This window comes from Neolamprologus multifasciatus, chromosome 13, assembly GCF_963576455.1.
Source record: "Neolamprologus multifasciatus chromosome 13, fNeoMul1.2, whole genome shotgun sequence".
Taxonomy (NCBI): domain Eukaryota; kingdom Metazoa; phylum Chordata; class Actinopteri; order Cichliformes; family Cichlidae; genus Neolamprologus; species Neolamprologus multifasciatus.
The window spans coordinates 24064437-24280682 of record NC_140451.1 but is presented as its reverse complement, the minus strand read 5'-3'; the positions used below and the strand labels follow the sequence as shown (position 1 = coordinate 24280682).

Sequence of the window (216246 nt, the reverse complement as noted above, 5' to 3'; positions counted from 1 at the left end):
TGTAGTAGATGAAGATCCTGTAACACAAAAGCTTGACAACAACTAGATGGGTAAGATGGCTTTGTTTGGTGACAGGTGTGTATTCATAGCTTGGACTGTTTGCATTAGCTAGGGTAGCGAGTGAGGTGAGTTTGCACTGGCATTTTGCTTATCTAGGAAATGCTTGTTCAAGTTCTGTTATCTAACAAAGCTGTTTAGGGAAGGTAAACAAGGGCATTGTAATGTTCCTGTAGACTGTAACACTCTAAACTCTACTGGACACAGATGAATACAGTCAATGTACACACAGAGCTAAAGGGACGACAGAGAAATGGTAAAGTGCCTTTAAAGCTCACCTTAAACAGCAGATCAGGTTTAAGTTGGTTAACTGTGACTGGGTGTCTGACAGATGCCGGATCACCACTCCTCTCTCTCAGGGACAACCCCCATTTATCCTGGAGATCCCGCTCCATCCTAGGATTAAATGTGACATTTAGGAGTCGCTGGAGGTGACTCACTTGTCTTTCCTGTAGTCAACTAATCCGATACACATTCAGTGTGTCAGGAGAATGTCCAAGTTTTAATCTTGAGTGTTTTACATGCAGTTGTAAACTGTATTTGTCTGGGGTGACAAAGATGCAGCTTTTTCTTTCGAAAAAGGAGAGAGAGCACATTTACATGCACCACAATCAATAGAATAATCAATAAATATTTCACAAAGGTGATCAAAAACTACACTAATTAAATTATCTGGCTTGCTAGGATTATTATGTCTAGCTGTATTTTTCCCCCTCTTTTTACTATGGGTTCAATAATAGGCTCCTTTCCACCCCTTCTCCCTCACACTATAATGGCTAAGATGAAGTTATACATAGGAAAAGGTCAAGGCACACAAGGAGAAGGAGGTTAATGCCTGTGAAACTGACAGGTGGAAAGTAATTGGGTTTTTTGAAAGGGAGAGCGAAAGCAGTCATGTTAATCTGTGTCTGTGCTATTATTAGCCGGTCCATCAGCCAGCAGAAATATGAGAGACGCACATGATGACAACGATTGGTAAGTTTAGCAAGCGGGTCAGAGAACAGTGACAGAACCTTCAGACCGCCATAGTATGGCGTTATTTTTGTGCCTCTGTTCTGAACGCACGTAAATGATTTTTGCAAGTACAAACGTTGCATTTTAAGGAGAAAATTATTTTAAAGCTTAATTTGAGCGAACAAAATTCATTGCTGTGAGCACGAAATGTATTTCAGTGTTTGCCATTATACACACACACAATAACAGCCCCTCTCGCTCAGTCGTTGGCATTTGCTCTTGGTCAGACCTCTACTCTGTGTTCTGACCAATTGGTTATGACAGACATCTGAGGACCTGCTCTCAGTGTGTTGCTCCCGCTCTCAACATCTCTGCTCCCTGCACGCTCAACTCTTTCTGTACAGTGTGCCACAAAACCAACCAATCACAGACATGGATGTAAAAATTCTAATTGGCTGTTTTGGTCTCCAATCAGCTCGCTAGCTACTGCATTCCGGAAACACCGCCCAAAATGTAGCTAAATCCAGTGGTTTAAACTAGATTAAAACCCATTTTCTGTTGGTATGTTTAATTGTTTTATTTTAAAATATATAATTTTTTAAGACCATTGTTGGTGTAGCGTAGTGCTGTCGCATTGTTATGAAACAGATTTGGAAAGAGTCAGTCCTGAAGGGGTGTTTCCTCCTCAGCTTAGCTTCTTCCAGAAGGAGGGATTTTTGATTTACTCTGCAGCTAATGAAGAGCTGACAGAATCAAACAATGGCTCTAATAATACTAAACCACAGCAGCAGGTGAGTTCAGATTTTTGTTCTGTGTATTAAGTAATTTGCAGTACCTTTTATTAAATATGTTGTGCACTCTACAGGTGCAGTTGTAGAGTTTAAGCTAACCTTATGGCTAATTAACAGCATAGTTTTCTTACTGAGGATGTGTATTCCCATGTGACCACTTTCATGACGAATTGTTGGAGTTTTAACTAAATAATTTAAATCTGTTTTGGTTGAGCAGTTGAGTCAGCAGTCAGAAATCTGGTATCTTTGTTGCTTAACAACATGGCACAAATCCTTCATGGAGGCCAATTTAACAACATAGATGTTTAAATTAAAATATGCTATTCAGGACAGATGACATCTTTAATAACTTTATAAACAATAACTCTTATGTTATGCAACACTGCATTTTTTAAACTCATACATTTTCGTCCCACAGATCATTTCCAGGATATTTCAAATCAGATTTCAGTCTTGGTAAAAAGAGATGTTTAACATCTACTAAGCAGCTTGTTAAGGCAGGCAGGAAGACCACAGCCCTCAGTTTTTATTTGCTGTCAAAAATCACATCCCACACACCTTTGCCAGCTGAGGGGCATGGGGAGACAAACAGTGTCTCGTCCAGAAGCTGGTGACCAAACAGAGGTAAGTTTGTAGAGTCTGTATTAAAAGCAGTCATTTAACTAGACTTCTGGAAGAAACATTTCCAAAAATGGAACATCTTTGCAACCATTTGTTGCAATTAACAACAAATGTTTTTTTGTTAATTGCATTTTTTTTTGTGTCTTTTAGGCATTGTTGCGTGCTTATTCTGCATTATGATTATGTAGCGGATAATTTTGCTGCTTCATTGTTCATGCTATTTTTTTCCCCAATCCTCTTTCTCTTAATAAAGGTGGCAGTGGTCGATGAAAGCTCACCGTAATTCCACCTGAAATGGAGGGATATTCTGTCAAAACACTGAAAGCTGTGTCAAGAGGTGGCAAAGTCACTTTTTACATTGTACCTCTTCAGGAATCATTAGACACATCTCCTCTACCTTCATTTTCAAGGATTCCAAATTTGCCTCCACCAGTGTGTGAATGTCAGAGTGAATGAATAGTGGAATTGTACAGCACTTTGAGGGCCCCGAAAAGCGCTATATAAATGCAATCCATTATTATTATTATTATTATTAAAAAAGATATGTTACCAGTGTAATGAAGTGATGCCTCTGCAGATACTTGCAGTACACATCAATCGATTTTGCTGAAAAACAACAAAATATATAGTATCTCAATTACTGTTTTTTAAATCTGCAGGAATCTGAGTTATGCATTGTGAAAAGCAAATGCAAGGTAAACCTTGCACATTACTAAAATCCAAAGTGACTACAATTAATTTTTGATCAGTAATGATCTTCTTTCCAGTATGCGTAACATGCATTTTTTTTTTTTTTTAAATTTAATTTAATTTTTTTGAAGCATGGGAAATGCATTGCGTTTCCTTGAACAACAAGAACAGAGAAAAGAGCTGCATCTGCTATCAGTGTTCTTAAGGTGGTTTTCATTGGAGAGGCAGGCTTGGATACAGGAGCACTTAGGAAAGAGTTCTCCAAAAGTTGATTCTGTTCATCTGGACGTAGACAATGGGCTGTGAGGTCAGTTCCTTAATCATAATTATGCAAATTCTCATGACCATTGATCAACAACCACTGACCAAATCCCACTGATTAAAGACCACTGATCAATGGCCATGAGTACCATTCACAGAGAGTTTGGGAATGGCTGCAATCACAGCATTGTAAGATGGCGAAAGATGTACCCTTAGGCCCCCTCCTCGAGTCAGAGATGGTCTTTCCTTTTCACGTAAATGGCCTCCTTGACTCCGCGCTCAAACCAGCGTTCCTCCCTGTCCAGGAGTTCTTAAGTGGTGAGTTGCCTATTATCTGTTTTGTCCTGGTGTCAATAAATAATAGATACCTTTAAAATGTGGATTTTATTTTAATGTTTTGTTTTTTTGGGTTTTTTTTTTTGCATGAAAGACATGATTTCAGGTATTGAAAGTAGATTCTTTGAAGGACGTGAGAACAAGGGAAAAAATCCCAAGTATTCTATGACCGATCTTAACAATGAAAAGTTCAGGTTGGTTACATACAAGCTTTGTGTATTACATTTAATACGTATCTTCTATTTTTGTAAATGGTACCTGAGAATGATTATAATCATTTGGCTACACAGAACTGTTGGTGAAATAATTGCAGCCAGCCTTGCCCAAGGTGGCCCATCTCCTGTATTTTTCAAAGAATGGTGCTACAATTTCCTCTGCTCAGGAGAGGTGGACTTCAGCTGTCTAAGGAGGATGTTGCAGATGTGGAATCTTCACTAATCATCAGCTCTGGTACATGATATATTATGAGTATGGTGTTTTTTAAATACTTTTCACCTTCTGTATTTTCTCTTTCATGTTATACATTTCCAGGTTGAAGATGCAGCAGATACCATCTCTGATGATGTGGGCTGATGAAATTGTCAGCTGTGGATACACAGAAGATGGACAGTAAGGAAAGCATGATCCGGTAAGGGGTGGAAAAAAAGTCAGCAACATCATTAACCACTTTTTTTCCCAAACTAGTTTTTCATTTTTAGATTGTGTGTCTCCCCCCCCCCCCCCCCCCCCCCCCGAAGTGCTATTGTCTTGCACTCTAATTTGTACATCCTCAAAGTAAGTATTAGCATAACAGCTTCAGTCTGATCTGGAAGACAGTCCACTTATCTATACTGTAGTTATCCTGTTTTCATTTAATAGCTTTGACCGAATAATATATCTACTATATAATCTACTTTATTTCCCTATTTACAGCGAGGTGCTGATTTCATTATGATGAAATGCCAACCACATTTCAGTGAAAAAGGGACATCTAGGGAGAGAACTGAGAGGAAGATTATACATTTTTGCAAGATTTCTTGGAGGAGATTGAAGTATCAGGTACTAAATAGTATTACCTGTGTATATACCTATAGTATTGTGTATATATACCATAAGCATCTTTTCAGTATTTTACTGCTTTAGCATGCAGGGCACCTTAAAGCATCCTTAGATATTAATTTAAAACATTCAGATTGCTTTTTATTTAGAATAGACTTCATAAACATGTTCAAACATAACAGATGGAAACACAGGTGGTGCAGCTGGTGAAAAGTCAGTCTCTTGCTGTCCAGCATGTGCTCCAGTGGATGACCGGCCAATCCCATGTTCCCATCCTGATGAAAACATCAAAATAACATGCAAGTTTGACCACGAATGTAAGGAGTGTCTAGGAGATCGCTCCATTTGTTACCCAGTTGTGAGTGCATGCACTTGTACTGTGACTTTTCGTATCAGGGATGTTTTGTTTGTTATGTTGGCCTTTGTTCTCTCTGAAGCTGACTGTCAGTCTGAACCCAAGCTTTACGACTAGCTAAAAGTCAACCTTTTAAAACTACCATCTTGACTCCTCCTTCACTGTTTTAACTTTGTTAGTCCCTTCTATCCCCTGGGCTAGCCTGGGGATGTAACAAACCTAAAAAAATGGCAGCTAATTGCAATGTAAAACTAAAGTACAAATTATATCAACACTCCATTGTTTAGGTGCTCGTGTACTCATCTTGTCATTAATTCTACATTTTGGGGTAAAACCTTGTGCAGCATTCTATGTTGAGAGATACTAAGCAAGTGCTTTGTTTGCTTGTCTAATTGTTATCTGAATGTTTCAGCAAAAATATCCAGTATTTGAGAACTTTTAACAGCGTTGACTTTCAAGTCCATGTTAGGTGTCAGGGTGTCGCTGTTGGTTTGACACCTGTTGCAAGAATTGTATGTACAGGTTACACCATGTGACTGAGAATGTTCCAAATGATTAATTAAAAATTGAAAAAGGTGACCTTTGTTTTCCTTTTATTCTTACAGTAATTTAGATTAGTGGTAACTGAAAAGCAAGAATGTATAAAACAAATCACCAGCAACATCTCCCAGATGTAATCCAAGTGTTTAATTTGTTAATGTCAGAAAACAAGAGTTACCTGCTCTCTAATATTTTGAAATTCAACATTTAAATTAAAAAATATATATATTTTTATGATCTGGTTCCTCAAGTTTCTCGCCCTCGTCCAGCTCTTGTAGATGTCCCATACACCAGAGCTGTACAGGAGTGAGACCTCCTTCTGTCCTGATGGGATTATTATTCCATCCTCCAACAAAGGTGCCAAGATATGCTTGGTGTCAAAGCACAAATATGTAGTGGACACCAAAGAGATGAATGACATCAGAAATGTCAAACAGACCGTCCTCCTCCAGTGAGAGAAGAATATCATGGTACTTGCTAGTGACTGCAAGCCAGACAACACGCCAAAGTCGTTCTACTCTGTAAACACATTTTAATTAATTTTGGATTTCAGGTATTTTATGCTTAAAATTATTATCAGAACTGCTACGACAATCTAGCCATGCAGTCGAATAATGTCTTAAAAATATATATATATCTTAAAATAAACTTATTAAACATACTAACATTTCTGGAATGCAGTAGCTAGCGAGCTGACAGCCAATCAGAATTTTTGCATCCAAGTCTGTGATTGGTTGGTTTTGTGGCACAGTGTACAGAGTTGAGCGTGCAGGGAGCAGATATGTTGAGAGCGGGAGCGACACACTGACAGCAGGTCCTCAGATGTCTGTCAGAACACGGAGTAGAGGCCTGAGCAAGAGAAAATGCCAACAACTGAGCGTGAGGGGTGTGTGTGTATGGATAATAGCAAACACTGAACTTGCACACAGCAAAATACAATGGTTGTACTTGCAAAAATTATTTATGTGCGTTCAGAATAGAGGCACAAAAATAATCAGACCAGTACTGAATTCCAGATATGTTTACTGTGTATTTACAGTGGAAAACTCTAAACTGTGAAAAGGGACTTTCTGGGAATACAGTCTACCACATAGGTCATCGTCTGGAGGTTGATGATAACTCTTTTCTCTTCTTTTTTTTCCCCTTCTTTTTTTTTTTTATAAACAGTTTACATGTTTGGAACAGCATCAGAGTCAATCAGATGCTGTCCTTTGGTCCTGCCACAGTAATTTTAGAATGTCTTTTTAGAGACTATGCACGTAACCACATACTGTGTGCACTGTATTACATGTAGCCTACATTTAACTGAGCTCAAGAAAGCGTGGACATTGAGTGGAGGGCTCCCACTAGTGTCCAAAAATAGTTTGTGAAAAAGTAGAAATTAACCAGCAGCCTCTAAGCTTATGTGGACATAAGGATACACCAGACAGCTTTTACAGCACAAAGTTTACAATTCACTCAAAAATAAATGATCACGATAAAAATCTATAGCTGCTATTTCCGCTAAAGCAACACCTTTTTCCCCCCTCGACTTTTTTAAGTTAACATCTCTCAAGTTATATTGCTAAACTAATGTTAATTTAGCACCGTAAAAAGCTTTCATCCAGTTAGTCTTATCTTTTCTCTCGTGTTAACCATTTGTTTCAATCTTGCACTGTCACAGCACTTAACTTCCCTAAATTCCTCACTAATTGAAGCAGATAACCATGAAAGGAACCAAAATGAGTTTGTATGCATTGTATTTTGTCATGTTTTTATTTATGTTGTATTTAACTTAAATTTCAGCTGCTGTAATGAAGACATTTCAGTTCTTTCAACGCTAAATCCTTTTTCTCAAATTTTGTGTCCTATTCAAGCACAATATTCATGTAATTGGGTATTTTCACTGAGTTGCACTTTATAATTGGTGGGACTCTGTATTTTGGCAGTGCTTGACATGTTTACTCTACAAAAAAGAAAAAAATGATTTGAATAATCTCTACTTCAGTGTTCATACATTTGAAACAATAATATTGTGACATAACTCGCGAGATAGATCATTAGTGAGATCTTTTAGGTTTGGTGTTTTCCCAACTGTACAAAAATTATTTGAACTCTCTGTACCAATTTCTACTTTTTATACCCACCCACCATGTCAGCCTGCTTTCATTAAACCTGGATATTATAAATCTGCACCAGCCCCAGGAAATCCATACACATGGGACTCAGTCAGCAGGTCTGCCAACTCTTTTCCCCTGGTGAAGGCTTTGTGTAGACCGAAGAGTGGTGTTGAGGCCCCCTCTCATGTGAGCCAAAGTAATGAGGTAGCAGGTTATTGAAGACTCTCCATTGGGTCACTTTGAACTCCTTTCAACTACCCAAATCCTCATGTGCATCATGGGTTTAATATTGTTGGACAGATATCTCTATGGTCCTCCATCTGAACTATCTGGATATGTGGCTGAGTGCTTCCCATCTTGTACTCAGATTTGTCATGATCGGCAAACAGAGTCCAATTCCCTGGAAAATGAGGAACTCAACAAGACATCTAACACTGTGAGCACACACTCATCAATCAGAATCTGCTAAAACAACCAAAAAATACATTTAATATACTAGTTTTAAAGAGTTCAAATATATTCTCTTTGTAGAAGCAGATCAGGCCCCAGATGAAATAATCCAGAAACAAGAAGAGCTTGTTTGCGATTGGAGCATCAAGAAGAAAGATTTACTGTGCGTTTTCCTGAATGTATTGAATAAAACGAGCATACATTATTTGGACTAAGGTAGAAAAATAATTTTATTGTCCTTCTCTCTGAAGTCACAAACATTTGCTCAGATCCATTTACTGCTCATAACTGCATAAAATGAAATTATTCCTGTACTGCAAGCATTATTTTACAATGACATTTCCAAAAGATGTTCAAAGTCGCTACATATGCTTATTGTATATTTTTACAGCAAACATGAATTTAATTAAGCTTAATTATTACAAAAATAGTCATTTAGCTGATTTAAAATACAAGTTTACTCAATAATTATTATGAGCCTGTTATTATAAATGGGAATTAATAATCAAAAACGTGACTGGCTATAACAAAAAGGATACACTTGGATATATATCTATATATATATATATATATATATATATATATATATATATATATATATATATATATATATATATATATATAAATAAAAGAATTTCAAAGTTGTTTTAAAATGTTCTCCATATTCTTCTCCCATCACATGGTGGCAGTATAAGCATGGTTATTTGCCTTGCTGCTTTCTCCTGCAGCGCTTTAGCTCATCAGGGCCTATAATGCATCTTGTGGGAAAGTTTTCCTTTTAAATAAGGAGGTTGAATAATAAACTATTTCACATTAAGTATGGCGCTTCAGCAGCCATGACAAAATCAGCTTTTTGTCAGCTGAATCAAAGAAAAAACTGAAGGTCTGATGAGAGGGCTATCCATGACTTCATCTCCAGCTTCCCCCCCTCCCAATAACATCAGATAACTTGAGCATTTTTTTTTCGAGCATCTATTTAATACTTCTATCACGTTTTTATTAGTCCTAAACTGTTGCTCTGGCTTCCAGTTTAGCACATCTTAGATTTTTTTTAATGGCGATGTCTGCTGATAAATCGAAACCACGGATAAAAAAAAAAAACATCAGCTTGAAGAATTTAATCTCGGCACAGATGGACACATCAAAAAAATCTGGTCTTCTCCAATAACTTAGAAAACTGTTTTCGCTACCAAACTTTTATTTGTTTTATTAATTTTGAGGCTGTTTACAACTTATTTCTGGACTGTGATTTGTCATCTGTCTGTAGCTCATTTTATTTGATCACTTTTAATCACATTTTAGTGCATCTTAATTTATTATTCTTTGTATGCAATTTTAAATGCTCTATATGGAAAGTACTCAATGTTTCAAAACAGTCTTAGAGCAACAGGGAAAAATGCAATTAAAAACGTCTTAACTCCCCAGTTCATACCCAATTCTAAATAAAATGTGAAATTCAATTTGATATTAATGTTGACTTAAATTCAAACTTTTATATGCATATATAAAAAACAGAGCTTAAAATTAACAATAAATATATAAATAAATGCTTTTAGCAAAAAAGCATTATTTTTATTAATTTACTAATGAAACAGTCCAAAAGGAGAATCACCACTTCCACTTCACGTCAAAAAAAATAAGATAATCCAAACGCCAAAATGATTTAATTGATGAGCGACTGACAATGAAATTGTCTGATTGAGTCTAGCATTGACAATATAAATAATCTTCAAACAATATGTTTTTTAAAAACGTTTTAACCCCATGCTAAGGTCACAGTTATATCAGAATTTAAACTGGCCCAAAGATGGTGTGGGTTGGATTCAGGTTGGAAATGGTTCCCATCTGCAGTTGTGCACTTTTTAATATTACAGCTTAGTTGTATCATTTACAATAAATTATTTTCAGGGCCACTGGCTATTGGTGACTGACCTCTTGGGGTTTGCAGATCCCACTTTGGGAACCAAACTCTATTAAGAGACTTCTCACCACCCAGCAGTCTCTGGGTCTAAACATCACATTTATAATTTCTAATGTTATTAGAGTAAAATCTGATCTATTTGCACTAGAGTGGGGTTAATATTTATAGATTTTCTCTATTAGATCATCTGCTCTACCATTTAAAAATATTAATAACAGCAGACTGTATTTCTGACTCCAAGCAGGCACCTTCATGATTATGCATGAGAGACAAAAAAAAAAGAAAAAAAAGAGAAGTGGTGACATGGACTAGAAGACTTTGGGATAATATTTTCCTCATTTGAATCACGTGCTATTCCTCAGCGGGTGTCATAAAACAGCCTGTATCCAGCACAAGCCTTTGATCCTGCAACAGCAGCCTGTGTTTCCTCCCTTCAGCAACAGGTTTTTGCCCCCTCCCTCCAACTCCTCATACAGTTCAGTTAAGTTGCTGAATCAACAGCATTGCTGCCAGGTTGTCATGGTGTCTGTCTGTTGAGTATCTTGTCACGCGCCCCATCACAGCCGGACGTCCCCTCTGCAGCCCATACCACGGTGACTGCATGAAGCTGGCCTAAACGGGGAAGCTGGGAGAAGTTGGTGCTGTTGTGCCACCTCATCTAGTTGTAGTGTAAATGAAAACTTCTGCATGCTGAGGCTTTTAAAACACTACATGAATATATTTTCAACTAATGAGTCTTTGATTCTTTGGAAGCCTAACAATACGTCGCATTTCATGTATTGCCGTTGATGACAGCGCTATTGGATTCATTCAGAGCAACCAGAAAAGCGGTCATTTCTTTTTATTCATTAACAAAAACAAACCAGATCCAAACTTTTACTCGAGTAAAATGATCAAAAAGACAAACTTATATGTAAAGTGTTGGTGGCTTATTTTTATTGATGCCCTGGCATGTAACAGAGGTGGAGAGATGTGTATTACCGTGGGAAAAATATGGTTTGAAACTGAATTGAACAGATATAATTTACTGGCAAAGTAAAAAAGAGTTTGCTTTATTTTGTGCTGGTTACAAGTAACTGTGGAGCAGACAGAAGGCATGCCAGTAAAAAGAGTTAAAGACAAATTTTAGGAGTTTTATATTAAATCTTTACAGAGCATTATATTCTGACGTGATTAATGTTGTTTTGTATGTAAACTCAACAAGCAACTAGAGTGTAAGACTGCAGCAAATTAAAAACAAAGCTATTTTATTTTATTGGTGAAGTAATAATAATGTCAGCAATGATGATTGCCCTTTTTCATTTCAGTAGGTTAGTGCAGGCTTTAATGCAGGATTGGAATAGCTGATAAAGTGTTACAGTTTTAAAGTCCATATCATCATTTTATGATCAGAAATATGTTTTGGAATCGAGTGTGAGCGGGCTGCGGCATTTGCATTATAGGTGACCAGCGCTGAACCGGAGCTCTGATGTCTCCAAGGCTCCTGGCCCTCAGGGGCAAGAGTCTGAAAGGGAAAGCCAGAGAGGAGATTCCGAGGCCAGGCCAGCTAACACAGCAGCAGGGGCTCTCATCACTCTCTCCACACTTCTGCTGTCAGAGCTTTTGTTTCAGCAGCATTACTCACTCAAGAGGCCCTGCCTCCCAGGTAACTACCCTGCTGAACTGGTGCTGCTGCACGGAGAGATGGTGCACAGACTCAGCACCACCCTCACAGAATGTGGGCTGACTGAATGATAGCCAGAAAAAAAAATTAGTAAGTTTAACTGCTCAACCAAACCACAAACTCATTACTCCACATCTGGAAGCAGAGTTGAATCCACACATGGCATCAGTCTGATATATGTAGATGTTGGATTAACTTTGACCTGCAAATCAGCTCCACATCCACACAACAAAAGTAAAACATTCTTTATGTCCTCACTTTCCTGTAAAAACACAGAATCAATTTGTGAAATATTAAAGCTGTTCACAATGGCAGACGTGCAATTTAAACTTTCCATGTACACGTACTTTGTGTTTGAATTCATCATTTGAATAATTCTGAGAAAGAATACTTTGCCTTGCATCATTTTGTCTCTCTTTAGGTAGAAAAGTTCCTCTCTGGTGAAAAGACGCGGTATAATAACAGGGTGCGGATTTGATTTCAGTTGTCAGCGGCATCGCTGCTCTCATGCATCTGAATCCTCCACAGACCGAAGATGGATTTTAACAACGTTGTGTCTTCTGCTTTCCTTCACACATTTTCATTTACTTCCACCGACTATTCAAATTTACAGCTTACCCCCTGGTGTCATGGCATATAGGGAAAAAACAAACATCAATAAACGAAAAGGTAGCATGTTGAACATTTTTGCAGGCATCACGCTGTGTTTTTTAAATGTCCTTTTTTTCCCTTCTAAATGTTTTGGCATTTACTTAGTAATTATCTATGTTTTAATTCTCATCTACCAAATTTGAAATACTCACAGTAAATATGATTGTTTACCACATTTTGCTCTTTGAAGACTCATCAATCATTTCCAAGCGATTTTCTCTTTTGTCAAAAACACAAACTTTTGTTCTTTTCTCAGAGGAAATACAGTTTTTCTTCACAGCTTTGAGTTAGACAGCTCAGAGTATAATAACACAATTCATTTTATTATTGTGTTGTTGACACATTCAGCGTTTCCTCCCCTTGTTTCACATGCGGGATTTGGTTTTATTTAACCAAGAAGTGTCAGTAGATACATTATCTTTTTTCATGACAGTGACCTGGACAAAAAGCCTGCCAAGCTACACATCACATAAAAGTTTTACAGTATTCACATAATTTTATAGTACAATAACCAATGACCTGAGAGTCATAAAGAGGAGAGTGAGACCATTTACGGCAGTAACATTCTTTATGAAAGACTTTTAAAATGTTTTCTAATGAAATTGGTCTTGGACGTTATTTTACACAGCTTTGCCATGATTATAAAAGACACTAGTGTTTTTTTAGGATGATCTAGGTCATCCTCAGATCATCATATCTGGTTGGATATTTCTTTTATAAACAGGTAATTTACAAAGAATGGGTTTAACCACTTTCTCTGTGACTGTCTAGGCTTTGGGTTGTGTTTTCTTTTAGCCACATCTAAAATGTAAGATGTAACTTTCCAAATGAATTGTCATAAATTAATTTGACAATGCAGTTTATCTGTTAAACGCTTTTCCATTTGACTGTTTCAGTTAGAGATTATTTTAACCCAAGCCCTATCCCAACCCGCTTTCTCTGGCATGCCCCACAAAGCACTTTAAAAAAAATAAAAAAATAATCCAAGTTGAATTTTACTTGATAAAAAAAAATATCAAAGTTTAGTTATATCAGCAAACTATAAAAATTATAATCAACTATTTTGCATACACTCACTGGCTACTATATTAGCTGCACCTTGCCATAGCACCCTCTTTGCCTCCAGAGCTGCTTTAATTCTTCTTAGCAGAGATTCAACGAGGTCCTGGAAACATTCCTCTGAGATTTCAGTCCATTTTGAGACCACACAGATGGTGCACATTTGCAGGCTGGACATCCATGATGAGCTTCTTCCGTTCCACCACATCCCAAAGGTGCTCTGTTGGCTTGACATCTGGTGACTGTAGAGGCCATTTTAGTACAGTCAACCTACTGTCATGTTTAAGTAACCAGTTTGAGATGATTTGATCTTTGTGACATGGTGCATCATCTGGCTGGAAGTGGGAGATGAATAAACTGTGGTCATAAAGGGATGGACAGTGTCATCAATAAACCTCAGAAAGACTGTGGCATTTATTTGATTGAGACCCAAAGACCCCAAATATCGCCTTTATTTGTTTGGTTTTCTATCTGCTACACTTTTTATCTGCTTCTTCTGTCACACCAAGACAAACTGGTGAGTCTGTTTACTTCTACATTACAAAAAACCCTTAATTTTCAACCAGTCTCTTTGACAGCAGTAGGGTGTCTTCATATTGAGGACAGGCGTTTAAAGACTTTGTGATAAGATAAAACATGTTTTCAAACTGCTACAGGCTCCTTTCCCAGGCTGCTGCCACACCTGTGAAATTTCTTATAATAGATGTCAGGCATGAAACTTTAGCCAGTGCTTGTGCCTAGAAAAAAATATTATCTTAGGCTTCTTTCTTCTTTTTTTTCTTTTTTCTGGGAGAAAGAAATCAATTTAAGATTGGCTATTTCAAGTGTGGGATAAGCATGTATTCCAAGTCAAAGGGTTGGAATAAACTCAATGGCTACAGCTACTTTAGGTCTTTGACTGTAAAGCAATCACCTGTTTTTCTGTGTGTCTATATCTGTTCATACCTTCATTATATTTATGTTTGACTTGGAGAGAGAGAGACGTCTGCTAACTTGAGTGCAGCTCCACCACCTCTCCCTCTTTCTTGGTGCAGCTTTGTGCGCCATCAAAGGCCCTGAGCAAAGAGACATGAGCCTTAATTGTTGTGCTTTATCAGGGGGATAAAGGCGGGATGGGCAGCAATTTAGGCGGCCTTTATGAGACTACAAAGTGTGACAGACTGACGGAGAGATAATTGGCAGTGAGGGGAAAGGAGGATGGGATGAAAGAGGAGAATGATGGAGAGATGAGGAGGAAAGGGGACGCGGATGGAAGCATGTTTGATCAACAGAGAGGAACAGTGGACGGTGAAGTGAAACTCAGCCGTCGGTAAGAAAATATCCTGCTTGTTTTGCAGGAAGGGAAATTAGTTGCCCACCCATTGACGATATCATTCACAAGTCAGACTGAGCTGAACAAAATTGTGGAAGAAATGTTGTCATAAAGCTCAGTTTTAACTACCTGAATGCACCACTACTTCAGAGTTAGTGCACTGATTTATTTAGTAAGCTTGTGAATGATGTGAACCTTTTCCCTGCATTTAAATTTCTTAAACGGTTAATTACCACATAAAGTGTTTGCCATAAAGCTCAGATGTTAAATGTGTGCCCTCGACATTTTGAAGAATTTCTTGAATTTAAATATTTGCACAGTTAAGAGTCTGATATTTGCTGGGGCTTAAGGTGGTATTTTAAGGCTTACGATACACTAGCTGTGTTGCTTTCATGCACTCCACAGATTGTTAATGTGACAGGATAATGTTGTCCTCCTTCTATTGTATCTGAACTAATGTGTTTGTCTGATTTTACTGTGGCTATATGCAGAATGTAAAACAAAAGCTTAGCATCATTTCCAATCTGTTCTCTACTCCACCCACTAATTACATTATTTAGCTTTGACGCACGCAAAGAAGTGAGTGGGAAATGGTCAAAAATCTCTAGTTTGTTCTACTAAATAAGCATTAGCTCAGTCATTCCCACAAATCACGCGCACTCTAATCATTCCTGAGTTCACACACTGCCTGCGCAGCCCCGAGTCCCCGTCCCTCTCCTCTCCACCCCTGACATGAATATATGAGTGTTTTTATGTTCGCACTGAAAAGGCGTCACTAAGTTAAGTGGCCTTGTTGTATTCTGCCTGGGCCCTAACAGCTTCCAGAAGGGGGTGTGGATGAGAGGGGGTGGCAGAGGTGGTGGTGGGGGTAGATGAAGGAGAGGCCTGCAGCACCATGCCTAATCAGCCTTTCTCGCCAGGGTCAAGACTTTCTGTCTGGGTCCGCGGTGCACCCTGCCACCGAGGACTCGCCCATTCAAGCGCACAATGTCCCTGTCAGTCCTGACAACACTTCCTGCCTCTGCTGGCTCCAGCCCTCGCAGGGATACACAATATTTCACAGCTCCCAACAATGGCCTGTCTGCCTGCACCCACCATATGGTTACTATGGGCCACAATATTGACACACATCACTAATTATTCAAAGAGCTGAGAGAGAGAACCCCTAAAAAGGAATCTACCAGTTTGTTTCCTGTGTGTATTATAATAATACAAGAACAAAACCACGTTACCGCGTTACATTACAGACACTTTAAATTTGTTGATTTTCTGTGCACTCACATTTGTATTATTTGAGTATGCTTTAAATTATCTATATATCACATGAACTAAATCAAACATTTCTCATATATTTAATTTAAATTTAGCATAGACACGTAAAAAAACGACAAAAGCCTACAAAGATGTAAAAACACTTTAAAATCACTTAACATATACATTCTTAAATACACATAACTGACTGTTAACTATTGGACTAAATAACATTAAAAATCTCTGCTCCAGAGGGTAATAAGTTGTTTTATAACCTGATATTTTTAATGTAAATAATGGTTTCCCATCTCTTTTTAAAACAGTGTGTAACCGGCTGCTTTTGGGTAATAACAAAACGTCCTTAAAGTTTCGGATGTTTTGGTCTGAAGCAGTGAGATGGAGGGGATGTGATCCATATTGCCTGTGTTTTGTATGAACAGGCGGACATCTGTGCTTCAGTCTATAGGCATCTGTGACATCTCTGCCTAACACATGTCTGCTCCCTTTCCCACAGAAGCCTCCTCACGGGGCGGGATCATCTAATGATGGAATCTGTGGACTCAGCCATGATGCAGAATTTCTTTGGTGCTATAGACTGTATATAAAAGATGGACACCGAGACATCACCCATCATTTTATGGAACTAATGTAGTCAGAGATGACGATGTTTGAAGAGAGCATGGAGTCTAAGTTATTTACAAATTAATAGAAAGCTTAGTTATATTGTGTATGTGTCTGTGAAGGTTCTCAGTCATCCAGGTCATCGTAGTCAAAGGAGCTTGCAAAGAAGTCCAGACGCTTTTCTTTGCAAGCTCCTTTGACTATACTGTGTATGGACAACACAGAGACACAGGTCTATAATTTATTGGAGAAAGACACTTTTTTGTAGTTTTGCCTTTGTACGCCATCACAGTGGAGTAAATCAATCAAGATGCGATTGAGTGTGTGTTTATTGTGATGTGACTGCTGATAGAAGCAGTGCTCCACAATACAAATAGATGAGGACACAAAGCATACTGCAAAAACCAGCCCAAAAGCTCGCAAGGCAAAAAAAAATAAAAGAAAAAGAAATTCTGCACTAGGCAAGTCAGTTGCCTAATTTCAACCAATAGAGCATTTTTCATTATATTATGTAGTTATTATAGTCTTAATGCATACATACTATTAAAATATGGGCTATAACGGTTATATTGATGTATAGCAACTTGAAATGCTCCCAAAAATGGCTCTACGGCATGTAAAAATATAAAGATAACTCTGTTGGACCTGGTTCTATGGTAGGTCTTAAAGGGCCAACAGACTAATGAAATACTGGAATTTCACTCACAAAAAACGGGCTTTTAATAGACCTACAACTGCAACCATATTATAACCCATTATTTCTTAGGTAGTTAACACCACAAACACGATTAAGAGGTTCAATTCAGCAACTCAGATTGACAGAGGTGATGTGCCAGTTACAGCTGCATGTGTCGGCATCTGCCTGCATTTGATATTTTTGGCATTTCTACATTTTCCAGTTTTGATTGTTTAATTCAATTTGATCCAATCTCATTTATATAGCGTCAAATCACAGCAACATTTGCCTTAAGGCACTTTTTATTGTAAAGACCCTACAATAATACAGAGAAAACCAACAATCACATGACCCTTTACGAGTAAGCACTTGGCGACAGTGGGAATGAAAAACTCCCCTTTAACAGGCAGAAAACTCTGGCAGACCCAGGCTCAGGGAGGCGCATGAGGAAGAAAGGACGAAATACACAAAAGGTAGTTGGTTGGTATTTACCCTCACAGGAATGATATGGTCTGCTGCTTTGATATAAAACTTATTTCCCTCCCTATTTCCTTCATATAGAGAAAAACAATCAGCGTTTCTTTTTCAGACAATCTCACACAGCTTCTCCATGTCTGCATCCTGTTTGTTTGTGTAAACTAGAGCAAAATACAACCGCTTGCCGCAGCCTCACCCTGAAAAGTCAACTAATTACCTGTTGTCTGCTCTACTGTGAAATTGTTCGGTGATTGTTTAATTGAGCTTCAGTGGCTGTTCCAGTGTGTTATTATGGTCTACCCAGTGTTGAATATCATCTAAGAAACTGCATTGAAATAGTTTTTTTTCCCCATTTCACCCTGGCAGGAGGGAAAGTTGTTTTCAAAAGTCTTAACCACATATTCTTGTCTCTAAATCATAGAATTAGTCTCAGATCCAGTAGATTTTTAAACATTGCTTTTTGGCATTTTTGGTATAATTAAACAGCAATTTTCAAAGAATCACGATTATTCTGATACTAGAGAAGTTTTATGGAAGAGACAAAAAAGTTTGAGGACATAGGCTGTAAATAAAAAATACACATAGCCCTCCATCATTTCAAACCCTTATTTATCATGTTTTATTCTGAAAGGAACTCTGTTGAGCTCGAAGAGTTTTCTTCTTCTTCGGCCATGTTTTCTCAATAATGCACACCCTTTGTTTGTTGCTTACTTTTCCCGTTTCTTTTATTGACAGCAACACCGGAGGGAAAACCATACATACATTTTAGCAGCTCACACTTCACAACAAAAAACGGAACAGGAAGTGAAGTCACCTATAATCACCAAAATAAAATCATTTCCAAAATAAAATGACAATCAGAAAACATCTTTTACAACATAAGATAAATTAATATATTTACTCCTGAGAACACAAATCTAACAAACTCTTTACAAAATAAAAATTGTGCTGTGTTAATAAAGAAAGATTTGAAACCTTGAGACTATATTTTTCATAGATATAATGATATATTTATTTTACAAAATGACTTTTAAACAACTGGAGTTTTAAGGAGTCAACAAGAGTCGCCACCTGCTGGCCATCAGAAAGAATGCAGTTTTAAGCCATTTTTGCATTGGCTTCGCTTTTCAGACTCCATCTTTTACATACAGTATCAAGAAAAAATAAAAAGCCCTATTGGTGCCAACATCTGCTATCACAGAAAACATTTTTTTTTGATAAATAGACTTGAGTCTATAATGTCTGACACTGCTATCAGCATGCTTCCTTTTACCACCCTCCCTCTTCCTGTAATCACTCTGTCCCCTGGCTGGCCCTCGTTTGAATTCCTGCCTGGTTGCCCCCCGAGTGGTGGGAATGTAGTCCTGTGCAGCAGGCCATGACAGGCCCATGTTGGGACAGGCCTCAGCGCTCCACTCCACAGAGCAGTTGATTGACAGCTCTCACTGAGGGAGGTGGGATTCCTCATCTGTCAGTCAAAATGCCGCCGGAGATAAAGATGCCATGCAAAGGATCTTCGGGACTAGACATGTTACGAGCCAGTTTTTCCTCCTCTGTCCTCCCAGGTCCTTAGCAGCTAGGTAAAGTTAGCTTGCTGGCTGAGGGTGAAGGTTGCCACAGGTCCAGATGTTGCTGAGGTTTACTATCCCTCTCCCGGCTCACTGTGATGTGCTGTGTCACATCTGCCTGGGCAGAGGTGTGCCATATTGCTTCCCATCTGCCACATGGCACACTCACGTTCACACAGGAACAGAGGCACACACATGCAGCGTGCCCAGAAACTGCCCATTTTAACCAGGGCCATAAATAGTGTAATTCATGGGTGTGAAACAGCGGGTTTTTAAGAGCGCTCAGAGGAACGGAGCAGAGCTGGAACCTTTGGCAGCTGACGGACAGATTTTCAGTTACTGGTAGCCACATGAAACTCTGTGAACTGTACGCTGAACACACTGAGGCAGAAAGGCATTGAAGACCTGCTGGTGCAAGAAAACAAGAGACAAACCATCTCAGTCTTCCTTTCCTTGTGAATTTCTCTGTCGTTGTGCGGCTCACCATCTGTCTCCTCTCACAGTGCGGGTCTGTCTCAGTCTCTCTGTTTGTCTCTCTTCTGTCCTCTTTTTTTAATCAGGGGGGCAATACTGACGTGAATGTCACCCCTGTCCCAATGTTACTTAGGGGAAATTGACTCCTTAGCCTCGGTGCTGTCAGCAGCCATATGCTGATGTTTTCATATTCCAGAGAAATGAGGAGAGGGAGTCGTAAAGACTGCTAAAGTCAGAATTACAACCCTGACTACCACTGGCGAGGAGACGGAGAGGCCCCTTCTGTCGCACCATGAGCACCGTTAAAGCTCTGATTCCTGTGTCCTAGAAAGTGCCATGGGCTTCTGAAGCACCACATTAATGCCAGCTTTTCAGTGAAAGTTACACTTTTTAGTTTTACATCCATTGGCAGGCGATTCAGTCATATTCGCGGCTTGTGAGGCAGCATGTTTAGCTTCACTTTCTTATTAAACATTCACGGCTGGGTGGAGAATGAGATGTCGTTCAGCTCCTCTGCTGATTGTGGCTTTAGGAGACATCGCTGTCTTCCTCTGCATGGACCACTGAGCTATAGGCAGCGTTTCCAGCTTATCTATATTTCATGCTTTTATCTGCTCTCAGCATTTAATTAGGCAGTTAGCAGCTCGTTAAATTCTATTGGGAGCAAACTTTTACTCTGTTGCAAAGTTGTGCTGAGGTTGAGCTTTTCCAGGCGATGGAGGCTTTTGATTACCTTGCAGCCACACTGTCGTAATAAGTTATGCTGTTATTTTTTTCAGGAAGAATATTCTCTTCTGACATTTCTTTGTTCATATTAAGACATATGTAGGAATAAATTGTTCATAAAGAAAATAGTAGTAAATGATGTATTACAAAAGCTTTGAGAGAAGTCAGTTTTTAGCCTCACTTTGCAATTTGATGTCATTGGACACAGCTTACAACAAGCAGTACATTATAGTTATTAAACTATTAGCACAACCTAAAACTATGCAGTATTTCTTATTCCTGGAAATACGTCTTTGTAATAGCTACATGTCCTACTTCAAATATTTGGCTCAAATAGAAATGCTCTATACATTCAGCTGAATGCCCCAGTCTTTGCCTTTGTGGTGTATGAAAAGATGTATTCTAATTATATGATGGAAATAACTATTCTACCTGGGTGGCAGTTTTAAGGTCTTGCAACAGCATTTCAATCAGGCTTAGGTGTCAACTTGCAACACCTTGATTATTTTTTCTTTCAGCCCTTCTGTTGTAAATTTGCTGTCATGCTTGGGATCATTACTGTGTTAAAAATGTAATCAAATTAGGGATGATGCAGAAATAACAGAGGGAACTGTTAATAGTTCCAGTCCCCTCTCTTTATTGCCGCCTCCCATGCCATGCCTCTTGTTGTTATTTGTGCTGATATGTGGCATTGTGTATTGTGGCCATTCATCTCTACTTTGGTCTTGTCTGTCGAAAGGATGTTGTTCAACAAGAGTTGAAGTTTGTTCAGATGCAACTTTGCAAACCTCAGCTGATCTGCCATGTTCTTTTTACCACGTTCTTTCTCCTGGCATCGTTTTCAAACAGACATATTTCTTCACTGTTTTCATAAATTGTACTTTTGTGAACTTTAACATACTAACTGAGGAGTCTGAAATGTAGCTTTTTTGGTTTTTTACTATTTACTTGCAGAGTCTGACCTTAATATACACTTGTTCCAACTGCCAATATATATAGAGGTTGTCACACTTGATCATGAGTAAAGTGCATTTGATTAGCCACGCCTGGTGTCATGGTCCCCTGACACACCCTTTCTGATTCTCCTCGTGACTCAGCTAACTCATCTTGCCTCCTCTCAGAAGTGGGTGTGGCTGGCTCAGATTTCACAGGCACACTTGTTTCTCATCTACAGTTATGTGAAGTATATAATCCTGTAGCTTCACGTCACTCCTTGCCGTACTGTTAAGCCATATAGTGCAGTAGAGGTACTTGGACATCCTGGTTACCTGATGCTTTGCTTTTTGCCTGCAAATGTAACTTGCCTGCATTAAAGGATCCATTGTTTTACATGATTAGCACTCAAGAAATTGTGCTCACATTAAAAATATATATAGTTTTACTGCTATTATTAAGTATTTTCCAGACATCTTTTTAGTTCTAAGTCCATAAAGAGATGTCCTTGAAGTATTGCACACCTGTGTAATACTTCAAGGACAGACACAAGCACACAAGCTGTTATAAGTACCGCCCTCACTTGTGTGTGCCACCAGTTTATAATTAAAACTATCTTCAGCCTTCAGCTCTTGCCCTGAGAATAGGTTGTCAGTCTGGGTTCAGTGTCCTTTTTTTGCTTTGGTGTTATGGACTACTGTTAGCAGACAAGCTTCCAGACAAACCTGCCAACCTGCTACTCATAACAAAATGAGAAAGTGGCATGTGGATAAAAAAAAAAAAAAAGACAGGTTTTTGCTTGCCTAAAGCTTGACCTGCAACAACTTTTCAACAGGAAACCTGTTAGTGGACCTGAAGGTCCCCTGAGAGCCAATCAGGGCGGTTATGTAAGTGTAAGGTGTTTGAAAATGGCGGTGGCCGGTCACTCAGATATGGCTTGTTGCTGATAATCGGTGGCGTGGCGTGGTGCGGTGCGCGGCTGACAGATGCCTGCTCCAGCTGGTACAGGGGGGGTTTATCGCCCGGTTGGAACGTGGGTCCTCACACCCCTCCACTGTGCTGGCCAACGTCGCCGTGTTTAATGAGTCACGAATTGCCTGTTTGTCTTCTGCTCCCTGCTGTTTCTGCACTCCCCCTTCCAGAACAATCCCTGAAACACATGCTGCTGCGCTCCACAGAGCAGCCAGACAGGCAGGCTGAGCCAAACTGTTGTAAAGAACAAAGTTGTCATTTTTTATTTCTTCCCTTTTTGTCATTTTTTTTCTTCCCGGGTGTTCATCTAAGAGAGGGATGGGTCGTTCTGTAATAAAGCTGCCTTTTTAGATGCTGTGCCTGACCTCGCCAATATGGCTACCCCAAGAAACCAGTGCCCATTTGAAGCCCCTGACAAACACATAAATGGCTCTATAATTGGGCCGCTTTGTTGTGCGAGGCGCAGACTCGTCTGAAAGTGCTGTTCAACACTTTGTGGTAAATGGAGTTACATTACGACAACACATGGCAGTTGCTAAAGGAGCCGAAACTGGCACGCTGATAAGACATAAGCAGGTGGTGTTGACACAGAAATGGTTTGTTTTAAGTCACTAGAAAACCACAATTTGAAAAAAAAAAAAAGTTTTCTGAGACAACTAAGCAGATCACAAATTAGTCTTCAGGCCAGCGACAGAGCTGTGTGACTCGGCGAGAGAGGACGGATCTGCCGTGAAGTCCAAGTAAACACACGGAGACGCTTGGATGACCATCAAATGGACCAGAGCACACTCACATACACACACACACATGCACACACTCACAGAAGGGGTGTTTGTAGCCTGTGTTAGGGGATGTTCTGCAAGCTGCCCAAAGCTTTGCCTTAATCTCACCTGTTTAATCTGCAAGGTTGGGCAACAGCTTCTGTAGCAGGAACAGGTGGCTGAAACAACTGCTGCTGGACAAACTTAGAGAAAAAGTTGATTAAAGCCCAATCTGATTTTTCTTTTTTCCCCCCTGGGTAATAAATAGGAATTTATGTTAAAATGACAAATAACATTTCTTAATGTTTATTTTTTAATGGCTCTGTTGAATTAACCTTTGGAGAATGTCTACGACATAATTAAACTTACCTGTATTACTGAATATATGCAAAACATCCGTGTCTAAAATATTTCCTGCTTGGACATGCAACCACAGACGCATGCAGAGCTACTCGGAGTGTCTCATGGTCGGAAAAAGTGAGAACTATCCGCGGAATCTTGGCAGCGTCCGGATTCGACCCAGTGCCGTGAAATCCTCATTCTGCGGGACTGCTCTTTGTAGCCAGCTCTGGGTTCTCAGAGTGGCATTCTTCTCATTGTACAGGTCACCGAGACAGAGGCGACTGGCCTGAAAAGATCGTCAGTGGGGGGAAACAATGGCTTAAGGCAGCCCATAAATGTCTCCAGTTCAGCTTCGGCCCATTGACTCTTCACCTCCCTGCCAGGCAGAGCCCTGTCAGACCAGCCCCTCTCTCTAACAGCTTAATTAGCAGAAAGAACAACAATGTCCAAGGCTGTTTCAACTGAAATGAAAGACCAAGAAAAGACCCAAAAGCTGCTCTCTCCACCTCTCGTTGTTCCCATACGGCCCATGATAACAGAACTGTGACTTTTCTGTTCAACGTAGTACAAATAAAACAGCATTCCTACCTTGTTCCATGAGGAGCATGACGACCAGCCGATGGACAAGTGAGGGGGGAGTTTCAAAGAGTAGGTTTGGAAAAAAGGAGGCTTCTGATTTACACTCTTATGCTAATTTTACAACTTTTTCCTTTGTCACAGTATATTTTCAGTGTTATCTGTGAATATAAAGCTCTCGATAAGCTGTGGCACACTGAGACGTAACCTCCACATTCCACTGGGGTGAATCCTTTAGTGAAAGCTGTCCAGCTGAAGGCTTTACTCCGAACTCAATATGATTTTCATTTTTCATGATAATGGTAATGGTGATGATGATAATGCAGTTTGCATTGTGATGATAATTCGAGTTCCTGGCGTCACGGGGAGACTGTGCGAGGAGACGCTGCACTGGTGTCCACCACGCTGGCTTTGAACCTTCGTTTGCCCTTCGATGTCTGACTGACTGATGGATTGTGTCTGTCTGACTGAAAGACATTTTGTCTTTTACTTTGTCCTTCTGCTTACATGCATCTGTCAATCAGATGGTTTGATTTTCTTTTTTTGTCTCTTATATATTATTATTTTTCCTAAAATCACACCATCTTCGTGACTCCTTTTCCATATCCTTGCATTTGCTTGTCCCGATACCGTAGCCCTGTCTCTCTTTGGTAAACATTGCCCTCTGGCACTTCTTCATACCTCTACATTTTTTTTTTATCTGCCTATCCCATTAATCTCCCTGTCTGTTTGTGCCCCATCTTTCCATATCTCCCCGCTGTCATTCTTTGTTTCGTTTCTTTTATCTGTGGTTCACATCAAACACTGGAACCAGATTGATTCTCATGTGAACAAGGCTGCAGTGGGGGGCCAGGGACCTCTTCCCCAGGCTTTGAAGCTCCTTCCCATCCCGTTCACTGCTTTTCGGACCCCCCAACCCAACATACACTCACACACAAAAACACACGCCCTCTCTCCATGTCCCACTCCCATCCCTGTTCTCTGTGGATAAAGCACTTTTAGGTTTTTTTTTATTACCGAGTTACGCAGAAATTCAGAAGCTGACACAGCTGTGTGGAGAAAATTGGGGTTGTTGAATCAATTTGTGCAAGTCCCTCTGTACAATACTAATCCTTTTCTAGAAAAAGCAGTTATACCTGTACCTTCTTTGCAGGTAAATCAGCTGGACCCTGTTGTCTATTCAGTGGTGTCAAGCACAAAGACAGCAAAGACTCCAATCTGGCCCACTGTATGGCATTAGAAAATTTATAGGATATAAATTTTGGACTTTCAACTGTATTTTTTAATACCTTTTAAAATGTTTCCTACTGATAAAGACCCCCTCATGGCTATTCATACTACACCAAAGTAATTAAGTAACTACATAAACAATTTCCTGTTTATTTAGCTATCTATAAATAACTTTCTATTGTTCTACAAAAAGAAAGAAAAATGCTCCTTTGTCAAATGTTTTAAACTGAGATGAGCTTTCACAGTGATCTCAACTCTGTCAGTCTAACTGCACAAAACAGGGATGGCATACACACCGGTTGACCCATTTTATTTCTGCATCATCCCTAATTTGATTACATTTTTAACAAAAAGACATGGATTGTAGTGTTATAGTTGTAGTATTAGAGGAGAAAAGGAGGAGAAGAGTCATAAATCATCCTCTGATGATGATGATAATGGATAAAGGCATGCAAAACTGACCTATCAGTTGACCATACAAGTAGTACAATAACTCACTTGGGCTTTAAGAGCAATGTCTCATTTAATCACTCAATGCTTGTACTATATTAAGCATTTGAACTGTTTCTTTTATTTAATGGCGACATTTTTGTTTGCTTTTCCCTTTTTCTGTCACTGAGTTCAAGTTTAGAGTTCATAGCTTTAAGTGCAAAGAGCCGAGCATAACCATTATGGTCATTGTGCTGATTTTACACCTCTCGTCTAGCCGAGTCTTTGATGAGCCGTCAATAAATCCACCGGAAACAAGTGAGGTTGCGACTCTTTTTCTTCAGTGGGATGGTCAACCATGAAGTTCAGCTCTCGGACAGCCCTGTGCCTCAGTGCGCCAGTATTGTCAATTTTCTGACTGCATGAAGACGTATAGCACACATAACTTATTTTTTTAACAACCAGGCCTTTTGAGAGAGTCCATGGCTGAACCATATTTAACCTTTCTGTGTCAGACCACCCGCCAGTGGCTGGGCCTCTGGCGGCCCATTCACCACCTCAGTGGCACCCACAAGCTAGCCGAATATGATATAGAGCTGGACCAGAGGAACCGCACAATTTATTCCCCACAAAACCCAAGCAGCTTTAGAGGATGTTGTTCCCTGCATCACAAAGACTCTGTAGGCCACAATGCCACAGCAGTGGCATAAATAACCTTCAGTTTGAGGTTGCGGGTTTTATGTAGAGAACCTTCACACTCTGCACTTCCCATGATGGCAAAAAATACTTTTCCCAGGTTATGTCACACACAGGGGTCTGGCTGAGCGAGCAGAGGAAGGCAGAATCTGTATCTGGGATTTGGCCATCAAGTTGATATTTTAACATATTTTGATAATTACAAATCTGAATATATCATGTTATTGAGGACAGAAAGCAACTTTAAAGAATAATTATCATAAATATCAGTATTTATGTTACAAAGTGACAACTGTTGTAAATGTAATGTATTTACTGATTTACTAACATAATGACATGTTTATAACTTTAAAAAGTTTAAACTGATGGTTTACTTTAAGTATTAGTGCACTCTTTCATTCCTTGCACTGATTGTTTTATTACGTTTTCAGTTCTGCAACATTACCTGAGATCACCTGGTCACATCTCACATATGACCACAGCTCACATATGACCACAAATCTCTTCTGATGCATGCTCAGCACCCTCGTACTGAGAAAACTGTGCAGAGATAAATGGATCGACCTTTTGGGATAAACCTCTGTCCTAATACAAAGGACATAAACAAGGTCTTTGTCTTGGTGTTTAAATATCACGACAAAGTGGAAAGTAACCTTAAAAATGTTGTACCAATCTACTATAGATATGGTGAATGTTTTCCCTTGTAGCTGCTGTATGGTAACAAATCTACTTGTTTCTAATTTTGTTACACTAATCTTGATCATGATTCTGGTACTGGAGGGCTTTTGCTATTTGTTTTTGTTTTATTAAGGTGGATAGTGGTTTCTTGTCTGCATACAATTTGCACTTCTGCATCACATGCTTTTTCATTTTGTGAATGAAATTCCAAAAATAACGTCGATATCCTCGCCTTTAAAGAACAGTGTAGCACTCTGCCATTTTTGTTCTATGTCCTGCACAAACTGAGGTCAGGTCATTGGTGCAAAGTGTGCATGAAAAGCCACATTTGATGAATTTTCCCCCTGAATTTGCAAATTTTTGTAAAATGTATGCAGTGTAGTAATTCTTTCATCAACAACTGTAATGTGACTGAAATTAGGAACAGTAATGCAGCACGTTACAAAACAGACACATGTAATGTTCCAATAGGAACTAGCATTAATTGTGATTTAGTAAATTATAGAAGTTATTCAATTCAGTTCAGTTCAATTTTATTTATAGTTTTTAATCACAACATTTTATATTGTAAGAAAGCCCCAACAATCATATGACTCCCTATGAGCAAGCACTTTGGTGACAGTGGGGAGGAAAAACTCCCATTTAACAGGAAGAAACCTCCAGCAGATACAGGCACTTATAGTTATATTATTATAGTATAGGAATGTAATTGATTAAAAACTGAATAATGATAAGAAGTTCAGCAAGAGTTAGCTACCTGATCTTGATAACAATAGACTTTGGTATCTATTCCAGATTCTGTGCTGTGAAGGGAAACACTTCATTAAGTTTCCTGTCATGTTTTGTTCCAGCTTGACCGCCTTGTTTTTCGCTGTCTTGATTGTTTTCACCTGTGTCTCACTCCCCACCGTTTGTACATATAGTCCAGTCTTCCCTGTAACCTTAATCAGGATGTCTATTATGTTTCTCTCTTTTTCTTGAGTTTGGGTCCTCTCTTCATCACTAAAAATGACAGTTATATTTCCTACTCCACCATCTCTTTGACTCACTGTATTGTTTTAATGACAGACTGTTTTGGTAAAGCTGTTATCTACCAAAATCTTCTAAAAAGGAAGCAAACATCCAAACTCCAGAATGAAGTCTTACTGGGATTCATAATTGTAATGTTTGAGTTACAGTCCTTTAGACCAGCTAGTCCCAAATGTTTTGACTGCCACAGCCCATTTTAAATTCTGAAACTCTTCTGCAGTTCACACAATCATATCTGTGAACATCAGACTAGTCTAAGATGAAGCATTTCCTTCTTTGTGTTTTCAGTGATGTTTTTGACCTTTTGATGATTTGCTTGTTGGTTGACTTTCCATTAATACCTAAGACATAAGATTAGTTTAAGTTTAAAAATAAGTTTAAAAATAGGTCATGAAATGAAAACAATGTACCGTCTTATAGATTCTTTTGTTTGTTTCATAAGTTCTTTTCAAGCTAAATAAAAAAAAGTTTAAAAAACGTTTTTATTGTAAATTAATTTTCACCGCTCACTTGCAGTACCTTCACAGACCACCAAGGGGCCGCGTCCCCCAGTAGGTTAGGCCATTCATTACTGCACTGCCATTCACGTTGCTTAGTAATGCTTTGCTGAAAACAATAGTCTTTATTCTTTTCACGGGAGTAAAATATAACCAAATATATCTAACAAATGTTTGCACAGCAAAAGGAGGTTCTTGTCATTTTCAGGTTTAATTAATTAGTCTCCCTCTGACTATGTTCTTTCTCCGTCTCCTTACTCATTACTCTGCTGCCTAGTTGTGACCTTTGCCGATTGACACTCTGCAGTCCCAGATGACCAAAGGGCTGCTGGACAATCCCAGTGGGTTAATAATTCCTCTGAGTGCACAGTGAAGAAGCCCTGACCCCAAGCACAGCACAGCAAGGCATGAGCAAGCCACGGCACCGCTGATAAATGAATGACATCTTTGAAAGGAGAGTGGCCAACATGCCTTCAGTCTTGCAATTTTTTTTGCACAACGGGGCAAAAACCTTAGGAAAGAGCGAGAATATAAATGTGTTGTCGCAGCTCTTAAAATGATTGTGCTACAAAGGACAAATGAGGCTTCAAAAGCATATTTTTCAAAGGGAATCAAATCAGATAAAGAAAATGTGAGAAATTCTTACACTTCCTCTTTACATTTCCATATATTGCCGAGATCAAATACAGCATCAGAGCCGCACTGAGATAAAGCACAACAGTGTGAAGAAAGAAAGTCCAGCAGAGAACATGACAGAGCAGCGAGGCAGAGGCCATGGCTTTTCTCAGATATGAACATTAATAATATGACAAGCCACAATAGGAGCACTGAGATCAGAGAGATCACCTCCATTGTCCCTCCATCTCCTACTGACATCAACTGCTCTGGTGAGGGAAGAATAAGAAGAATAGAGGAGCATAACCTGGCCACTCACCATGCCCTTCTTTTTAAAATACATAATGGCCTGTGGTCCTTTTAAGTGACTGTGAAGAAAGGATGTACAGAGATGCTGAGGTAAAGACCGTGTTTCAGCTCAAAGTCAGCACTGACATATGGTGGGATTTCATGTTATTAAGTGATCCCATCAACTTAAGGTGGCGATGCCTTCATTTTATTTACATATATGGTATATATGGTATATGGTTCATAATGTCATGATAACATCAGGCAGTTTCCAAGGTTACTGTAGTTAAAAGCGACAATAATCCATAAAAACTAAAGCCAGATGTGAAAAAATATTTGAGTTAATAAAATCTGGATCATAGAAATAATTTAAAACTGACTGAAAAAACTTTTGTGAACCTGTAAAACCAACTAAAAATAAAAATCCAGTAGTTTTAGTGTTTGTCGGTTGGTAAAACCCCCCAAAACATATCTCTGATAGATGTTTTTTGAGACTTAGATGTCTACAAGACTGAGTATCTTTCTAAAAGTTCTGTGTTTTTACTGTAATACCTGTACTGGTTTACCAAAATCTTGTAAATAATATAATACAATAGTAATAAATAATAATAATGACTAAAACAAATAGAAATGAAACAAAAACTAAACATTAATAAAAATAAACTGAAATGAGAAAACTCACTCGAAATAAAAAAAAAAAACTGATGAAAACTAACTATGGCAGTTTCTGTAGATTTGTTGGCTACACATCCATGATGAGAATTTCTTGCTCCATCACATCCCAAAGGTGCTCTGTTGAATTGAGATCTGGTCATTTATGTACAGTGGACTCACTGCCAGGTTCAGGAAACCAGTTGAGATGATTTGGACTTTGTGACATGAGGTAGTTTTCGACTGGAAGTAGCCATTAGAAGATGGGCATTAAGGGATTCACGTGGTCAGTAGCAATACTCAGGCAGACTATGATGTTTAAACAATGGTCAATTTGTACTAAGGAGCCCAAAGGAATATCCTCCTCACACTGCAGCAGCCTGAACAGCTCATACTGTTTCTCAGCAAACACATGCCACATTCAAAGACATTTAAATCACCATTCCTCCCTGACTTATTGGTTTTAGTGTACCTAAATTGCTTTTTTTGTTGCATCGAAAAGCACAAAATGTTAGTTTTAGAATTCAAGTAATCAGTGGAGCTTTCATGTTGTTCACACCAAAATGTAACCCAGCCATCCAAATGTTGCAGCAAACTTTGAGACTTATCAGTCCTGGAAACATTTTTCCAACCTTCTGTTTTCAAAGTGAACCTTCGTGTTGCGTGCAGAGACGCTCTTCTGAGTAGCTTGGTTGGAACTTGTGATTATTGGAGTTACTGTTGCCTTCTATCAGCTTGAAGCAGTCAGGCCATTTCCCTCTGACCTTTCGCATCAATTAGGCATTCAAAGTAATTTATATCACCTTTCTTCCCTGTTCTGGTCCTCAAATGCAAGTTACTGTCACATGATTGGGTGATGAGATATTTTTGTTAATGAGCAATTTAACACGTGGCTTTTGTATAATATAAACTGTAATATCAGTGATTATTTTGACATTATTTAATTATTTTTTTAACATAATGCAAATATTTATCAAATGGTATATTTCTACAGTGCAGTGATGAATGTTTGCATACAAGTCACGACTTTCCAAAATCCATCTATTTCCTGCTGTCATAATATGCAGAATTATAGATATCAGACAGTTTAAGCTGTCCTTTACTGATCTTCTCCTATTAGGACTAGCAGGCAGGCACAGTGTAGCAGGCAGGCACAGTGTAACAGTCGGGAACAGACTTGAGCTGTAGTGCGCTGCAGCGAGTGTTTCACAAAGCATTATGTCATCCTTATCATTAATGTGGGAGCAGCACACATCAAGACTTAATGAAAGAGTTTCCAAAAGTTTTTAAAAAGCCATTTTTTATTTAATTTTTTTAATATATATATATATATACATAAATGTTTTCTTTATATTTGTTTTGTTTTGTTTTTTTGCAAAAGCTGCCACTAGACTGAAAACAAAATATTATAGAAGAAATATATAATATATAATAATAGAAATATTCTCACCAAACTAACGCTCACATTTAAAAAATAAAATAAAATAGAGGAATTTTCTATTTTATTGTCAAATATATTTATCTCAGTCTGCTTGAATTTTAGATTTCAAGAAAGAAAAAACAATGCAAGTAAGAACACAACAGAAAAACTTCATGTCATTTATTCAATTTAAGCGAATAAATACGAATAATCGTATTTGCATTGTGAAGCCCTCCACTGAAGGTGTAGTGAGGCCCTGAGGGCTGCAGGATACAGTGAAAGGTGGACCAGTGTTATGGAGCAGCGAGTGACTGACCAGGGGAATCCATCCAGTCATTAATCATACGAGTGGACAGCCACAGACATGCTGTTCTAAGCTGGGCAGGTCTGGGCCACTGGACTCCAACATGTCCTTGACCTTATCCCTGCTTTCATCAACTTTATTTTATCATTTTTTAACTCATCTTAGTATTTAACACACCTGAAAAGTATTTTCTTCCATTTTAGTGCATTGCTGTATATGCATATTTTAATTGGTTGACTAAGTGCTCATAGGATCGTGACGAGCAGAGGGAAGTGTCCTAACTTAGCTTTCTGTTCATTATTGGCACTTAAATAAGTGTGAGCCCTACAGCAGTGTTTGTTCAAGACTGGGTCATGACCTCAAGGTGGGCGATGGGAAGATTATGGATTATTTTGAGGGAGTTTGAAACTCAGTGTGCAGCACAACAACAAGTTGTCGAGATTCCCATGTCAGAGAATAAATAAAAGAATTGAATAAGCTACGAATCCTGCTTTGACCTGTGAGTTTGAAGCATAAAACCTGCTTTACTTTCTCTGTGTGTCCTCTGTTAAATCCTTATCTTCCAGAAATGTTTATTTAAAGCCTGATGGACCCTAAGGCCCCCCCACACTTGAAGCATTAAAGCTCAAGCCTTCTGTCTAAGCATGAAGCCACTTTGGCAAATAAAGAAGATGAATGTGTGCAAATCTGAAAGCAAACAGCCGAGATTGTCAGCACCACGGGAACACGATAGGGGCCGAGTGAATGATGGTGTCGCTTAGCCTGCTGACAGTTCACTTAGTGGGATTCGAGAAGGCTGTTTTCTCCTCTCCTCTCCTCTCCTCTCCTCTCCTCTCCTCTCCTCTCCTCTCCTCTCCTCTCCTCTCCTCTCCTCTCCTCTCCAGGGATAGAGCCTTCGTCCGGAGCCATTTTTCAGCCAATTTATTTCTTGATGTGGTCTAACCTGGGGCATCTCCCGCTGGGGAGGCTTTATGTGGTGATTAATGACGGGTATTTAGCCCAGGTACCTGAGGGACCTGAAACCCATCTGCACAACACTGACAGGTACAACACTGTGCTCCAGGACCAGACAGGACAGGACAGGCCTGGAGCAGACTAGAGAGTGGCAGACAGGTGTGATGAGTGCCACCGCACTACCACAAACCCCAGTTACATACAATTACTCTTGCCAAACGGTTACTGACTTTAAAAAACAAACAAAAAAACAAGTGCAATTCAAGCATCAAGGTATCTTTTGCATTTTTCTGCTCTTTTGTCTTTCAGGAATTTCCAAAGGATGCTTCCAGATCATAAAACGAAAGAGTCAGAGGACCTGCTGGTTGAGGCCAGATGATTTAGACATCCATTATACGCTTGAACGCCTTGTCTTCTTCACTCCATCATAGGCCATCCCTCAGCACAACAGGCCCAGATGCCAGAAGGACCCTAATGAGATTAGGCTGCGGACAGGTTGGTGGCCAGTAGCTGTCACAACCACTCTGTCTGTGTGTGGAGAGATGTGTATGTGTGTGTTTGTATGTGGGCAAACTTGTGCGAGCTAGCATTACTGCATGTATGCGGTTCACGAGTGTGTGCAAGCTGCCACTTTGATGGTGATTAATGAGCGAGGTAATCCATAGTCTCGTTCTGTCAGTGATAGACACATCAGCAGACCCCCAGAGCCCGACGAACAGACCGTACCACTCCATCAGTCAGGGCAAACAAACACAAACACACTCACGCATGCAGGAAACACAAATAAAGCAACAAAACTCTTGTCTACTTCGTGACAGACTCTTGGTTGTTTTCCAGATATATTATGCCCAGATAATTAATGATTTATCTCAGCCAGATAGTTTAACTTTTCTTCTAAGTCATTAATTGTCTTTAATCAGTGCGCATAGCTTAGTGTACAAACACCTCAACACTAAGGGTTTGAATTGTGATAATACAATGCTAACGATAGGCTTGTTCATAAAGCCACAGTCTGCATGCACAATGCTTGAAACCCTGTGGCCCCAGACTCCTTTGAAGCCCACTGAGATCAAAAAGCAATGCTCCATGGAGCACAGACTAGGTGAGGAATATGGGCAGAACAAGAGACGAATGGTTGGAAGCAAGGAGGGAGGCACGCAGGACAATGCCTGCAGGACAGGGCTGCTGACCTCCGAAGATAAAATCATATTTTGAGGGCAGGCATCCAAAACTCCCCGTCTGCCTCAGTCTCCCCTCCTGCCTTCCCTCCTTTCTTCTCTGAATATGGACAATGACTGTTTGCATTTACAGAACCATAAATCAGAGGTGCCCATTGCCACAGAGCAGCTGGCACGTTTGCCAATAATTATAATTATTAATCATGCTGATTTCACGGTCTTCAGCGGGACGGCAGGAGACTGCACGGGACAGGGTGCGGCTGGCGCCTCCGGGACCGCAAAGCAGGCTGGGAAGGGAAGGGTGGCCTGCAGCGGAGTGGGGGAGGAGAGTGGTTCTAGGAAGGGGTAGACTATCAAGCGAGCAGGAACAAAAAGTAAAGTTGGGAAAACTGTATTTTGTCTTTTAACAGAGTGGGAAGTCAGGTGACCACACAGGGAGGTGGCTGAGATGGATGGATGAGACAAAGCATTTGACTATAATACAGAAGACTGCTGCTTATTTCAGGAGCCTTCTTTTCACGAGTGTAATCATTTCTGAACTACACGAACCAGCCACTTTAGCCACTTTCAGAACTGCAATAATTCTTTGTGGCATAGATTGAAAAAAGCTGTTGGAGAGAATCCTCAAAGACTTTTAGTCCATATTGTCATGATAGCACTATGATTCCACTACGTCCCAAAGGTGCTCTTTTAGATCGAGATCTGGTGACTGTGGAGGTCATTTGAGTACAACGAACTCAGTGTCATGTTGAAGAAACCACTTTGATTTGAGCTTTGTCACATAGTATGACATGACAGCCATTAGAAGATGGGTACACTATTGTTAGATGGACATGGTCAACAAAATACATAGGCAGGATGTGTGTTTGAATTTCAAGTTTCAATTAAGATATTAAGGGATCACAAATTGTGCTAAGAAAATATCCACCATACCATTACACCACCACCACCCTAAATTCTTGCCACACTGAAAGATAGTTAAATCACATTTCTTCCTCAAAAAAATGGGAGTTAGGCTATCTATTAAATGTGTACTTCTTACCTTTTGAAAAAAGTAATACTACTTAACTACTCTCCCTGCAGAAAGTAATTAGTTCCACCGGCAGCCTTATACATAAACACACTAAGACAAATGCCTCTCCTAATGAGAATAAACATGGGATCTTAGATAAAAGACACAAAGCTGGGAGCAGAGTTGAAAACCAGCACAAAGAACACTTCATTAAAAAAAATGTGGCCACGGTAGGCCACAGTGATCCTAAAAGGTATGCATAGAAGCTAAAATCTCACAAGGCTGACAGCAAAAATACCCAGAAAATATAGAACGATAACACCCAAACAGTTATACAAAGTACTACAGTTGTGTTGTTGCTACCTTTCCCTCTTTATTTCCCTGTACAATGTTAGGCACATGTTAAAGTCAGCAGGCAATAATATAAAGTCAGGCTACACACCCTGTGGGTAGTTTTACCAACATATGCAATCTACCTTTAAAGAGGTAATTCACTTTTGATAATACAGTTGTACTAGTGAGTTATTTTTCTCAGTAGATAGCAAATTACTTTTTGTTGTAAAGTAACAACTAACTCTAAAAAGTATTTGTTTTAAATGTCTATACATTATACAATTATAATGTATATATTTATAAAATAAAAGAAATACAATATTATTTTTTTTATTGAAATTTAGCTTAAAATGCTACTGCTGTTTAGACCATTTTATTCTAGTCTTTACTGTCATTTATGGTTTTTTACACACATTTGTATTGCTGTTGTATTAAAAATCATTATCAAGTAATTATTAATATCAAGTAATATTTTCCAGCACTGCTCCTGATAAGAGTACCTAATCATGATGTAGATCTATAAACCTGACCAAAGGATTTTTTATCTTAAGGCAGCATTGTTCACATCATCTGATACATCATATTGAGAATGAATTTCTACTTCTAGTTTAAAGTCCAGTTGCAAAGTTTTTTTGTTGTTTAATTTGGAGGAGTTGTTGTTTTCCAAAATCACCGTGCCATCATTCATCCACCCCATCTCTCATTTCCATCCTGTTTAAAGCATCATGCAGGAATATGTAGCTTCAGGTGATCGTTCCAAACACTGAGCCTCTGGAGGACTTGTGTTTAACTACTCGCATTCATTCCAACAGCTGTTGCCAAGTTGCCTCCTCCTACTCAGGCCCTCTGCTAACCAGCTGCCTCGCAGAGCTCTGCAAAGCATGGTGAGGAAATGACAGCTTGTGTCATCTGCCTTTCACGTCTATAGTACTGTAAATAGGAGGATAACTGTATAATTAGATGGTTAACTGGTGGAATATGGTGTTTTCCTTGTTAAAACGTGTGTGCCTTGGGAAGCTGCCCGTGTGTGTTTCTAAAGTTGAATGCGTTTGTGTGTGCAAACATGTCCCTCTGTGGGAGTGTCTATTGTTGCACCATATGCATCATCAGTGTTCTTACACGTACAGCATATATTGCTTGCTTGACAGATGGTCACAGCATAGGTGTTGTCAACAGAGACCTGAAACCAGTGGTCCTGATTGCTGCTACAAACCCAGCAAATACCTCGAGACCTGCACCGTCAAACTCTGGTCTGAGGTCAACACATGTCTGTGCTGGCACAGACGCACACTGAACAGATGTGTTGTTCAACACATAGCAGCGACAAATAGCAGAGATAAGCTTCATTGTCTTCTGAAAGTGAGTTTGCTGAGTTCTGTGGCTCAACAGGTTAAACGGTGGGAGAAAAGAATATGATATGAAATATAAAATTAGAATCTTCCTTGTGTTTGCGTAAAGAACTTTAAACTCATAGCAGGGGAATATTTTTACTTTTCTATATAAGATGAACGTGGCTGATGCACATTTATTGTAAATCTGTCAATTTAACCTATTAATTAATTATTTTAACTTAGTTGTTTTTAATCACACTCCTCCATCCATTCATCTCCTTAACTGGTTGTGCTACAGTCACAATGGAGGAAACAGTGGCTGGAGACGGTGAAACAACTGTAGAATGAACTTGTGATCCTTTTGCCTTTAAAATGGTTGCTTTGAGGATGGAGGCCACATCCGCTTCCCCCCACAGTCCATTGCTGTCTCGTTCTTATTGCTGATAAAACAGCATCATAACAGCGTCAGTCTGCTATCAGTCTGTGATTGCATGGGGTCAGGTTGGACAATAAAAGCAATCTCTTTGTGAAACCTCAGCGATTATCTGTGATAAATCTGTAAGATGTCATAGATTTGGAACAGAATTGAAGAAATTACTTCAAAAATGAAGTGCTTTAAGGACTCAAGCACAGTAGGAGTGTTTAATAAGAAACAATCCATTTACCATTTACAAAATAATATAGCAACCTTGCTTTTATATAGGAATATTACCAGTCAATAAAGTCATTTGGCAACAAACTTTGGTGCAGACTCTTGATTGCTAGCTTGATAGCTGTGTGCCTCTGTTTTTATGTATCAAATCTAAATGAATGATCTGTGCAAATTAACTGAGGTGCATTTATACAACTTTCTGCAGACTTTTTGCATTTACTACAGTAAAATGTCTGCAGTGTATTTTTTCTGTGGTTGTAACAAAAATGTTGATCCAGAATTTCAAAGAAGTCTGGAATCAAAGGGTTTAAAGTTATGATTCAAACACAGAACATTGCAAGAAAATATAGAGGAATAAATGAAAAGGGACACATTCAATTTGATTAAGATATAAAAGCTACTGCAACACAAGCTACAGGGGTGTGACTTTGCAAGATAAATCGCCTCCAACTGGACAAAACTAATCTAGGGATCACTGTGATGGGAGAAAGAAACATAAAAGTTACATTTCATCTGTTTGGTGAATAAAATATTTAATAGGTATCTGGTTTTATACCACAGTGTTTAATTCCTTCCTTTTATCTGTGTCTCCACAGGAGGTGGGAAAATTGACAGCAGGTTTGATGGATGACCTCCAGTCAACACTCCCTCTCCATCTCCTCCTCTATCCATCCTTCCTTCTCCTCCTCTCTCCGTCCCTCTCCTCTGGCTCCCCTTATCCCTTACATGCATAACACAGCCTCCCCTGGGCAGGCTCGGACAGGGGGCTGGTCTGGGAGGCCAGACCCAGAAACAAAGCACTCTGTACCATTCAAATGCCCTCCCCCAGGGCCCCCGTCCTCCAGAGAAAGTGCTCTCTGCTGAGCCGGGACTGTTAATAAGCTGCTAATGAGGAAACAGACCTCTATTCTCTGCTAACATCAAGACAGATGGACACACACGACATGTTTGTTTTAAACTTCCTATTGATATGATGGATTAGAGGCGAAAAGGCTCTGATTGGTCCTGGTAGCTCCATTTGGAGCCAAATGACTGGCAGTAATTTATATGCTATAGCAAAGATTTTATTACAAATTAGTCGGCTATTACAAAGTTGTCAGCTTGTTGTTAGTAACTGCTGTCACATTTTCCGTTTTTTCTTTTTTCTTTTATGGCACAAACAAGAACTCTGAGTCTTTCCGGAGAAGCTGATAAAATACTTTTATTAATATCTTTTTCCTTTTTATCTGCCAATATTTATAAAAATAAAAATCCACCAGCATTTAAGAATATAGTAAAGGTGCAATGGGTAGAAAGTGATGTAGCAGAGGAAGCCACTAGGGCTTAGAAATATAATAAGATGACTATAAATGTACATGTTCATGTTTTAATACTGAGGTATAACAGTATAAAAGGTGCACTCAGTCACTACTTTGGTGTAGAAATTATCCAACAATCAGTTTGCATGATAATCAGGTGGATAAGCTGAGCAGCTGATGCTATTTTTCTCACCCACTGTGCATGAGTGGCAGGAGAACATCATAAACAGGAACTGCAGTAAGAACGGCCTAGACAGTCATCCTGTTTGCCAAGACTTTCAACCATTGCTACTTTAAATGTTTAATTTATCAACACTTACCGATCTAATCATGCAAACAATGTAAGAAATTGACAAAAACAGTGGATCCAGTGGAGGCCTTGATGTCTTAAACATATAACATAATGCACAGCAGGAGTTTTCTTATGTGATTTCACAAGTGCATTCCTGCCATATTCTACATGATGTACCCACAAGCATCACCATAGCCGTAAGCATGGAAGATGCCAGCTTGTCTGTTACTTCTTAGCCCAGTGGCAGTAAAACTACAGAAAATGTGACACAAACTGGAAATAAAGAACAATCACCTTCAAAGCAAAAAAAATAAAACATTAATTTTATTGAGCAGCAGAAAGGTTGTGAGCATTTAGCCCCGTGAGATTAAGGAGTGTATATGATCCATCATACACCTGCAGCATCCAGGTACTGAAAAAAGAGATAAAAACCATCACAAACAAATGACGGCGAGACTGAATAAAATGGTGAAAAGTGATACTTCCATTGTGTCTTTAATTTATGAGTTGCATTAACCACACATTAGCCTTTTGTGAGAATATTGTGAATGGCGAATTTTACAAACTCCAGCCCACACATGTCATTGCCATCGCCAACTTTCTCTTCACCTCACCTCTAGCCACCTTCCTCCCAGCTTGTTAGAGGAAGCGGCATGCTGTAATCTCTGCAGGCCAGATGTGATCCAAAGAGACAACTGATGCTATTAGAGACAGCAACAGGACTGGGAAGTGTGCCTTTTCAAACTGTGCATTGTCTACTTAGGTCTGTCAGTGCAACAGGAGGACTGACAGGAGGTCCGCACTCAAGTGCCATGCTTGCATTGAAACCCCATCTTCTCTGTGTCTCGACAGGAGGCCCATGCAGTGCTTGACTGTGCCAGGCAGGCAGCATGGCTGTGTCTAACGGTTGGAGGCATAACAGACAGGTATTGATATGGATTTCTCTCCAGTAGGCCCCAGCAGAGAGCCTGGGGACTGTTAATAGGCCTCTAACGGGATGGCCAGCCCATGGACAGCCCCCACTGACCCCCCAGTACTCATGGAAAAGAGAAGATAATAACAGATGGAGGGGAAAGGCACTCTTCCTGTTTGACAGACAGAGAGAGGAAGATGGGGAGTTGGGGGGTGAGTGACAGCTCTTGGTGGGGCATCAGAAAGCGACAGGGCCAATGGGTGGTGGTTTTTATTGAGGGCAACTTTTCCTTTCAGCAGCACCTCGAACCTTTGTAAAATGTTCGTTATCATCATCTGGGCATTAATGCATGTGTGAAAAAAGTTGTGAAAATTTGTAAAGCAACTAAATTAAAAGTGTTAGACAAAGGAGTCTGCGAAGAATCACTCAGCAGAGTTCTGACAATGAACCAGTAATGTTTGCCAGATTTGGCAGGGTTCTGGGTTTGTGGATTTGTGCAGCTCTAGCCAGAGAATTTAGAATTTAGCTGCATCTGAACTTTGGAAACGTACAGGCAGGTTTCACTTTAAGTACCTGTACGCACACAGGTGCACTTGGGCCTATTCTGATATGACATTGAGTACAGGGCCAAGTTATGCGGACTGCTTCAAGTGACTACATGAAAATGTAGTCTATGACCTACATAATGGTCAAGCTGCCTTGTGGGTGAAGTAGTTACAAAGATGAAGAATTGGTGGGATATAATATTTGACTCTGCTGCACTGGTGATTCTGAACACTGCAGTGCACACTCCAACTTTCTCTTTGGCTCTGCCTTGAGTGAATCTCCTCATTAAGCCTCCTCACTCAGCAAGTATAAATTGAGGCTTATGTATCGCATTGTCCCCAAAACTGTGATGGAGTGTTGTGTACTGCTGCCCGACTGCAACAGGGTTGTGGATCGCTTGGCGTTTCTCCCCGGTGGTAGTTAGCGTCATGGTTTCCAGCTGCTAGATTCTGGTGCAGCATCCAGTGGCCATTAGCGCAGCATCTGCTGCTGCTGACATTTTCAATATAGCAAATCAAAGCACTGCTGCTGTTATGACATTATGTGTTAGAGAGAAATATTTTTGCACAAAGCTACATTAACTACTTTTTTTTAACAGACTGTGTCTGAATAACAACTGTTTTGTAGCGAATGCTTACACACAGTGCACAACTGAATCACTAATCTCAGACCCACCCCGAAGCTGTTTCTGGTTCCATCATTAAGAGGTTTGACACTTTTCTCACTGTAGCTTATATTACAGAATTCTTACAGGTTCAAAGGAGAAGAGAAAAGAAAGTCTATTAATCTGGATTATGAGTGTCAAATTCATTCTTCAAGCAGGCAAGGAAGGAAGACAAAAAAGTGAAAGAGAAACACATGAAATTATCAGACAAAAAGAAACAAAACAGAATAAAGAAAATAAAAAGAGTTGAGAAACAGAAAGAATGAAATGTAGAATCAATGAAAGGAAGGAAGGGGAAAAGAAGATAAAACAAAGAAAAAAGAAACAGAAACAATAAAATAAATGCCATATAAACAAAATACTTAAATGCTCTTAATCGTCATCATCATCATTATAATAATCATAACAATACCGGTTTAGTTTGAGGAGAGGTACAAAACTAACCTTAAATGTATCTTCCAGCAATAACGTTAACATTTATCGCGGGTCGTCCTTTGATCTCACGTTCAGAGAGGAGGTTTGAAAATGTGTTTTAATCCCGCTCTGTTTGCTTTGATCGATTTACTTGCTGAGATGTGCAACATAAATCCAGTTATTCTTTAAAACATGCAGTAGTCAAGCATGAAATGACCCTCTGGTAGCAGAAGGGTTCCTCTCCCTCTGTTACACACGCACACACACACACACACACACACACACGCACACACTTACATTTTAAACAGTTGATCTGAAACCTCTGATTAAACTGAACCACAGAAGATTCAGCTACTACAGATGTTAAACAAGGTTTAATGACATGTATGAATTTCAAGATTTGCGTTTTGACCAAGCCACTAGCTACTGCATCACTCACACACACAGTCAACCCTCCCCCCCCCCCGGCGTATCGCTGTGTCCTGTCTGATTGGGTGAGGTCTCGGGGGAGTCATTAAGTACAAAGCGTTAACATCTGCCAGACATTACTGAGCCAGAGCAGTTGTGATTCGGCCATATGATGACTCTGGCCCATCAGAGTTTGTGTGTGTGCGTGTGTGTGTGTGTTTGGCTGTCCATTGCTGCTGTCACTTCTGGTTTCACACCCATGATAATGGCTGTTTATAATTAGAGCTGTGCCTTCCTCGTGTGTTTCCCTGTCCTCGCCGGGGCTGTGTTCACACCGACCAGCACTGCCAAGCAAAGCTGATGCAGATTGACTCCCTTCAGGGGAGATCATGTTGAGATCATTTTTGCTTCATTTGTGACCTCTTAAACTTCTTTTCTTTTATTAGCACTGATGCTTTCTCTGGATCACCTGTATCGTCATACCCCCCCCACTCTGTCCCTTTTGCTTCCTTTTTTACTTACCAATCATACTTTTAATTTAACTTCTTTTTAAAAATTTTTTTAAGGTATTTTAAGACTTTATCCATTAGATTATCCAAAGATCTCCTAAGAATCTGAACTTTTTACACCATTTTAACTTATTTCTTAATTCTATTGTGCAAACAGAATATAATAGTCTATACTTATACCTGACAGCTGTACATTTATGGTAAATGGTAAATGCCTGTATTTGTATAGCGCTTGACTAGTCCCTAAGGACCCCAAAGCGCTTTACACATTCAGTCATCCACCCATTCACACACACATTCACACACTGGTGATGGCAGCTACATTGTAGCCACAGCCACCCTGGGCGCACTGACAGAGGCAACATTTTCCAACTTTTATCATTTTAGCTTTATGTTATGTTTGGCTCATATATATTGCTCATTCACATTATAAAATGGCATTGAATTTTTTTCTCACTGGGAGACTGATTACAAATAATTGTGGTAACCTCTGGACAACCACTTTCAGACCTAAGACGAGTGCACAGGGTACCTGATAGGAAGTAACTTGTCTCCAAACAACCACAGTTTGACTCGGATTGACTGCAATCACTTTTAGAGAGATTGGGGAAGGCTTGCAGATTACATATTGCCAACACGTTGCAATCAGTTTCCGCTGATGACATATCTTTTTGTAATAGGGGGCTTGTATTCTGGTTAGATTCCTATATAATGGCGAAGTTTCTGTACAGCATTTGTGGAGAAACTTCTGATTTTCCTTTTAAAACGGATGATGTTCTTGTTGGACAGAAATGAAAATTTCTCTTTAATGTGAATTTTTGTATCTATAGCGACAGATTTTTCACAAAAAAACTGCATGCAATCATCAGCTTGGCTCCATTCAATCAAAGGCTGATAGCAGACTCAATCTTATTGATTTTTGTCACTGTACTGATGCACCAAAGCCACTTTGACTGGAAGTGGTTGCAGACCTGGTCCACATTGATTTCATAGGCAACAAGACTGCACACAGAAACAAACATTTTAGGTCGTGCTAACTCTAACCTCCAACAACTACCTCTGGTCATATCTCCTGCTTATTTTTTTTTTAAATCTTCAGTTAGCTGTTAACTGTTTTAACTCTTTAATGTACACTTAATTGAATTGCATTTTCATTTTCCAAGAATCATGTTAAATTTCTCCTGGTGTACCTGCTGGTGGAGAATCCCTGACCTGTAAAGCCCAAAGACTTTCTTACCACACTGAGAATCTCAGGTTACTAAAGTAGTATTATTTTGTTATTGGATAATATGTGGAAGAGACTCAACTCTAAGTCCTCTGAACAACAAAGTCTAGACTGAGAGAAACCAGAGGGCTGTTGGTAAAACAAGGCTCAGAAAAGCTGCCTTGACATGAAATTAATAGCATTAATAGCTTCTATTAAAGTGAAAGAGACAACAATAACAAGTGACATTGTCTTTATGAGAAGATTATAGATGCAGGTTACACACACTTAGCAAAGCATAAGCTGATCTCTCTGTCTCCTTCTCTGCCCTTTCATACAATAATCACCTTGTCCAGAATTTCAGAACGTGTTGACGCATTATTTACATGTTTGTTTGTTCTCCAACAAGCTGTCTGGGTGTTGATATTGATCAGAATCACCAACTGTGACGGAGTCTGCCTGGCAGAGCCATCAATGAGGTCTGAACGTGCCAGCTGAATCCAGGCCAGAGGGAGGAGGCTAATGTCTGCTTTAACATCGCCGCCAGCTCACACAGAGGGTTAGATGGCAGGCTAACGCCTGGGTTAACAGCATTGCCAGATCACAAAGTCTTACACAGACCTGAGGAAATGTAATGAAAATGTTTGAAGTCTTCAGAGAAAGCTTTAAGGGAACTGGGTATCTTTGATCAGGACCTTCCTAGATGTACTTAACATCTGGTCAGATTGGAGACATGTAATATATATACTTCTGCTGCCAAATGATGCGCGATAGACAAGAAGGTTAGACCTCCTGTAAATGTGGGCACATGCCAAGCCACGTACCTTAAGTTTGAGAGGTGTAATGTCTAATGTCTTAACAATGCTGCCAACAGAGATGTTAGATCAATTCCCAAAGGCCTCTTTGAATCTCCCATCTTCACGTTTAGCTGAAAAATAAAAATAAATGGTCACTTTATCACAAACGTGACATTATTGTATGTTGGCTATTTAATATTTGTGTAATTAAATTGTGAAACTTAAGAACAAAAATAAAAAATAACCAGTATTGTTATGCTTAAATTTGAAGAGCAACAAATGCTTTGTTTTGATTGAAATGATTGATATACGGGCATGTTTTTGTACATGTTAACTGCGACTGTAAAACTACTACGACTACAGATAAATGCAATGGAGGTAAATACAACTGATAATTTCACTGAACAAGATGTTGACATGCAGAAGCTACAGGAGTCAGTGAGGTTACCCAGTCAAAAGGTAAAAGTCACATGATAAACAGACGTGTACAAAAACAGTGTGAAGCAAGAAATATCAATTCAACTATTAAAACATTTGATTTTTTATACATTTGATTGACAATGTATCTGATTATTTAATGGGTGTGAACATGTAGCCACGCAATGTTCTCTTTATGAGCCTGTTTTTATTAATATAAATAACACTTTTAAGCCTTTTACAACTATGTAGGTTTAAATTTAATTTTAAACCTTAGTTCCGGCTGAACTCAACATGTCTCGACTGCCACAACCATCACGTCCCGACCCCTTTTTGCCAGCATCCTAATCCTGTGATGAGCTGAGTGTGAAGACCAGTTAGCTTGGTATGACTTTATAGTGAGCGGTCAGGGGTTTGAGTCACCTTTGTGCTGTACCAGGGAGCCTAAGCCCCAATTTAAACAGGTCTTGAGACCAGTGACACCCGGTAACCACAGGTTGCTAGGGAAAAACCTTTCCTAGCTGGTTGGCGAGTGGTTGCTGGACTGTGAAATCACTTATGAAGCCCCAGTCACATATAATTAGAAAGTAGTCAGTGACCCGGGGTTAACACCAGTCAATGGGGAAAAATGTTTATTCTCCAATAGCCTGGCTAATATATATGTACTTGTTGTCACGAGGTGAAACTGATAACGAAGTTTGCACAGAAGATGCCAACTTGTCTGCAAACATTCAACAACTACTCAATGTGTACTGAAACTATGAAAAGTTCAACAAAACTGGAAGTGGAGCCTGCTCCCCTTCAAAGGCACAACTTTGACTTTTCCTCTTGGTGGTTAATTATCATGTGTTTGCAGACAAGCTGGCAACCTTTCACCAACTGGTCAGTGGTTGCCGAAAGGTCTCTGGGTCTTCATGAACAATCACCGTGCATTAGCAGATTCAGGCTTCCTCATGAGACAAATGAAAGGACGATAGTGTAGATTTCTTTTTGTTTGGACAATGACCTCTGAAAAAAAGTTTTTATGGCTGGATGCATTCAGCCAATCAACTTAAATACCTATGTCTTGATCAATCATGCCTCAAAACATTCATAAGCACCTCACCATGTATTATCAGTTAAGTTAGCACTAAATTCTCTCTACTGATATGTTGCAGGCTGTTCGAATATATGACGAATGACTGACTGCACAGTGGGCAAAGATGATGAGCTGTTCAGTACTGGTTGGGACGTCACATTCCCTTCAAAGCCTTAAAACCAAAAAACTTGTTCCGCGCTCAAAGTCTCTTCATTTTAAAACTTTCCCGTCCCCTGATTTCATTTTGTTGTCAGTGAAGGAACATTATCAAACACATTTCTGTTTTGTTTTGGACTGGACCGTGCAAAGAGGTAGTCTGATCTCTCTATTTGTGCTGTCTGTTCTTGGCTTCAGTCGTGGCTCGCTCTCCTCATGACCATGTTTCACTTTGTCGCCCGACTCCCCCCCCCGCTGAGAGGGGACTGTCACCCAGGACTGTGCCAGGCCTGGGGTTGGCACACACACATAAGGACACACACAAAATCTTCTCTCCATCTCCTATATTTTTGACAAAAAAGAAAAGAAAAAGAAAACCTTTCCTGCACAGTTTGCCTCGTGTCGTCAAGCAGAGATACCCGTTCCTCTGGGCAGATTTGAAGCATGTGGTGGCCAGAGATTTAGATAGATATATCTCACCCATTAACATCTGCTCCCCTGGCCTACTCAGCACTTCCTTCCAGAAGGCCACTGCATACACACTCATCAGCATGTACATACATACACACTCACATCCACGCACGCACACATACACTACGGTTCATCTGCGGTTGACAATCAAGGACAGTTGGTTTTGAACAGTGTCAGGACAGTTAGACTCTCACAGGGAGTCTCCAAACTACAGGCGACTGGCACACAGACAAACACTCAGAGAGCACATTTACGGCCAAACACTGAACGCCATCTGTCAGTCACTGTAGGAGGATATTACTGCTGACGCACACACACACACAGACACGCACACACACAGATACGCACGCACAGGCACTTTCTGTCTGGCTGAATCTGTATTTAACACACAAAATTCACACCAAAACTGGCTTGTATGCGGACAAGTGAAAGTGTGTGTGTTTGTGTATGTGTAAACACAGCATGTCCATTTTGTCAGGAATGTTGTTTGTATGTTTCAGTTTATTTTCTAAGCCTGTAATTGATAACATTGACAGCCATCCTGCACGCATGGCCGTTCACTGGAGGAAGAACTCGGATATTTTCTTAAATGAAAGCGAGCGTTTGCTACGATGAAAGATGGCTTTGTTGCAGTTGTGTCAAGTTGACCGAGAACTACTTTTGTAATTGATGTAGAAGCATTTAAAACCTTTATTATTATTAATATTTTAGAGAATTTTTCATTGTGTATGTCCCAAAAGTTTGACTTACTAACTCAAACTTTTGAGAAGATAACCTTTAATTGAGAAAACAGACTTAAAGATGCAAAAAAAAAGGTTTTGTTTTGTTTTTCAGATTAATATTGAATACCTGAAATGTGGTTGAGTAAAGCTACGGATGCACCGTGGTAAACCTTTGCCATATTTTTGTTAGCTAAATGTTCAAAGATGAAGTGTGATGAAGAGGTTTTAACCTTTAGAATAGTTCAGTCATTTTTCTTAATGGCTATTTCTTTGTTTCATTGACACAAAAGGGGGCTACTGAAAACAAAAACGAGCAAAAATGGGAAATATTTCTGTATCCGCATCGGCCCAGAAATTCACCATCTGTGCACAGATCAAAACGCCTCAAAATTTCACTACCCGAGTAAATGTGTGTTACTTTTCACACTATGACAAATTCATTTGGGAGTAATGTTCGGATTTGAGCTATCCTATTGCCTGTTTTTTTTTTTTTTTAAATACAGCTAAACACTTTATTTAATTCTCACATGATAAATAAATAGCACCTTATGAAATTAACTCAGTCTATCTCCCATTGTGTTCAAACGTCCCGTGATGACAGATGATATAACCAGCCCGAAACAATAACACACATGGTTATCATTCTGCAGCCCCATCCTCTCACTTTCCGCGACCCTGCTTGGACAAAGGGAAGTGTCAACACCACTTCTCTAACTGCACAATTAACATGCAAATGAGCTGAGTCGCTAATGGCAATGGCAAAGCGCTCTTATGATGGAAATATGCTTTCTGCTTTGGCAGTATGGGTTAAACATTAGTCTAAGGAATCAGCTGAGGACATTAGGGCAGAGGCCTCAGAAGCTTCCCTCAGGGCAGAAAGGGAGAAAGATGGAGCGAGGTAAACTCAGAGAGGGAACGGACTTTGCACCTGCTTCAATATGACTATGACACACACACACACACACTGAGCATAACCAGGCGGTTATAATCAGCCTCGTTCAGGCTGTCAGCTCGGTCAATAACTTATCCCCTCAACTGCTTTTGTTCTAGCAGCAGCTCGGCTGATGCGGCCACTGCCCCTTATTCAACTAAAATTTATTTTCAATTGCTGCCCTCAGGCAGCAGCTCACTGACCGACCAAGTAAACAAACCAGAAGACCACTTCACATTCATACACTTCCACACAGGCAGGACTCTTCACACTCAATGCAACAGCAGTCTGTGGCTGCCAAATGACATGTTTATACAAACTCTGGAGTTATAAAAGCCTTAAATGCCCCTACTGTTTGTGCATATCTGACACCCCTCCCCTCTAAAACAACCCTTATATTTGCAGCTTTGTAAAACTATATCTGTGATGGAGCTGGCAAGCAGCTGTCGGGGTGTTTTAATTAAAACAACTTTGCGGATTTTCAGATTTGGAGGTTGGAGCTTTGTCACAGGGCCAGCAAGTGAGGCTGACAGTATTTGTTGCCTTGTTAGCATCCATGTTTAAGAATGGAGAAAAAAGGCCTCCCGTTGTGTGTGTGTGTGTGTGTGTGTGTGTGCGTGTGTGCGTGCGTGCGTGTGTGTGTGTGTGTGTATGTGTGTGTGTGTGTGTGTGTGTGTGGAGAGGGTGAACAAAGCAGTGTTTCTCTAAGTGATAAACCTTGACTGGCTCGCAGTAACAGGTGTGTGCTCTGTAAAGGGCCAGTCATTTGTCAAGCCTCATGAAAAGAAGAGCTGATGGCCACGAGTCCATCCTATGATCGCTGACCAGCCTGCAAACAAAAACACAGATAGTTTCTGTAGAAATGATAGATTTGCTCTCACAGCCTCTTTCACGTGCTATATAAATATATATGCATCTCATTTTTTATAGTTTATAGCTTTCTTTGTAAGTATTTTTGGTATTTTTGATATAATTTCCGCATTAAACACCTTTTTCACTTATAATGCCTTAATGTTGCTTTAATGATGTTATTTGTATTTCTCTGTTCGCACATTCTCTAAGTTTGATGTTTGCTGCAGAACTGCATACCAGAAGAAGACCAAAGTCAGCTGTCCAACAACCTTCTGCTTTAACCTTAAAATAGGTGCTCAAATATATAAAAATTTCCAAATTTGAAAGCCGTTTTTATTTTTCCAGTTGAGTTTTTTGGTCCTTAACATTATCAGTTCTTCTTTTTAGTTTTGCGTTTGTGTTGATGTTGTTATTGTTGTTGTGTTGCATTATTATCCTCTTCTCTCCTCCTGTTTTTGCCTTAATGAAAAAGACAAATCTGAATATCAGTGGGATTTATTTAAAACAAAACTAAAAGTCTCAGTCTAATGAGGATAATTTTTGTGAGCCCTGCCAGGAAGATAAGCCCCTCTGTTAGATAAACACAGAAAACCTGTAATTCACTCGCTGCTTGCAAGTTAGTTTTTCTGTTTACCTTTCCAGCTTTCAGAAGAATAAGAGGGAAATCTTCCATTTCAGTGTGCAGGCCAAAGGCAGGAAGATGCTCCTGTTGCCATGTGATCGACATATCAGAGCAGGACGTACACTTCCAAATTTAAGCTGGTTTACATTCCTCTCTTTAACACGGATGTGTCTTGTGCACGCCATTTGCATGTGCATGATTGTTTTGTGCGTTATTTTGTGGCTTACTTACAAATGCTCTCCCTCTCTGGTAGCAGCAGAAGCAGCAGTTGTCTCTGCTTTGCTCGGCTCCTAATTAGCCAGAATTAAGAAGTATTTCTCGGCCCATTGAAGAGTCTATTTCCTTTGAAACCAGAGCATAATAAACCTTAAGTAATTACCCCAACTCATGACTATTAACTCGCAAACCGCCAGCTTCCCTTGACAACATCCTCCTCAGTGTTGTGTGGTTAAAAGGCCATTGCAGCTACCCAGCTATTTACATCCCATCTGGCAGCTTGCGAGGGACAGACAGGCTATACTCATTCCTAAAGACAAAAAGAAGAAGAAGAAGAAGCGTAAAATGAACTCTTTCACTCTTTCTCGACTTAGCCACCAAACTTGTGTTTTCTTCCCTCCAAATAAGTTACAAAAGGGCTTCGTCTCCTTTTCTCTTTCTGTCTTTCTTTACTTTTTTTAATCCACACACTCATTTGCATACGGCGAGGCCGAGGAGGGGGTCTGAATGTATAATCTTCTACATTTAGAAGCCTGTAATCCCGACGCCTCTCTGTGATGTGATTTTCTCCTCTCGGTCCCCCATGAACAATTAACTTGTAATCTCCACAAACATACGTGCATTCTGTCGCTGCAGAGATGAGACGGAGAAACACCCAAGGGACCCGGCGGACAAACTGCTCTGCGCTCCCCAAGGCGGATCACTTTCTAGCTGCTACAGGGACCAATTCAGCTGGGCTCCATTAGGCTGCAGCTCAGTGCCTTATTTCCCTCTCGTTTCTCCCTTTTCCTAACATTTGCGCGAATCCTAAATAAATGATGCATTCGTGTTATTGTGCAGACATGTATGCCCCGAGAAGAAGGTGACATGGCTTCAAAACTTTGGTTAATTTTAGAACAGTTCTAAAACATGAATTTGAACAACCAGCAAAATGTTTAATGTCCTGCTGCGTAATTTCAGCAGTTATTCTAGGATCATTTAAAGGAGAAAAATATCAGATGCTAATTTTCACATATTTATATGTAGTTTTCCTTAGAAATCTTTACTATAAAATAGCAAATGTTCATTTATCTATAAATCTCTGCGTTTTGTTGATTTCAATGTAGTCTGTTTTAAATAAGCAGAAAAATCCGGGGTCTTAAAAAAAGAACAAATAATGATGAGAAGTGTAAAAGAAAAAACGCGCTGAGGTGTTTTTGTCTGAGGCCTTGAAATGTTTATAATCATTGCGCAATAATTATTATTTAAAACAAGATTTGTTTTTTTTAATGTGCAATGATTACATATATTTGGGCAAAATAAAATATTTAAAGAAGCACAGCTTCGTATTTATCTTAAGATTCTGTCTGAAACTACTAAAATTAATTAAAGAAATAAAAAAGTAAAACTGACTTAAACTTCCGGGGGTTTAATTCTTATATGATAGAAAAAAAAAGTCGTTTCGATGATTTGGGCTTTCAAGTGAGTATTTAAAAGAAACAGAGGAATAAATTGGGTATGATTCATAATTCCAGTTTTATTGAAATTTCATCCAGTGACGCTGGGCGATAATAAATATTTCATCAGTCATCAACAATGTACAAAAATAAAGACACGGGGTCTCTGGGCATAACAAATTCATTTCAGCAAAAACAATCATGCTGTGATAATTACACCATCATGCAAAAAAAAACAGAAGTTAAAATCAAAATAGAAATCAATAGAAATCAGGGCACAAAGCGACACACAGTGAGCCACACGATTAAAATAAATCTTAAAAAAATTTAAAACAAATTTCCGTGGTGGCTCAATCGTTTTAGCCAAACACAAACATGTTGTTATTTATTTTATACATAGAACTCAAGTTTAAAATCCTTGGTACAAGGCACAGAGCATTCTTCGTTTTCACAAAATGACGCTTGATATATTTTAAAAATGTTTAAAAAAAAAAAGAAAAGAAAAAGAAAGAAGCAGAATTAAAATGTTCATGCTGCCTCCTTCACCTTTCACAATGTCATGTGCAACGAAGACTCAGTTAAACACAGGAGGAGCGCGGTGTGTATTTTCTTTCCTTTTTTTTTAACCATCAACTGGCAAAAATCAGTAGTCTTTATATATATAGTCCAAGTCCTTGTTACAAGGAGGAAAAAGGCTTTTCTGTTATACGCCAAACAAGAAAACAGACTAAACAACGACATGCACCAGTGAGGCCAAATTTCCCCTCATGCCCTGAATTATCTATTTACAAACATCATTACATCTCTCAGTCTCTGCTGCTCATCAGACACACGGGCATCATTTCATCCCGTCTTTCCCCTCCCCTGAGAGTCTCGTGAGGCCGGTGGAAGTGATGGGGATGTGTGGAGGAGGCGGAGGCACCTGGCAGATGGTGCAGGGACACGGCAGCCCAGCCCAGTGTTGGAAACCGGAGCCCAGCTGCAGGGCCGAGGGCGCAGTTGGAGCGCCCTTCATCAGGGAATGGGGTGCTCTGATGGACGTGAGCCCCGGCAGCGCGCTGGACAGAGTGGAGGACGTGGAAGAAGACAGCGCGCTCCCGAGAAGAGGGTGCACCTGGTGAGCGGCAGCGGCTGCTGCAGCGGCGGCAGCGGCGGGACCTCCGGAGTGTCCGCCGGGGCCGTGCGCCACCGTGCCGCAGTGGAAGGCTGAGTGCTGCCCTCCGTATATCTCCCCTACCAGCCGCTTCATCTCGTCCAGGGAGCTGGTGAGCATCAGGATGTAGTTCCTGGCCAGAAGCAGCGTGGCGATCTTGGACAACTTCCGCACTGAGGGCCCGTGCGCGTAGGGCATCACCTCGCGTAGGCCGTCCATGGCCAGGTTGAGGTCGTGCATGCGCTTCCTCTCCCGGCCGTTGATCTTGAGACGGAGCTGGTACATTTCCTCCTCGGTGACTTGCTTCTTCAGTTTATACTTGTTGCTGCTGCTGCTGCTGCTGCTGCTACTGCTGCTGCTTCCCACAGACGCGGACTTTGCTTCTCCTGAGCGCAGGTGCTCGCCCCCGCTCATCTTCTGGCGCTGCTGCTCGCCGCTCTGCGTGGAGGAGGACACGGAGGAGCCAATGTGGTGATGATGGTGGTGGTGATGCGGGTGGTGGTCACGGAGAAACATGCCGTCCATGTCCGGGGATGAGGCTCTGCTGCTTGGGCTGGAGTCTGAATTCATTTTATGAGTTTGCTTCCGAGGTTGTTGGGTAGGAGGTCGCTGCTGGCTTCCTCCCTCTCTCTCTCTCTCACTCTCACTTTCACTCTCTCCCCACACTCTCCCCTCTCAGCTTTTACTCCCTGCCTCTCCCTTTCTCTCTTTTTCCCGAAGCCTTTAGTCACTCTGGTCACCTGATGTTGCCTGTATCCCTCCTGTCCCGTGCTTCTGTCCTTATCACATCGGTTCCCACTTTGCGTCAGTGTCTGTCGACTTTCACTCTGCGGTGAGGGGGACACTGATTGTGGGTATTTATACGCGCAGACAGACAAAAGCGGCTTTCCTATTCATAACGCCTAGTTAGGAAGATGACGTGCCCGTTAGAAAGGGGGCGGTGTGCTTTGACTGTCCCAGTGACCGCGGTGCGCAACCATTCACTGCCATTGTCAGAAAACTGTCGGGGGGCACCGCGCTCCTCTCCTCTCCCCTCCACTTCTCTCGTGGATGGGAAAGTTGCTCTTCCTGGAGAAACCGATCAGTTTTCTTCCTTAGTGATTTTTACTGCACAAAGCACACGCGGTTTATTATAAGATATGAGTACTTCCCATATTTTACGCACACACGCACCGCGATCACATCCCAAGAAAGAAGAAATACATTTTGAAAAAAGAGCCGTTTAAAATTGTTGTCAAACGCAACTACAGAGATCATGCTGCATTTTTGTAAAAGAAGAAAACATCATCAGCCTCACACACACTCACACACACGCTGTTCACTTTGTATCGGACGGTCAAAATTTAAGCCAAAGTCTCCGAGGTTCCGCCGGTGGCCGCCTGAGGGAATGACGAGGAATGGGAAGGGAAATTGCTTTTCCCATTCAGCGGTTAGTGCTGCCGCAGGGGTGCAGGGCCTCCGCTGGGACGGAGGTAACATGCCGGCTCCGACTCTCGGCACTCTGCTGGCCATATGGCAGCATGCGGATGTCAGAGTTTACAAGGCTGTGCCTCATGGTCCAACTTCTAGCTTCCATGTGCTGAAAGCACATTATTATTATTATTATTATTATTATTATTATTATTATTATTATTATTATTATTATCTTAAAATAAATACTACTGAAATAAAAACATTCAAACATTGAAATCATTTCAGCAATCAATTAAATTTCATTAAGGCTACTTAAAATACAATATGAGCCAAATGCAAGCCATGCACACAAACCACGTCTAAAGAATTTTAAACGACAAAATGGGAAAACATGCCAAACCACAGATGTGTCAAAAACAAAAGGGAAGAAAGACTACTAAATCTTAAAAGCAGTCATAAAAATTCTGTATTGTCAACACACAGTGAAAACATTCAAAACGTTAGTTTTTATCCACTGAAGCAAAAAGCTGATGTTTCAATGTGCATTAAAATATCGTGCGAATGGTGTAAATTGAGTCAGTATTGTCTATATTGAGCAGCTGAGAGTGCTCTCTCCACTCTGAAGAGTCTACTCCAGATCTGTTTTGTCGAGGTGGAGTGGGGGAATGAGCCACCAACAATAACATGTGGAAGTAACTGAAGCACTCTTCCTCTGACCAACCACCTCAGCATCCCTATCTCTCCATCTGTCTATCCGTGCCTCCATCCATCCATCCGTCTGCACTCTCACCCACCCAGCACTTCAAACCCCCGATAATAAAGTCTGCCTCAAACTCTGCTCCGTGCTTCATCCTTCACCAATGAGATCCCCCTGGTAGAACAGTAAAAATGTGTATTCACAGCCTCATTGTTGGCCCAGCAAAAGAGCCCCTCTCATAAAGGTGCTGCCAATGCAAAGAAAAGCGCTGGTCGGCTTTGCTCTCTCTTGGTGGCATTTGATAGTGTAAAGCTTTGAATACCAATTGCTTGAACTGGACATATGTGAATCCCCTGTAAGCCTACTAATCCTGTCCCCAAGTGTTTCTTTGTGTGTGGGGCAGCCTCGCACACCCAAGAGAAAGTGTTCCTAATCCGGCCAATGTGGAGAAATGTGTGAATGAGAGGGGCAGAGCAGGTCTGTTAGCATGTGTGTGTGTGTGTGTGTGTGTCAGATATCAATTTGTGCAGGAACACATGCTTTGCAAAGGGTATTTTTTTTGCTTATGTATTTTAGTGTTTGTGAGTGTGTGTGTCCATCTGAGGCCTCTGATTCAACACCACCAGGACACTGGCCTAAATGAAGGCAGTTATTCACCGTTCCCCACACTACTGTCGCAGCAGGTCGCCCATAATGTGCTCTTTTCACTGCGTAAGCTCCTCGTTTTCCTTTTATTCCTCTGTTCGTATCTTTTTTATCTCTCCCCCTCTCTCCTCCTCTCACACTCTTTCTCACTCTCTGTACTCCTTCTCACGAGATTCTGGTTAGGTTTGCTTCTCCTCTTGAAACCTTCTCACATTTTTTTTCTTCCTCTCTTTGAGAAGTGGCTCTCTGCCCTCTCACATCAGCTCTCTGGGCAGCAAAAGGACACAATCACAGGGACCCAAATCGAGCGAGCGCTATTGCTTTTTTTATCTTAGACGTCACTGTTTGTTACTATTTTAAAAGCTGTCTATATTTGCAGTTTTGAATGTTGTACATATACCATTCTGTAACGTATGTGTATTAGGTATCACAGGTCCATGCAATCATACGTTGGGTCATGAGAAAATTGAGTGTTGCACATGTGTGCATGTAGACAGAGATGCCTTTAAATGACTGAGATATATAGAAACATTTCTGATGTGTCACCAAAGAGCAGGAGGTAGGAGGTCTGCTTAGATTACTGACCATAGTTAAGTCCATAATAGGTCATTTACAATTTTATTATAATGTTTCTACTTGAATAGAGTCTACTAGAAAGCATTTATATGCTTTGATGTATTGTTTTATAGTCACATTATTTTCCTTACAGTATATACTGTATTACTGCATTACAGATATGTTGTGCTAAAAGTCCGGAAGCATGATGGTTTGGTGGTTAGCACCATCACCTTAAAGAAAGAAGGTCCCAGGTTTGAACACATCAGCTGGCTGAGGGGCTTTCTATGTGGACTTTGCAAGTGACCTGTTGCTGTTTACCTGTTCATCTTGCATCCTGCCTGGTGCACCTGGGATAGGATCCAGTAGAAGACGACAGACAACTAAAAGTTCAGAAGATCTTATTTGTTATGATCTCTAAAGGCCCATAGAGTTTGAGTCAGATCATCAATTTAAATGTAAAAACATCTGGAAAAATTAAACATGATCTCGAGTAGCAACCAGTCTCCTCTTCATCTACCTCCTGGGAGGCTCCAGCTACTAGACCACCTCTACTAGTCTCAGGACAGTCCACAGTGACTGGAGGCTTCTCTCTGGTAGTTTGTGGTCAGTACTGAGTGTCTGTGACACTTGACTGGCTAAGTATCTCTTACCTTAAAGAACAATGACACACATACCTGAGACAATAAAGAAGGTAAAAGTCCGAGCCAAAGATAATAGCTGATGTCACTGGTATAAAAAAGAATGAAATGTTATGTGTTGAGTTCTCTCATACTCTGAAATGAAGAACGGGAAAGATCGGCAGGAGTTAGACATGTTTTGTCTCCTCATTTTGCCTCTTTGTGTTCTTTCTGCTTTAGTTCACATGGAGTAATCGTCTGTACATCAAACAATGCTTTACTTCAGTAAAGACTGTAAACACTTACCTGGTCTGTGGAGGTGGGCGTATGAGTCTTCACTCTGTGACCTTACACATTTATTTATGTGTTGCAGGAACTCATTAGAAATGTTGTTATGGCTTTAAGAGATTAGAGCTTCACCTGGACTCTCCTGAAAGCCAAAATACATCATCATAAATAAGATGAAGCAGTTAACATTATTTTTCAAAAATCACCAAAATGTAACATTTACTGCTGAACAATTTTGTTAAAACTAACTGCTTGAGGCTACAAGACACTAACAATTAATTTGATTTAAAATTGCTATAAAACTTTTTTCTTTGCTGGCATATTAACAAAAGTTGGGTTGTGTGTTTTATATTGTAGAATTTTTTTTTACTTGTAGAGTTTGTCTTTTGTGCCATCTCTTCTGTATCTGATGCTAACTTTCACTTTAAAGGACTATCAAAGGAGTAAAATGTGACAGTATGTGGCATTGGTTCATGCCACATACTTTAACAAATAAACAAAAAAACAGAAACCTGACAGTAACTTTAAATAAATAAAAATTCAATTATATTATAGTTACTGATGGTTGAAATATAATTTCTCACACAAACCTAAAAATGTATTGCAGTTGTTGCTGAGAGTTATTCTGACTTTATTTATTATGGACCTCCATTAACATCTATATAAAAGTGGGAACAGAAACCTAGCACCGTTCATTTGTAGCAATCAAGTAACTGTATGCTCACTGTCTACTTCATAAGTTACACCTTGCTAGTACTGTGTTGGACTGCCATAATTCTTTGATGTCATTTGAGCACAGTGAACTCATCATCATGTTGAAGAAAACAGTTTGAGATGATCTGATCTTTATGACATAGCGAGTTTTCCTGCTGGAAGATGCTATCAGAAGATGGGTACGCTGTGGTCATAAAGGGACGGACATAACCAACAACAGTACTCAGGTAAGCTGTGGCATTTAAACAATGTTCAGTTGGTGAGACACAGTGTGTGTCATCATTAAACCACCACTACCAGCCTGAAATTGTTGCCTCAGTTTCTTGCTCTTACAGGGTCACCCAGTATGGTCTTCTGCTGTTGTAGCACATGTGCTTAAAGGTTCAAAAAGATGAGGTTTTAACAATTAGTTATATCAGCTACTATTCCCTTTATTCACCAAGAAGGCATTTTTGCCCAGAGAATGGCTACTGTGTAGATATTTTCTCTTTTTCTGACCAATCTCTGTAAACCCTAGAGATGGTTGTGTGGAAAACCCCACTAGATCAGGAGTGTCTGAAATAACAACCACGCCACATTCAGTCACCTCAGCAGGTCGTCTTGACCATATGTACATGCCTAAATGCATTGGGCTCCTGCCATGTGGCTTATTAACTGTGGTGAATGATTTTCAATCTATATTTCTTCCTTCTTCTGGAGGATAAATGTGTTTCTATATGCTAATATAATCTAAAATAAAAAAGAAACTTGTAAATTCTTGCAAATAGTTGAGCTGACAGTGGATAGAGTTTGTTTTTCTTACAGAAACGTTGCCTACACATCATTTTACTGAATACAATCCATGCATGAATAACTGTGGATGTATACTCCTTTCATTTTACCCATCAAAGACAAAATCAAACCACAGTTTGAAGTTACACTAAAAGAGATTTCGCTTAGTATGAAGTGTTTGAGTGGCAGATGGAAGACAGCAACAGGAGTATTGAAATCTCACAGTGATGCCAAGCAAAAAACGTAAAAAAAAGTAGTTCTGAGATTTATTTTTCTAAATGATAGGTCAACATTTGAAAAGTAAAAGATGTACCGCACCTCTCAGATATGTTATGGCAACTTTTAAAAGCTTGATTTTGCCTTCTCAGTTTTCTTTGGGTGAATTGTGGGTAAAAGAATATCAATAAGATTTCTTCATTCCTATTTTGTGAAAAGTAAACAAACCTTCAAATTATAGCAAGCCTTTAATTAAGGAGATGATCAAACGATTAAAATCTCGTTAATTACAGACCTCACAACCATCTCTGCCAACATGAATATTGAGGTCCTAATTAATATTTGTCGGGCTGTTTTGTTCTTGGAAGACACTGGCGTTAATTAGGCAAAAACAAGTCAAATTAACATTTCAGTAATGAAGAAACATACCTTCATGTTCTTATTTCTCTCTGTCTGAACACACTCTGATACAAAATTGGCATCTCAAAGCTTTCTGAGGCATGTTTTTATCAAACAGAAGCAATGAAGTTTTCAGACACATATTTTTCATCCCAATGCACGACTGATCAATGTGTGCAATTCTTGTTTTCCTTATTGAAAACAATTTTGGAAAACAATTTAGTTTAGAATCTTTGCTACATATCAGTGCAAGAAATCTTTTACATCTTTAACAGTTCTTTGTCAAACATCAAGTAAACACCTGTGACCGTTAAATGACAGCATCCTTTTGGTGCATGCTTGGACTCCTTGATGCACTGCTGCCTCTAAGTCAGATGTGTTGTAACACAACTGAGAGATCAGTGTATATATTGTACTGTATACCTGAGCATTGGCCTAAGGACAACAGAATTGAGCTGTACATAGCAAAGCTATTAAAACCAGCTACATCCTGCATCTTGTGTTAGTAGCGCTACAGCTAGCTTGCTAATCAGAACCAACAACCCCACAGTGTTGGTGTCTATGCCCACCCAAAAATGTCCTCTCTGCTGATATACTCTACAACAGTAAGTCAAATTAAATCATGCCATTTGGTAATGAAGCACCTGATCGGCACGAGGTCAGTAAAGCTAAAGCTAACAGACCTTCACAGACCTAAAGCTAACCCTTCAGTTACTAGTAGCTTAGTGCATTTGAAGTGATGGCACATGAATCTATATATATGAGCTTAGCCCAATGAAAAATTATGCTCGGGGACACGACTCAGTAGATTAGAGGTTGTGATTACTTCATGAACTGCTGTTAGATTGCATTAGATTGAGGTAACTAGCATGACTACCTGGTAGGTGCATGGCGATGACTAGTGATATGGATTAAAGAACTTGAATTTGTTGGATGGCCTGTACAGTTGGTAGGAATGGGTGATGTACCCTTAAACCATAAGATAGTTTAAGAAAATCTGTGATAATGATTTTTATGACTATATAAAAAAAAGTAATGTTTTTTCTTTTTGAGCTACTGTCACTGATGACACATGACCTAACTCAAAGTGTAAATCTATCACCATCAGATGAAAGCAGCAGCAACATTATTGTAAAATAGCAGTGATACAGCATAAGTACAAAAGTAGCCAAGGTAGGTAGAGTTTCCTCTGGAAATTTTAGTAATACTTTATAATACAGCCCAAGAAACAAATGGAATTTTCACCTCTTTTACTTGATATTATGGTGTAATTATATTTACCAACATATACTTGGAGGTACACTAGAACAAGGGGCTTATTTGTATTAGTGGATCATTCATGATGCACACCAATGTAGCACATAATAAAAATGTAAAAAGGCAAGGTTAAGGCACTACATATACTGCCCATGTGCCTCACATGTTAGGCCTTGTCTCGTTTTCTCAGGGAAAGCAAATGCTTTATATCAATATTATCAGGGTTTGACAGCATTTTCATCACATTAAAAATTATACCAGCATTGTCTTAGATAGTATAATATGTTTTGTCAATAAGCAGTACTGTCTTAAATATAAATTAATTGGATTTTCTACCATGCAACATAGTTTATAACCTCTGTTTTGTTGGATGTCTTTCAGGGTGTGTGAGTGCAAACCAGGAGTGAAAGTGACACCATGCACGCTGTTAGTTATACATTTTTGGAATTAATTAGCTTTTTTATTAGCTAATTACAATATTGGATCGTGTTGAGTGTTGATATTAATATTTTTGCTCTAAAACTAACTTAACTGCAATTTTAATTTATTTCTTTAACCTTTAAACTCATCCTCTTCAGTATCATCCTCCCTTTGGTCATCAGTCATCCTCCTCCTCATTAGACTCACACTCATACAAGCACACACAGACACACACACACACACACACACACAGTTACACACACACGGTTACACACACCACCAGCACTTAACCAGCCTCCAGCCCAGCCCACCAGCTTTTGCAACAAGATTCTCCTTTTAACTGTCCCTTTCAGCGTGGGACAATTAGACACCTCCCACCGCCTCCTTTCAGGCCGCAGCTCCAGCCTCGCCTCCTCTCCTCCCCATTCTGCTCCCTGTTTCACTTTGTGTCCGCTTCGCCCCCTCGCAATGGGTGCACATGACCAGAAAATGAAGCAGGGGTCTCTGCAAGCGGAGAATGAAAGCGAGTATGTTTGTGCGTGTTTGAGAGAAAGACAGAGAGAAGGAGGGAGATTAACATGTAAGATTTAAGCTGGTGTGATGGGGTGAGGGTGGGTGAGCGGGGTTACATGTAGAGATCAGATCAGGTCTGATCTGTGCACATGTTTGCGTGCATGTGTGGTTCAGTGATGACTGCCCATCCATCTCAACCCTGACTGTATAACGCTCACCATCCACACTGGGTTATAATGATTCACATTCACAAATACAGTCCCTTCTTTTAAACATATGTATGTTGGACGGCAGACACACTCATACACACTCGATTAGAGGAGTACTGCAGGCTGCAGGGTCTAAGGCCTGGATACTGTTAGAGAGATTATCACATCATTAACTCCTAATGAAAAACCAATTCAGACAGCTCCCCCCCGGCGCTCTGTGTTCGCTAGGTAGCAGGGGCAGTGAAACATAAGCCATCCATGCTTCTTATTCATTGAAGCTCTGGCTCAGCATGCTAATCACACAAACAGTCTAAAAAGGAAGAGAAGATAGAAAAAAGAAATATGAGCTTAACTAATGAGTGTTACTCCCATTAAAATCATTTAGGTACCAGGATAGTCATAATACTAGAATTTCATATGGATGCTCAGGAAAATACGCAAAAAAAAAAAAAAGCCATATAAATATCAGTTTATTTACACATTATTACTGTTGTTGCTTTGTTTATAGCCATAGGAATTAGCTGCTAAGCTATGGGGTAACGGTGCCTTCGGCTGATCCTGCTACAGATCGATCCTCATGTTTGATTTGGCAAAATTTAATTCCAGATGTGTTTCCTGATGCAACCATCCATTATCCAGGCTTGAGACCAACACCAGCAGTACAGTCACTTGGGATACTTTGAGGCTGGGTTTGAGGCTATCAGCAGGGGTTGAAGTGGAATATCACAGGTGGGAACCAAAAATTGGGTGAGCACAGTGGATTTTTCATGTGCAGGCTGTGATCGGCTGACTTGTGCTGCTACTCCCATGGTTAGCTGTTTGATCTTCCACCTGCCAAAGTGTCCTCGGGCAAGTCACTGAAGTCAAATTTGCTTCTGATTGCATCCTTGCACTACTAGGAGGTGGATTAATGGCAGCATGTCAATAACACTATCTGACTTATGGTCCATCACAATTAATAGGTTAGTATAATGCATGAAATACAGAAAGAAAGTTACAAGTTTTCTTGGTTGGTTTGCTGTCTTGCACAAACTAGTGAGAAATAAAATCCACAGAGACATCAAGGAAGCTTGTAAACAGTCACATCAAGGACAAATAAATCTTGTTCCAGTGAAATCTCACCAATACTCCACGAGGAGTAGCAAGTCCCCGTAAAACAACCTGTATTACCTTAAGCGCAGTGTGGTTAAAAACCCTTGAGGTAGTCATTGTGTGCAAGTTTCACAAAAATTTGACCTAGAGTAGCAGCTAAAATTGTTCCTTAAAGGGTCATATAGGCCCCTGCAGCTGTGCTATATTTATTTCTTGTCAACACTAACTAATATTTTGAAACGATAGGTGTCGCCACTTCAGACAATATCACGTCAAACGCGCTGATAAGGAGGAGAAAAAGTCACAACCAGAGGCCAAGACTTTGTCGAGGGTTTTTTTTGCAAAGTTTTTAAACAGTTGCAACATCTATCTGTGTGTATTTGTATGTCTTTAAACCTTGAAGGGATACCATTAAAACCGTGGGAAAAACCAGCATAATCGTACACTTGTGTCTTCAGCCCAGCAGCTACATCTGGCCATGTTTGGTTCCTCAACTCTTCAAGGTAAATGAACACAGATTTTGTGCATTACAGTAAGAGATATCTGCCTTCTTTTTGAAACCATCGCCCCCCACTGGCCACTGAAAAGAATGGCATTTTAAGGCACTTTCACTTTGGTTTCATTGTTCAGACCAGAAAATCTATGTCCATCCTTTATATACAGCCTATGCTTGTGACTCAGTTAATAAATCAGCAGCAGGCAGGCCAGCCTGTTTATCATCTCTTCTTGTCAAAGCTGAAACTGAAGTTTCTTCTCTGATTTGCTGATGAAATAAAATTTTCTGCATAGCTTAATAGAGTTTGAGAAAGAGGAAGTTTATGGCACCAAAATACCAGACGGTGAGGAAACAAAATCATCCGTCCTGTGACTCTTTGCCTCGTGACATCCTGTCCTGTGTACAGCAGTTTTATAGTAATGTGTCTCCCCATGCACTCTTTTTTTTTTTTTGAGCGTTTGAAGGCACGTGTGGCGTGTGTATGTGTGTTTTCCTTGCACACAGCAATAATAAAAAGCACATCAGCACAGGCCACATTTTTCAAGTTTGTTTGACGCATTTAAAATGCTAATAACTAGTTTATTATGTGCTACATCAAATGCAAATGTTCTGTTTTACTGCCACAAAGTTCGGTCGACGTTAGCATTTGCATATCTTATGTCTGTCTCCTTAGCATGCATGGAGGAACTGGATAGCGGGCAGACTCCCAATAAATAACATTAACAGGCACATTAGATAAACAAGCTCCAATGATGCCGCTATTAGGAGATGCAGAGGCATAGTCGGCTTAAATGTAGGTGTTTGACACAGCAGCATATGGTGTGCAAATTCCCCCAAATCAACCTAACGCCAACGTTATCTGGAAATGTCAGGGGGAGCAGACGGATTGAAAAAACATTGCTTTAACGGCAGACGCTTTACGATGTTGAGAAAATGCTGTGGAGGAATTTGCCTCTTTAAGACCAACTGGCGAATGGTGCTCCTCCGTGTGTGTGTGTGTGTGTGTGCAGGGGGGGATGTGTCGTGTCTTTGTGTGTGTGAAAGAGAGGGACAGCCATTAAGATCGTAGTTCAAACTTTAATTGTAAATGCGAAACTTTGTCTGGTTTAATGTTTGGTTCACTTCATGTCTTAATCACCTCCCGGCTCCATTCAGACACCCACCGAGATGTAAACATTCCATAAAGACGATCATATATTCTCTGACTGTCGAGCCTGTAATTCATTATAAATATGAGATGGAACACAATGACATTTTAACGCCGTTGGTTTTGCAACTTTTTTTTAAAACAATTGCTTTGAGATGTGGCATGCTGACAGATGGGTGGCCCCCTCCCCCCCCCCCCACCCCCTGTCACGTATTTTACACAATGAGAAGCCAGTTTAAACGAACATGCTTCAAAATGTCACCACTGCAACATAACTGGGAGGTTCAGGTGGGTCAAATGCACACCTAAAGGGCTTAAAACAGCAGGCCTTGACATATTTCTAACAAAAAACAACAACAAAGGCAACTTTGTAATTTTATGGCAATCTTCTTGGTCCAGAAGGTATATTGTAACATTTCGGGATGTCGGTAAATTTTCAAGTTACACACAAGATGGGAAAAGGGTGGGGCGGATAACAATAAACGGTGGGGAAAGAAAGGCAACAAGACACTCTTCTTTTGTCTGCTCCCTTCAGTCACCAGAGTGGATCATCTGCCTCCAAATGATCCAAAAGCATCCTCTTATGTCACACCGACCCTCTGCATGTCCTAGTTCACTACATCAGTTAATCTTCCTCTTTTCCTACCGCCTGGCAGTTCCATCTTCAACACCCTTTATATTTAGTATATCTATAACCCTCCTCTGCACATGTTCAAACCACCTCAGCCTTGCCTCTCTAACGTTGTCTCCAAAGCACTCATCCTGAGCTGTCCCTCTGATATACTCATTTCTAATCTTTTCCATTCTGGTCACTCCCAATACAAATCTACGCATCTTCAGCTCTGCCACCTCCACCTCAGCCTCCTCAGTGCCACCAACCCCAATTCATACCTCAGCAGGTTTCATTAGCATCTTGTAAAAGACGTCTTTCACCCTTCCTGCTGGTCTTCTGACACTTTTGTGCACTCTCCGTTTCTTTGGATGGTTGACCCTAGATATTTAAACTTCTTCTTCTTCTGCTTTGGTGTCGTTTCAGTTTATCATGGACCTCTAGACTCGATCACATAAGCCATAAAAAAAGTTAGTAAGTCTTTAGTCAATTTGCAACCACATGAGTGGTTTAGAATATTTAAATAAAGAATATTTTAATTTCTATGCGCTTGACTTTTACCTTAAGCTTCTATCTGTTAATCAAAGTGAAACTTATCACACTGCAATTATAATTACAAGATAATTTAGTTTAAATAAGCAGGGATTGGAACAAATATTATCTTGGCTCGGATTTTTAAACCTTGTTAAAATGTCAGCATAGATTTAACCTGTCTTGTAGTTTATGTAATTATAAATGCATTAACATAGGCTCTCTTTAACCCAACAGTCTCCTCTCTCTTCCCTTCAGACCTCCTTTCCTCTCTTCTAAAGGCCACTTGTGACGAGATGCCAGTGTTCACTTGTTCCTCCATTTGTACTCACTGTACACCCGGGCACTCTGGATGAGTGTCAGCTACATACCACAAACAAATGCTGAAGTGTAGATGCTAATTCTCGCTTTTTGAGACTCCCTCCTTCCTCCTTCCAGCATGCCCAATAATCTCTTCTCCTCTCTCTCTGTCTGCCTCCCTCTCTGCTCCTAATCCGCTCCACAGCCGTGAAAACTCTCCATGAGAGAGAGATGACCCGTTCTAATGGGTGGAGGCAACCACCCACACACACAGCCGCGGAGGGTCCAGCCAAAACACACACAAAACACACACATAACACACACACAGAGCCGAAGCTTGCCGGGCTTATCAAGACGCAGTGAGCCAAGGAGACACTGCACGATTGAAACCGTTAACAGATGATTTTCAAGTTTGTGGAAACCCTGCCCTGCTCTGTCAAAACAGACGGTTGAAGCTGGTCTGGAGATCACGATGTTTTGCTTGTGTGGTAAAGTAGCAAAGCAGAACCTTTGCTCCAGCTTCTAAAGTGATATTTTATCTGATTTACATTCATGTAACGTCTCAATTTTAAACATCCAACTAAACAAAACAATTTGAATAAGTCAACTCTGGCTTAGTTTTCTGGCAGTTGATAATTAATATTATACTTTATTATAAAATATTGCCCATTAGTTACTGATTTATTTCAGGTGAGATGGCAGGTGAATAAGGTAGAGATAGCTCGACATTTTATTCACAACTGTATTCCTTCAGTTGAAAATAATGCGGTGTATTAGAGAGCTTCTGAAAGATTGTGCTCCAATAAAGTATTAAAAAAAGAAGCAAAAAACACTGCGGTGATTAGAGTATTTGAAACTGCTTGAACACTTTCTGATTATCAGAGTATGAAATCAGACTTTGAAAGCTTTGTGTTGTAAAACAATTACATAGTGGATTTAAATTAATTATTTCTTTATTTGTCTATTTTTAAGTTTTTGGAAATTGGATGTAATTTGCACATGAGGTATAATCTTATTAAACATAGAATAATTTGAGTAATTAAATGAATACTGGCATGTGTATGGGGCATTTTTCTTTCCACAATCTCGAAATTGACAGGTAGCTGAAGAAGCATTTATTTATTTGTTTGTTTGCTTTAATGTCTTGCTTTAAACCTTAAATAACAACTAAACCAAGCCATAGTGGATCATCACATCATAAGCTTTTAATTGTGATGAACTCATCAGCCTTTGCTTCTATATTTTTACTCCTGAAAGAACAACAAAGCTCCTGAAATGCTCTGCTATCTCTTGTGTACTGTTGGTTTCAATAAAAGCAGTAACACTCTGAAGCTAAAAATGACACAAGGATCCTGGACCATAAACTGCAAAAAATGACTCAACACAAAGCTTCAGAAAGCGAGCAGTTTTGCAGATTTGCAGATTTAGCTGACACTTCAGTTTAGGAACAGGGACAAAGCATTTTACCTGAGCAACCTTGTAAAGAAAGATAAAAATGGTGACTTTTGTGCACTTTTGGATTCAAAAATAGTGGTTCACAATTTAAGCAGCTGTGTGATAAAATGGTTTGACCTGAGATGGTATTTAAACATCTCCAATGAAAGAACATTCAAACGTATCATATCAGCTGAGATCGAACAAAGACTCCTCTCCAGAACGAGGGGAAACCTCGCCGTGGATCGCACCAGCTGTTTTGGTGAGCTGAGTGTGTGCAGGTGTTGAGCTCTCAGTGGGATCGTTCAGCCATTTTCCTCCATGCTTGTTTATTAGACCCCTTAAAGGACACACGCAGCTGCTTTTGAATGTTGTTAGCCAGTTGGGTACAGATTACATATGCTCTCCATCCCCGCTGACCATTTGCCAAAGCGAACTACGAGCTTTAAGATTATCATTTAGTCAATAGCATTAAATGCACAATAGTCTTCTCTGGGTCTTTTTCTCCTTTACAGAGAAAAGGGTTTGTGATTTGGCTGGTTTTTACTGAGTGACACATTTGTTCGCCGTATCCTCGAGTGTGACACAAGGACAGTTTAATTACTGTATGATTATGTCATGAAAAAAAGAAAGAAAAAAAAGGGTTTTAAACCTCTACAAACAATTTTAAATTGTGTTCCTATTTCATTAATCAAAATAATGTGCATTAGAAAAAGATCAGATTAGTGGTGAAGACAGAATTTGTTGGTAAAAATAGAATTTGTTTTAAAAGCATCAGATTTGTTACATTTAGACTGGACCACTGTAATCCACTACAAACCACAGTTAGTAGTATACTACTATAAAGTTGCACTATTTGTATTTAAAGCCTTAAATGGTCTTACACCTGCATATGTGTTATATATGCTGCATCCATTCACTTCCTGAAGATCATTAGGGTCTGCTCCCCAGTCACTCTTGACTGTCCTGTGGTCGAAGTTTATTGTGCCTCTGCTGTGGTTGAACTAAAACTCTCCCAAGCGACCTCAGAAATTCCTCAGCTGTGGCGATATTTAAATCTGAGCTAAAGAAATGCTTTTTTTTCTCTTAAGCTTTTTATTCTCTTAAGCTTTTGGAAGCTGATATCTGGGACTGTGTTCAGAGGACAAGCTGCTCTTGTGTTATTTCACATAAATGCTGTGAATATGTGCATTATGGATTTTTAGGAACTACTTTTAGTTTTTCATTGTTTAAATTTTTTGTAGTATCGCACTTTCATTTTAAACACGCTTTATTAATAACATTTAATTATTGCTTTCTTTCTCCAAGCGTCAAATATTTGAACATAAGCTGTATGTCAGCAAGATTGTTTTTTCTTCTCATAATGAGAAATCGTTCATTTATGTATTTGGTCACAGATTAAGTGACATAACCGGTTGCAGGTCACAGATGCTGTTTTCTAGATCTTCCAGAATTATTTCAGCTCTTCCTGTGACTTCAAACTGATTAAACCTTTTATTGAGCTGGTGGTCAGGAAAGATTGGTTTGGTTCAGTGCAGCAACAAAAATCTAAATCTTCCCCTAAGCTCAACAATTCACAAGTATAGCTTTTAATTTATAACCTACTCTCTACGTCTTCAGTGTTGTCATTGTCTGTTCGGTGTATTTTATATAATGTTAATCCATCATTCTCTCCAGTGTCAGCTGGAAAGGTTGCATGCAACTTAGCCATCTAAGACAGCTCTAGCTGCACAAAGTGATAGAGAGCATGAGTGAGCTGTAGCACTAATGCATGTTAAGTCACTGATCTCACATATGAAGTTCTCTGCCCCTTCTTCACTGTGTTCTGTAACGTCAGTCACATACATTCACATGCAAGTGATGAGGAAATGCAGGTAGTCCAGCCTGATAGCAGTTCCAGTATGACTATTAAAACCTGAGGCTAACATGAGTGTCATCAGGCTGTTGTAACGAGGTTCATGTGATCAATCACAATCAACACATTCAAGTTACATTAATAAAGAGAAAAAAATGCTTTCTGTCTCATTAACAGCGTATACAGGCTTTAAAGACAACGCAGGCATGTTTTTTGCTCAAACAATATGGGGCCTGTCTACCCTGGGACACCCTGGCACACACACACACACACACACACACACACACACACACACACAAACATAGCAACAGCAACGCTGGCCTTTTTCTAGAGCATTTTCTCCAGACCGGCTCCTCTGGCCATGCTTCAACAGATGGCCCAACAGATCCCTGGACGGGCCTGTAAGGTGGAGAGAAAGGGGCTGTGTGGGAGGAGGGGGGGGGGTTGGCACCCTCTAAGGAAGGCTGAGGGGGGTGTAGTGTGGGTGAGGGAGGAAGGAGACATATGTCCACAGTCCTGGCCCCTGCTGACGGACTGTCTCTGCTGGCTGCTTAGCGATTGGCTTGTCTTTCTCACAAACACACCACGCACGTGCATTAGCATGTTTTTGCCACTTAGGAGCATGCTGCATTGACTTCCATATATCCCCTGATGACTGTTATAATTCTATAGACAAATGCTCAGTCTTAACCCTTAAAAAGGCAGCTTACTTATTTACTGCTTGTCCCCCCGCATTGGGAGGTGACTCCTTGTGATGTGACTGGGTGAACAAACTGTTGTCCTCACAACGCGAGCAGCATATGCACGCACACACACACACACACGTGCACAGATACATAAACTTATTCCAATAAGTCTGGCAGATCGCTGCAGTACAGCTCGTCTTCCTCTCCATCTGCAGCTAAAAGACCCACGTGCCCCGACAATGAGGTGACCATGTCACTGCCTGAGCCGAAGCAGAGGGATGGAGAGAGAGAGAGAGAGAGAGAGCGAGGGAGAAAAGCAAGAAGTAGGGGGAGAGAGGGGAGGGAGGGGACGAGGGAGGGACACATTAACAAGCTATAATCTCAACTGCCTTATCCATAATGCATTGTGTGGGCCAATTTACATGGTGCTGGTCCCTCTGGGAGAAAGGAGATCATCCATCACATTACTTTATTAGCTCCCTCACTCTCTCTCACAGATGCATGCACACACACACACACACACACACACACACACACACACACACACACACACACACACACACACACACACACACACACATCATTATTTGTCTCTGCCTCTCCCTCTGTTTTGTGGGCCTGTTTTGTCATGGTTGTTGTTTCAAACTGCTGCTGCCTCTATAAAACAACTCCAAACCGAGCTGTGTTTTGCAGACTGTGACAAGCAGTGAGGGATTTTTTTTATTTTTTTAAAATGTGACAGCCGCTGGTTTCAGCATGCATCAGAGGATTTAGGTACCTGACAGGAATCTGAGGCTGAGCCTTGTTTTTCTGAAGGTAAACTGAACACACACAAAGTAATTAAACACTGACTGGTTTTCCTTAATTTAATATGAAGCTTTAGGGGATATTTGATGAAATTTAACATGAATAATGAATTACACCGTGGCCCTTTCAAACAGGTAGCCTTATATCGTTAGCAAACAGTATTTGAAAGAAGAAAAATAATATTTCTCTTCAATTTAAGTCTGTTCAAATCTACCCTCTAATTTTAAACGATCAAATAATTTTCTTTATCATCAAAATATTTGTTTTTCTAAAGCAAATTTTATGCAAAAGCAGTGTTGCAACATTTAAAGAGCATTATAAATCAACCAGTACAGGAGTTATGAATCAAAATCAATACATTTGTTCATGATCAGTGAGGAAGAAAACACGTTCACGTTTTATTTTTTGCGCACGTATTATATTTTTAAACACACATTTTATGTTTCTTATACTGTGTAAATATCAAGCACGATGGAATAGACGCATAAACACTTTCATGCTTCCTTTATTGATAAAGTTACTGTTTGTTTTTTACTGGTTTTTCATTAGGTTAATTCAACATTTCGATTTTTAAAATGATTTCGAGTTCATTCTAGAGGTATGTTAAAACACGCCGATTTATTTTGTTATCGTGGGCTGGTTTGGCAGGATGTGCGCACAGTGTGTTTGTGTTGGCTGATAGACTCAGAATCAAGGAAATTAATTGTTGCCACTTTAGCCACACACACACACACGGATTACAGATCCATCAGATCTCGCAGTCACCCTGTGAATAAAACGAGCTGTAATTGCAATCATATATGTGTGGCTTCAGCTCCGCGCGCCATACCGTACCATTAGTATCGCAAATAAGTAATAATTTGCTAATGACAACATTATGTTGAGTCAGTTTAGGGGCAATTAAAGTGAGTGATATTTACATATGCCTAATGAATCACCGAGCGTGGCAGTTCGGGCGGACTCTAATGAATATTCATCCAGGCATTTCTCCCCTGCGCGCAGTAGTTTATAAACTGAATTATGGCTGATTTGCCCTTTTAAAAAATGAACATGGGCGCATCTCCCACAAGGAGGCGGCGAACAATAACGTCTGATTATAAAAATGTTTTACTGCTAAACTGCCGGTGAGGAGACGGCGGCAGCGTGGTAAAAGACTCTCTTTGGAGGGGTGCTGAGGAGGGAGAGCCCACCTAAAATCAATCCAATTTAGTCTGGGCCCTCTCCACCTCTTTTTAGACTGACAGAAATATTCGCAGCGTGCACACGGGGCGCGCTCTGTCATCGCACTGGACATGTTCAGCAGCTGCTTTTACTAGAGGAGTCTGCCTTCAGGTTATCCCGAGCAGAGGTTAGACTCACACCAACCTTTAAAAGCGCGGGGTTGACTCGCTCCTCCACCCGCCTGTGATTTCTCCGGTAATTGCCCCCGGTTGGTGGGTGAGTCGGCTGAGCGTTGACCTCTCAGGTGCGGGGCCAACAGGCGGTATCGGTTTGCATTCACAGGGCGCTTAACAAGATGGGCTGCACGTTTATCATGCAAATAAGCAGCTCTCTAGCAGGTGTCAGCGCACACTCGCATGAGTGCGCACGCGCACGTGCATGCGCGCGAGCAGAGGCTTTAACAGCACTGCAGTCATTATCGCATTACAAATGTAACCACAGACACACAAGGCTGACATATGCAGCTGTGCCTCATAATGACCAATGACCCAAAAACAATAATCAATGATTAAAAAAAACCCCATTAAAATCACACTGAGCACAACTGTAAACCAAAACATCATTTTATTGTAAACATTTTGCACATTATAAGCATGTGGCTGTATTTGATGTAGCATACATATGTGCACTCATAGCCAAGAGGCTTTGGGAAGCATTTTCATTTTTTTCATATATGTTTAGATTTTCAAATACAGATCCCGAATGTTTAAGAGTAAGAGAAAATCTTTTATCATTATATAATTAAACATAATACGCAGAATCGCTGCCTACAAATATAACACTCCTCACAAGCTTTATGCTGCTGTTGATAAATCATGACAACTTTTACATTTAGGTTAACTGGATCTGTAGATCGCTTCAGTCCTTCCTCAGTCCTTCAATTTGTCGCCACCTCTTTGATTCAAATGTATCTGCTGCCACCTTGTGGTTTATTTGTGCCACTGTCGTTTTTGGGAGTAGCACAAATGACAGTTGCATACATTTTGCTTCATACGCTGCAACTTCAGTTGTCTGGATTATATTGTTTAGATGGGAAATGAATTCTTATATAGTCTTTGTCTGCTCCACTTCAGCACTAAGACCACTTTATACAACATGTTCCATTCACCCCAAAAAATCATACAAATACTTTCTACGCTCAAAAAAATGAAATTGGCTGGTTGTTACATGTACAAGATTCAAACTTGTAATTTGAACTAAATAATTTCATGTTTCTATGGTGAAAATAATTGAATCTTGTAGCATCTGCATGAAATTCAACTTAATTTGTTCCTGTTCAGATGACATGATACAATCTAGTAAGAGTGGTTCGTTACCTGGACTCACGACATTCACGAGATCACATTAGATGTCAAACTGCAGGAAAAACACTGGAGTTTTAAGAGGCAGACAACTACACCCACACCACGTGTATGCTATCGCTATTGTGGTTTAACCTGTCAAGGACAAAAACGTGCAGAAAGTTCTGCATCAAGCCTTGTAATCATAGCTTTCCTAGTTTTGCTAACCCTGGATTGACAGCTTGGTGGCGTGATGGTTAGTACTGTTGCCTCACAGCAAGAAGGGCCTGGGTTCAAATTCACAATCTGGCTGGTTTGTGTGTAATTAGAGTTGGGTTAATTGGTGATTCTAAATTACCCATGAATGTAAGTGCAAATGGTTGTTTGTGTCTATGAAATCGTCAACCCCCATATCTGTTCATTAAGCAAGACTAGCAGTAATTGCCTTGATTAACAAAGTAGTGGTTCCAACAACAAGTTTTCATTGCATTTTCCTAAAGTTTTTAACTTGTGTAGAATGAATTAAAATAAATTTCACTCTACATACTTAAATCAGTCACTTCAAGTCACTGCAAGTATACTACGTTGACCCAACGTAATCTGATTACATTAAACCACCAAATGCCAAATGTGTTGGTTTGACATTGTCAAAAATGGGTTATTGTACTTGGTTAAATCACGTGGAAAAAGGTGCCATGATTAAATTGTGTTCATCCAACAACAGATTTTTTTGAGTGTATCTAACAAGAACACATTCACATGCCAGCGAATGCATCAGGAGCAACATAACATAAGGTTCAATATTCGTCTCATTAGTAGATGGCCTGTTCTGTAATCCACAGCCACCCCAAACAATTTAGCTTATATATTTCTGCACTCGTACCCAAAAAAGCTTTCATTTTTATATTCAGATTTTGTGCAATCTAATGGAAAAGTTTCAAAGAGTTATTTTGAAATAAGTCAAATTTATCCATAAAATAAGGTATTTACAGTGTGGCCCATTCTTTTTCATAAATTCATCCTCAAAGACCAACTTCTTCCACTACACCAGGAGCTTTTTGGTGAGCTGAGAATCCATCTTCACTATATCATAGAAATTATACTGAACTCATGAAATCATAAAAACATAGAAAAATTAGGATGTAACTGGAACAACAACAGCAACAAAAAGTTCTTTTTAATACTTTCACAAAAAGCTCTGCTGATCGCACAAAAAAATAATAAAAAGTCAGCTCGAGAAAGCAGAACTGGGAGGGATTCATAAAAACATGTTATGGTTACAAATGAACTTCTTTAGTTTTTTTTTTCTAGCAATGGCAGACACGTGAGACTGTGTGTAAGTGAAGTGATTATAAGTCAACATTACACCAAATCATTTTGAAACGGCTGAATGTTTAGTTGCAATTAGGGACCCTCCATCTTTTCACAACATTCACTGTGGTTGACATTATGACATGCAGAAAAAAAACTGCTGCAGTATATGAAACGGTGTTGCAGCCTCACATTAGATTAAGGAAGTGGACCACAGCTTTCATTGCATTCTCCATTTTCTATCAAGTACAGTGCTGTGAAAAAGGATTCAGCCCCCTTCCCATTTTTATTTATTTTTGCAAATTTGTCACATGTATTTCAGATCATCAATCAAAAATTAATATTAGTCAAAGGAACCAGGATAAATACAGCAGTTTTTAATGTATTAATGAGAAAAAGGTTTTCCAAACTTACCTGGCATTATGTGAAAAAGTCATTTTCTAAGCCTAATAATTAGTTGTGCCACTGGTTACTGCAGCAAGCACCACATTCAAGCATTAGTGATAACTGACAATGAGTCTTTCACATCTCTGTGGAGGAATTTTGGCCCACAGTATTTTTTTTTACTTTAGCCACTCTGGAGGCTTTACGAGCACAAATCGCCTGTTTAGAGGTTTGCTTGGAAGCTGCATTACTTCAGCTGCACAAGTGTGCTTGAACTTCAGGGCACGAACTGATGGCTGGACAGTTGTCCTTCAGGATTTTGTGTTAGAGATCAAAATTCATAGTTCAATCAATTACAGCAAGTCATCTATGTCCTGCTCCTGAAGCAGCAAAAAAGCCCCAGACCATCACACTAACACCACCATGTTTGACCATTGATTTGATCAGTGTAAAGAATATTTTCCCATGAGTCATGCGGATTATCAAGATGGTTTTTGGCGTGAGACAAGCTTTTGTTTCCTCTCTGGTCAGCAGTGGTTTTTCTCCTTGGAACTCTCCCATGGATGCCATTTCTTTCTCTTTCTTACTGTTGAACCATGAACTCTGATTTTAACTGATTGAAGTGAAGCCAACACTTAGATTATGTTATGTGCTCTTTTATGACCTCCTGTATGAGTCATAGCAGTTTTTCCTCAATAAATAAAAATTGCCATTTTAAAACTGTATTTTGTATTTACTTGTTTGATGATCTGAACCATGTAAGTGTGCTGAATATGTGAAAAGAGGAAAGAAATCGGGAAGGGGCAAATATTTTTTTCACAGCACTGCATAGGAGTGCAAAAGAGTAAATATTGGTCGGCTGGATAACACAGGAAGGAAACAGCTTGTACTTTCTAACCGCTGCCTTCAGCATAAACATAGAAACAGCAAAACTCTTTGATTGGCCTATTTTAACACACTATTAAACAACTGTGCAAACTTTTGGGCCGCCTGATGTGATTAAAGTTATTGAACCAAAACTTCAAAACTTTTTCCCAGAACAAGAATGCAAAAAACAAATGTAAACTCTTTCAAATGCATTCAGTTTCCAAGAAACGTGGACATTTTCACCACTAATTCAAACCACTGAAATCCTGCTTTTAAAAAGAGATTAAACTATTTTTTCTATCAGTATACAAAAGTGACATATATGACAGATGTCTCTGGCAATTTCGGCAGGTGCAGTTCAGGGAAAGGCAGCGCACCACTGCTATCTATGTGCGTCTTTACTGTGTATGCTTTAACCACTGCTCCCCCCTCCAGCACTGATTTGTGGATGATTCCCAGTCTGGCTTGTTCATAATACTCTGCTCCGAGCTCCCTGCCCAGGAAGATGTCTTGGACCTGTGCTGGAGACAGACTTAAATAATCTCTCCTTATGTCTGTGATCAAGTCCAGATTTGTGTCTATTTCTGTGTTGTACCTATTTGTGTCTAAATCAGCATTGTTTTCTCTGTCTGGGTCTCCAGTCTTGGCTCTGTTCAAATCTGGATAGGGATAAAATGGCTTCTGTGGCAGGTTGACCACCGTCAGCCTCTCCAGGTGGTGCACGGCAAAATATCCCTCCGGATTTAAAGGAGGCATCCCACTGGATCCGCAATAGATCAATGTGAGGTGCCTCACCTCTGAGTTGTTGAGCAGACGTGCTGCATTTGACGGTGACGTGAACCAAACGGTTAAACGTCTCATCTGGAAAACAGGAGACAAGTGCGACTGTAGGCGGTGCAGTGTGGAGAGCTGGATGTCCTTGCATACGCAATCTGTAAGCGATGAGATGCTGCAGGGTTGTGGGTCCTGGCTGCAGGAGTAGTACAAAAAGCTGTTGTGGGTTACATAAGCCAGGTGCAAGTCAGATCGCTGCAGAGCCACCGAAACACACAGCAGCACACAGAGGAAAGGGGCAGGGGGGCTGCAGGCAGCCATCACTGCTGAAGAAGAGTCTCGAGCATCTTCATCATTCCTGCATTTAAACACAACATTACATTATTATCAGCAAATCACACTTATTGTTGCAGTCTTAGTGAATTATGACCATGATTATCAAGGTGAACAATGAATGAACAATTAGAAAGAAAGGCTACTATTCTCTGAACAGACAGTCGGTCTGTTCAGTTTTTTTAAATTAGTTTTTTATTGTTTTTTACAGTTCAATTCAATTTATGTAAATAACCCTCTTCACAGGATAAAAACCACAAAAGAAAGTCAAACATACAGCACAAATCTAATTAAAAGCCAATCTAAATAAATGAGTCTTAAGCTGCTTTTTAAAAGAATAAATACAATCAAGGCAACGTAATGATGGAGGGAGAGCATTCCACAACCTGGGGGCCACTGCTCTAAAAGATCTATCACCTCTGGTCTTAAAACGTGTTTGTGAGACTACCAGCAGCCTTTGATTAGATGATCTCAGGCTGCGAGAGGGAGCGTAGGGTTCTAAAAGATCAGAAATGTAGGCAGGGGCATCACAATTCAAAGCTTTAAAAGTCCGTACCAAGATTTTAAAATGAATTCTAAAATGCACTGGAAGCCAGTGTAATGATTGTAACACTGGTGTAATGTGCTTTCTTTTTCATGTCTTAGTTATTATATTTCTATGCACCATAATATAGAAGTTTAAGTATAAATGCTCAGTTTCCAGAGTGGATGATAACATTATGGGAATGATCATCTAATAAAATCGTACAGCACTTAAGAAGAAACTTCCATTTCAGTGGTAAAAGCTTTAGGGCTGACTGTAAGGCAGACAGGAGTGGGACCAAAATGCAGACTTGAGAAATTGAGAAATAAGCTAAAAGAAGCTTTGTTGCTAAACTCATGGGAACAAAACAACAAACAAAAAACTGAGAAGGCAGGAATGAGGAACTTACAAATTAGGCACTATGCATGGGACACAACATGAGGGAGATTGCAACAAAGAACACAAGTTTAAATAGACAAGAGAAGAGGAAGGGAGAGGCGAGATGCCTGAAGAAAAAACACACAGATTAACTAATTCTAGCTAATGAGACAAAGGGAAGCAAAACTGTACCGAGCACACACAAAACAATCAAAACTCAACCAGAAGGAACAGAAACAGACAGGAAGGAAACCAAACACAGAGACAAGACAGACTTCACACAGGCAAGACTGGGCACAAAATGAAACATCACCTAATGAGGAATAAAGGACAACAACAGAACCCAAGCGCGTTTCATCTTGAGATTAGACGGATGGCCGGACATTCTCCTTCAGGATGTTTTAGTAGACGGCAGATTTCATGGTTCCGTTTACAACAACAAGTTTTCCAAGTCTTGAGGAAGCAAAACAGCCCCAAGTCATCACACTGCCACCACCATATTTTACTGCTGGTATGATATCCCTTTTCTGAAATGCTTTGTTACTTTTAACAAAATGGGATGCACACCATCAAAAAGTTTGTGGATCCAAAAAACCTTTGCTTTGTCAGTCCGTAGAATATTTCACTCTTCACACAGGCCCATGTAGGGTTAGATCTAATATCCCCCTAATTTAAAAAAAAACACTTTAAAACTGCTTTTTATTTTACCTGTGTTATCTTTGTCTAATATTTAAATTTGTTTGATGATCTGAAACATTTAAATGTGACAAACATACAAGAAAAATTCAGGAAGGGGGCAAACACTTTTTCACACCACTGTACCTCACAACCCTGGGTCACAACCTAGGGACCATGCCAGAAAACAAACAGATCAAGTTGTATTGACTGTGTGAGCTTGAAACAGGGAGACATCAGTGTGAACATGTTTTATTAATGACTTTCAATTTTCTTATTTATTTTTGTTTGTTTGCAGTTTTAGTTCGTTTTTATAGTTTGATTTATTCAGTCACTGAAAATAAAGAAAGAAAGAAAGTGTACTTTATTGATCCCCGTGGGGAAATTTCTCTCTGCATTTAACCCATTCACTCAGTGAAGCAGTGGGCAGCCATTGGGCGCCCGGGGAGCAGTGTGTAGGGACGGTACCTTGCTCAGGGGTACCTCAGGGTAGCTGTTCAGGGGAATCGAACCCCCGACCTTCCGATCATGGGGCCACCACTCTACCTACGAACTGAGTTTGCTATTACTAGAGTAATAGATCCTGAACAAGAATTTAAAATAAATAAATAAATAAATAAAGTAAAAACAGTACACACACACAGGAGAGGTTTGAATTCAAAACTAGTACTGGTACATTGCACAAAGTGGATAGAACAATGAAGGAGGAGGAGGACTACCTCTAAATTCTTCAACATCACCTCAAATCAGCAGCTAGACGGACACGAAACACATCAAAATTAAATAAAGCAGGCTAACATTAAGCTTCTAGGATTTCCTTCTTAGCCTTGAGCTCAACCCAATTGAAAATTAGTGGACTATGCTTTAAAGCTAGACACATGCCAAGAAACCAACCAATTTAACTTAACTCCATCGCAATCTGCTGATTATGTAGAGTGAGTAGAGGGAAAGACCCAAGATGCAAATACTGTACACAGGTAGGATTTAACAAAAACGAGTCATTTAATTAGGCTGTTGAAAATATCCATAAAATATCCATAAAGCAAAAAATAAAATCCAAAAGGTGAAACGCAGGCTATTGCCAGAGGCACAATGAACTAGGTACACTGAGCATGGAAACAGGCAATCGTGAAAGTGAACACAGCTGTGGAAAACAAGACACACCTGAACTAATCACAGAGGACAAGAAAAGGAGAGAAAAGTGAAATCTAATATAGTTGTGACTTAAACATTATCTATATTTTTAAAAAGCTCTTTCAGTTCATGTCCGCTTTCATAAATGACTAAATAAAATGGACTGAGGTCACTCTGTACGTGTAATGCATTAAATATTTACTTACCAACACATGAAGAGAGGGGATATGGACGATATCTACAGATGGTTTGAATTAGGACCCACACACGCACAGACTCACACCCACTCATACACATGTGTGATGGGTGTGCTCTTTTTGAACCCCAGTTAAGGATATATTGCTTGGCACAGAAAGCCCACATTGAATTTCACATGGACAAACACACTTACTTAGAAAATTACAGCTGTGCTTTGAGATTCCAGAGAAAACACTGTTTTGAAATCGTGGTTTCTATGACCGTCTGGGTAGATTTTCTGGTTTGGCGATAAAATCAGTGCAGAAACATGACTTTCAGCCTCATTTTGAAGTCCGGATGAAGCTGACCGCTACATTCTTCCTTTGGGTTACATTAAACAAAAGACAATTATCTAAATCTAACTTCAAATAGCCTTATAGTGTTGTTGTTGTTGTTGTTGTTGTTGTACTTACACTTATTCACCAATGGATGAGATTTACGTAACATCTCAGGGTTCATTACCGTTTTGTATTTTTCTTTCTTTGTAACAAAATATTTTTGGAGACTGCAGAATTGGATACATAAGAAAACTGGGTGACTTTACACGCATACACTCAAAATGTTATAAAATGTGATTACAGCTGTGCAATGTGCACTTGGATTACGTGCATTACTGTAGGTATCTGCAGACAGCCAACTGGAAAAGTTGCTGTTACCAACTGAAATACAGCCTCCACCTAATAAATACAACTTTGAATGTCTGTTTCTTGTCTTTCTGGTAAGCTAACCTTGAAAGCTGCTCCCTGAGGTTTTATATTTACCAGACAGAAATTAGGCTTCTTTTCTCTGCAAGAAAGCAAACATTTCCACCAACTGCAATGGTTATCATAAGACCTAAGAAATTGCATTAAATGTCTTAAAGGAACATAAAGCGAGAAAGAAATCCTGTTTAATTTTGCATTTACAGAAGAAACTTGTTGGCTCTGTGCTTGCAAATTCTAGAAGTTGAGCGTAATGATTACCAGCTTTTAATAATTATTTATTTTGACATTCAGACAGACATTGGCCTTAAGGGTGCGTGTTTTCCTTTTGTTCAGACTAATTCTGCTTCAGGGTTGAAGCAAAATGGTGCCGACAGGTGGCCATGGCCAACATGGACTAAAGTCTGCCCATCCTACATAGGGTAAAGTGTGTCAAGATATAGAGCGAGATTCTGGGCTGCTCCAGATGAAATATGACCAACAATGAAAGAATTAGACATGAGGTTCAAAGTTGGCCTTTCTAACAGTGTTGTTTTCAAAGATTACCTGTGAAAAAGTGTTAGAAATTTAAAATGACCATCTCACAATGTAACCAACCACTAAAAATGGAGAGGGGGGTAATCAACTTGATATGAAAAGTCCAAAGCAAACTCAAAAGGGAATGGTTGGAAGTAACATGTCAGGAAAATAAATGCTTGGGATTGAAATAAAAAGGTTTCCCCCAGCAGCTGTTATGACTGAGTCAAAGGGGATATAGCACGACAACAAACGGAGGGATAAGATCCATGCTTGACAGAGCATGTTACAGTCTGCATCCATCAAAACCAACAACATATAAAGAACAACTATTAACACATATAAAAAAATCTAATGAACATAAAATCACCGACACCCATCCTATTCCCAAGGAAAACTAACAAAAACAAAATGTTGACCATTTCCTGTTCCAAAAGGAGAAGGAAAGACAAATTCTTGTTCTGCTCACGTTTGTTAAAGCTGTGTCACACAGAGTGGCTTATAAGGCTGCAAAAATCTCAGTATATCATAAATCTATGAGACCCAAATGCAGAAACGCTTAGGGAGGCAAAGGTGAACAGAAGACAAGTTGTTTATTGCCCGATGTAGAAAGTCCAGCAAAACACAAAGTCCAAAGGAGTCAGTGTAAAAAAAAACACAGAACAACTGAAAACTTAAAACTAGAGAAATAAACACAAAATACAAAATGAAATAAACAGGCGGGAAACCACACAGGAAACAGAAATAGATGATTTGACAGATGGGTAACAGAAGACTCGTGGAGTAATTCACAGGCGAGGAGGTGAAGGAAGCAAAACTAAAAGCAAAACGCAAGGAGCACTGACTCTCAAAATAACACAGTGTTATAACTATAAGGGGAAGACACATAGACATGAATGAACTGCATACAAAGAACTAGACATAAGACAGTGAAACACTAAGAGAAGAAGTGATCTGTAAAACAATTGAGAAAAAGGAGCAGAACTAAATACACTAGAGAATATAAATATAAATATAAAGATTAAACAAACCACAGATCACAAGGAATAAAATAAGCAGTCGAATGACCCAGTACCATAACACAGGCACCGTTACATTAGGATTTATAGCTAGTAACTGCCATTTTTCTGTAGGAGCTTTTCGTAATTTAAATTGTAAATATCTGATGAGCTGTAGCAACAGTTAAGAAAAGTTATAATCCTAGCAGTTTTTTAAAAAATCATTTGAGACAAAGTTACATAAAAAATTGTTTCTGAGTCCACATGTTGTACTTCTCCACAGTAGTCACGTCTGAATGTGATGAATGATGAAAAGTTGGTCACTAAAACGTGGACGATGTCACGATCCTGGGTCTTTTGACCCAGTGTTTTGAGTTCATATATATATTGATGTTTATGGTTTATGTTTGGTTTAAGTTTCTTAGGTTCTCTACGTTCATTCCTTTATGCCTAGGTTGCCGTTACTATTCGTGGTTTATTAGATTCCCCTTGTGTCTTCAGCCCCTGTGTTTAAGACTGTGACAGACAATCTGGCTGACAGCAGTTTGCTGAGCTCATTTAGTGATAATACAGTGGGGCAAAAAAGTATTTAGTCAGCCGCCGATTGTGCAAGTTCCCCCACTTAAAATGATGACAGAGGTCAGTAATTTGCACCAGAGGTACACTTCAACTGTGAGAGACAGAATGTGAAAAAAAAATCCATGAATTCACATGGTAGGATTTGTAAAGAATTTATTCGTAAATCAGGGTGGAAAATAAGTATTTGGTCAATAACAAAAATACAACTCAGTACTTTGTAACATAACCTTTGTTGGCAATAACAGAGGTCAAACGTTTACTATAGGTCTTTACCAGGTTTGCACACACAGTAGCTGGTATTTTGGCCCATTCCTCCATGCAGATCTTCTCAAGAGCAGTGATGTTTTGGGGCTGTCGCTGAGCAACACGGACTTTCAACTCCCGCCACAGATTTTCTATGGGGTTGAGGTCTGGAGACTGGCTAGGCCACTCCAGGACTTTCAAATGCTTCTTACGGAGCCACTCCTTTGTTGCCCGGGCGGTGTGTTTTGGATCATTGTCATGTTGGAAGACCCAGCCTCATTTCATCTTCAAAGTTCTCACTGATGGAAGGAGGTTTTGGCTCAAAATCTCACGATACTTGGCCCCATTCATTCTGTCCTTAACACGGATCAGTCGTCCTGTCCCCTTGGCAGAAAAACAGCCCCATAGCATGATGTTTCCACCCCCATGCTTCACAGTAGGTATGGTGTTCTTGGGATGCAACTCAGTATTCTTCTTCCTCCAAACACGACGAGTTGAGTTTATACCAAAAAGTTCTACTTTGGTTTCATCTGACCACATGACATTCTCCCAATCCTCTGCTGTATCATCCATGTGCTCTCTGGCAAACTTCAGACGGGCCTGGACATGCACTGGCTTCAGCAGCGGAACACGTCTGGCACTGCGGGATTTGATTCCCTGCCGTTGTAGTGTGTTACTGATGGTGACCTTTGTTACTTTGGTCCCAGCTCTCTGCAGGTCATTCACCAGGTCCCCCCGTGTGGTTCTGGGATCTTTGCTCACCGTTCTCATGATCATTTTGACCCCACGGGATGAGATCTTGCGTGGAGCCCCAGATCGAGGGAGATTATCAGTGGTCTTGTATGTCTTCCATTTTCTGATGATTGCTCCCACAGTTGATTTTTTCACACCAAGCTGCTTGCCTATTGTAGATTCACTCTTCCCAGTCTGGTGCAGGTCTACAATTCTTTTCCTGGTGTCCTTCGAAAGCTCTTTGGTCTTGGCCATGGCGGAGTTTGGAGTCTGACTGGTTGAGGCTGTGGACAGGTGTCTTTTATACAGATGATGAGGTCAAACAGGTGCCATTCATACAGGTAACGAGTGGGGGACAGAAAAGCTTCTTACAGAAGACGTTACAGGTCTGTGAGAGCCATGGATTTTCCTTGTTTGAGGTGACCAAATACTTATTTTCCACCCTGATTTACGAATAAATTCTTTACAAATCCTACCATGTGAATTCATGGATTTTTTTTTCACATTCTGTCTCTCACAGTTGAAGTGTACCTCTGGTGCAAATTACTGACCTCTGTCATCATTTTAAGTGGGGGAACTTGCACAATCGGTGGCTGACTAAATACTTTTTTGCCCCACTGTACATTTAATCAGATGTGCTTGGCATATCTTACTGAGGAATAGTCGGAGCTACCGAATAAATCATCAGAAGACACAGTAGTTTACAAATTGAGCATCATTTGCATTTAGTTAGACTTGGTATAGAAAAGTTTAAAGTTCTTGCCAAGTATGGATTGTTTGGAATCATTGCCAGGAGAAAGCTTCTTTTCTCTTTGCAAAGTTGCATCTCATTAAATTGGAGGACTTAGGAAACAATGTCCTTTGGACAAGATAGTGATGTTTGGTCATAATGCACAGCACTATGTTCAGTGAAAAACAAACAGAGCACATCAGCGCTATCACCATCAACTCTTTTGTATAGCAAAGTATTCCAGGGTCAAAGGTGAATCCATCTGTAGCAAAGCTAAAGCTTGGCTGAAACTGGGTGATGTAACAGGTCAGTGATCCCAAGCACAGCAGAATGGCTGAAAAAGAAAAGGATCACGGTGTTGCCATGTCACAGTTAAAGCCCAACCCTCATTCTGATTAAATTTCTGTATCAGGGCCGACTAACAATGTTAGAAGAAAGAACAATGTGAGAGACTGATGAAAATATACAGCTGAGGGGGGAAAAAGCTATTAAATTAATGGGGTGTATATTTCCCAAGACACAGAGGTTTGTGTAAACCTTTGTTTTCACGTGACTATATTTGGGATGGAACACTGTCTTCCTTTCTCTTCCCCGTATTTGAAAAACATGAATCGCTGTCCAGCAAGAGTCTGTTAATGCAGTGATTCACTGATAAAATTCAAACATCAGGCTGTATTCTTTGGGCCGGAGTTTAATTTAATTTCTGTCCTGTTTAACAGCCTAAGTTTAATCTCTGTGAAATCCGTGTTTGTTCAGCAGTTTCAGAAGAAAGACTTTCAGGGGTTCGCAGTAAAGTGTGAAGAGACACAAAACAGTGAATTAAAGACACTCTCGATTGACAATCCAGCATCATGAGCATATCTGTTTCACCTAAAGAGATTTGTGAGAATATTTCTGTTGCATAACGCACACTACCAGGAATGCACAAGCTATGTAATGTAATATGAGAATGCACATAGGACTCGGCTTTCTGATCCTTACATAGCGTTAACAACAGGACCCAAAAGTACACATTTGACAGCTGTTAGTGTACACTAAATCCTCTTCAGCGTTAGTAAGCATAGAGAAAGTTTTTCATGGTTTTCTGCTGTGTAACTTACCCCAAAATGCTGCTGAGGACCAGATATGCGAATGCGTCAGAGTGAGGCTGGAATTGGGAGGGAAAGTCAAACATCCAGCTGACGTCAAGATGTGGGAAGTATCCCACTTAGGAAGCTGTAACTCACATCTGGAAGAGACTGAGTTCAGCCTTAAGTGCAATACAATAGAGTTCTGTCTGCTCTGAATATAAGTGACCCGTGAAGAATCCTATTGTTTACTTTTTTATATATACTCTTTTTGTCATTACTGTATTAAAGTTTCTGGATTTAAAACATATTTCGGTCATAAGCTATATAACGTGACGGCTCCATAAATGGCTTTTTAATTTTTTTTGTCTGCCAGTAAATATAACACATAATGGCTGTGAGGAGGGTTTTCTTTGGCTTGACACATGGGAAAAACGGGTGATTTCCCGTTAAGGACATGGAAGGGATCCAAAGTTTGCTGCTTTCAAGTGCTATCGGAAATCCCAGAATTCAACTTGATCTCGATGGAACAACCTAAAATTTAATGTCTTGCAGTTCAAGAGAGAAAAGCTACACTCAAGTTGTTTTCAGTGAATTTCATTCTTTGAGTTATTATATACTTCTGATTTTCTTCATTTTTGAAAAATGTTTTTAGAAGAAAAATGCTTTTTTTTTTTTTGTCTGCCACTAAGAATTGCATCTTGACTGATGATGGTGATGATCTGGGTGTAAACAGACAGCATTTGTAGGGGGAAAAGCATACTGATTTGTTAGCTTTTTCTCTACTTAATTTAAGTTTGCAGCATCTTTACATTGTGCTTTTTCAAATTTGATGAGGGAGGCAAATATGACTTAAATAGCTATTGGCAACCACCACATCGAGCTGGAAAGGATGTGCATGAGGTCAAGACAAATAGAGATGGAAATGTGCTTACAAGTGAAGAGAGTCAGCTGAAAAAGTAAAAGGATTACTTAGAGGAGCTTTGAATGATGAAAACAATGCCAAGAGAGGAAGCCACTGTATGAGGAAGTCAGAAGTGGCAGAGAAGTATGTGGGGGTGGTGTTGGACATGTATGTGGACATAAGGTGTGTGGTAGAAGTGACATATGGGTTTAATGTGGGGTTGATAAAAGCCTGCTATGGTGTATGGTTTGGAGATGGTGGCACTGAACTTCAATAAACTCTCTGTTTATGAGATATTTTCACTGGAAGAAACTGATTTGTTGTGAGAACTGTTAACAGTTCACCGGTAATTAATGGATGTGCTTTTCTTGCAATTTCTGGTTGCACACAATATGAGCAATGGGTTACAACAAGCATGGAGACACATAATGATGCCATTTTTTTCTACTAAAGCTTACAGGGAGCTAGCAAGACTTCCAGCATGTTTTATTTGTGCTCCTTGACAGCACAGGCAGGCTCACTGAGTTTACAGTGCAGTGCGACATTATCTCTAATGATATTTACGTAGCTCAGTCAGAAGTCTTTCTTTCTCTCTGCTTCTCTCTTATCCAAAGGCAGTTTATGTATTTACATAATTAACTCAATTTTTGAGCTTGTTGTGGATTTTTTGATGACATATATACTTGTATACACTATATACACTTTTAACTGGCACTCGAAAGTTTGAGCACATGTCCCCTATTTTAGCTTCACTTCACTGGCTGCCCGTTTCTTTTAGGATTCTTTTTAAAATTCTTTTATTTGCTTTTAAAGCTCTCCGTGGCCTAGCCCCATCTTATCCCTCTGAGCTGCTACAGCCTTATACACCCACCGGCTCTCTCAGGTCAGCTGATCAGCTGCTCCTGAATGTACCCAGGACTGGTGCGTAAACTTAGAATAGATTGTGCTTTTGCTGTAGCAGCTCCAAAACTGTGGAACAAGCTTCCTTTAGAGATTAGACAGGCCACTTCCTTACCTGTTTTTAAGTCACTCTTGAAATCCCACCTCTTTACTCTGGCCTTTTTAGTTGATTCTATGCTGTTTTATCTTGTTTTCTTTTTTAATATAGGGCTGTTTTAATTTTTATGTATTATGTGTTTTATTTATTTATTTTGTTGTTTTCTGTTATTCTATTGTTTTTAACGTATTTTCTGTATAGCACTTTGGTCCTGTGCTGGGTATTTTAAAGTGCTCTAAGCATTTAACCTACATATTCAAACTATAAGAGCCATATATTTGAGTCAAGTATGATCCACATTTAAATGATAAGTCTGCACCACTAGTTGTATGAGCACCTGTTGATCCACATTGCTTGTTTTGAGATTTAATAATTAGGATTAATATGTACAGTGGGGCAAACAAGTATTTAGTCAGCCACCGATTGTGCAAGTTCCCCCACTTAAAATGATGACAGAGGTCAGTAATTTGCACCACAGGTACACTTCAACTGTGAGAGACAGAATGTGAAAAAAAAATCCATGAATTCACATGGTAGGATTTGTAAAGAATTTATTCGTAAATCAGGGTGGAAAATAAGTATTTGGTCACCTCAAACAAGAAAAATCCCTGGCTCTCACAGACCTGTAACGTCTTCTGTAAGAAGCTTTTCTGTCCCCCACTCGTTACCTGTATGAATGGCACCTGTTTGACCTCATCATCTGTATAAAAGACACCTGTCCACAGCCTCAACCAGTCAGACTCCAAACTCCGCCATGGCCAAGACCAAAGAGCTTTCGAAGGACACCAGGAAAAGAATTGTAGACCTGCACCAGACTGGGAAGAGTGAATCTACAATAGGCAAGCAGCTTGGTGTGAAAAAATCAACTGTGGGAGCAATCATCAGAAAATGGAAGACATACAAGACCACCGATAATCTCCCTCGATCTGGGGCTCCACGCAAGATCTCATCCCGTGGGGTCAAAATGATCATGAGAACGGTGAGCAAAGATCCCAGAACCACACGGGGGGACCTGGTGAATGACCTGCAGAGAGCTGGGACCAAAGTAACAAAGGTCACCATCAGTAACACACTACAACGGCAGGGAATCAAATCCCGCAGTGCCAGACGTGTTCCGCTGCTGAAGCCAGTGCATGTCCAGGCCCGTCTGAAGTTTGCCAGAGAGCACATGGATGATACAGCAGAGGATTGGGAGAATGTCATGTGGTCAGATGAAACCAAAGTAGAACTTTTTGGTATAAACTCAACTCGTCGTGTTTGGAGGAAGAAGAATACTGAGTTGCATCCCAACAACACCATACCTACTGTGAAGCATGGGGGTGGAAACATCATGCTATGGGGCTGTTTTTCTGCCAAGGGGACAGGACGACTGATCCGTGTTAAGGACAGAATGAATGGGGCCAAGTATCGTGAGATTTTGAGCCAAAACCTCCTTCCATCAGTGAGAACTTTGAAGATGAAACGAGGCTGGGTCTTCCAACATGACAATGATCCAAAACACACCGCCCGGGCAACAAAGGAGTGGCTCCGTAAGAAGCATTTGAAAGTCCTGGAGTGGTCTAGCCAGTCTCCAGACCTCAACCCCATAGAAAATCTGTGGCGGGAGTTGAAAGTCCGTGTTGCTCGGCGACAGCCCCAAAACATCACTGCTCTTGAGAAGATCTGCATGGAGGAATGGGCCAAAATACCAGCTACTGTGTGTGCAAACCTGATAAAGACCTATAGTAAACGTTTGACCTCTGTTATTGCCAACAAAGGTTATGTTACAAAGTATTGAGTTGTATTTTTGTTATTGACCAAATACTTATTTTCCACTCTGATTTACGAATAAATTCTTTACAAATCCTACCATGTGAATTCATGGATTTTTTTTTCACATTCTGTCTCTCACAGTTGAAGTGTACCTCTGGTGCAAATTACTGACCTCTGTCATCATTTTAAGTGGGGGAACTTGCACAATCGGTGGCTGACTAAATACTTTTTTGCCCCACTGTAACTTTTGATCATGTTATGGCCTACTGTGACAAGTCAAGACATGGGGTTAGTCAAAATTGGCCCATCTAAAGATGCACCTTTCTGCATATGTGTGTACCCACAAGGAGCAGTAGTGTTATTAAAAACAATCATACCTGTAAGGTCAGGTCCAAACAATATCCAGAGGACAAGTGATGGTGGGAGAGGAAAAGACTATACACTGCAATGACAAGAAAGCAGACAATAATAGAGAGTGGTGGATAGAAGAAGAAGAAGACTGATTGATTTCAAACATGTAAATAAAATGAAAGTACACTGTAAACAAGAAAAACGTTGCTTTTGACCTGTACCATTTTGGGCTTTAATGCAAAGCTTAGTTTATTCTACAATTTTACTCCAAATATGAATAACTTTAAAACTTTCCCTAGTTTTTTAAACACTGTGTATCTTCAAAGAAACCTTTCTGACTACCCCCCCCCCCCCCCCCCAGAAGATTCAGTGGTTTTGATTAACTTTCATATGTATTTTCTCCAGACCTGCAGTTTAAATATAGTAACACCTCAGAAAAGTAAAGAATGAGAACTGATTTCTGATTTATCACATGCTTTGCTTTAGACAAGACTGAGATGTATTTAGACAGTTTGTTAGGAGTATATTTAACATGGGATTTCCTGCAAATGTTGTCAACTATTATCACAATATCAGTTGAAGGTGTGAATTGGTGGTTTAGAAATCCCCTCACTCGCCAAGAAGACTGCATGCCATACATATACCAATTTTTTCACTAAGAGCTATTTGTGAGTTGCCTTGTTAGTGCAAAAATTACTATTTTATGTTTTTCAAATTATATCCAACAAATTGTATCTTTTTGTGGAAGGCTGCTAGTAACAAAGTCCCAAAAGATATGATTTTAAATGGCTTTTTGCTAAATTGTCTGCTATGCATAGTCACACTCAAGTTCATCCCTTGATTTACTTGATTTCGTTTATGCTCGAGGGATTTATATGCCGGTGTTTAGTGGCTTAACACAAAAACAAAATTCCTGTAAAATTGGCCATGTACAAGGACTAGACTGAAAATGCGCGAAAAAGCAGTCCAAAACATCAGCTTTTACTGCATGCAATATTACTTAATAATTACATTCAATATATTTATGTTGATGTACTTGTTTTCAGTGAAAAGGTGTGGCCTAGACGTCATCACAAACACTGTAATTTCCACCCACTGCTGGACTGAAAGAAAAACACAATTTGGGAGATTAAAAAAAATCCTGAACAAAAAACCCTTCTCGAGATGAAAATACATTTAAATAAGTTCCTTAAAACAACACATAAAAAACAAAGCAACGTGAAATGAAAGTGGAAACAGATGAGCTACTTAGCCAGTATTTGTCATGCGTTTTTGTGGGTTTCTCGCTACGCTAAGTTGCTTCCTCTCTCACAAGAAACGACAGTCCGTGAAGGGACCACGACACCGGAGTGGCAGACAAGCGCAGTAGTCCTGGTTTTCCTCCCACTTATTCCACAGTGAAGCTGTTGTTGGTTAAAGCGTTAGACGAGCTATATGTATGAGTGTAGGCTGAACTGTGAGTGCTAAGTTGGAACACTGAAGAAGTTTTAATCGGGCAAATGGATTCATTCCACGCCGTTTTTCTGTATTTTTCCTGGATGACGGTGGTAGCTTCCAGCGGTGAGTAGCTATGATAGTTGCTAACTACAGTATGTGCTAAAATGGTTCGTGTGAGACTGTAAACACGTCGATATTGGAGCGTGTGAATCAAAATGATTTGTCAGGAGATATTTTCGCCGTTTGTTTTCTCGCTCTCTGTCTCTCTGTCTGTCTGTCTGTCTGTCTATCTGTGTGTGTGTGTTATCAGGGAAAACACGGTACATGGCTAACGGCTAACACACTGTCAGGGAAAGTTTACAGGAAAAAGGAGGTTCGTTCCTGTGGCTACAGAGTTTACCTTACACGTCTAACATTCAAGTGTCCAACAAGGTCCAACGTTGCTTCCACACCAGAGGGCCAGGAAAAGACCTGAGCTGGTTAAAAATATTTGAATTTTACAAGTTATTTTATGTTGTCGTGTATTGACGGTGTTGTGAAGCTGTTGCTGGAAACAAAAAAAAAATGAATTTAAAGTACGATGAGCTGTTTATTTTTGCCTATATATCTTTGAATATCTCTCTTGCTTTTTCCATATGTGGCCACCAGTCTTATTAGGTATACTTAAAACTAGCTGTTAAGCCTCATTGTGGGTATTAATATGAGTCTGCGTATAAACTGCACAAACTAAAACAGACACTGACATTGAATGGATCCCCTTCAGCTTTCTGGGGTTTTTCTTTATTTCCTCTTTGTAGTTTTGGGTGTTGCCCAATCCTTTCATTGTGCAGTGTGTTTCAACACAGTTGTCCAAAATTCTTGGCAGGAAGCGATAATGAAGCCAATTATATATTCTGCAGTGTATGTGACCATTCAGCTGTGTTGGGGTAGATATGCATCTAAAAGCTGCAGGACAGTGGATCTCGAGGACTGGAGTTGGAGATTCTGGTTTTAAACGATCTCACCACATTAAATTTTAGGTTGCGCCAAGATCTAACTTTGTTTGCTTCAAATCATAGAGGTGAGGTAATGGCAGATCGCAAAGGCACCAACCAAATGAGTATTGATCCTGTGCAGTCTGCAAAGACGATAAAACACACACACACATTAATTGTAGACATCTACACCTCATTTATATGAGTGCTTGATGTTTGTTGTATGTGTGCTGCTATAAATACTCAAGGATTTAATCTTTTGTCAAAGAGTCAGCATGACCATGTCATGGTCTTTTGTTAAATGCCTTCCTGCCTGCTTTGGGCTAGGAATAAAACCCAGCTATGTTGCTGCTGAAAGAAAATAAGACCCATTAAACAATTAATTAAATTTTACTGCTTTAAAGGGCCTTGTATAAATTTGTCCCGCTCTTATCATTCATTAAAAATAATGTTTTGTTGCAGCCCTGTTATCACTGAAATTGAGGACAGAATATAAACGGTTATTTTCGTGAGTATGGATCTGTTTTGTATAAATCAAGCTCAGATCTTTTGCTACCTGTGTGACAGTTCTAACAAAGAAAGCTAATTTCCCAGAAGTAGACACATCAGAGGAATGTGACAGACGCAACCACATTACCCTAATTGAGCATTGTGTCTTCCTTGGTTATACACAGTTTTTTTTTCACACATGAAGTGAAAATCGTGACAGGAATTGAAGTCTTTTCAGCCTTATGTTTGCATAGACAATGCAGGGAAGGAAGCACCAATGATAATGAAGTAAGCTTCAATAGATGGCTCGTCTATAATTTAAGGTTCAGTCATTATAAATAATAAATGTTGTTTTGGACATCAAGTGGTCTCCAACTAAATTTATTCAGAGGTCAGAGTCAAGGGTATAAAAATGTTTGCAAAACTTTAAGTGTCCCAAATGTCCAAAAATGTATTTAAATATTTAAATAGGACAAGTTTGGATACACCCAACAAAATATTTTTGTTAATGCACAGAAAATGTCTTTTTTTTTTTCTCATCCAATACACCATAGATTTAAAAAAAAAAAAAAAAGTTTCTCTGTAGTGTAAAAAGTAACTTTTCTGGTTGTGTAGCGGCAGGAAGTCACAAATGCCTTTGACGGCAATTCAGAAACATGGTTCTGATGAAAACAACTCATGACCTGAATCATTTTTAAAGACTTGCAACACAATGCTTCCTGTTGCAAAAGGCAGCAATATGTATGCCCTTTTCTTCTTTTTCTTTTTTTTGGACATTTCTTAAAACAACAACCACCTCTGGCATACTTCTTCCGTCCTCTGTGACATCATCTGTGTAGACGGATGGATTATATCAAATGGCAGTCTTTGGCATTTAAAATAAATAGTGGAAACTGTGAAGAGTGCTGAATTAGGGGTTGGTGATATATCGAATATACTCAGTGTATCGCGAGTTTTTCCACGTATCAAACGGCTTTATCATAACCATCAAGTAGGGCTGGGCGATATGGCCTAAAATCCATATCATGGTATAATTTGAAGCATATGCGGTAACGATATATATCGTGATATATTCTTTTCTTCTGTATAACGTATTTTACACACTATAAGGCACACTTAAAATCCTTACATTTTCTCAAAAATCAACAGTGTACCTTATGTATGAATTCTGGTTGTGCTTACTGACCTTGAACCGATTTTATGTAGTACACGGCACGCAAAAATCTGTCAAAAATGTTTTAGTACGACTTTGGTAAGCTATGAAGCCACACTGCTTGATGGATTGCCGGAGCATTATGGCTGCTGTAGTCGGGAGCTTTGCGGAGTAATCTGGGTCCAAAACTCCGTCTGTTTCAGGTCCCAAAGTCAAATGAACACTGCAGCATCACTGAAAGTTAAAAACTGTCAAAATTCTTTCATCTTTAATAAAATGATCAGCGTTGCTGCTTTACCAGGTATAACAATTAAGTGTAACATCCAGGCATCCACGAAAACAGAATTTATTAAATTAAATGGAGTTAGAAGTTAGCAGGAAGTTAGCTCACTGGTTTCCAACTAAACATGATATAGCATGTTCTGACTGAGAGATTTCTGAAAAAAGTAAAACGTACAGCTCTGCTGTCACTTCCAACATAAATGAAGACAGAAAACTAAACAGCAGTGACTTTTGTAGGGTTACTGAAGTCGGATGCAATTGCATGGCAGGATGCTGTAAACAGGCCAAACTTCAGTCAGGAGAACAACTGAGATAATCCATCCACAATACGAGGTTAGTCATTAATATACTGCAACAACATGGGACTAGAGCATGATGAATCAATGGTATGGAAGTGGAGGAAGCGCAGTTTTTGGCTTTCCCAATATTCCAAAAGTGCTTCGGCTCTTTGCTATGACTGTCGCTCGGCATAATTTGCAGATGATGTTGTTTGCAGCCGCTGCAATGCTTTCGACCAAAACAGGGGCAGCTTGATGACACCATCAACATGTGCTATCGCAGTAGAGCGGTATAGTCAAAATCTCTACCGTTGGCCAAATTTCTATCGTTTCTACCATATACCGTTTATACCGCCCACCCCTGCCATCAAGCATAAATTGCCATGGCAATATTAAGCTGTCTGCATGTAATGCACTGAGTTCTTTTTTTCTCCCACATGCTGTGAATGCATAATTCATGCCTCCCTCCCGACCAGACAATTTTCTACCTGGTACACTGTGGTGAGCCCTACCAGATAGGGGAAGATATGGCGTCAGCGAGAGTTTCAGACTCGCTGTCGTTTGGATTTCACAAGGAAGATGTTTAAAAAAATGTTGTAATTTACAAAACATGCCATAAAACTATTGCTGCAGGGTAGCAGTACCACATATTTTTTCCATCAGCTGAGAAGTCATCCACTGCAAAATTAAGACGCTTTAAACTTCACATGTCAACGTCTCCCAACACACCAAAGAAAATGTTAAATAAACCAGCTGCGATACCTGTGACTGTTCGTGGTCAGTCGTTTTCATACTCACTATCTAGACTTTTGTTTCTGTAATTTGATGTCATCACATTTTTTATTTTACAATTTGTATATGTCATAAGCACAAAAGCGCACCTTTTTAATTTCAGTTGTTTAATTTTGTCTCGTGAATTCTAGCTCAATGTACTTTTTTTATTGTTATGATCTTTTATTTGTTAAAGGTCGAGTGTTAACCACAGAAAGAGACACTGTGTGACAGTATTGACATTTGGGAAAAATCTGTGAAGGCAAATATGGTAAAAAATTGTAAAATGAAACATTTTAATTAATTCAAATTTTTTTTGTATTCAAAGTAGAAAAAACTAAACAAGGAATGGTTGATTTGATTGAGTATACCAGTGAAATGTTAAGCATTGTAAGGAAGAAAATAACATTTGTTTTTGGAGGTTATTTAAAAATATTGTGATATATATCGTGTATCGTGATATAACCCAAAAAAAATCACAATATTAGATTTTTCTCATAACGCCCAGCCTTATGCTGAATTATTTGTGAACCCACCGTGCACGCTAAAACACCAAAAGATACTGTGTGCAGCGTCGCTATCCTGTCGTTTCTGTATTGGTTCTGTATTTTGCGGTTCACCCTTTGTACACCCTGAATGTTGTCAATTTCAGAGGGGTCTTGTGGGCGAGTGTGTGAACCTCAGGTATATATTGACATGCTGTTGGGGGTTTGATTTGGCACTGTGGCTTTCACACAGTGCAGATTTCTTTAGGGAGTAAAGACTGTTATTGGCAGTTTTCTGTGAAGGACAGCTTGCTGTTGACCTCTGCCAACCACTGAGTTATTTGACTCATTGAAATGCTTGGTATTGTCCTGAAACTTGGTTTAAAGTGATAAGTCACTGTGACTGTGCCTGGGACTTTCCTAAAACAAACAAAACAGACGCACACACAAACCACACCTTTACTTTAAGCTTCTATCATTTATTTTTCTTTTCTAACAGATAGGCTCTGAGCATAATAAGCAGTGAAAGGAAAAACTCACTGTAGTCTGGTGACCGCTTACAGGAATTAGACTCAATGCTGGGAATTAAACTGCAGAACTTTTGTGTGAAGTGCTAAAATTTGTAGAAAACAGGAAATGATAATGAATATAAAACTATTGAGCTGAGATCAAACATTTGGTGACTGTCCGGTTAGTTTCTGTTAACTTTTGATGTTATTTCCTGCAGTTTTTAAAATATACCGCTTTTCTCTTTATCTTTTTTGTTAGAACATTATTGACTGTTTTGATACAACAAGAAGAAACTTTTGTGCTCATGGATCTTTACTCAGGTGATCTAGCTTTGTTTGATCAAGCCCCGACTTGTTTCAATAGCATTAAGCTGCAGCTGCACAACCACCTGGAAGCTCTTCCTGCTGCCTCTATTGTAGTCCTGATGGCTGGTCTTAGACCAGGCCAACTCATGCTCTGAATTATACAGGCTCTGTAGAGAGCCTCTGCAGCCTACTTCCGCCTTCGGAGGTCCCTGGTATTTGGAGCTTTGCAGGGTTAGACAAGATAAAGTCATATATAGCTTGGATGAGGAATTTTAATGCTCTCTTCACCTGATCTATCAAAGTGAAGCTTCATTCAACTGTATTCTCCCATCTCATTCAAGCTTCCTGCTGCCTGCCATCCTACTGGTTCTTTCCTCAGCCATTACTGCTCTCTCCTCTTCTCAGACAAGTAGCCGCCTTTCCTGCTCTGGAACTTGTTGTATTGGGGTATTGGAAAGCTCTTTGAACAGCCTGTGCCTCAGCCTTTTTTCTGGCGTCTCCAGCTCCCTAAAGAGCCCTTCGAGTGCTTCTCCAATAAGGGGGACTTAAAGGGAAGTTGCATGATGATGTACTGCTCAGGCTGCATGGCAACCCAAGCCATCTGCTGAGATATCCACTGATTTTCTTCTCCGTTACCTCCGCCAATATTATGGGCGCATCATGAACTCGCAGATGATCTGAGGCAGGCTCACCCAGTCTTGATTGAGGGTTCCTGTTTTAAATTTAAATAGAAATTTGCTTTCTAGTTTCTTGAAGGTTGCATGTTTAAACTGAACCCCAACACATTTAATTGAAAGATTGTGTTGGGGGGAAAAAATCTGAAACTGGGATGTTAAAATGTTTCAAATGTGAACCTTGGATGTCGTGTCACATGTTAGTGTTACTGTACTGTTAGTGAGACACCCCCTCTGTGACTGCAGATGATGAGTCACAGAGGTCACAAGGTTTTATGTGTATGCATTAGGAAAGTGCTTTCCTCTCTTCTTATGCACAATATGGGCCCCAAACAGAGAAAAAGCACATTAGTGCGAAGACAATAAACACTCAAAGGGAGTTGATTCTCATTTCCAGCATGAGGTTTACAAGCTAGCAGGAAACTTTAAATTTGCAGTAAGTGGGTAACAAAATTGGACGGATATCAGCAAAACACCTAAAGGCATAATAATTATTAATTAGCTTGACTCTTAACTTTTTGATCTGTCTCAGTTGCCTTCTCACACACACAACTGAAGAGGAGGTTAAGGGCATTGGTGTCTCAAATGCAATGTCATCATCCATCAGCACAACCGTAATAACTGTCTCATGTATTAATCATGAACTTTCAATCTGTTTGTCTGCCCACACTTAATCAGTCAAACGCAGAGTAGTCAGTAGTCCATTCTTCTGTTTCTGTGTTTAATGACGGTCGGCAAACAACGTGCATGTGCAATCTTGTGCATGCATGTTGTCTCTCCTGGGGGGAAGGTGTGCGTTGCACTGTGCCAGTTAAAACAATGAAACTATTTACTGTAAGACACAAAGTAGTCAGAATTTTTTTTTTTTCATAGCTTAATGAGTATTTGCAGCAATACAACCTCATGAAGTCCCAGCTTAGTGCTAGTAAAACAGTTTTATTTGGATTACTTGACTGAATATATTTGTGTTAGAAACCCACAAAGAGAAATCACAACCCTTATGCCGAGTCTATACTGACCATCTGTTGTTATTTACTGATTAAAAAAACAAAGTAAATAACCAAAGTGTTGATATGCAAAAAGTAAACATGTCATGCTGGCGGAGTGATGCAGGCATGTATGTTTGCGGTGGACCAGTTGACATGATTTTTATTTAGCGTTAAACCTGAGCAGCAGTATAGAAGTTATTTGGTAGGTTTTGTGGTTCTGTTGCATATTTCATGATTACTCACAGTGGTATCATAATTAGTCAGATCAGATCCTTTGTCTCTGACGTTTAGCAATGGTTAAGTCATGAATTTCATCTTCGTACACCAAAAACTGATTCTCCTGGAAAAGTTATTCAAGCTTGACCAACATATAGATCAGATATCAGATTTAGGTAACAATACATTTATCATTCACAGAGTATATTTTGTCCAAAGCATGCCAGTATGAAAACTTTGTATTAGGAGAATGTCAAATGTTGTGAAATACTGTCATAGCAGTAATTTGCTAACAGACAGTAACTATATTGATTTCCCAAATAACATTACTCTGATGCAACACTGTTCCTGAAAAAAGTCATTACTGCTTCCCACATCTGTGAGGCAGGCAGCCAGCTGGATTTTGTCATGACAAACTATGAGTTGATTTTCACTAGAATCTGATCTATTCTGAAATGGCATCCCACCCAAAATCAGGGAGTTTAGACTAGACCTCATTTACTTGTATTACCGACTTCCATGCAAGGCTCCTAGTGGCTGTAGTTATTGCTTGTTTCTCCTGCTTGTTGACCTACACTTAACCAGTCTAACACAGAATAGTTAGTAAGTTCTTCTATTTCTCTTGTTTAATAATGGTCACCAAACATTTTGTAGTTGTATTTTTTGCTGTCTTCTGGAGATGATAATGTACTTGTGTCTGATGGTGGTTAAAACAAGGAAAGTACGTTTTAAGACGACAAGAGTACTTGCATAAACTGTATTCGTTCTTGACTTCACCTTGGTGTAATGAAGCCTTACAGCAGTGCTGGCAATGTTTGTTGTTGTTTGTTTTTTTTTGTTGACAAAATGAACATGGCTGATACTCTGCAGACAGGAAAGCCATGCGGGTTGTGTAATTTAGATAAATGGTTTAAAATGTGTTTTATAAATGTGTGTGTGTTGGGGGGACTTTTTTTTTTTTTAAAAAAAAAAGCAGTTTCAGAGTATGTCTATCACCCTGTCGATCTCTTTATCTGTTTTCGTTCTTTCCTCCTGTAAAATATTTTGACGTTGTTCAGTGCCTCTGGCTGAAAAAAAAAAAAGTCTGCGTTTGGATGTTATGCAAGGTGCTAAGTGAGCTTTGCTGGAATGAACGTGCATTTGCAAAGTCAGAACGCTGTTGGGTACTAAAATTAAGATGAAGAAGTCTCTGTATCTGTAAACCTACGTGATTTGAATGACTATTCTCTGAATAAATTTGAAAGCACACTTCAGGTTTTCAGTCACTTTGTACTTTCCATACCACAAGTAACCTCATTTTCAGTTCAAATGCCATCTGCTTTCTCTTCCTGCCTCTGCTACATTTTTTGCTTTGTAAGCACAAGTGTGTGAGCACTGCCAGCTACTGTATGTTCTATTTGTTATCTTCACTAACTCAATCTTGTAATTTCCCCCAGTATGGTTTGAAGTCATCCGGAAAGCTGCTGTAGGGTTTTGTTTTTTGTCTTACAGTTTTTAAATCCAAATTTTAAATGAACAAATGGAAGGTGGGGACTACAGCAGGGCTTGTAAAACAGTTTGCATAATCAGTGGTTTTTATTTTACTTTAATTTATGTCTTGGGTTTTTTTTCTTTTTGGTTGGTTGCAGTGGGATGTGGCCTTGTTGGTGAAAACTGTTAAGTTGCTGGCATCTTATGCTATTTATCTATAGTGCTCAATACTAAAACCCTTCTGCATTTTCAGTGTCCGACCTGTAAACGGTGTTGAAACTGTTAGAAACACTTTCATTTCATTTTCTTAGTATGTGCATGTGTCAGATTGTGGTGACAACCCTCAGCCGCCAATTTTACTGTTGCGGTTGTCACTTCTTTACAGTGTGTAGGCTCCCACCAGTGATTTTTCTTTCACTCTCAACATCTCAGCTAAACGTTTAAATTAGCCTTCGTGGGCGGCTATTACTTTGTGAATGTGATTGAATGTCTGTTCAGAGAGGAAGGGAAACTGATATGTACGTGTTTTTTTTTGTTTTGTTTTTGTTTTTTTTTGGGGGGGGGGGGGGTTCTCCTCCTCCTCTTAAATGTACGATGTGACTCATAACTCTCGTAGCATGTTCAGTAATTCCCATGAGATTTAAAATCCAATTTCAGCTTCAGCTTCTGAATCTCTGAGTCACAAACACTGACCTTTTTTTTTAACTCTTGTTTGAATGAACACATCTAGCTTTATTTGTATTGTCAGGGAAATTAACAGACTTCAAAGTATCGTCATGCCATGTGCGTCTAATTGCCAACATTTATGCCTCCAACCAGAGAATACTTCATAATTTATAAATAAATCTAACTTAATTTATTAGTAGCTGGCATGGATGTTTGGAGGGAAGTGTGGTTAACCGTGCAGTGTGATGAAGCATGTCTGTTGTAGGTGTGGTAAAGTGTCAGGCCTGTATAAGCATGCTCTGGGTAAAGAATTTCTATTGAGATTTAATTAGTCATGCTTTTAAATGAGTTTTGTGCAATGCTGCAAATTTATGCTTTTTTTTGTTTTCTTTTTTTGGTGCTGCAGATTATATCAGTGAAGTGTTTGTTCTGTTTTTTTTGATGGTCTTGTTTATAAACATTGGTACGGTCCTGCACTTTGCTCGCAATCTTTTGAGCTTCTGACAGTCTTCACAGTTATGTGGGGTACTGTACCAGAGTGACTCACCCTTTCTCATTTCCTAGTTTATATCTTCACATCCTCTTGTTCCATCTTAGTCCCTCCCTCTCACCCGAGAAGCAGATGGAGGCACAAGGCAGCAGGAACATAAGACGTCCTCACTTTCATTTGTCACTCTGACATAAATATTTTTATATACACTTGTTTTAGCAGTTTTCTTAGCTAATTATTGATTTATAGCTGTCTGGAGGCTCCTTGTGTGTGTGTGTGTGTGTGTGTGTGTGTGTACTGTCACAGTGACTAGCAGAAGGCACTGCAGATCTGACCATTGTTTTCTCACGGCCTTGTCTGTCTGTAAGCTTCTGACAGTCCTTACAGTTAAGTGGGGTACTGTGCCAGAGTGACTCACGCTTTCTCATTTCCTAGTTTATATCTTCACATCCTCTTGTTCCATCTTCAGCTCTTTCTCATATCTCAGTTTACATGTTGGCATTCTCTTGTTATTTCTTAGCACTCCCCACACGAAATATAAACAGATTTCCTTAACATTTGTTATGTGTAGTTATTCAACACCTCTAACTAAGCTCATCTTAAAATGCAGTTTAAAAATAATCTTGTTTTACAGTCATGGCAAGTGTTGGATTGGTCGTTTATGCTGTGCCCTACTCTCCACTCCTCCTCCACTTTGAAAGGTTCGAGTTGAGGGGGTTTGAGTATCTGAGTAGGATGCCCCCTGGCAGCCTACTGAGTGAGATGTTCTGGGCACATCGGGAGGAGGCTCTGGGGCCTCCACTCTCCTTCGTCCTCCTGATTTATTTTAAGAATTGCATCATCTCTCAGGCAGGAAGATATAGGACTAGTAGAGCTAAACAGGCACAAATTAGAACAAAGGAAACCACACAGAAATTGTTCCATCAGCAGTATCAGGTGCACTAGTTTTCACACTATGCCCTCTAGTGGTTTGTGAGTGTAGGTAAGTGAATGGCAGTGTGACGGCTGAGAGAGAACCTGTTTAGTAACTAAATGTTCATGAAGTCTTTAATGTATAGGGAAACTAAAATCATCAATTGGGGTGTAAATGTTGAATCAATAGACTAATGCTTCCCAAAACAACACATTTCTAACAGTGATTTGCTGATGTTGTCTTTTTTTTTCTCTCCACAGTGCTGCCACCAGTGAACGTAACCCTTCAGTGTCGAAATTTCCATAACGTGCTGAAGTGGAGCTACCCTGAAGACACAACTGGGCTCTTATTCAGATTGGACATTGGCGCATATCAAAAGTATGAATTTCTTTTGTTTACCAGCCAGTCTGTCTTGAGATGCTTTAAAACAAACTAAAATAACATTGAAAATTAACAGTTTAATTACACATACTATGAAAATTATTGAAGTCGGATGGAGACAAATCATCAAAGTGCTTTTGCTGGTTATTGGATACGGAGGGAGAAAAACATGTTTTGAGGATCTTAATTGTTCAAATAAAAATAATTAATATTTCAAAGATTGGTGCGGTTGTGGTGCACTATTATGTCACAACAAGAATGTTAGGTTAGAAACCTTAAGTTGTGTGGGGCCCTGTATGCTCATTACAGCTGATACATACTCCTGATACCTTGCATTGTGCTATGGCCCTTCTCTGTGGAAGAGTATATTAATTATGAGCCCTGGCAACATTTTACCTTCATACTATAAAAAATGTAAATTATAGGCCCTGAAAGTACATAGGAATAGGACAGAATGTTGAATATCTTAATTTGAAATATATGTTTGAACCTAGATGAAATCTCAAAAGTAGAGGAGTGATCTACATGAAACTTAATGTTAAAAACAATCAAATCAGTTTTACATCCACTTCAAGTATCTTAATCTAAAACCTTTTTTTCTATACCTCAATTTTAGTTTCTGTGTCATGGGATATAGTGGTCCCTCGTTTATTGCGGGAGTTACCTTCTAAAAATACCCCACAATAGGCAAAATCCGCAAAGTAGCCAACTTTATTTTTTACAAATATTATAGATGTTGTAAGACTGTAAAGCCCCTCACTACACACTTTATATGCTTTTCTCAGACATGCATGAACATTTTCAAACTTTTCTCTCTTGTTTTCAAATCTGGTCTACAGCCAATCAGGACACAAAACACAATGCACTGTTAAAAAATTAAAAAAAAATCCACTGTGGTGACAGGTGTGCGTGCGTGTCACCACAGTGGATTTAAAGAAACGCAATCCAAATGCAGTTACACTATCAGCTTTTAAGGGGTTTTATAGAAATCTTGCATTGTTAGTTAGGAATTAAAGCCATTTTTGTAACAAATTAAGCCGAATTGATTCAATTTATCTTGTATTTGCCGTTGACTGGAATTGTCTATATTTGGTTCAAAGAGATGTTAATACATATGAAAGATACCATAACGAAAATAAAATAAATACACCAGAGAGACAGCAAAATCTTAATTAATAGCCAAATCACTAAACTAGTCCATAACTTCCTAGGACCTGGCATCCACATATGTGGACATCACATTTTGGGTTATTTAGACCAAAATACTCAATTTTGCTCTACATGGGCCTGATATCCACTTACGAGGATATGATACTGCTACTGTTTCTATCAAAACTTTAAATAAATATCCTCATTTGTGGCTCTCATTTTTCTTAAAAACAAAAATAAGGTAAAAAACCCCCCAAAAACTCTAGTAATTCTTTGTTTTTACATTCATCGGGCCCCAATCAGCCCAAATATCAAAGATAAATTAAAAATGCATGTCGTGGAAGAGTTCGGGTCTTAGGAGGTTAAAGAGAATGAATGCAATGGCCTGTTCAGCAATGCCAAAAGGCCCAAAAGACCAAGGATGGCAACTAAAGTGCATGATGACTACATTTGTTTTTCATGGGAAAATAAAACGGCTTCATAACATCTAACCAAGTTAAGAACAATCTCAAGGAGATGATAATCGGGCGACCGTGGTTCAGGGGGTTGGAAAGCTCATCTTGTAACTGAAAGGTTGCCAGTTCGATCCCCAGCTCTGTCTGTCTTAGTCATTGTGTCCTTGAGCAAGACACTTCACCTACCCTACCGCCTACTGATCGCCAGAGTGGCCGATGGCGCAACATGGCAGCCTTGCTTCAGTCAGTCTGCCCCAGGGAGGCTTTGGCTACAACTGTAGCTTGCCTATACCAGTGTGTGAATGTGAGAGTAAATGAATAGAATTGCTATATAAATGCAATCCATTATCATCATCATCATCATCATCGTCTCTAGTTATTTTTGAGCCTCTAAAAAAGGTACACTACAGTTGTCCTCATAGGATTAAATACTCTGGCTCTACTTCAGAGAATATCAGTGATAAGACAAACTTTGTATAAGAAAAAAATGGATAAAAATGTATTTAAAACTGTTACGTTTTTGTGAAAGCCCATGACATAAAACTAAAAGTCTGCACTTCAATCCACCGAGGAGGTGTACAGAGGCAAATATCTGTCATTATTCACTTATCAACCTAAGCGTATATATACACTGTCAATCAGAAGTGTGTTTCAAGCTGCAATAAAGATAAATTCTTTTTATTTTTTAATTGCAGTCTACTGTATTTTTAATGTCACTCAAGAGTCATTTGCTTGTTAAGGTCTCTTCAAAGTATTTTAATACATTTTTTTTTTTTTTTTTAAACTACATTTTCTCATTTGTTTCTTCAGTGCTCCCCGCACGTTGATGACTCCAGCTCTTCAAGCCGATCTGTCGTTCCTCTCAGACCCAAACGACAGCTATTTCGTCACCGTAACTGCTGTGGTTAACGGTAGTGAGTCTGAACCTGCCCCAGACGATGGAATCACTTTCACCTATTTCCACGAAAATGTAGTTGAAACAAAGTGTGAGTGTGTCTGTGTTTGTCTGTGTGTGTGTGTGTATAGGGAAATATATATTTATGTATTTATTTTTATGTGCCTTTATCTGTCACATCTATCTTTTTACATATACAATCTCTATATAGAGAAATATAGATTTATATAAAAATAAATAAACAACTATGCATTGTTTTTGGCCATAGCTTAAAGAGTTCACACACTATCACAAAAATTTCACACAGACATAATATCACAAATTCAAAAGGTCATGTTAATTGTGATATAGTAAGGTTCCTTTTTAAACACCATAGCTCAAGAAGGGATGGGTAACATTTGATCAAATGCTGAACTTCTGACTGTACTTGTAATCAAAAGTGACTTCTGATTAAAACCTCTTCCTGTTGGTTTCCAGGTTATTTGGATCTTCCACCTGTTAACGTCACGGCCCAGCGAGATAACAAGGTCCATATCAGCTTTGATAATCCCAGTTTCTTTCATTGCCAAAAGATGATGAAAAAAAATAGAAAGAAATGTTTTAAAGACAATGGCAGCCTGGATTCTTTCTTTAGAGTCAAGATCCTCAATCAGGTCAGTTCTGTCTTCCTTTTTTCTTTTTCTTTTCTCCTTTAAAGCAAACATATTAAGGAATTGTTACAAAGTTGAACAAACAGTAAAAAAAACTTTCATATGTGGTCATCAGAAACAGGATATACTGATGCTGCATCACTAGTTAATGCCAAAAAAAATGTTGCTAGCTATCCAGAAACTTTGGATTTCACCAAAGTCAAGAAATCATTTCGTTTCGTTAGCTGCTAGAAATATGTTAGCAACAGTTTTGAAATGCGCCTTTGGGGAGGTAGCATGAGCATAATTCATAAAGTGTATTTTAAACTAGAGTCAATTAAATCTCACTTATATGCGTTAAAAAGCAAAGTGCTTTTTGTTGCACACCAAATCTTTTGTAGGAAGAACACTAACAAGCTCCTGCATTTTGGTTTGTTTTTTTGTTTTTTGTTAAGGCCCTTTGAAAACATAATACTGGTCATGTCTTTACTATAACACAGCTAAACTCAGAAATATAGTGGCATAAAATAGACATTTTTATGTTTGATTTATTTCTTCTTCTTACTGCTTGTAACAAAATATTTTTCTGCTGAAAAGCTCAATTTTGGATCCCAAATTCATAAATACGTCTTTGTTTCTTAGCCTGTTGGTATGACATCCCATTAGACATCCCATTTTTTTTTTTTTTTTTTATAGTTTTTTGGTTATCGGGAGGATTTGAAAAGGAGAGTAAATACATATTATACAATATGATACTTTGCTATCCCATGCTCTCATAGTCAGCCATACACATAACATTTCCTGGCCACGTGTAAAAATATTTGTGTCGGTGTTATATTTTATTCAACATTCTTGTGTGTGCAGACCCACTCATTTAACTGTGAAGAAAGAGTGTGTGAGAACACACTGCCAGTGGATGCAGCACAACAGGAACACTGTGTGAACATCACTGGACAAACATCACAAGGAATATTCGTTAAATCTACACAACTCTACTGTGCCGAGCCATTCCACGAACCATCACAAAGCAGTTGAGTAAAATCTTTTCTTTCTTTCTTGTTTCTTAAGGTTTTCTCGTCGCTTTTCTTAAGAGCAGTAAACAATTTATGATTTACTCAAACTGCCATCGTGGGGAGCACAGTTGACATTTCTTACGCCTACCTTTTCTTTTGTGTAAAATAAGAGATGGTAAGAAGAACTGAACACAACCTCTAACAACATGGCTTGAATAAAATAGGAGAGCTCAGTAAAACAAATGGTCGTTCAATTCCAATCACGCTGTTTTTCATCTGACTGCACGTTGTTTGTAGTGTGAGTGCAACAACATTTCCATCAAACACTGCACCCATGGTATTCTGTCTGGGTTTTAAACAGCTCATCAAAATATTAGGAAAAAAAAATTCCTGAGTAGATTTGAAAAAAGCTGGTTGCAAAAAACAAGCAAGGAAAATTACCTTTATCAGGTGATAGTCATTAAAATAAAGACATTTAAAACTAACAAAATGGGAACCAAAGGTTTGGGGTTTTTTTTTTTTGGGGGGGGGGGGATTATATTCCTCAGGCAGTGACTACCTTTGATTAATGACAAAAGAGTTTCAGAGGAAGCGGGAGCTTGTTAGCATCGTGGGCTCATCCTGTCAGAATGAGAATGAGCAGTCATCAGTCTCTTACAAGTTTCTCGTTTTATTTGAATAATCAGATGTAATCAGCACCATGATGTCAGTTGAGCAATTCAGGCATTTGAGGCCTGAGTTGTCAGCCTGTTGGAATTCTGTGGATAAAGCTTGTTTCATAGTGCGACCAGGATTTATAAATTAGACTTAAATTTTATTCAGTATGTCAACAGGAAATAAGTGAAAAGTTGGTTTCCCATTGTCTTCTGTAGGACCAGAAGTCTTTTTACAACCACAGGTATCAACCACAGATTTAAGGCACTTTGGCGCTGGCTTTACTTTATAGATACAAAAGCTACATCCATATTTTATACGTTTTTTGGAGCTACCACAGGGGTGGGTGTGTGTGTGTGTATTTGTGTACAGCTGTTTTGCTGTTTAAAAGAAAGAAAAAAAAAATTCTCTGTCTTGTCCAGATTTTACCGCCGTCTACGTTGTGAGTGTTATACTGGCTGTGGCATTCGGGGTGATCCTGTTCATGGCATACCAAAAACTTACCAAGCCTGAAACAACTTCTTCTTCTTCTTCTTTCATCAAACGTTTGGTAATCTCAATCTACCAGCTCTAATTACATTACACAGGAGTTATTTAAAGTTTGTAGTTGTTAAAATAATGTATCCCCACTGAAGGTGGAGGGGAATTTAAATTTCAGCACATACTGAGTAGTTGTTCTTTGTGTCTAGGTCCCTAAACCCTTTATCTGGCCCACACCTGAATCGGTGACTGTTGACCATGTGGAGTGTTTAAAGAGGTGTGATGAAGTGGAGCCTTCCTCACCCTCACCTTTACTCCAACATACAGAAGAGGAGGACAGGACCGGAATTACCGATTATGACTTCCGCTTGCCCATCGTGGAGTCGGACAATGGAGATATGTCTAATGTCATAGAGGAGGGGCAACCAAATGGGGAGGGTCCTGGTTACATGGTAGGCAACACCGATTTAAGTGATGAGGATCCTGGTTCTGATGATGAGAATCCTGGTTCTGGTTATGAGAGGCGTGATACAGTGGTGGTGGCGCTGGGTCCAGATGAATTGGCTAAGGGCTACAGAGGCCCAGTCACATCTGAGTAAATGTAAGGCTACATATAAGTCAGTACCAGATGTTTTGCACAGGATCTCACATTTTGAAAATGTGAAAAGACTTGGTGACACGTGTAAAAGCCTGATCAGTATGAGTGCCCATATGTGCGATTAGACTGAGGAGCTTCGTATGCTGGAAATCTACCAGTTTACCTGTAAGGGTTATTTGTCTTAGTCAGGGTTAATAGAAAAGCTGAATGGATTATGTTTCTGCACAGGCTAAATCCCATTTAAAAGAATTGTAAAGTAAAACGATTAATTTCATCTTTTTCCTCATGACGAGGCCTCAGTAGTGGAAGCACTTGAAATGTTACAGGGAACTTTGGGCTTAAAAGACGTAAAGAGGAAATTAAAATCCTGTTTATATTCCTGCCTTACATCATAGATCATCAGGGTGACAGAATAATATCCATCCAATAATCAGACGCATCCAAAAATGAACAGTGGCTCCTATACAATAACACACACTGTAAATATTTCTGTAATACAGTCAATATATTTGTGGGCATCTCATATACAAGCATATTTGGCAGTTACTGAGCCAGGTAGTCAGAATACTGGATTTGCTCTGGAGACTCTTGATGATTACTTGCACTTTCTTTTTCTATCTGATTCATTTCTTTCCCTTTTATGCTTGTGTTATATTAGTTAGAAATCAGTTTGTATATTATGACATTTGTACATTAAATGAGGCGTGTGCTTTAGCTTCTCTTCATGGAAGATGTGGTTGAAGGGAATATATGGGAAATGTATGATTTGTTTTTTTCTTTAAAAACAACAAAAATTCAAATGTAAAATGCTTTTTTTTTGCACAACAAAAAAATTTAATAGTGCTTAACAAATTTGTTAGACCACCTGTCATTAAAAACTAGAAGTCACACATATTTTTATAAATTTGTTACACTTGTGTAAAACAAAAAATCATATTATTATTTATTAGGCAAATAACAAACTGAACTCATGTTCTTATACCCAACTTTGGGCCAGCACATTGGGCATCTCTGAAAAGTGGGAAATTAATCAGGCATAACAATCAAATACTGAAACGAATTAATCTGTACAGTAATGCAAGTCAGTTACTGTAATTTGCTGTTTTACTCATCCGCACACTGGTAGACTAAGTTTTTTAGTTACTACCAGAACAGCTGTGGAATAAACCTTACATTAGGTGATCTAATAAACAAAAGCACTTATAACATTTTTCTGCATTGGTTTTTCAATTTAACAGAAAGAATGTGCTTTTTCTTGTCTTCTTTTTTTGTGCAACATTTTTATTGTCCTTAAATTTCACATGGCAAAAGTTGGGTCTAATTACCAGTTTAAAGGGACTGTATGATTGCAGTTTGTTTTTATATGATGTTTTTGTTTTTTGTTTGTTTATTTTAACTTTTGGAAAACTTGCCAAATAATTCAAACCTTGCACTAGATTATTTTTTTTAATGTGCCTTTCTTGAACAGACAATGGAGAATAGTGAAAATGGCATGCTGTGAAGGTCCAGCTACAATCAAACCTAGAACTCATTACGCAGCGACATGCTCTATACCCAGTAATGCTGTGCTTTTTATCTGATTATCCCTTGTAATAACATACTTTATATATAAAAAGTAATACAATGTGGGTGTGTCATTATGTCCAATTTACTAATGCCGTTTAATGCACTTGTCTGGTCTCCGTTGCGCAATTTCAATAAATTGTGGAACTGTGAATTTGCATCTGTCCTGTTCTTATAAAGGCAGTTAATCTATGTGACAGATTAACTGACGTTAATGTCAAACATCATGCAACAATTTTATGCTGTTACTGTACGTGGATATTACCCATTAAGGAAGGGAAGTTGACATTTGCAGTGTCATTATGTTGATTGTTTATTGTAGTGGGGCCTACAGTAGCAGTATAAATCACTTTATCAGTTTTGTCACCATGTAAGGGAAGAAATGCTCATGTCTGTGGTATTTTGACATTTAAGCTGCCCAAGCTGTTCAGTAACACCAGTAACAGGCGGGGGACCTCCTTTGTGTTTGTGTGTCTGTTGTGTTCCCTTCCTCTTTGCTTTGTGTGGGGAAAATAGACACCTTCTTTTTATTCTGCCGGTAACAGATTTCATTATCTGTCTTCACAGGCTTATCAGATGAATTCCTGCAAAACCAAATCCGAGTTAAAAAATGTGTTTAATGTGCTGAAATCAATTTCATTTGAAATTTAGTTTTAACAAAGTTGATATAGCCAAAATGTATTTTATGTCAATTACAGCCTGTTTGTATTCATCCTTCTTCTTAAAACAAAATGCCACTATCACCAATTATAACCAGATCTTTTAATCATAACTTTTAACTCTCTTTACCATTTATCCATTTATTTAAATGCTACTGTTACCTTTTTATTCTCTATTAATTTCACCCATTTAACCATTTGCCTGCTGCACTTTTCACACATTACTTTTAGGCCCTTGTTGCTACCTTATAGTGTCACCATTTAACCATTACTTTTAGAAGCAAGTACTCATAGCCTTTATTCTTAAGAGCTTTAAAAAGCTATTAGACTCCATTAGACTTGTTCAAATAAATGGAGCTTTTAACACCCTAAGGTTAATTAAGGAGTTCCACAGGGTTTTGTACCAGGCCCAGTTGTATTTACATTATACATGTTTTAGGCAGTGTTGTTAGAAGCCATAGCATACATCTTCACTGATATGCAATGATACCTAGCTGCAGATATCTATAAAGCCCAGTGACGCACCAATTCGACTGCAAGAATGTGTTAAAGACAAAAAGGCCTGAATGACTAAAACTTATAAATTCAGATACTTTAAGAGATTTGTTTTGTTTTGTTTTGTTTTTGATCACGATTTCAGAGTTGGTGTGTTCGATTTGCTTTTAACTTCAAAATTCAATGGATGTAATTTATATTTGTATATTTCTTGCTCTCAGCTACTTTAGCCATTCACCCACAGCATTTAAGCTTTTACTATTTGCTACTTATTAGGCTACTTTGCTGACATCTAATATTAGCTTTTGAAGCACGTATGTTTGTCTGTTTTACCTGCTTTAATATCTTACCAAATGCATTTCACCTTTTCTCCTTTGATCTATTACTAGTATCCAGAATTTATCCTTTATTTTATTCAACTTCTTATTTTATTTTGTTATTTGTTTTTACTTTTAGATGCTATCTCATGTGTTGCATATACTTTGTTTATTGAACCACTATTTGATTCAATAGATATAAGCTTACACATTTTACTGCTATGTTTAAATTTTGCCATTTATTTACATACTTAGTTAATTTGATGCTTATTTATAACTTCCAGGAACATATTGTCCATGACACTTTTACCACATTCAATATTAATAGCTAACAAATTAAATGAGCTTAACATTTACACATACCATGTAGCTGCTTAATATGTATTTGTTACTTTTTTCAAATTTTCATCTGCATATCCACAAATTGTAGCTTTCAGCTTTAAATTTGTTGTTAAACAGTATCTTTCATTTTTTTCAATTACTTTTAACTATTTCAAATGTTAATTTCCACTTACGTTTTTTGCAACTACTTTAATATGTAGTAGAGTGTAACCAGTTATCGGTATACCAGTTAATTAGTATAAACAAACTTTTTACATATTGTTTTGTATTAAATTAAATTAATATTTTTCAAATACTGAAAGGCTGCTGAAGGGTATGCCCCTGTGCTAAATTATGAAGAAAAAGAAAAGATGAAGTCTAGCTGCAATAATGTCAAATAAAGTAATTTGCATAGGTTCATGTTCTGCATTACCTAATAATAGCTGCTATAAATACTCACTGGTGGCAATATACCTGATAATGAACAGAGTGGAAATATGGAAATATGAAGTGTGATGAAAAGGGGCAGGTCATGCATAGGAAATCATTAGGTAACAGATTTCCAGTAAACTCTTACACAAGCATTAGCATTGCTTATAACTGGGTAGACCAGAAATGGGGCAGTGTGGTAATCCTCCTGAACGACAGGGAACCAACAAAGGCCTTAGCAGGAGTAACCTACATCTGGGTAACCTACATCTGGGTAACCTACATCTAGCCAGTTTTAAATCAGAACCTTCTACACTTTGTTATTGGCAGCCTATCGCAAAGGCATACAATCTGATTTCTTTAGTGAATATACAAAAATGCCAAAGATAACAGTTTGGCAGGCATAAAGTGGTATTTTCTGCCAACAAAGTGATTTGTAAAGAGCTATAAGGTGAAAACTTCTGTCCCTAAAAAATTTGAGGAAACTGGATAAGTGCTGAAAAAGAACTTGCACTGCTAAAAAATGGAATAATGAACACAGAAAGGTGCCATCAGATTGTGGTACCAACAATACATCGCAAGCATCAGATTGGCAACAGCTTAATTTTTAAGCACAACAAAAATCCCAAACACACTGCTAATGCAGTAAAAGCAGTTTAAAAGGACTTTCAGTAAACCCATTTTCCTAGCAGAATACAAAGAATGAGGGGGGACTCAAGTATCCTCAGGTTTACTGCTATTGTAAGAGCTTTGTGTCTTTTGTGTTTTAAAATTGACTTTGGCAGGAATGACCCAGCAAAGTCATGATATTCAATACTTTAGCACACATTTGGGTGGCACACAAGTAACGTGATCTGACACTTTTTTGTTTTGGATCCTTTTGTACAATTTGTAAAAAAACACAGGAAAAAAAAAATCTTAGAAAATCAAATAAGTAACACTATATCCTATATCTGTGTCCAAAATGCCATATAAGGAACGTTAGGGGAAGTTGATGGCATGTTAAAAGCAAGCGTGTTTCCAACAGCACCAGTCCAGTCCAGTGTGACTTGTTGTGAACATTTGCACATTGGTCGTCCACAAACCACATAAACACCATGACATCTCTCCTGCTTGGAGCAGCGCTGCTGGGCAACTTGGGCATCTCTGTCACAGCACAAGGTAACTTCTTAGAATTTATTTCTCTGTATTTTTATTTCCATGTAAAACATGTGGTTTAGGGCTGTTCTTGATCTAAAGTTAAGCTGATTTACATCTGCCTCACCTCACTGCTCCCATAATAAAACCAAGAAGTATAACTTTACATTTACTGGTGCAAACCAACCAATAGGAGAACTTACAGCATCTTCTGCTAGAAATCTACTTTTTCATTACCTTTTCCCTAGTCTAAAATTCATTAGTAAATCCTGAACAACTGAAACACACTTTTTGAGTGATTATCAAAGTCTAGACTTGTTGAAATAAAGAATGAAGTGTAATGTTATTGTTGGGAATGAAAACAAAGTTGGTCCGACACTGCTGTGTTTGTTCAGAAAGAACAACAGACAAAGGTGTGAGAAAAAGAGATGAGAGATGATTTTTGCCATGAGAATTATTTGTATTGTTTTGTTTGTTTGTTTTTTTACTAATAATTTAACTGCAGTGTGTTAAGTTTGGACAGGAGCTGCTGTTGATCTTTTAGAAATGTTAAAAGCATCTTCTTCATTGCAAGTTGCCCTCTATAAAATCCATGCAGCGTAATGTGAAAAGCTTAGAAAACTCTTACTAAATTCTGGGTTTCAGTGCCTTTCAAAGTGTAAAATTAACAGATATTATATGTTGTCATTTACCTTCACTGTATTTACTATACTACTATTCTGTGTATGTGATCATTATCTTTACTATGTTTCTGAATAATACACATTAGTATGGACATTATCTTTGCATAAACCCAGACTGTTCTTCATTATTTTTTCACACTTCCAGTGATACTGCCTCGACCCAGCCAGGTGAGGTTTGACTCAGTGAACTATAAAAACATCCTGAACTGGACTCCACCCACCACGAGCTCTTCTCTGCAGTACAACGTCCAGTGGAAGATGTGAGAGGACACACACACACACACATGCAGGAGCACAGTTTTAACTACAAAAAAGGAAGCAAGACTCTTTTACAAGTAACAGTCCTGCATGATATTCAAAATATCAAAATAAAAGCATTCATTCAGCAGCGAAACATTGCCTCTTCTGCATTACATCTGATCATTGTATCATTATTGCTGATGTATCAGCAAACGAAGTGTTTTGCAGTTAAGGTGGAACTTACTGAGTTAGACTACATGGAGTAAAGTACTGACTCGTGCCACGAAGCTCCTGACATACAGGTTTTTTTTGCTGAGTTTTGGAGTAGGGCTGGGTATCAATTTTGATTTCTATAACAGATTCAATTTCGATTCACAAGGTCACGATTTTCACTGAGACGGTCAGAAACATAATTCTGATCATTTATCAGTACATATCCATATTTTTTAGTATCTAGGTATAAAAACAAAGCTGACACTTGTCAGACTTCATCGGAGGTGTAAGCATCACAGCAGACTCCTTTGTAACGGAGGATAAACCAAAGAAAAACATGAAGGAGATTTTCAAGTATTTTATAGCAGATAACCGCCTTAAAATAATCTGCAGTAGATCAAAAACAGAAGAAAATCATGAATCAATATATGAACATTACCTGATGCTGCTGAATGAAGCAGAGCAAAGTTATGGAGGTTTTATTAGAGACACAACTAAGCCTTTGCAGTTTGGCATAATTTGTAAAAGTTTACATTTCTTCGGTATTGAACAGCATAAATGAGGCTTTCTTGTCAGCGGTCATTTTTGAAAAAGACTAAACAAAACAGCGGCCGACAGCGCTGAACACAACGGTAGATTGGTGCGAATAAGCCAGCGAATAATGCAGAAAACTGAGATTTGAGATCGGAAACTGGTCTCGAAGTACACCGAGAGAGAGAGCTGTGGAGGAAGTGTGATTTTATGGTGGTGGAAGCAAAACTGCAAAAGTAAGAGGGAATTCATGACGACGTTTTTCAAACGTGAAATGTAGTTTTGATCTTCTTGCTGTTGGTTCAATAAATTTCGGTTGGAGAGTGACGAAACCTGCAGCTTTCTTAATCTGTGAGATGTCAGCAGCAGAACTCTAGAAAAGATGTGAATGTTTAACATGAATCCAATTGGAGTGTAGAATTTTTCTAATCTGAGTATCTGTGTTAATATTATTCCAGCACCCTCAGTAGGATGCTGGGTAGGTTGCACAGGATGAAATAACCATCCTCTGTGTTTATGTCTTCTCCCTCAGTTATGGCGAGCCCGAGTGGATCGATGTGCCAGGCTGTCAAAAGATCCGGAAGCACCACTGTGACCTCAGCGACGTGACCTCTGAGCCCAGAGAGTGGTACTACGCCAGAGTTGGCGCTGTGTCTGTGGCCAACAGCAGCAAATCAGCCTGGGCCCTCTCCCCCAGATTCAGCCCGCGTTGGGACAGTGAGTGTTTACACAACTTCTCGCATCATTGTCTGCATCCTCTTTCCGTTCGTTCTCACTTCCCCAAACTGATGCAGGAACGTATGGCAGCAAGCACAGCCTGAAGGCAGGTGCACCGACACTCATGAGTTGGTTCAGCTATTTAAATAGAGCATAACAAAGATCTAAGTTAAGTTCAAAAATGCTCTCTCCAAACTATATATATATAACTAATGTCAGATAAAAAAGCTCCAAAGTTCAGGTTGCATTGTCTTGTAATCCAATCACAGTCACATGAATTCTTTAGACTTCCCTCTTTAAGTTAAAAACAACAGCAGCATACTCTCCGCTGCTTCCTCTCTTTTCCTCTGCGTTGCTTCACGCTCTCACAACTGTGTGTTCATCGCTCTGCGGATAAGCTCAAAGAAATTTGTTTCCCATGCAGCCAAAATCAGCCCCCCTGTGCTGAGACTGAATGTAACCGAACAACCAGCCATTGTAGTCCGAGTGAAGTCCCCCCGAGAGCTGGTCCGGAAGCTGCACAGCAATTTGTACTACAAGATCTACTTAACACACCCCAGTGGAGAAGAAGTACGCACACACACTCACACCAAACACCCTGCTGCGCATCCATCTCCACACTGATTAGGCTGGGTTTATTTTAGACTCATTACATCCTGAATGTAATTCCATGGGAAAACTGTTTGATTTGTGCACTTGTGATAAATGAATCACACTTAATTGGGAATTTAAGTCAGAACAGCTGAACATGCTGAAATCTCTACATTTCCCCAATTTTAGCACACGTTTCAGCATTTAAGAATGAAATAATAATCAATAATCACTGCATTTTCTCTATGATAAGCACTGGATTACATCTTTTTTTTCTCTAGGTTTCACTGTAAACATTAGTAAATTATTCATTGTCAATTCATTCCTCGCTGTTTGTGACACTCAATTGAAAGGTTACAGTGGAATCGGTGCACAGTTCCAAAATAGAGAAGGAAGAAGAGGAAGAGCAGCAAAAGATGATTGACAAAAACAAGAACAACAACAAAAAGAAGAACAAAACAACTTGTATTTTTTCCGCCTGTAGTTCTTGAAATTTTCTGTCAAACTGCACCACCTGTTGCTTCCAGCCGCCCGTTACCGCTGAGAGCTGGTGGACACTCACTGTCTCTCTCTCTTTATCTCTTTCTCCTTTAGGAGGTGTTTGACATGAAGTGCTGTTCTCACAAGCTGACTCTGAAGGACCTGAATCACAGAAAAGAATACTGCCTCAAAGCTCAGATCGTCCTCCCTCTGCAGGGCAAGCACAGCGCCCGCAGCTCTCTGAAATGCGTCACTACCCTCTGACAACACAGGTATGAAAACACATTCCCTCATATCACATCATTGCATCGTATCATGTCGTGCCGGCTGCAGGGTAGAGACGTATCTAGCTTCTATAGATCATTACCACAGATGCAAATTCCTGCCACAGCACAAAGCCGCCATATCTGTGAGAAACTGTTGCAGGTGTGTGTTTTAGTTACCTGCACACAGACTCGTTGGAGAGTATTGTTGATGACCAACAATACTGCTGCAACAAAAGATCACCTAGATGAGACGCTAGTATCATTTGTCACATCACAATCGCCCGAGGCTTTGAGATAGAGGGACGGAGGGGAAAGAAACACCCTGGAGGAGAAATCCTATCATGAGAGTCTGTACATGATGACAGTAATTACCCCAGCTCACCCCACCCTTTTCACCATATTTAGATCTTTTAGAGCATAGATGTCAAACTCTGGCCTGCGGGACAAATTTGGCCATACCAAATTACTATTAGAGCTGGCCTACTGGTATTATACAGCTAATATATATATTGTTTAGTATTAAGCTTTGCTTGTTCCATATTCAGTTTTTCAGCAAAACGTGTCCATGGGGCGATCGTGGCTCAAGAGTTGGGCGTTCGTCTTGTAATCGGAAGGTTGCCGGTTCGAGCCCCGGCTCCGACAGTCTTGGTCGTTGTGTCCTTGGGCAAGACACTTCACCCAATGCCTACTGGTGGTGGTCAGAGGCCCCGGTGGCGCCAGTGTCCGACAGCCTCGGCTCTGTCAGTGCGCCCCAGGGCGGCTGTGGCTACACTGTGGCTACACCAGTGTGTGAATGTGTGGATGATTGTGTAAAGTGCTTTGGGGTCCTTAGGACCAAGTAAAGCACTATACAAATACAGACCATTTTACCATTTTTTTTTTTACCATAAGAAAAGATTCATTCTTATATCTGGAGGAATAAATATATTTCAATAAATATTAACATTAGTTTTGAATTTTGGCCCACTGTGTATTTGAGTTTGACACCCCTGTTTTAGAGAGACAAAACAGAACTGCTCCATTTGCTGATTTCCTTCTCACTGCATTTCGTTGCCTTGTACTTGTGACATGTGCAATGACAATAAAGTTGAATTCTATTCTATTCTATTCTATTTTCTGCAGACACAGCGTCGGCCATCCCTTCAGCTTTGAATATCCATCGCTACCTCGACAGCCACACAGATCCGTGCAAGTAAAAGTGATGCACTTTATTGTACAAAGCATTAAAGGTCTCATATGAAGGCAAACTTTCACGTTCACCGGAAGAGGATTGCTTTTGTTTTTTTAAACTTAAGAGTATTTTTTTTTTATTTTTTCTATTCATGGCAAAAATATTCTGAACTCAAGAGCCACCCGGTAGATTCATCTACTGATCGCAGCCAGAGCTCCTGTTTTGGAGTTTTCTATCTAACGCACAGTCAAAAGTGGTGACAGGCAGCTTTTCCTCTCCATAAATCATAAAAATATTATTGCAATCTGGTGTGCTCGTTCACACATGGTCAAGATATATTTTCAACTTATGTCTGTTTCCTCATTCCTCTCGCATGCAGTCCAGCAGTGAGGATCAGCGAATGCTGCTTTAACGTCTTTAAGAGAGCTTTTTGTAAAGAAAAAACTCTGCTAAAAGAAAACTTTATGAGAATGTACTGTGCCAAATGTATCACACTACAAATAAAATCCACTGTTGAAATTGACCTCCGTCCTGTAAGTTGGACCCTTTTTGTACAAACAGTAAAGCTGGTGGTGTTTTTCACAGTTTTCTCATCGTCTTCTCCTCTTTGTATTTTATTGCCTACAAAGGTATAGTGTTACGCCTATTTGTGCAGCCATGAATATATACTTGTTTTTAATTAAAGCTCAGTAATATGCAGAAACAGCAACTTTGATTCTAGTGGGGTTTTTTCCTGGTGTTACTCTGTTGTGGTAGTTTAGATTTATTCCAAGACGACAGTGAATACAAACTTAAAGGACAGAGTCACCATAGTGGTGCCTTCAGATTTCAAGATTCAGACTTTTTAACTGTTGCTAGGAGTCTACATAATACTTCAATAATCAAATATAGAGGGGGAAAAAAAAACCTACGATATTTTTTATACTTATGTGTCGTATAATAATATAATCTGTGCACGTAGCTTGCTTGTTAAGGAAGATTTAAAAGTAGTAACTGAACCCTTTGAGGTCATCAGGGGTGACTGACTTGCACTTGAGCTTCAAACCATGTGTGATGGTTGTCTAAGAATGATTACTTTTTCTTTTACCCTGAATGTCAGGACTTTGGAAAATAATAATAATAAAATTCCATGTTCTGTTGGTGTAGGTTTGGGCTTTGGGTCTTCACCAACAATAGCTTCACCTCACTGCGTCAGTAATTATTTTAGTCTTGTGTTTTGCTACTTTCACATTCATGGCTGTGAAAAAAAGAACATCTCGTGAACTTTACTGTCTTGTCTTTGAATCTGGGCCCTGTCCTTTAACCATCCAGTCTGTAGGCAGAGGCATCTTTCAGCTTTTTGAGGGTTTCGCAGCATCTTCGGGAACTTTTGAACATGATGCAGAACTACTAGTTGAATTGAATCCCCATAAATCATCTTCAGATGACACAAAAACTGAAATGATATTTTAAACTGTGTTAGGAAAAAAAGACAAACCAATGACATTAGTCTCGACTTAGACTTTATTGAAAACATTGATAAACTGGATACTCTTCATCAATCAGGCATGAAATGACAAATACTGTAATGATACCAAACAGCGCTCACTGAAACAGATGTATTCTAAGCTCAATGTGACACAGTCAGCATGACACGTGTTCAGTGATTTAAAGGAAGCACTGCATTTAACAGGAAGTTCTCATTTGATTGGGAGGGCGGTGGGTCTTTCAGCTACAGTGCTTCACACTGAGGATCTATGTGGAGTCGCCTTCTTTGTAGGAACTCCTCACTAGCAGCTAGTTCATTTAGTGGTTTTGGTCTTGAGGACTGAGAGGCCTTAGTGCTGATAGAGCTGAATTTTGGTCCTGTAGCCACACAGCCTGAATGTGCAGTGTCTGGATTCACGAATATTATTGCTGCAGTTTGTAAAATATATTGGCATGTGTGTCTGGGAATGTTTCAGGTCTGCAGTGTTATAGCAGCAGTGCATGCTGGTGTTTAAAGATGCCCTTAATTTATTTCACTTTTAACAGCCCTATGATCAGTAAGGCCCTTTACAGTGTTTAGAGCTGCTCTGAATTCAGTGGTCATAAAACACAGCAACACAGGAAATGATAAAATGCCACAGTGAGATACACATGAGCAATCAGTTATATTTACACCATTTGGAAATTCATATCTTTTAGTAAATGAATACTTGAGTGGGCCACTTTTATATTCAATTTACTCACTAAACAATTACAGGTGGCATTGGGTCCAGCATATATCCTTCATTATCAGCTCTGCATACTGTCAAGTTCACACAAGTCTGGAAGAAACATGTTGACAAATCAACATTCAAAGCCCTTTGTGAATACTGAGGAAAACTAGCATGATCATGAAAGGCAAACGGTGTCTTGACTCGGAATATTTTCTAAATGCAAAAACCTTTTGCTTAACATTGTATAAAAAGTGTACAAAGAGAAACAGATACAACCGACAACCTGACTCAACTAAACGTTAAAACCAGTTACATGTAACAGCGCTATCACAGAATCAAACCAACCAAACTGGGGCTGATTTCTATGACTCTGAGTGACCGAGCTTTTAAACGACAAAGCTGAAAGGCACACATTTATCAGGTTTACAGTACAAGTATTGCAGTTTTGTGCAGTTGATGCTCTAAACGGTAAGTAAACACTCTCCTGTGTGCACATTTATGGGCTTTGTAGAAATCCTAAATATCCAAGCAGTTTATTTGGGTTTTCCCTCACATGAACATTCACGGCTGATGCGTCCCTCCCGTTCTGCTGCAGTGTGCCAAATAAAGACAATTTTAACAAAGAAAAAACATCTATAAATACTCCATATTCCATATTATCAACACATGACCACAACTCCTAAATGAGAAGATTCCAGGTCTGCTTTGTAGGACTTCCAGTTTTCTACCCGCATCTCTAAAAGATTCAGGGAATTCTGGGTGGAAACACACATGCATCTCTACCCAGGTCCAGTATGTAATCTACCTCGAGACAGCATGGCCTCATGGTAACACGTGATGTAGTCCAGAAATGTGATCTGTTCCTGTGTACTCATGGACAGCAATTAAATATGTGACAGTAACCCCGACTGCAAAACTCAAGTGTTTCAAAAGGAAGTGTAACAGAGCTTTAAAACATGGCTCAGCTGTTTTATTTGAACCTAAACCACAATCTGTGTTTAAACCTAAGATTTTGGTCTGAATCTTAACCATACAAACATGAATCGTGTCTCTTAAGTGAATGCCACCATCTTCCCCTTCCTAGGGTGGACTACACTACAATTTGTGTTCATGAGCCTCATAAACTCTCCTCAGACTGTGTGGCAGATGTTTTTGTGCATACAAACAAACAAACAAACAAAAGAAAACATTTTTCTTCATGAACACAAATTAACAGACACATTTCTCGACTACTCCACGGACTCTTCGAAAACCCCAATCTATTGCCCAAGAACAAACTGTACTGCAGCATTGCTGCCTCAGTCATGAAACAGCATTAATGCCATATAAAAGAAAACAAAACTGCCAGCATTAGGCCGATAAAGGATTAAAAGAAATATTTACAAACAAGGCATAGTATATTTTTGTTCAATGTTTTAAGTACATGCATGCATGATTTTTAAGTCAAAAAAAAAATTAAAAAATCTAAAAGCGTGATCACACTTTTTCGAAACTGACATGGAATGTGTGTCCTGTTGGTTTCTAAGGTAAGGTCAAGTCTCTTCATATTAAATTACCTATAAAAATATATATATAAATAAAAAGGTGAGGGTATTGTGTTGAGAAAGCTGCAGCAGCGGTCAACGTTTAGCTGCACCGATAGAACGAGAAAGGAAAAGGGGGATGGTGGTGACAAGAGCGAGGAAAGGATGGGGAAACAAAGGTGGCAGTCAAGCACCGAGATGATCACAGGAAGAGCTGCTGATCCATCTCTGGAAAGTTCTGCCTTGGTTTCAGAACCCCGTGTGTGTGTGTACTAGAAAGAAACACACTGGAACACCTGTGACTCAGGAATTTTCTAAAAGCCTCAGACTCTGCTGCAGTCTAGAACATAGAATATGTGCTAGAACTGCAACAAAGCCGTTTCTATCGCTCTGTATAGAACTTCATCAAATAGAAACAAAGGCAGCCTGGTTCTAAACCCTCCAGGAGTTCTGTGTGTGTAAGTTCTGAACATTCTAGGCTGTGAGCAACAAGCTACAACCACCAGCAAGCAGATCGCTTCTCGAGACTTCTAAGAGAGGAACTCTTTATCCAGCTCAAAGACAGAGGGCCGTGCAGGAGAGCTTTGAATGCGGCAGAGCGGCACGGTGCAGTCTCGTTTCTGGCCCTCGGTGTCCATGTCCAGCAGGGAGCAGCCCATCCCTACCTCTGAGGACAGCATCACGTTTAGGTTCTGCGCCGTCTTTTCTCCGGAATAGTGACCCAGGGAGTAGCTTTTGTTGCGTCCTCGCAGCAGAGCCCAGGTGTGGGGTTTGGCCCTGAGTGACACTGGCCGCGGTCTTGTGAAGGCCTCTCCACCAGTGGGCTTTTCTGGCCCTCCATCTTTCTCTTGTTTCTCCTGCTTCTTTTGTGTGACTGGAGGAGGCAGAGCGGGCAGGCCATTGGCTGTGAACAAACAGGGAGATGCATTTTTTGAGTGGGAATCCTTTTTAAACCTGTATATACAAGTTTTCTCACTTTTTGTTAGTTACTCACTGTTATGGTTGGTGGTGTATTTCTTTCTGCGTAGACGTGCTGCTGGGTTGTGGTTGGTCTGCTCTGATGGCTGGCTTTGGGTTTGCACCGCTGTCTGCGTTTTAGCTGCAGTCTTGTTACTCTGGCCTTCTGGAACTGCTGCTGGGCTGCATCTGGATGGCTCTGTGTGATGATTGACAGCCACATGCTCAGCCTTCACAGGGTTAGACTCCGACATCTCCGCTTCAGACTGTAAGAGACACTTGGTAGAGTTGTACTCCATGATGGCTGACATGGAAATAAGATTGACAGGTTGGGGGGAGTTGTGGTTTGACGTTCCCTCGTCTTTACGGGAGCGACCGCTTGGTGGTGAGGTGCTGCGGCGGAAACGGGTTGCACGTTGAAACAGGCCCTCTTTCTTTTTCTTCTCTTTCTCCTCTTTCGGGGGCTCGCAGTCTTCGCCAGCAGCTGAGTTTTTCAGGGCCTCTCTGATATCATAACCAAGCACAACCGAAGCAAGCAGCGAACCGCAGCCATACAGAACAGCGTCGGTCTTGCGGCGACCTGATGTCCTTTTCAGGCTGTTGGTGGGTGTAAGCTGTGGGGTAGTTGAGGTGGATGAAGTGGATGTGGTGGTATATGGGTCGTCTGGAGTCTCTGGTTGGCCGCTCTGACCTGCTAATCCCACTCCAGCATCTCCTGTCCCGCAGTTTCCACCAGGGCAAATCTGAGTCTGCTGCTCGTCCCTCCACAGAGGTAGATCGATGTACACCTGGTTGGGGAACTTGAGCTGCTTTGGTTTGGAGCTGCTGTCAGAACATTCCTGGGAGAAAGTCTCATCTTTACTGTTCCCTGCTAAAAACACAGAAGTGGAAATATCAATAAATACCTGCTCCTTATAAATCCAAGCACCATTGAAACAAATTTAATGTCACCACTTGACAGTTTTAGCTCACCTTGTTCGGCAAACAGGGCAGCAAGAGGGACAGACTTCTGGGACTTCACCAGGCTGGTGGACCACGGGTTACTGCCATCTGACAGAGGACGCACTCTATAAAAAGAATTATTAGTGAGGTACACTGCAGAATTAGTTACATATATAAAGAAAAAAGCACTGTAACTGTGCAGACATCTGGCCACAAAGACTGAGGATGCTCTTTCATGCACCACGCTGACCACAAGGTCGAGCAAAATTAGTGCTGCATAGGCTGTTCCATATCATTACTATGTCATCTTTTGAGGCGACACTGTCTTCGTGTGTGCTATATGCATCGGCTTCCTGTCATTCTACTTTTCTATTTGTGGCACATATGTGTGTCACACTGTGCCCATGCGACCCAACCATTATTGGACGGATGAGTGTCAGAGTGCAGCACAGTGCATGCCACTTTCCATCCTCTTACTATAATGATCGTAGCATACGATCATTTGTCTGTATATACCTCATCGCCTCTTTAACGGGTTGGCCAATCTGAGCGAAACTTTGCACAAACATTATCACACGTACAGAGATTATTAACATCTAAATATTTTTTATAAAAGGATTGATTATAAATTACAATTGTTTAGATTTTTGTATATATTATGTTCACTTCACCATCCCTGTGCGAATGCAATGTTACATTTTCTATCTGAGTGTCTTTCATGTGCCAGCGAACAGAAGGTTTTTTGTTTTTTTTAAATTGTATAAGACTTTGAGATGTTTGACCATCTGCACTGCAGTCCTTTAGAGAAGCATACAAATGATGACTTCTTTACTGTTTTTTTGGACTCTGCAAATGTAGCATGAATCAGATACACAAAGAAGAGTCAAAAACTATTTCATCACTTTGAAAATTGGACTTAGACAAGCTTGTTTTGAAGTCTTCAACTACACAGCGTGAGTAAAACGTGACTGCCGTGCTTTTTTTCCTGTGTGTAAACACACTTCACCTCTGAGCGGCAGCAGGCCTCTCTTTGCTCTGTACTGAACTGGGTCCCCAGGTTCTTCCTTTCTTCTTGATTCCCTTTTTCACGTCATCAAACTCCTCTGGCCTGAAGGGGGAGCTGCGGCCCCACGTACGGTTGCTCTCATCTTGAGTAACTGTAAATGCAGGGATTGTGAAGTTTTACAAATAAACAAACCAATCAATCAACTCCTGCAAGCTGCTGTTGACCAAAAGACAGTCCTCACACGAAATATGGACAAGACATGTTAGTAGGATTATTAAATGTTTTCTGCCATCTGTACAATCCTGGTATTAATCAATCCATAGAAGCATTATGAAGTACAGTGGTCCCTCGTTTATCGCGGGAGTTAGGTTCCAAAAATAAACCGCGATAGATGAAATCCACGAAGTAGCCAACTTTATTTTTACAATTATTATAGATGTTTTAAGGCTGTAAAACCCCTCACTACACACTTTATACACTTTTCTCAGACAGATATGAACATTTTCACACTTTTCTCTCTTGTTTAGAGACTCTCAAAGTTCAAACCTTTGTAGAAAAATAAGTCCAGTATTATAGAATGAAACCAAAGGCTCCCGCGGTTGCCTTTGATGGTGCAAAACGTTTTGCTGACATTGTTGTGTTTGTTGGGGGGAAAACTTACAAACATACAGTGCAGCACTTCAGAGTCACACTGCTAGCGATCGAAGATTTATGTAAATTTGACAAGCTGAACGCATTCTGTACTGTACAGGAGACACCGCACGAGATTGATTGACAATGGTCTACAGCCAATCAGGACGCAGAACACAATGCGTTGTAAGAAAAAAAACAAAACCATGAAAAATTGCACCAAAAAAAAAAAAAAAAAAAAAATCAGGAAAACAGCGAGGCTGCGAAAGGTGAACCGCGTTATAGCGAGGGACCACTGTACTTAAAAAACATTAGGTAAACACCGAACCCCTGGAGTACTGTTGTTCAAAAGTTATACACTAGATGGCTTTCGAGACTTTTAATTTAATGTCTGATTCAGGAAGATTCAGAGTGAATATATTAATCATGACAGTGATAATCAGATTTTACAATTCAAAAAGTAAAAACAACAGCAACCAATACCAGTGTTGTTTTAAGATCCTCTTACTGGTATTGGTTAGTTGTGAAGTTGTCATGAACTTCAGCAAAAGTAGCATCCACCAATTATGTCACAGCATCAGACAAGGGCCAAAGAAAGCTGCCACCAAATTCATTTGTAGAATTCAAAGACAATTAAAAGAAAAGATAAACAGCTCCGTGGCCCATGTCTGCAGTATACACTGTGTAGCTAATTTATATGATTTTAAGGTTGATGAAAACATTTTTACAAGTAGAAAACACCAAAGTCTTGTTATGATCCACACATCAGATAAATGCTGTCAATCTGCAAGAGACAAATCACTGACGGGAAACTTTAACCACTTTCAATACTTAAAGTTAGCCACACGTAACACACAGCACTCAGTGCTACTGGCAACGCCTCACGCTGCATGAGCAAAGCCAGTCTCCTTGCCTTTCCTCCTGAACCCAGAGTAGGCTGACACCTCGCTGGTCAAATCAACATCCTGTTGGTAAACATACAAACTGTCCCTCGGCCTGTGGGATGTCACTGAGGAGGGAAATGCACATGTTACAGCCTGAGCACTGTGAAACGGAGCATTTAATGCTACAAAACAGAAGGTGGAGTACTTCAGCCAGTGCTGCCATAAATAAGTCTAAATGTTTATCTGTTGGAATAAACATTTACACTTCTATGTATGAATGAAATTTATGGCTGGTGCAAATAAAACGGACTTTAAAATGTGCAAGAAATAGGTGTCCATGTCAACAGGGCTGTTATTCAATTGCTATGTATCATATGGCTATGCATAAAGATTTAATAAAATGCTGAGGTAAATCAGTGTACACAACTGCAAATACATGATTCCTCATCAAGTGTACAATCCTGTGTGCACTAAATACAGGCTTCTAAAACACACCTCCTCCTTGGATGGAACAGACCTGTCTAATCTTGTAGCTCAAAGCATCAATTAAGACTAAGTTTAAACACACGGATCTGTATACAAATGTACGTCTTTTTTCTAGTGCTCTGATTTTTCAGTGCCTCCTATGTTACAGAGAAGCCCCCTATCAGTATTATCACCTACCATAAATGCACAAGAGGAATTTGTCCCAGTTATTGCAGGGGCGTTGGTGTGTGACTAACATCTTTTTAAAACTGTTCAAACAACTGGCTCTGCCTCTGGAGCTTTTGTTCACATGGCTCTAGTCATTGTGCATGATACTGTTCCCATGTTCCCAGTTCCTGTGAAATTCTCAGAGCTGATGTGATTTCTTTGGTTCTTTTACACTTGAGCAGGCTGGACTCGAGGTAGGACAGTAAGCACGACTAAGAAAACCTGAGGGACTCTTTAATATGCAAAAAAACAAACTGAACTTACGCTGAATGGCTCGTAGACGAGGGATAAGTGTGGGACTGCTGGGAGGAGAGGAGCTGGTACTGTGAAGGCTCCGCCTTTTGTCCATGGAGGGCGAAGCCTGCACGGTGATCTTATGCTGGAAGTCTGCAATATGCCGGACAAGTAAAACAGTTATTATAATCCCAGAGGAGTTACTGTTTGAGTGATTACAGTTTGATATGTATAGTTACATTTTCCAACACAGTTCAAATGTTGCAAACACAACAACATCAGAGTGATTATTTAATCTGGATGTGTTAGTTTGCTTATTTTTTCTGAATAGTGTAGGCTAAAAGCTTGGAAGACACAATATGGTTTAACTTTTTTATTTTGCTACAGATGTATGGGAATGATGTGGCAAATACACCATTCTCATACAAGAACTATATACTGGGAAAACATGATTTGTCAAGCTCTGGAGTTGTTTTTGACAGGAGATTCCAAGAAATTCAAATACCAAATTAACTTCAAAGCTTTGACAGGCAGTAGGCACGGCAAATCTCACTCTGTTTGTACCACTGAGTGATGGCACAAAGGGACAGAGAGGATCCATCCAGAGTGAGAACTCCAGTTTTAAAGCACTGCAATCCAATTTTTTTTAAAGTGCTATTACGGGGAAAAAAAGAAAGGCTCATTTCTATCGTGAGGTTTGGATGTGGGAATATTTTAGCTTAGTTCAGTCTGCAAGCTCACCTGAGGGTAGGCTGATGCGGTTCCCATCCTTCAGTTTAAGGCGGGAACGTTTAAATTTGCCTTTTCTCTTCTTCACGTTGGGCTTGTCTTTGTTGAGCTGGAAAATGAGGATGTTGAGCTCTCTCTCCAGCACGTTGATCTCGCGCTCTGCCAGCTGCTGCTCCCGACGCTTCAGCAACTCCTCCTGAGACTTCTGCTGCAGGGCGGCTCGCGTCAGCTCCTCTTCTCTGGAACGTAGCTCCTGGAAGAAGCAGGTATTAAGAGGTAAGTGCATTTATAGAACTGGCTGAAAGATTTCAGATGGTGACACCTCCTAAGGCGCGAACTCTTCCACGGCATGCATTTTTAATTTCTCTTTGATATTTGGACTGATTGGGACCTGATGAATGTAGAAGACAAAGAATTACCAGATTTTTTTTTTTACCTAATTTTTGTTTCTAAGAAAAATGAGAGCCAAATATGAGGATATTCGTTTATAATTTCGATAGAACAGTAGCAGTATAATGTCCTCGTAAGTGGAGATCAGGCCCTTGTAGAGCCAAATTGAGTATTTTGGTCTAAATAACCCAAAATGTGATGTCCTCATATGTGGACGCCAGGTCCTAGGAGGTTAAGGCACCTTCTATAGACCTCAATAGCTGCTCTAACAATAGTGAGCTAAGTTGGCATTGTTTGCCAACACTGTATGAGCTAAAACATGAGCAAGCACAATTTCAAGTGCAGAGCTAGTCAAGTCTACAGTAAGCAGTTTACAGTAAGTAAATTATATAAACTACTCTTTTAGTGAACAGTCAACATTTAAAGGATAACACTAGGATGAGTAAAAGTGCCTTAGAGATCCAGAAAGGATGTATGTCATCCTCACTAGATCAATATTTAGAACTACTCTTAAGTTGTGCCTCTGTGTCACATTTGTTCCGTGTGCGGTTTTAGACATGTTTTTTGAGCACTGAAATCTTCAAAATAGGCAGGAGTAGGTATGTTACATAATTCACCAATAATAAGCTGGTTCAGGAGCCTTCTTTTTGAGGCAGTGTTATGCTCTCCTACCACTGCTTACTCATTCTTCACTCCCTCCATTTTCTCTTGAATTGCTCTCAGTTGAGTAATAATAATCCTTACTGGATGACTTCCATAAAGCAGCTTTACAGTCAAACCACTTCAGCCACCCACCTAGACACAGATTACGGTGAGATTTTTTACAGGAAATCTGTTTAAATGAAGGGACTAATTCCCTAATCTTGTAAAATTTATGATGGGAAAGCTCAAAGCTAAATTAGCCTTATTCTTTGAACTTTGCATAGTGGTTGAATTTAATATAGCATGGTGAGGCAACAGAAATTACCAGCTGTGCAGATAAGCGTTTAATTTGGGGATTGTAAGATTTAAAAAACGAAAACCTCATGCTCAAACGGTGGATTAGCAGAACTGGAAAAACTAGAACAAAGCAGACAGCATAAATCCACAATACAAAAATAGGCACAAATTAAAACTCTCAATAAAAACACCACCTGTGCACTTTTGTATTTTGTGTAAAACTCGGTTCACCATTCATTAACTCAGCTCTGTGTGCTGATCCTGCTGTTTCTCTAAACACTAATTAACTCCCCTCTCCCCACTTTAAGCCAGAAACAGCAGACTTATACAGGAAGCAGATTAAGGTTTTAACAAGGGGAAGTCCACTAAAGCACTTCGGCATTAATGACTTGATTGTTAAACGTGCGATTTAGCCTTATCCACTGAAAGTAACCAATTAAACATTTTTATCCCATGAAACCAGTCCAGGGTGATACATCGGGGTTAGACATAATGATAGATTAGCCTGCGTGTATCATTACTAAAACTCAAAGAGTGAAGCAAGATGACAAGCTGGTCTTTTTTCATACTTGGCGTCAGGGTCCAACTTCCCACACTGTGCGACACAGACGAGAGGATGCTGGAAATTAAGTTTACTTTCATGTGTTTAACCAGCTGCCAGGATAGTTCTGTGTTCAGTGGCTTCAACATATTAATGTTAGTGTATGAAAGAATCTCCTCCTCCTTCTGCTCTACCTTCTCTTTGGTCCTGAGCTCATCAAACATCTCCTGGATCTCCACACGCCAGTCGTCCTGCATGCTGTGGAAGGAGTCCTGAGGCATGGTGGCCATCACCGCCTCTTCGATGGCTGAAAGCTGCTCCAGGATGCAGGAGAATGAGGGACGCACATGGGGGTCCTGGTCCCAGCAATCTGGACAAATACAATGCAGTGAAAAGATGGACTCATAACCACTGTGACCAGGGCATCTACATCATACTGAATTTGTGAGCCTAGTGAACTGCTCTGACAAAAAAAAAAAAAAAAGAGGAGTCAGCTGGATCAGCAGAAATTCACAAAGTTGGGGAAAACCAGCAAACTTGCCATTAGCCATTTTAAGAGTACATTTACTTTTAGCATGCACACATTTTCCACTAGAAATATGTACACATATACAAATCTACACATAAAATTAAATTAAACTTAAAGTCTAATATTTAGTGCCATATGGCCTATTTGTGGAACAGGTGGCGTCGCTTCTTGTGCCTCTCTTGGAATAAGATGCCAGTCTCACATACATTTTCTGTGGAAAAACAAAGCTTCAGCTCAGCTTCAGCTCCACTGATATTTGCTCATACTTACCTTCCATGAGCTTAGCGAAGGGTTCGGGGCAAGTGGAAGGGATTGGTAGGGTTAACTTATTAACTGCCACGCCGTAAGCAACAGCGAGGCCGTCTATTCCACGGTACGGCACCTCCCCTGTTAACAGCTCCCACAGCAAGACACCATAGCTGAAAAAACAAAACAAAACAAGTAAACTAATGATAAATAAATTTAAAGAATAATGACAGACAAATGAGAAAAGGTAAGTATTTCAATCTAATTTCAAGGCCTCATGTGTCATTATCATCCATTATACCTCCAGACGTCACTGCCTTTGGAGAAGAGAGATGACTTAATGACCTCTGGTGCCATCCAGGAGTAGGTGCCTGCTGCTGACATTTTTGTGGTTTTGTGCCATTCCCTGGCTAAGCCAAAATCTGTGATCTTCAAGGTCTTTCTCCCAATGTCATCATTCTCAATTTTTTCAAGTAATAAAACTGAAAAGGAAAAATAATTTACTTTAGGTAGATCAATACACAAAAACCGTAAGATAAAAAAATGCACGAGAAAAAAAAAAAGCAGCGTAACTGAGATAAAAGGAAAAAGGGAAAGATGGGACTGGGATGAAAGTGACAGATGTGAAGGGGATGGAGAATAAAGGTGAAATGTAAGAAAGGGGGATATACAAAGAGTGAGCGACAGAGAAAAGGGCGACCGTCCAGGTGAGGAGATGACAGCAGATATTTAAAAAGGGCCAACAGCAGTATGCTGGTCATTCATTACTGTAGAAACAGAAGGCTGACAGTGCCACAAAGCACCTGTCCTCAGGTCCTAAAACTGCTCAACACATTAAAGAGAGCAAGAACCCCTCAACCCTGCTGGTAACATTACACCAGGTCTGAGAGCGCTGCCACAGTGAAGTCACAAACTAAGATGTGTGAAGTCAAAACCCTTAGTGTTCATCATGATCTGGATAAAATAAATAAATTCACAAGTTGAAGACGTACACAAACACACATACAGTTTACAAACACTGAACGTGTTGTGTTTTTGCAAAAAACTTGCATCAGGAATACAGTACTGGGCAAATGGACTAAAAACACTGCCTAAATATTCTTGAAAGCAGCAGGTTTTTCCATAGCCTGTCTGCCTCCTCTGGTTGCTTAGCTGTCAAATTGCATGCACTTCATGATATCTGTTACCTGTGGTTCACTAAAAAAGTGGGTGTAAAATGAAGGGCTGCAGTATTCATAGACTATAATTTGCTAATAGTTACCACCAAAGGGAGATTGGTTTGATTTGCATTTGCATTAAATTGTTACCAAAGATAGGGCTTTGCCCATCTTACAAGAAATCACATCCAGATGTAGATCTGGATTTAGGAATTTTCTTTGCAATCTGGGGCACAACTGGATATTCTTCATCACATCTTTACAAATATCTACAGAAAATACTTAAAATTGCAGCCTCATCTTCAAATGTCTTGTTTACTAAAACTTAATAGACACTCAGGGTGAAATAACATGATGAAAAGCATATGAATAAATAAACAAACCGTAAATAACAACTAAATGAAAAAGGGAGCACAGAGCTTATGAAAACAACTTTGGGTCTCTGGTGTCTAGTCCATTTAAATCAATTTAAAACTACACAATCAGGGATGCAAGGGTGAACACTGTAATTTTGCTTGGGTGCGAACAAAAACAACTGCCCTGAGACCCTTTGGAGGAGGTGGTCTTAGTCCACTTCCAAACTCCAGAGCTGTTTGTTTATGGTGTAAACATAATACGAACCAACTACTCGGTGTATGCTGCAAATTTGAGCGAAATGCTTTTCCATAGTCAAGTAAGTTTTGCAGTTTGGAATGTGGCAGGGTACCACAGATGTTCAGTGTACACAAATTGTCAGTACAGGCTAGCAACTAGCCCTTAAATGTAATGTAAATCCCTTGTTTTTTTTTCTCCAACATGCCAGAACACAGCACCTTCTTCCTTTAGTTACTTTTGTTGCTCCCACCCAGACACATTTGCCTAATCGGTAGACAAAAAGTTCTCACATGGTTTCTAGTGACACATTGCAAGAATGTGTTTTTTTTTTCCTGTGTGTAAAAGGAACAACTATAAGTTTCAGCTATCAGGCTCATCAACTGATATGGACTGAAGTAAATGAAAGATGTGAAAACGCACTTGTACACGGTATTTTTCAAAACAAGAATATTCTGCTTTTGTTTTTTAATCCTTTCCCTCACAAGCACCGTTTTAATGAACACCATCGTCCATGTGAAAATGTAAAAAACATTGTTGCTTTGAGCATGTCAAAGCAATGTAACCCTAACCATACAAAAATGTCAGAAGCCTATAAACAATAACACGTAGTCCAGTCTGACGTTAACAATGGAGATAAAGACACACATCTCTGATGTTGCAACACATAATCTCTGTAATCCCTGTCCAAACATGAATGCACATGCAGTTTTTGAAAATGATCACATTGAGAGTACTTTTTGAAAGCTTGATTTTTAGCATAAAGCTGTTTACGTGTGGACAAAATGCAATGGTGCACATAAAAAGCTTTGTTTTCCAAAACAAATGTGTATGTGCAGACCAAACTAGCATTTGGGCTTTCTCAACCTGTGCCACATTTCTTCTAAAGTTAAATGTTTCATTTCAACAGGAATAAAACTAATATTATACCTCTGATAACAAGAAGCCTATTTTTCCATGAACTGGTGTAGCCAAAATGAAGTCTTTGATCCTTTGATTCTCTTTGTATCATTTACAAAATTTGTTTTTGCCAAGATCTGCTCACATTAAAAGCTGCACGATTTCATTATTTACACTACAGGTCAATTTGAACATGTCCTATCAGCTGTGTTGATTCTACAGAACAAACAAAAGGCTAGCAATAACTCGAGAGTCTAAATGCCCCTTTGGTTGGTTTGACAGAGGCAATCAGTGTTGAGAGTTTATTGTTAAGAAAAACAACCTGATATCTCCGTGGATGGATGGAATGTTGCTGCCACTTACACTCTGTGGGAATATTTCCAAGGGAGAAACAACGTCCTGATAAAGATAGATAGTGGAAGTGTTCAAGGTAATAAGGCATTTGTGTGCCTTGATGGACTGTAACTAAATGTAAACTTAAAAACGTTATTTAGTCTAAAGACTCTTTGTTAACAGCATTTTTCTTTTAAACCAAGGCTTTGTAATGTTTGTCAGCACTCAGTTGCACCATTGTGCTGTTATCACTCGATGACCTTGGACTTACTCCCACACAACTACACAACCAAGACTTGCCAATAAACACACACACACACACACTCGCTTTCACACCTTAGTGAGGGCATCAAATTGACATAATGCTTAACCTTATCCTAACCTTAACCATTAGGAATCAGTGCATACTCCTAACCCTAACTAAACCTTACCCTCTTTGCAAGCTTCTTTGACTACGATGACCTGGATGACTGAGAACCTTCACATACACCTTACCCTAAACCTAACCACAACCTAATTGTAACCTTAACTCTAAAACCAAATTCTTAGCCTCAAAAATGCCTTCAAATTCGTGAGGACCAGCATTTAGTCCCCACAACTGACTGCTGGTCACTGCAAGTATAGTGGGCTTCTAATTTTTGGCCCTCATAAAGCTGTTTAAACAAGTCAACACAAACACACATGCACACAAACCTATACATAAATATATAAATATATATAACATAAACTTTGAATCTGAAAAATGTTATGAAAACCTTGAAATAAATATGGTCTATTACACACTGTTCTCCTCTTTAGACTCACCCGTTTGCTTCCATGTAAAAGAGGACGGCTGCCGTTAGCCTTCAGCAAGCAGTATAATTTAAACATGGAATCGGATTAAGTGAACAGTCAATCTGCATATTTTAATACAACTTCTAGAGGCTTACTGCAGACTTTTCACTGTTTAAAACAAATGGTGGTGATCAGAGCAGCTACAGAGTTTGTTGATCAGGTGCTTTGATAAAGACCTCCCACTTGCTTATTCCCAGTAAAGGTTTAAATGGCGATCACAGGAACAACAATGCTGTTGGAAACTAGAAACATGTTTTCTTTTAATAAACCTGAGCTCAGCATCTTGATAACAGCTCCGCCTCTTTGCTCTTCGCGGTGTGTAAACAAACAGCTTCACGTTAAACTGTGCCAGCGTCATCATCCTGCTCCCGTTTCCATGGTGACAATGGCCTGTTACAAAGCCGTGCCTGTTATTACCACAGTTCTGCTTAAAAGGAAACCTAAACAAAAACCTACTGGTAAATGTGTTACATTCGTATTTTGTGTGGAAACAATATTTTCAATATTTATACTACTGAAAAACCTGAAAATTGCAACAAATTAGATGTCATATTAAAGAATGTTTACCAACAAATAAAATAAAAATATAATCAAAGCATATAAAAAGAAAAAGCTGTTTCCAAGGTCACGAATGATCCCAGACAAAAAATAAAATAAAAACAAATAAATAAATTAATTAATTAATAGTATGAACAAAGTCACGTATACAAATAAGGTCATTCTGGGGTTAACCAACTGTACACTTGGTTAAAAATAAATAAATAAATGAAGCATAATTTCCTTATTATGGTCTGTTCACACCAAACATGAAGCTAAGGTACACTTAACAATGCTTGCGTTTATGCATGCACAATGGAAATCGATATGATAAGACATTTTAAAAACTTAACATGAAGGTCTGATTAATTTTTTCTAAAACTTCCCTTTTTTTAAAAAAATCTCTGTATGAAAGATAAGTTCAACCAGACAGCTCCACCTGCCCTCAAATGATGTCAATAGGCTTAACCTCCACTTCTGATTATTGCTGGCATCAGCAGCAATCCAATCTATGGGAAAATCCCAGGGTTTTTGTGATGTAGAATGAAGCGAATTTTTTATCCCAGTTCAAATATTTTAACTTACATAAACAAAAACTTGCCTCTATTCACGTTACCTGGGTGAAATTTGCATCAGTCCACCTAACTGGATGCACGTTGCATGCAAATGCACTGTTAAAAATAAGAAAAAGAAAAAAAAAGAACTTGGATTGAACTATAAATGAATGTCTTTTGTTGCCCTTCATATAGTACAAACTGGATTGGTCAGCCATCAAAGTCTTTTGTGGAACATCTTCAACATAAAACAAACAAACAAACAAACAAACAAACAAACAAAGAAAATAAGGTCCAGCATGTCACATGTCTGCTTCGACTATGCACTGTCATTTGAGAGTCTTTTAGGAGGGAAACCTTTGAAGAGAAGCCAAATAGTATCTTTGCTTCAAATGGCCATGCATAGTTTGCAGCACAGTTTCAAATCTTGGTTTTAGAGTTTCTATTCCCCTAACAGTTTACACAAACACTTAAAGTAGGACTCAGGGGAAAGAAATCAATTCACTGTTTAACTTAAGGAACAAATGGGCCAATTCATACTTGTAGAATACTTCCAATCAAAAACAAATGGTTAGGATCTATTTTCTTTAAATTCACTGAAGGCAGTTACAGAGATATGGTTAAAATATTTTTGGCATGCACAAGTATTTTCAGCCAGCATAAATGATTTTGCAGCAATTTAACTGTAATGAGACTCATTGGGTTCCCACTAATAGTGTATTGGTACCATTACTAGCCTGAGGCACAGAGGGGATCCTCTACCCAGGCTACAACAATGGGAATTCCATTACAAACGGGTTTCACAACACCAATGATACTACTACTACTTCCTGTTGTCAACTCCTCTCTGAGTGATTCCATAGATTCCTCCCAGCAGACTCTGTAGGTTTATAATGGCTTATGGTGGGTTAGTTACACAGCCTGGGAAAGCAGTGGCTTTGGGATAAAAACCTTCTACTCTGATTGGACTATAGAATATCATGCCAAATACTGTCTTTGTAGCTCCATGATCCTTCAGTGTCAGCCCTCTAGAAATATCTGATAAAAGACCTAACTCCTGTCTACATGACTCCATGCTGACGTTATGGTAAAAAACCCCAGCCAGTCAGCCATTTTAGCATATTAGCAGCTCAGCTACTATCAGAAACACAAATTGTAGCTAACCTGGTGTAATTTATGCACCCATCATAGTGGGTGATTATGTATTCATTGTTAGTTGGGCCTTGTGTGTATGAATTGTTCAGCAATCTTGAGTCCAACTGAACTATTGATGTTAGACTTGGAACTAATAAATGTTTACCAGCTGTTTTTACTAAAAGGGAGAAAGATCTGAAAATCATAGCCTGTATGTAGATGTATAGACTATAAAAATTACTTAAACTGCTCATTACACTGAAAGAATGCAAGCCATTTCATTAGCAAAATAAACATGCTAGATATAGTGTGTTTTATTAACCTTGTGCTTATGTGACATTTTAGTACCAGTTTTACATCAGGTCTGAGGAGGCACATGTTACAGTGCACAGATGTAAAGCACTACTATAAGTCAACCATTATTCTAATGTATACTTCTAACCAAGCATAAAGTGGAATCAATAAAAATGAAGACAAATTTATAGAATTTTGGCTACACATTTGAACAAAAGGTTTGAATATAACAGCCCTGGAAAGCATGGGACCAGAATAACTGTGCGTTGGTGCTTTGCAGAGCTACATGTTGTAGCTGTTAAACAACAACTGCTCTGCGGGCTATCCTTAATTGTGTTGGTGCTGTTCTAGGTTCTTTAGCTTAGCCCCTTTCCTGGAAACCACAGAACCAATAATAAATAAGAAGCTACTTTGTAGTGAAGGGAAATTATGATCTACACCAGGAGGGTCCAACTCCAGGCCTCAGGGGCCGGTGTCCTGCAAGTTTTAGATGCGTCCTTGATCCAACACAGCTGATTTAAATTGCTAAATTACCTCCTCAACATGTCTTGAAGTTCTCCAGAGGACTGGTAATTACTAATCATTTGATTAAGGTGACCCAGGGTGATATCGAAACCTGCAGGACACCAGCCCTTGAGGCCTGGAGTTGGACACCCCTGATCTACACAAACGCAATACTGCGAATTCAACTTCAGGAAACCTTCTATTACAATTTTCCTATTATTTTGTTTCATTTCAACTTTTTTGAAAAACTTGAGTAAAGTTCGTGAAGAACTGGCAGTATACACAATATTTTATCTCAATCTATTAATCATTACCATGTTAAAGTAGCACACATTTGCAGGCACTCTGTTAACTCAAACAACTTTATGGGAAATTTTAAAGCTCTACTAATGTTCAACATACGTTATGTAAACCTTAGCTGCTTTACCTAAGGAGTGATTAAAAACTGATGCTAGTATGTCCTTATGAAGCAAAGGTATATTTTAATATAAACATATTTTGGGGCATCTCTTTATTAGTGAAGCAAAATAAAATGTGGGACATGCATTAGTCTGCAAACATGTATGTGAAAAGTGAAATGTGTCTTTAAACTAATTATTGAAGCAAGCTGTATATTTGTGCACTTTGTGACACCTGATTAGACTACAGCTATACTTCTTCTGTTCTGTAATAGGATTGTGCTGAACATGTTGCTAACTTTCAGGTGTTAGATGGGTAAAGCATGTGTGACAGCTGTCAAAGTTTCATGTGGGATTCCTTCAAAAACAAACGTAAAAAAACTGCACCAGCTAGCATGACTCAAGTCTGAAACAACTACACATTGTCACTTGAGAGAGGTTCTCGTATAGGTTCAAGGAAGTCATAGAATTTTTGCTTGAAATGCCCATCCCTGTATTGGTCTACATTCTTTCACTTCGTGCTGGAAGCGAGAAATACACTACCCTGAACAGCAGTAAAACTACTGTGTTTAGGCCACACAGTGTGCCTTATGGTATGTGGATAGTACTAACTTATCCTGTGAAGTCATGAGATGACAATTTATTTGTTAGTAAAATTAGTAATGGTGAGATAAATGGGTAAGGACAAGCCTACATGACTTTGTATGACTAATGGCTCACCTGCAACACATATCACCAATCTTTGATTGAAGTCCACCTCTTATGATCTCTTCACCATATTCTAAAGTAAAAATATATAACAATATTTCAAGAAAATCTGTTCTACTTTTTGAAAACATTGAAATTATTATTGCAGATGATGTGGTATAGCACAGCCCTACTAAAAACACTGCATTGGTTTGAGACTTTGATGCTAAATTTATTTTTAAACAACGTTGAGGACATGCAATTCAAAGGAATAAAAAGCTACTCGAGGAGATTTCTTGTAAGGATCCCACTTAAAGTCAAACCCCAGGCCAAACCAGCCTTTTACTTGAAATATATTTTTGGATGCAAGTGTAATGTTAATACATGTAAAGCCCTTACATCTGCTCTAATACAAAAAAAAATTAAATTTAAAAAAAAAAAAAGGTCAATTTATTACCTACAGACCAACTAAGGCCTATTCTGAAAAGATATTTTTAAACAGCAGTAATGGAAACCAAATTATTAAAATGCATTGTTCACTGTTCACAGGTCAGTTCAGTGGAAACGCTAAACTGCACATGCTCAAAGACGTAGATGCCAGGAGAAATAGAAGCAAGCATACTAGGGTGATTTCTTTAAACAAAATAGCCTAACTTGTTCTGTTCACTTGTCTGTTTTATTTCAGAAATATAAACAGCACTAAAAATGTATCATTTGAATTTTCTGATTTAAATCAAGCCTGTAAACATCGCTTAATGAAAATGTAGAAAAGTGGACCTATTTAACAGGGGGTGTGCACTTTTCAAATATTATTACCTCTTTACAAAGGTAACAAAGTATTGCTGAAATCTGGAAATGCTGCTGTGTGTAATCTGTAATCATATCATCATTACAGTTGGGTGTCACAAGCAACTGGCCACAGTGTAATAAAAACAATTGATTAGATACTGTCCTTTTTATTTCCCTGAACAACAATTGGCAGTGTATACAATTTTATAATATGAACCTGTTATCAGCATTGCAAGGGTCCTGTAATAGTTTGTAGTCTGTGTTAAAGACGGCTTTTTCAAAGGTTATATTTCAGAATGTATGTTTGCTTCGTCTGTGGCTTTTTTCTCACTCTTTTGAAAAGAAAATGTTTTGAAACAGACAACACCTCAGTGCAACTGGAGATGAATATGCCTCCAAGGCAGACCCCACCCTCAGTCCAGCCCCCATTTAATTTCCCTTCCCAACAGTGGATCTTGAGGCAGATCCATCTTTCATACTGGAACAGTGGGAAGATCAGAAGCAGAGCTCCTGTGTTCAAAGCAGGTCCCACGCTTCTTCTCATTGTTTTCTCCCCCTCAAGGTAAAAAAACAAAACTGTACACTTTTCAGACCTCTAATGAACTGAAAAACCCCTAAAACACTTGCAATGGCAACAAATTTGTTATAAATGAAAATAAACAGTTTAGGGAGATGGTGCAGCTTAGTGCTTAGTGTATTGAATGCATTTAAGGGAATATTTCCATGGCATTTATCTGAATAATGAGACTTAGTGTCATCCATGCCTATAAAAATTCCTATATATGAACACATAGTAAAGTAGAAAAGTACTCTTTAAATTCCAGAAAAAAAAAATACAATCAAAACCTAGATTTAAAAAAAAAAAAAAAAAAAAAAAAAAACTACGAAAAGCCGTAGATGCATGATCATTCTAAAGTTAACTCATGTTATTCAGTAACATATTACTATTTAGAGGTGCTATTAAACAGAAACCATATACTGATGCGCCAGTAAAAATATTTACAGAGTTTAAAGCGTGGTCTCCTAACTTGATGTGGCAGTATTTTCGTAACCGTGCCAACTGACTAAGCATGAGCGCAAGGGGGTTTCCTGTAGTAAGCAGAAACAAGGCTGCTAAATATTCAGTGACTGGTCTGTCTATACTGGTGGAAAGGAGAGTGCCCCCAGGCATTCTGGTCGATGGGAAAAGGATCAGGGCTAATGGCTGGTTAAATCCATCTATCATGGTCACATCTCCCTGGGCCACTTGCTCTTTGTCTATCCTCTTCCTCTTCTCCTTTGGGTCTGTAAAAGCTTGAATTAACCTTTAAATAGGCCAATTTAAACATATCAAATGTTTGAAGTATGCAGCTAGTTTTTTTTTTTTGTCTACACTAGCATCTATCAATGTGCTAGGGAGCTACAGAGGCAAATGGAGGGGATTGGTTGATTTGGAAGGCAGCTCTTCTCAGCTGTGGGCCCTTTTCCTTTTCACCCGGCCCTGCAACAATAGGTGCAGTCAGGGAGAGGTCATAAAAAACACAGTGAAAGCATCTCAACTCCTCCTCTCTCCCCTCTGCCCATTCTCTTGTCAGAGAAAATACAGGCAGTAACTGTCTGTGTGTCACCAGGGGTAATTGTGGGAAGCCAGAGAAAAGTTGCCCTGCAACACATAGTCAAGCTTTGGTAACTTTTCGCTTATATTCTTCTTATTCAATTGTAGACTAAGATACAAAATACAGTGAAGAAAAAAAAAGATTATCTCCAGGGACACTGTTTCTGAGCTACTTCAAGCCTGTTTTCGCTTTGCATTGTGACCTAGTAAAGAAAAACAGAGTTTAAAGAGGTTTTGTCTAAAAAGTTGTTCCTATAGAAGTAAGATGGTTTCGAGGGAAGATAGCAAAGGCTATTCAAAGTTAACATAGCTAACAGTGCACCAAGCTGGTAAGCCATTCCTCTTAGTCTAGGTACAAAATATGTGATAGGTGAATCACTGCTTTCTACTTCAGTAATTTCTTCCAAATCTATTTTTAGCTCCAGCAAAAACACATTCATGGCAAATACATTTATTATTCACAATATGATTACAGGGCCTATTTACTGCCTTTCTTAAGCCTGGAAAACTTGCATTTTCTACTTGAATCCATGTATGTTGAGGCATTTTCCAGCCTGTTATAACCTGGCTGAGAAGCCCATAATTTATGTGTGCAACATACAGCACTGGACATAACAGGGTCACTTGTTATGCACAAGGCTAAGCACTGAGATCTGGTGGCTGTCACAATATTATCCTTCAGTAGTGTTGGCTATTCTAAATTTTTCACTGCCTGCTACATCTGTGCCACTTTCAGTGTACAGGTCTGAAAGGAAATCCCTCCAGCGCTTCTGTGGCATCTGTCAGGTCTTCACTAATCTACAGAAGATGAGTGTGTGGAGAAACAAGGAGAGGGAGGGGAACACAGAGACAGTGTGTTGAAGTCTAACAAAAGGCAGAGACTGATGGGAGGATGCTGTTGCACACGCTCCAAATGAACTCTATCAGTTTCAATGGCATTCAAGCATGCATTCCTGGCATACTACTGCTTGCACCAAAATATGTGTGAAACTCCAATGATTATGCGTGCTGGCTCGGGGCCAGGTTTCAGTGTGACTTCCTGCTCATATTTGCTGCTTTATGGAATCCACCTGCTCAAACTTTAGGAAAATTACGCAAGTCATAGTGGACTAGAACACAAAAAGGGTGAACCTGGATGAATCTAATGAATAATACTAAACAAAGTAAGCACAATAAGGGTGAAAACGGCAAAATATTCCAACCAAAATTAGCCATAAACTTATCCTCATAAAACTTTGGCATTCTTGACCAGAATTGAATAGATATATGCTAAACCATCAGAGGCCATGTTTTAGCCAGGAAAGGTCCCTGTCTATTTAGTGGACATACAGTACAAATTACATTTAGAAACCCTAAACATGCAAGTTGCATTCCCAACACAGAGCTACTCTGGAAAATTTCCAGTGCACATAACAAGCCGCAGAGTTGTTTCATAGTACACTCCATAAATGTCACCACAACAAATCCTATTTTCTTTTGTGGATAAAAAGGCAGCTATGGTGCACACAGATGTGAGCATGGACAAAGCTAAAGAAGAACTCTATGCTTAAATTATAACGCTAATGTTTTAAAGATTAAAAAAACAAAAACAAATGTTGGCTCAAATGCAGCCACAAAAAATAAGAAGTGGCAAGTGGGAACAGAATGGAGCAAGGAGGAAAATAACGAAGTAACAAGGGAAACCCCCTCAGTTTGTGGCAATAAAAGAGTACCGCTGCTCTCTGGGAGATTAAATATGAACGGAACAAAACAAAACGAGGGCTTTGAGACCCTCCGAGTCCAAGCCATTCTTCTGGCCACAGTAGCCTAGCAACCGCTGCTTGACCAGTCCATTGTGTAAACGTATGTTAAGCTTTTATCCTCATTAGCAACATTCCTCCCTGCAGGCTGGGATTTTACAGATTAGGTTGAAAAACACAAAGGAGATTGGGCAAATCTTGCTGACTTCCAACATATTACTTTACAGGCTAATCATTGATCAAATAGCTGTATGTTTGCCTGTGTGGAGCATGTGTACACTCCAAGTTGATAAATGACAGACAGAGAGTCGAGTAAAGCTGGAAAAGTTTAGTGTATACTTGTACTTGTGCAAGTCCTGGTTTAAACTGAGAGAAGACAATGAAACAGTCTGACAGAACAAAATGTCTCAAAATCAACAACTCAAAACACAACAGAATTAAAAATGACAAAAACTGCACAACAGATATCAAATGCCATTAATGTGGATCAGTACAAATGTTTAGATGCTTTTCTGATTGACCTAAGCACACATAATGCCAAAGCAAACAGACAACTGGGAACATTAGCAGATGCAACAACTTTCCTAAGCTGGATCTCCCCCTCTTTTTTTGTAACTGGGAAAACAACCCAACACGCCCCAGGGTGCCATTTTTCTATTTGTGTTTAGGAGAGAGTCTTTTGTGAACTTGCTACCCTAGTTCTAAACAAACACATACAGTGCCATCCATTCTCAGTTTATTTAGAGTGCACTTTATATTGACTTCAGATTGTTCAGACTTCTGAAAAGTTGACTATTGGCATAATTTTCTGTCTTCTTTCTGTAGGCATTGCTTATTATTGTGCTCTTCATTCAGCTATGTGATAGAGATCTGAGCTATCATGAATTCAGAATTTCATTATACCTCAACTTTGCAAAAACACACTAATCAAAGTCTCCTAATTTTAGTTTAAACGGTCCTCCTTTAATAAAAGCCTATGCTATATCTAGGTCACAGTGAAGTGGCAGGACAAACATAAAGAGTTGCGTTAGCAGCACTGTGCCTGTTTGGAGGAGTCTGTTTGTGTATGTTCACCAAACATCCGATTAGCTCAAACAGTCTAAACAGCAGTTAAATCCTTTCTCTCCATCTGCCCTATAATTAACACAAAGCTTCATCCTAAATAAGACTGCTTGAAGGGTGGGGCTCTTCTACACTGTTCATAACATTTAATCAAGTGTGTCACATGTACAAAAACACATCAACATCATCATCAAACGTATTTCAAAATAATGTGATGATTATGTTTTACTGAAGGCTACGAAAGCTAGTAATTTAATTCTTTTTACAGCTATAGTCCAAATTATTATTAATAAGTTAACAGTATCCATAGGCAACATTGATTATCAATAGAAACACCCAAAACAGCGTGAATTATTGAAATTGCATATATTGAAAATATGTATTTGTAGGGAAGCTTTTATCCATCCATCATCTTTCCGCTTGCCCTTATCAGAGGGGGGGGGGGGGGGGGGGGGGGGGGGGGGGGCACTGCAGCTACCATAGGCCAGGAGGCGGGGTATGGGCAGTTAATTTAAGTTAACATGTCTCTGGACTGGACTGTTAGAGGAAGCCAGAGCTGTGCTTTTATGACTTTTTAAAAGTTGTGCTTTTTTTTTATTACCATAGCAAAAAAATGCCAGAGAGCACTTTAATACAAATTTTCTTACTTTTGCCACTTCCCTTTACATTTGCCATAGTCTTAGCCTTTACAGCATGCCACCGCAACATACCACATTGCTCAAGCATTTCTGTGACTAGGAGACTCTCCATGCCTGTGACTAATGAAGTAGATCACAAGATTGTGTGGTTGTCACATCAGCGGAGAGGAGTGTGACGTTTATCACAACTTTAGTGGTATCTGCTAACTTCGAACCACAGAGAGACCCAAATCAGCACATTTTATATTAAGTAGTTTATCATAAAGCTGTTAAAAATTATTAATACCAATAACTGAAAAAATTTGGAATTGATATACTTGCTCCAGCAGAAGCAATAACAACATATACATGGGATCTGCATACACGGAACTTTGTGCATCACAGTTCTTTTTAAAATCCAATCACACGTCCTGACCTATGATTACGGAGGGTCTGGTATGTATACATTTCGTCCCTGTGTTCACACACTGGCTCCCAGAGCTGGAGATAAGAGATCAGTGCACTGGAGCTGTTCCCCACATGGCCCAGGGTTGATAAGCGTCTCCGGTCACAAAAGGGAGAAAAAGTGTTTGGAGTCAAATTACACACATAAACACACCTGAGTTGAAGTGAGCAGCCTGTGTCAGTGGGTATGCGAGTCAGAACCTTTTTCTCATCAAGACCTGTCCATTCATTATTCAGTCCTGGGAAAGTTCTCTGGCCTGTTGTCAATTACCAGTCCATGGTGGAACCGGCATAGTTGGCCCAATACACTGTACCAAGTGCAGCTAAATGAACTGTTATTTTATAAAGGCTCAAAAGCGAGACCTACTCAAGATTTTTTGTTCCTAAACCAAATGTTTATAGCACTTGTAGTTCTGTTGAAAATCCATTACGTAAAGGTTATATTACTTAAAAAGCCTAAACCAAACTTCCATATGATTTCTTTTTCCACCTATGAACTATGCTACTGCCAGGTGGTGATAAAGGACATGGCCCGATAGTGTTGACAGATTGTGTCTACCTAATATGTTTGTTAAATCACCGAATTTATTTGAACAGCATTTCACCTGCTGGTGGAGAGGGGTCTGGAAAGCAAGTGTGTGTGTGTGTGTTAGTCAAAGGATAAGGAATGAGTGAAGAGGGAGCAGCCCAGCTGAGCAAACTGACTTCATTTCACATCCTCTTAATAGCATCCCCCACCACTTCATAAACCACAAACTTCTTAAACTGTAAGACCTCATGAGTGCAGAGCAGTACTATGGCAGCTGTGGTGAAACGTGAGAAATAGGCAACCTCATATTGCAGTCACAATGCTGTGCTTCCAAATAACTAATAAACATACAGTGAACCTTTCCAAATGTGTCATGTGACTAAGGAAATGGTAAACTATCATTATTTGTGTGACAGGTTGGTACATGTGGAGTTGCAAAACAGCGCTGACACATATTCTGAGATGATGGAAACATGAAACAAGTGATTTAAAAGAGTTAGTTAACACCTAAAGAGTGACAGAGCAGAATGAAACCAAAGCATAACTAACATAACATAAATGACTAAAAGATGAAGTGCAAAATATCCTTCTGCAAGTTATGTTACCTCAATTTATCTGTCTTAATCACAAACACACACACACATCGATCTTTGCTTACTGTTGCTAGACTTCAGGTCACGATGGATAATGGGTACCACGGCCTCCTCGTGTAGATAGTGCATCCCGCGTGCAATCTGCACAGCCCAATTGACCAGGATGTGTGGAGGGATCCGCCTTCCGGTCAGCGCCCGGTTCAGTGTCCCGCCTCGGGCATACTCCATGACCAGGCACAGGTTGGGCTCCTCCAAACACACCCCTTCCAGTTTAATAATATTGGGGTGCTGCAGCATCGAGAAAAGTTTAGCTTCTTGTTTAACACTGGCGGCGGTTGCCGTTATGTCTTCATCTGGGTCCTGCCGAGCCGCCTTCACAGCGACCTCCTGATCTTTCCATGTGCCCCGGTAAACCTTACCAAATCCACCCACGCCTATGATCTCCTCTAATACCAGTTCACTAAAAGGGATCTGGACGGGCGAGCTGGGGACTCGCTCTGGGACCCCCGTCGACACACTTGTAGCTGGGAGACGGTATATAGCGGGCTGATAGGTGACATAATTGGAAGGGAAAATCCCTACCCTGTGGTTGATTTTCCCCGTCCACCATCCCTCGTCCCCGGAGATTGCAGCGTCCTTGGACAGGACCTCTACTACATCACCTCGCCTGAGGCTGAGTTCGTCCTCACCGCTCGCCTCGTAGTCATAAGCAGCTGTCCACAGGGATCGAGTTGGGCACAGCGGGGCAGAGTGAGCCCAAGCCCGAACTGAGGGGGACTCTGCCCAGGCATGTTCCCCGGTCCCACCGCCGCCCGGCCGCCCTTCACCGTTTGGGAAAGCGGCCTGCGAGACATCCATTTCTCGGTGGCCGTAGCGGCACCATAGGGTGCAGCGCTTTTTGGACAAAATGAAAACTTTAAAAAGATAACTTGTAACTTTTTGAAATCCTCATGCTGTCACATATAAGACACTATCCGATGAAAACAGAGGAGGGGGTATCCTTGTGCAGTCCACGCCGTGGTCAAACTGTGTCCAAAGTCCCGTGGGAGAGCGCGTCTGTATCCACGTCGCCACTCCGGTACAAGTGTGAGGGTCAATAACTAGCTAGCGAGGTTGCTGGCTAAGTTAGCCGAAATACGGGTTAGCTAACGACGCTTTTTAACGCTCCTGGTTAATGCCAGTAAAGCGAAAAAATAACAATTAACTGCCAAGCCAAATTAATTTAAAGCTATCACAAAACACTGTCTGGTTCTGCTGAATGCTAACGTGAAAAGGCTAAAGTTAGCTCTCAAGTTACCAAGTTTTCGCAGGTGCCTCAAGAGGTGCACCTGCAGCGTCCATTCCGACCAAATACGGAGAGGCTCCGCGGAGTAGCTTTCACTGTGAGAGTCTCTAGTAAATCTCATATAGTCACCGAATAGCGAAACGGACGGTTCGTGCGCTCCTTTGTGGACTTTTAACTGGAATTTCAACTGCATTCCAGACTTCTGGCTTAGCTGGTTAGCTTAGCATAGGTCAGCCTGTTGGAAAAGTTGCTCCTCTCCACTTTGAGATCGGTTAATTCCAAAGTTTATTTCTCTTTCGGTGATGTGCGGGAAAAAACAGCCAACGGATAAGTACTCGGGGACCACAGTATATATCCTGTACTTTCACACAACAATACAGGGTATAAAATATGAAATTGAAAAAGATCCGTCAACTTTAATCAAAACAAGACCCCGCTAACGTTCTCGCCAGACGGAGTCGGACCAAGCAGTGGCTGGACAGACGATCAGGGGACACTGCTGGTGCTCCCGTTGCAGGCTGCGCTGCGCTCTCATTGGTGGACACCTGACACGTGACCAAAGCAGCAGCAGCAGCAGGGGGAGGGGGAGGAGTCACTGTAGGAATGCCTGAAGAGAGCGCGCCTTCAGGGAAATTATAACGATGGTGGACTACAAAAACACACGTGCACATATAATATAATATAATATAATATAATATAATATAATATAATATAATATAATATAATATAATATAATATAATATAATATAATATGTTTTGCATGTTTGCACCGCTATACATTATTTTTAAACGTAAGCTCTAAAACCTTTAAATACTGTGCGCAATTCATGGTCTGTACATAGGATACAAATACATTGTATGTAATGCACAACGTGGCTTGATTGCATGTCGCAAAGTGTTTGACTGAAGGTGGAACTCGCATAATGGACATGGATGGATATGGAGAGAGGAGGAGTGAAAAAGACAGAAGGGAGGGGGTGGTCAGAGCTGCGCATCTGTACAGGCAAGCCTGAGAGGAGAGAGAGGAAGGATAGAGACGAACAGGACAGGATGATGAGGACCGCGGCAGCAGCAACAGCAGCAGCAATGCACGCATCGACACTGGGATGGGAAACGGCAGACGAGAGGACAACGCTGAGGAAGACCGAGCCATGAAAGGAAAGACTCAAGACTCAAGCTGCGTCGCGCCAACATGGAGGCGTAGCGACAGTAGCATGCATGATTAGATAGAGGAGATCATTTCATTGTAGCCTAGCAGCACCAGCATCATCACCATCAGCCAGTCCAACCTGAGCGGAGAGGAGGGGAGAGGAGGGGAGATGGGCTCACAGGTTGTGCAAACCCTCCGTCAGGGGGTCTGGGCATCCCTGACCGGGGGCTGGTACCACGACCCGGACCAGAATAAATTCAACAACTCATGTCACCTCTATCTGTGGATATTTCTCCTGATGTTGCCCTTGTCTCTCCATCTGGTGAGTTTTTATTGAGGAACGTGACGTTCAAGGCCGTGCGTGGGGTGTAAGGTGCCCACACTACCTAGGTAAAATTGTAATAATGCCCCTGTTTATCCTTGGGAGAAAAAAAACAACAACCACAAGCTGTAGGAGAATGGAATATCACGCAATGTAGCAGCTGATGGAAACACAAGGCCAGGAAAAGGGCACTGTCGCAGTATTTTTCTCCCGCATGCAGTAAGTGAAAGCATGGCTGCTCCTGGATGTGACAGTGTTGGAGCCAGAAAGCGTGAAATGTGGTTCACTAATATTTTCATGCCATGGGCTTTGATAAAGGTGCGACACTGGCTGCATTACTCCCAGTGACAATACACGGGCTGATGATGCTTCATGCTATATGGTGATTGATAGAGGCAGAAAGCCTAGCTATATATAGTCTCGACTTTTACTGCCCAACCTCCACTACAATACAATACAATACAATACAATCAAATTTGACCCGTTCTTCTTTGAAGGGACATCTTCAGTGACCTCTGTGTTCCTGCCATACAGCTTACCTATAGGTCAAACACATTAACCTTAGCTGTAATGATGCTGACTCCACCTGCTTTGTGAATAGGCAATTAATAGGAGACATTATGGCAAAACAGTACAAATACTGAAAGGGTAATGTGACTTGATTGTGCAAACAGTGCAATGGCAGCTTATTGTACACAGAGTACATTTTTGTAAGCAGTTTATCAAAGATAAGATATTGCTGATTATATCTGTTTTGGTGATCCCGAAATTAGCCAGTCACATATTTTAGCTATTAAGGCAGATGGTGATGTGTGACTGACACCTCAGACGGTAAGCACTTTGGCACTGATTCTATATTAAATTGTTGTTGCTGACAGTTTCTAGACTGTGTGAAAACATCCACTGCTTCCCTTGCAGAAACAACACAAGCTTTCCGAGGGAAGGTGTTTCAAATTTCAAGTTTTTTAGCGTTTTTTGTGAAGGTCGTATTCAGCGCAGGATAAATGATGGAAGGAAGTTGAGGGACAATAGCAAACATTCAAAACAGCAAGAACTCTCTCTGGGACATTATGACTCATGATTGACATGATACTTTGCCTTTGATATTCCTGTTCTTTGCTACGGGCAATTTCTCCCCTGTGGACTAGTAAACTTTATTAATCTACCAATATATCAAAATCAGATCTTGCAGTGTGCTGAGGCTGTGTTGCAATGTAAATCAAAAGAAATTGGTGGTGCTAAAGCTTGAAGCATTGAATCAAACTCTGTCCTGGTGGAGTCAGGAGATTCAGGAAATGCTGATTTCAATATGACTAAGCTCTTCCTTTCTTCTCCACAGGCTTTGCCTCCTACTACAATGGCTCTGAGCATCTACTGCTCCTCCATCACTGTTTTCTTCGTCCTTATCAAGCTCGCCAACTATCGGCTGCACTTGATGTTCGACGAGGGCGAGGCAGTGGTCCGCAGCAGCCTTTCTGACCTCAGCAAAGCTCAGGAGAAGAAAAGTAATGCCTCAGATTCTTGCCTGCCCCCCAGCATCAGGTAAAAACCAAAAACACAGTGAGTGGGATAAATATGAAATAGCTGCAAATATATAACTACCAAGAAATAATTTTCCTTGTGCCTTGAGCTGCTCCCCTACTCGGATAACCAATACAAAATCTAGGCCAGAGGTATAAATCCCTAATGACACAGCTTAATTATTAACATGAAATTATACATTTAGGCCTGAGACCCAATTTTAAAATAATACCACTATTACTAAACATAGCCAAGCATCACTCTCCATTTTAGTCCCGCCTTTCTTTCTCTTTATGTGTCTCTGTGCTTTTCTCCCTCTGTCTGAGATGGGATTACTTTCATGATCAAGTGTCTCAAAGTGGGATGTACTCTCTCTACTTCATTTCAAAGACTCAAAGTACAGTTTCGGTGAGTGAGCGAGCTAATGAGGAGAGGTCAGCGAGCTTCAGTCAGCCCCTTCACTGAGACACTTGATCTGCACAGAGACAAAAAAATCTTGTTCTCTGTGTGAATGTGTTACATTTAATTGAGTTGAGATGAAAAAGGAAATACAAACGAAAGTATTTCTTTCTACTTTTTCATCTGTAAGAGTCAGTGTGTTTTAGAATTTAAAATAGAATTTAAAATACACCTTTAAAAATGGTGCACTGATGTAATGAGTTCCATAGACTATCTCTGTCTCTGCTAACTTATGTCAACTATAGATTCCAAATCAGTTGACATCTCGCAACGTTTTAGTAGGTACTTGTTCCTCGAAATTTCCCTCCCAAGGAACTTGCAGGATTTCTTCAGACTGTAAATTTTTTCTCTGTCCGCTGATGTATCAATTGCTGTTTTATGGCTTTTACATGTGAAACTTTATATAAAATCGTAGCGACCAGGTTACATCTTGGCTGTTTGTTTGACAAGCAACACACACACACACACACACACACACACACACACACACACACACACACACACACACACACACACACACACACACACACACACACACACTCTTCAGTTATATTCAGAAAAAAATCTGTCAATGTGGCACCTTCCTGCAGAGTTGAGTGGAGGTGTGAGCATATTTATTTGTATTTCAGAACATACCCAGTATAAAAAAATAATCATATTTTACTTCTGCTTTACTTCTGATTTTCCATTAATGCTGCTCCCTCTGTTCATTCACCTTTTATTTCACTCGACTACCACTCTCCAGCCTCTCTGTCTCTCTGTCTGGTTTGTTGAACTGGGAATGAGAGGGCAAAGTGTGATGTTGTGTTTAAAAATGCAATCAGCCATTTCTGCAGTACACTTTAAAGCAGTTCCCAAACGGTCTGCTGTGAGGCAGAAAAACATCCCTTCTTAGAGAAAGATCAAAACAACTCTGGACCTGAATTGGGGGCAGCAAAGGATACTTGATTGTGTGAAAGACATACGCTTGTCGAGCTTATTGCAAAGCAAAAGAAACTTAAAGGCAACACTCTTGCAAAGGGGTTTTATGCTAAGTCTAGATGCTTCAAATGGGCTTCCAAGATTTCCTTAGTCGTACAGTACAGTCCAAAAGAGACAGAAGAATTTAGATGATAGAGATACTGTTTAAGGCAGATACGATGCATGCTGAAATTTTGATTTGCCCTTTGGTAGACTTTGGGCACAAAATGTTTGAAACACCTCCTCTAAAATAATCAAGCATATTTTTTTCTAGCAATTGTACGTATGACCTTTAGAACTGTTTGGCACTTTGAGCTCCACAAGCTCAAGTTTTTGAACTTTCACAAAGCCCTGACCGCTGAGAAGGGACTTTTTGAGGGTAATATATTTCTATTAGAACTTAATTTACACCTCTTAGGCCTCTCTGTGGCGGAAATCCTGAGATGCTCTTCAAAGGTTCCTTTTCTCTAATTTTAAAGTATTGCTTATCACAAATATAGCACTTTAAAGTGTTGCTGTTTCTTATGTCTCTGCACTTTTGGATCCTGCTCCACCTCTTGGTGACCCAGCTCATACAACCGCAGTAAATCAGCAGGTGATTATGTGTTTACCATTAGGGTTAGTCTGTAAACAGCTTTAAAAAATAAACAAAAAAATGTCTTTACATCAGTTTTTAGAGTTTTCCTTTAACTGCATTGGGACTAAAATTGAGTTTTAATTCATTTATATGTATAAAGCGGTATATTTGTGCGTTCTTTATTCATCTGTATCTCTAACCTGTACATCACCGTATTTAAAAAATGTGCTACATTATTCACATTCCTACTTAATTGTGTCTGTTTTCATCTCATGTCTTTGGCCGTTAGGAAGAGCAGCACAGTGCCTGACAGTGTTGCCATGACTACGTTGGCTCGGAAGCGTCCCAGTTCAGTGATCCAGGTGACGGTGAAACAGACTGAAACTGACCCGGGACTGATTGGGGTGGTGAGAGAAGGTTTAAATATTAACACCTGGCAGTGTGAGGATACTGTGTTATGTCTAAATTGTAATCCCAACCTTTTGAATTGTCCTCCATACAGGACTGCTCAAAGTCAGATGAGGTGAAGACCGTGGAAGGTAATGCTAATCTAAGATACAGATAGTTAACTAATAAAGGAAAAAAACATGACAAATGGACTGGTTCTTATATAGCACTGCATTCATCCCCATGGTGACTATTTGTAAACTGCAGATTGATTTTGAGTTTTGGAATGATCGAGTCATCTCAAATTGTAGTGTTACATTTTTTTTAACCTAGTGAAACTTTAGTCAGACTGACACTAAGTATGAAGTATGAAGCAATGCCAAAAGACTACCTTGTGGCTATTTGGGATGTAAAAAATGGCACAAACAATATGACTAAGAGATAAGCATGCAAAAACTGTGTGAAGACAGGATGCAGCAGTTTAAAACTGCAGTTCCACATTTAACCCCCATGAAAGGTTCTTTGTAACAGACCCATTTCCTGTTTAGCGTGTTGTCAAAATCAGTCAGTGCTGAAAGAAAGCTGTTCCTCTTCCCTACTGTATTGGATGGCTTCTTACACGATCCAGGCCGACAACTTCCTCCCAAGGAAACATCACAGAGTTAGCAGCCGGCCAACAAGAGCAGCTGACTGCTTTCAGTAAAGTTATGACCTAATGGACTGGTGATTAGTAAGAGCCCAGTCAGCTGATTGAAAAAGGAAGAAAAAAAAAGAAATCCAAATCCTCGTGTGCAATGCACCAGATTATTGTGCAAAAATGGTGCCATTTGTTTTTAATAGTAGAAGGATGAATCTATAGCTTCCTCCCCAATGGGAAGATATCTACTGTAATAGTTATAGTAGTTATAACTAATATTGGTATTATACTATTTCCACTGTAGGATTTAAAGCTTTATTGTGGCTTTGATTAATATTACGCTTTAAATCAACAAATTGAATTTGCATTTCATTCCAGAGAAAGACAGAACTGCTGCAGAGGAGAGGCCTGTGGAGGGAGGCTTGCAGCCAAGCCCAGAGCCATCTCCTGATGATCTCTCTAGCCCCAATCCCGATCAGGCTGCCCCCCTGCTGCAGGCCCAGCAGAGGCCCCCATCCCAAGCCGAAAAAGAGGAGCTCCAGACTGAATCTGCGGGTGTGATAGAGGAAACTGATACAGAAACAATTGAAACTGAACCTGTGAAAGAAGGGATAGACATTAAGGGATCTTTGACAGGGATTAACAAAGAGCAGTCGGAGCAGGAAAGGACAGCAGAGAAAGAGCCAGAGCAAGACAGAATAGAGGAAAAAGACTCTGAGGATAAAGAGACTGCAGACAGAGAAATAGCCGATGAAGGTTTGCCTTCTTCCAAGGGAAGTGAAGATGAGAGTGAAGAGGAGAGTAAGGGGCATAAAGAGCCCTCAGATGCCAACAACAACTCACTGGAGACTCCCCATGAGGACCAGGAGCATGTCATTGATATCCCAGAACCTCCTACACAGGTAGACCTCATAAAAGAGTAGGAAGACATGTTTGATCAATTTGAATTTGAAGGGCCGGGTTTATTACGAGTATTTTTCTTTATGAGTAGGCTATGGAGGAGACATACTGTTCTGATGAGATTGAAGTGGTTCTGGTAGACAACTCTGGCCCCGGACCTGTGCCAGCTCACTTGGACGACAGCGACACAGTCAAGATCATCATCACTATGAGCTGTGATCCTCAGACTGCTGCTCAGTTGGAAGAGAGCGTCAAGCAGAGCCTTTTGGAGAATGCACAGGTCAGAATCCATTACTCAGTTACTTTTAAACACATAATGTTTGTTTCTTGGTGTTGTCCCTATTTACATAGCTTTTAAAATGTTAAAATGATCTCATTCCGCTACCCAACTGTAGTTGCATCACGGTGACTTCATCATTTTAAATGTCACAGGCACACAGGTCATTGAACACCAGCAATATTTTTGACCTCATGCGCGTTGAGACATTATTTCACAATTGGCTGTAGCTCAGGTGGCAGAGCAGGTCAGCCACTAATCAGATGCTCGGTGGTTTGATCCCAGGCTGCCTCCTGGCTGCATGCCAAATATCCTTGGGCAAGATACTAACCTACTGGTGGTGGTCAGAGGGCCTGGTGGCGCCAGTGTCCGGCAGACTCGCCTCTGCTACAATGTAGCTTGCCATCACTACTGTTGGATGACTGAATGCTTTGGGGTCCTTAGGGACTAAGTAAAGCGCTATACAAATGCAGGCCATTTACCAATTTGAAAGATAAATGCTGGCATTGTCATCTTGAAATATTCCCGTGCCTTTAAAGAAGAAAAGAAATCCATTGATGGAAAATCCTGGTCATTCAGTCTTTTCATGTAGTCAGTTGACAACATTTTTAGGGGAAATATCATTGCTGAACCTGGATTTGACCAACCCTAGATCATAACACAGCCCCCATCATCACTTCCTCCACCTCTTCTTACCCTGATGCACCCAGTCAGGGTCACATTTTTATGCTCCCTTGCAAACTGAAACCTTTCTTTCTGACTAGCCTCTCTGATAAGTGGTTTCTTTAATGCTCCACAAAGAGTTATCTTTGTGTGGAAATGCTCTTACTTTCACGATTAAACTAACCTTGAGTGCTGCTGTTGATTTTTTTCGCAATGTGATTTCACTAAACTTTGAAGTGATCTCTGTTCATCATTGAAGATGTTTTTCCAACATATTTCTTTCCAGAAGATCGCGGTTCACTGCTTCGCTCCCAGGTTTTAATAATGTGTTGGACAGTTCTTAACCCAGTTTTAGTAGTCTAAGTAATTTCCTTAGTGGTTTGTTTTAAACCAATCTCCTTCAGTGCTCTCAGGTTCATGCTGTAGATGACCGAAGATAGCAGTAAACAGTATAAAAGCTCATTTTTTCCCAGCGAAATCAGACCTTTATTCAAATTCGATTCAGCATCTAAATGTCTTTTTGTGTTTTCATTGTATTTATTTATTCTTTTATCTACTTTGAAATTGTGTACATTTACTATTTTATCATACATTTGTTTGGTTCTTAGCTGCTGTATGAAACTCAAAGTGCAAAAGAATTTGACAGTGTTTGTTAGGTAGATATATTTCTAAGTCTCCAAATTTATGCGGAAGATCAGATTTTGTATTCTGTGTGTGTTATAGTGTTCAGTTTGTCGGCTGTTAAATGCCGGTTGATTTATGTCAGAGGTGTTGTTACGTTCGAGGGAAAGTACAAGTGACATGTCTCTGTGTACCCTGCAAGGCTCAGAAGGATGCAGGAGAAAGTCACATCAAAATCCCTGTCATCACTTTCGACTCCCCCGAGGAGGAGAAGCAGGACTCGGAAGAGGGAGAGGAAGTGATCTGCTCAGAGGACGACCCCACCCCGAAACAGCATATGACTACAAGCCAAAGTGAAGAGTTCCACTTATGCAGAGAAACCACCAGCTCTGAGTCCACCATGCTCGAGTGCCCAGATCCAGAGCAGAAACGTCTTAGTCTGCAAATCACCGCTGACAGCACACCTAGTCCACAGCTGACAAATGATAACAGCTCGTCGGGTATCGACGTCCACTCCCACCCAGATGACACGGACCCTCTGGAAGCAAACGTGGACTCACAAGGGTTCCTGCGCCTGCCCCAAACTCTGGGTCGCTACGGACCTGGTGGGAGGACTCACATCCGAGGGCTGAGCATGGACAGCGGGAAAGATGCAGTTCTGCTTTCAGGCCGCTCACACAACACGGTATGTTGATAGATTTGCCCCTTTGTATTTCTGTGTCCATTTTGGAAATGACCGCCCAAAAAACTCCCAAATATTTCTCATTGTCTGTCAGGCTACCATGACCAGTTCCAAATCAGACCTGGAGGCAAAGGAGGGCCAGATTCCCAATGAATCAAACTTCTTGGAGTTTGTTTCCTTGTTGGGATCCCTGAGTACCAGAGGGGGAGGTGGCAGTACACAAGAAGAGGAGAAACCAGAGCGCAAGGAGGAAGTTGAAGCTACAGACGAAGGTAAAGAAAGATAGATAGAAGAAAAAGGTTGGAAAGGCTCATTTGATTAAAATGATTTCCTTTAATCCATGTACAGAAAATCAAAGTGCAACTTCGAAACAAGATGAAACAGTAACCGATAGCAACACTGACAACAAACCAGAGAGACCCAAACCACCCACCAGTCTGCCTACCAACACGCTACAGGCTATAACACCTACACAGATCCCAATAGTCTCTCCTGACAGGTAAGCATTCCATTAACTTCTCACATGTTTCAGCTGATTTCACACACACACACACACACACACACACACACACACACACACACACACACACACACACACACACACACAGATATAAGCACATGTTTACAGCACTTATATAATCTAATGGCATCCAGGATCTCTGGCTGATTCTGTTTCTTGTCTGCAGTCCACAGACAGACAGAGAAAAGGATCCGGATTACGATTCCCTTCCTTCGCAAACGTCTCAATCTGAGAGCTCCATGCTGCAGGTCATCTGCAGACCAGAGGCTACCAACAAAGAAGAGGCCTACACCTTTCATACTGTACACCGTAAGTAGCTAGTCTTGTCCAGCGTTTAGACTGCCTTATCTTTTTGTTAGTTCTTAGAAATTTCATGTGTTTCATGCAGGAGACAATTGAATTGCCTGTAGTCACAATCAACAACCATGTGCTGTTAATACCCTCAGTCAGTATCTGGGGGGGTCTAATAATATTATGATCTTCTGTGCAAATACATTGTGTGTGTGGGAAGCATTGCCAGCAGCTTCCCACACACACAATGATAGCAGCTTGTAGATTATATGACAATTTCCTGGAATGGCTCCAAGATTTTCAGCCCTTCAGTCTCAGATGGCTGCAATGCTAAACAAATCCAAGCTATTATTATCAAAATAGAGCATGTCTGACTAGTTCAATGTGTCTGTTTGTGTCACCAGGAGACAGGCCTCGTAAGCTGTATGCAGAGAGAGCTCTCAATCTGCCGCTAGGAGCAGAGCTCATTACCGGCAACATGTGGTACTGCTGTTATAACTTCATTCCACGCTCCACTCGTCCCCCTCTTCATCTGCCTACAACAAGTTGTCTATTATAAATAATTTTTATTTTTCTGTTGTTTTTTCCCTGCTTTCTCTACCTGCATTTTGACTGTAACTGCCCCCATGAGCTTTTCTAAACATCATCTTACGTCAATGCCTGTTTCCATCCTCTGCTAAACCGTAATCTCTGCCTGTATAATCAAGTATATTCCACATACTCACATCAGCCTCCACTATGTGTGTCTTCAGTGACCTGCTGTCGACTTCCTCCAACTCAGAGTGTCAGGACGGCCTTGTGGGCGGTCACAGTGACTGCCCTTTCCAGCGACGCATCATCCCTGCACACAGGCTTCGGCCACGAAGAACGCACCCCGAGATCTTCCAGGTGTCTGTCTCCTTTTTGTATATACATATATATATTTTTGCTTTCCAACCCAGTAGCATCAAATTTATAATAAATCTGATATGAAAATAATCTCAAGAAATATTGTAAAGGGAGTCAACAAGAGGCCTGAGAATAAACAAGGTTACAAAAGGGGTTTGTAAATGTTTTATAAGGAAACCAAATGATGTGAGATTGACAACACATCTGCTTCCTTCTTTAAAGAAAAACTCCTGAGGTACTTTAACCAGGTGAAGAAATGAATCCATTGATAAATTTGTCAGGTTTTTTTTTGTATCCAAGTACTTAAAATACAGTAACTCTTAATATAACACAGCAAATCTGTCTGCCTGTTTCTCTATAAACTCCTCCCATACCATCAGGAGTCGAGCAGCCACAGTTAGCGCACAGTCACAACTTAAATCCTTCCTATCTATGTTAACTATTGGGATGTCATCATGTTGCTTAGCAACCACCTACCAGCAGGCTAAAATGACCCATTTGTAACATTTATGCACAAATAAAAGCACAATTGTAATTACATGAGAATAGCATCTAATTTAGCAGATATTGAATTGAATAAGCAATCAGTTTTGATGTCTCCAAATTCAGATTTTTTATTATCACATTAGACATTTTAACTTATGAAGTCAAGTGTCGTGTATTTACGGACTACATTAAAAGTTTAATGTTGGATGAGTAGCTTTTTTCCAGCATGTAATTGTATGCGTTCTTGTCACGTACGTTATTTACATGCATAGATAACCCATAATAGATGTAAATGTGCAACCATTATGAAAGTTATGAAGTCCTCTGTTACTCCACGGGTGTATATACAATTGAACAAAATCGTCCATACCAGTTTTTCATTACGCTTCATGCGTACACTCATTTTTAGAAAATGGATGGTTGACGTGATCCCTTAATCATACATACGTCTAAATTAAGTTTGTTGTACATAAACATAAACAGTCCCATATTTATATGCTATTTGTCACTACTGTTGTTACACTTTTCTCAGTGTGGTTACTAGTAATAGCAATTCATCCATCCATTTTCTTAACTGTTTATTCAGGTAGGATTGCTCGTGCCATGCTCAACCTAGGAGGAGCATGTCAGCTGTAATAGAGTGAGCAGCAGTTACACCCTGGACAGGTTGCTAGGCTGTCACAGGGCTAAGATCGCATATAAAACAGCATATATTTTAAAATATATATATTCTAAATGCACATTAGAATGGCCCACTTAACTTAGCTAAATCCAATTAATGTCTTGTCTCTGTCAGGCTGTTGTAGTAGCAAGAAGGTCAATCCTGAATCAGTCTTTATTGCATCTGGACCCAGACGAGCAAGAGTGACATAAGCTGTCTGGATCAGTTATTGAAGCTGAAACATCAAATTACGATTTGCGAATGAATCGGTACTGCACCTCATTTTCAGAGATCTGATTATAAAAAGACTGCATTTTGAATTATGCGGGATCATGTAGGTTTCAAACAGCAGACTGTTTTGGTTTTCTGTATTATTGCACTGAAATTCCAGTCGGTGTAAGCTGCTTATGCCCGTGTGCATGTGTGTGTGTATATGTCAGGAAGAGGATTCTTTGGATGACTCATCAGAGACGTCCACTCAGGAGAAGCCGGCCAGGAAAATTTATTACAAACTCAAACTTTTTCCTGGGAAGTGGATCAACATTTTATATGACCGACTCGCGCTGCTCGCCCTTTTGGACAGGTAACACACAAAACCTGCTGTAAGATCTTCCAGCTGTTCACACTTTGAAAATAAAATCTAGTTTACATACAAAATTTTAGAGATGAGTTTTTGTACGTCACGTTAGTATTTATATCTCCTGTATCCTTCGCTATGTGGTGAAGAACATTGTTCAGCAGCAGGTCTCTCTTTGAGTCACTTCTTTTCTTTGCACTCTTCCTTCCTAATAAGGTATTAGAGGCTCTGCTGTGACCTGTCTCTGCCTTTTGCATGTGCTGCTTTTTTTTTGTTTTTATATAATAGAAACCAGGATGTTCTGGAGAATCTAGTTGCAGTCTTCATGGCCTTCCTGGTTTCCTTTCTGGGTTTTGTGCTTCTCAACCATGGGTGCTTCAAAGACTTCTGGATCTTCCAGTTCTGTCTGGTCATTGCCAGTTGCCACTATTCATTACTGAAGGTAAAAAAGTCTTCAGTCCAGGATAAAGATGCTGTATATCAAACTGAGGACAAAATCCAAGACGATGTAATTGCCACATTAATAGGTACAGCTTGTGCTGCGTTTAAGGAATAAAGAGTGAGGTCAAAATGTTAGCCATTGGCACTAAATATAGACAAAAAGTAAAACTGACCTCAGACTTGCCAGTTCCTGTTTGCTCTTACTCACTTCCTCTCTGCTGAAATGCAGCAAAGCCTACACGCTAATTTAGTCAGTCACTGCTTTATAGACCCCCACCAGTCCAGCCTCCAGAGAGAATATTTAGCCAAATATAACGAAATATGATATATACAAAAACAAGGAAATGATGACCTACCTCAGACACTAAACTCCCACTATGTTATGCTGCATATTTTCTCATCCATGAATCGCCCTCTCATTATGGTGGAGAGATTTGTATGTCCTGGTGATCCCTGGAGTTATGTGCTATATAGGATCTCCCAAGGCAAACAGGCCCTGAGTGAAGGGCCAGATTAACTGTGAGTCATAGGATCTCTACTTCTCCACACCAAAAGGAGCCAGTTGAAGTGGCTCAGGCATCTGACATGGATGCAGTCTAAGTGAGATGTTCCAGGCATGTCCCCCCCTGCAGGAGATTTCGGGGCAAACACAGGACACGCTGGAGAGATTACGTCTCCAAGCTGGCTTTGGAATTCCTTGCTGTCCCCCAGAAAAGCTAGAGGAGTTGGTTAGTGAGAGGAAGGTCTGGGGGTAAAAGTAAAGTAAAAGTAAAATGTATTTATTGATGCAAGAAAGCAATCATAAAGTGCTTTTCAGACTATTGGTAAAAAAGACAGCTAATGTGAGGTCAAAATGAGCACACATGAACCAAATAAAACAACAGAGAACACAAAAACATGACCCTAACATGAAGAGAGAGTGTTAAGCTATTCCACAGTCTTGGTGCTAAGATTTGCTAAGATTTGAAATGCACAATCCCCCTTAGTTTTCAGACTAGTATGTGGGATCACAAGAAAACCTCTATCTGAGGACCTAAGGATCCAGCATTGTGAATAGGGGTGGAGTAATTTGATGATATAGTTGGGGGCTTCACCCAAGGCCAGAAAAGTAAGAACCAAGGTTTTTAACTGAAACCTAAGCCTGACTGCAAGCCACTGCAGGTGCTTTAACAATGGGCTGATATGATCGAAATTTGTGCGTGTGAGTTAAAAGCTTTGCAGCCGCATTTTGGAAAGATTGAAGGAAATTGGTAAATGCTTTAGACAGATAAGAAAATAGTGAATTACAATAATTTAAGAAGGAGGAGATGAAGGCATGAACAGCCATCTCCAGTTCAACAGCAGTCAAGGATTGATCTGAAGTGAAGTCGAGGTTCTAAATCGTAGCTTTTACAGTGGATACTTACACAGATAACCCAATGACCCAGATAAGCAGCAGAAAACGGATGAATGGGTAGATGAAAGGATTGTTGGATGGATGTTATCAGACTAAAGTTGGTATTATCGCTGCTGTTTTCAAACTGGCTTTTATGGGTTTGTTTTGCAGAGTGTTCAACCAGATGCAGCTTCACCAACCCATGTAAGTTTGTTTCTTTGTTACTGAAAAAAATACTGAAAAGATTGTATAATAATCACTAATAATGGAGGAAACACGTGCATCCTGGTTGTGTGTGAATGTGACTGCTCTTCCTCTTCAGTGTGGCAGTTTTCGATATATGATGTTATGAATTTCAAAACAGTTCCTTTTTTCCATGTGAATAATTTTGCTGAGCTTTGACTGGTGAACATGCACAGTGGCTACGGAGGATCTGCCTTATTTGACTCTATGGTTGTTGTGTCATATTACTGTGAAAACACAGGAAGGTGTTTAGGTGTAGGTGTTATCTTACTGTGATGGAAATCAGGGTAAACCCCTACAGGCGGCATCCCTTTATGTCTCCAGGGTCACAACCAACTGGTGGCCTACAGTCGAGCGGCCTACTTCTGCATTTTCTGTGCTCTGATCTGGGTGCTGGAGCAGCTGCTGAGGAGGAAGGATCTGCCGGTCTCCAGCCTTTATGGAGTCACCATCGTCTGCTATGATGTACTGCGCTTCTTACGAGACCTCCTAGTGGGTAGGGATAAATGCAACAGGAGAAAACATGCAGATGCAGTTGCTTGCAGTATGCTAACAGTATTTCTTTCCTTTGATAAATACATAAAAATGTCTTTTGTTTTATGCATTAAACAGGTTTTACCTACTGCTTCCCAATCACCTTCCTGGTGGGCCTTTTCCCTCAGATCAACACCTTTACCATCTACCTGCTGGAGCAGATTGACATGCACTTTTTTGGAGGAACAGGTTTCTAATCTCTTGATTTTAGCATTGCTCGTGTTAGCTAATTCAGATCCTAGTTCCTATTTTCACTATAAACTGTAACTTTTGGTTGTTTATTCATAAACATACATACAAAGACAGAACAGCCTTTCAGGGCCATCGAGTAAAAAGTATCTTCTGAGCTTAGTTTGTTGCCATTTTAAACCACTGTGTGTATTTTTAACCTTTCTAACTTGTGTGTCTCAGCTGCCACCAGTCTCATCTCTGCAGTGTACAGCATCTTGCGTAGTCTGGTTGCTCTGTCTCTGCTTTACGGTTTCTGCTTCGGCGCTCTCAAGGTAGGAAACAGAGGAAGAGCACTTAGAGGATGTAACATTACTTATCTTCTTCTTTCGTACTTTTTTCCTTTCCTGTTGAACTAATGCTGTGTTCACCTAAATGGTTAAAGGAGTAGAGGGAAGCATGTAGTACAGGTACAGGAATTTTTTAAATAATCTTCAGTAAAACAAAGTGTTACGGTCTGCGAGGGGGGCAGACCGTGTGTGGAAGTGTGAGGACCCAGGTGCAAACACAGTCGAGGAGACAGCATTGAACTTGAAACGAAAAGCGAGCCTTTACTTTTGCTGGATTAAAGGTGGCAAACAAAGCAGAAAGCACAGACGCAAACCTAAACTAGAAGCTGACTAGATACACAGACGACGCGACAATGAACGAGGACTTAAATACACACATGAGGTGATCATGAGAAGTGGAGACACATGAGGACACAGCTGACACACACGAACCTGATGACGGGACAGGGGAGGTGAAACTAAATACAATGAACAAAGAACACCAGACTCTTTCAAAATAAAACAGGAAAAATGATGACACAGACATGACAATATGAAGGGCAAGTGAGACCAAAACACAGAGTGAAAACACAAAGGGAATCTACAAAACAATGAACTATAACAGCAATCTAGGCAAAATAGAAATAACTGAATAAGCTGAGCTAGAACATAAATGAGTAACAAAATACAGTGAAACTCAAAACACTGGGTTGCATGACCCAAGACTGTGACACACAGAAAGTGTTGCTAGTCAAGCACATGTCACACACACTCACAATTCACATTGCTGTGTGTGTTTGTTGGTGTTTATAGGAACCATGGGATGAGCAGCACACCCCAGCCCTGTTCTCTGGTTTTTGTGGCCTTTTAGTGGTGCTTTCCTATCACCTCAGCCGACAAAGCAGTGACCCTTCTGTACTTCTGTAAGTATCACGCGGTGTGTGCGTGTGTGTGTGTTTGCTTGTGAGCAGCCTCTTGTTCTTTATTTTAAAAAAGCTGAAAAAGCTGAAATCATTGACACAAGGAACTGGAAGCAGATGGTTGATAACTCCGATGAAACGTGCTGATACTACCTATACTATTTAAAAAACTGTCACTGACTCACTTTATTTGTATTCTTCAGAAGTTTTATTTGAAGCTGTTAAAAAGCTTCATAAATAAATTCTGTTATTATTAGCTGCCTATTATCATCGGTCATTACTAATCTAAACGTGTAAAATACTTATTCTCAGATCTCTAATCAAGTCAAAGATAATGCCTGCGCTTGTGGAGAGTGACGAAGAGGAAGAGGATGATACAAACATCAAAGATCCTCTACCTGAGAAACTGCAGAATTCCATGGTAACAATATTTATCTGCATATTAGTGGAAGATGGTGAGGTTCAGGTTATTATCAGCCCCGGGATTACAGGCCTGTCCCTGTTAGCTCAGGTTAATCTGGGATAATAATTATCAGAAAATCAATCCTCATTATCTCTGTGCATCTCTGAATTTATACAGCGTGAGAAGGCATAAACTGCATAAAGGTGAGATGATGAATCAGTGTTTGCTGGCGATCACTGTGTGTGATTAAAGGGAATTATGCATCAGAGAAGGCAAACCTCCCGTCGCCTTTTACAGCATTAATGGAGATTGTAAAGCTTAACTCTTCCCGTGCTCCTGTGCCTTTGATCTCCAAAAACTGGCGGCTCAGCGCAGATAGTCAGGAATAATCGCACACCTAAATGAGCTGGATATGCGTTTTCATGTGGATTATGAATGACTGCAGCTGTCCCTCACTTTTGTGCTCTGCAGAAAGAAATTCTGCTGTCGGACATCATTGTGTGCTCCGTTGCCTACATCCTAACCTTCGCCATCACCGCGAGTACCGTGTTTCTGTCTCTCAAGGTGGCCCAACTTGTTTTCTCCTTTTTACACTGCCTTCTACATTTGATCTTTACTACTGGCACAATAATTTCATCTTATGTCTCTTTTATTATATACCCATGTGTGCAGCCCTTTGTGACCATAGTGCTGTATGCTCTGGCGGGGACTGTGGGGTTTGTAACCCACTACCTGATCCCCCAGCTCAGGAAGCATCACCCTTGGTTGTGGATCTCCCACCCAGTCCTCAAGACCAAGGAGTACTACCAGTTTGAACCCAGAGGTCAGTGTCCCTACTGCATGTAGTTAATAATGAAGTATGTGCGTGCAAACAGCAAAACCATACAGTTAACGTAACAGCAATCGGTCACTCAGTTATAAAAGTGCACAATCACTGTGTGCAGCATGGTCCCACTACATAATTAATGCAAGTACATGGGATAAATATACCGCTAAAATAATATCACAACCACATTAAAAAACATCAGCTAAGTGGAAATCTGATGGGCCCAAGAGTAATGGCTTGTAATGAATTAAATAAAGGCAGGTTTTCAGTCTCTTTAAAGATTTCTACTGAACTTGCTTCTTAATCATGTAATGGGAAGCCACTCTGGAGATAAGAGCACTTTAGGGAAGTATATCAGCATTGGGAGAGTGAAGAGGGCCTGCTGGTCTATATGGCACAATTAGCTCAGATAAGTAAGGTGGTGCAAGTCCAGGCATAGCTTGAGCAGGCCAAAAGGAAAGGGAAAAAAAGGAAAATTGAAATTTAAAATTCAAAAGCAGATGACACTTTTTAGAATATTTTTGAGACGGGTGTAAAAAAACTGCCATATCAAACATGGAGCTACTCGCTGTGATGACCTCTGCTGAATAAGAAAGCAGACAAAGGTAGCTGTTTGGTATTGTTTCGTGTTTTTTATTCTTTATTTTCAGTCAGCAGTTTGTGTTTACAAGAGAAATAACAGAACCAGTACTATGTCATATCGTTTACTATACATGGGTTTTAAATGATGGCTCCTTGAGGCAACTGTTGTTATGATTTGGCACTATATAAATTAATTGAATTGAATTTATGGAGGGAATAAATGAAATGGTCTGCACTGCTACACCCTGCCTGCTTATACACAGTCACGCTGATTTTTCACGATGGTGGTGAAAGCTAAAGTATGGCTGTGTCTGTTGGTTAGCCCACACTGAAACATCTACATAACTTCTGTATTGCTTTGCCGTTATGTTTTTGTGAAATGAGCTGGGGTGGATGGATTTTGCTGTAGCGCCACCAGCAGGTCAGACTCTAAACTTAAAATGTGTCCCGCTAACTGTGCTCTGAAATCTTGTGATTCTCCTCCGTTCATGGGTTTTTCAATTTTGTCATGTGTTGCAGAGGACGCGGTGCTTATGTGGTTTGAGCGCCTGTACGTGGGACTGCTGTGCTTTGAGAAATACGTGGTGTACCCCGCCATTGTGCTGAGCGCGCTCACTAATGATGGCTTTGCTCTCAGTCACCGCAAGAAGCTGGGAATCCAGTAAGTGGACCACAGAAAACATACAGCATCACATTTAAGATTCCACTTTCTGGATTTTAATTATCATTATTTTCTAGTGTAACCTATGTTTTTGTAGCTACAGTTTACAGAGGTCACATGCAGGCATTCACCAAGTTGCTGTTTAGAAAAGAGCACAGCTTTTAGGAGTCACTGAATGCATGTGTTTTATTGTGACCGGTTCAAAACATGGCTTTGCAGAACAGGCAGACAATCGGCTGCAGTTTTTTCAAATATAATACTAATATAATAATATAATATAATAATAATTTGCCTTTTGCTTATTAAAAGTCCAGTGGAATTTGAAAAATGGCAACAAATAATATTTGTTCGACAATTCCACCTAATTAAAATTGCAGATAGGAGACCAAGTAGCAGCCATAAAACAATGAATGACTAACATTGATGTTATTGAAGCTAATCTAATAATTCTCAATTGTGACTCTACAAAATGTGATGATAGTAGTAGTTGGTTTATTCAGTGGATGTGCCAAATGTGTTTTTATTACAATTATAGACCGGATCCAGAAGTATGCACTGGGAAGGTTAAGATTTCATCTTAACCAGGTAACTTCAGGGTTAACCCTGGGTTTGCTGAACTACAAAGGTGGTTCACTTCTTACTGACCATGGTATATTGCCATGGTAACTTATGCTCCGAACCTAACCTGTTCCGGAGAAGGTTAATTTAAATTGAAATCACCACCTACTGACCAATTAATTCTCTGAAAAATCACATCAACTTTCGTGGGAGACCCCTCGGGATGGTAGGCGGGTCTAAAGTTTTAGTGTCTGATGCCTTTATGTTTCCGTGATGAGCAGCAATTATAAATCTAGATTCTTAGATGGAACTTGATTTTTTTCCCCCTGTTGGCTGCAAACAGTTTTATAGGAATTTTAATGCTGTATGAGAATTAATTTACAGTCCAAATTAAAAGGACATGGTCAAAACAACATCTTAATGTTGAATGGAGGCTTCTAGCTTAACTTCACCTAATTCCAAGGTGCATAGAGAAAAACAAATGCCCAAAGAAGTCACGTCTCCAGCGTCACTTGTATAAAGAACAGCATTTGGCCTGTGCCCTTCATCCGGGTCAACAGGCTGAAATGCATTGATCAGGTTTCCTCCATTCTGTTTCCAAGCATCACATTTTTCTGAGACACACTCATCATGGAACAACAACATCACACCAACACCACCCAGTCCCTGACTACAAGCACTGATGATGGAGCTTCTGCTTTCTGTGGTTTTAAGAGTTACTAAGGACCACGGCACTCTTTGAACATGATGTCCACTATGAGACCTACAGAAGTTATTTTTCTTCACAATTCATCACAGCCTTAAATAGTGTTCGTGTACGATAGCCATCGCCACACAATATCTCACTGAAGGTAAAAGCAAACATTTTTAAGAAGATGCACTTGCATCTTGACACTTGACGAAGGAGTATACAAAGGGATAACCCTATCCTTGGAGCAACGATGGCCAAGGTTCAGCATTTACTTTATTTATACGGTAGATCTTTGATTGATCAGATTCTGCCAACATCAATCCTTTTATGTGACGTCCTGGGTTAACTGGTAAAATTTACAGTCAGCTTGGTGCGACTGCTTATCCACTTAGATAATGAAAAGATAGTACAGAGCCCATTAAGGAGGGGGATTTAATTGTTTTTTTGTGCCCTTGTTTGTGCTTTCTTCAGCTGTGATGTTCTCCTGACGACAGTCGCTGGACTGAAACTCCTGCGCTCATCCTTCTGCAACCCCAGCTTCCAGTTCCTCACTCTGCTCTTTACACTTGTTTTCTTTCACTTTGACTGTCCACGTGCCTCTGAGAGCTTCCTGCTGGACTTCTTCATCATGTCCATTGTGTTCCACAAGGTAAAAGAGCCACTGATGATTTCTGGAGGACCACATGAGAGAATGCAGGAGGTTGAAACACAGTCATCTTACACGTATACAATACTTAGTGGGTATAGAAATAAGCAGATATTTGTGATAAGCAGAAACAAGGTCACAAAGAAACTGTTATACACAACAGCTGAGACTTGAATGCTAACTGCTAATTTACTCATCAAGTTTGCAAAGGGTAGTTACTCATAACAGAGAGTGCTAGTTATGCTCTGGTAAAGTCTGAGAAAATACAATAATCAAAATTAAATCTGCTGACAAACCTTTTGAAAGTGATTCTTAAAAATAAAAATAGTAACTTCAAGCTGATTGAGAGCAACAAAAACATGTTTTTATTTGCGATTGAAAGGTGTGTTTTTGTGTGTTTTATGTGCAGCCATTGATAGAAACCAAAGAAAGTGTGACTGAAATATGTAACCTTCAGTTCTGTTAATATGTGCCTGTGGTGAACCTTGCAGAATAATTAGAGCATATATGAAGCTAGGCAGTTAAATAAGGCTGTCGCTGCTGTGCGGCTCTCAGAGGATTGACTGTGTGCTTCCCTTTCTGTCCAGATGCGTGAGCTGCTGCTGAAACTCCATTTCATCCTGGTTTACATCGCTCCCTGGCAGATCGCCTGGGGCAGCGCTTTTCATGCCTTTGCTCAGCCGTTTGCTGTGCCTCGTATCCTTTCTCTAAGACCTGCATGTGTGTGAAAGTACATCAGTGCCTGTTTTTACTTTCCTTGACTGGCGTGTGTGTGCGTCTAGACTCAGCCATGCTGCTGCTCCAGACTCTGCTCACCACAGTTTTCTACACTCCACTCGCCCCCTTCCTGGGCAGTGCCATCTTCATTTCCTCTTATCCGAGGCCCATTAAGTTCTGGGAGAGAAACTACAAGTAAGGGCCTGATGAGGAAATTAAGTGAATGTGCGTCGGTCTCTCAAATGGTCCTGATTAAGGAATTCTTGAAAATTAAAGAACAGGTCATTGTTAGTATAGCTCATGAAAATAAATATGTTTAGCTTGTACTAAAATAGCCTTTTTTTCTCTGTGCTGCAGCGCTGTCGTTTCTAATTAAAACAAACTAATGAGGTAGACTTTTATTCTGTTGCATGGGCCTTTTTTCCAAGTTTGAATTGCACAGTCCAGCTGCAAATGTGGCTAAAAATAGTCCTCATCAGTTAGAGTAACTTAAAAAACTACAATACCCAGCTGTGTCAAAAAAAAAAAAAAAGATTTGCAGTTGTGAAAAAACTATTTTTCACATGTCTATGCAATTTTTTGAAAAGCTTATTATACCTCAGGGTTCAATAGCTTATAGTACCACCTTTAGCAGCAATAACTTGAGGTATATTCTGTATGACTTTGTCAGTCTTTCACATTGCTGTGGAGGAATTTTGGCCCACTCTGTTAAAGTTTGATATATAGAGGAGCACATGATCAACTGAGTGACTACAAGGTGTCCAGGCCCTATAGCTCATTTTGTAGAAGTTGTCTTTGATTAGGCTTTTACATGGTTAAATGGGCTTATGTGGTAGGATAAATACTGAGTCGTGACTTCCTTCTCCAGTTTGTAATTTGCACATCTGTTTTTTCATTTACTGAAGAAGCAATCAATCTTTGTCTTTTGAACTGAGCTCCCCTTCTGTCTCACACTTACTTGGCTGCTTACACAATAAAGTGTCTTTGTTCCTTCTTACTTATTGATGTGAGAGACTGCACGCATTCAGCACCCTGAGAGCACGCCAGAAATACTCGCACAGCTTTCATGTGCAAGCTTACCCCACGACTATATTTAGGTGACACTGTCAGTGTTCGACCTGAAACCTTGAAATCACTGACAGCATCACCTCAGCTGGAGTCAGTTGAAAATAGGAAGTGTTTGCTCAAGTTGTCACTGTGAAGCTCAGATGAGCAGCAATGCAACATGACACAGAAAGTATAGCAGAACAGTCACAGCAGAGCAGGAATAAAGTGAAATAAAAGCATACAGTAGTTTTATAGTGAGACACTTCATACAGGATTGCATGATATATTTTATCAGCTTTTAACCTGATGTATAAGCACATACAGGAAAAACATTTGGTCAATGTTGCACAGATATGCTTCTTTGTGTGTTCCTTGCAGCACAAAACGTATTGATAACTCCAACAGCAGGCTGGTGTCCCAGGTGGACAAGGAGACAGGTGAGCTTTAACTGGACTATCAAATTAGTTTAATTTATTTCATTCCCCCAACACAAAGAACACCTTGTATTTTAGTATCAGATAAGGCAGCAAGCACATTTGATCTGTTTTTCTGGCTCTTCTTTTGCAGGTTGCGACGATAACAACCTAAACTCCATCTTTTATGAGTACCTGACTCGATCGCTGCAGCATTCGCTTTGTGGTGACCTCATGCTGGGCCGATGGGGCAACTATAGCGCTGGGGACTGTTTCATCCTGGCTTCTGACTACCTCAACGCCCTGGTCCACCTCATAGAGATTGGCAATGGTTTGGTCACCTTCCAGCTGAGGGGTTTAGAGTTCAGAGGTAAAGTACAGCCATCCCATCGCGTCCCTGGCAAAGATATCTTATTGCTTTACTTATGACTCCATGTCTCTATCCCAGGGACGTACTGTCAGCAGCGCGAGGTGGAGGCCATCACAGAGGGCGTGGAGGAAGATGACGCATGCTGCTGCTGTGAGCCGGGCCACTTGCCTCACATGCTGTCATGCAACGCTGCTTTCAACCTGCGCTGGCTGGCTTGGGAAGTGATGGCCACCAAGTACCTGCTGGAGGGTTACAGCATCAGTGAGAACAATGCTGCCACCATGCTGCAAGTGTACGATCTTCGAAAGCTGCTCATCACCTACTACCTAAAGGTACATTTACACTCCAACCTGAAGTTTCCAGAATCACAGAGTATGTGCGTTTACAGGGCATCGAAACATTTCAAACTATATTGCTAAAAAGTGTTTGCTCGCCTGCATTCACACGCACACAAACTTGAATGACATCCTGTTCTTAATCCAAAGGGTTTAATATGGCGTTGGCCCGCTCTTTGCAGCTGAAACAGCTTCAACTCTTCTGAGAAGGCCTTCCTCAAGATTTCGGAGTGTGTTTATGGGAATTTTTGAACATTCTTCCAGAAGCATATTTGTGAGGTTAGACACTGATGATGGACAAAAAGGCTCGGCTCGCTGACAGCAACATGTGACTGACTCCAGAGAAACCTGCAGTCACTGTTCTTACATGGGAATTTGCTTTCCACTTAAGATCAGATTTTTGTCATGTCAAATAAATTCAAATGAATCTCTGCTATTAAAGGGAACCCTGCACGGTTTAATAATGCATTCACCCCTGATGCATTCAGTCAGCCTCACTTCAGAGGCAGGCTGAAAATGGAACATTCAGCTCGTCTCAAAAGGCTCTTAAAGAGCTGCCTGCACAAAGGTTAAGCAGTTTAAATGACAAATTAATTAGCATCTTATGCATTAATCACCATTACAAATAGCAGCATGGCAATAAGGGACTCTAGACATCGTGAGCAATGCAGTACGTACAAGAGTATTATGTTTTTACTTACTGACCCGTTCTTTCTCAATCTCCTTTTCAGAGTATCATCTACTACTTGGTCCACTCTCCCAAACTGTCTACATGGCTCAAGGATGCCACCATTCAGGAGGCGCTGCAGTCCTACACCAAGTGGCACCACATTGAGCGCGACCCTCAGGTCTTTAGCGTGAAGATCGATGAGGACTATGTGCATTGCCTGCAGGGGGTGACGCGCGCCAGCTTCTGCAACGTTTACCTGGAGTGGATCCAGCACTGTGCTGGAAAAATGGAGACGGTACGCCCCTTTAAGACTGTTCTATTAAACATCGTCTTGTGAGTTTCAGTTTACACTCTGCTGCAACTTAATGTGGTTATAGTCATGAGCCCAAACGCTTAAAATGCTGAAAGAAGAAGAAAAACTAGAATATATTTCAGATTTGAGAAGCTGGAAACAGTAATGTTTTACGTCTCCTTTAAGGAATTTTGTTTATTGTCATTCTGCTTTTACTTGTTTAGAAATCTGACATGAGTAAGAAAGAAAGCAAGAGTTGCACAGTGAAAATAAACCGCTGCAAATTGTCATACAGCACTCATAATGCTTGAATTTGTACTTACTTTTATCTCTGGCCCATATGCCATTGCCTTCATCCGTGTGTTTGTGCTTATATCCAGCCTGTGGACAGCGATGAAGACTCTCCTCTGGTCACTCTGTCTTATGCTCTCTCCGTCCTGGGGAGGAGATCCCTTGGCACTGCGTCACACAACATGTCCAACAGGTAAGCCTGTCTGACTCAAAAACAGCACACATACACTGCCTGGCCACAAAAATGGTCACCACCTGGATTTAACAAAGCGAATACATAAAAGCCCTCTGTTGCATAATTACTGCATTAATCAATATGTTTCAGCTGGCAGAGAAGACTTCATGCAGCAGTCTGACTCTCCCATCATCAATGAAAGAATTTGACTAAATAAATAAATAAATCCAATTGTGGTCAGAAATAAATGCTGTGACAGTTAAAGGCTATCAAAGCTGAAGGCAGTCCAGTGAAATATTAGAGTGCATGACTGTTTTTGGCTGGCCTGCAATCCCTCTGTGAAGTGAGCTGTGTGGAAATATTATTAAGGTCTTTATACAGCATAGGCTTATGCTCATCACTTTGAGCAAATATTTGGTAGCCCATTAGTCTTTCATAGAACTCTGTGTGAGCAAAGTGTTTATTTGTGCCTCCATTAGCTGAAGTTACACAAGAAAGGCAGAGGTGCCGTCATGTAACAGTAAGACGGTTACAGCTGCTTAATGTGCTTCAGCTGTAAACATGTAGAAATGTTTGACTGTGTTTAAAATCTATTCAGATGTGACTTTTCTATGGGAATATTATGAATTTTTAGTTGGTTTATTTGCTACAATGTGTCATTTCTTTAGCTGAAGGGTGTTTTAGGACACAGGAAAAGCGCAGTCAACAGTGATGTTGTGGTAATTGTTAAGAAATACTTTAACCTCCTAGGACCTGGTGTCCACATATGTGGACATCACATTTTGGGATGTCTCGACCAAAATACTTAATTTTTCTCTACAAGGGCCTGATATCCTTTTTTTTTTTTTTTTTTTTTTTTTTTTTTTTTTTTGCCTGTCCCGTTTGGCTCTTTTGCCATCAGAATTATTGTCTAAAGGCGAAGAAAGATGCCCAACGGTTTTTCTTTACCAAATTGACCATCCCAGCTTTGCCGTAATGGTCCATTTGATTCACCTTTTATTCTTTATTTTATTTTCACTTGCTGAATACGGGACAGATTTGACTGGGGGAAAGAAAAGGGAGAAAGAAAGAGGGAAAGAAAGACAGTTGAGAAGAGGGACGGGGGAGAAGGGCAAAAAACAAAAACCAACAGAATAAGCAGAAGAAAAAAAATAAATAAATAAAAAAATAAATACATATATCGATCACCTGGATCACCTGTTGAGAAAGAAAAAAGAAAACAAGCAGAAGAAAACGAGAGTAATACAATAAACCACATCACAATGATATATGGGAATATGACAGTAACTACTAAATATTAAACATTATTGTGCAGCACGTAAGATCGACAGCACAGTGTGCATTGAGGTAGGAGCCAAAAAGGGTGTAGTTTGTGTGTGTGATCACCCGTGTGTACACCTGTGAGCATGGACGCGCTTGTTTTCTTAAAAGGTTCCCTCATGTAATGATCTGCTAGAGGGTGTGGGGGGCCACTGCCCCGTCCTCCAGGGCATGAAGCAGGTATGGAGGAGATCAAAACTCCAGACATCCAGAGGCCCCCAGAACACAAGAGACCAAGGAAGACCAACAGAGGGGCAGCCGCGCCACTGTCCCAGAAAGAGCCGAGGAGAGTCCCAGATGAGGGGTCACCCAGCAGCCACGGAGCAGAAGCCAGGGGGGGCTGCAGTGACGTGCCCGTGAGCTCCGCCGGCAGCCAGCTGTGCCTGAGTGACCGAGCCCCAGGCCGAGAGGCCGGGGGCACCCCACCTCCGAGGTGGCCCAAGCGAGCCCCAGGCTCCAGGCCCCGATAAGCAGCCGCCAAGGAGTGAGCCGGTGTGCACCCGGACGCCCACCCCCGGACACAAAGAACCACCAACGCACCGATGTCTGAGGGAGTCCGCCCCCGGCAGGGGAAGTGGTGGGGGGAGATAGGCCTCCAAACCTTGGAGGGCCTGAGCTGTCCTCAGAGAGGTGGCATCTGATACCCAACCTGACATATAGACACAGACATACAGGCACACACAGATACAAACATCCATTCCCACCCTCATGCTCTCATATGCACTTACTCCACACTCAACCAACGTGGAGACAGACATAAAGAGACGCTGTACACACAATCACACTCCCCAAGCGTACTCTACGAACCGGGTCTAGGTACCCTTGCCCCTGGAGGGGGGAACTGCACCCAGACCCAGGTTGTGTTACCCTTTTCCCTGCGGTGGGGAGAAGCAGACCGCCCCGACTCCGCAGCAGCAGGGAGGCCCCACATTCCGGATCCCAGTCGGACGGCCAACTCCTCCTCCTAGCCCCCCTGCTCCAGCAGGAAGCAGAGAACGAGGGTGAGAGAAGACTCCTAACCTGATAAAGGGCCTGATATCCACTTACGAGGACATTATACTGCCACTGTTCTATCAAAATTTGAAACCAATGTCCTCATATGTGGATCTCATTTTTCCCAAAAACAAAAATTAGGTAAAAAAAAAACAAAACAATCTGGTAATTCTTTGCTTTCACATTCATCAGGTCCTAATCAACCCAAATAGCAAAGAAAAATTAAAAATGCATGCCATGAAAGAGTTCGGGTCTTAGGAGGTGAAATCATTCATTCCCTCAGCTATTAGATTACTTACAGGGATCATTTAGATGAGTTTTTCTGTGATTGTTCATTTTTAGGCATTTGTTCTTCTTTTTCTATTTATTTATTTTTAATACATTTATTTATTCTTTAAGAATCTGTTTTGCTTTGACCTCATTCTTTGCTGATCTCTACCTTAACAATGTGTATATACTATAGATTGTGTGTTTGACCATGTATGTAGGTTTTGTGGGTAAGTTGCGAACAAGTTGCCCTTTTGGGACTGATAAAGTTATCTGAATCTGAATCTAATTTTAAAACCCTGTGTGTTGTTAGAGTGTCGACCTCTTCAGTCTGCTTCCTCTCCTTTGTGCACTTTGGCAGTAGATAAACTTATTCCATTAAAATAAAATGAATGGAAACCAATGAAATTAAATGCTTACGCTAAATTGATCTTAAAATATTGTAAAAATGTTTCTGTTGCATTTGAGATTACATGCATAAGTTATTGGAACGTCTGTCTCATGTTGTACACACGGTGTACGGTGCTAAACAGAAACACCAGAAGGGGGAGCCAGTGGATAAATCTTTAAACATCCCCGTCATTCAAACATACCTCTGACTCTGCAGTGTTATTATGTCTTGTCATCTAATCTAAAATATGTTATTATAATCCATGCTTTATTTCTCTATCTTTGTGTTTCCTTTATTTTCCCCCTCAAATCCCTCCCTTCCTCTTTAAAGTCTGGAATCATTTCTGTACGGTTTCAACACCCTGTTTAAAGGCGACTTCCGCATCGCCACTAAGGATGAGTGGGTTTTCACTGATCTGGACCTCCTCCAGAAGGTGGTGGCTCCTGCAGTCAGAATGAGCCTCAAATTGCATCAGGTAAAGCGAGAGCATGTAGCTTTTCAACCTTTAGTCTCAAACTGTACAGGAATTACACATTATAGAGAAAACATTTCCTTCAACACTTCATGATGACTTTCCTGCTTTTGCAGGATCACTTTACCTGTCTGGAAGAGACCGAGGAGGCATCTATCCTGTACGAAGCCATCACAAACTACCGCAGCAACCTCGTAATCTGCCACGAGAGCGATCCTGCTTGGCGTAAGGCTGTGCTGTCAAGCCGTGACACGCTGCTCACTCTGAGACACATGATTGATGATGGCACGGACGAGTACAAGATCATCATGCTGTACAAACGCCACCTCAGCTTCAAGGTCATCAAGGTAAAATAAGTTTAATTTTCTGACTGAATGGCTAAACAGCTAAATGCTGTGTGCACAGTGTGACAGCCTCCTGCCTACCTATGAGGAGAAGGTTGGTCTCAAAGGTTTGGCAATAAACAAACCAACAACATCACTTTTCCATCTGTATGATAGAACATAATCGTGGCCTTTTTTTGCTTTTTAATCTTAGTGTAAATAAATCACGCAAATTTGAATTTCTTCTGTTCAAACTACTTTTGATTCTGGAGTTGCTGCTTTCCCTTCAGGATGTAAAACGGACTTTTGAAAATGCGCACATCTGGATAACATACACTCATCATCTCATGGTATTTCTGGGCTTTTAATGATTTCTTTGAGCTGTGTTTTTTTCCAGGGTGGAATGATTGCACAGCATACTTCTTTAATGACTTAAAAAAAAACAAGATTTGGAAGTATGAATTTATTTTGGATTTTCTCTAATCCACACAGGGTCAAAAGTATATATAAAGGCTCAAATATATGCAAACACTCAGTTAAATATTTTAATCAGTGGCGTTAAAAGTTCTTCAGCGTCGTTTAACTCGACAAGGCCAAAGCCTATTAACTTCATGTTGGTGTTAGTCTTAGTTTCTCTTTGCCAGCATAAAAAGGATTTGTTCAACAACACTCACTGGATTGACCAATCCTCAGAAAAAATGGGAAGTCCAAGGAACTCAGTGAAGAAGGAGAATTGTAGATTTACACAAGTTGGGAAGGTCTCCAGATTCCAAGACTGTACAAGTACAGGTATCACTATTTTGCCAAGGTCTTGAAGAAGACTCAATCTGTCACCCTCAGATGAGAGAAAAAGTGAATTTCAGGCAAATCCTAAGAACCACCGAGGCTCAAACTTGTCACTAAACTGCATGTAAATTGAGGGCACCGACCAACTCCTGCTCCAAAATCAGCACCTTCATGGTTAACTGAAATTTACAGCTGTCCACATGGAAAAGCCAAATATGTTCTGACAAAATGTTTTATTGTTAGAGAGAAATTCTGCTATTTGGCCACAATGACAAGTGATACGTTTGGAGGAGTAAAGGGGAAGCTTTCAAACCCAAGAACACTGTACAAGCTGTCAAGCATGGTGGTGGTAGCATCACGGTCTAGGGCTGTTTTGTTGCAATTTTTATATCATCTCATGTCAACAGCTGGATGACTGAAACTTGGACACAATTTGGTGTCCCAACAGGACAAATATCCCAAATGCAAATCAAAACTCATTTTGGAACTGATAAAACAGGCTAACATTAATCTTCCCACAGCCCTGCCCTCAACCGTATTAAAAAATTGTGGACTACACTTCAAAGAAGGTCCTGTGCCAAGAAACTAACCAATGTAAACGAAGTCTACAAATTCTGCCAAGAAGAGTGGTCACATATCCAGAATTATTCCAGAGGCTTATTGGTGTCTGCCAAAAGCACCTGGTTGACATGGAGTTAGAAATCAGTATAATAGGTCAATTTTAAAGTTTACACCACTTAAAATAAGATGATGATTACAAAGGAACAGCTCATTCCCATGATCCTAAGGCCTAAGGCTGCCTAAATGTTACAAAATCCACAAAGGCCACAGCATTGTCATATTCACACATTGCTTTTTGTATAAAACAAACAAGATGTTCTCTGGTTCTTCTCTCGTGTTTGGACTTTGTACTCCTGTATGATTGTTTCTATTTTTTCCGTACCTCTTCAGATCAATAAGGAGTGTGTGCGAGGCCTCTGGGCAGGACAGCAGCAGGAGTTGATATTTTTAAGGAACCGAAACCCGGAGCGAGGCAGCATCCAAAACTCAAAGCAAGCACTGAGGAACATGGTCAACTCTTCTTGTGACCAGCCGCTCGGCTACCCCATGTGCGTGCCAAATTATTACACAGAAAAATCTTAATTTGCTTCAACAGAAGTATTTAGCCCACTCACATAGACGTTTTCGCTGTTTCCCTTTCTTTCTTTTTGTGTTTTTTAGGTACGTGTCACCTCTGACAACTTCATACGCGGGAACACACGGTACGCTACGCAGCATTGGAGGAGGGGCTTTAAGCCTGGATGCCATTCGTTCCTGGCTCTGCTCTAAATGGCTGCGGTCAGTACATTTTGTCCCACTTAAGTAGAAAGTACAGTTTGTTATTCTTTTTTCATCCTTGCCTTCCAGGCTCAGCCTTTTCCAAATCTCTTCCTGTGACTGTGCTTCAAAATTCGTTTTTTTTTCACATGCTAAAGATAAACAGAAAACAGACTTTATTTAGTTCTCTCTGATGGGTAAGAAGATGATGCTGTTGAAGTTGAAGGTCATGGGTTCAGTCTGGTTGAACCATGAGCCTCTGAGGAGTCTTGAATAACACACTCTTTATTTGGAATACTTGGAGGACAAAAACTTTCATATTTCTTCTAATCATCTAGTTGATTTCATCTCTGAAACTGGGGCAAAATCATTTCAGGAGAGAAGATTTGAATCTCTGGACTAGCTAATTATCTGCTGCAAAGACTGCAGAAAGTAAGTTGTAGTAGTTTTCCGGCACACGGTGCATGTTCAGTGTGGCCCATCACATGCCCAGTGGACAGTTGCAGTTTATGACGGTGCAATTGCTTCATGTGCATCAGATGCAGATGTTATGGATTTTCCTCTTGATATAGTATGCATTGAAATTCACTGACAAATGCCTCTAAGTGTCAGCAGCTCTTTTTTACCATCATTTTGTCTTTTGCTTTAGTTTGACCATTGTTTTGATGGCACTGTTTACTTACTCATTGTTTGAAATCGTCTCCTTATTCGGTGTTTTCAAAGATTGTATTTTTATTTGCCTTGATAACCCTTTAGTTTGCCACAGAAGCTGCCAGCTCATTTCAAAGAGGTGAATAAGAACAGAGATGAGTACGAAAGTATTGTGGTTACTCCTAATAAGTATATATTCTCTGTTTTTCTCCAGGCGATTTCTAAAATGCATCATCTACTTAATAGCATTTTGTAAGTCACAAAGATTACATATCAGAAATCTGATACATATCTATATATATTTCTGAGCTGTTACAGAAGGCCTTATGTCTCCGGGACAAAAGAGGAAAAAGTTGGGATAAAGCAGTTTATGCCAGCTTCCTAATGCTCTTATTCAGCCGGTTGCATTTAGTATAAATCACTCTGGATAAGATGCAAACTGCAGTGTAATGCTCTGGCTGCCTGCTTAGTGGGAGCCTTGCCTGCTCTGTGGATTTACAGATATTGACTTGAGCGCTGCGAAGAGGCTTCTCTGCCAACTTGATGTAGTTTTAAATACATGTACAGGGACAGTGCGAGTGCATGTTTGAGAGAAATAGACAGCTGGATTACAGAGTAAGAGGGAAGCTGAAAGCTTTAACTCTCTGCTTTGCTATGCAGAAACCTCCTTCTCTTGGCTCTCTCTTTCTTCAGCCCCAGTTTCATCCTGCCTTTTGTTTCTCTCTCCATCATTTACACAATACCTTTGGTAGAGCTTACCGTACAGGCGCTGCATTAACCTCTGCAGGTCAGCTAATGGTGTGTGTCTTTGTAACTGCGCAGTTTGCCCTTAAGCTTCTTGGGGCAGAGTTTTCCTTTCAGATTAGATTAGTTTGTTAAGCCTGTTTCATCCGCCTTGACTGAGAGGTGTTGTCTTAATTCGACTAAGTAGAAAAGGAGATAAGGAGATGGATCAAGCCTCCCCAGCCAGAACACATTTAACTAATTTAAGAGGAACACCACCACCACCACATATGTTAGCACAGTTACGTAACATCTCTGAGTTTGTGTGTGTGTGTGTGTGTGGTTTAAGCAGTGCTGATAGTTAAGGCTCTGTAAATTTTTGAACGTCCCCTTGCCTGTGCGCATCCCTTGCACTGATGTGGACATGAATAAATAAATCAGAGCTGTGTGCTCGTGTTCTGCAGGGTGCGTAAGGACAACCTGACCAGCTGTAACAGCGGCATGAATATGGAGGATGTGGACTGCGGTGCCGGTGGGTCGTCATCGTTGAGCCACAACCGCCCATCCTCTGTCACATCCAACAGCCTGAGCCAGCACAGAGCCAGGACGACACACAGCCACAGACACCGCAATGCTGGTACAAATTCTTCTACTACAGTCTCGATCTAAACCTAATAATGCTCGGGTTTTGTTTGTTTTTAATCACATGAACCAAAGTCAAGCTATGTAACTTTTCAAACCTAAGCCCCGCCTAAGCCCCACCCTAAATTATAGTCTGTTACATTGCCTACCTTCTGACCCTGCTTTATAAAATAATATATAGTTTTATATTATATTTGAAACAAGCAAAGGGAATATAAACCTATCAGAAAAGTGTTTACTAGCGTCAAAGATGAATTAAGCAATAGTGTCATTTTCCTATAGTTCTATACAATCAGACTAATTTTTCACTGGGAGAGGTTTTCCTGCTGCAGGAAAGACTACTCTGTGCAATCATATGAAAAACTAAGTACACCTGCACTGCTCCCAGTAGCATTAAGGTCGTACAGAGTAGATCCAGGTGCTGTTAATCAAATGCATTTGATTAATTGATCATCAACAAGTGTGGCTGCCTCTATGAAAGCAGATGTTTTGGCAGTTTGATGGTCTGGAGCCTTCAGGTGTGTGTTAACACAACGCCACGATCTTCGAGGAGTGAACGACGAGTGAACATCTCAGACTCTACAGGCCCCACTTACCATGTTAAATGTTAAGGTTAATGACAGTTTGATTAGAAAAAGACTGGCAGCGCAGCTTAAGTTTGCAAAGTTGCATCTGAACAAACCACAAGACTTCCAGAACAATGTCCTGTAGAGAGACAAGGACAAATTGGAGATGTTTGGTTATAATCAAAACCACCATGTTTTGCAAAAACTAAACACAGCATATTAGAACGTACACCTCATAACAACTGTTAACCACGGTGGTGAAGAGGTAATGATTTGGGTGTGTTTTGTAGCCACAGCGCCTGGGAACCTTGCGGTTTTTGAGTCCATTATGAATTCTTTTGTGTGTCAAAGTACTCTGGATTCAAATATGAGGCTTTTTTTCCCCATAGCTATGACTTGAAAGAAATTAGGTTTTTCCACAAACCAATGATCCTAAGCACAGCAGCAAAACTCCAACAGAATGCCCGAAAAAGAAAGGAATTAAGGAAAATGGGACAAAGTCCAGACTACAACCCAACTGAAATGCTGTGGTGGGACAAAAATGAATCTCTGGAAACCTCAATAACCCGAGGCAATGTTGTAAAGAAGAGTGGGACAAAATTCTTTCACAATTATGTGAGAAACCGATAACGTCACTCGTGCAGCAGAAGGTTTTTCTACAAGCATGGGATTTACTCAGTTTTTCACATGTAACTAATGAATAGGCTGCTTACTTATGAGGTAAAAATAAGGTCAGCTTTTGAACTCTAAAGCACTTCAGATTCCTGTTACTATTCCTCCTTTGACAGCAGGTCTTTTTTCCACAACTACCCAAGGAAAGTTAGCAGTAACCAGATATAACAAAGGCGTTATCCTCTTCCTGTTCGGAATGCACATTCAAGCCTTTATTTTCCCATGATACTTCATACCCAGTGGTATAAATTGTATCACTTTATGATTAATACAAGTCGTAACCATTGCAAACACAGTTTGTTCCATTATTCTGTAGACACGACGCTGTGATATTTACATATGAGGAAAAAATAATCAGTCCCCCTATGAAATTGTCTTTATAAAGCTACAGATTTTCACCATAGCATTTCTAAACATACTATTTTTTTAAAATTGCAAACAATAACAGGGTTATTTCAGAAAACACAAAAATACAAGGGCCAAAATTATTAACCTCCCACTGAGCCATAGTACAAACCAATGCTGAGCAACTGTGTAATGTTCAAAACTTGTAAAATCAAGTTAAAACTGATGGATCTTGCAATTTAAATGGCTTGTATTTGTATAGCGCTTTACTAGTCCCTAAGCACCCCAAAGCGCTTTACACATCCAGTCACCCACCCATTCACAAACACATCCACACACTAAATTGTAGCCACAGCCAGCCTGGGGCGCACTGACAGAGGCGAGGCTGCCGGACACTGGCGCCACCGGGCCCTCTGACCACCACCAGCAGACAACTGGTGAAGTGTCTTGCCCAAGGATACAACGACCGAGACTGTCCAAGCCGGGGCTCGAACCAACAACCTTCAGATTACAAGCTGTCACTTGAGAAAGTGTCATGCCATAAACAAAGGAAATCAGTTTCAACTTGAGAAAAATAATTTTCGATACTCACAAAGCAGGAGATGGATATACAAAGTTGTCACTTTTTTCCAAGTGTAAAGAAGAGGATTGAAAAGTATCATCAAGAAATACAAAGAGAGCCACACAGTACAGAACAAACCTGGCAGAGATAGGAGGCAAAAGATTTTAAATACTCTGGAAATAAAACTACTGAGAGATGTGTGTAAAGACGCCAGAACAACTGCCAAGACATTAGTAAATGACTTAGACCGGTTGGGAATTGTAGTCTCGATGGAGACCTGCACAGGTATGTACTCGGTGCAAGAAAATCTTGATTTCTTCAGAAGAGATGCCTTCAAGTCATACTGAAGTACACTAAGAACAACCTGGACAAAGATCAAGCATTTTGGAAGTGCGCCCTTTGGTCAGATGAGACAAAACTAGAGGTCTTTGGCCACAGAGATGCTGTTCATGTTTGGAAAACACGTTTGGAAGGAAGAGGCGTACAACCCAACAAATAACATCCCCACAGTGAAACATGGTGGGAGTATTATGCTGTAGAGATGCTTCAGTGCATCTGGAGCTGGGACTCTCATCAACCTGGAAGGAATCATGAAAAAAGACAATTTTCTTTGGAACAAAATCTCAACCAGTGAGCAGCAAAACGGCTCTGTGTTGTCGCTTTGTCTTCCAACAACCCAAAACATGTGTTTGAGTTGAAATTTTCACCGGCTATAGTTTTAGATGGTTTTAGTTCAACTCTGAAAGCTATTTACCCAATTTACTTCTGATAACATTATAACAACTTTGATCACCACTTAAGGAAGGAAATGTTAGTCCAATAACTTTTGGAAGACTGTGTATAAAAATCCAAACAGTTACTGCAATGCTTTTGCTAAACTCTTTGAATTAAAAATGAAAGTCTTCATTTAACATCTTGTTTTTTTATGGTGGTGTCCAAATACTTAGATGTACCAGTGTCTTTACTTTTTAAGAGACCACAGAGAGCCACATAGCTAAACTAAAATCCTGAAGTCAAATATAACGTGCTTTTTAAATTGTACATTATAAATGGTAAATGGTAAATGGCCTGTATTTGTATAGCGCTTTTACTAGTCCCGCCTAGGGACCCCAAAGCGCTTTACACGTCCAGTCATCCACCCATTCACTCTCACATTCACACACTGGTGGAGGCAAGCTACAGTTGTAGCCACAGCTGCCCTGGGGCAGACTGACATCACTGTCATACATTAGGTTATTAAATCTTGCGTTTCATTACAAATGTTCACGTTTTTAATTCTACAGCCAGGAGAGAGTACCGCAGTCGATCAGTGCAGCCTCAGAGTCAGCGCCCCCCTGTCAGCAGCCAGTCTGGCCCAATCCTGGACTCGGGCTCCAACAATGGGATTGTCCAGCGTCTGTCTAACAGTCAGCTGTCCTTTAACACCTCCATAGCTTCTATATTCTCCCAGGTATACGCACACATTGTAAAAAGCTTACTTTTCTCGGTTGCAGCTGCTTTTGTGCTCCCTTACTAAGAGTGTAAAGAGGATTTTTGTCTGTCTCCAGGTCCCTCGTCTCTCAGGAGCAGGTGGCATCAGCGCGCAGCTTCAGGCAGCGCAGCATCAGCAGCGCTCCAGTCAGGTAGGAACTGTACACTCCTAATGCAGCATGCCTAAACACATGGCCGACAGATGGAAGATCTGAAAACTGAGATTCTTGATGTTCCTATAAATCACCTTAGTGTTTACTGTATGACATTATAACAGAACTGCAATATCTCCGCTCCTTGTGGTGCCAGGTCTCCTCATCTTCATCCACACTCAGCTTGCTGTTTGGGAAGCGTAGTTTCTCTAGCGGCCTGGTTATCTCCGGGTTGTCCGCTGCTGAAGGGGGCAACACCACCGATACACAGTCATCCTCCAGTGTCAACATCGCCATCGGGCCCTCGCATAGGTCCAGCAGCAGAGCCACACAGGTGGGTGGGGAAAACTGAATTTTGCACCCACTTAAGACTAGTTTCCACAACACAGCTTAGACTAGGTAGGCAGCAGTTAGATGTACACATATACAGAAAAACAAGTGCAAACTTTTTCTTAGTTTGACTTGCTTGTCAAAACATTTGAACACCCTGTACCACTGGGGTTCTTTTGTAGAGGTTTTAAATACTAAGGGAAAAGTTCAACATCTTGAGAAGCTTGTTTGCAGTTTTTGCCAATAGATAAGAGACTGATATTTCTCTCACATCCAGTGTCTGTCTAAAAGCACAGCTCATTTTTATTGTTTGAGAAGATTCAAGTGGATTTACAATTTTAATATTAGACAGAAAAATAGAGTAAATATGACATGCAGTTTTTGAATGATGATTTCATATAGTATAGGGAAAGAAAACCCTTAAAAGTAATTGATTTTTTGAGCCATTCAGAGGTGAACTTGCTGCTGCATAATCCAAATATATTTGAGATTCAAGGACAACCTGAGCAAAATTCATGGTTGTATCAATCACAGTAAATAGTCCCAGTCCTGAAGCAGCCAAGCAGCCCAATACCCTCACACAACTACCACCATGTTTGACTGTTGGTATCGTGTTAATTTTATAAAATGTTGTTAGTTTTATTCCAGACGTAATGGGACTCAAACCTTCCGAAAAACTAAATTTTTTTGTCGTGTCTGTCCACAGAATATTTTCCAAGAAGTTTTTAGGGATGTTTTGGGGCAAATGTGAGATGATCCTTTTTGGTCAGCAGTGGTTTTCTCCTTGGACGTTTTCCAAGGCCCGTCTCTTGCTTTTTTGTTGACACTGTAGTAAGTGGGGCCTGGAGTTCTTTAGATGTTGGTCTGAGTTTTTTTGTGTGTCTAGAATAGAATATAGAATAATTATGGTAGGCTTGCCACTCCTGGGAATGTTCACCATTGTTCCATGTTTTCACCATTTGTGGAAAATGTCCCAAAGCCTTAGAAATGCTATTCTAAGCTTTTCAGATTTATAGCTGTCAATGACTTTGTTTCTCATCTATAGTTGAGTTTCTTTAGATCGTGGCATGATTTGTTACTTTTTGAGACTTTTTAATCTACATCACTTTGTCAGACACGTTCTATTTAAGTGATTTGTTAAAAATTCAGCAGGTCTGGCAGTAATCACGCCTGGATGTTGCTAGTGAAATGGAACTCAGCTTCCACTCAGGGGGGTATTTTTTTTTTTAAAAATGGTTGATTGATAATGAAATCATTATTTAAAAATTGCATTTTGTATGACTTTGTCTAATAGTAAAATTAGTTTGATGGTCTGAAACAACAGTGTGAAAATATGCACAAAACTAATGCATCAGGAAGGGGGGCGGCGTATATTTATTCACAGTCCCGTATTCTGCTTTTCTTTATTTTCTGCCATGTATTCACTGTTATTAAGGTGGATGCTCATATTAAAGATAACCAGGGTTTCAAATAAGGATGTCAGTGGATTTACAAGGAGTCTCTGTGAGCCAAATGTTCAGGCTTCAGGCTGCTCTAAAACTACAGATCAGTCTGTGGAAGCCTGTTTCAGCAGCTGGAAAAACAATTGCTTTAAGATTCAGAAGTCAACATTTCAGGTTATTATCTCCAAATTTAGACTTACCAACTGAAACTTCAGAGAAAAGAATTTTAAATTTTGAGTTATTAAGTCTAAATTTTAACATAACCCCAAAATTTGTGCATGGCAAAAAATGTGTTTTGTTTTGTTTTTTCCAGTGGAGAGAGTCCCATATTTTTACTGATGGAAGTTTTGAAAAAAGTTGAAGAAAGCTGAAAAAGTGAGACTCATTTCAGTTGTTTTGTACTCCTGGAGCCCAAATTATAAAGTCCAGAATTAAAATAGAGGAAAAAACAAAGTGAAAATCAGATTTTTACTCTCATGCATCATTTGACACTTTTGAGTGGTACGATCAGAGTTGCCGTCTGATATTCTTGTTGTGTTCGAACATGCTCGTTGCTTTATACAAACAGCGAATGCTCTCCTGTGCCTGAAACTGGCCTCCTCTCTCTTCCTTTCTTCCTCAGTGGACATCAGAGCCATATGAGAGTATAGACGCGAGCAATTCCAACGCTGCAGTCACGGTGAAAGACGACACACAGTTAAGCGAGCAGGGCTGCAGCCAGGGATTAGACAAGACCCAGGAGGATTCAGCATCTGCCTCAACAGTTCCAGACCCAACTGATCAAAAGACTGTCTGAGAGAGAGAACTCATCTGTGACAGTGCCCATACTCATGCCCACATACAGACAGGACTGTATGAAGAGTTATACACACATAAATAAAGAAGATTGTATGAGAGAGCACCCATGCACACAAACCTGCCTCCTCTGTCCTCAGCATGTGGTCTCACCCTGTTGTCTGAATGTAAAGTCTGAAAACACAGTCTTTGATGCAGAGGATCAAAATAAAGACATTTTTAAACGATGTGGCCTCTTTCTGTGGTTAACAGGTCTCATTTAAATCTGGGTGTCAGAAGGAAATATTTATTTTTGGAAGTATAGTTTATCAAAATGCCACAGGTTAATTATATAGTCTTACTCAGAGATGCCAAAACTCCCCCGTGTATTAGGTTGTTTCAACTTTTTACTTTAAATGATCATGAATTGTTTCAAAAAAGCAACTAGATTATGTCTGAGTCCAGCATGTGATTACTAACCTTTTGGCCTTTAGTCAGATGATCTCCCCAAAAACTCTGTTAAACACTATTTGACTTCATGCGTAATTCATTTAAAAAAATAATGTATGCCTCGTTTTGAGCGAGGTATAATATCTTTTCTTTTTTAAAAGAAAAATGCCAACTCCCACCTGATTCAGATAACATTTCCAGGTGGACTTGTAAGGCAGGCTCTCAAGTCAACAGGAAAGAGATATGATCACGGTGATGACTCACTTATTGACAGTCTTACTGACTCTGATCCGTGCCAATGGATTTGTAACCTGAAAAGGACTTTCCAGTTCTCAGCTGAATGGTTGGTTTTCAAGTTAAGGGTAGCCTGCAAAGAAACATAACACAACATAAGATTAAACAGCCCCTAAATCTGAATAAAAGACTTATTTGGCCATTTTTATTCTCTAAAAGTTTTAAAATGTACAGCACCATGTAAAAGTGCTGACCACCAGGTTCTCCAAGCTTTCTGGAGGTCTTTCTTTGGTCATTGGCTGCTTTTTCACTGTTTTTCAGTTCTGTCCTTTTACCTGATCATTTTCAGATGAATGGGTTTTTTGGTTTTTTTTTTTTTTTGCTGCACCACCTAATACTGACCTATGAGTCATTCAAGCACAAAAAAGTCATCTAATTCAAGAGATGAATCAGTGACATCTTAGCAAAGAACTAATTTTAATTTCTGTGTAGCCACTTTGTTACCAGCAACCATTGCAAAAGCATGTAATTTGTTCCCATTTATTTTGTTGAATACATTTTTTTTAATTATGGCCAATTTTATGGACATAATTTGGTACTTTTGAACCAACAAGGTGATTGACTGAGAGCTATTAGCTGAAAAGTCTCTGCAGGGTGTGCAGTGTGTCCTTGAAAGAAATTGAGGAAGCTGTCCAAGCGGGGGATAAAAGAAGAAGTATCAGACCTAAAAAGAAAAAAAAAATGCAAGCAAATGACCAGTATCTGAAAGCCGTGTCCGTAAGCAAAATACAAGAAATCTAGCAAAGACTTGGCAGAGGATCTGAGAGGTGAGTCTGGCCTTTTAGCTGATCCATCTGGCTTAAAAGCATACCTGGACAGAAAAAACACACAGTGGAACAATATCAGTCATCGATTGGTCTCCTCAGAACCCAGACCTCAACATTATTGAAGCAATTTGCAATAATTTTTTTTACAGAGGATGTAACAAAAGGTAGCCAACATCCAAAGAAAAGCTTTGAATGTTCTTCAAGAGGCCTTAAGAACTATTCCTGAAGACCACTTGAAGAAATTACGAGACAGATGACCTGAGAGAGTTCAGGCTATGTTAAACAATAAAAGTAGTCAAACCCATTATAGACTTTCAAACTCATTAGGATTGTACAAACTGTGCTTTTGCCTTATATCGTGCATTTCCATATACGTTGCACGTTTCATCAAACCGCTTCACCCATTTCCCCAGAAAAATACAAAGAAATAAGTGGTGGCCTAAAACTTTTGCACAATTTCCTATGTGGACAGATTGCAGTCTGGATTTTAAAATGGTTCCTTTTTTCCTGATAAATCCCGCAAAACGATTTGTATTGTTGTACCAGACAAGTGAAAACTGGCCAGCTTCAGGTATAAAGATGGAGGAACAGGCTTAAAAAGCTACAAAAGAGAGATCATCCATGAATCCCTACACAAAATTGGCTGTACACCTGCTTGATAGTTACTTAAGATATTTAACTCTGGATTAAAATGATAAATTGATGAAATAAGAGACGTAGTCCTTGCCACCCCGTAAATGCCCCACCTCTCTCCCTCCTACAGCTGAGTCGGGAAACCACACCCTGCTGACATAATTAATAAAAGGGAAATTATAATAAAAATGAATCGACTTGCCGCTCACTTCATCATGTACCCTGATCCTACCATCCAAATGTCACTGCAGAAATCAAGGCACAGACCAGGGAACGTTTATCCAATCTTCTCTTGTCCAGTTTTGATAACTCAATCGTAGCCTCAGATCACTCGTCAGCGGTGCCCACTGCGGTCTTCTGCTGCAGCCCATCTACTTGAAGGTTCAACGAGATGCTTTTCTGCATGCCTTGGTTGGAAGGAGAGTCTATTTGAGTTACAGCCGCCTTCCTATCATCACCCTGACCTCTGGCATCAGGGACTTTTGGTCCACACAAATGCTGCTCACTGGATATTTCTTTTGTTTCAGACCTTGTCTCTCACACAATCAATTTGGAGTCCCTTAAATCAGAGTCACCATTTCCCACACCTTCAAAGAAAAACACAGTCACATTTGGCAAAAATCTATTAAGTATTTATTGTAAGTTGTTACATTTAGATTTCTTTCTCTAGCAGCACGATTTAAATTACAGATATTCAAGGGCAGTTACCATAAGTTGGAGTTTTCTTTTAATGCAAGATGTCATTGTGTAAACAAAGACAGAGACAGAACCGTAGATCAAAGTGTACCAAGACTGAGCACCGTGTAAACATGATGCTTAAAGGCTGATGAACAACATTTTTTTGTGTCTTTTCAGATTAAAAAGAAAAACAATGACAGAAAAACTTCTGACTGGAATAAATTAACAGCAACAGTAAAGATAAAATGAAAAATAATAGCAAGTTTCTTTTGTGAGTGAGTTGTACAATTTTACTGGGGGCTGACCTGGTTGCTTGCAGTCCACATCAGTCACATCTCAAAAGGTTCAGTGCCCGTTATATTATGGTTTTGTTGGTTACATGTTGGGTAACTGGATTACATGTGAATGATTCAGAAGTGACACAAACCCACAACAGCAACATGAAAAGAAAGCTCATGAAATGCGTTTCATCAGGATGTTTTTATATTCCAACAATTCTTTTCACCCCGTTCCGCTAAAGTGGAAGGTAGATGATTATTATTTTGGCACATTTCATCCACCACAGAGACTTATTCTGTACTTAGTTGGACATTTGCAGTTCGAGTTTCCCTCTTTTTATTTATTTAATTGAATTCCACAAAGCTCTATATTTTTTTAGGCTGTTTTTCGTAAAGAAACTGTGTGACATTCAGCAAATAGGCTTATTTTCTTTTCTTGATGAGAGTAAAACAGGGACTGCAAGTATGAAACTGGAGCCTGCTGCTATTACAAAAAAAGAAAAGAATGGTTTATTTCTAGCTTATGGTTCAGTCACTCTAGAGGAAAAATTAACATGGCAAAAATAAAACTAAACCAATGGTCTCCTGGTGAATACACTGAATATTTTGCAATTGGTTGGAGACTGATTGCAAGTGGTTGCAGCACCCACTTTCAAGTATGAGGCAATTTCACAGGTTGCCTATTGGGGAGCGGCCTCTCATCCACCAGGCAACCCATTTCACCTGCAGAAAACTGCTCAACAACTCTCATCTACCTGCAAAAACATGGCATAAAGCAAGACGCTAGGGCATTGAAAATAAAGAAATACCAGCAGTCAACTCAGGCTGACTAGAGTCACTCTCGTTTGCAAATAAATTGGCATCTAATTTATAAATACACGCAGACGGTTCCAAAACGGCACACGGTTGCAATAATTTTGGTCATGCCTCAGTCTCCAACCCCGTTTTTCCCTAGTGTGACTGCAGCATTAATAACGTCAGGTCAGGCTTGCAGTTTCTTCCCATCTTCCCAAATAAATCTCACCAAAAAAAGTACACAAGTATATATCATCCGTTTTCCTTTTGACACTCCTCCCTGCAATTTTCTTTAAACCTAGTTTGTTTGTTTTTAAACTGGATGCAAATATTTTGTCTGTCTTGTTCTATCATGCAAAAAAAAAAAAAAAGCCAGTACAAGCATGACTGAATATCTCTCACAAAGTCCAAACTCCCTAATACTTTTTAATTTTCTCTCTTTCTTGGAGCACAGATTTAAATCACTGTGTGACACACGACTTGAGTCCCTCCAGTGCTATTTTACAACATGAGGTTGGGTTTAAACTAGAAGATATAAAAGTCTTTACATGCTACAGTTAAGAACTGACAATCAGTTTCCTCTGATAAATTTCAAAGTCATACATACAAGCAGTCATCTTGAAGACTGGAGACAGTGAGATGCTTTCTATTGTCTTAAGACTTCACCCTTAAACTGGCTACTATTCTCATCTCTGCATTTTAATTCTGAAAAGGGAGGTCACATCTGTTTAGTGCGGCAGGATGAGGCTCCAAATTAAATATACATCTCACCCCAGACCACCTTCTGGACCATTAGTGACCACAAAGATTAAATTTCACCTGTCAAAATAAAGCAATCAGGATCTCGCTCAAGAGACGTGTCAAGCAACCAGTGAAAAACAGCAAAAAGTTGAGCCTGACTCTGGATTAAAAAGCACTGTCCTGGTAAAATCTCTCTTCAAATCATGCATGTGGAAATAACTGACCATATCTGTTAATACAAAGATGTTCATTTAATCATTCGGGTAATTCATGAGACACTCAAAATAAGAATTAAGTACCCATAACCATCAATATTATAGTCAAACATACTAGAAGAAAAATATGAACCTCTCAAAAGAGTTTCTCATATTTTTAATTGTCTGCATACTGCAGTACTTGAATACATACTCATACAGTATCGTTTATAGCAAATAACTGAATTATTTCATTTATTTAGCACAAAGCATGCTGAATAGAAAAAAATGTCACTTTTCTAATCACCTAAAGTGACGGTAAAATTCTTTTTTTAATTTTCACCTGCAGATAATTTCTCGACGACCGTGATCTATCTACAAAGGCATGACATAAAGCAAGAGGCTTAGGCATCTAAATCAATAAAGAGAGAAGTGATTGCCTAAAACTGTTGAGAACTTCGAGCAGTACCCGCACGGACAAAATCTCTTTCCGAGAGTAGCTCAAACACCTCCGGAAGAGGTACAAAACAGACAATATGAGGGAGGAATTAAACATCAGTGCAATTTTTTGCTGTAAAATTGGCCCTTCTCTCCACTAACGGCTAATAACAGAGTTGTATATGTGATGTCACAAAGAGAGAACGCGTAAGCCTGACAGGGGGAGAGTGAGACAGACAAGAAAACAAGATCTTGAGGTCTGTTGAGAAGCATAAAGAGGCACCAAATCCAACTGAGGGAACACACAAAACCGACATCAATTGATAAACTTTTCTTTAGCCATGATGCACTGTGGGAAGAAGGAAAAAACACACACACACACCCAAGCACACACAAACACCATCAACCATCCTACTGTCACTTCCATTTCAGTTCAGGAGCTAAATTTTTCCTGACAAAAAAAAAAAAAAAAGTTAAAAAATAATTTAGATCTGAATCAAACCTCAACTGAACATTAAAAGTGGCTCATAAGAGCTGAATAAATGGTCCCGTAAGTAACTTATAACTGACTAGTCTATCATTTTGCCAAAGCTCACTTCTGCTCCACATCGATGCTACTGTATAAACACAGTGATAGTCTGACTGGATGTGGCTACAAAAAGAACAGTAAGTTGAAGAATAGAAAAATAAGTTGCTGTTGCCACAGTGCTGCACTCATTTCATCATATAATTCACAACATTCGTGGAGAGTCTACTGACAAACAACAAAGATAATCACAAGAAAATATGGAATACTTCATGGTGAGCGGGGTTTATTTGAATGGTTCGAGTGAATTAGTGCGACTTGCGTGTGGACAGTGCACACTTCAAAGGCAGATACTGTCATTGACTCGGCTAGCTTGTTTCCATGTTTGCGCCAGCTCCAAAGCCCTTATAAAGTGAGACTATGTAACTTTTGAATGAGTCAATAACACGGTCTCACTCTTAGAGATAAAACAATTATGTTCATAAGCAGTAAAATAAACTCTTTCCACTCAGTATACTCAAAGTTTGGATGTAACGAAGACTCCTGTCACACAGGCGTAGAGACCAGTTGGAGACCACTTGGCAACCATCAGTCACAGTGGAAAAAGGAGCAGTTTCAAACCAGGTGTGAGAGGATTCTGGATGTTGCTTGCCATCTCTGAAACTGATAGCAAAGTAGTATACGATGAGTAGATTGCTACAGTTGCCCCAAGTTTGCATGACACTGACTTGTCTGCGTTTGCCGACTACTCGCCAAGAGGTTTTAAAACTGTAAAGAGTGCAACGCCTTCAAAGTAAAAGCTGCACCTTTTGAAACGTGTTGCTTCAGCCATAGACCGTATACAACACAGATGTAGCTCCCAAAGCCAAAAATTAACCCAATGCAAAAGAGTCTTGAAAGACATACAGGCCTATAGAAGTCTACAGGAGCAAACATTTCTTTCCTGACGTGTTTATGGGTTCAGTCGCTCATTTTAATTTAGTTTGAATAAGAAATAAGAATATTTTGTAAATCTTGTACTATGCTTAAAAAAAGGATCAGTCATTAATCATAGCCACATTTTTTAAACCATGATGGCAATGGTAAAAATCTCAAAGCTTCAAAGAGGACTTCAGAAAACTATGGGTGATGTAATGGTAACTACATCCAATTTTTTAAATAAGGTCTATTTCAGCAGTAAGTTTTTTTTAAGGCGAACAGTCTTCAGTTTGCCTCACACTTTTGTCAAGTTTTAGTACTACAGTAGTTCTCCAGCAACTGCTCACCAATTGATCAGAGAATTTTTTTTCTACAGCGATCAGTTTGCCAAGCGTTCACCGAGCAGTCTTTAGGCCTCTGTGACAAAGTGGCTAATGTTAGCTATTGCTAACGAAATTGCTGTGCGACTGACATTACTGAGTGTGTTTGCTAACTCTATGACTTGTGCTACTTCTAAACAATATTTTGTTTTAACCCTGAAGTTGTAGTAGGCAGAAATATGGATTCATAAAAAAAAAGGGGGGGGGGGGGACAAAACAATTACAGAATAAAAAAAGAAAAATCATCCCTCCTCCTGCCACTCTCCCCTCTCTCTTTCAAGCCCCACTAACAGGTCGAGCATAGGAATATGGTTGTTATGTCACTCCCCTTCTGGTTTCACATTCCCCAACGTTAGTCTCTGGCTTAGCCCATTGTACCATCTTATCCGCTGTTCTTCATCCTCGTCTTGTACTACTCATCCAACCTAGTCAGAAGTGGGAGAAGTTTGCCTTTAAGTCTTTTTGTAGTAGCACTTTGATATTGTTTCCGGTTGCTGTTTAGTTGAGTAGATTTTAATTCATTAGATTTTAGTTAAAGCACTAAAGGCAAGCTCTCCCGTGTGTGATTTGGTCTGTAAGGACCTGTAGTTGATCAAAATTCTTTATCACAGGCATCACAAGCCCAGAGGAGATGCAGGAGTGAAGTTCCTTCTCAGATCATAAAAACTATGGATATATTTTTCTTTAAACACTTACTGCTGTTTAAACACCTGCCTACCCCTACTTTGGCAACAAAAGGCTTTTCCTACCAAAAGTTACATAGTCTTAGGCTTTAAAAATGATAAGGATAAATCCTTGGTGGCCCCCTGTTTACCCCACTGTCTAATAACGTGCTACTGTCAGGGTAACATGTTTGTCACAGAAAGTCATGATTTGGTTGATCTTTAAATAAATAAAATTTATTCCTTCAGTCAGGTAATACTGCACAGGGTCAGCTACAAGTCTTGTAGCCTGAGTAATGACAGTTTTATGACAGTCAAGTTGAATTCCAGTCATCTAGTTTACCAAGACTCCAGCACACAGCCACATAATGTCAGACAACACATTTATTGGTTTTCATCAAGGTTTCTTGTTTTGTTTTTTTTATCATCACGAAGGCATATACTATTTACTCTGTATATTACTTGTTTTGTATGTATGTATATGTATAAACAAAAATAAGCGTACATTTTTGCTGAATAAGAAGGATATCAGCAAAGGGCAATGTAAACCATGGTCCATCTAAAACAGGTGAAAGGTGCATTAGCTCACCCTTTCCCAACTCACCCACAGTAACAGATTTGCATAGGCAAAAATGGGATTAGCCCTTAGACAGTGGATTCCTGAATTCTTTATAGAGATGCAAAATCTAGTTCAGCTCAACACAAGTTCAAAACAAACACACATACAAACAAACAAACAGAAATATGTTGACTAGGCCAAACTCTCTTTAACCCCTCTGGTCATATACATAGTCATTTTCTGTGCACATTTTTGTTTACAGTGTTAGGCTTCAAGTAGATCTAAAAACAACTTTTACATTGACAACTAGATGTGAAATAAATTAACCAACATGAGAGGTAGTGAAAAGCCTACAGAGACGTTTGTTTTCTTTTTTATACAAAGAAAAAAAAAACATGTCAGTAAGGCCAAAGCTTCGCAAACCTCCTCCATCCCGTTAGGACACTTCAGCTCTAGCTCGCAACCTTTATTTAATATTTTTCTTATATATATATATATATTCTTTAGTCAATAAAACCACAGCCACATTTTAAAGACCCTCTCACTTGGAATCCATGGAAATTTAAAGACAAAAATCTAAACTCAGCGATGACAACTATATCACTTCACATCATCGTCATTGCTTGCAAAATCCACATTTAAAACGCAGGTATTAAAAATAAACAACTGTGTACTTCTCCCCGCTGTGTAAAAGTCACAATAAATTACGAGGAATGGACGCGAGCAGAAAACCTGGGTTTCTACCGTGTCTGTCCTCCTTGTAAAACGCTCCCAGTTTTAAACTCCAGCCTGCCCATTAGCCCTGGGCAGAGACTCGCGCCAGCTTCAAACCTGCTGGCTGTTAGCTTCCCACAGTTATGAGTATTTAATAAGGTACACACATCTCACAATTTATAAATGTAAACTTGTTTTGATTGCACCATGATTTCAATATCTGGTTGTTGGTGAAACATTCTCATGTTACTTATATAGACTCTGAAAAAAACCTGCAAAAAAACAAGGAAATGTAGTTATAGTGTGCAGAAGAGGGATGTGTCTGCATGAGAGCTTTATGAGTGAGTTAAAAAGTTCCAGAGTTGTCCAAATACAAATGTCTAAAATGCTTTCACTTTGTGAAAAGGTAAAACTGTTCCAAGGAGTGAGAGTGAAAGCTGATCCTGCTGTATCAGAATTGGTAAATTACTCTGTATTCCTCTGTTTCTGATCAACTGGGCGCATGCATGCAGAACTCTTCATTAAAGCAGCCAAGCAATATCAGTTCAAGCCCTTATGGATATTCACATAGCCTGAATGTGAGTACTATATTGCCAAAGGTTAAACAAGAGTATATTTTTAATAAGGAACACTGAAAATCTGTGGCGTGGTTATTAGTTTCAACCTGTCTTCCTGACCATTATTCACAGCAGACAGCTTTTGTACTACTGTGACATCCTGTCTGTTTCTTTTGTTGAAATAAGTCTGGAGGAAACATCAAAATCCCAGGCTCCTGCAAAGGATTTTTTTTTGTATTCATTCGTTTCCTTATTTAGTTTCTCCAACAAAACCTGAAGTTGCAGTTTAGAAACAGTGGCAACAAACAAAAACTTTATATCCTGAAAGGTGTTTATTAATTAACTTTCCGACAAGTGAGACAGTGCCTCAAATTGACATCCAATTGCATTTCAAAGGCCTGCTAGGCGTCGTGCACCATCCGCTCTTATAATTAATCTAGACCAAGCTTGGCACATGAATGTTAGGTAGTTAAAGGAGCCAGAAACATGGATGCCGACATTAATCAGTGAGGAGTGGCACCGTTTCATTGACACTCTAAGATGTGGCACTACTCACCCAACTAAGCCAGGAGGTCAGCTACCTATCGAGTGCTGAATACACTCAGAGGCTCAGTTAATTACAAAAAAAAAAAGAAGAAAAAAAAGAAGCATATACTGCACTCATGCACTGTCTACTGTACATCCACATGTGCATGTGGATGTGCATGTTCATGTTCAAATGTTTACATCATTAAAAAAATCATTTCATATATTAAAAATGTTAATGGGACGTTTGGCACAACCCCTTAAACTCTCCTCTTTTTTTCTCTGGTAAATGTGTCACTGTACCATAAACACACGGCCGTTTCCGTAGCATGCTGTCAAAGTCTGATTAGAAAAACAAACCAGAGTGTGCGCGAGGGCTGGCAGTGGTGTAGAAAATTAGCATGGCTAGCACAAGCATGCTAACTGCTTGACTACAGCATGCTGAAACCTAGACGGCTAGTTGAAAAGGCGAGTGTGTAGCATGACTGTGCAAGCTTCTTTTACTAGCCCCGTGTGCAAGCGTTGTTATTACCAACCCTCTTCACTAGCTCTGGTATGAAGAAACAAGCGTCTTGAACAGGCAGTAGCTAACTGAAGGACCACCACACGGCAGAAGGACCAAGGCTCCACAGCCTAGCGACCAGTACTGACGTCATCACGGCATCTCTGACATCGTGTTTGGGACCTGGTTCGGCGTAACTGCTTATAACAGGCATCCAATCTCCGGTTTTTAGCCACAACTAAAGCTAAAGCCTTACAGACAAAAGCCATTTTACATTACACCCGCAATTTCTGCTACTGTTCTTAAAGCAGAAGCGGCTCAAAAATTCACTGTAAAACACTACAAGGTAAGCCCACTTTTTCTGCTCAAGAATTAAAAAAATGTAGATGATTATTTATTTGGATTCAATGTATTTTTTCATCTGTTTGTTTTTCTCCAGCTGTGTTTTTTCCCCTAGACTGGGCACCTGTGCTTGTCAGGCCTTGATGGTCTGAACTGGAGGGAGGAGGAGGAGAAGGGAGGGAAACGAGGGTAAAAAAAAGGGAGGTAGGGATTGGTGGACAAACTGTGGTTGCTTTCCAGAAAACCTGCAGCAGCACTTGTGCTGCCTTTTCCTGCATGTAAAGGCATTGTGATTTTCTCAGTGGAGAGATTTTTTTTGTCTAAAGTTCATGAGTAATAATAATAATAGATGTAGCTGCCCAACCACAATTCTAGCCCTTACTTCTCCCAGTTAACCAATCCTAAAGAAGGAAAGTGCTTGGATGGACGGATGGATTGGATGGACAGGTGGATAAATGGTAGGTGCTGCACGTGCTGCAGACACCTTCAAATCTTCTCAATAAAAATACTGCAGTAAGCCTAAAGATGTCAGAAGTTTACTTTTTCCCCATCACTGGACACAGACAGCCAAACAGAGATACAGTCCTCCCCGTCCCCCTTAAATACCTCTTAATATTCAAGAACAGTTGCAGTCCGCGGCTTATATCATCAAGCGATCATAGTGAGAGAGAGTTGCATGCAGAGCCAGTGTGTCTACTGGTTAAAAGGGCAAGAAATGCCCTAAATCCCACCGACAGATAGATGTCATGTTTGGACAGTGAAGGAATGAAAAGCAAAATTAAATGAAAGACATCTGAGGAATGGGACAGACTTGGAAAAACTAAAAAGTTGTTTAAAATAATGAGTAAAGACAGAGAATATCACTAAGTAAGGGTAAAAAGCATGAGGTCTAAAATATTACAGTACAGGAACAGTGGGCTTGTCCTTTTTGTCTCTCTCTCTCTCGCACTCTGTTCCCACCTCCTAAGGAGTCTTTGTCCACATTCAACCAACAGCGGGCCACTAGGTTGGCCATCTCAACTGATAGCTGATACGTGGGTTGGCCAGTCAACCATAACAAAAAGCACAAATTGCCAGCAAAACAATCACTGGCCAGCATTAATGGTCTAAAACTGACCAATAACCACCAGCAAAGGCTGACCCACCTCCAGCGGAGAACTGGATATAAATTGCTTAAAAAATATAAATTAAAAAAAAAAACTAACAACCAGCTATCTTGGATGTCACTCGGCCATTTCAACCAAAAAACAGGGAGAGATTTTTCCAAACCCGACTTCTGGCACCATAGTAGTATTTGAAGTTTAAGTAGTAGTCTTGTTGGCGTTTGATGGCGATGATGGAGGCTGGAGGGGACTAGGTGTCGAGGCAGGTGCGCCTCCTGCTGGCCAGGAGGTCTCTGTAAACAGAGGAGTTGAGGAAACGGGGGAAGGAGTCCCGGTGCATCAGGGTGTAGATCTGGAGTTGGGCCTCCTCGTACATCAGGTTGCTCGGCTCCGCCAGGCTCTGGTTTATTCCTTCTCTGACCCGTGAGTCCAGACTCACCTCGGGTAAGGAGAACAAAATTAAGTAGAAGTGATGATCTGTGGTTTGTTGGGACAGGAAATGTGCTAAGGACTTCAACTTCTGCATTGAAACATGCACCACCCCAGAAAGGTAACCATAATGTTGCGACAGACTGCAACCACTACAATCAGTCTGGTTGGTAGAAATAACATAAACAACATACAGAGTCGTGTTAAATTATAGTATTTACATCAAACAAAAATGAAGTAGAGATACAAACACAACAACCAGCATGCTGCTAGCAGGTTTTTAAATGACAACGATTAAAGTTCAGTTTTTTCACTCAAGATTAAGAAAATGCATGGACCCCTGTTAAATAAAGTGACTAGGCTCTCTGACTTTACTGTATAAAGACCAATCAGGCTTCTGAGTGTAGTCATACCACAAAGGGCCTTTCTGAGGCATTACAAACCAAGCAAATTGAGTAAATGTAAAGTCAGTAAGAAAATAAGCACAAATAACCTGATTAAGCAGAACATCAAATCCAATGATAGATACGGACGTTACCAGAATGGATTCAGTACATTTTAATACCACAACTCTGAAAAATGTGATGGTACTCGTTTTGTTTTTTGGTACCATCAGTACCGTAGCCATGACATGGATTAGTTACTCATCTGCAATAGTCTCGTTTTTTTTCTTCTTTCCCCCCCACACAGCACTGCTGCAGACAGGGTAGTACACTAGCAGCTGAACAGATGAACAGCAACACAACAAATGTGACGAGGCATCTTAAAGACTAACACCCCAGTCTTTATGAAGAATTTTGTGTTGTCATCAGCGTAACTGGTAACATTAGTTGTCTGTTAAGATGAAACAGACAGGAAATGAAGCAGACAAAAGTCTGCAACTAGAAGCTGTGGCACCCTACTTTACCAACTCTGATCAGCAAGGAAATATGGTGCCAAGTCACCAGAAGCTACAGGAAATAAACAGATGAGTACATTTGCACGAACCAGTAATGATCTAATCCTTTTTTTTATTTTAATTTAAAAAAATGGTTAATTTTGTCATTTTTTCCTAAGTGGCATCAGAAATAGTATCTTACAGGGTACTGGTGCCCAGTTTAAAATTTTAGTAATGTGAAAACCCTGCTAATAGATTAATTAAATGACACTGAGGAATGGCTAGAGGAACACCGATGTGCAGGATGTGCCAGCACTAGCCTATTCCACAGAGGCTTCACTCCTAAAGCACAGCAACCAACGGATCCTCTGCCAGAGTTACTGTTCCAGACACCACAGTATACCTGCAGAGTTCCCATATCCATGTGTAAAGACCATTTTTTGTTTTTCTTTTGCAAATGAGGAATCTATCCAACTTTAAACTATAGTTGTAAATCACATTAGCACATGTCTGCATAGTAAATCAGAAAAAGAACCCACTGCCATGAACTGTGACTTCTCATGGCCACATTTTCAAATTAGTGATGAACCCTACACGAAGTCTAGCTATGGCTGATGGGAAATAAAGTAGTAGCTAAATGGAAAATTTATCTTGGGTATAGTAAAGTGGTCACACTTATTCCTGATAGCGACATGCATTCCTTGGAAATTGCCCTAACACAACTAGTGGAACGAGAAGAAAAGGAAAGCATCGGCAGTTTCATTAGGATTAATTACTGGAGACTACCAAAGCAATCCATACATGAGTTTCATAAATCAGGACTAAAGATGACCCTGAGGAAACCTGTTTGCCATTTAGTGCAAGGTCTTGATTTAAAGTGTTTCGGTTGCGTTCCTGTGGTGGCTCACCTCTTTGGGTGATAATATGGACACATAATCTTCATATATGATCCTGGCCTTCTCATCAACCGCTGTGGGATCCGTCTCCTTTTTCAGCTCTTCACAGGCCAACCAGAAAAGCAGGTTGTCCTCGCTGTACTCAGAACGCAGGAACTGCCTGAAAACCTCCCGGCCCTCCAGCGAGCGCAGCATCATCTCAAAGCTCCGTGCCCACGACAACACCTCCTCTAGGCTAGGGCGTCTACAGTAAGAAAAAAAGACACACTTGTGTTAGATTGATAGAGGCACACAAACGGGAGAATAGATAGCTGAACTCACTGTTCTTCAGTAGCTTCAATACTGTCCATCTTGGTGCAGGTCTGCCGTTCACTCCTCTCCATTCTGTCTTCATTCCTGGATCAAAGGAAGAAAGTATTATACTTGCCAAAATAAAAGCCTCAATATATGTCTATTAAAATGGGCATGTTTCTTTAATATTTATATATACACTTAGGGTCGTAACATTAAATTGACTGTGATAAACATGTCAGTGTTTTCTCTACCCCTGGATGGATTGCAGAAGGGAAAATCAATAATTCATAAATAATTTGTCATTTACATAATTTATGTGCCCTTTAATGGAGCAGAGGAGACACGTGAAGCTAATACAACATTACTTAAGTTGACTGCAAGTTATTAAATTACTGTTACTGTAATAAAAGCTTCCCAATAGGAACTAATCATCTGCTGCTGATAGCCGGGAAGCTAGTCCTACAATAGCAAAAAAAAGAAAAAAAGAAAAAAAAAAGATAACATTGTTTATTCAGGTCAAACTTCTCTAATATTATAATTAAAAGTGTTCATAGGGATCATTATGCTTAAAAAATGATTTCACTTTCACCAGCATGCTACAGAACAACAACAAAACTAAACTGAAACTGCAGGAAGGAAAGGCTCAGGTCATGAGCCTTTCTCCTCCTTTTTTGGCTTTTCCCTTTAGGGGTCACCATAGCAGATCATCTGCCTCCATCTTCCTCTGTCCCACCAGCACCTCCTTCACTACATCCATGAATCTTTTCTGTAGTGCTCCTCCAACCAAGAAACTCCATCTTCAAAATCCTTTGTCCAGTCTATCCACCTAACTAAAGCACTGCTTCACTTCTTCTGCATTCTCTTCTTTACATCCAACCAACTTGATTTCTCCTCTCATAAAGGATCTTAAGAGCTGGCCAACAACATGTGTAGGAGACGCTGGAGTCAAATTTACTCGATCAGCTACATAGAGCCAGATTTATTTGTAATCCTCTGTCTATTGTTCCATGGGTACACCAGCTGTCAAATAAACCAAAGCGCAGTGCTAAACCTGGGAATTGCTTCATAATGCACAGCATCAGGAGGCAAATAAATGGCAGCTAGAGGCTTATATCAATTATATCTAAACTGACAGCATGCTCCAGTAACTGTCAGCAAGCACAGCCGCTTTGGGTTAATAAACACTTGATATATTTTCGTGTCCCAGCATCTCACGCTGTCTAAACCGTCCTCTCAGTACAGCCCCAACCTTCACTCTCTACACATATCGTTTAAAATAGCAAAGTGCTACAAACAGTGCTGTATGAAAAGTGTATCTGCATGAGTCTGAAACTATTAAAAAGGAAACGGTTATGTGGGTTGTGTTTACTGTATGCCTTACTGTTCAGCGGTTGGTTAGACTTTCCTGCAGGCCTACATTTAAGTAAATTTGCACTGTGCAGTAGCACTGTGCAGAGGAGTGTAGATAAGAGAGATATGTGGTATAAATTTAGGAGCAGGACTTAGTAATAGCAGATAAAAATTAAATAAAAAAAAAAAAAAAAGATTACCCCACCGGTCAGGACTCATGGACAAAAAGGCAGTAACACATTTAAAGATATCTCGTGTGTCAACTGAAATTTCTGCTTTCCACTACGATTACTGCAAGCTACAGTTTTATACCATGAAGTCTCAAATGCATAACAGTGGCTTGGCAGACATTTTCTACTTCCTGCTTCTCACTAAAACACCACCTTGATAAAACCTGATAAAATGAAAGCAGCTCTGCTCTCTCAGCTGCTAATTTGTACTCTGTTAAAACAATAAAGCATCAGTTAAGGTCTTTATGCAAACACTCACGGTAGCCTCTGTGTCTATCGTAGCTCAGTCACACTTGCTGAGTCCACAATGCAACACACACTGAGCTGTCTATTTTTGTCCACACCATGGAGGATCTTTCCTTCCTCTTGCAGTCTCTTGTCAAAGTCCCCATTGTGCAGAAGTAATGGGCTAAGCTAGCCTCAGCCCCCTGGCGCCCTCACAATACTGCTAAATATACAGGCTGTTCCTCACAGCTGTTTTGCATGTGATGTGTGGATGGAAATAGAAGGCACCTCTACCAGAATAAGGCCTTGTGTGAGGGTGGATGAGGAGGGGTTAAAGGGTAAGAGGTTGGGAGAAAATAAAAAGAAGATTAATACTTTCATACACCTTGATCCTCTAAAACAGCACAAGAGATTTCACAAACTCACACACGCCTCTACTTCTCGACTTGGCACGACTGCAAAAAAAGTGACACAGAGAGCAATATGTGCTTTACAAGCAGCTCGTATACAACTCTAAGCAGTGTCACACAGGCTGGACTAACGATCCCCGCCGGCCTCGACACTAAAATAAATAAACATATAGGGTTCTGAGGACAAATTTCCAGGCTCATTCTGGAGATCTGATATGAGCGTCTGACTGAAAAACACACAGTAGAGTCACAGTCCACAGGCTGCCACCACTTCAGATGAAGTGGTGTGAAAAAAGCAGCACATTCACCATTCACTGCCTGAAAACAATGTTTCATTCACTCCCCTCTCGCAGCAAGACTGGAGCCACAGCAAAGCAGCTATAGGAGCTGCGTACCAGCACCTGGCTTTGGTGCCTTGCTCATGGGCAACACAGTACAGGAGGTTTTATTCTCTAAGGTGAAATCTGTATGTGACAGGATACTGACTATTTTCTTTTTGGTTGTGTTGAATTCTGGTCCTTCAATCTTGGACAAATGCACATCATCACTGTTTTTTTAAACTTAATGTTTAAAATAAATAAATAATAATGAAAAAAAAAATCACCAACCTTTACCAAAGTTGACCTTTTTTTAATTTTGTTATCACACAACACTAAAAATTCACATTTTGGGAGAGAGATTTTTTTGCCTTTTTGCATTTTTTTTTGGTCAAACCACCGACTAATACTTCCAGCTCTAATATTAATTATAGCTGAGCCACAATTGACCTGAACTTTTGAAACTGATACTCGGCTGAACTCAGCGACGCCCTGGAAACTCTGCTGGTTCCCTGAAATATCAAAACATATTTTTAACCTGTCTGTTTGTGCTCAGATTTTGGTGTAAGACATAGACAATTTAGAAATGGTGACAGATGACAGGTCCGAGCTTTAAAAAATGCTCTCTAGCATTTATGTAAAGTTAAAATAATAGTTCTACTCTACTCTTCTACTCTCAACGAGAAAACAAACACACACAAATCCCCAAATCTTGAGGTGTTTCTTCAGAGTTCACAGTGCACTTTGACGTAGCAGTCACAGCTTTCCTTCATTCCCCTGAAGCTAAAACAGTGAAAACTGTGTCAGTGTCCTGGCTATCCTTGTGTGTAACATCTGCACTGCTTTGTTAAAAATAATACAAATGCTTTTCGTTTATGACTCATCTCCTTTTAACGGCGAGACAGAATGTCAACCAAACCCAGAAAACCAAACACATTTCATAAAAGCTCTGAACCGATTTGCATATCATTGAATATATGATCCTCTACAACCCACCATTGTGGGCAAGACCAAGGAGCTGTCAACGGACCTCAGGGACAAGATTACAGACCAGAACACGGCTGGAATGATCTACAAGACCATCAGAAAGAAACTTGGCGAGAAGGGGTCAACTGCTTGTGTCATCATTATTATTATTAAATTTCCCACTCGTGGGATTAATAAAGGTATCTTATCTTATCCTTCATGTAAGATCTTGCCTTATGGGTATGGATGATCATGAGGAAGTAGATCAGCCCAAAACTACATGGGAGGAGCTTGTTAATGATCTGAAGGCAGTAAGCAACACCACTGATAACACACTATGCCGTAATGGACTGAAATCTCGCAGTGCCTGTAAGGTCTCCCTGCTCGAGAAGGCACATATACAGGCCCATCTTAAGGTGGCCAGTGAATGAAATGATTCAGGAAATGATTCAGAACAGGTTGGGGGAAAGTGTTGTAGTCATATAAAACAAAAAATTGAGCTTTTTGGCAACAACTTGTTTGGAGGAACAAAAATTCTGACTAAACAATATCATCTCTACAGTCGAGCACGGAGGCGGAAACATTTGGATTAGGGGCTGTTTGTGTGCTAAGGGTACAGAACGACCTCATCGCATTGAGGGGCCAATAGACAGGTGCACATCCAGGATGCAAATCTCCCAGTCCATCAAATCACTAAGAACCTCTTTTCAATTAAGATCTAGTGACTGTGGAGGCCATTTGAGATAAGTGAACTTATTGTCGTGTTCAAGAAACCGACAATACGGATTTGAGTTTTGTAGAACGGTGCGCTATCCTGCTGGAAACAGCCATGATGGGTTCACGGTGTTCAGTTGGTAACAAGAGGAACAAAATGCATTAAGATGTCCCCACCATAGAACCACCACCAGCAGCCTCCCTGTGAATCCCTGATACAAGATCGGATGGTTGCATGACTTCATTTATGCCAAATTCTGACCTTGCCATCTGAACGTTACAGCAGAAATCAAGACAGAGCATTTTTCCTCCAATTTTGTAGTCTCAATTTCTTTTTCTCAGTGGTAGCCCGATCTTCTGCTGCTGCAGCTCATTTGCTTCAATGTTTAACATGTTGTGCGTTAAGAGATGCTCTTCTGCATATTTTGGTTGTAAAAAGTGGTTATTGGATTTAGTTTTTTACCGCCTATCAGCTCAATGTGGTCTGCCCACTATTCCCTAACCTCTAGTATTTTCACCCAGAGAAATTAGTTCTGTGGGATCAGTAAATCAGCAGTTTGTAAAATACTCAGACCAGCCTGTCTGTCAGCAACCATGACATGTTCAAAGCCCCTTAAATCACCTTTCTTCCCCATTCTGATGCTCTGTTTGAACTTCAGCGGGTCATCCAGACCATGTCTAAATGCACTGTGCTTTTGAAAGGTGATTAGCTGATTAAAATCATCATTTTTTTTAGGAAAAAAGATTCATGGACAGCATTGCTCTGCAGTCTCCCAGCACAGGGAGGACTCTGTTCACTGAGTGGCAGAGTAGCAAGCTGCCGCAGTCAGTCTGTCAGTACACGGTATAAGAGAAAAAAAAAACTAAAAAGCAATCTGCTTCAAGTAATCCTCGTATATCTATATGCAGCACCACTGTTATCTTTAAGTTGTGCATATGGTGATTTTGCATGACAATGTTGTGTAGGGAATCAGAAACAGCCTGATAAAGTTGCAGCTGATTACAACTCTGGAGCTCAAAATAACTCAGCAAAGCCAAAGATAGTTTAGGGGCAGCTGCCTGGTGATGAATTAAGTGGACAGCCCATCTGCAACTAAAGACACTGAAATGCATCAACAACAACAACAACAACAACAATAATAATAATAGAACATTTTTGCATAACTTCTATTAATTCCAGCCAAAAAAAGAAAAGAAAAATCCTGCAATTACTGTCATGTTTAATATTATGATACACGTAGTATTAACTAGTATAACAAAAGTTTTAACTGCCAAAGCTTGGTTTGCATGCTTGTCTAAACCTGCTAGCCTCTATTCCCGAGGGCTTAGGTAATCAATGATGGACAATTTACACCATGTCAGCACTGGTGAGACACAATAATGAGACATTAAAAAATAAATAAACTAAAAAGAAAGAAAATTCAAGCAATAAATGTACATTTATTTTCTGTTTTTGATGGTCAGTCACCGGTTTTGTGTTGCCATTAAAAATCATAATTTATTCAGCTGAGGTAAAACTCAGTGCAACATCACAGATTGGACAACGGGATTAAGGGCAGGACAACTGTTTATTATTTCAGGTACCAGGGCTGCATTTTAATCTCTTAAGGCTCACACTATTAAAAATGTCTACACTGTTCAAAATAACAGCACAACACAAAAATGAAGAAACCATTAAGAAAAATAAATAATTTGTCAACTAGCTGCCTAATCACACAATGCTAAAATGCTGTTTGCATTATTGTATGATCAATTCAGACACTGGTTATGTTCAGTGGTTCCTTTGGGCCTCTTTTTCAAAGGATAAAACCAGATACTGCTAATCTAAAGCAAAACAGACTGCAGTTATTTATTCTGCTTGTCTGTGCTGCCAACTTATTGCTATGCAACTTTAACTGGCAATAATGGATTTTTTGGCCTCTTCAGGGCTGCAGAGGAACAACAATGGCATAACCACCAGACAGCATGACAGTGTCAGCACAAAGGTGTTTATTCTAATCATTTATTTAGAGCTACTTGATGAATAACATTCTTTGTTTCAGTTCTATGTTGGTCTCCACCTGTCATTTTAGCTGATAAATGCTACCAGCTTGTACCTAACTTGCTTTTAGGTGTTAGTCAGGAAGTATAGGTGCTCAATCACTGCAAGTGACACATTTTGCTTTGTTTTCACAGTTCAATTTAATAAACTGCTAAAAAAAACAACAACCAACAAACAGCTGTGTGAGTAGTTATGGTTAGCATGAGATCATGACTTATTTTCCAAAAACATGTTTTGTTAGCGACCTTTACTGGGTGTTTCTGAAGTGAAACCACAACATCCTTGACCTTTGATCACAAAAATGTAACCAGTTCATCCTCAGGTCTTTGGCCTAGTTTTGGTTGTGGCTGCACAGCCCTGGTTTTATTATACACAGTGACATAGGTTCAAAGTTAGCTGTTGTGGCTAAAGATATCCTGCAACATTACAGCCACAATGAACCGCGTCTGCCGATGAGCCAATGAGAGTCCAGCGTGAGTTGCCATGCTAACCGTTTCAACAGCAGTACTCGTGGGGGAAAAAACAAAACCAAATAATGGAAGTAAAATGTGCAAAACAAACATGTTTGCAAACTCTACCCTCTGGCGGTCATCACGGCCGAGCAGTAGAAACAAACAGCCGTGTGGGTTGTTTCTGCGGGCATCGTCTTTGCACCGTTTACATGCATCAAACTTGATGGCTGACTCAAGTTTACCAGGCCCATGTCACGCACTGTGGTTTGCAATTAACTGATAAGGTTGCTAAAAAGCACATGGTGTGCAGGAAACTTTTGTGCAAAAACTTGAAGAATATTCTCTCAAGGCATCCCTGAGATACAGCACTCACGTGAAGGATGGACAAACAAACAGAATACAACACGGGTGCTGCTTAAAAACTAATAAAGTATAGTATAATATTAGCACGGACTAGTTTTGTTAGTACAGCTTTGCATTTTCTTACCAGAGACACTTGCAGCAGCCACACCAGCAGAGGCAGCAGGTGTTGGGTCGGGGCTGTCCAGGGGCCTGGGGTGGGGCCTCAATATGAGCCGCCTGCCTTTTTCTCATCTCCACTCCACTCACACTCCGGGGCTTCACCGTAAAGAGGACGAGAACGTGCAGTTAAACATCTTATACCTTCAGATGTTACAGTAGATGAGGAAACAAAACAGAAACTGTGCGACAGGTGAATTTATGTGCAGGGGAGAGAGGAAGAGCACTCAGGCAGGACAGTACAGGAACTTCCCTTCTTTATACGTTGCGAGAGTTTCTGGCACTGAGCCAAGTCTTTCACTCACCTTTGACAGAAATTACAAATTAATTTTAACCGACACAGAAAAACAGGATCTGCGTGTCACAAACACGGACAGGCAGGCACAAATTCATGAGAATTCATACCAACTCACTCAGGTTTTGGACATCCGCTATGTGCAACGATGCATGACGTAAACCTAAAAAGTTATTGCGATCTTTTGCTTTGAAATGACAATAATGTACGATACCGTTACAGGCTTCTCTCCTGCTAATTCCTTCATGTTTGATTCCTCGCACATGCTGGACCAAAAACTTCTTGATCCACGACAGCTACAGTTTGACAGGCTCCAGCCTAAAACACTCACACTGGTGCTCAAGTATCCTGGGCGCACCAACGCCATTTAAAGACATTATCGTATCAGGAACATAAATGTCCAGATGATTCGATGATGCCATTTGGTGTGCAACAAACCAACGATATCCTAGAACAGCAACACATGTAGTGTTTGCCTGCACTCTCCTTATTGCTTCAAACTGATTTTCACTCACTTTTAAAGATTCTGAAGACTAAAAACCAAAACCCCCTCTGTCAGGTCTTGGATATTCAGACAAAGGTCATTCAAAGGGTAAAGCAAAGCTACGCCCATTGTATTATTAGCATAGTCTAACATAAATAACATTTGGTGTTATTGTATCTCACTGGGGAAAAACACCTTGCAGTAATGAAATTGCTGATCAATCATTGCCTCAATCGATGTGATGAATCAGGAGTCAATGAAAAAAATCTTAGAGGTATTCTGTGTTTGTTTTATCAAACTGTCTAACACCAGAAGGAAACTGAGAAACCAAGTCCAATATTGCTCTAAAGGTGCACAGGGAGAAATCAGTTGTCATAATTTTGTAAAACATCCGTCAGCCACTTCAAAAATCACTATAATTGGATATTCAGTAAGCACAGCGCAGTGTTCACTGATTGAATTGGAAACTTTTGCAAGGGTTTTGTGGGCTATTTCTTTGCCGCTGCAGCTACAGCTACTTTAAGCATGGTTTTCGATGCCTAAAAATAGCCACGAGAAACAAAAATGTGCAGCTAGCAATTTTGTAGTCACACTCTGTTCTCCTTTAATTAAAGCCGTCTTGGAGAGTCCTTTCCTCTCAGTAACAGCGGAATAAAAATATGGTGGCTACCTCTCTGTGACTGAATGAAAAAGAAATATTAATAATGAAATAAAATAAATAAATCGGTGGTTGCCCAGAGATTGCACTGAATTCCTCTGCTGTGGAAGACTGACTGCAAGTGGTTGCAGTGACCAGTGCAATACTGTCAACTTCACCTCATGCACAGGTCTCCAAAGAATTCCTGTCCAACTTGGACTGACTGCAATCATTCTTAGAAAGATTGGCCGAAATTTCTGTTTCAAATCTGTGAGGTTTTGAATTTAAATTTCCCTGGATGACGAATTGGAGAAATAAAATCACCTTTACCGGTAGCAGCGACGGAAATTTATCTGGTGTGTCTCATCAGTTTTGCATAGGCAAACGAAAGCATGCGAATACTGGAAAAACGTTAGCAGTTATTCTTACAGTCATGATTTCTTTACTAATGTGCCACAACATGGGGGAAAAAATGAATGAATAAAAAAAAAAAAAAGTACAAATACATGGGGATTGCCATGAGTCTACAAAATTACACTATAGACTAGTCAGTGGGCTCCTCCATGTCTCTTCTGAACATATCTGATTTGCCAGTAAGATATTCCAGAGGAAAATTGCAGCTCTTTAATAGGAATTATGCAAATTTGGGGGTTAGAGGTGTTTATTTTTAGACAGTTTTTTTAAGGGCTCTTTTTTGAGAAGGCCATTCTAAAATTCCATTATCTAGAAAAGTACCTAAACTTATTCCTTCAAAATTCTTTGGGTAAATATCTTGTACTACGGCTCTACACACACAGACTTTCAGGGGTGTAGCTCATGTTAACACAGAATGATGAATCTGGAGGCGTGTAGAAACCACAGTTTTGCAGACAGAGGACTGACATTTTGTTAGCATCTTCTCATATTAATTGCACATAACGTCTTTAAAACAGTCTAAAATGAGGAGAATGGTTCCACAGATAAAATCTGGATATGGTGGGAAATAAAAATTCATCCCACCCTAGTGTGATACCCCAGGTATGACTGACGCCATGTACGAAATCCAACTTGTTTAGAAACAAGAAGTTTCCCTTATTATATCTAAAACTTCACCTACTCTTATGACCCTTGTGCTATTTATTATGTTTACTTGGTGAGCTTATTATACTGGGAAAACACTTACCTCACAGTGCCATAAGCTTTAACCGTAACGTAAAGCTCAGCTGCAAACATATACAACTAGAAATGCTAGAAAGATCAGCCACGAGGATGTCAAAACTTTAGCTTTAAAGTTTTATGCATTTGCTTAGCTGGGAGGGTGTAATCAAATGCAGTATGAGAATTAAAAGTATACAGACTGAAAAAGCACTCCTACCTGTAATGTCATGGTTCAAATTAAAATCTTTTCATAAAAAAATGTGAAAATCGAAATAAAAAAAAAAAGAAGAAGAAAAAATAACTAATTTTCTTCTTTTTTTGTTCCCTCTACTCTACAGGCGCATAATTTGCTTCAATGAAGAAACATGGAAGGTACGGCTAAAAAGACAAGCCCAATATGCAAATGCTGTCGTCCGTCCAGCGGAGCAGCCATCGGTTATTTAGCAACTGGGCGGCTACCGTGGAAAAACAGGCTGTTAGACATAAACCACAGAGAGGGTATGGCTTTGTTCCAAAGCCAGAGAAGGAGGATGCATTGACATGTCATGCAAATAAGGAGTGGAAATACTAACACAATAACATCATAGGGCAAAGAAAAAAAAAACATATGAAAAAGATAGCTACAAGACCTGTCATACATGCAGTACATTTTTGCAAATACTTAAATAATACCAAAATAGAGGACGCCATATTAACCAAAACAATCATCATCCAAAAGTCCAACTTTGCTTTGAAGCTTCCACTCTGCTTCACCATCAGGCAGTTTTTCACGAGAGCGATGCAAATGAAACTAGCGTCCTATTTCACAAATTAGTGCCACATGTAAAACGCCAGAAACATTTGCACCTTGTGCAGACTTTGACCTCGCATCTGCGCAAGCAGCGTTTGCTTTGATGAGGTACTAAGTGCAAAAAGTAAAAGAACAGAATAATGACGTCACTGTGGCACGTAAGTCACAGCCTGCCTCCATTCTCACTTTGTTGTGGTAGGGAAAATGGTTAATAGCGTTTTTTACAAAAAGACAAAAACAAATAAACCATTTGTTGAGAAACTGTGTGAGAAAAAGCATCTTACCATTAGTTATCTGAACACAAATTATTTCTAACTCTGAGTTAACACCTTCTCGTTTTCAAAGATAAAGAACGTCCTTTCAAGGTGACAGATCATTTTCCATTCATGGCTAATATCCGACTGATATCAAGCACTATATACAAATAACCAGTGGGTTGCTTTGTTTCACTTCCATGAAGAAAAGACTTTTACTAAGCAACATTTAAGTTCATGTCCATTCTGAGAATTACAAATGAAAATCAAAACTTCAACTTTAAAATCGAGAAGTAAAAGCCGGTCACCCTTTGCTGCCGACTCATTATCTTACACGATCTGGCAGATGTTGTTTGGTCCGTCAACCTCCAGGACCACAACTGCAAACTTTGGTTATGAACATGAACATATGACTTTTCATTTTGACCCTTTAACCAAAGCATTTGACTTTATATTTCACACAAATTTGGATCCTTACTGTGACAGTAAACTTGAAGATACGAGTTCAGTTTCTGTAAAATAAATAAATAAAAAACAATCTAAATATATTAATTAAATTACTGGGCAAGCATGAAACTTACCATGAATTAGTGAGTTCCTAAACACAGGTCAGACAGAGCAGTCATGGCATGAGGTAATAGGTTGCTGGATGCTAGCAGGCTGGTTGACGAAGTGACTGACTGGGGACTGTCTGAGCGTCTTTCTGACTTGCAGGAGATTTGTGGCAAGGCGAGGAGGTTCTTTTCACCACAGGGCAAAGAGGTTACTGGTATCACCATCCCTGACCAACTGGCACAGAAAGGGACACGAGAGCTGAGGTGAAATGCGACCACTTCCTCCCCTCGTTTCCTTACTTCACTCGCTACTTCTGCTTCTCTCACCAACACCTCCTAAGCTTCCTCAGAACTCTGTGAAAGGGTCATTTATGGACTTGAGGGTGTAGGGAGCATTGAAAGTGCAGCATCTGTAAAACACAGAACGTGAACAAAAAGAAAACAACATTAAACACAGATGTTGACTTTAAGTGAAAATGATCAGTCAGGAGAAATATATCCTGCAATGACAAGAAGACAGAAGCAGATACCAGCAAATGCGACACAGAGCAGAACCTCATTTTCATCCATCTAGATTAGGTGTAGATCTTTTCTTTTTTTCATTTGAGTTGCCCAGTTTTGGAGTTATAAGTGGTAAAGATATCTACTCTTACTTGTCTACGTGTGCTCAACTGCCAAAGATCGCAGCAGAGAAACTAAGCAGCAATGCCCTTTTCTAGAAACTACGATCTGGTTATTCATGTTTCTTGTTGTAGAACTCTTTTCTTTCTACTATCTACACGCACCGGCCAAAATAGGTATGAAACTGCCTAACATTTGAGCCCAGCTCAGCTGAGTTTATATCTTGTCACATCCTGTGTTGTTGCCAGGTGTAGTTCAAAAGAAAAACAGTTGCTGCATAAACCTGCGAACAACGGGACTTTTTCAGTCACCGGGCTTTGATTTCTAAAAAAAGATATTGTGTTTTTATTTTTTTCAATGTAGTGCCCATTGAAGAACCATGAGGAAAGTGCCAATTACTTCCATTAAATTCAAGACGAAGGTAGGCAATTCTTCAGCCAAAAACTGAGCAGCTCACACCAAAGTAGTCTAGATAGATAAGCAGCACTACTGCCATAGGAAAATGTAAACATTTACATTTAATTTGGGAATGGACTGTATTTTAATATACAATCACTACACAAGAGGGGTTAACGATGACAAAGATCTACTGGTTAATGAGGAAGTTGACTATGTGAAAAAGCTAGCATATTCATCTGTATTGACAACAGACATCAGCTGAAGCTGTACTTTTCCTCTGACGCCTTTGTGCAACAGCTTCCTCTTCTCAGCCACCAACACAGATGCTGATACCATAATACTTTACTTGTGATAAGCTAAAGGATGTGGTTAGAATAAGACCAGTTCAACCAGGAAATGCAGTAAATGGCAAATGATGCTGCGAATGCTTATCTTAAACATTTATGGTGCAAAGCATTAAGCTCACTGGCACTGCAACCCAACACTCAATCAATGTCAAAAGCCATATGCTGGATTTTGGCCCTGAGAGAGGCTGCTGTGTCTCCTAGGTAGCCCTCATGCTCCATGTTCTTCATGCAGGAATTAGTGCTCCAACACCGTGCTTACTAATAACAGCAGCTTAGAGGTGTTCGCATGGTGACCTTAACACTATTGCAAATTATCAGCAGTCTGCAACTTAGAGTGTAAAATTAGCATATACAAAAAAAAGAAGATAAAGATAATATCTAATATTGAAAAGACTTGCCAAACAAACTAAACTAAACATCTTCAGTTACAGTGGGTTAGCAGCCTTATCAGCTCTGATCTACAGTCCCTCACCCACCCTTGCCTATACATGGCTCATTTCCTCCACAGTGATGTCTAGCAAGATAAAGAGCAGCACAAAGAAAATTTAAAAAAAAATCAAGGTTCACATGTCACTACCATCCCTCCCATATGACACAACATGCTGTCTCAATACTGCTCTACTGTAAAAGCAACGTGAGGGGAGCATCAACATCCGTTCATGCCAGTTTAAACTGGTTTGAAAACAATAGTTTCCCTTGTATATTAAGAATCTATGACAAATTATTTTGCACAGCAGCTTGTTAAGATCAGGCTTTTTCATTGTACTTGTGAGTTTGCTTATTCCTGTTGCGAAGATGATCACCAACTTTAGTGATGTGCTTCCTGAATGAAATGAAGAAAATGACTATGGGAAATGTTTACGACAAAGCTCGGTCCGGTTTGGAATTCGGAGACTGATGCCCCTGATAATCCAAGTGAGTGAAAAAATTCCAATATGGCTAAATCATCCTGGGATAGAACTGCACAGAAATGGCTTTCGAAACACAACAAAGAGCCCAATCTGTGCGCTTTGTTACTGATGACGTATCAAGCCTTTTTCCGGGTCCAAGCCTCTACTGCATAGGGAGCGCTGTCAGTGTTGAAATGCTGCAGCAACACCTCCCTTGATGTTTTTGAATTGGCATGAGCTGTAAAAAGTTGTTTGGTTATTATCATTATTCTTCTGTATAGCTTTTTGTCTTTTTAAATAGCACTATTCATATACAAGACACTTTTAAGCTACGTTTTGTACAGTACCGATATATTCAGACATTGCTGAGATTTTGGTAGGGAATAATTTAGAACAATCCCACAAAATACTCATTACTAACCTTGTTTTGTGGATGATGTTACCTTATACCTTAAATTAATTTGTGTCTGCTGACTGGGCACCTACAGGTTTGATATGTCAACGAGAGCCCTACAAAGTCATAAAACCTCCCAAATACTTTGCCAGCGCTGCTCTTTTCATATCAGCTTAGTTGGTCTGAAGCCAGCCTTGGGGCGGGAGGCTAACAACTAGCCTAATTTCACCAACCCTTTGAAACTTCACCAGCACTTTGTTTTTCATCTTTTCATCTAGAATTCATGTAAACTGCTTCTGAATTTTAAATTCACTCAATCTCGCAAACATTTTTAATTGTTTCCCGGATACTACAACTGATTGGGACATCTAGAAGAAGAAATAAATTGATTGCTTTATTAGTGTTTAAAGAAAAAAAAAAAACCCAACAACAACAACTGGTGCCTAAATGCTAATTTGCTATTGGGAACTAAAGAAGCTTTTGGTTGCAGAAATTAATAAGTATTCTACACTTAGCAAGAGGATTGACTTGGCTATCAAACTCCCTAAACAACCTTCAAATTAAGCATTCACAAAACTCAACAGACCCCTGAAAAAAAAATCTGCTTTCAAACCTGTCAGACAACATCACAAACAAAAAGAGCTGCTCTTTTGGACACTATATGCTAACCTTATTTCTAAATTAATCTTCAAATGCTTTAAAAAAATGTATGGCTTGTTAACTGTGAATATTCTGTTGCTCTGTCGTGTAAACTGAATAACAGTCCCTGATCAATTAAGGGAGACAAGAAATGAGCCCTGACTAAATTATTAACACACACACACACATCTGAGAAAGGACATGAATGCTTTTAGGGATCAATTTAAATGTCGATACTGGTGCCACCGAGTTTCACTGCTTTCAAGAACAAAAGTTGCCATCCTAGAAGCAAATAACATCAGATGCTGATAGGTCAGTTTGCATTCTGTTAAACCTCTTTGAATGAAGAGTACAGGCCTAATGAGATTAATCAGGAAGTCTCTCAGGATGCAGTTGCAACATAACCTGGGCTCCTCTGACTCAATACACCCATGGGAAACTGCAGTGATGGTGCTGCTACAGCTGTGCACTGCATGATCTCTTAACAGTGCATTACATTAGATAAACAACACACACGCAAAATGCACTCCCGAGTGAGAAAGTTAACAGGACAGTCGCAGAACGGAATCTTTTGAATCTCCCTGAAGGCCTGTGCATATCTTCAGATATGAAGAAAGCAATCTCCTCAGACCTTGCTCTCACCCTCTGTACACTAGCTCTGCTGGCTAGCTGCTCGGCTGGTTTGCTTTGCATGGTTGTCTCCTGCAGCTGCAAGAACCATCTGAGCAGAGTCGCTGCAGGTCCGACCAGCCGGCCGGCAGAGGGGATCCCCTCGCAGCTGACACCACCGACGGCTAACGCAGTCAGAGAGGGGGCTGCACAGCGCTGTCAGCCGCACAGACATTTTACAGAAATCAAACACCACCCACTTTCTTCTCGCTAGCTTTAGCAGTCAGGCTGAGATCGGCTATCTCTCGCAGGGAGAGGAGGCGGTGGCAGCTGAGCAGCAGCTAGCGCCGTGCTAACGTCAGCTAGCCAGCCCGTGTGGACCCTTAGCGCAGAATAATCACCACCTTACCCCTTTGCGGTGGGCTGTCAGTGTCCTAGGATGATAGGTGTGAAAAAGCGACGTCCCGATGCTTATTTAACGACATCGTAAATTGGAATCCCGCGGTGTAAAGTCCATCGCCGCTGTTTTTCTGCCATCCGCCCCACTTCAGCACCGAACGCCGCCGAGCCCCTGGATGCACTGCGCAGGCGCGCTGCCACCGCCGCTCTGTGCCCGCAGTTGAGAAGATGCACTGCCGAGGCTGCACACAGTCCGGTCACAGAGGATCATTATCACAGCTGTGCTGCTGCACAACTGAAGACGCCCAGTTTGCTTTAAAAAACAATGCTGTATTGGCTTTAGTCAGTATCCTAAACACAAGCGAGCACACTTTCGGAAAGCCAGTCAGCCGGTAATAAAGTTAGAAGGCCACCATTCATACAAGAGGAAATGTGT

The 216246-nt window shown here is 40.0% G+C and overlaps 7 protein-coding genes, 3 long non-coding RNA genes and 1 pseudogene across 15 annotated transcripts; 6 read left to right on the top strand and 5 right to left on the bottom strand.

Moving 5' to 3' along the window:
* The first annotated feature begins 2378 nt into the window (after positions 1–2378).
* On the top strand, positions 2379–6535 carry LOC146505611 (uncharacterized; annotated as a pseudogene). The gene is made up of 7 exons (XR_014877748.1): positions 2379–2426; positions 2574–2583; positions 2677–2873; positions 3275–3369; positions 3499–3692; positions 3805–3904; positions 4001–6535. The product of XR_014877748.1 is annotated as an uncharacterized LOC146505611 (transcript).
* A 4516-nt stretch (positions 6536–11051) lies between these two features.
* LOC146505610 (uncharacterized) lies at positions 11052–12462 on the top strand. Its single transcript, XR_014877418.1, has 2 exons — positions 11052–11758; positions 12198–12462. It is a non-coding gene; the product is annotated as an uncharacterized LOC146505610 (long non-coding RNA).
* A 38785-nt stretch (positions 12463–51247) lies between these two features.
* Positions 51248–53397, bottom strand: olig3 (oligodendrocyte transcription factor 3). The gene has a single exon (XM_085182367.1). The coding sequence runs from the start codon at positions 53139–53141 to the stop codon at positions 52257–52259; it is 885 nt and encodes a 294-aa protein (XP_085038493.1). The 5' UTR covers positions 53142–53397; the 3' UTR covers positions 51248–52256.
* A 20383-nt stretch (positions 53398–73780) lies between these two features.
* Positions 73781–85484, bottom strand: LOC146505608 (uncharacterized). Its single transcript, XM_085181823.1, has 2 exons — positions 84963–85484; positions 73781–76441 (listed from the first exon to the last, which is right to left on the bottom strand). The coding sequence occupies exons 1-2, from the start codon at positions 85034–85036 to the stop codon at positions 75610–75612; spliced, it is 906 nt and encodes a 301-aa protein (XP_085037949.1). The 5' UTR covers positions 85037–85484; the 3' UTR covers positions 73781–75609.
* A 4730-nt stretch (positions 85485–90214) lies between these two features.
* Positions 90215–109006, top strand: ifngr1l (interferon gamma receptor 1-like). The gene is made up of 7 exons (XM_085181822.1): positions 90215–90493; positions 101296–101413; positions 103831–104006; positions 104393–104568; positions 105409–105574; positions 106634–106761; positions 106901–109006. The coding sequence occupies exons 1-7, from the start codon at positions 90433–90435 to the stop codon at positions 107288–107290; spliced, it is 1215 nt and encodes a 404-aa protein (XP_085037948.1). The 5' UTR covers positions 90215–90432; the 3' UTR covers positions 107291–109006.
* Positions 90500–98558, top strand: LOC146505607 (uncharacterized). Its single transcript, XR_014877435.1, has 2 exons — positions 90500–97140; positions 97174–98558. It is a non-coding gene; the product is annotated as an uncharacterized LOC146505607 (long non-coding RNA).
* Positions 109007–110883: 1877 nt separating the features above from the next.
* On the top strand, positions 110884–120463 carry il22ra2 (interleukin 22 receptor, alpha 2). Its single transcript, XM_085181824.1, has 6 exons — positions 110884–112234; positions 113039–113153; positions 114410–114594; positions 115019–115164; positions 115780–115937; positions 117054–120463. The coding sequence occupies exons 1-5, from the start codon at positions 112171–112173 to the stop codon at positions 115927–115929; spliced, it is 660 nt and encodes a 219-aa protein (XP_085037950.1). The 5' UTR covers positions 110884–112170; the 3' UTR covers positions 115930–115937; positions 117054–120463.
* Positions 114084–146631, bottom strand: map3k21 (mitogen-activated protein kinase kinase kinase 21). 4 transcript variants are annotated; one of them, XM_085181820.1, is made up of 11 exons: positions 144902–146631; positions 129827–130007; positions 129550–129698; positions 128945–129120; positions 126893–127133; positions 126182–126304; positions 125254–125349; positions 123711–123861; positions 122735–122829; positions 121800–122633; positions 114084–121709 (listed from the first exon to the last, which is right to left on the bottom strand). In XM_085181820.1, the coding sequence occupies exons 1-11, from the start codon at positions 145692–145694 to the stop codon at positions 121336–121338; spliced, it is 3213 nt and encodes a 1070-aa protein (XP_085037946.1). In that variant the 5' UTR covers positions 145695–146631; the 3' UTR covers positions 114084–121335. The 4 variants fall into 4 exon arrangements, with proteins under 4 accessions (XP_085037946.1, XP_085037947.1, XP_085037945.1 ...); XM_085181821.1 differs by having other exon boundaries at positions 121800–122630; XM_085181819.1 differs by lacking the exon at positions 125254–125349 and having other exon boundaries at positions 121800–122630; positions 144902–146630.
* On the bottom strand, positions 131361–143071 carry LOC146505604 (uncharacterized). The gene is made up of 2 exons (XR_014877436.1): positions 132997–143071; positions 131361–132922 (listed from the first exon to the last, which is right to left on the bottom strand). It is a non-coding gene; the product is annotated as an uncharacterized LOC146505604 (long non-coding RNA).
* A 439-nt stretch (positions 146632–147070) lies between the features above and the next one.
* On the top strand, positions 147071–185833 carry pcnx2 (pecanex 2). The gene is made up of 40 exons (XM_085181816.1): positions 147071–147593; positions 148933–149135; positions 151400–151517; positions 151613–151649; positions 152513–153036; positions 153126–153314; positions 154798–155280; positions 155372–155549; positions 155626–155776; positions 155964–156106; positions 156493–156571; positions 156841–156976; positions 158564–158706; positions 158989–159142; positions 160688–160720; positions 161084–161255; positions 161372–161482; positions 161705–161796; positions 162604–162713; positions 163023–163131; positions 163585–163677; positions 163786–163936; positions 165041–165182; positions 166903–167080; positions 167665–167773; positions 167860–167989; positions 169220–169278; positions 169409–169624; positions 169703–169956; positions 170691–170924; positions 171302–171405; positions 174689–174833; positions 174947–175177; positions 176891–177048; positions 177161–177277; positions 179095–179267; positions 182701–182867; positions 182965–183039; positions 183197–183373; positions 185434–185833. The coding sequence occupies exons 1-40, from the start codon at positions 147441–147443 to the stop codon at positions 185605–185607; spliced, it is 6405 nt and encodes a 2134-aa protein (XP_085037942.1). The 5' UTR covers positions 147071–147440; the 3' UTR covers positions 185608–185833.
* An 8556-nt stretch (positions 185834–194389) lies between these two features.
* On the bottom strand, positions 194390–216013 carry rgs17 (regulator of G protein signaling 17). Of its 2 annotated transcripts, XM_085181827.1 has the most exons (7): positions 215821–216013; positions 211840–211922; positions 211540–211747; positions 207330–207460; positions 200165–200239; positions 199856–200087; positions 194390–198080 (listed from the first exon to the last, which is right to left on the bottom strand). In XM_085181827.1, the coding sequence occupies exons 3-7, from the start codon at positions 211540–211542 to the stop codon at positions 197892–197894; spliced, it is 630 nt and encodes a 209-aa protein (XP_085037953.1). In that variant the 5' UTR covers positions 211543–211747; positions 211840–211922; positions 215821–216013; the 3' UTR covers positions 194390–197891. The 2 variants fall into 2 exon arrangements, with proteins under 2 accessions (XP_085037953.1, XP_085037951.1); XM_085181825.1 differs by having other exon boundaries at positions 211540–211922; positions 215821–216011.
* Between the last annotated feature and the right edge of the window lie 233 nt (positions 216014–216246).

What these genes read in the sequence shown, in the direction of transcription:
- rgs17 (XM_085181827.1), bottom strand. An exon ending in GGCTGCTGCAAGTGTCTCTG is followed by an intron (nt 200,240 to 207,329) that starts GTAAGAAAATGC and finishes CCTTTGATCCAG; the next exon opens with GAATGAAGACAGAATGGAGA. An exon ending in ATTGAAGCTACTGAAGAACA is followed by an intron (nt 200,088 to 200,164) that starts GTGAGTTCAGCT and finishes TTCTTACTGTAG; the next exon opens with ACGCCCTAGCCTAGAGGAGG.
- ifngr1l (XM_085181822.1), top strand. Translation starts at nt 90,433, where the DNA reads ATGGATTCATTCCACGCCGTTTTTCTGTATTTTTCCTGGATGACGGTG. An exon ending in GAGTCAAGATCCTCAATCAG is followed by an intron (nt 104,569 to 105,408) that starts GTCAGTTCTGTC and finishes TTGTGTGTGCAG; the next exon opens with ACCCACTCATTTAACTGTGA. An exon ending in CCACGAACCATCACAAAGCA is followed by an intron (nt 105,575 to 106,633) that starts GTTGAGTAAAAT and finishes TGTCTTGTCCAG; the next exon opens with ATTTTACCGCCGTCTACGTT.
- il22ra2 (XM_085181824.1), top strand. Translation starts at nt 112,171, where the DNA reads ATGACATCTCTCCTGCTTGGAGCAGCGCTGCTGGGCAACTTGGGCATC. An exon ending in ATTCAGCCCGCGTTGGGACA is followed by an intron (nt 114,595 to 115,018) that starts GTGAGTGTTTAC and finishes TTTCCCATGCAG; the next exon opens with CCAAAATCAGCCCCCCTGTG. An exon ending in CACACCCCAGTGGAGAAGAA is followed by an intron (nt 115,165 to 115,779) that starts GTACGCACACAC and finishes TTTCTCCTTTAG; the next exon opens with GAGGTGTTTGACATGAAGTG.
- map3k21 (XM_085181820.1), bottom strand. Translation starts at nt 145,694, where the DNA reads ATGGATGTCTCGCAGGCCGCTTTCCCAAACGGTGAAGGGCGGCCGGGC. An exon ending in CCGCATCAGCCTACCCTCAG is followed by an intron (nt 126,305 to 126,892) that starts GTGAGCTTGCAG and finishes GGCATATTGCAG; the next exon opens with ACTTCCAGCATAAGATCACC. An exon ending in CTCTGGGTTCAGGAGGAAAG is followed by an intron (nt 123,862 to 125,253) that starts GCAAGGAGACTG and finishes CTGCATTTACAG; the next exon opens with TTACTCAAGATGAGAGCAAC.
- olig3 (XM_085182367.1), bottom strand. Translation starts at nt 53,141, where the DNA reads ATGAATTCAGACTCCAGCCCAAGCAGCAGAGCCTCATCCCCGGACATG.
- pcnx2 (XM_085181816.1), top strand. Translation starts at nt 147,441, where the DNA reads ATGGGCTCACAGGTTGTGCAAACCCTCCGTCAGGGGGTCTGGGCATCC. An exon ending in CACCTTTCATACTGTACACC is followed by an intron (nt 156,107 to 156,492) that starts GTAAGTAGCTAG and finishes TTGTGTCACCAG; the next exon opens with GAGACAGGCCTCGTAAGCTG. An exon ending in CCAGGTGGACAAGGAGACAG is followed by an intron (nt 169,279 to 169,408) that starts GTGAGCTTTAAC and finishes CTTCTTTTGCAG; the next exon opens with GTTGCGACGATAACAACCTA.
- LOC146505608 (XM_085181823.1), bottom strand. Translation starts at nt 85,036, where the DNA reads ATGTTTGACTTTCCCTCCCAATTCCAGCCTCACTCTGACGCATTCGCA. An exon ending in GTCCTCAGCAGCATTTTGGG is followed by an intron (nt 76,442 to 84,962) that starts GTAAGTTACACA and finishes GTTTAAATGCAG; the next exon opens with GAATGATGAAGATGCTCGAG.